General features: G+C 38.2%; 3 protein-coding genes across 3 annotated transcripts in view; 2 read left to right on the forward strand and 1 right to left on the reverse strand.

Moving 5' to 3' along the window:
- gask1b (golgi associated kinase 1B) overlaps positions 1 to 399 on the reverse strand; it is a 10,237-nt gene extending 9,838 nt beyond the window's left edge. Inside the window, exon 1 of the mRNA XM_038300855.1 lies at positions 1 to 399. This exon is cut by the window's left edge and continues 450 nt beyond it. Within this exon, the coding sequence (XP_038156783.1) occupies positions 1 to 382 (382 nt within the window). The 5' untranslated portion in view covers positions 383 to 399.
- Positions 400 to 1,404: 1,005 nt separating this feature from the next.
- On the forward strand, positions 1,405 to 5,506 carry LOC119793623 (transmembrane protein 144-like). Its single transcript, XM_038300833.1, has 12 exons — positions 1,405 to 1,534; positions 1,663 to 1,824; positions 1,907 to 2,029; positions 2,520 to 2,619; positions 2,706 to 2,786; positions 2,886 to 2,964; positions 3,060 to 3,139; positions 3,667 to 3,785; positions 3,925 to 4,044; positions 4,488 to 4,585; positions 5,068 to 5,121; positions 5,204 to 5,506. The coding sequence occupies exons 1-12, from the start codon at positions 1,456 to 1,458 to the stop codon at positions 5,285 to 5,287; spliced, it is 1,179 nt and encodes a 392-aa protein (XP_038156761.1). The 5' UTR covers positions 1,405 to 1,455; the 3' UTR covers positions 5,288 to 5,506.
- A 74,710-nt stretch (positions 5,507 to 80,216) lies between these two features.
- rxfp1 (relaxin family peptide receptor 1) lies at positions 80,217 to 239,353 on the forward strand. The gene is made up of 18 exons (XM_038300834.1): positions 80,217 to 80,471; positions 89,466 to 89,603; positions 175,781 to 175,864; positions 190,138 to 190,243; positions 198,415 to 198,486; positions 198,990 to 199,061; positions 206,632 to 206,703; positions 206,840 to 206,911; positions 207,089 to 207,157; positions 207,269 to 207,340; positions 207,557 to 207,628; positions 225,589 to 225,660; positions 226,181 to 226,252; positions 226,665 to 226,736; positions 230,482 to 230,711; positions 234,378 to 234,788; positions 235,102 to 235,320; positions 237,413 to 239,353. Exons 1-18 carry the CDS (start codon positions 80,429 to 80,431, stop codon positions 237,832 to 237,834), a joined length of 2,370 nt encoding a protein of 789 aa, XP_038156762.1. The 5' UTR covers positions 80,217 to 80,428; the 3' UTR covers positions 237,835 to 239,353.
- Positions 239,354 to 243,793: the final 4,440 nt, after the last annotated feature.

Consider the following 243,793-nt stretch of genomic DNA (forward strand, 5'->3'; position numbering starts at 1 on the left):
GCTGCGTAATAGACGCATAGATCGCTTTTCTTCTCATTTTGGTCCTCAGCTTTGATTTGACCGCACCTCCAATATGAGTTGGTTTAAGACGCTTGGAATTTAAAGTTATGTAAACCACATTATATCGGGTTGGGACACCCAAACTAGCTGAGATCCGCAGATCTAAACTGTAAGAGTGATGCTCTCCACGGGTTTGCAGCTTCTCTTCCTCCTTACTTCGTCTGCGGTTGGGTTGGTCTAAATAACCAACTTTTAGAAACAACAAAAATAAGCTGATTAAACACAGAAAAATCCACATTTTTTTGACAGAAGAGCCCCTCCCAAAGGGGTGGGTCAGTTTTAAAAAATAGAAACACAGCCAGTATATGCGAAAGTTCCCCATTGTGAGTCATCTCATTGTTACAGATGATTTTTTTATTTTTTTTTAACAAGTTCAAACTGGGGAGGAGCACAATTTAAATACTCAGTTTGGAGGAGAGGCTTTTTGACTGTTCATTTAAACAAATACATATGTAAAATATATAACTTTATTTCGCTTTTTGGTCTTGTATTGAAATATCTTAATTGCGGTCAGAACATTATTTATATATTTGAGGGTGAGTAATAGTGATATTAATTTTATAGTGGAGGATTATGGATCTATTGAGGCACTTCCTCAAGATAAATTGTGTTTTATGAAAACATTGCTTTAATGTAAACTGCTCAAAGTAAATGTATTAGATAGGCTACATATTTCTAATGATGTCTATTTAAAAAATTATAATTTAGACGGAAGGCTAAAAATCACGCGTTTTAGGCGACATCTGCTGTTTCAAATCCCTGTTCTGACATCTCAGAGCCTTTCCAGGAAACTGACTCAGACCATCAGCTGAACAGGATAAAATGGAAAAATGTTTATTTAAAAGGAGAATTTAAAAAAAAAAAAATTTATTTATTATTATTAAGCACGCAGGAAGGCAACAAATCAGGCAATTTCCTGTTTTATATCAAAACTCTAATAAATCCTCAGACAAAAGTATCTATCGTATAAGCGATTCAATCTTGCAATATATATATATATATATATATATATATATATATATATATATATATATAAATATATATATATATATATATATATATATATATATATATATATATATATATATATATATATATATATATTATTATAAAGCCAATCTTAGGTCATATATAATTTATATGACCTAAGATAAGTTTTAAAAAGTAATTAAATATTGATCAGATGTCAGTTGAAATAAATGGCATGCTAATTAGATAAACATAAATTAAAGTGAGTCATGCTTTATGGGCCTGCCCGGATCCTCTGCTGCTTTATTTAAGGGGCCAGGTTCTCTGATTGGGTAATTGGCAGCACCTGAACCACGCGTGGCCTCTTGTGGAGTTTTAAGGTTGGGGAAAAATTGTGTCGTGAGGAAAACAAACATTCCTTGTTTTATGATGCCTCTGGTAAAAGGCTCACCTCTGCTTCTGTTTGTTGCGTCGTTATTGATGGCGAGCTGCCTCAGCATTGAAGGTGGGTTAAGGAGCTTTAAATTGCTCTGTGATAAATGTGAAGCTCAGTGAGCCTTGTGGGCTTTTTCTATTTATTTCACACACGCACACTTGTAATTGTATGACCTGACTTTTGTCCACATTCTTTAGGTTGTGATGAAACTTCAGGAAACTGCTCCCAGGAAACTGGTTTCTTCTTTGGTAACTCCACAAATGTCACTAATTTTGCTTATGGAATAACTGCAAACATGGCTGCTGTGGTGCTGTATGGAAGCACCTTTGTTCCAGTCAAACGAATAGAGACAGGGGATGGTGAGCAGAAGGATACTATATGAACTCCCCCCACCCCTTACATTATGCCAAAAATGTTTCTAAAACCTGTTTTAATTTGCAGGCATGTTCTATCATTTTGTGAGCTGTGCATCTATATGGGTTGTATCTCTTCTCGGAGACCTCTTTATGCGAACACCGAAATTTCATCCTCTTGCGATGTTTGGAGGTGTTCTCTGGTCTACAGGTATTTTCTTTTGAAAGCACAATTTTGAGCAAATCAAATCTCCATTTTTCTCTGCTCTTGTGGTGCAGAAAATGGACTGAGGCATCAAACAAATGTCCTGTTTACTGCAATCTATCTAATAATGGTGTACTGTGAGGAAAAATGGCCAGCTTTGAGTTCACTCAGTTTCCCACTAAATCACTGCAGGATTCATAATTTGTGCAATAACATGTGTATGGAAAACATTAAGCTTCTTTAGGCATGCTGTTTGAAGAGCTAAAGCTTTTTTTTTTTTTTTTTTTTTGTCTGGAAAGTGTTTTGTAAGACATTCTTTGATATGTATTTGTCGCCCACTGTATAAGCATGTGTAGATTTAATGTTTCCCTTTAGGTCAGAGTAGTTATTTGATTCAGAGCCACTTAATGTTTCATTAGCACCATCACTGGAGTGCTTGCGGTGATGTTAGTTAAGTTATCTTGTAGCAGTACTTGATTTCATTTGTCTTTCACAGGAAGTGTAGCAGCTGTCACCATTGTTAAAGCAATTGGCCTTGGTCTTGGAATTTTAATATGGGGATCAGCTAGTCTGTTGATGGGCTGGGCCAGTTCAAGGTGAGTGGAGTGAATGCATGAACTGCTGGAAGGATAATCTTCTGCTTTTTGAATCAGGACTTTAAAATACTGCAACTGCTTAACAGATTTGGGTGGTTTGGGATTGATGCTCAGGATGTTTCCAGACCACTTCTGAATTACTGTGGTGCTGCTTTGTGTCTGCTTAGGCAAGTTAAACATTAGGCAGTCTTTGAAAGTTTTGCTTTTTTGTTTTTAATCTGTTGTCATTGTAAGGTGTTTGTTTTTTGTGTGATCCTTCCGTTTAGTGGTCTGGTTTTTTTCTTTGTGAGAAGTGATGTAGAACTTCATCCAGAGTCAGAAACCGTCCCTTTACTAATTGACAGGGTAGGTATTTTTTTTCTTTTTTTTTTTTTTTTTTTTTTTTTTGTGAAACCGCTTTTCAAAACCACTTTACTTATTCATTTCTTTTTTTCCTCCAGAGATCCATTTCTGGCAGTTTTGTACAACAATCTTCTGCATACTGGATCGACAGAGTTGGACCAAAGGCGAGGCGAATCATGTGAGCTCAACACTGCTCCTTAATTAGTTCATGGGTACCTTGTGTTTGATTTAAAACAAATTTGTCAGTCCCTTATGTGCTTAAAATGTGACTTCTGAGATGTCACCATGATTATCAATACTGCAAAACATCTTTACAAACTCTAGTAAATCTCTAAAACTTAAAGTATTCCTCTAAAATTTTTGTAGACTTGAAGTCAAACTCTACCCCTACTGTTAATGCATGTCTAATTAGAAAAGTGGTTATCAAAATTGATTAGACTTGGAAGTGAAACTGACGTACTAATTAAGCAATGCAACAGAGCAAACATTTTTCAAGTTATGGTACCTATATGGTATTGTTGGTAAATGTTTCGTATTTACTTTCCTAAATTGTGACTAGGCATAGCTCCCTTTCAACTGCTGCTCTGTTTCTAGGCTTTGTGGAAAAATGTTAAAATTAACATACAAATTGAGCAATGTCTCTAAGGAGATTAAAAAAGCATCTTTCATTAAGTTCTTCACTCTATCTTGTATCCCTTTCATCAGTGGTTGCCTGCTTGCTGTTATGACTGGTTTGCTGTTTGGCTCTTCATTTGTACCTGTTCTCTACATAAAGAACCATTCTGTGTGCCCGGACAGCATTTTCTATGGAGCCACTGTCAATGGTAGGCTATCAGTCTCTCAGGCTTTTCATTTAGAACTTAATACTTGATGTACCAATTCATTCAAAATGTAAAATGGTTTTAGTTGTAATTTCTGCAATCAAGAATTGCATCCATTCTAACGGGGGCCATCATCTTGCAGACCTGGATTATGTTCATGCACAGACCTCTGGTGTTTTCCTTGCAAGTGCGGTGTACTTTACCATTTACTGTGCAGTGATGAAAAACAAGCCCAGGGTTTACCCCAGAGCCATCCTACCAGGTAGTGCATTTAAGAAATTCTCAGTATGACTATGTTTGAAGTGTGGGGGTGGGTGAGTTGTGGTGTGGGTTTTGGGTATAGAGTCTGCTGCAATTAAATGACGGTGTCAAGATTTGGGCTCTTGCTTCCCACCAGCCTATCTATTTCTGAGGATGGAAGTATGGGCCCTTAAGGCCAGTAAATCTAATAATGGCTCCAGTTTAACCCCAAGGCAGAGTTGGCTGTTCTACAAATGTCATGCAACAGCTTCCTGTTATTGGCATCTGGTCATGCAAGGGTTTGGTATTGCATAGAGATCTGACTAATTTACTAAGCTAGTTTTATGAAGATGTATGTGCATGTGATATTTATACACTTTTTGCCTTTTTATAAAAAGTCGGTCAGGGTTTTTTTTTTTTTTTTTTTTTTTTCTCCCCTCCCAAATTTTCTCTCCTGTGCTTCAGGGTTTCTCTCTGGGTTGATGTGGACGGTTGGTACGTACTGCTGGTTCCTGGCTAACCGCTACTTGACAGCTGTTGTCACCTTTCCAATTGTTACTGCAGTAAGTACATTGTCCTGTGAAATGTTTAAACTACAAAGTACAGTTAGAATACACTTTGCCATTAAACATTTCTGGTTTGGGGATAATTTAAAAGTTAAGCTTGAATCAGATGGTTGACCTCAGAGCCAAATTTTTTATTTTTTTTAAATGTCATCCAAACCAACAAACGGTTTGCCTCCTTTGGCAGCTGTCTTGCAGCTTCAACCTAAAGAGATCTTTATGTGCTTTAATCTTAAGAGGCCTGGCTTCCTTGGCTATAATGCAATGGGGACCAAGAGAGCTCAGAGCACACCTTCCTGTACATTTTAGTACTATAGTAAAATATACAGATGTTAAAAATGGAACTAACATTTGGGTATTTTCTCTAAATGACATTGTATGCATTTAAGGGATAGAGGTGGGTACAGTGATTGCTATTTCAACTTACTATTGGGTGTGGCAGCTGCAAGGTTAACTGTTTTTTTTTTTTGCTTTTTCTAAAGGGCTATGGTCTTGTTGCAGCACTATGGGGGTCCTTGGTTTTCAGAGAGATTAAGGTAAGGTTTTAAACACTTGAAGAAATTGATTTGATTAATTTACACATGATAGTTTGGTCATGACAAAATTCCTTTTCTGCAGGGTTTGGTTAATGGCATAATCTTCTTCTTTGCATCTTGTGTTGTGCTGGCTGGCTCTATGCTGACTGCCATTTCAAAGCTCTGAAAGTAAAGCAATCTCCTGTTAATGAAGTCTGACATTTCCTTAGATTAGAATTTGTATTTTAAAATAAAAGACCTCCTCAACTTTTAATTAAAAGAAGCTAAATTTAGCTTACTAAGTAATTAAAAATAGACATTTGTAATATTGATTTTAGTCACCTGTTAATCCACTAGTAAAACACAGAATAGACTGTTAACCCATTAAAGGGCTGTTGTACTATAATAATGCACATCTATTTAAATTATGGTGGAGGTTTTTGCATAAGTTCTTGAATTCTCATTTTGTAATGTCTATTAAAATTTAAATGAATTGTACAATTGATGTGCCTGTCTTTTTGTCACTGTTAGTTTACAGCAGGGTTCTCCAACCCTGGTCAACAGCTGCTGTCCTACAGATGTTTTCATTCCTGCTCAAACACAGCTATTTGAAATCACTGCTAAACTTTATTGCATGCTTAAGTAGTTATTCAAAGGCCTGTTAATTAGACAGTCATTTGAATCACCTGTTTGAGTGGGGATGCTTCTAAAATGCACAGAACAGATCTGCCAACATGAGGTTGGAAACCCCTACTTTACAGTAATGTGTTCAGTCGCTTCGTGTGTGATTTGTTTACTGGTTTAGCCACCTTGTAAATTAACTTCGTACAAGAACATGGATAGCGATGCCTTTTTAATACTGTTGAGGACAAAAATTAACTCACTGGCTTTGAATTTGGTGTGACATGAGGCAAGTCTATCTTTTCATTTTAAAGTATTTTCTAAGTGTGAGGGAAAATATCACATTGGTCATAATTACTTTATAAAACATGGTCATCACCATTCTTATTTTTAATATATAAAATGGTTCAACATGGTATCTGTATTTACATTAATGTATACAGACATTTGGGCAATATCCAAGCAGGTTTGAGAATAGTGTTTGAAGATGCTGGTTGACCACTGTGTACTTAACAGGGATGCCGCCAGGATTTTTTTTATATATATGCAGCCACTGAGAATTCATTTTTCATGTATGCATGTAATGAAAAAGCGGTAGTAGCACCCTAGTGGCATAGAGCTTGGAAGCCTTAGGACGTTGAGTCCGAAACCCACTGCCACTCTGGCTCTGAGCAAGACCCTTAACCCCAATTGCTCCTGGGCAGTTCACTGCTCCCCAAGGGGATGGTTTAAATGCAGAGATAATTTCTGCAATGTAAGATTAATAAAATTAAAGGCAATGTATTTTTAGTCAGCCTGCTTATGAGATTATCAAGATTTATAGCTAATTCAATCTAAATATAAAAATCTAACTGAAGTATCGACAGTGATTTCTAATACAGGCTGCTGGAGGCTACCCATTGTTTTCCTTCAACTGTCCAGGATCCAGTACAAAAAACTGCAGGCTATTTCATTTTGTAGTGATCATTATGTAGAAGTGTTATGATTTTTGTACATAGAGGTTTTAAGAAGTGGTAAGAGGACAAAATCCCACAGACTCTAGTGATGCAAACTGGCCTGTCCCTGGACACAGTGGTTCACACCCTCTTCACTTGGGCATGGATGGGGTGGGTATTGAAGACATGGGACTTCTGCTGGATCTGGCTCACTTTTTTTTTTTTTTTTTTTTTTTTTTTTTTTGCCAGCCTAGTGGTTGGGTCATTGCATTTGGAATCTTGAGGTTCTGAATTTAAACCCCATTCCCGCAGACTTCCACTCTGTCTCTGAGCAAAACCCTCAACCCCACGCTGCTCCCCGATTGCTGCAAAATGGCAGCCCATTGCTCCCCCAAGTGAATGGGTTGAGTTAATTTCTCCGATGCAAGATCAATAAAGTTCAGTTATTCTAACAAACTAAAATGCCCCTATGGGAACTTGGACTATAGTTCCTTGAACTAAGGAAAGTCATGTCAGGGGTATCCAAAAGCAAGGTTTCCCAACCTACATGTACCCTTATTGGTCCGTGAGTGCATTGCATAGGGTACGTGAAAATATTTTATATCTTGGGCAGTAACTTAAAATAGGCCTCTGATTTGTGTGAGGACCCAATTGACAAATTAAACAAGCTTTGACATGCATCCAAACCAAGCAGGGGAACAGACTGGAAGTAGAGAACAGTCTGATATCAGCTGTATTTTACACTGATCTTTCAGAGCTCATCAAAGCAGCTCAGGTGTCTTGATGAAAACAAAGGAAAACTAATTTAGTCAGACTGACTCTATTTGTTCTGTAGTCCCTAATTCATTCATCACATTAAATATGATAATACAGGAGATCCCGGGAGTTAGGAGGAGCTCCCAGTTTGATAAGTACAGGTTAATATTAGGATTTCATTTTGTATTTTGATTCCTTACTAGATTACAGGAAATGTATTTGTTTTTATTTGAGATGAAAAGCATAAAATTATAAAAAGTTAAAAGATTTAAGTATAATTTGAGTTATCGTGCATTCTCCTTTTGGACAACAATCAATACTTTTGACTGAGAGGGGTATCTGTGTTGAGACAAAATGCCCAAATGGGTGCACAAGTCAAAGTTGGGAATCGCTGTCCTAAAGAATGCAAGACCTTTAATGCCGTCAGGACAAAAACATTTGTCTGTCTCTGAAAATGTTTAACATTCTGATTAGCAAAAATGAGACTTGGCGTATCTGGCAGCAAGAAGAAGGGAATCTGTAACCACCTGCAGAATGACTGTTCTGCTCTGCTCTTCAGCAAGTCTTAACGACTAGTTAATCAAACGGGTGAAGAAAAAGATGTTGCTTTACCATTAAGGAAGGTATTTTAATAAAAAGATTCATGGTAAAATAATTCCACGGCACAGCTATACTGCAGCGGTATATTAAAACGGTGCCAAACTTGTATTAGCTATTTTGAAATTCATTTCGGGTTATACAAGGAACAGATCACCCTGGTTGTCAGATACACTATATTGCCAAAAGTATTTGCTCACCCATCCAAATTATTGGAATCAGGTGTTCCAATCACTTCCATGGCCACAGGTGTATAAATTCAAGCACCTAGGCATGCAGACTGTTTTTACAAACATTTGTGAAAGAATGGGTCGCTCTCAGGAGCTCAGTGAATTCCAGCGTGGAACTGTGATAGGATGCCACCTGTGCAACAAATCCAGTCGTGAAATTTCCTCGCTCCTAAATATTCCACAGTCAACTGTCAGCTGTATTATAAGAAAATGGAAGTGTTTGGGAACGACAGCAACTCAGCCACGAAGTGGTAGGCCACGTAAACTGACGGAGCGGGGGTCAGCGGATGCTGACGCGCATAGTGCGAAGAGGTCGCCAACTTTCTGCAGAGTCAATCACTACAGACCTCCAAACTTCATGTGGCCTTCAGATTAGCTCAAGAACAGTGCGCAGAGAGCTTCATGGAATGGGTTTCCATGGTCGAGCAGCTGCATCCAAGCCATACATCACCAAGTGCAATGCAAAGCGTCGGATGCGGTGGTGTAAAGCACGCCGCCACTGGACTCTAGAGCAGTGGAGACGCGTTCTCTGGAGTGACGAATCGCGCTTCTCCATCTGGCAATCTGATGGACGGGTCTGGGTTTGGCGGTTGCCAGGAGAACGGTACTTGTCTGACTGCATTGTGCCAAGTGTAAAGTTTGGTGGAGGGGGGATTATGGTGTGGGGTTGTTTTTCAGGAGCTGGGCTTGGCCCCTTAGTTCCAGTGAAAGGAACTCTGAATGCTTCAGCATCCCAAGACATTTTGGACAATTCCATGCTCCCAACTTTGTGGGAACAGTTTGGAGCTGGCCCCTTCCTCTTCCAACATGACTGTGCACCAGTGCACAAAGCAAGGTCCATAAAGACATGGATGACAGAGTCTGGTGTGGATGAACTTGACTGGCCTGCACAGAGTCCTGACCTCAACCCGATAGAACACCTTTGGGATGAATTAGAGCGGAGACTGAGAGCCAGGCCTTCTCGTCCAACATCAGTGTGCGACCTCACAAATGCGCTTCTGGAAGAATGGTCAAAAATTCCCATAAACACACTCCTAAACCTTGTGGACAGCCTTCCCAGAAGAGTTGAAGCTGTTCTAGCTGCAAAGGGTGGACCGACGTCATATTGAACCCTATGGATTAGGAACGGGATGTCACTTAAGCTCATATGTGAGTCAAGGCAGGTGAGCAAATACTTTTGGCAATATAGTGTATGTGTAAAGTCCATAGGCTTATGAAAAGTTGAAGCGGGATTCCTTAAAATGGTAGCAGTAGACTGTTTTTTTTGGCCTTTTTAAAGCATTAAAGTAAAGCAGTTAGGAGTGTTTAGGCACATCAGATTCGACAAAAGTTAAGTTCAATAAAAGATCGTAAATAATCCTCATAAACCTGATGCAGTCCATAAGGCTACAAATTCCCACACTTATTCTATGGTGCTTTTTAATGAGCACATCAACCAATATGACATACTGCAAAATCTTTTATTGCATGTGTGTGCTGCATAGCTCCAGACCTTGCCTGCCAAATTAATGTATTACCATTAGAGGAGTTTCAAGCAGCAAGTTGCCAATCTTTATTCTGAAATTTCTATTTTCTGTTCAAAATGTTACATAAATAGTAGCTAGATCTCACATAGGGCTCAATAACTGTTCTGTATTTTGACAAAATGACAAACTCAAAGTCAGTGTCCACTGTATACAGACATGCCAGCTGCAGATGTAGTGACCAGTAGTTCTGTCATAGGGAATAAAAATGTAATTTGTCATTGCAGAGTTGCATAATATACAGGTAAAAGCCAGTAAATTAGAATATTTTGAAAAACTTGATTTATTTCAGAAATTGCATTCAAAAGGTGTAACTTGTACATTATATTTATTCATTGCACTCAGACTGATGCATTCAAATGTTTATTTCATTTAATTTTGATGATTTGAAGTGGCAACAAATGAAAATCCAAAATTCCGTGTGTCACAAAATTAGAATATTAAGACTAATACAAAAAAGGGATTTTTTTAGAAATGTTGGCCAACTGAAAAGTATGAAAATGAAAAATATGAGCATGTACGATACTCAATACTTGGTTGGCGTTTCAACTCTTCTGCGTTTTTGGGTCTGGCATTCTGCATCTTCCTTTTCACAATACCCCACAGATTTTCTATGGGGCTAAGGTCAGGGGAGTTGGCTGGCCAATTTAGAACAGAAATACCATGGTCCGTAAACCAGGCACGGGTAGATTTTGCGCTGTGTGCAGGCGCCAAGTAGCCTGGGTGCCATTCCGAGCTTAGTCCCGCCCACAAAGTTTGAGGTCGGGGAAGTTCGGTCTGGCTCTGCTCCATAGTAGCGCGAGTATTATCGCCCACTGTTAGGCGATCCAATCAAATTGTCAAGGCGGGCTTTATACGATGATGGACAGATGACCAACAGTAACGTAATCAACCACGTGACCAATGCGCGCTTGGGTGACAACAATAATGGCTGCCGCTGGAGAGTTTAGGTGAGTAGATTCTGCTATTAGGTCTGGACAGCAAATTAATTTTAAAAGAGGAACAGAGAAACGCGATCAAGGCTCATCTTATTCTAGGCGTGCAACTGCACGCTTTGATTTTTGTGGACAACAACTATGCCTCGCTTAACATACGTCACGCACTCCATTGCTCTTATTGGTTGTAGGTCTATCCAATTGAGTGCAGAGGCATTTTTTTTCCTGGTTCGTTCGAAACACGCCCCATAATCACAGCTCTATGGAGCAGTATCAGACTCATATTCTGACTAGAATTGAGTCGGACTACGTCAGGCTAGGCGCCAAGTCCTGTTGGAACCTGAAATCTCCATATAGCAGGTCAGCAGCAGGAAGCATGAAGTGCTCTAAAACTTGCTGGTAGACGGCTGCGTTGACCCTGGATCTCAAGAAACAGAGTGGACCGACACCAGCAGATGACATGGCACCCCAAACCATCACTGATGGTGGAAACTTTACACTAAACTTCAGGCAACGTGGATCCTGTGCCTCTCCCCCTTCTTCCTCCAGACTCTGGGACCTCGATTTCCAAAGGAAATGCAAAATTTGCTTTCGTCAGAAAACATGACTTTGGACCACTCAGCAGCAGTCCAGCTCTTTTTTTCCTTAGCCCAGGTGAGACGCTTTTCGCGCTGTTTCTTGGTCAACAGTGGCTTGACACGAGGTATGCGGCAGTTGAAACCCATGTCTTTCAAGCGTCTCTTGGTGGTGGATCGTGAAGCACCGACTCTAGCAGCTGTCCACTCCTTGTGAATCTCCCCCACATTTTTCAATGTTTTTTTTTTTTTCACAATCTTGACTAGGGTGCGGCGATCCCTATCGCTTGTACACTTTTTCTGACCACAGTTTATCCTTCCCTTTGCCTCTCTATTAATGTGTTTGGACACAGAGCTCTGAGAACAGCCAGCCTCTTCAGCAATAACCTTTTGTGTCTTTCCCTCCTTGTGCAATGTGTCGATGGTCGCCTTTTGGACAGCTGTCAAGTCTAAAGTCTTCCCCATGTTTGTGTACGCTTCAGAACTGGACTGAGAGACCATTTAAAGCCCTTTGCAGGTGTTTTAAGTTAATCAGCTGATTAATTTGTGGCACCAGGTGTCTTCAAAATTTAACCCTTACACAATATTCTAATTTTGTGATGCACAGAATTTTGGATTTTCATTTGTTGCCACTTCAAATCATCAAAATTAAATAAAAAATAAACATTTGAATGCATCAGTCTGAGTGCAATGAATAAATATAATGTACAAGTTATACCTTTTGAACGCAATTACTGAAATAAATCAAGTTTTTCAAAATATTCTAATTTACTGGCTTTTACCTGTATAATGACAAATGTCATTTAGATAAAAACGAGGCTTGGATAACAGCTGAATGAGTAAGACTCCTATGTAAAATCTGGAACACTGGAAATGGAAAAAAAATGGTGAATGCAACATTGTCTCCTAAATCACTTGTATGAATCACTTAGAAACACATTTTTTTCATATGAATGGTTATTGCATGAGACCAGTTGTTTGATTAAAATTTTAGAAATTTCAATCATCAAGGATTTGTTCTGAGGTGAGGATGGTAAGTGGTACAGCGCCACCTTCTTATTCCATTTATTATTGCATGCTTCTTCAAAAGCATCAGTACCAAGAACCGCAAACAACCCACAGCTTGATGCTACTACCACAATGTTTGACATTTGCAGAGGTCATCTTTCATTTACTAAACAATGCAAGTAATTCAAGCTTGCTTCTTTTGATTTAGATGAATAAAAATGGCAAACTTCTGATTTCTTAAGCTTGTCCAGCTAGCATGAGATTTCAGACCTTGCAGCACTCCTTATAAATAGCAATAAGTTGATGTTATTCTATATTTGAGCTTGTATTTTTGTGTAAACTAAGTTAGCAGGAAAAAACTTGAACACTAAGTGGAGATATTACTATATCACATCAGCAATATTAAATGCAAATCAAAGCATGAAGATAGCAATAAAGAGAATGAAACGAAAGCACACGATCAACTTTTTAACCAACTGCAACTCCATCAACATTCACTGCCCTGTTCTACCTTGACTCACTTCAGCTCTGTTCCTCAGTGTTCCAGTGCACCAACAGTGTCAAGGCCCCAAGGGGAGGACATCTTCTCATTCTCATAAATCTGGTCATGCAATCATCATCAACGATGCTAAGCTATATATTTTCTGCCAGGTCTGAGCACCAAAATATTTATATTCATGTCAATATAATCAAATTGCCTCATTGTCTTCTTGTGAGAGGTTTGGAAAAAAAAGGTGTGACAATAGCAGTATACTGATAATTTTACTAATACCTCTTTAGTCTCTAACTACATCATGGAATCTGTGGAATATGGTTTTCCACACTTGAAGGTAGATTTGGATCATTTGGGGACTTTATTATTATACCTAGTACATTTCTATGATAATAAATCTTAGATCACCACACTTCCTCTCTTTTTTTTTTTTTTTTTTTTTTTTACTAAAGCGTCATCGTTCTTTTGACTGGTTGTTCTAATTTAAGACAAAGGCTCTGTCCAAATGTCACTTTAACCACTATATAGGGCACAATGTAGTGGTTTCACCATATTAAATGAGTGTCTGAATGCAAATGATTGAAAAAATAGTGGACTTGAAATTTCCCACAATGCACCTTGAAAAGTAGTCATCATCCATGGTCACTAGGCGAGCAGATATATGCCGGAATTATGGGATTTGCTGTCACAGCAGCCCGCTGTAGTAGCAGCAGCGACTAATATAGATGGCGCAGGCATCATGCGGTGAAGGCGGAGTTACATGACGAACAGGGAGTGAAAAGTAGTGATTATCTGTCCAAACGGTCAGTTAACTGAGTTCACTATAAAGTCCACTACAGTTTATATTCACTCTATCTAGTGATTGAGGGATCTAAGGGTTAGGGCAGACGCAAAGTAAACCATTGTGAATTCAACATCAAAACGGAATCCAAGGTGATAAAGGCCATTAAATGTTAACATTTAAGCAAGTCCAAATCAAGTGGTAAACAAATTAATTGGTCATGCACTGCTTATTTTTTGTATGCATCAGGTTCTCTTTAGTTCAGAAGTACCCCTTTAGTTTTCAACTAACAACTGACTTTACATACTGGATACAAATGCACCCTCCAGAGCATTTGCACATAAAAATATCATTAGTTCCCTCAGTGTGCAGTGGTATGGGTCACACAAGGGGCCAAAGCTTTCCATCTTCCCAGTCAACATGTCTGCTGTGATTACACCAGTCTTGGTCTATGCTTTAATCAGCACCTCAGGGAGGATAAAATGTTATATAAAAAAATAACTGTATGGTAAACATGGTCATTTTCCCTCATATTTGTTCTTTTATCACAACAGTATACACCCCAAGGGATTTTTATCTGCATCTTTTAAAAGCATATCTGCTCCAGTACAGCTGAATCACATGTCTGAATTACTTCCAAATCCTGCTAATGGGCATGTTGTGATGCATCTAAAAACGACAGGGCACTAACAATCAAGGATTTAAGTTGATCACCCTGCAATATTTCTAATGTTTTAGATATACAACAGTTAATTTTACTTACATGGCCAACCTGTTTTTCCTTTGTAATAAAGAGCAGAAATTATTTTAAATGGACTTGCAGCTGTACCTGCTTTTAGGGGGGTGTCTGTAAAAAATTGTCTCCATCCAAGGGTTCATTGATATGATTCTGGCCCTATCTTCTTTTTGTCATTTACTCTACATTTTAATTTCCCAGATAATTTCCACTCCAATCCACCACTGATGTCCTGCAGAGATTTTTTAACCAAGGACACAGCTGAAACTAGGTCTCTTGCGTGGTCCCAAGATACTGCCTAAGGGTAGAGGGGTTATATTGAAATGCATCTGAATACTCAGGACACATATCTCATAATGTATTGCTTAGATGTTTAACAGAAAACTACAGAAATTTATCAAAATAACAGCTCATATTATGTGCCATATACAGCAGTTATTCAATGATAAAATTTGAATTTTCCTGTCTGCATTGTTGAGCTTACTAAGTTTTTATGTGGAATTTAAAAATACAGGAAATAATGTTTCTGTGTATGTGGGTGGGTGAGTGTGTGGCCAATTTTTTGGTATCCTGTGGGGCAAATTGCCTAGAAGTGTTACACATTTTGGGGGCATAGGTACAGTATTTTTTGCGATCAAACATTTGTCCCCATGATCACATGTTCTCTTCTTGAGATGGGGATTAGGTATAGGACTAAAGGGTAAATTGTGTTCAGGCAAGGTTTAGGCTTATGTGTTGATAATGATTAGGGTTAGAGTAAGGGTCAGGGTTAGGCAATGCTGAAATCAATGCAATATGAGGGAAGATTAGAGCATATGAATCAATCTAGAGTCCGACAAGGATAGTTTGCAACTATATAGGTTTGCCTTGGTGTTCTTCTTTTCCCTACAATGTGGGGCAGTGTTTTGTAAAATATCCTACATTGTGGAGACTTACATATATAATGTGGGGACATTCAACTGGTCCCCATATGGTAAGGTTATCTTGTTTGATTCGGGGTTAGGTTTAGGAGTGGGATGTGAATTCAGTTTCAGTTATTGTTAGGTATATGTTTGTAGTGGTTAGGGTAAGAGTTAGGCCATATAAAATTAATGGAAGTCAATGAAATGACACCATTAATCATGGAAACAAATCTGTGTGGGTGTTTGGCAGGGAGAGGTACATTGCATTTTTTGTTATCACTAACAATGTAATATTAAATGAGCAATTGTGTTAAGGCAGATTTTTAAATAAGATCAAAACTATATCTTTTGAAACCCAAAGGAGTATGTGCTGGAAAAACACTATCAAAATTCACATTTGACACACAAAGTTCAGACTAGAAATTTATGAATTATTTCCTTTGTATATTATTTTGATATATTTTAGGTATGTTAGCATTTAGAAAAAAAAAAAAGATTTGTTTTCTGATCATTTTTGTGATTGATTCTCATTTTCGTAGCTATAGTTTTTAATGACTAATGAATGATAAAATGTTTTTAATTATTTCAGTGAATAATTTAAGTGATCTGTAGAGACAGATCTATGGGGTGTTGCACCAGAGAAACTTAAAGTGAGTGAATAAATGCTGGGTTATATTATACCATTGTTTGCTTTTTTTCATATAAGTTGAAAACAATCAACAAAAACAGTCATCACCGTGTTCCCCACTCACGCGTTTCCCACTACTGTCCAGACCGGTGATTTTCACGAGCCAAGTGAAAAATTCTTCGCTTCTCATTTGAAATGCAGTGTTTACACCCTTGACACTATCATCAAATAGGAGGAGCTTAAGGAGCATGAAGCTGACACCCCACTGACGTAAAAACAAAAACTCAGGGATTAGAGGATGAAGGAAGGAGACTGAATGGTCTTTGCTTCTTTAGTCGAGGTTTGTGCATTTAAAATGGTCATTTGTTAAATATGAAAAAAATAAATAATTTTAAAAAATCATTGGTGCTACATTTGAGATTAAAGATATTTTTTGGGTCACCTAGAGGTCAATTATCCCCTCATTAAGCTCAGAATTCAATCAAAATGATCTAGCCTACTTTTTCCAGTGCTACTTCATTTGTGCAGGTAAAACTGTAATTTTTGCTGATTTGGTTTTTTAAGAAACAATAATTTAAAATTATGATGACGTCCCCATCCCAGCAGACGTTAGTGCTGCTCTAGTTTCCCAATATAAAGGTATTGAATAACATATGTTATTCTTGTGCTGGTACTGAGTATAACAGTGGGCATGCTTACCTTATTTAGTGGCTGAAATGATTGTTTGATATTTAATATATCACCAGCCTCCTAGAACTTTGCTTTGAACCTCCCGTTACCCCTGGCAACCCCATGTCATTTCCTGTTAAGGCCTCGCTGTCGCCATTTCACAATAAAAGCACAGGTGAAATTTAAAATCACGGACTGCTGCTAAATTTTTCTCTATGAACAACTTATGATTCATCTGACCGTCATCCAGAGCTGTGTCTCGATGACGATGATTCGGCAGGTCCTGGTAAATCTACCCCTGTAGAAATCACTGATGCTGGGCTGTGGTCAGTGACAGACCGGAGTATATGGTGGAAATAAGGGAGGAAGACGACCAGTGCATCTAGGACGTCTTTATACCATTCCTCATCTCTACCTTTGTTAATATTGTTTATCTCTGTAATCCATTTTAAGTGAAAAAAGCTTTGCCTAGAACCAGTCCCTGATTAGTTGCCGTATTGGGATTTCACAGAAAGGTTCAGCTCATTTCAACTTCAGCAATCACCACTCTGCTCTTTCCATGCGGTGCTTCTGTTTGACAAAAACTAATTTCTATCTAGTAGCACAAGGTAATAGCCTGATGTAGTCCTACTCAATTCTAGTCAGAATATGAGTCTGATACTGCTCCATAGAGCTGTGATTATGGGACGTGTTTCGAATGAACCAGGGAAATTAAATGCCTCTGCACTCAATTGGATAGACCTACAACCAATAAGAGCAACGGAGTGCATGACGTATGTTAAGCGATGCATAGTTGTTGTCAACAAAAATCAAAGAATAAGAAGATGAGCCTTGATCGCGTTTCTCTGTTCCTCTTTTAAAATTAATTTGCTGTCGATATCTTCTAGAACAGACCTAATAGCAGAATCTACTCACCTCAACTCTCCGGCGGCAGCCATTGTTGTTGTCACCCAAGCGCGCTTTGGTCACGTGGTTGATTACGTTACTGTTGATCATCTGTCCATCATCGTTTAAAGCCCACCCTGACAATTTGATTGGATCGCCAGAGGGTGGGCGATCATACTTGCGCTACTATGGAGCAGAGCCAGACCGAACTTCCCGACCTCAAACCTTGTGGGCGGGACTAAGTTCGGAATGGCACCCAGGCTAACAAAGTAAGGGCAGAGCAGTTAAAACTCTCACCCTGTGGAGTTCTTTGCTGGCTGCTTTACCACCCTTCACTTGGTTTGTATGTGAATTCTATGTGAATCAGTGGTTTACTTGATGTGCTGGATCTGGGAACTACAAGTAATCTGTCTAGGACAGGGGTAGGCAATGTCGGTCCAACACACCTGAACCATGAAGCCAATTTACCTCCTTGTACTTTTTAGCAAAGGCCTGGCCATTGACCATATGTTTCAGGTGTGTTGAAGAAGGAATGCATATAAACGCAGCAGGAAAGTGGCACTCAATGACCAATGTTGCCTTCCCCTGCCTAGGGTGTATCCCTTGTCTGGCTTTGACACATGTTTGTGTGAACAGTTATTATAGCCTTTGGACATTTTAGGTCTAAATTTACCCCCTGTTGAACTATGTTCGTTAATAGTCCAAAATATTACATTATCTTTAGTTTTTAAAAAAGTACTATCCTTTTTAATTATTAATAAAGCCTCCTCAAATCTAAGGGTTCAGTTCTAATTTAACCACCTTCAGATCTCTCTACCACAATGGTTTCTATCAGTCTGAACATTTCTGCATCCTCTGTTGTTCAGCTAAGATGTAAGATGTCTCTGTTCTTACCTTCAGATTTCACAATAGCCACAATAGCTCAAAGGCAAATGTCAGTCAGTGACCGCTGGTCATGACTTCATAGCCTGAGGCTAAAAGCCCTAAAGCTTTCTTTGGATAAGATGGCAGAAACAGAGCAGTGTTAGAACAGTGTCTTTCTGCTGCTCATTGATTCAAAACCCATACAATGCTCACTCTACACAACATACATACAGGCATGAATGCACTTTAAAATTAGTTTTGATATATGCGGGGGGATCATTTTTCTTTGGAAACACCTAACTCGGTCAAATTTCCCGTCCTCTAACTGTTGATTAAAAATCAAGAATTTGGAGGCCACAAATAAACATGTCAAATACTTGGTCACATGCACATGTACAGGTGATAGGCTGATACTTTGGCTGGCAAATATTTTTGGCCAATATTATGTTTTTTTTTACTTGTATTGGTATTGGCTTATACCTGCACCTGTTTGTAAATTCAGGAGTGTATTAATCACCCATGCCTTTACATCAAGTAAGGCACATGCATTGCCACTCCTTCTATTTGCTATCCATTATTAATGTTTGGTTGGATTTGTTAATGAATTAATATTGTCATTTAAATTGAGACTTGTGTGATTGAGGAACAGAAGAACTTGTTGGCACCTCGCAGCGGCCAGGAACAGCTCTCAACAACTCCACAAAATATGCCGTTCAGAACGCTACAAACCAGACATCGAACCCGGATCTACGACTGCCAATGCCTGCTGGAGCTACAGTCACAAAATGCTATAGCCATTAAAAAAGCTGCTGAGTGCTGCGGGCAGATGTAAATAAAGAAACAGCGGGCTCACTTACCAGGCCAGGCTTAAAGAAGAGATGTATGACAGAGAGGAAGCAAGGCTGTAGAATGGGCTAAAGGTGAAACTAAGGAGGATTCCCCACAGACCACCACTACCATCAGTCCTGCTCTCCAACGTCCATTCTTTGGATAAAAAAATGGATCATTTCAAATGCAAACTCTCTTAAAAAAAGGAGATAAGCTCCTGCTGCAGCATCATTCTAACTGAATCTTGGCTGCTTCCAGCAATACCTGACAATGCTATAAGCCTGGAGGGGCTAACGATATACCGCACCGATAGAAGCAAAGAACTCAGCTGTAAGACTCTGGGTGGTGGCTTTTTACACCACTTTTTATCACCGTAAAAATGATAGATCGATAGCCAGCTTCTGCTCTCCAGACATCGAGCTTCTGACTGTTAACTGCAGACCTTTTTATTGGCCCAGAACGTTCAGTATGGTTAGCATCACTGGTATTTATGTGCCCCCCTTCGCTAACACCAAAGAGGCAGTTTTTTCATCATTGCTGGGGATTTTAACCAGGCCAACCTGAAGACTGTGTTACCTTATTTTACCAACATGTGGACTTTGTAACTCGGGGTGAAAACACTTTATACCTGGTTTACTCTAATAATCAAAGATGCATTTGTAGCAGCTCCCTACCCCCACCTTGGGTCATGAGATCACTCTATTTCATCCTAATTCTTGCATACAAGCCCCAGCTAATCTGGGCTAAACCTACAGTCAAAGAGGTCTGAGGGTGGTCTGGGGGTGCCATGGAGAAACCCCAAGACTGTTTTGAAGGCTCTGTCTGGAATATCTTTAAGACTGCAGCAACCTATGATAACATATTAAATATAGATGAGTATGCCATGACTGTGTCAGCCTACATCAATAAATGCATTCAGGACATCAACATCACAAAGAACATCACCACCCAAGCAAAACAACGACCCTGGATGAATTGGGAGGTTCAAAATCTCTAAAAGCACGGAACTCAGCTTTCAAGTCTGGCGATAAAAAGGCACTGCGTGTCCCGAGCCCGTAACATCATAATTGACCCCTCACACCCCCACCATGGACTGTTCTCACTGTTACCCTCTAGGAAGAGGCTTTGATGGATACAATGCAGGTCCAGCAAATACCAAAACAGCTTCTTCCCCACTGCCATTAGACTCTTCAATGTCTAATAAAACAGAAAAAAGTGTTGGAAAAACTGTGAATCATATCTCAGTCTTATGTTTAAGTTTGATCACCGCGTTTACATTTTCTCACTGCTGCCCTTTAAGAAATAGAAATGTCTTGAGAGCTGTGCTGAACTAAATTTTGTTTTGTATACACCCTGTGAGTCAGAGATGGCAAAAGTACTCACTTTCCCTACTTGAGTAAAAGTACAGATACTTGTGTTAAAAAATACTCTGGTAAAAGTGGAAGTACTGATTAAACTTCTTTACTCAACTAAAAGTAACAAAGTACAGGCTTGTAAATTTACTTAAAGTATAAAAGTAAAAGTAGAAACCACTTTTTTCATGCCATTGCCTACATTTTAAATGGATGTCTGCCAATAGGACTAGATCTCCGTTGTGTTCATTTTCAATCCTCTCATCGTCCATACTACTGTGCTAACGCCACCGCCACCAAGCTGCAATGATTTGCAGCGAATGAATACCGCCAAATCTGTCGATTCATCTTGTAGTGGTGCGTCAAATGCAACGTAGATTCCCATCCAATTAGATTGAATTTGGTATTGATGACGTGAAAAATAAAAACGGTAACTCCATTGAAATGATTCAAAACTAAAGTAACGAGCCAATTTTTTAAAATGTGAGGAGTAGAAAGTACAGATATTTGTGTAAAAATGTAAGAAGTAGAAGTAAAAAGTCACCATAAAAATAAGTAGTAAAGTAAAGTAAAAATATCAGAAAAATCTACTTGAGTACAGTAACGAAGTATTTGTACTTCGTTACTTCCCATCTCTGCTGTGGGTACAAAATGACAATAAAGTTTGTCTAATTCTAGGTCTATTTTTTTATCTAATTTTAATCCTTTAATTAATTGAAGAGAAAGCAATCAGCCCTCAAAAATAGCAATACATATTGGGGATTGGTTAAACTCATGTCAAAAAAATATGTATAGGTATCAGCCTTAAAAAAAACCTGTGTCTGTGTGCCACTAACAGTGAAACAGTGAAACAGCTGCACAGCACGATACCGAATTGGACCAATGAACTCTTTCTTCCATATTTATGTAGAATCTTGAAATTTACCTTCTGTGATACCATTTGGCTTATACTATATTTAGAAATAAATGCTTACATAAAAAAATATATAACTGCCTCAATACATTTTACTGAAATTATTCAGTTGTCTTAGCTTGGCAAAGCTGAAAGTTCAAATGGAAATACATATTAGCTCTGAAAAGATAACCTAATGAGCGATTACCATATTGTTATCGATTGGATTACAACTTCCCTGGGAGGTATCATGTTAAGACTTCACACAGCCCAACATGCAGGACCTTTTAAATCACCAGATTTTAAAGATCCTGCAGGTCCTTTTTCTAGAACATACATTACAAACTACTCCAGAATCAGTGCTTCTCTGTTTTTTTCCGTGAATGCCCTAATGAAACCACCACTCAGTCATGGCCAACAGACACCCACACTGCACCTGGGTCTGGTGGAAGTTCCTTACTGTTAAAAAGCTGTTTTTCCTCTTGACTGCTGCTACATTCATTTTCAATATGAGGCATTGTTGTTAAGTCAACAACGCAATGCAAATGACTGTCTACTATTACTACGTCCACATTCAGTGTAATTGAGCTATCACTCAATCACTCCATGCAATCCCTTAGTGCTATGTTGATTAATGATGTTGATTTGTATCATAGTGAACTGATAAGATGTTCTAGATATTTCTCTTTTAGCTGTAGTCTGGCCTGTGTCAGTTTCATTGAAGTTGCATATATTAATGGCTTATATGTTTGTATTTCTTTTTCCCTAAGTTCACATCACATAGGCAGTTACATAATTTGAATTGGCATTATTCAAGTTTCTGAACTTTGTTATTTACTTTGTATTGGGTATTTTGTATACTAGTCAGACTCATGAATAAGGATTGATTTGATGTTTGTTGCATTAATAATAAAATTTATATCAACTGGAAGGTCAATATTTAATTACTTTTTTAAAACTTATCTTAGGTCATATAATTTATATATATATATATATATATATATATATATATATATATATATATATATATATATATATATATATATATATATATATATATATATATATATACATACATAAATACAATCCAGAATGTAACTGCAGGGTGTAAGATGCTGGCAGGGAAAACTTACATTGAGCACCTTAACCAAGTGGCTGGAATAATATACAGTAACATCTGTGTAGAGTATGGGCTGGAAACCCCAAGATCAAAGTGGGAAACACCTCCAAAGACGGTAGAGAATGATCAAGCCAAGATCCTGTGGGACTTCCAGATGCAGACGGATTGAATGGTAATGGCAATCCAACCGGACATGATGGTGGTGGACAATAAGTTGAGGAAAGCCATTATGGTTAACATAGCAATACCAAGTGACTGCAACATCAGGAAAAAACAACATGAAAAACTAGAGAAATACCAGGGGCTCAGAGAAGAGATGGAGAAAACCTGGAAGGTCAAGGCATCAGTGGTATTTACCAGAAGAGTATGAATTATTAATTAACTAGAACAGAGAGTTACAGTTAATCAATAGGTTATTTCTTAGTGAGGGTAAAACCAACTGATGATTCATAGTTAAATGGTTATAAACTATTTGCTTTCTCACCAGGGTAGGGGCAGGGGTTTGGTTGCGTTGTCTGACTCACTTCGGCTGGTTCTGTTCCGTTGGAACACAGTCCGTTTATGAAACAGGTACAGTAGCTCTCAAAGAGATTTGAGTTATTCTGATTAGACACAGAATGAATCTTTGCTAGGCTTAATTTTGTCCCTCACAGCAGCCTTAGAACAGGCATCCCCTTAAGGTCACGAGTAACCTGTAGTGGTGGCTCAGACAAGTGGCAGCACAGCTCCAAACAGTAGCCGAATCACTGGGTCAAGGTCAGATGGGTTCAGAGTTACTGGTAGCAGCTCAGAACCGGTGTGGCATGGGTTGGTGGCTTCTAGCGACTCCTTGGAGAACATCATTTGGGTCCTGCTGTCCCATGGGTAGACCAGAACTGGAGAGTTTCTCATCTGCTTCAGCTGAAGGGTTAACACTCTTGTTTGAAGCACAGGATAAAGTAGACAGAAAGTTCAGGTCCTTGTGAATCATAGGTAGGCTGCATCTGATCCTGTCATGTTGATTGACATGAAGAGGACTAGGTAATTTACAAGCTACAGATAAAGACAACAGAAGTCCCATTAATGCTAAACTCCAATCTGCCCTAAGCCATGATGCCAAATAAACTACAATCAATCAAAAAACAAAAAGCATTTACTTGAAAATATTGCATCCATATAAAATGTTTAAAAGTTTATTCTTGTTTTCAGTCATATATTGTTACATTCTTCTGCTGCCGGGCATTTACTGCAATTCACATGAAAACATCTCTTTATAAGGGTAAGGCCAGTTTATATTTATAGCACATTTTAGCAACTAGATGATTGTAAGTAATACACACAAATAGAACACAAGAAAAGAAAAATATAAAGAAAAGATTGATGTGGAAGAATAAAGCCAGGTAAAGAAAATGTGACGATTTGGTTGTCTTTTGTTCTGAAGGAGAAGTTTTAAAAAACTAATACTGTTTTTGTATTTTAGGTTGCTGCTACTCTACAACTGACCTAGTTGAATTACATGGACCTGGTCTGTCATAGAACATGTTAGGGGAGTGAGTTAAAGATTTCATACACTTGGTCAACACGTCATAGCCTCATTTTCCCTTCACATGATTAAGCATTTCATGTTTGTCTGCCACAATTCTTTTCCCTCAGATCTCACTCGCTCCCAGCAGACACATCTTTTCATCCATGAGTCTGGGCAATAATGCACTGCATCTGTTGACACAAATTTTACACAAATGCAAAATTGGTCACAACTTTTATAATGGCCTTATTCTAAGAACATCATGAAACCACCTCATGCTAAAACTTTGTGGTTATCAAGTCCAGGTCCATCCAGGTTCACCCTTAGCCAATCGTTGGCCACTACCGTGGCCACCCCTTACCAGGTGATCCGCATGTGAACATAATTTACAAGCAGTTCCTCTTTGAACCAGAGGACAGCAGCAGTGATATTCTCCGGGCAGAAACACTAATTTGTTAAAATTGTCCCCCTGTAGGCGATTACACATCGGAACTTACCTTCCTGGGAGCAAACTACTTGGTTCGATTACTCTTAACTAAAACTTGGTAAAACTATATAAAATGACTTAAAACAGCAGTAAACATCAGCAGAGTTTATTCTAGTTCTGATCGTTACAGGACAGAGAAATTGGTTGGAGTCGGCACAGCTGTGGGTTCAAGTCATCAGCACGCAATGGCATCTGGAAAATGACCCCCAAACAAGGTCATCTCCTGCTTCTTATACCTTATGATTCTATGTGTTGCATCAGGTGGATGCTTAGCTGTTCCTGTCAGAAACTGACATGACATCCATGTCCTGACCTTTGACCTTGCCTCTACACCTCAGGATTACAAATAGCTCTTCTTTATCCGTTTTGGCTCCAGGATGTATAATAAAAATGTGCAACAAATAGCAGACTTTATACTTTTCCTCAGAAATGTTAATATATGGTAATCAAAAACGGATGTTGTGGAAATGCAACTTGGTGTGTGGCCAGCACAATAATGCAAAGTGTTCCAACATAAAGATCAATCCAGGTCTATAATACTATATTATAAAAATGTTCTACAGGTTTACATTTCTTATCACTTCACAAAGTCATCTAAAGTGACTGTAGTAGTTAATTTCATGCCATCTTGTAGAATTCCCCCCTGCAGGTGTGGGAAATAAACATGTTTATGATGGTCTGTTGACTTGCCTTGACTTGATGGCACATCCGCCCATTTGTGCTTTTTCACACCGACAAAGTTTGACACATTTATTCTTTTGCTGTTTGACATTTTGGACATTTTAGTTCAAGGATCATTATCTGAATTTTCTCTGAGCTGTAAGCAAAAATGTGCAGCTTGAATAAAGACATTATTAAAAAATAGGTTAAAATGTTAATATAACTAGCAGATTAATATTATAGCAGGTTATTCTAATTATTGTTGTGGTTTGATTATTTTCCTAAATAACTCATACACTTAAACTGTTTTAAGCAGTCCAGGTCACCCATCTTCTACCTATTGTCAGTCTCAGTCACTGGGGGCTGGTGTCTATCTTCAGCAATTTTTTTGGCAAAAGGCGGAGTTCACCCTGGGCAAGTTGATAGTCTATTGCAGGGCAAGACAGAGGCCAACACTTACAAGAGCAATTTAAAGACACTTATCAATATAATGCTCATGTTTTTTTGTACAGTGGAGGAAACCCCATAGAGAACCCACATGCACAGGACAGCAGGCAGACTCCATGCAGAAAGACTCCAGGCAAGGATTTTAACCAAGGTTAAACAAGGATGCAGGGCAACAAACCGTTCCTTAAGATAGAAAGTTGGAGTAAAAAAACCAGCTCTTATCAGCTTGCTTGTTTTAGATGTCTGTTTTTTACATTTACCCGAGTATTGTGTGAAGCTCGCTAAAGTTTCTCTCCCTAAGAGTTATTTTCTTTTTTTTTCTGGTCGTGTTTCAGAGCGAGCTAAAGTGGCAAACCTTCCCAACACCCAGTGATCTGAGCTAAATGAGCTAATTTAGGTTTGGTTATTGTCTGGTACTATAAACCTTTTCCATACACCTTTTCCACTTAAATTAACATTAGCATTTGGTTTTAGACCTCAGTATGCTCAGAAAGCTTCACTGTATGTCCTCAAAAAAAGAGGATGTCAGAGCAACTAAGACAATAATGAAAATATTCAGAAAAAATAATTTATATCGACTAAACTTTGAACACCTCTTCATTTAAAGGTATTGTGGAGGATTTTTTAAAAGACCCACCCTCTCCCCTTAAAATAAAAAAAAATGCGTGTGCAAGAACATGCACAAGCCCATATCTCTTTGTGCATGCCTTGTTTAAAATGTGCTGTTCCAATAGCTCATACAAGCTTACTGAGTCCACATACAGTGGGGACAATATAGTGGACTTTATAGCAAACTCAGTTAACTGACAGTTTAGACAGATGATTACTGCTTTTTGCTCTGATCGTCACGTACAGAGTAACTCCTCCTCCACTGTGTGGTGCCTGCACCATCTTTGTTATTAGTCGCTGCTGTTGGATAGTGACAGCCTAAGGCGACAGTGGGCCGTTGTGACAGAAAATCCCATAGAGCTTTGCGAGGAGAGCTCTCAACGCAAAGCATTCTCGGATGTATTTGTCTCGTCTGAGGCCTTTGTTTTCTTCTCATATGACCCTCGTCCATTTTCAAAGAACCGCGGTGAGAAAGTCAGCTTCAATGACTGTCTGAAACCGTAGCTCACCACAGATATGCGGCGCGGAAAAAGATAGCTAACGGATAGAGCATGAAGGACGGTCTTACGTAGACATATCACCAGAATGATTGATAATTAGGAGGCCCACTTATTTTGATAATCCACCAGGAAATAATAAACACAATAAACACAATGTTTGATCAAATGTATTAACAGTTGATGATTACATAAAGGGAGAAAATATAAGATGAAATATACAGAATTATTTAAGTTCTTTAAATGTTTCAAGATTTGTCAATAGAAAAGGTAGAAAATTTGGCCTTCAGACAGATTCCTTTTCATGTATTTTATGACCACAAATAGTCTGAGTTTGTGTTATAAAGACTCAAAATACCCTGGGTTTAAACTAGAGGCTTAATCAATATGGATATAATTCATATTACTATATTTAAAAAAAACTGCATTATCATGCTGTACTGCTGTCATGATCTTGGCGCTGATGGTTTGGTTTTTTACTTTGCTCCTTGCTCCCCTGTGTAATTGGTTCTGCGGCTGATTATCGCCGATCGTTTCCACCTGGTTCCTCTACTATTTAAGTTGTGTGTTTGCCTATCAGTGCCAGGTTATTTGTGTGTCTGCCTCCCCATATCTCCTGTTACCTAAGACTTGTTTGGTCTTTCAGAACCCCAGATCCTCCAGTAACCTCAGCCCCAGCACCCCCGGAGCCTGATCTGGATTATTTTTCTCCCCCTTCTTCTGAGTCTGGTTTGGTGGATTTCTTTTATGGGGATAGAGGAGACCTTTTTCCCTTCCGTTCACCTCCACCCACCCGATTCAGAGAGGGGGGCCCTGCCTTCACGGTCAGGCGCCTCCTCAGTGTGTTTGCCTCCCATCAGTGCCAGGTTATTTGTGTGTTTTTGTAAGACGTTCCCTAGCATTCTGTAGTCTGTCTGTTTTCCTGATTTTGACCAGTTTCAGCCCTGAGGATTTCGAGTTTTTGCCTTGCCCCTGTCTGCTCTGTTTGTCCTATCTGATCTTGGATTCTGAACCTGGAACTGCCTCCTGACTTTGGCATTGGATTTCCCTTCTGGACTCGGTTGCTGCTCGGCGTTGGTCTGCGCCCCCTCCGCTCGCTCTCTAGGAACTCTGGGGGCGTCGCCTGCTGCAACTGCGGTCAAACCTCCCTCCTGGATTCTGCTGTGTTCTCCGCAACCGGACTGAACTATGAATCAGAGATCCGCCCCGCAGCAGACGAGCAGCCCCGCGCACCTGTATGTTTAATAAACGCTTTGAACGTTCCCTCTGCCTGTCTCGCCTTGAATTCTGGGTCCAATATTCTGAGATCATTACAACTGCAGAGTTTCTATTATATGATAGATTGGTTTTTAGGGTGATCTATCTATATATTGTGTGCAAGTGAGCTTAGATAGAAATGGGTTGTAACATCTGCTTGAATGCTCAAAGTGAAAAGTTTTTGAGCCTCTTCTCATTTTTGACTTTGAGATGCAATTAAAAAAGATATGTTTGGGCTTTATATCTAGTGGGAATTTCTAAACCGTGAGAAATAGCTTTCCAAGAACGTCATATGATCATTTTCTTGGAACTTTCTACATTTACATTTTGACATTTATAATAGCATGCAGTGCTTTACTTTGAGTTGATATCAAACTCTAAAAGTTATGGCATACAAATCCACAGAGGCCTAATTTGGCAAATTGTGCAGTAAGAAGATTTCTTTCCTTCAGGCGGCAACAAGTAATATGAGCATGTGAATATGGGACTTTTCCTTCTCGGTTTGCCAATCACAAAAAAAAAAAAAGTAATTTCAATGATTTAATTAAAAAAGGGCTTTCCTTATTTTTGAGACTAAAGAAATTTATGTTTTGCAGCTTATTTGTCGTTTTTAATCATGTCATCTCGCTGTTTGCATGAATTCACCAATTTATTAATTCAACATTGGTAATTTTACTTAAAAAATGTAGGTGTCAGGTACAGATATATAAAAAATCTTACTTAAAAATGAATAATAATAATAACATGAAGTTTTTATAGTTTGTTGTGTTTTTATTTCATACTATTAGAGGTTACATATTTAATTCTATATTAGGGTACACTAATATAGCTCATAGTAGCATGTTATATTTGTAATTTATACAGTATTTTATATGCTCTATGTAACACACAACCTAATGTCTGTAAATGTTACTTTTATTTGGGCTTTTTAATTTTCCTTTTCATACAATTACTGTACATATTGCATCAAAAGACCATGAAAGAGGGATTTTTGACAGTTCAACAGTCAAAATTATGATGTTAATAGACAGATATCTCATTAGGTGCTATTATTTTTTAGGCATTTGTCTAGAGGGTCTGCTCAAAAGCTGCACAATGATGACTCTTGAAAATTGTTAGTTAGCTCATATTTGCCTTAACCCAATTAAATTTTGGGAAACCTGTCTCAATGAACAAACATTTGAACCCTTTGTAAACACTTTCCAGTTAAACTAAACTTTATACTGGAATTCAAATCTACTTCAGGGTCTAGTCTACAGTTGTTGTGCGGTTAAATTGTATCTAATGTGTTAAAAAAAATTCTAGCTTTAAGTTCATTCTAATTAGACATTTTGTTTATTCTTGTATTCAACATTTTAATTTCTAAGACAGACTTTGCCCGTTCTGATCTCCCATGCAGTCTTCACTTAAGAATAAATATCACCAGGATGCTGAGTTTGGTTTTGCTGTGGAGATAAATAACTCAATACATGCACGAATATTTTAACCAAACAAAGGAAAAAGACATGATATGAATAATGGCATCTGTAACGTGCATTGTCCTTGTAAAATGAGGCTTGCTCACTCAGGTATGTTGCAGTGTCTGTAGTGATCCTCAACTATTTAAAAATAGATGTTCTTGGCATGCTTTGCACTGCATGAAAAGTGGGATTTTCGTCAATATACGGCACTGTAGATTGTCGTGGAACTTCAGGTTAGCGGCAGTATACGGCAATTTGCAGGCTTCGACGAAAACTCCCGTAAATTGTCAGAAATTGACGTGGAATTTCTTAGGCAGTGTTCCCCCCATGCCTCCCCCCCATGGAATTCTAGGGGAGGCTTTAACATGTAAATGAACATGCTGTGAGCTATACAAATGCAAACCAGGGTTGCAGGGGGGGGGGGGTAAAACCCCCCCTGCAACCCTGGGTAAGAAAATCTCTGATACAAAGAGATCAGGTATAGCCTCTTACATTTTAGCTTGAATTGATTTATTTAATTAAAGTATAGAGACCAAAACAGATCTTTAGCTGACAGAGCAATACATTTAGAGCAGTAATTATTTTTTTTTAAATTTGCATTTAAGATAAAAAAATAAAATGTTGTCTGTCAATATGCTCAATTCACAATTACTTAAGTGGAAAAGTTTCAAGAAATGATTCTGAGATGATTCACTTTATAACATGGCGCATTATCCTGTTGGAAGTAGCCATCAGAAGATTGGTACACTGTGGTCATAAGGACATAGGTCAGCATGCTAAATTGGTATTAAGTGGCCCAAAGTGTGGCAATAAATATCCCCCAAATAGATGGTAGAAATAGATCAGGCTCAGTATAGCCTAATTATAGACTCTTACATTTTAGCTTGAATTGATTTATTTAATTAAAGTACGCTAGATTACTGTGTATGCAAATGTTATGTAAAAAAAATACACAAAATAATTTACTTCAAAAATTAGTTTTAATCAGAATCAGTTGGCTGTAATGGTTAAATTTTTTTTTTAGATTTCCACTTTTTTTTTTTTTGTTATTGAATATATAAGAAAACAATAACAATCTCAAATAACAAGTCAATAACAAATATTTCAATACAAGAAGAAATATCACAACTCCTACTTTTGAAAAATAAAATTAAATGCACAGGCTGGAACAAAGTATAAAATAAAATAAAATAAATAAAAATAAATAAAATAATAATAGTAGTTAAAGTAAATTAATCAGTGGGGACTACCAACTGAAATTCTTCAATTAACTCAAACAATTTAATTGCATTTAAATTCTGCATCTTTCTCAGACATCTTTTGAAAAGGGAAAGTTCATTTTTGAGAGCAGAGATTGAGAGGGAGCATTTTGCATAGCGACATTTATGGATATAATACTTTGTTACAATTATTAGAATATTGATTAAAAATTCCAAATTTTTTTTTTTTTAATGGATAAACCAAATTGAATGTTTTGCCAGGAAATAAAATCTAAATTTATTGTTTTAGTTTTTGGGAATATATACAAACTATGCTCTAATTTCTAGATACCGATCTGTTTTTACTATAATTTAATTTGACAAACCGGGTCTTCTCTACATTCTTTTTTCTGTTTGGTGCGATTGCAATAGCGGGTCTTGATCTGGACGGACCGGAGGGGAACAAAAAATAGCTCAGCTCCGTATTTTGACGGTGAAGGACGGAGAAGACGTACGTGGGCGGTGACGAGCGGAGGATGTGGAACAGCTCTCATTGATTTACATGACAGACAAGTAATACAGATAGTAGGATGGACATTTTATTAGAAATAAATCATACACTGTTCAGAATACGAAACATGGGGCTGATAGTTACATTTGTGTGGGTTCCAGCACATATTGGGGTGGAAGGAAACGAGAGGGCAGATAAAATGGCAAAAAGGGCAATTAAACATTCTATTAGTTTTATAGTTAAAATAAGTAAATCAGAAGGAAAGAGTATTATTAAAGAGAAACTTATGGAAATTTGGCAAAAAAGGTGGGATGAAGATAAAACAGGAAGATGGTTTTATAAAATTCAGAAGATGGTAGGAGAAAGAAGAAATGGAAGAAGAAATAGAAAGGATGAAAGAGTGATAACAAGGTTAAGATTTGGTCATACAGGACTTAATCATACACTTTTTAAAATACAAAAACATAAAACGGGCAAATGTGATTTCTGTGATAAATATGAAACCATAGAACATGTTATATTAGAATGTCATAAATATGAAAAAGAGAGAAGATATATGAGAAGAGAGTTTGAAGACATTAAGGAGAAGGTTAATTTATTAGATATACTGAGGAAAAATTTAGGGAGTAAACACATACAAATAATTATTCGATTTCTAAAGAAAACGAAATTATTCCATAGAATTTAATTATAGTAAGTGTGTTTGTGAGTGAAGGAATGATATACAAAGCTGTGCACAAATATGTTTATATTTTTAAGTGTGAATGTGTGAATGTATGTTTAGAAGAAGTTAGGGTAGAATGTATCAGGATCAATATTTAAACCATCACGAACCACACTCCATACCAGTAAGTGGCGGTAATGCTACTAACAGTTTGTTGCCAACCGCCATAAAACTTGACAAGAAGAAGAAGAAGACAGACAAGTACTCCGTACGTGAGCGGGGCGGAGCGCTGACGGAGTATGTGGAATCTGGGGGTAAAGGAGGACAAATACACGTCCGGCTGGGTGCAGCGCCGGACGCCGGACAGTGCAATGAAAATCCGGACTGTCCGCCCTAAAGCCGGACATCTGGCCACCCTATCTGCAGTCGAGCAACTTTGCGGGATATACGAACTCGAGGAAGAGAAGACGGGTGCACAACGCCACGCTAGCTGTAAATATATGTTCGATTACTGGTAGCTATGCTAAAAGCAGCCTAGCTTAGCTAGGCAAGCTAAAGACAGCCTAGCCTAGCTAGGTAAGCTAAAAGCAGCCTAGCCTAAAGCTTTACTAAAGTGTATTTTTTGTGATTCACAGGAAGCATTATGCCGTCTTAACAACTCGGAGACTAATTGCAGGCGCTATGAACCGGCAGGGTTTAAAGAATATGCTTTCATTCTGCGGTAAAAGGACATGGATACGGATGGATACCGACCATAGCTGTACTTTTTTTTTTCACAGACTACAGTCGCCTCACAATGAGGCGGTGACCTCCTATTTGCTCGGATTTGCACGATGTTGATAAAGACGACATTGTGTGTAAGTGACTTGTTTTAATGTTTTCTCCTTCCTTGTTACTGTGACTTGCGTTTGATTTTTTATTCATACCACTCTCATTTAATTGTTTTCCAACTGCCTGTAAGACGTATTATGAGACGGTATGCAGGAGCTTCAGATACACGCTGCTAGCCAGCACGCTGCGTGCGGAGGCTGCCAGGCTATCTGCTCGGATTCGGGCTAGAAGAAAGAGGGTAAGACTTTATTTGGTGACTATTTTTCAGGTGCATTGATAGATGTGTTGTGTCCATATGCAGTGCGCTGATTCATTGTTTTTTTTTTCAGCTGCTGAAGGCGAGGCAGAGTGTGCTAGCAGATGAGGAAGTGGAACTCTGGAAGTCCGCCACCGTCGACCTCATGTCCGACGAAGAAGATGGCGTCGTCGGCGGTGTCTCTGGATGGATTGTACGGTCGCCGCCATTTCGTAGGCCGGATCTCACTGAACTCTGTGTTAAGCTGCAGTCCCGGTTAGAAGCGATGCCGAAGTACAAGGCCACGCACAGTAGGCGTCTGCACATCGGACCTGCCTCGGAGGGAATGCTGCCAGTTACCTCCAACCCCGAGGAAGCAAACGGACCGTTCACGGAGTTGTAATTTTTAGAAACGCATGTGTTTGGATACGCGTTGTATATAGTTGTGTGTGTTTTAATAAAGCTCTTTCTTTGCATAAACAGCTTCCTGGCAAATCTTCATTTCCTGTATAAATTCATTCATGTCCTTGATGGTAGCATAATAATTGTGTAGTAGTGTAGGATAACATAAATACACAGCATATGAATGAATAAATATATGAATGAATAAATATATGAATATATATATATATGAATGAATAAATATATATATATATATATATGAATAAATATATATATGTAAATATATATATATGCCAACCAATCACGAGCGACTTCACTTGTTTAAAAAGAAGTGGTTCCGTCCAATACTCAGTAAGAAAATTAAAGCGTGCGTGGCCACGTGTGGTTTTGCTGCCAATCACGAGCGATTTCATTTGTTTGAGAATAGTGGTTTCAGCCAATACTGAGAAGGTTATTCAAGCCAGACCTGGCCAGCCGCGCGGGTTTGCTGCATTCATATGCTAATTAGGGCCATTAGTAAAGCTGATCGCTCTCCAACTACGTCACTGTCCGTTTCCGACAATTTGTGGCACGACAAACGCGGACAAGCACGGGTTGCAAATTGTCGGAAACTGACGAAAATCAGGCAGATCTGCGGGAGTTTACGGGGACGAAAATCTCACTTTTCATGCAGTGTTGGTAAATTCTTTTGAAAAAAAAAAAAGATGACAACTGGTCTGACATGTTGAATCTTAAAATTATAAACCCATTTAGCAGGGTTTATAAGAAGTTGCAGCCAGGACAACAACAGGTATTATGTGTCATAGAAAACAGACTTACATTTCTGAGGAAATTAGGTATCCTAGACCATTTATTAGAAATATAGAGGGGCAGGAAATGTCTCCTTAAGGCTAATGTAATCTATTTCAAACAGTACATAGATGTACCAGTAGTAATTGACAGTTAAAAGTTATCAGAATATGGCTGAGGGAAAATCAAATAAAAATCTGCTTTATTTTTAAAATTAGATTATTTCTTGCAGAGGGGACAGTAAGACAAATGGCATAAGTATCCTGATGTCAATGCATGATGTCAAATTATATTTCCTAACTTTTTAGGGGTAATCGGTTAAAATGTTAAACCTGCAAAGATGCTGGAAAATTTTACATTTTCTCATTAGAACTTTTGATCTTTGCATTTCCTCCTTAAATCAGATCAGGCTATCATCTCTGTGAGTGACAGATCTAGTTAAGCATGAGCATGTCTACGAGCAAATAACTAGAAAATAAGTGACTAAGAGGTATTTCCCCAGAGCGGAGCTCTGCATGGATCAGTATGTGCCTGCCAGAGTCAACCAATTCGTCCTCCATAGTTTCAGCCCTCGGTTCATGGAACCCCTTCTATAAAATAGTTGTTTTTATCTGATATTATCATTATTGTGCTTACATTAGAAAAATTATATTTCTTTCCAGAATAATTGCCACACAACAATCCAGGGTATTATCTGAAATGCCAACATTCCTATAAATAAGCGTTTGCTTTTAGCACTCAAATCAGATCAGATCAGTCGATCTTACTGATCATGCTCCATAAAAAAATTAAGTATACTGAAAGACAAAGGAGCTTAACTTTTAAATGTTTTTTTTTTCACTTGCAAGTGAAAGGTCATATTTTGTGGCTTTGGCTGAGAAATTTTTGTAATAAGTATTTATCCTCCCTGATTGTTGGAAAAGAGAAATAAATAAAACAGTGTTAAAAGTATGTGACAAAAGCTCTGCCTTTCCAATTACAACTAAACATTTAAAGAGCAGTTGGTAAAAGATGTCTTCAGAATTTATAATCATCATTTGTACCTGCAAGAGTGTCAAGAGTTTAATAAAATTAGCTGTAAAGAAGAGCTACAAAGTGACTCTATTCTGCTGTGTTTCATTTAAAACATTATAAAACCACATAGTTTATCATAGTTTATTTTACTGAATAAACTACACTTTAATAAACGATAATTTTGTCTGGAAATGAAAAAGTTTCTTTCAGCATTTTCTTTTTTTGCTGAAATAGATTTTACCTTCAGAATATTTCTGCATTCATAAGACTTTTTTTGTCGTGTGTGTGTGTAGTTTTTCCTTTCTGTTTTTACCAAAATGCAGACTCACACAGAGAACCAGAAAACAGACTTATCAGGAAGGAGTTGGTTGATGATAACCGATGACTGATTGATTTACTTGCTTTAGAAGGCGGGTGGTAATGGATCTTTAGAGGTTTGATTCACTGGGCTTTGCAGACTCTACCCCAGAGGTCAGGGACAATGAGAGAGAGATCCAAGATCGTTAGTACTTGCAAGAGACGTCATGCTTGACGTCATCTAACAATCCTCCTCACTGTCTATTTTTAACACTCGTTACCTATGACCTATTTTTATTTTTTGGCTTTTAACTCAGAATGAGACACTCTTTTTTGTGTTTTGGGGTTTGTTTTGTTGTTTTTTATATGATTTTATCTGTTTTAACGGTAACGCTTTCTTTTATAGTACATAAGTAACCATGTAACAAGATGGTAATAACATAGCAAGTTACACTATATTACTAGGTAACACAAATAACTTTATGGAGAATTTTTATATGTACTGTGCTTCAAATTTTAGGCAGACAAGGTAAAAACAGACTTCTTAGATTTCAAACTTTTATTACCAGGTAACTCGGTCATTTAATCTAAAGCAATAAATCAATGTATTATTATGCAGTAAAATGCAGTTTATTACCTGGCATATAACCATGGGCATAGTTTTGCATAGGGACCATAGGGACATGTCCCTACCAAAGTTTTGAACCGACCTAATTGTCCCGACCAATAATTGGATGTGAGGAACATGTTTATAATTTACAGCAGTAGTTGTTGCAGCAGTGGCTTCTTTTCCTCTCGCAGCTCCTCTGCCTGGTCTCTCCTGTCCCTTTCATGTAGCAGCGCATGGAACTGTGCTGCGCTGCTTAAATCAACTCTCATTGGTTGTTCTGCCTTAAGTTCCGCCTTCTCTCTCTCTGATTGGCTGTTTTCTAGTCCGCGTGTGCTTGGAGCACAACATTGAAAATTTATTCACACTAGAATGCAGCGGTTACTACAATTAATATTTGGCTACAAAACTAGTCCCAATAAAAAAATGAATATCATGTACACTAAAAAACAAAAACCTTTTTTTTTCTTTTATAAAACGAAATATTCTGAGTCAGTCAGGAGTTCTGAAGACTGCTGGAAAAATGGGCAAATAAAGGCTGTAAGCCATCAACATTTCTGATTCTTAGCCACTGCCAACTAAAAAAGAAAATGTGACGGTTTCCTTTTTACCGATATTTAGTTGATATTACTGTTTTCATTTTTTTGTTTTTATTTTTAAAATTTTGATATAATAACTGATCTAAGTGGGTTGCTCTACATTTATATTACTGTATGTTTTAAAGTCTCTATACTCCAGTTAATGATGAATCACTTACTAAATTAGTTGACGATTATTGAAATAATCAATTAATATGATTCATTTTTTTTCAGCCCCAGATAAAATACATGAAATACTCTACATAGAGTAACTACAACCCAGATGTTCAACTTTTATAGTGAAGTTAATATTTTAATGAAGGTATTATTTTTGCTTGATACAGAGAGAGCATAGTAGGTACAAATATTAGAGTGGGGTTTAACTCTGCACAATTCTATATCTTCAAAGGAAAATACTGTATTTACCTTCTCTCTTAGTCGTTCAAATGAAATTGCTTTCAAAGTGGAAAACAGTCCTAATTCCACATTCATCAAAGCCGGTGATACTTCAAACATTGATAAACAGCATCTAATGAGTGTAGAGCTTATAACATTTTTATTAATGGAGCAAAATATTACTTTTCTCTTTTAACAATGAATTCCTCTTATCAGTACGGATGCTCACATCGAGCATAAAAAATGGCATGCATATTGCATAGCACCAATGACACCAGACCAATAGTGTCCCTACCAAAGTTCAAATCAAACCTACGCCCTTGCATATAACAGAAAACCAAACCTAGAAGACAGCAAGCCAAACTTCATAACTAAACTCCTATATGTAACTTGAGTCCAGTTTTATAATGCTTTATTTACCTAATCATGAATAAAAATTTACTTTGTAATCTGGTGGTAGGTGGTGGCCAATAATAGAAACCATGGGTAACCTAATGGTAATTAACCATCAAATGTCTCTGTTGTTACATAGTAACATACAATTATAATAATTACATGTCAGCAATTATTTAAGTTTTGGGTAATTACCAAATAAAGTTTTTTTTGTTACAAAGTAAAATAGCATGACTTGCTATGTTATTACCATATTATTATATGGTTATTGATGTACTGTAAAAGAAAGCATTACTGTTTCAATCAATTTATTTTATTTTGTTTTATCTTTTAAACCTTTATGTTCTTTTTATACAGTTCTAACATTTCTTGGTATGTACAGCACTTTGTGGTAGCTGTGTTTGTTTTAAACACTTTTATAAATAAAGTTCAGTTGAGAGTCTTAAATGAAGAGGACCTCAACTAACAGGGTTCGGTTTGCCCACAGATTGAATAGTAGAGGGTAGTCTTAGTTGCAGAAGTTATTTTTTGTGTTGGTCTTTTTTTTATTCTTGGTGAGTAAAAACATCATCTGTAGGCTTTGTTTTAAATGCAAACGAGCTACAGCCAGTAACAGTTCTGTGTTGTCTTTAAAGTTCAGTGGCGCCAGCCAAGAGACAGAGGGAATAATCTAGGCAGAGGACAGTTTGGTCAGAAAATGGCAGATTTCTAAATTTTGGGTCCTGCCTCTAAACATGTGGGACAAATAACATTTTAAAACACAATACATAACTTCAGTTAGTCTAGTGCTCCATTTTTTTAAAGAACACAGCAAAGGATGTTATCAGTTCAACAGCTTTACTGAGATTCTCTCTCTACTGGATTTTTACAGAAGGTGCTGTGGACGCTGATAGTGGCAAGTCCTCCAGAGAATGCATGGACTTTATTGTGGGGAAGATCAAAGAGAGTATTTTGTCAGGATGATTAATTTAAATTGCTCTCTGAAATAGCTGGATATTACAGATAAAAATAAAACATTTTATTTTGATCAACTTTTTGCTGCTCAGTTGCAATGACTAAAGTTTGGTTTATTTTATGCAACATAGAAATGGGATAACAGTTAAGCTGGAAATCAAAGGACTCAAAGTAAACTAGATTATTTGCTGGGAAAAAGTAGTATGATGGCTTTTATTTTTTCAGGAATGATCACAGATATGCTGTGCTTTGAGTCGCAAAGTGTTGTTAATGGAGGTTAATGGAGGAAATTGTTATGAAATTGTATTGTAAATAGGAGAAAAAAACAGTTCATTTTTCAACAAATGACCAAAGGGTAAGTGAAACATATTTAACCCTGTTTGGACCCTGTAAACAAAATTACATGGGATCAAGTGCATGTGCAATCCTCCCTATTGATAATAATATATAGGAATAAAGGCTGCTAATTAAACTTGTACAAAAGAATAAAAACATAATAATTTTGCACAGTCAACAGATTTTTTTAGGCATTTAGATGAATTTGGGTTTGGCTTAGAAGATTTTAATGTAACTATAATTATTCTTTGATCTTTTAATAATTTCTGCATGAAAACATAAAAGAATCTTTTTTTTTCTTATTTCTCAGCTCATTCAACAACATTGAAAGACTAAATGCATTAATAAGCTGCAAACAATTTAGCTGATACAGAGTTTCATTTCACAAAAAGGATAACTAAAATTTCTACATTTTAAACAGCTCATTGCCCTTATGTTGCTGAACACATGAAATATGAAACATGTTATAACAAAACTTGCTGTAAGGATGCACTTCATCAAGTCCTGATAACATAATTTAAGTTTAGTGGCACACAAGAAAAGCTGATAGAAAAAAAAAAAAACGAACTAATGTGGCAAGATCCAAACAGTACAAAAAAACAAAACGTACATTTTTAAAGTAAAACTTAAAACCTTAATAAAAACTCCAAACAGTTAAGTATTCATACTCAATTTTGCCAAACACCTTTAATTCAACAATTCAACAATCCTATAATTGATACTGATTTACATTGGTTCCTTAATACTTTTGAATGAACAGAAATTCAACAGCCTTATTGAAAGCGGCTGGGCATCCTTCCTACAAATAAACTGTTCTAGGGTTAGGGTTAGGGTTAGCAAAAAAAAGAAAAATCTCTCTCTCTCTCTCTCTCTCTCTCTCTCTCTCTCTCTCTCTCTCTATATATATATATATATATATATATATATATATATATATATATATATATATATATATATATAAATATATATGAGACATATGTATGAAGTGGGCACTATTTTAAATGGTCGTGCATTAGTGGTGGGGTATTTAGCGCACGTGACCCATGTACGGAGGCTTTAGTCCTTGACGTGGCCCAAAAGGGTTCAAATCCGACTTGTGGCCTTTGCCATAACTCCCTCCCCCTCTCTCATACCCACTTTACTGTCAGCCATTAGTGCTGGAAAATAAAAAATAAAATGGTTAAAGTAACTTCTTTTTTGTAGTAATTTCATTTTTGAAAGGACTTTGGTCTACTTAGCATACTTCAAATTGACATATGTCTAAATAAAGTTGCTTTGTTCTGTCTAACAAAACTGGCTTTTTAATATGAAGATATATATATATATATTTATTATTATTTCAAAGCCACATGTAGGAAGTTATATTCTCATTTATCTGAGGCCACAAACATATATACAACAGGGGGGCCATAATCACCTGTTGGATGCAACCAGAGACGAAGAAGACGTAGTGTGCAGACAGTGGTGGCTAGGCTAATGCTTTGCAGATCACTCGCCATCCACCATGCTTATGTAACATTCAGTCACATTGTCAAAGCAAACACAACTTTAGGATTTGGTGGTATGACTGTTTAATGTTTTTTTTTTTTTTTTTTTTTTTTTTACATATAGACACATTTAGAACTACATCCATAACCATACATCCATAAAACCAGATTAGGATATTCAGTGCCCATGTAGGACCTTTGATGGAACCGGTATATGCCGGTTTTGGACTGTATATTATTCAGCATTAATCATAATTTTCCAAACTGAGCTTCTCTAAATGAATATACGATGGATATATCTTTCTATCTTTTTCTTGAGCAGATTTTGTTTTTGTTTTGTATCACTATCTAAATGGAAGCTTTATATACATTTTTGTTTTAAATACATTGTTTTGTTTATTGTTATGATGTTTTTTTATTATTTGTGATTTTTTGGGGCCCTCCCTGGCACTCGATGCCCTGTCTGCAGTGGGCAGTGTTCTTTGGAGGTGCACCGGCACTGATTTCATGTATTTCTGAGGGATTTAATATTCTCCTCATATCAATTGCTTTACTTTAGGACAGCTTTATTGAAAGTGTTCCTTAAATAGAACTTAAAGTTTAACATTGAGCCTCATTGTATCATTCTATACGTTAGACCTCATAGTCCGTAAAGTTGGAAAGATAGTCGAAGATTAGGCTTTTACAGCTCAATAACTCATTGGTGGAATGTTTCTCTACAAAACTGACATCTCTCTGCAACCTCAGCAAGTCAGGCAGTGAGCTACAATCACATTTTCTTCAAAATGACATTCTCAGGGAGATTTATATTGGTCTCTATGTAGAGCTGACTTGTCCTCAAGTGCACAGGGACCATCTGCAAATTGCAACACAGGAAGAAAGTATTCCAAAATATGTATTAGTGTCAACAGAAAGTGGTGTACTTTCCTCAAAATCGTCTTATTTGTATGCCATCTCACGTCTGTCATACGAAATTCCTCTTGCTAAAATGTTTTAAAATATTTTGAGGAAATTCCAAAAAGTCTATAGCCTATATACCAAAATACTCACATTTGCTTTGTATAGGATAGAAAATAATTTCATGAAAACATTTTCTCAATAAATCAAACAGCTTTGGATAAAATTTTTTCACTATGGAAAAGCTTTGTCATTTAAATAGATAATGCGTTCACTAACAATATTTCTATCAATGAGAAAAGTATTAAAATAGCAACAAAATTACCCTGCACTTTGGATAAAGCTTTTCCAAAGTCAAATTCCTTCATCCAAAGCTGTTTGATGTATTGAGAAAATTCTTTTGATGAAATTCTTCTTTATCCTATACACAGCAAAAGTGACTTTGATTATTGCTTTGGTAAGTAGGCTATTGGCTTTGGGAAATTCCTCAAAATATTGTAAACATTTTGAGCAATGCAAATTTAGTATGATAAACTTGAGATGACGCACATATAAGAGGATTTTTATGACAGTACACCACTGTCTAGTGACGCTATTACATTTTTTTCTTTTATACTTTCTTGTTGTAATTTGCAGATGGTCCCTGCACACTTTAGGACAGGTGAGGTCTGCATAGAGTTCAATGTAAGTCTCCCTGAGAAGGTTGCTTTGAAAGAATTGCAATTGTATTGTATCTCACAACCGGACTTGCTGTGGTTGCAGAGAAATGTTAGTTTTGTAGAAGAAATGTTCTGCAAAAATCTTGCCAACTTTACAGAAGTCCCTGAACCCACCATTTTAAAGAATGAAATGTTTTCTTCTCAAAAGACGTTAAGTCCGGTCAGAACTTTCACACTCTCAAAGTACTTTGTGAATGTCTGTCTTTCCAAAAGCTACAGTCTGTTGCTGCAAAATAAGAAGTTATTATTATTTACCTAAAGTTTTAATTATTATTATTATATAGAGTGCACAATGTAAAATTAAATGTTATAACTACTGCTCCAAAACTGTTTCTGAATGATTAAAAGGGGAAAGTGATTTTATATAAACAAATGCCTCTAACTTTCTGATAATATTCAGTGCACAGTCATATCATAAGGGCCATAAGTACAGAAAAATAGATAAAATCTCAATTGTCAAAGGTGGTTAGGAGGACACATTAATGCTTTATGTGATCAATAGTAGATTCTCATTTTCAGTATCCTTAAAAACCTTTTTTATTTATTTTTTTTAACCAAAGTATTTAGTGTTGCTATAAAGGAAAACGCTGTGTAATCTTTATGAAATGGGCAGCTTCATTTAGGCAAACAGTTGGAGTTTCTGTCACACTTTATAGGTTTACTCCCTTTTTTAAACTGAAGCACAAAAATACCAAACTGACAGGTAATACGTCTCTCTCTAAGAATGTTATAAAATAAATCACCAGAGCAAACTCATAATATATTCTTTATGAATTAAGAGGAGCATTTTCCATCTGCGTCACAATGTCTAAACATATTCTAAGTCTGAGAGAGGAGAGTAATGTGTGTACTGGGCCATGTACTGGATTTACACAACTAAGACCATGGTATTTAAACATTTACTGTCAACTTCAAGGTTACATTTATTTATTACACATTTAATCATCACAACTCTATGTCTGTTTAAATAAATGAGCCTTAAAAAGATTTGCTTGCATCCTTTCCTTCCAAGCAGTTCTTAAAAGAAGTAGACAACAGAGTGAGTTTAGTAACAAAGGATAAAATCTCTTGAGAGTTAAGCAAAACACTGAATGAACCAACTGCAAATGTCCATATCAGGAGACACCAAGAAGACAAATAATCCTCTCTGACCACTGGCCTACAGGAACGAAAACTTGAAATAAGGCCTCCGAGGAAAACTCAAAAGGACAAACGCAAACAAACAATGATCTGGCCCTAATAGCTGGGCTGAGATGTGTATAAAACAGAAGGAGCAGGTGGATAAGATGCATGTCAATTAGTGAGCGGGGAGCGTTCGGCAACTGAGTGAGGTGAGCAATTAGGAAAGCTATCAAGATAGCCAACATGACAATAAATGGAGGTTTGACTTTGCAGCTTGAAGAAAGTAAAATATTTTCCTAAAATGTATTGATGCTACATACCGCAGCACACCTTCAAGGGTTAAATGGAGTCAAATCCTCAATAAATCAGGGCTGTTTTGAAATGAAAAAGAAGGAATAACATAACCCCCTCCCCAGACACACACACTTGCACTTTATGTTCACACTATATGACGCCTTTCTTTGAACATATGCTTATAAGGAAGCTCTATCTCTTTTGTAAGTGTTTTATTATCTTCCTGCATATAAATCTGCATTCTTAGCTGGAAGTTTCTTAATTGGTATAAGGCAGGTGTTCTTAATTTTATGTCTTATTGTTGTACATCCCTTCTACTGTTATTTTGCACACAAACTAGGAAGAATGCAATGACTAGAAGATCACAGTTAAATAAGATTGTTTTGGTCATATTGTTTCATAGTAAACTATCTAGTTTACTTGTTCTCTCATTTGCCAATCTGTCATGATAATATGTGTATGTGCATAACTGTACAGCATTTTTAGAATATGTCAACATATATATGCACACACAAACATAATTTGACAAATATTATTTTAATTCAAAAATAAGTTTTTTTTCAGTAAGTGGGTGCTATGTTAAACCTTTAAAAGGTATACACTATTATCAGAAATATTTGCCATGAGAATTAGTTACTGTTGGGGAACAAAAGGATATAATGAAAAAAGGCATTCTTAGTAATTTTCCAAAGTTCTCCAAGCAGTGTTTAAGCTGGTCTCCATGGAACTTCAATTACCGTTATTAATGTCTACTGGAAAACTGAACCAAAGAGCACATTTTTGAAGTCTCATAACTATTTTACTCTTAAACAAAAAAGGAACGACACCAACAACACTTTCTACTATATTCCTGGGTTCTCCTGTGACACTTTAATAATCCCTTTGCTTCTGCTCTGAACCTTTAACATGCAGAAGATTGAATTTGGATGCGTTCCAGGAAGAGCTTTGTCATTCTTCTTCTCAGTGGTATCTCATCTTGACAGGCAGCCCTGTGCGTGTCTATAAATACAGTACTCCCAGTATACTGAAATTAACAATATAAAATAGCAACAGCAACATCTTGGAAAATATTCTTCATAAAACTGAAATGAGAAATTGTTAATGTTCTGAACAGATGCAAGGTCCAAAAGTGCTCATTACTTTACAGCTAAATGGAAGGAAAGAGAGGGAACTGTTTCCTGAAGCATTATTTTCATATCAATTTTTAATGTGTGTCTTTCTGAAATTAGATCTGTGATGAGAAAGGAATGGAGAAAAACAATAATTTCTTACACACTGTTAATGACCCATTTGGGAACATGTATGAAAATATATTTATTGGTTGTCTTCAGAACCCTGCCATTCAAAAAAATTGCACAGTATTACTTTCCATTTCAAAGCTAATGGTGTTCCTTGAATTCTGAATATCATTCAACCAAAGAATTATAAAACCATTAGAGATGTAAAATATCTAACAAACTTAATATGTATACTTCATTTTCAGTACTTAAGTAATTTTTTTTTTTTAATCTGTACTTTTACTCTGAATTTTTTCCTTTACCAAGACTTTTACTTTCGAATTCAAACGAAGCCCCAAACTGACGTCAGTTATACTGTAGAAGTAGATGTAAGACGCCGGTTTAGCTGTTTAGCCTACAGGTGGGTTTACTTCTACAAGAGTTAAAGGCAGTTTCTCTATTGAAAATAAGCCAGAACCACGGGCGTAAATGCATTGTTCCAGGCTGCACGGTAAAATTTTCAGTCTTCCCAAGGATCCGAAGACTCAACAGCCATTGATTATTATTGTCTATCAGAAGATCCCTGCAAAGTTTGATGCTCAGCTGTTCATTTGCTCTAAGCATTTTACCAAAGACGGCTTTCAAAATCTTGGACAGATTAAAGCAGGAGTTGCTAAACTTCTTTTACCCGAAATGAGCATATCTATGGTGATTTACCGTCTGCCTTACCGCCTGCATGGTAAGGCAGACAGGGAGAAGCATGGGGACGCCGTTGTCCAGGCTACCGTCACCGGGTCGGGTTCGGTTGCTCCGTTCCTGCTGGCTCCTTGCACTGGACCAGACCCAGAGCTCAAGGCTCGGTTCTGCTGCACTGTAGTCGACCAAAATCCCAAATGATTTTGAAATTCCCCCCATTTTTTTAGGTATGAAAAGTAGGACATGTCCGGGAAAAGGGGGACATCTGGTCACCCTACCATATCAACATTTTAATGTTTTAGTGAGTGAAATAAAATTCTAATTTTAAGGTAAATAAGAATTTTTATTTTAAAAACAACACATGTGGCATTATATCTGGTGTACTGGTCTGATGTTGGAGAGTCATATATACTTTAAGACTATATTCTATTGAAATTAATTTATTGCTTTAGTAATAAGTACAGTTGCGATGAGTTGGTACTAATTACAATCTGGTTGGGATGGGTCTGCTGAGTGACGCTTTCCTTGACGAATTTAAATAAGATATGTCAAATTAACTAGGCCTACTGTAATGAGTTGACACCTACATACTGCAGGAGACTGAAACCACTGACTTTTTGCCCAGTATGGGAAATCTAGTGTGAATGTCAGACATTCTGTTAACCCAATAAAGAATCTGTTGCTTAAATTTGAGCAATTAACCTTACAAATTGAATGAGATGGAACCAGGACCCAACTCCCCCGCAGGCCAATCCAAAACCCTAAGGGCTCAGCTGAGAAGAGCCGGGACATGATCAGGAGACGGGAGATAAACACTACCACCCTCTCAATTTACTGGACTCCATGAATCAGGACATGAACCAGGAACTTAACTAAACTTGAAAACTAGCATGAACAACAGACAGGGATACATAACATAAATAAAACAAAGAATATGTAGCATATAAATAACATAAAAATATAGCAGAGGGAGCAAGTGAATAACAATGATAATTAGAGAGCGGGGAGGGAACTTAGCTTATCTAATTACTCAGTGAGTAATCAGATAAGCTACGATCATGGGGCTGCAATCATGACAGAGCCCCACCTCAAAGGGCGGATTCCAGATGTCAAAAAACAAAATTATAAAACAGAACAGAAAAGTGGGCTGCTGTGGATCTGCGGACCTGCAGTGGCTGTAGGTGAAAGCCAGAGCATCATTCATCACTGGCTCTCTGGATGTGGGAAAACACAGGAGAGTGACCACGATAATCTGACACAAGATAATTATCCGTTTGAGTCACTTACCTTGTTTAACAGTTCAGCCCATCCTCTCATAGGAAGGCAGGATCCAGCCAATGGACTGCCAAACTAGATGCGGCACAGAGCTGCCCAGAGACCATCCTCGACGCAGCAACCTCAGGGAGCAGGCAGGAATCAGATTCAGCTCAGGGATACAGATCGGACAGCAACAGTTCTTGAATCCAGGAGTCCATAGCCTGACCAGGGGTTCCAATCCAAGCAGGAACAGACAGATACAGGGTTCCAGGAATCCACAAAACATTCCGGCAGGTTCAGAGTTCGATGAGTCCGGCAGTGAGGTCAGACAGACACGCACAGATGCTGACAGGCGGGCTCAGTGGTTAAGGGACAGAGACAAGAAATGGTAACAGGATAAATGCAGAACTTTAAACTGTACTCCAATCCAGGAAGCATGGACTACTGGAATTAAAACTGACCTCCCCCACGCTCCGAGCCAAAACCCTGAGTGCTCGATGGAGAAGGGCCTGGACACAATCAGGAGACAGGAGACAAACATTATCACCCTCTCAATCCATTGGCCTCCAAGAGTCTGAACATAACCCAGAAAGTTAAACTACATTTGAAAACGAACATGAACAACTGACAGGAATACATAAAACAAATAAAACAAAGAATAATGATCTGGCCCAGATAGCTGGGCTGAACCGAATATATAGCAACGGGAGCAGGTGAATAAAATCAATGTTAATTAGAGAGCGGGAAGGGAATGGCACGTGAATAACGTGAGTAATCAGATAAGCTTCCAGAACTGCAATCATGACAGTAGAGGGATACAAAAGATATGTCTGTAAAATTTTCACAAATGCTGGTTATGCACAATTTACTCCGAGATGATGGATTTGCTTAATGTAGCTATTTTTTTTTTTAGATTTTGCATTTATATGCAAGCTTAAAGGCATTTTTTAAATTCCACATTCCCATTAGTGTAATTTCTATGTTAGTCTCACAATGACACCAAGCTAAAGTGGTATCTACAGTTGTTCTTGAAAGTTTACATACCCTTACTTTAAAGAGAGAAAAAAAATCAGCTGCCAGTCAAAACAAAAGTAACCAAAAAAAAAGCATTAATAAAACAAGTAAAGCCATTCTGTAATGTTCAGGAAATGTTCAGTCAGACTTGTGCATTTGCTCAATTCAATTCAGTTTATTTATATAGTGCCAATTCACAACAAATGCCATCTTAAGGCACTTTACAATTCAAACCGATCATACATTTAGATTGGTTCAAATTTTTCTATCTAAGGACAATCAGCTAATTGCAATGCCTCATTGACTCGACAGCAATCCCTCACACCAAGCATGCTTGTAGCGGCAGTGGAGAGGAAAACTCCCTTTTAACAGGAAGAAACGTCCAGTAGAACCAGGCTCAGCGTACTGGGGTTCTAGGAGACAGCAGCAGACCTAGAAAATTGAAGCAGAGATACAAAAGGTAACTGTAAACCAGCTTAACAGGTGGCCCTGTCCAGGAAAGACACAGCCAAGCAGACGAACTCCAAGTCAGCTCCCATGTCAGAGGATGAAAGACAGCACAAAGAGTTGAAAAGGAGGATTTTAAATCATGTTATAAATTTAACAGGAATCCAATGAAGAGAATCATGGATAGGATAACTATGACCTCTGTTTTTAATTTTCATCAGAACTCTGGCTATAGCATTTAGGATCACCTGAAGTCTTTTAACTACAGTTTGTGGACTTCCTGATAGAAAAAAAATTACAATAGCCCAGTCTAATGGGAGTGTATGTACATTTCACACACAACTACAAGGCATGTTGTAACTTAATTAAATATATGCTAAATGTATTTTTGTTTTATTGGTTTTTGCTAAGCTAATAGACCATCGTGTTTAGTGGACTGACATGCTTCCCTATTAAATTAATCAGGTCATAAGCAATTAAAATCAATTTCCTGGATTTTGAGAGTCTGTTTTTCCTGGCAGTCATTTTCCTAAGCTTATTTACTTTAGTAAAGTGTTTTTGTACTCATCACATGCTACACCAGCAGAACTGTGCTGAACTTTTGTTTCTGAGAGCTTGCAGCTGCCCTTTACCCAAACAAACCTATCTTAAAAAATATACATATTCTCAAGACTAATCTCTTACTTAAGCATGTATTCAAATTAACAGCTGTCAAACATCTGGAAATGTGTTAATATGCACACCTTTTAAATGTGTTTTTGCATGTGAAATTTACAATATGTACTAAATGATAATCTAAAAGATATTCTTAACACAAAGAAACACAGTTTATAAAATTAGGATGTAAACTTTAACCCTTTTTTTCTGTGTTTTATCATGGTGGACAAAATGATTACAATCGAAAAGTAACAAATCCTCTTCATTAATATTTAATAAATCCTTTTTATCCATTACACATAATAGTGAGAAGTAGGGCTGCAACAACGAATCGATAAAATCGATAAAAATCGACTTTTAAAAGCGTTGGCAACGAATTTAATCATCGATTAGTTGTGTCGCGCGATTAATGCGTCATCCGCCGCCGCCGTCATCCCGGGGAAGAAAAAAAAATATGGCGGAGCGAGTCAGCGCCGCAGTTGCAGTGTTGCCAACTCAGTGACTTTTCAGACCCCTCCAGCGACTATTTTTTAAAAAAGCGACTAGCGACAAATCTGGCGACTTTTTACGGTGTCACTGGCGGCTTTTGGAGACTCTTACGTGAAAGCATGTATCGTTCCTACTCTTGTCCTCCAGCGGCAGCTGCTGCCGTGGGGCGCCTCCCCCATCCCAACGCCTTTCTCCCTCTCCCACAAGAATCCCTCTCAGCGCTGCAGTCCGAGCCGCAGGATTTTAGTGAGGAGTTTACCCTCAGCGTCCAGACTGCAAATGAAGCGCGCATGCCCCGGGATTGACGGCGCAAATTGATCACAATAATTAAAATAGCCTTTGTAAAGTGAAAAAACTCGTAACATGCAACTTTTGTAAAGACAAATAAACATGGCACGGAAGCACCACTGTTATGACGCAGCACCTGAAAAGAAAACATGTTGGAGCCTTCGATGGCAGTGAAGAGAGCTGATCAGCAGGATGAGTAACCATGTTTGTTTCATTTTAAAGTGGGGAAACGTAACGTTAGTTTCTCAGGTAGCTCATCTGATGCTTTCCTTAGCTTGTTAGTAGGTTACAGACAGTGATAAGGTTGGCTACTTATTTTACTTTTAATTTCATTTGAATTAGCTTAAGCAGCGTTTATATTTTCTTTATAAATAAATTAACTTGCAAATTATGAGGGCAAGGCTTTTAAAGTTTAAATCTTCTGGCAAAGATAAAGTAAAGAAGATCCTGCAATTTATGGAAGTAAAGCAGAATAAAATCCAACAAGATCAGTAATATGTCAATTAATTATCTGCCACATTCCCATGTAAATATCTGTCTTTGGAGGATGTGTTTTTAGCACCCCTAGTTCTCTCATTTTTATTCCAAATACAATTTATAATTTGAATCACAGGGCTATTTTTATCTCTATGGTTCAGTATTTTCTCAAGTAGCAACTTTAACTGCTATACTTTCCTGTCTTAAAAGGCAGAACTCTTCTAGTCTAAAAAAACCTCATTTGTTGAAATGGGGGGGGCCTATTGTTTGAACCCCTTAGGGGCTTTAAAAAACAAAAATGTCTCTTTTTGCGCTTTATGAAACAAAGTAGCCTATATTTTGTGGATGTACAGCTACATTTCTCATGTAAGTTTGCGTAGTTTTAAAACAAACATTTAATTTTTCATATAGCACCAGTACAGTTAATGAGCAACCTGTACTTGTGTGCTTGTTTGTTCTGTCTAAAATGTTTATTTTGGAATAAAGAGGTTAATATAAAAAAAATATTTTGTGTCCGATTCATCGATTAATCGAAAAAATAATCGGCCGATTCATCGATTTTCAAAATAATCGTTAGTTGCAGCCCTAGTGAGAAGTTTATTACTTCTTTTTATAAGCAGTTTATTGTCTTTTTCTGTAACTTCTTACAAAATGAAAATCTTATTGATCTCAAACATTCTCTGGGTTATATGAAAGCTTTAGACATAAGGGAATTTTCAACTAATATCAAAAACACTGTGGACTATACTGTAACTGCATTTACTCCAGGTCCAAAAACAGTGGCTGGCTGTACTTTAAATTCATCAACCCATACTATCTTTTACTCCAACTTAGACACTGATAGTAAATTTCCATGAGAGCTTCTTTTCATTTTTCAATTATACAACATTCAGACCTAATGAAAATATGGTCTCTTCTACCTCCTTTTGAAGAGGAAAAAATTTCAAGGTTATACACTGTACTTTAGATACCCATGATTCAATATGAGATTTTTTTAGGCTAAAATCAGATATATCATGACATTTTTTTCTTTTTGATTAAAGTACGCAGATGCTGCAGAGCCATGGCTGCATTGTAGGTAACAATGGGCTATGGCAGAATCTGATATGTTGTATCTGGGCACCAAACCTTTGCTCAAACACTAGTTTGCAATGTTTTATTTGTTCTGCTTTGACTTAAGTGGCCGATATGAGGTTGTTGTTTTTTTTTATCTCTCACATACATTGACAAAAAAAGCAAGAAAGAATTTAGTTTCTTCAATATTAGACAATGAATATATTTTAGAATTAGGGATAATAAACCAATTTTTCTAAGAATTCAAAAAATATATATTTTTTATTCTTGTTTATTATTTAATTACTTTTGTAATTGCCTTTTGTATCTCTGCTTCTGTCTCCTTGAACCCCAGTCAGCCTCGGCAGATGGCCGCTCACACTGAGCCTGGTTCTGCTGGAGGTTTCTTCCTGTTTAAAGGGAGATTTTCTTCTCCACTGTCACTACAAACATGCTAAGTGTGAGGGATTGCCTTCAAGTCAATGAGTCGATGCAATCAACTGGTTTTCCTTAGTTAGAAAACTTTGAATCAATCTAACTGATGATCTGGGGAACTGTAAAGTGCCTTGAGATGACATGTGTTGTGAATTGGCGCTATATAAATAAACTGAATTGAATTGAAATTAATATGTATTTGCATAACCCACACTCAAAACTTACTGTAAAATTCATTGTTAACCACCAGATGCAACATAAAGCTGCAACATTATTAACAATATAACTTTCAATATATCCTTAGTTATTCACCATAACAGTGATAAAGACAGGTGTGAGGAAATCAGTCAAATCAAACTATCTCAAATTGACAACTTCTTCTAAAGTAGGCAGTCTCATTAACCAGTTGATTCAACCCCTAACTCCCTGACTGAATGAGGAAACAACCTGCAGATTCTACAGAACATGCACCACATACCTGCAGTATAACAAGACTGATGGAAGGTTTTTTTTTTTTTTTTTATCTTAGCTTATCCTTTTGTGGGTTTTTTTTTTTTTTTTTTTTTTACTCACTGCATTCGGAGTGAGTCTGGTAATGAAAACCTCTCAGTTTGGTTAATCGTGTGATTGATAACAAAGGAGGAAGATGAAGAGACTTGGAGTGATCAACCACAGCAAAGAAACGTGACAGGAGAACTGAAAAGTAGGTTTGCACTTCAAAGACCCCCTGTTGAACATTAGATACACACCAAGTGACCACAACATTGAATGTGACAGATTAAGTTAGAGGTGACATGGCAACAGTGCTCACTCAGCAGGACTATGTGTAATGAAACTACCTTGCTGTGAGGACCGCTAAGGAAGATCTTGATTTGGCGTAAAGGGCACAACAAAGTTTAATGTGTGACATGATTAGCTAGAGTAGATGACATTTTATAACTGTTTCTACCACAGCTACCTAATAAATAGATAATTTCCATGAATGGTGCCTGGGCTCGAGTGGCTGGCATGCCATACTTGGCAGGGGGTGGACTACCTGGGACCATATGTTGGCAGGGCAGGGTAAGTTCTTCAGTGTGCTGGCTACCATGTCTGGCATCTGTGGGGGGATGCCATCTTCTAAGTGAGGATTCTTGAAGGTACTGTGCAAATTATGTTTTCTTGCTCAACATTCAAATCTGCTACGTCTACATACATAAGCACCACTTCATTGCTTTTTTTCTCAACTCAAGAAGGATGTTGTTTTTTTGGCATTCCATGTATTTTATATTTAAAACAATTTTCCAGAAGATATTTTTCACTTTAATTTATATTCACTTAATCTGTGCAGATATGGAGTGTGCAGCTGAGTGTGCAGCTGTTGCAGCTGTCCAGAGGATCTCCATCTGAAGTTAAGTTATGTTCTCTATGATATCTCTGTATCTCAGTAACTCTAACTGACTACTTTAAAACATGGCACCTTCTGCTGCACTTTTCTACTGAGCACTTGTCAGTCTCACACAGTTTTATTTCTGATAGCAAGGAGTAGCTAGCCTAGGCTAGCGCTAGCTTAGCATTGCTATGGCTTCTCTCTCTCCCTTAACTCTTTTCCAACTCTTCCTTCTTCCTCTCCTCTCTCCTGCTCTCTGTGTCAGATGTTCAGTTATTCCTCTGCCTCCTTTAGTGATAATGGGATGTGTAATAAGTGTAGTATTTTTGTAGCTTTGGAGGCGAGGGTGTCAGAGTTAGAATCCAGGCTTCAGGCTGTTGAACATCCAGGAGTTAAAGTAGGCCCGCCACATAGCTGTCCTCCAAAAGTGCCTGAGCAGCCAGGCAATTGGGTAACTGTCAGCAGAAAGCGTAGTCGTGGATCTCTGCCCACTGGTCACCACCAACCCGTTCACGTTTCTAACCGGTTTTCCCCACTCAGTGACACACACCCACTGAGAAGCCCACTCTGGTGATTGGCAGCTCCATAGTCAGAAACGTGGCATTAGAGACACCAGGGACCATAGTCAAATGTTTGCCGGGGGCCAGAACGGGCGACATCAAATCCTACCTGAAACTACTGGCTAAGGATAAGGTTAAATACAGTAAGATTGTTATTCACGCTGGTGGTAATGACACCCGGTTACGCCGATCGGAGGTCACTAAAATTAGTGTTGCTTCGGTGTGTAAGTTTGCCAAAAAATTTCGGACTCCGTAATTTTCTCTGGTCCCCTCCCTGATCTGACCAGTGATGACATGTTTAGCTGCATGTCGTCATTCAACCACTGGTTGTCTAGGTGGTGTCCTGAAAACAAGGTGGGCTACATTAATAATTGGCAATCCTTTTGGGGAAAGCCTGGTCTGATTCGGAAAGACGGCATCCATCCCACTTTGGATGGTGCAGCTCTTCTTTCTAGGAATCTGGCCACATTTATTAGTCCTCCAAAACCCTGACCACCCAGGGTGCAGACCAGGAAGCAGAGTTGTAGTTTAACACACATCTCTGCAGCTTCTCTACTGTTACCCACTCTTTACTCCATCCAGACAGTGTCTTGCCCACGACCAAAATCGAATAAATTAGCAAAGATTCCCAAAGGAGTAAATCATGATAATCTAATTAAAATCAAAATAACTCCAATTGGGAAAAAGTTAAAACAATTAAATGCGGTCTGTTTAACATAAGATCGCTTTCCTCTAAAAGTCTGCTAGTTAATGACTTGATTTGTGATAATCACATTGACTTGTTTTGCCTTACAGAAACCTGACTGCAGCAAGAGGATTATGTGAGCATAAATGAGGCAACTCCTTCAAGCTATTTAAATTTTCACATACCCAGAAGTTCTGGGCGAGGAGGAGGAGTAGCAACAATCTTCCAGTCTGACTTACTGATTACTCCCAAAACAGTTAATACCTACAACTCTTTTGAACATTTAACCCTTAATTTCCCTCATCCAAATTTCAAGGCAAGAAAACCTCTTCTTTTTGTAACTTTGTATCGTCCACCAGGTCCTTACTCTGAATTTTTAGATGAGTTTTCAGAGTTCCTTTCTGATTTGGTATTAAATACTGACACGGTCATCATAGTGGGAGATTTTAACATCCATGCTGACATTGAAGGCGATAGCTTAGGAGCAGCCTTTAATGCTATCTTAGACACTATTGGCTTTGTTCAAAATTTGAATAGTCCCACACATTCTCATCTTCATACTTTGGATCTTGTGCTGACATACGGCATAGAATGTGAAGAAATAACAGTATTTCCTCACAACCCTGTCCTCTCTGACCACTTTCTAATAACCTTCAGGATTACTTTAACAGAGTTCTCCTCCCCCAAAAGAAGGTTCAATTTTAGTAGATCTTTATCAGATAGTGCTGTTATACATTTTAAAGAATCTGCTTCACTTTCTCTCTCCTCTGTGTCGCTGAGCAGTGCTGCAGAGTGCAAAAGCATAGCTTATTCCCCTTCACAGGTTGATGATTTTGTTGATGGGGTTGCTAGTTCTCTGCGTACTGCCTTAGACAACGCAGCTCCCTTGAAAATTAAAACAGTTAAAAATAGAAAGCTTGCTCCTTGGTTTAATGCAGAGCTGCGTACTTTGAAGCAAAATGCTAGGAAACTGGAGAGAAAATATCGCTCCACAGGCCTGCGGGAGTCCTTCCTAGTCTGGAAAAATGGTTTACTGCTGTATAAGAAGACCCTTTGTAAAGCAAGAGCAGCATACTTCTCCTCATTAATAGAGGAGAATAAGAATAATCCTAGATTTATTTTTAATACAGTTGCCAAACTCACCCAGAGCCATAGCTCTGTTGAACCGTCCATCCCACCTGCAGCAATGATTTTATGGGATTCTTTATAAATAAGATTGATCTTATTAAAAATAAGATCATAAGCAGTCCTCTATCCGCGATTGTACCTGAGGTAGTCATGGAATCTGAACCGGGTTTAGACTGCTTTGATCCAGTTGAGCTTTCTGAATTAGCAAAATTATTGTCTTCATCTAAGCCTTCAACTTGTATGTTAGATCCAGTTCCAACCAGGTTATTTAAGGAGGTATTCCCTTTGATCTCCTCTTCCATTTTAGATGTGATTAATCTATCTCTGTTACAGGGATATACCTAAAGCTTTTAAGGTTGCTGTAATTAAACCTCTGCTTAAGAAACCGTCTCTTGACCCAGATGACTTGGTTAATTATAGACCTATATCCAATCTTCCTTTCTTATCCAAAATTCTTGAGAAAGTAGTTGCCAAACAAGTTTGCGATCACTTACACCATAATGAACTTTTTGAAGAGTTTCAGTCTGGCTTTAGAGCTCATCATAGCACTGAAACAGCTCTGTTGAAAGTCACTAATGATATTCTCATGGCCTCAGATAATGGACTTGTATCTGTGCTCGTCCTGTTGGATCTTAGTGCTGCATTTGATACAGTTGACCATAATATTCTTTTAGAAAGACTTGAATATTTTGTTGGAATTAAAGGAACAGCACTAGACTGGTTTAAATCTTATCTATCTGATCGAATTCAGTTTGTTCATGTTAATGATAGATCTTCAACACGCTCAAAGGTTACCTGTGGAGTACCACAGGGATCAGTGCTAAGACCAATTCTCTTTACTTTATACATGCTACCAATCGGTAGAATTGTTAGACAGCATGGGATTAATTTTCACTGTTATGCTGATGATACCCAGCTATATCTGTCTATAAATCCAGATGAAGCTAACCCATTACATAGATTACAGGCATGTCTTGAAGACATAAAAACCTCGATGACTCTTAACTTTCTCCTTCTGATTGCAGACTAAACAGAAGTTATAGTCTTTGGACCAGAGTCTCTGAAAAAGAAGCTGATTAGCCAGTCACTTCATTTGGATGGGATTAAACTGATTTCAGATTATAAAGTAAAAAATCTTGGTGTTATTTTTGATCAGGACCTGTCATTTAAATCCCATATCAAAGAGGTTTCTAGAATTTCCTTCTTTCATCTGAGGAACATTGCAAAAATTAGAAATCTCCTGTCCAGGGCTGATGCTGAGAAACTAGTCCATGCATTTGTTACTTCAAGGCTGGACTATTGTAATTCTTTACTATCAGGAAGTCCACAAACTGTAGTTAAAAGCCTTCAGCTGATCCAAAATGCTGCAGCCAGAGTTCTGATGAAAATTAAAAAGAGAGATTATATCTCTCCTATCCTGGCTTCTCTTCATTGGCTTCCTGTTAAATCAAGAATAGAATTTAAAATCCTCCTTCTCACATATAAAGCCTTAAATGGCCAAGCTCCATCTTATATCAGAGATCTGATTGTTCCTTATGTTCCTAACAGAGCACTTCACTCTCAATCTGCAGGTTTACTAGTGGTTCCTAGAATTTCTAAAAGTAGAATGGGAGGTAGATCTTTTAGTTATCAGGCTCCTCTCCTGTGGAACCAACTACCAGTTTTAGTCCGTGAGGCAGACACCCTGTCTACTTTTAAGGCTAGACTTAAAACTTTCCTTTTTGATAAAGCTTATAGTTAGGGTGGCTCAGGTTATCCTGAGCTATCTCTATAGTTATGCTGCTATAGGCTTAGACTTCTGGAGGACATAGGGACCCCCATTTCATCATTCTGCTTCATTCTCTCTCTGTTCTCCTATTCTGCAGAATCTTTTAGTTCAATCTCTAACCTTCTGCTCTATCTGCTTTTCCTCAGATTAGCTTTGCCTCGTCTGTTCCTGTTTGGCTGTGATGTCATCCTGGAAAGAAACATCAGCTGTGCTGCTTCCATCAACACCCTTGTTTATAGATGTTGGAGATCGGCCTGTTTTCCAGTGTGGTCCTGTTTCTCTGACCGTGACTGAGTGGATGTGCTCTCTTCGTCCTCTGGCATGGAAGCTGCCTTGGAGCTCGTCTGCCTGGCTGTGTGTTTCCTTGACGGGGCCGCCTTTTACAGCTGCTTTTTGTATCTCTGCTTCTGTCTCCTTGAACCCCAGTCGGCCTCGACAGATGGCCGCTCACACTGAGCCTGGTTCTGCTGGAGGTTTCTTCCTGTTCAAAGGGAGTTTTTCCTCTCCATTGTCGCTACAAGCATGCTTAGTGTGAGGGATTGTATTTGAGTCAATGAGTCAATGCAATCAACTGGTTCTCCTTAGATAGAAAACTTTGTATCAATTTGACTGTATGGTCTGGTTGAACTGTAAAGTGCCTTGAGATGACATGTGTTGTGAATTTGGCGCTATATAAATAAACTGAATTGAATAGATATTCTCATTAATGTCCAATATCTCTTTTTTAAGAGAGGCCTGTTTTGATAAAGCAAACAGCAACAAAAGAAAGAACTAATGTCATCCTTGACCTGCAGGCAATCTAATAGCATTTGCAGGGGACCTGTTAAATCTCTTGATTCTATTAATTATATGACTTCTCGATTAGTAATGTCTCTACATAAGCCTGCTACTAGAGACTTAATGGCGACTTACTGCTTTGTTTGCTAGTGGCAGTCACAATTACTTCCATCACTTCTTTGAGCATTGGCTCAAATAATAATCCTGCTGCCAGGTCCTGTTGGTCAGAGAAGTGTTGTTATGGAGACGGTCAAAGACAAAAATAAAGGAGTCTCTTAGTATATATGGACAAAAAATGTGTATTTAGATCTGCAAATATCCAATTGTGCTATTTCAACAAACCGTTGACACAGTGTTTCCTGCAAGACATCTCAAAGCCATTATGACATCACTCTTCACAACCATGCCATATGTGCCTTTGCTCAACTTGGTCAGATTATTTCCTTACTATGTGGTTGATTTAGTAGTTGCTTCCATCTTACAAATCGTCCATACATAAGCAGGTTAATCCATTTCCCATTGAAACCCCAAATTTATGGTAAAACTACTTAAAATCTATATTTAACAATTGGTGAACTCACATAAGCATGATGGTCTTCATAACTACCATAAAGACATCTAAAAATTACTTTGGAGAAAAACCTTACAAAATCATTGAAATGAGTTGTGACTTGTGCAGGAAGTACCTAAAATGTGTTAACTGTAACCTTATTTATCTTACTTAAATAAGATTAAATAGTTTTGTAATCCTATTTATCCTATGGGTGTTGAAAAACTTAAAAGAACCAACACCAATGAGATGCAAAACACACAAACACAACTGCTAACTGTTACATATCCAAGACAGCAACATTCTGTGAATGTGGTGTTCTACCAGTAACCCAGCTTCACATGTCTCAGGTTCACACGTGTTTCAGTCTAGGAACTCTGAAATTGATGTGCAAATGTTTTTTTCTAACTGCTCTGCTCATTTAAAGGCAGTTACTAAGTCATTTCCTTTCCTAAAGATATCCAGCCTTATAGTGTTACCGGGAACAGTGTTTCAATACCTCTTCCATGATTGTTCATTTTCACTTTTCAAATTTTAGAGCCTTGAAATAGAATATTAAATGCAGCCGAGCTAGCTCACTACAATTACAGTTAAATTTAACATGTAACACTGGTCCTATTGTAGTTTGGAGTAGCAACGCACATTTAATAAAATTTAGGTTCATCATAAGGCTAATAGCTATTACTACTGCACACTAAGCCTCTGTATTTTTTCATTGCACAGCAGGTGAGGATTCATATGTGTCAGTTCTTTTCTTTGTATCATCACATTGATTCAGACCAACGAGCATTACATTGATCTATGTATCTTATTCATTATTATTTACTGTGCATCTAAAGCTAACTGGATCGTTGCAGTATGTTCAGATACTTATCATATCAGTCAAAAACTATATACAATGCTTGAGTTAATAATTCATAATTAATTAATAATTACTTAACCCTTAATTATTTGTATTTTCTTGCAAATAAACTGCATAAATAGACATTATTTTGTAATAATAACTTTCAAGTTTTCTTGAAATCTTGCTTTAATGTCTAAAACTGTTTGTTTGGCATTGGCTTCCTTCTCAGGTTTTAATGGGGTTACTGCAAAGGATTCTTGGTGTTGACATACCCAGGTAAAATGACATCAGCAGCTCAGGGTTGCTGTCCTCCTCCATAAAACCTTCCTCTCCTCCCCTATTTCCTCTCTCTCTGGTGAAGACGATGGAGAAAACTCCAATTTATACAACCTCTCCATCTCAATCTGATTTTTGTCTGTTACCCATTCATATGCTTGCACATGCTCATACTTTCTTGCCTCTAGGGATTTTCATCCTTAATCTCTCCCAGGCACAGCTCTAACTCTTCGGGTTGTCTTCCACCTTTAACCTACTATCACTTTAGATCACAGTGTTGTCATGGACCTGTCCATCATTTCCAGAAAGTACACCCAGATTGGGAGTTGCTGCTCTAGTGTCTAGGGCCCACTTAAAAAGCCTGGAACAGAGACAGCTAATATTTTCATTTGTAATAATGACAGATATTCTCTTATGACCACAACACATTTCTTAAAGGGATACTGTGTACCAATTTGTCGTTTTTACTACCTGAAACTGATGACTGCATTTAATGTTCATATGTGTTATTATTGGCGTATTTTTAGCTCCACTAATTACCGGATACAGTGAGGAAAAGAAGTATTTGAAGACCCTGCTATTTTGCAAGTTCCCCCACTTAGAAATCATGGAGGGGTCTGAAAGTGCCATTGTAGGTGTATTTCCACTGAGGCATAATCAAAAAAAAAAGAAAAAGGATAAACATCAGGCAAGTCTTCTCCATGTAGAAGGAACTAACAAAGGAGAAACATTTTTAAAAGCACACTTAAAGATATAGTCGAGGATGGTCTTTTTCCGGGTGGCTCATCAAAATAAGTGGTCTTCCTAATTGTCAATCATTCTGGTGATATGTTTACGTAAGGCCGTCCTACATGCTCATCCCCATTTTCACTTATGCGTGGTGAGACTGACAGAGTGGAAGAATTGCAAATCTTCTTTTGGAAAGTAAGCTTGTATGAGCAATGCAAACAGCATTTTTTAAACATCAACAAAGCAACTCAAGCTATTATGCATTACCTCAATATGGAGATATAAAGATAATTATTATCTTTATCTTAAATCATAGGTAGAATTTTCATTATCAATATTGATTAACCTCATAACATCCACCTCATTTTGGGTAATCCTCGCCTATTTTGCATACCCAAATGGAAAAGCAAATAACTTAGGAACTGTAAGCCCAAATTACATGTGCAATACATTATTTGAAGGCTAACACCCTCTAGTTTCCTGATATATAAATTATAATTAGGTGAATAGAACACAGACAAACCTGCATTAGTTCAAACATGACTTGAGGTTGTTTTTTTGTATTCTCGGAAATGATAGGTCTTTTTTGAACAGCAGTAATAAAGACATTCTTGAGAAAAGGCAGGTTTTATTGTATTAAATTTGTTCTACATCATGTCAACTACAAATGCAGAAATGCACAAATGGTGCACCAGGTGAACCTCTTAAAACCTGGTGGGTTTTAAGAGTTTAAGTGGTTATTGGAGCCCACCAAGAGGGTTTATTGGTAGAGTCCATAAGTTACACTCCAACCTGAATCATCCGCACTTATTTTCTACCATCCAGGACATCTTCATACAGAATTACAGGATTCTCATTTGTACCACAACAGATGATGACTTTTTGGACTTAAGTGAAGAAGGCTACATGGAGCTTTTCCTTCCAGTGGACCAATAGAGCTTAATGTTTTGCAGTTGTGTCTAACTGTAGCTCTCTATGTATTTTAGAAATTTGGTCAGGTAATTAAAAGTCTATTTGAGGTTACGTGTCTTAAATAAATGTTCTTTTTGTTTTGGTATTTGGAAGCTTAAATTAAACCTGGTTACAACCCGGCTGTGTGAAAGAGAAATATCAAATTTTCTCTGTCTGGAGATCATTTAACACCTTTCTAGTATTCAGCGTCAGTCTTAACTTGTCCCTGAACCCTGATCAGTATTCTCTGTTCTTAAAAAATGTAATGCATACATTTACCCTTATTCACTTCCTCCTGATGTTTTTTGTTGTTGTTGTTTTTCCAATCACCTAACAGGCTACTCTTAGATGCTGCTGAACTAAATTGCTCCTGCATACTACTTTTCAGTCTCCTTACTTAGTCAAACTAAGGTCACTACTTAGCATGTGGTCTATCCTTCCTTAGCTCCAGCATTCTTATACCTCGCCTCCCTATTTCTACTTAAAGTAAGTCCTAATCACGACCATTTCAGTCTTCATGATAACATTCCCTATAACTTGCCTTTACTGATTTCTTACATTTATACCATACCTACATGGGTCACACACTTTGTTATCTATTTCATCCAGATACAAATCCAATGAAATCCTGACTGTTCTACACTATTTTATCATTTTATTCCTCCTGGGAATAATGCCCCTCCATTAAATATTTAAACCAAGCCCAGTTTTGACTTCAAAAAGCAACAGTTTAATCTGGTCATTTATGAGATTGATGTAGTTTAATATTCTCCTGGTCGTTTTCTTGAATGTCCATGTGCTGCTCCTCTCATTTACATTAGATGGCAACTACTGAATAAAATCATGAGGTTCTACAATGTTAAGCTTCCACAGATGAGAACAGCTTTATAATTTCACTTCAAACACATTACATCCTCCTTTATTTTCAGCTTCAGTTTGGTGTTTAGATGTGGAAAGAGGAACTTTAGCCCACTTAGCTCAAAGAGCCACATTTCAATAACCTTTTTCTGAGGCACTGAAACTCTAACCTGTGGAAGTGGTAAAGTCAGATTTAATCAGCTGAAAGCCATCCTGCAAACAGCGTGATTTAGCCCTGGCAGGTCTTCATAGATACCTAGAATGATTTTCAGCTAGTGCCTGCTGAACACATTATTGAAAGTGGTAGCCAGCTGGGGTGATATCAATGCTAATTTAAGAAGCAGTCTAAATTATATTCCAATACATACTGATATTTCCATGTGTGTTTTACTTGTATGTAGTGCCTTGCAAATATAGAATAGAATGGAATAGAATAGAATAGAATCATGTATTGTTCCACAGAGAGGACATTTTGGTGTATCAACAGCAGTAAGGGAAGAAAAATACCATATAGTTGAGAGTAAATAAAATGTTTAATTGAGTAGTGTAATTTAAAAGTGTACACAAATATGCATGTACAAAAAAGCAGCAACAGACTCGTTATAAAAAAAAAACATAAAAAAAAAAATCTATGACTAATAAATGAACTCAGATAGAGCATGGTTAAGTATTTAATTAAACAAAAATTAAACTTACAGTAACAAGGCAAAGGGGCCATAGAGCATGGGCAGGGTATTGAGAAAAAAACAGCAGTAACAAAAAAAAAACTATGGGTTTATATTCCGATGAAGAGGAAAACATAAAATAGAATGCAGCCAGGTGAGTATAAATGGGATTTAGAACAGCCATGGTACAGAGCAAACAGGCAGAATGGGAGAGGAAGAATTAAAAAATAAAGATCACAAAGGAAGCAAAACAAGACACAATGACCTTGTGTACATCCTTATGTACACAAGGCAATTATTCAATATGGATTCGAAGCAGTATATGAATACATCTGAACACAGCTCATTTCTTATGACCGCAGGTAAAAAACTACTGCTGTGTGGGAAAAGAATCTACACATCAAACTGTTTTATATGACATTGAGCATTATACAGTATGTGACATGCCTGATGCACTCAGGAAATGCAGTAGCCGGCAGCAACGCACCGCTCCAGGCAAACAGTCACAAGGACTCACAGTGCGATTGCCATGTTCTGAACATACTGTCTGGTGTGCAATGGGTATAAACTGCCTTCTATAAAATTTAAAACATCTGCCGTCAATGCGCAAAGAGTCTGCTGGTCTCAATGTATACTCGGTGTACAGCCAACTCTGTGGGAGCCTCAACTGTTCCAAGGCAGATAAATTCAAATGCACAGAGAACACATTAGAAAAATAGATTGAGAATCCGGGAACAACAATTAAACTAAATTAGGTAAGACATGCTAAACAGCGATAAAGAACAATGATAACAATGATAAACATGACAAACAAAACCCAAACATCCAGGATTTCAAAATATTTGGATCCAAAAACGAATGTACACATAATTCTTAGTAACCTAATGCAGATTTTCAGAGTGACAGCGAAGCCAAAAGTGGTATCTGGCATGCCAGTTTTGAAAACTTGTATATGCCAGTTGAAAGTGGCATATGTCAGTTGAAAAGTGGTATATACCTTTGAAAATTCAAATGCAAATCCAAATTTATGAAAATTATACCTTCATTGCTATTAGGCCACAGGTATACATGCAGTAGATGACAATAATCAGCAGTTTTTTGCAACCAAAGATGAAGAAACAGAACTCTACATTCAGTCAAGTCAGAATGGGACTAGGCTAATGCTGAGCAGATCATTCATGATCCATTGTATACAGTAATATCAACAATATGCTGCATCATTCAGAACACTCAGTCACATTGTCACAGAAAATATAACTAAAAGATTTGGTGGTATGAATGTTTACTGTTTTTTCTTACACATACAAATATTTACAACTATAAACATGTATGTTCCTTTTTAATAACTGCAAAAATATATTGTCCATAAAACCAGATTACATTCAGCACCTATGTAAAAGCATCTGTGAAACTGGCATATGCCATTTCTCAACTGTCATATGCCATTTTTCAATTTTCATATGCCACTTCTCCACTGGCATTTTCCAACTTTCAGCTGTCACATACCATTTTTCAAAATTGGCATGCAAGATACCACCTAGGCACTAGGTGCTGCTAGATTTTTTTCTTTTCATGCCTTTGAGTTATTTAATGCTTTGCAAATGATTGCATTTATAATGAAAAATTATAACCAATATAACCAATATAAAAGCCAAAACCATATTTAATCAACCCTCAGTATCCAATTTTCATTCATTTCTGCAATCAACTGCAATATTTTTTGTGACTAAATTCAAGATATAGCTTCAACTAACATCTTTACACATTTCCCAAACCACCAGCAGAAGGTCTTCCCAAATCTTTGGAAGAAAATGTAATTGAATTGTTTTAAAGCTTTTTTCATGTACTCACTTCACACAGAAATTTGTGAAGTGCGATATTCAAAACAAGGTTCCTCTTGCAGGGCAACAACAGTTGTACCAAGTGCACCACTGGTCAGCTTAATAGATTACCTAACACTGTAAGTTATTGACAAATTACTGCTCTTCCAAAAGCATTAGAAATTAGTTGTGTTTTTTTTTTTTTTTTTTTTTTTTTACATCTAAGATTAGGTTCAAGTAGAAAAATGATTTATTCTCTGTGGAGTGTCTGCTTTAAGGTGGGTATACACTGTACAGTACAATGCTTTGCCCTTTTTGGACCGTTTCTCTGGTCGTGCGAGAATTTTAGGATCAGGCTGAGTTTTAGCCTCATCGTGTGTCCTTGCTCCTGTAGTATTAGCCTTTCATGACCACCTCCCGATCAGGTCGGGAGAAAATCATACATTTTTGAAATTCAGTCAGCCCTCATGGGTTGTACGTGAGCAAATTTTGCTAATGAAGCAGACCTACAGCATGAACATCTGCAAGCCAATTCACCTGAACCTTGTGCACTGCGCTTGTGAAAACAAGGGGATTCTTCTTCTTCTTCCAGATTGACGATTCAGACCAGCGCCATCTCTCAGCGCTGAGTCCGATGTTAGTTTTGGAACATACAGTGTGAGCAGTTAGATTGCTTCAGAGCATCGGGCTGTACAGTGTTAAACATCGTGAGCAGTGAACTTTTAAACCCTGCAGTTTTACAGTTTGAGCTGGAGCTGAGTACAACGATTGAAAATATCGTACAATGTATGCCCGCCTTTAGAGCTCTCATCAAACTCAGGAGGATTTCACACCACACCTGCTTGATCCATTTTAAACAGCAATTTTCAATGAACCAATTACTTTGTTTCCTTGATAAACTGTTTTTTTGGGGGGGCAAGTGAGAAAGCTCATGTGTGGACCAAAACAGCAAAGGTCTTGCTTATTTTAAAGTAAACCCTTGTGCATTTTGTTTCCACTGGAAAAAAGACGGACTATGCAAATTAGTTGAGCTAAAAAGTGACTCATCTTATACCTATAGTTCATAGATTTCTATGGTATCCAAAATTTTTTATTTTTGCTCTGTTTTCTGAAAAGGTGCATTCACACTGAACGTGGTGTCTGCAGTAATTTCCAGCAGCACTACTGTTCTCACTGCATAAAAAGTGAGATTTTCGTCCCCGTAAACCCCCGTAAACTCCCGCAGATCTGCCTGATTTTCGTCAGTTTCCGACAATTTGCAACCCGTGCTTGTCCGCGTTTGTCATGCCACAAATTGTCGGAAACGGACTGTTACATGCCTGCCAGGCTGTTTGTTATTCTTTCCCCTCCCCCCTCCCCTTTGCTTCTACACAGGTACCAGAAGCTGGGATCCATCTTCCCTTGATTGATTCTCTCCACCTTTGGACCAATCAGGATCCAGGGAGGTCCTATATAAGCAAGCCACTTAGAGATCCTACCCCCTTTTTTTCCTTGGCTTGCTTGCTGCATGGTTGTGTTCTGTGTGTCTAATGGTCTGTGGTGGGAGTTAGTGGACAAGGTAAGGTTGGGGTACCCTGTACATCTCATCACGTAGGAATATTTCTGTTAAACACACTAGGTAAGTAGGTGGATGCCACCCTTGTAAAGTTTTGGTGAATCTTTTTGTTAGATTAGTTAAGCAGGGTTTTTGTTTCATTTGTTTTATGTAGCTTAGACCGTAGGTAGGCCCTGTTTTTGTTTTATTATTTTCTTTGATTTGGCACCACCTAATCGTCCCTTTCTCCCCCACCATTTGTATGAGTTGCTTGGGATTTTCTGTAACCAATAAATCCCTGATTTTTCTTTTCTAACATTCACTTGGTCTCTGAATTTTTTTGTGGCTGTCAAGTTACTTCCCTCTCTCCCCAGTAAAGGGGGGGGGAGCCGTAACACGGACCATGACGTATGTGGAGAGCGATCAGCTGTACTAATGGCCCTAATTAGCATATGAATGCAGCAAACCCGCGCGGCTGGCCAGGTCTGGCTTGAATAACCTTCTCAGTATTGGCTGAAACCACTATTCTCAAACAAATGAAATCGCTCGTGATTGGCAGCAAAACCACACGTGGCCACGCCAAGCTTTAATTTTCTTACTGAGTATTGGACGGAACCACTTCTTTTTAAACAAGTAAAGTCGCTCGTGATTGGTTGGCATATATATATATTTACATATAAATTTACATATATATATATTTATTCATATATATATATATATATATATATATATATATATATATATATATATATATATATATATATATATATATATATATATATATATATATATATATATTCATTCATATATTTATTCATTCATATGGTGTGTATTTATGTTATCCTACACTACTACACAATTATTATGCTACCATCAAGGACATGAATGAATTTATACAGGAAATGAAGATTTGCCAGGAAGCTGTTTATGCAAAGAAAGAGCTTTATTGAAACACACACACACAACTATATACAACTCGTATCCAAACACATGCGTTTCAAAAATTACAACTCTGTGAACGGCCCGTTTGCTTCCTCGGGGTTGGAGGTAACAGGCGGCATTCCCTCCGAGGCAGGTCCGATGTGCAGACGCCTACTGTGCGTGGCCCTGTACTTCGGCATCGCTTCTAACCGGGACTGCAGCTTAACACAGAGTTCAGTGAGATCCGGCCTACGAAATGGCGGCGACCGTACAATCCATCCAGAGACACCGCCGACGAAGCCATCTTCTTCGTCGGACATGAGGTCGACGGTGGCGGACTTCCAGAGTTCCACTTCCTCATCTGCCAGCACACTCTGCCTCGCTTTCAGCAGCTGAAAAAAAAAAAAAAAACAATGAATCAGCGCACTGCATATGGACACAACACATCTATCAATGCACCTGAAAAATAGTCACCAAATAAAGTCTTACCCTCTTTCTTCTGGCCCGACTCCGAGCAGATTGCCTGGCAGCCTCCGCACGCAGCGTGTTGGCTAGCTGCGTGTATCTGAAGCTCCTGCGTACCGTCTCATAATACGTCTTACAGGCAGCTGGAAAACAATTAAATGATAGTGGTATGAATAAAAAATCAAACGCAAGTCACAGTAACAAGGAAGGAGAAAACATTAAAACAAGTCACTTACACACAATGTCGTCTTTATCAACATCGTGCAAATCTGGACTTGCCGTGATGGCTCCGAGCAAATAGGAGGTCACCGCCTCATTGTGAGGCGAGAGTAGTCTGTGAAAAAAAAAAAAAAAGTAAAGCTATGGTCGGTATTTATCTGTATCCATGTCCTTTTAAAGCAGAATGAAAGCATATTCTTTAAATCTTACCCCTGCTCCGGTTCATAGCGCCTGCAATTAGTCTCCGAGTTGTGAAGACGGCGTACTGCTTCCTGTGAATCACAAAAAATACAATTTAATAAAGCTTTAGGCTAGGCTGCTTTTAGCTTACCTAGCTAGAATAGGTTGTCTTTAGCTTGCCTAGCTAAGCTAGGCTGCTTTTAGCATAGCTACCAGTAATCGAACATATATTTACCGCTAGCGTGGCGTTGTGCACCCGTCTTCTCTTCCTCGAGTTCGTATATCCCGCAAAGTTGCTCGACTGCAGAGCCGCCATCTTGTCCTCTATGGACTGCAACCTGGAGTGCATCGAATTCTCCAGCTGAGTGAGCCGCTCATTCATGTCGGCAGTATGCTGGGTAAGCTGACGAGACAGTCCGCTGATAACAATCAGCAGTTTCTTCTCGTAAGTCTGCAGGCTGGCCGAAAGTTGTGGACTAAGAGCAGTTGGAGGCGAGTTGAACGCGAGACGTCGTGCAGCCATTGTTCACGTAACAACAAAATACAAACACGGTAACTGGAGATGAAGTTCTTCTGAGTATAGTAACACAAACATGATGCCGGAGGTGGAAAACGGTTTTATCTCGGCGACACTGCACCCTGTCGGCACGGAGTGGTTACTGCAACATTTAGCGTGCAACAGAAATAATCCCATACAAATTAAAAGCACAAGAAGGTTCTATTTTGGAGGGCAGTTTGCAATTGTTATGTACAAATACTATATTTCCCCATCCATTTTCAGTTTAAAAGGTATATTTTGTCTTGCTAAACTATAAATACTCCTAATTTTCACGGCAAATCCAAAAACTTCAATGTATGTTATTCATACTTTATGAGTTTAAATAACATAAATGAGAAGATAGTAAAATAAACCGTACATGCTTTCTGACCATTTTCTACACAAAAAATGCAATATATATGTATTCCGCTCCCTCAACACTACAATTGTGTTTGCTGCAGTTAGAGCTACAAGTCTTTGAAGGTATGCTTATAATTTTTCTGCATATAGAGATTTGAAACTTTTTGTTGTCAGCATAATATATTAAGTTCTACAGGTTTGGATAGGTAGCAAAAGCACTTTACCTTGGACTTTTACCAGACAATTTCAAAATATTAAGATTGAAGGTGGCGGTAATGCACCTATAAATTGTTTGCCAAATGGTAATGGTGATTTTCTAAGTTTGGAGGATTTTAACAGGAAGTTTAGAAACGATTGTTCACTAAGAATTTATAAGAAAGTTTTACGTAGTATCCCTGATGTCCTCATTCATTCTATTAAAAACAGTTTACCTAATTCCTTTATTCTTAGACTCCATAAGATTGAATTTGAGCAGGTGGACATTAGAGATAATAAATGCAACAACAAGTTTTTGAATCAATATTCTATAAATAATATGTACCCAGGAAGAACAAAAAGCACAGCTCTCTTACAAAATTTTAAGAAATCTATGATAGTCAAAATTAGGACAAATTATTTGAAATTCCCAATTCCTCCTAAATATAAAGAATTACAATTTAAAATAATAAATAACATATATCCTTCAAATGAGTTTTTAAGAGAGAGATTTAAGTTTAATGTTGAGAATTGTGGCTTTTGTACAACTCAATTGGAAACAGCTAAACATCTTTTTTATGAATGTAAAGAAGTATTAAACTTATGGGATCAACTTCGAACCTTTCTGTCTTCTAAAACAATAAATTTAGATTTTATTTCCTGGCAAAACATTCAATTCGGTTTATCCATTAAAGAAAAAAAATGTGGAATTTTTAATCAATATTCTAATAATTGTAACAAAGTATTGTAACAAAGTATCCATAAATGTCGCTATGCAAAATGCTCCCTCTCAATCTCTGCTCTCAAAAATGAACTTTCCCTTTTCAAAAGATGTCTGAGAAAGATGCAGAATTTAAATGCAATTAAATTGTTTGAGTTAATTGAAGAATTTCAGTTGGTAGTCCCCACTGATTAATTTACTTTAACTACTATTGTTATTTTTTATTTATTTTATTTTATACTTTGTTCCACACTGTGCATTTAATTGTATTTTTCAAAAGCAGGAGTTGTGATATTTCTTCTTGTATTGAAATATTTGTTATTGACTTGTTATTTGAGATTGTTATTGTTTTCTTATATATTCAATAAAAAAAAAAGTGGAAATCTAAAAAAAAAAAAAATTATTTGCCAACCGCCATTACAGCCAACTGATTCTGATTAAAACTAATTTTTGAAATAAATTATTTTGTGTATTTTTTTTACATAACATTTGCGTACACAGTAATCTAGCGTACTTTAATTCAATAAATCAATTCAAGCTAAAATGTAAGAGTCTATAATTAGGCTATACTGAGCCTGATCTATTTCTACCATCTATTTGGGGGATATTTATTGCCACACTTTTGGCCACTTAATACCAATTTAGCATGCTGACCTATGTCCTTATGACAACAGTGTACTAATCTTCTGATGGCCACTTCCAGCAGGATAATGCGCCATGTTATAAAGTGAATCATCTCAGAATCATTTCTTGAAACTTTTCCACTTAAGTAATTGTGAATTGAGCATATTGACAGACAACATTTTATTTTTTATCTTAAATGCAACCTTTTTTTCTTATTTCAGGATGTGCACTCATGTAGACCATTTTACACCCTAATTCAAACTCTATTTGACTCATACCAAGCAGGAATATGGATTTAATCCTGCAAACTCTGCAAACTGTATTTTTTACACAATTCACTTGTCTCTGTCACTCTATATGGATTTGAATCCTGAAATCACACATTCATAGCATCATTCATCGAATCTTCACGCTTTCAAAGTAGAAAGCCCTAAAAATAAACATCTCATCTCATCTTCTATGAACAGATAAAAAAAGATTAGAGGATGTGTTCGAGAGTGTGTGGAATTCATCCTATTCATAAACTGCCAAAGACTGCAGCATTGTGTCTTAGGGAAGCACCCAGAGGGCTTGTTTTATCTACAGATATGATCATTGCAGGCTCCAAGGTCAAGGTCATTTCGTTTTGGAAGATTTACAAACCAATTAATGTATGAATGTTTTATCACCTGGGCAAAGATCAGTGCTGGAGATGCAGGTAAACATTCCTCACAAACAAATATCTATACAGATGTCTGTTAAGATTAATGGGATGCATGCTTAATGAAGAAACTACTTTAAAGATAATTAGTTCATTTTGTAGACTACAAAATGAACTTTGAATACCCAAAAGGTTTGTTTGTTTTGTGTTTTTCTTTCCAGTCTCCCTTTTTATCATTTGAAATATATTGAATAGCTGCAAACTTAAGTCAAAAAGGTTATGAAAAGGCATAGACATTTCAGCTTTGGAAAAGATAATCTCCAGTTTCGTTTGAACCATTTCATGACCAGGTTTTGGTTTTAAGAAAAAACAAAAAAGGCATTTGACGTGAATGCTGTTCTCTCATGCAGGGGCCAAAAGCATGTATTGTGATTTTTTTTTGCAGTGCATGGACACATTTTCAGAAAATTGGAACCAATCAAGGATGTGTTTTGTATGGGCGTGTTTTGAAAGCCTACAATTTAACTGCACACTATATAGACTGTTAATGACTTCTTTGTTCAACCATAATAGTCACAAATAATAAGGATTAAAAGTATTTTTTAAAGAATTCTATCACCATTTTCTAACTGCATTAGGGTTTCTGTTTAAGTTATAGTTATTGTGTTTTTTCATCCTTATCTTTATCATCAAGATCACTACTCAGCCAATATGTCATAAACTATACCATAATATACCCTCACATCCTTATCATCACCTTCAGGTGTTCAAGATCCTTGGCATGCATACTCCTTATACATTTTTTTTTATGGAGTAAGCAGTTATTTTTGGAGGACAGCACAGTCTGTTGTGGTAATTTTTCTTTGCTAGAGCCCATTTGCTGTTTCACTAATAAAAGCAATTTAGACTTTAAAGGCACAATTTTTGAGGTCATAAAGATATTGAGAAAAGATAAAAATAATATTAAAACATTATTAGCAATCATAACATAAGCAATTGGGAATATACTTCATATATAAGTACATCATTATGCTACAAAACAACACCTTAAAAAAAGTAGAAATTAAAAGATAAACTTAGACAATTTAACTGTCGAGCAGCCGCTCTCAAACTTACAGGGACAGACCGTAAGAATTCAACAACTCTTTCATACAGCGGGCCCTGCCTGAACAAAACAAAACAAGGTAGACAAATAATATTTTTTTTTTCAATGATTCGTAAAAAAAAAAACATTAAGAACTATCTATAATGTGCATGGTTGACAATTTTTTTTTCTTCGTTTTCTGTTAAAAAATGTTGTACCACCATATATTGATTGCGGGGTAATTTTCCTTTGATTTAAGACCTTTAAGACCTTTTTGTTTTTTTCCCTACTGTGTTGTTAAAATACAGCAGAAGATTATAATCTGCATCAAGTATTCTCACAGATGGTTCTCTGAACCTATAATAACTCACCTTCTCACCTCAATAGCTGCAGTTTTCCCCTGAATTTCAAACAGGCTAAATATAGATACAGAAATTATACCTTTAATTGGTTTCAGACTTTATTTATTGACTTGGTTTGTAATCATATTTGCATATCCTCCTCCTATTTTACACATTCTGGTAATCAGTGTATGTTGTACATATTCGTGAGAGCAAACATGCTAAAATATCTTCACCTGCTTTTGCATTAGCATAAAGCTGGGGTATCAAACTACAGTCTTTGAGAACTGCTACCATGTAGCTTTTAGATACATCCTTGCTCTAGCACACATGAACCAATAAATGGCTCATTACAGGAGCTTTAGAAACTGGGTAGCATTCTGAAGAGGTAATTCAATCACACGATTTACTGTAGGTATGTTGAAGATGGGATGTATCTTAAAGTTGTAGGGCAGTAGCCTTCACCTGGATGTCTGCATTAAAAAACCCTTGATGTAGAGCAGTGATTCTCAATCCCGGCCCTTATGTACCAATGCCCTGTGTGTCCTAGATTTCACCTCGCTGCCAAATACCTGACTTATAGATAAAAAAAGATGATAACAGGGTTCTGTAGCACTTGCTGGCTGTTGAGGATTTCCTCGACTCATTAAAATCAGATTTGAAGTGACCAATAATTTCAAACTGTCTGGCCTTCACACTGACTAGTTTTATTTTGGCCTTGCCAGGAGAACAGAATTAAAGGGAACATTTTGTCTGGTGTAATGCTCATATTTATTATGTGGGGTTCTTTTTTTTCATGTTTCTCCATCTTTTTCATGTTTTTGTGACATGAAATGTCATAGCTCACCATATAACCTACTTTATACATGAGGCACTTACCACAAAATCCCACATCCTACGTTATTTTCCCTGTTTGAAACAATTGCAATTGTGGATCTAGACCTGGCCATTCCAACAGACCAGAGTGGAGCAAATAATACCTTTGCTTCGTATTTTGACAGTAGAGACAGAGAACACATACATGGACAGTGTTTAACATGACTGCGCAAGTGCTTCGACGGATGTACGTGAGCAGGGCGAAGCGGTTATTGAGGAGGAATCTGGGGGTAAAACAAAACACACCCAAAGCCTTAGACAGCTTAACAACCCCATTTCACAAAGATTGATGAGCTGCTGGTTAATATAATTTCTACACAGAAGAGGAGAAGAAGAGGAGAACTGATTAAAACAGATGAAGACAGTTTTTGTGAAACTGCATTAAAATTGGCTCAAGCAAAATCACAGATGTCTCCTCAAAACATTGTTTGAAATTAGTTTTAATCTTTTTTTAATTCTTACTTACCATAATTTTTGTGCTATATTTTGCTGTTGCTGTTTAGTTATAACTGAAAAACATACCAACATGTCCCAAAGATCTGGGTTTCACACGGAGAGACATTAAAAGCCCAGTGGATCAGAGTGGGCGGATACAGCACAAGCATATATGAGGAGACAAGGAACAAACAGCACAAAAATTAAAGGAACAAGAGACAAAACCAGGTTAATTATATACAGGAATTAGTGAAGAGAAAAGCTTTCAAAAGTAGGTGAGATTAATCACCTGAAAACAACAATAAGAGAGGAGCTGAGGGGTTTTATATTGATGAGCTGTGTGCAGAGTTGCGTTTGTGCTGATCCTGCTCTCTCCTCTCCCCTGCAGGGTGAGAAGGGCAGGTGCTGCTGCACAGGTGTAGCTCATCAACTCCAATCAGTGAGGTCTTTCTAAGGAGCTGGAAACAGGATGGAAATGTCACATGGTTAATGCTTCAAATGTGGTAATCTGTCTGAGCTCCTCGCTATGACTCCTTGTCCTTTCTAGGCTCAATCCAGAGTTGTGTGCTATGTTCTGTGGCCATTGAGAAACTCTTCAATAAGGACTTGGCTGAAGTCTCCATCATCATTCCAGGGAATTACCTCTGGAAAAACTTGGTCAGCTCTAGTCAATCGATCCGTCATACTACCTGCCAGTCCACCAACCACCATCGACATCACCCATCTTCTCCTACGAAGTGAACAAAAAGAAAGAGGTTTGATCAGAACAACTCAAATGGGATATATACCCAACTCCACTACTTCTTGAACTTCAGCCAACTCCTTTATTTCCTGTCTTTTATTACTGGACAAATAGATTATTCCAGTGCTGTTTTCGAATCCTGGGACTGCATCCTCCGAAGGCCAGGTTCGTTGCCAATTATTTCATAGTGCCAACATATGCAGCCTTCTTTTCGTCCATTTCAAAGGACCAGACTGCTTCATCCTCCAAAGCCTAGGGTATCCCATGATTCATTGTGAATCCAGGCAAGTTATCTGCTCTGTGCTCAGAGGAAAAAGGGAAACGGCAACAGTGAATATTGTAAGTGCAGCCAAATAAAATACATGTATGTGAATAGTTCCCTTTTAAATAAATGAAAATTGTTATTTTAAATGGTTAGTGATTCAGATACGTGGCAGGTAATGGTTGGTTTGTTGAAAGGTTTTATCTGTCTGTGTGCAAATGGGTTTGGCTAACATTTAAGCAAAGATTCCAATATCTGTGCAGTGTGGGGAGTATAAATATGATATCTGTGATAACGGTACTGCTGGTGAAGCTACTCAGAAATGAAATTAGCACACAGAATATTAGTACGTAGTTCGGCATTAATTTTTCGCCTGTTTGAGAGTGAGGGGCGGCGACAGCTGGAGAACGCTGAACCTGTTTGAATCTATAGCTGAACTCCTCCAGCTTCCATAACTTCAGTTTAGATAGACAGGGTCTTTTGGAGGATGCGCTGCTGAAATCAAACACAGCTTGGGTATGTGTGACCTCAGGAGCCATGACAACATTTGTCACAAATACCTGATTAAACAGGAAACAAAGGAGCTATCTGAGTTCAAGAAGTAGTAGAGTTGGGCATATACAGTAGCCCATTAGGAAGGATACTTAAGATACCACAGAGTAGCACCTGTGGTTTCCTACTAAGTGCTAGTTAAATAATGCTGCAAAGTAGGAAGGAGGTTGGGTCAGGAACTAGGATGCTTCCTGTCATCAATGTAGGGATGTCCTAACATCCCTAGGTGACACTAGGAGCTATAAAGTTGCCCATAATCTTTTGCATGACAGGACGTATAGGCACAGTACACTTTACAGAATTGAACAAAACCACATTATTTCATGAAATGTATGCTTGATAGTGTTCTCACTGTTGACACCGCAAAAGGTGAAGGGGTATTAGCAATGAACAGGAGGTAGGAACTATAATTTGTGGTGTTGGGATCAAGTCAGAGAGCTTTTTGCAAACGACAACCTTAGTGGCAAACTCCACCTCCCAGAACCCTCCCTACCGTTGTCATCGGTAAAGCAAATCTCCTCATTCACTGTAATTGGATAATTAGATTATAATTTTTTGATCTACTCAGTGCTGATCCAAAAGCATCCTGGGAACCAGAAGCCAGATTGGATTAAAACATACCATTCCTATAATAAACCCTTTCGTTTTATTAAATCCTTTACCTTTTTGTTGACCTCTACATCTTGCCGAAGAGAATGTGAAAGAGGGGCAGGGGAAGGGATGTAATGAACTACGAACTAAGAATAAAATAAACAACCCAATGAACAAAAATAACAACATTATGATGATTTAAAGCAAAGATGTAGAGACATTAAATAAACACAAGGCCTTGAGTAATATTGTTGTTGGATCTCGAATTCCAAAAAAAAGCAAAGCTGTTAAAATTGCAAACAGTGGGCAAACATATTAAGATTGTAATTGTACGGACATTTATTCATGTTTAATGGCAGACAAAAACATCTCTATTCTTTTGGTGATTTCTGACCCAGCCTTCTTAAAGTCATTTCTTCAGACTTATCTATTAAGGACAGCTTTTAATAACTTTTACAGTGTAGCCTAAATTTTTTTTTCTTTTTTTTACATCTTTTTGTCTACTAGGTTTTATCTTAATGCTGCTTTATGTATATTCTACCTTACTTGCTATAAAGCACTTAAGCTAGTGTAAAGGGATATGCCAAAAAAGGCCTTACATACCTTTGTGGATTGATTACATAAAACTTTTGAGGCAGAGGCTGCCATGTTGGCTCCATTTCAAGGTATCGACCTCATAACGCCCCCACTTGGTGAGTTGTCAGCAAATAATGAAATGTTATACTTTTGGGCTGTGTAGATGCCTTCAGAATTATGTCACTTTGGCTGAAGATAAACAACTCTCAACTGTCACCTTCATACGGAATAACCAGTAAGTGAATAAATCAAAGTTGAAATAAAACCTACCATTTCTGATAAAAGGAGTTATTAAATAAATAGCCTGAATCCCCTCTGGAAATTTTGATTTTCACAAACCACACAGGTCTACTGCTGTCTAGAAATTGCTAGAAGAAAAATATATATAATGAATTGGGGGGAAAATGCATGAAGAAGTGAATGTGTCAGATATAATGCTGATTGTATGCAGCTAATTCATTTGCACAGATTTGTATTTTTTTTGCATTGAGTCAAACCATTATTTTAGTTTTTGTACTTCAGTGTTGTTCAGTTTGTTACTATCTGAATAGGAAAGATAAGGATGAATACCTTACTGACTTAAGTGGATAAAACTAGGACACTGTAATGATGACAAGCTCCCAGTTCTTTTTTTCCCTAAAAGTGCCGTTAATAGCACACATCACTTTCCAACATAATTTTAAAACTACTTTCTTTCTATTTGTTTTAATTGTGAGAAAGGGCAAAAGGCAAGTAAAATCCATCTACTGGGGCTTATTTTTTGAGGCGGATGATTTTGGATTAGGTTCCTTTTTTTCTGTAGCTACATAAAACCAAAGCTGATATTAACACTCTGCACACAAACAAGAAAACCTTTCACCCATTTATCAAAACATTGTAGTTCTCTTGAAAAAGCGAACACAGCTAGATTAACTCTTCACACCTTTGTAAAAATGGTGTTTTCGTATCAAACAGTAAACACAAGCCATCATCTACTAAGCACACAATGTGCCAACTACACACTAATGGTATGAATACAAAACACACCTGGCTTTCTCTGTGTACAGATGTCAATTTGAGGTCATACTTTTGTCATAGTGTCATGTAAACATACAAGGATCCAAATCTTAAGTATTGCTGTTTATTCACACTTATCAAAACCAAGACAAAGTCAGAACACAAAACAATCAGCCTACATCATGTCGTCTTTCTGGGTCTATCCAGGCCTGACATGATGCCTGGTCAATATCTCCACATGCCTCCTCCATTGCCTGTAAAAGGGCTACCTGTTGATGAGGATGACGGTTGTACACTTACCAGCGCCAGGCAGAGAACAACTCCTCGATGGGATTTAAGAATGGAGAGTATGGAGGGAGGTTGAGTGCCATGAAGAATGGGTGGTCTGTAAACCAGTTGCTGAGCAAAGCAGCCCTATGGAAACTAACATTGTCCCATATGCTGACTTATCGGGTATGCTCTGGTCTCTGAACAGTGAGCATGTCATGTAAGGTGTCCAGGAATGCAATAATGTGTGCAGAGCTGTATGGGCCTATGGTTGCATGATGGTGAACAACACCATTTTGGCTTATAGCTGCACACATTGTTATGTTACCACCACGTTGTCCTGGGACATTGATGATGGCACGGTGTCCAATAATGTTCCTGCCACGTCTCCTGGTTTTACTGAGGTTAAAACCGGCTTCATCTACAAAAAGTAGCTCATGTCCCATGGCCTCTGCTTCTAGTTCCATCACTCTCTGGACAAGACAAAACAAATGCATCACATCAGGCCCATGCACAGCACTACAGTATGCACTTCCAAAGTCAGAACCAATGACACTATAGCTTACCTGCACATAGTCATATCGCAGTTGCTTTACATGTTCTGTGTTTCTCCCAAAAGGAACTCTGTAAATTTGCTTCCTTCTTATTCTGTGGCGCACAAGTGCACGAATTAGTGAAGAAATGCTTACACTGTGTATATTTTGAAAGATGGTGTCATTATCAATTATGCGCTGCTGTATTTCGTGCAGTCTTATTGCATTATTGGCAATCACCATGTTCACTATATGGGTCTCTTGCTCTGGAGTGAACATTCTTCCTCTGCCACCAACATCTGGACATCTAGCAATTCTGTAAAGTAACAATTTCTGTATTTTTGCATGTATGGTACTGGTATGGTATGCTACAAAGTACTTACCGATTCTCATTTCGAATTGTCCTAATGATGCTTGCCACAGTGTAGCGGCTCAAATTAGGCTGAACCCGTTGGCCAGCTTCCCTCAGGGTCATCCCATGGTGGATGACATGGTTCACTATTGTAGCTCTGATGTCATCAGTTGTTCTATCTCTTACTCTTCTTGCCCTACCTCTTCCCCCTCCTCGTCCTCTTCTTGCTCCTCCTTGTCCTCTTCCTCTAACTTCCTCAACCCTCTTGCTTCTTCAACTCCACGTCCTCTCCCTTGGCCTCCTCTGATTCTCACTCTTCTCACTCTCACTGCTCCATCCATTGTACTCCACACAGACAGCTTACCTATGGCTTATTTATAGTGCTTAGGCTGATTGCAAAGTGAACTAATTATCTAAAACAGTTTTAACATGTGTAAGTGTGCCAGACAGTTGGCAAAATAGTGTTAATGATAGCCATACATGTGTATAATTTTGCTAGGAGTGTGTTGGAAATTTGGTAATAGAGTGTTGTGCAGTGAATTGTGCCTACAGTTTTGCAAAATGTGTGTTACAAAATTGCAAACTGAGTGCAATGCAATGTTTGTGCTTTTAGTTTTGCAAACTCAGTGAATGGTTTTGCTATAGGTATTAATAGTTTTAGAAATTGTGCTACAAGAATCACGATTAGCGCTTAAGCATTCAGAAAAAAACTGTAAATAGCAGAAGGTGATTAAAACAAGAGAGCTAGTTTAGTCTCTTAAACAGACATGGCAATGGCTTGATCCAAAATGTTGGTTAGCTGTCAGAATTCAGTCAGAATTATGAGAAAAAAGTTAGAATTTTTTAGAAAAAAGTTAGAATTTTGAGATTAAAATCAGAATTCTGAGAAAAAAGTCAGAATTCTGAGAAAAAAGTTAGAATTTTGAGATTAAAGTCAGAATTGGGAGAAAAAAAGTCAGAATTCAAAGATTAATTTCGGAATTATGAGATTAAAGTCAGAATTCTGACTTTTTTCTCATATTATACTCAAATAAAATTTAAAAAATCTGTTAACCTCTTTTTTATTTTTTCAGTGGCCCTAATCCTCTCCTGTACACACTGGAGAAATGTACCTCTGCAAGAACCTATCCTCTTGGCAGAGGCGTAGCCAGAAAATTGAGTTCTGGGGCTTGCATCTTTTCCATTGTCATTACTTACCTACTTTTATCGTTAAAAATTCTGCATGAAACTGATATTTAAAAGTACTAATATCTACATAAATTGATTATTTAATACATTTTAGTTTAAATAGCTATTTATCTATGATTTCGGTGAAGACTCCAAGATGACTTGCAGAGACACATCATTTTCTCTTTACCCCATAAAACACAAAATCTAGTTCTGAAAAGAGCACAAACCCTGTACTTATCTTAAAGGTTAGTATATTGATGTGTATAATTAACCACTGTGTTTTTATTTTCAAGAAATTATGAATACATGAAAAAATAGTAATATATGAAAAATGTAAATTAATATTCCACTTGAGAGTATTATTGCTGCCACCATCTGTATTAAAAGGGGGGGGGAAAGTATAGGGGTGGCCAATCCATCTAGCTCCGCCCCTGCCCCTTAGTTTGTCAGTCTGTGGGAGTGGGGGGCTCGAACTCACAACCTCGGTATTCAAAGCTCTATGCCCTAAACCACTAGGCTTCCACTCGTCCGTTATTTTATATAAATACATTGTCTCATTAAACATATACATTGCTTTCTAAATATATATGTATATATATAAACAAACAAACAAAAAACAGAGAAAGGCAAAATCAGAAGCTGATTTAAAGCGTCTAAATCAGATAGAAATCCCTGACTGTGGAAAATAATCTGTAAAAGCAAACGGAATTTAATCTAACGAGTAGATATTAAAATAATTGGTTAATTTGTCATCTGATGCGCAGAAGCCTACTGCTCTGGAGAGTTCACTCGCTCTAATTAAGTCGAGATGTATTTTTGTTTTAGTAAGTCCCTGTCGGTGGTGGTTATGTGTGAATGGTGATTCCCCCCTCTGCGCGTCAGTGCGCTGCGCTCCGAGCTGCTCCACCTGTGCCGCCCGCTTCCTCCCTGTGCGTCAGAACATGGCAACTCTTTTAACGTTTCCCTCAAACAGGAGAGGCTGCAGACCGCTCCGACCCTGCGAAGCGATCACAGGTCTTCTCTGCTGCTGTTCTCCGGATCAGATCACCTTCTATTCACCACTGTCAGCGCGCATATTATCGGCTTAGATTAAAAAAAAATAATTTAAAAAATCCCCGCTCCTTTCCTCATCCCAGGGTTGTTTTATAGGAGAACTTCCAGGGGAACCATGCAAGTTTTCTTGGCAGTGATTTTCGCCTATGCAGTTTCGGGTAAGTTCAGCATCTACATTTCACTCACCAGATAATGATCTCTTTTTATCCGTGTTTTACAATTTATAGATTTGCCTTTAAAGACTGCACTGAATAAAACCATAAAACAAATGAAAGATTGAAACAGGACTTCCTCGAAGAGATTTTACTATTGATATTGTTCCTTCATGTTGCCTTTAAATTGGTTCTGAAAGCTTTAATGAGGCAATGCTCGATGCCATCCTCTAATAAAGACGCATAAAAGTCGTTTTAACTTCTGAAATTCACGCCATTATAGTAATAGACATTAATTAAAAATCTTTATCCCATGTCAAGATCATATTTTTTAGCTTAATGTTGTAGATTTTCTAAGAGGTTTGGATAATCTTTGTATTCGAATCAGCATCAGCTGTGCAATGAGGCATCCCTAACTGTAAAGATACATTCTGTCAGCTGATGCTTAGATGGGATTCTGTGTTACTAGGTGAAGCTGCTGTGTAAAGATCAATAAAAGGGAATACACTCAAGAAATTCGCTTTACTATAATTTCAAAGTTTTACATTGGAACACTTTAAACTAGGAGTCTTTGGAGGAATAGCTTGTAAATTCAACCTTTCCTCCTTAATCGGCAGCAGATCAGTTAATTTCCTTGCCTCTGATAAATAAAGCAACACATTAGTGGGACCAACAGACTTATGTGTTCATTTGAATACTACAACAGTTATCAAGGCACTGCCAGTGGTTTTCTCCTGACTTACAGAGGAGCATCTGCGATCAGCTACCTCCTGGTGCTTGGACAATGTGTGCAATATTCCTTATCAGTGTTTGTTTGGCTTCAGCATGTGCTAACAATGGCAAATGTAGTCGGTGGAGGTCTTATCCCACTGGCTTTCTATCCAAGCAAGCAACCTGTTTTATTTGATTGTCCTTTCCTCTTCCGTTTCACATATTTCAGAGATTTTTATTCCAAGCCTTGCTGTTTGCTGAAAGTTTATCAGCAAAACAAGTCTAAAGATTTTTTTTTTTTTCTTGTTGGTTATAAAGAAGCGGCAGTAAATGGCAAGGGATAAGAGGATTGTCAGATCAGATACAATAGTTTCACACATGCATATCTGTACTCTTACTTTAAGGTCATGGAACAAATTTCCATATAACATAAGTATTATTAAAATCTTACATTTATCCATTAAGTGAACAAAAATATGCAAACCAGTCTGACTCAAAATAAAAAGGTATTGACCGTCTTTTGACCATTTAAATAATATATTACCTGGAATTACTGTGTGTGTATTTTCTTTAATAAATATATATATATATATATATATATATATATATATATATATATATATATATATATATATATATATATATATATATATATATATATATATATTTAGCTGATTTGATATTAATTAATAACCATGGTTTTGTTTTTATATTGACAATTCTTTAAAAGAAGTTGCCTTGAGACAAACAGAACCAATTTATATGCTAAATTATGCAGCCATGTTCAGTCATATTATATATTACTGTAAATGTCATCACTATTTCTTTTTACATAATTTTAGATATAAAACAACAAACCAACAGACCAGTTTATTTTGTCACTTAGTAAAAAAAAATTATGCTAAAAGAAATCTATATATTCCTCCTTTAGATGAAATGCCAAGAAAGACTAAGTTAGAGTTAAGTAAAGACAGAATAATCTATATACTAGAGAATTAAGATTGTCAGTAAAAGCTTCGCCGGTGGCACCCTACAGGAAAATGTCACCGACATATTGAAACACTGGACTAAATCTCATTTTGAGTAGAAAAAGAGAGAATGTAAAGTTTAATGGAAGCTATTGGTGCCATAATCTAGATTCTTCTAAGGCTCCCAATCCTGCTCCTCAAGTACTGCTCTGTATATTTTAGATGTCTCTCTGTTTCTCGTGATTGCATGAGCTCCTCAGCAGCCGCGAAGTATTGTGGAAGCCTGTTAATTATTCCTTCATGTAAGTAAGGTGTGCGTGGTACCAATGAGACCCCTACAATGTGCAGAACAGTAGTACTTGAGAACCAGACATGAGAACCACTAATCTAGATAGTGCATAATTGTAAAGGAGTAGTAGAAAGTGGCCAGTGTGTCCCCCAGCAGCCTAAGCCTATAGTAGCATTACCAGGGATAGATGAGAATTTTATTTTTTTATTTATCCTTTATTTAACCAGGTAATACCCATTGAGATTAAAAATCTCTTTTGCAAGGGAGACCTGGCCAAGATAGGCATCAAAATTACATCACATCATTACATACGTACAACACACACACATAAAAGCCAAATATGCACTTACAATAAAATTTCAATTAAAACATTGACATGTGAGGGAGTCTAACTCAAAACATCTAATTCTCAGCTTAAAAGTATTCAAAGGAACCAATTTACTAAGTTTCATGTTATTTTGCAGCAAATTCCATGTAAAGGGAGCAGAGTAAGCAAAGGCCTTTTTACCCAGCTCAGTACTGACACGTGGGACAGAAAACAAGACAACAGCCTGAGAATGACCTAAAACACTCAAAAATTAGTGCTTTTTATGTGAGGGGGATTTGTTTTTATATATATATATATGGTGTTTATCTGAGATCCATCAAACACTAACAAGAAATTGAGAAGTGATCCATCTTTTCTGTTTTCAGAGCAGATTCGGAATAGGTAAAATGCTATTATTCTAAATATACTGCAGAGTGAAGAAGTGTAGTAGTCTAGTTTAAAAAAAAATGAATGGACTAGGTTTTCTGCATACTCTAATTTTAGCTTTTTCTCATTTGTACAATATTGCAAAATTTAATAAAGTCTCAGAAATTGTGCAAAGTTGGGCATAAATAACATAATCACAGATGGCACTAAGGTCATAATGAGACTTTGTTAATGTCAGTAAAGGAGAGTAAATGACTAAGGACATTGTTTTTCAAAGGTTCTGGTCAAACATGTCTTAATTTAAAGCAGATAATTAAATGCCTGTCTTTTTATATTATTAATATACACATGTAGAACATGTAACTTACTGTACTTCATTTAAAAGTAAAAATTCTTAATTAGAGATACTTCACCTAAGAAGATCCGTGAAGAAATTAAAGGCGTTCCCAGGCCAACCGTGAAATATAGTCCAACCAGTGTGTCCTGGGTCTCCCTCTGGGTCTCCTCCCAGTGGGATGTGCCTGGAACACCTCACAAGGGAGACGTCCAGGAGGCATCCTAACCAGATGCCAGAGCCACCTCAACTGGCTCCTCTCCGCGTGGAGGAGCAGCGGCTCTACTCTGAGTCCTCCCCGGATGACTGAGCTCCTCACCCTATCTCTCGTTATCTCGTTATTTCGGTCATGATCGAAAACTCTTGACCATAGATGAGGGTAGGAACATGGCTCGACCGGTAAATCAAGAGCTTTGCCTTTCAGCTCAGCTCTCTCTTCCCCACAATGGACCAGTACAGCGTCCGCTTCACGGCAGACACCGCACCAATCCGCCTGTCGATCTCCTGCTCCACTTTCCCCATTAATTGAATATTCTTAACAATTTTGATCATCATTAAAAAGTTAACTGAATTTGCTAGCAAATCTGTTTGTTAAAAAAAACAAAAGCTTGGTTTTGTTTAACCATCATTAGATTCTTATATTTCTAACCCATAACTGCATTTGTAATTATGAATTATTAGCCCAAATAGCAATAAATATCATTGTATTATAAACTGTTAACTTGAAAGGAATGCTCTGATCACACTTAAAATAAGCACAGAAAATGAAACTATTTTCTACAGTAGAATTTGCAATAATTTCCCTATAACTTATTCAGTTCAACACTACTAGAACTCTAGAACTACTAGAACACACAAACTGCTGAGAGAAAAAAACAAAACTGAATAGGTGCCAACTAAAACAATAAATCTTGGTAACAGTGCTGTCTAAACAATTAAACAAATGATTAAGCAGTTGCTAAATCTCCAGCACTGGATAATCTTAAATCAAACAGGCTTTAGGTATAAAATATTCACAAGGTGGAAAAAAGAGCTAATCTCTACACAGCCCACACATCCTAGAAACCAAACAAAAACAAACAAAAAAAATGTCAAAGCAATTTTTCAGAACTGTTTATATATAAAATGGTATGTTGACAGCAAAGTCAAACCAAGGTCAAATTCCTTACTTTTTCACAAACTTGGCAAATAAAACAAGTCTAAATAGATTTTTTTTTATTCTTTTTTACAATTTTAATGATCTCAAAATTAAAAAAAGTTAAATCCGAAATGATGCAGATTCATATAGTGTACATTGCATTCTGCTCTGAATCATACAGGACTTGGGAATCTAATTCCTGCTTCTAATTTTTTTTAAACTAGTAGCTCTATTAAAGAACCCAGCATTTTATACTTTTATGGGTTTAATCTTGCATTATCCTCAGGATAAAAAGATTAATTTCAGTCCGGCCTCAAAGAAAACAGGAAATTGTCATCAGCCAGGATTTGCAGTATTGTTCCTATAAGTTTATATCAGAATATGAACCAAATTACTCAGTCAAAGAACAGCACCTGAGTCAGATACTATTTTAAAAATCCCAGGTGGCTTCCCAATCATCCATCTATGATTTTACTAATGAAATTTAACACGCGCCATCATCCACGGTAAAAGATAAAGAAAGATTATCATTTCGTTTTAGGGACTTTCCTGCTCCCTTGAGAGAAGAAGAAAAAATGCATCGTATTACCTATTCTACTTTCAGGTTACATCACACATTTATACAGATTATTCCTACCATTCTGGTTATCTTGTAGTATTTATTTTCTTACAGAGGTGATAACATATATTTTATTTATATCTCTAGTATAAAAATAAATTAGATCTTGCTTTTTATTAAGACTGGAATGAGCCTAAATAACAGATTTAAAGCTGCTATATTCCTCGAAAACAAGTGACAGTCACATATCTGAAAGGAAATTAATGCAGAAAATCTGACACTTTAATGCCAAGGGCAACTTTGTGGATTAATCAATTCTTTCATTAGTTAAGCCGCTAATATTTCAGAAACATTATTGGGTCAGCTATTCACTAACTTAAATAAAGTCAGATAAATGATGCATAAAACCCAGAATTCAATCTTGGACTTAATTACTATTCATGTTAACAACAGGGAAATTAGTCAGAATATGCAGCAAGACAACATTTTGGAAAGTTTAATTTCATAATACACAAAAATGCTGGGACAGTGTATTTTGAAGCAAAGGAGAAATGTTTTCCTATAACAAAGATAAATTAGGAGAAAACCAAACAGCGTGTCAGCAAAATACCGAATGCCAGTTGTCTAGCAAGGTACTGGAGCTGTGGCATTTTGCCTTGTTTTAAAAGGATTTAGGCACCTTGCAGCTATTGAAAACACCATAAACTCAACAGTTTGCCAAAGTATTTAAAAATCAAATGTAAAGCATTCTGTCCAACATTTGAAATTGGTCCAAAACTGAGCCATTAACCTCTTCTTCTACCTGACTAAACCTGCAGTGGATTTAGCTGAGACAGTTTTTTATTTTCCCTGCCTCTAAGATTAGACACCCATGTTTTTGTTGATTTTGCATTTTTCTGAATCTCTCACAAGTGGAGACTTTAATGTTTCCATGACAAATTGCTTGGTGAGTTTTGCACAATATTTATGTCTTCAGAGCAATCTAAAACCTAGTCCTTTCCTTGAATCTTAAATCTCTGTTTATTTTATCTAAATCGGGATACACAATTTTTCAACTGTGACCAACATCAATGTACGGATATTTTACAACTCAACTGCCTGATACCAGATAGCAAGATCATTTTTTTCTTTCTTTTTTTTTTCTATGTAGACTTAATTACAGACACCATGTGGTTTTTTTCCCTCCTGTGCTGTGCATAGGTTGCAAATAAAGATTCAGATATCTGTTTGTTAAACATTTTTAGTTCTGTAACAGACTTGGACAGACAGTTGGTTGCATATGACCTGCGGACATGGGCTTAATACTTACTTGATTTTCAAAAAAAAAAAAAAAAACCTTTTATCTGAACAGAAATTCCAAAGTGTCTGGACTGTGGTCTGTCACAAATGGCTAATAAATGTCTTGAATCATTTATATTGGGTGTATTATATTAATGGGGAGGACAATGCCTTATAATAATTTGGAGGCTAATATCAGCCTATTCCAATCTGAGATGGAGTGATACATCAGCTGAGTTATGTTAGTTTTTTTTTTTTTTTTTTTTTTTGCACTATTCATATATTTATTGGTCGATTCATTAGTGCATTTAGCAGCCATGCATTGAGATCAGGTGAAGCACATGCATTGCCACCCCATTCATCTGCTTCTTATTATAATTTTTTTGTTTGATTTGCTAGTAAATATTTACGTTTTGTTTAAATCAAAATTGGTGCATGATTTCATATTGTTGTTTTTTTTGTCATGTAAATGGCTAAGTGGAAAAAAAAGCTATATCATTTATATCAATATGTCGCAAGTACATACTGAGGATTGATTTATCTAATAACAAAATAATCAGTATCAGCCTTAAAAAAAAGTGTATAAGTCCGTCTGTATTACCAATAAGATGCACAATTTGATATTATGCATTCCTAATATAAACATATTCATTTATGGTTTATAATCATATTATTATACAGTGAAAAGGATGCAAGAAAGGAACAGGGACATTGTGTCTGCTACAATGGGATTTGGATTGTTTTGTTTTCTCATGCCTCATTTTTCTGGTACAAAGGCTAGAATTTGACCGACATGCTTCATTACAGATGCATTTGGGTCTCTGAATTACAGCTAAGGAAAGGGGTCATAATATTAATACTGCCCTAGGTGTGGACAAAAATACCTAGTACCCGACTGCTGATTCCAAAAGTCATTACTATCTCAAGGCTGCATAGCTGTAGTATTATGAAATATGGACAACTTTGTTTATTTGAATAAAAAAATATTTGTAATTGCATTTTGAATGAGACATTTATAACAAATATTTAAAATAGGTGTGTTTAAAATTGTGTGAATTTATGTTTGGGATTGAAAGTAATTTAGTTTAGCCTTCATGACATAATTTCCTTTAGTTTGGGGACTCAAATCAGTATATAGTTTATGGCTGATGTAGGAATATAACATTTTAATTGAAGCATTGTGAATTTAAGATAAAGGGAAGTTGGTAGAATTTCTTACATTTTTGTTTCAGTTGTTATGAACTCATGAGAATGATTTTATTTCTCTTTTTCGTTGTGTCAAATTTGAAAGATTATGATTTCATAAGGTGTCTTTTACTAAGATGCTATTCTGTTTTGTCTCTCTGACTATTTATGGATTCTCTAAGTGTCTTAGATGAAGAGGTAAACAAAAACAGAATGTACCTTTAAGTTGTTTCCATTTCCTGATGCTTCTGTACATAAAAGGAATATTGGGGTTGCTTAGTGCCTTAGAAAAATCACTGCAATCTCTATTGCGGTGGCAAAAAAATATATATAAATACTCTTATAATGGTCATTTTATTCTCCGGTGTTTATACATTTGCACTTATTTCTGAAGTTGGTGCACTCATGAAAAGCATAACATTTCAGCCAATAAAGTGGATTTTCAGCATGTGGATTCTCTTCCTTTAAAAAAAAAAAGTCAAGATCGCACTCCAGTTAAATAAGTAAGCTTCTAAACTAGAACAAATTTTGTGCTAGTGTTTGTTACCTTCCGACTATAACTGGACTGATTGGATGATGTGTTGAGCATTCATTTGCTCTGCAGTGTGCAAAGGGGATGTGGTCACAGGTCATCACAGAGCGCATGCAGAGATACTTAAAATATGTTAAACAGCTTCATGAAAATCTCTTTTAAAATCAGAACACATTATTTCTTATTGCTGAGTGCAAACAACCTCTTCAGCATGCAGAAATTCAGCTTTATTGCTTCAACCTAATAAATTGTTGAAGAATGGCATGTTCATATTGTTTTTTTTTATTTTTTATTTATGTAGCTTTTATCTGTTCTGTGCTGAGGTGTTTCAAAACTTGTAAGTTAATTATGCAGCAGTTCAGGAAAACAGATTTTCCCCCGCTGTCTTCGGAAACATGGGTCACAGTCACCTGAGGTGATCACACTGCGCCGTTGGTCAGATAGAGATGTACTAATTAGCCTCATTGTATTTCAGGTCATCACAACATGTAGTTGTTATTCATCATGAGTCATTATAATATGTAATTTTGCTGCTTGTTGATGTTTCTTGCATTTAGTTTTAAACTAGCCAAAGCAATTTGCTAATGATTGACTGTTTAAAAATAGTTTTTCTCGCTGAGCTATGTTTGCAATTTCTTAATCAATTATAATCAATGATTTATGCTCTGTTGTAGATGCTATAGCAGGCTTTAACTCTTTATACATTTCCTCTGCTTTTAAGTGTAAACAGGACAGATTTATTGAGTAGCAGAAAAAAAAGCTGGGACAGTGAGTCGCTACTGAATGAATTGATTTAACCATTATTGTAAAAGCAATTTAATTTATTGTGTTTGCTGAACGCACTGCAAGTGTAATGAATCTTAATACAGTTTTCATTTTTCTCTCTACTTTTCCGTTTCAGCAGCTGTTTGAAATACACAAAAATCTTAAATAAAATATGAAATTGACCTGCTTTATGTTAAAGGGAAGATAATATGTCTTTTGTTCTGATGTGCAGCTGTGTAAAAAAGAGTAGTGGCCATGGTTTTGGCAATTATTGTCATAGAGAGAGAAACGATGTTATGAAAGTAGCTAAAACAATATAGTGACAGAAATGGCATGGCATTCTGTAAATGAAATGCAAAACATGAGGCAATATATCTTGTTTACTAAAACAGCCAGCTATAAACCTGCTCCATAATAGCAGTAAAAATAGAAACATCTTCCTCAGTAAAGACCCCCCAGTCATCCAGTGCATAGAACTACACATATTTTCATTCTTAAATGATTGACATTGAAGTCATGTTTTGGTCTCTTTTTATTATTATTGCAGCATTCAATACCACAGAGGAGAAGACTACATGCCCACTTGGATATTTTCCCTGTGGCAATCTGACAGTTTGCCTCCCGCAGCTCCTGCACTGCAACGGCATAGATGACTGTGGAAATCAGGCTGATGAGGAAAACTGTGGTGAGTTATGCTCCCAACTCAAAGTTTGTAGTATCACACTGATTGCCAAATGGCTTTATGATCAATGATTAATAGCATTTAAGTAGATAACTACTACAGCCTTAAAATGAAGGCAAGCAGACTACAGCTGCATAGGCATGTTGCATTACACAATGGGAATTACCCTCCCTTATGTTTTAACCCAGATGTGAGCGTGGTAGTTGCCGTGACTCAGATAAGTGAGAATAAACAGAGGCAGGCATTTAAATATCTACTGAAAAGGCTGTACCGCTTATCAGTTAAATATTGATTCCACTCTGATTAGATTTATCTTCAGAATAAAAGTAATAAGCCTGCAAACATTCCCTTAGGATTAGGTAATAATGCCTCTTGATGCTTATGATTGTAGTCCAACATCTTAATTGTATCCTTCAACCTGAGGTTTTTGTCCATTGCCAGATTTGTAGGCTGCCATGCTCACACACAGTTTAAGGCCTATGTTTATACCAAAACATAACATTTGTAATCTTTAAGCCACTTTAAAACTGTTCTGAATGTATGCTTTGTTTTTTTTTTGTCCATTTGGACATCCTGTCTGTGCCCCAAGCTTTAACTTTTTGGCTTATGTTCTGCAATATTGCTGTTACTTCTTATTTCCACATGATCTTTCCCCCTCATTGTCTGATCCATTTGGTGAGTTAAAGTTAGGGCAGGGCCGTATGACCTCAAATCAATACAACAATAAATTAGGAAGTTTTACCTTGATAACGATAAAAGTACGATAAATGCTCCAACTCCTGTATAAGAAAAAAGGCATGTGCAGAAAATACAGCTTATTTATTTATAAATATTAAAGTCTTGTACCCATTCAGGTTTAAACATTTAGCAATGTCTCATTGAAGAGTAGAAAAATATAACCTGTCTTGCAAACATTTTTGTGCAAAGTTAATGGAGCCTTTTCCAAATGGAGCTTTTTTCAGACAAACTCAGACATTTTGTGTTCTTTTGCTCAACATTTATGACGTAATTTCCATGCCACCGAACTGAGTGTGCAGTGAGAACGATCTTCATCTTTTAAGCTCGCAAACCGTCACTCAAAACCGGTCTGCCGAGGGACTCTGACAATGCGCCCTCGATTTCTTCTCTGCATGCTCAGCTCCATCTCGGCTCTTGCTTAGCTCCACAAGATTAACTGATGTTATATCATTTACAGCTGGTTAGAAGCTTCTTCAATGGGCTCATCCGCCTTTATCTTTGTTTATGCTTCTGACTGGATTGGTGGAGTCCCGTAATTTCCCCACATGCTTCAGTGTCTTGAAAGGGAAGGAAATACCAGCCACCCTCGCACAAAGGAAAAACGGCAAAATTAAGTTTATTTCTTTTACTGACATAGGAAAATTGTCGCCGGATATAGTGGTGAATGACGGTAACAGTAAAAATCCGGTTTATCGCCCAGCCCTAGTTATTGCAGTAATATGGGTGTATTTACAAACTGTAATCTGGTGTTACTTATGGAATAAAGGCTTAGTGATGCAGGAGCATTTACTACTACTTTTGCTTTTCCTCCACGTTGTATGCTTGACAGTCTGCCCCAAAACACATTCATCTCTGAAACACAGAGCAAATTTCTGTTATTTTTTGTTTGTTTGTTTTTTCTTATTGTGTCCTGTTTACCTAATATAGTTCTGGGAATTGATGTCCCACAGCTAGCTGATAGCCCAACAGCTTTGCTGAGCAGTATTACTGTTGCCATAAGGTTCTGCTTTGATACTTGTATGTTATACTTAACTGAACATTATTTGCAGAGTAAAATCGTATACAAAGGACATGGGAAGAGAGAAGAAAGAAAGGGGGAGTGAGATCTAAAGAGAGAAAAGGAGGGAGATAGAGACAGGAAAGAGTGCATGAAAAGAGATAAAATAAATAAAAACAGGACCATTTTCTACACTAGATAAAGCGATCTTAGCAAGGTATTTTGCTTTTGCCCCATGTTCCATGCTTACAATCTGCCCAAAAACACATTAATCTCTGAGATACAGAGCCAATGTCTGCTTTAAATAAAGCAACAACTGGACTTTCTCATGGTGTTTACACTGAGCGCTGTAAATTTGTGAACAGATGAAGGAGGGACCCTTAAGAGTCTGGAGATTTTCAGGATGAACCAGACTGTGGTTTCTCTTCTTTATATCTCCTGATTTCTTTTTATTTCCCCACTATGTTACAAACCAAGTGGTTTGTGTGAGGTGCTGCTCTACCATGTGTTCACAGATTCGCCTGAGATTTATCCTATGTTGCTTATTGCGTCATTGTGTGGGCGTACATACTGTACATTAAAGTATGAATTTCAAAAAGTAACAACAAATATCTACAGAAAGAAGTTGCACTTAGTCTGGCATGTAGTCCTAATTAATGTAAAAAACCTTCATTCTGTTTTACCATAAGACAATGAAAAAGAAAACTCTTTCAATGAAAAACTACTTTCAACTGTACGGTATATATTTAATATTTCATATGCTGGTGCCTATCTCCAGCTGTCAATTGGCGAGAGGCAGGTACACCTTGGATAGGTCACTAGTCCATCGCAGGGCAACACAGACACAAACGGGACAAACAACCACTCACACCTAAGGAGAATTTAGAAAAGCCAATTAACCTAATAGTCATGTTTTTGGACTGCGTGAGGAAGCCTGAGTACCCAGAGAGAACCCACGCATGCACAGGGAGAACATGCAAACTCCATGCAGAAAGACCCCGGGCCAGGAATCAAACCCAGAACCTTCTTGCTACAAGGCAGCAGTGCTACCCACTGCGCATTGAGCAGCCCACAAGCTCATTGTTCTCACTGCACTTATTTTTTTTTTACTTTAATACATTTAGGCTTTTTCTGTATTGACTTTAAACAGAACCAATCATCATGGAATTTACCTTATCAGCATAGAAAATGTCTTACTATATTTGACTAGACTATCTGTTAATCATTAAAACATGGTCTCTTAATAATAATGTTTAGTGTAAAGTGTAACCATTAGACACTATTTATTCATTACTTTTTCCTGCATTCATGTTATAGCCAAACAGAAATGTGAAGTGCTACTAGATCATTGAATATATATGAAACGTGGCATTTCACCACCTTTCTTTTGCTGTGCTTCAAACACTCCTGACTTGTCTGTGGATGTTGTGTGCATGTATCTTCTTCCACCTGGGTCATTTATAAATTCAATTTATCCTTGGGATTTACATACACGGATAAAGAGGAATGTCTTTCACACAGATAATGTATGCATTCTGTCTTTTAACTTTCCCACTTTTGAACATATGGCCTCTCTATTTCTATCTGATCTTAGTATGCCTCTGGGTGGAAAAATAATTTCCCCTGACAAAATCTCATTGTAACTTCAAAAAAAAAGGGAGAATGAAAAGGGGAGACTGATTTTCATCCAAAAATCTGTGAAATGATCAGTGTAGCATTAATCACAGCAAATATGCACCACCTTCAATCAAAGTGCTTTCACTGACCTTTTGAGCAGTTTCATGCTCCATGTTACCACAAATAAGAAAAAGAAATTGTTCAACACTGTGAATGCTATTCAAAACTAATGAAACCTTTCAATATGACCACAAGTTATAGAATATTCCTCTTTTTCATTATAAAGAATGAAGTGTCGAACTATAATAAACAAATTACTGATTACTAAAAGTATTGTATCCTTCGGATAGATGAGGCAGAGGGGTCCTAGCATGTTTAATGTGAAGGGTGAGATTGACATTCTTTTAGTGGTAATAATGTGATATCCTTGAGATAAAGTACTGTGAAAGTTGTGGAGACGGCCTTTTAAAAAAGGTGGTATAACATCCAGACTTGTAACCTGACTCTCAGTTTTTAGTGGCATTGCAAAAAAGGGATTTGAAGATGTGATAGCACTGTATAATACAACAAACATTCCTGAAACGGTAAAAGAGAAAATAAGTACTTGGTCAAGTGTGCTGCCTGACTCTGATCCAAGAGAACAGTTTAAGGGTTTGTAGAGACAAAGGTGAATCAAAAGCCTCCAGCAAAGAGCAGTCTTGTCACTGATGAATACAAATACATCCATCCTAAAAGAATAACTCTGACATTTTCCACTTGAGCTGGGTTAGGTCAGCACTCAAAAAAGTAGGGGAATGAACGATCAAAATTTCCCTGGGCTTTTGGAACCTGTATTTTATAGTTTTACAGAAGCAATCCACTCTGGATTTAAACTCCAGTCATATGTGAGTGATCCCGCTGAGATTTACGACCTTTAAAATGACAATTATATTTTTAATTCTTTCTGCCAAGCTAAGAGTTTGTTTTTAAACGGACCCATCTACCAACTTGCCCCATGTATTGCAGTAGGTAATTACTGTTGCTGTAGTGTCTGTTCAAACTCACTGACGCAATCTGTGAAACTATCTGGATCTCAGCAGCCTTCTGAAAGTGGCAAATTTAATGAACTCATGACCCATCATTTGTGACAGTAATAAAGTGAGAATCATAATACTGCTTTTGCGCTCAGTTTCACACTGACTAAAGCAAAGAGATATAGAAAGTAATTTGTGGAGTTCGGACTGTGAATCTTGAACTGCAGTATTTGTCAGCTTTATAACAATGCAACAAAGCACCATTCTCTTTGATTAATCAGGTGGAATCTTGTTACCCTGATTGCATATAACCACAGCTCTAAAGCCGGGCATAAACTGTACAATTTTATACCCTTTTTCAGGACGATTTTCCAGTCGTGCGAGAATTTCTCGATTGGGCCACCTTTCTGCTCAATCGTGCATCGTCTAGTGTACAGGGGGTAACGGGCGGCGATCAGCCTCTCACGACCACGTCCTGATCAGGAATCGTGAGGTCGGGAGAAAATCAAATATGTTTGAAATTCAGTCGGCCGTCATGGGGAAAACGCTCAGTCTACATGCACAAACAAGGATTCTTCTTCATCTCAGATGGAAACACAGAAACATGGCTGAGGTGCAGGTAAAGTGGAGTTCTTTCTGTTACATTAACAGACCATAGTAGCCATGTTTGCTAAGCCATCCATCCATTTTCTGCCTCTTTATCTGGGGCCAGCTCACAGAGGAAGCAGTCTAAGCAGAAATGCCTAGACTACCCAGTCTACACAAATTTCCTTCAGCTGCTCTTTGGGGACCCCATGGCGACACCAGGCCTGTGTCCTGGGCCATGTCTTTGTCCAAATACGTAGTGACCTTTTTTTTTTTTGAGGGATTTCAGCACACAAAATTGCCCAAATGGCCGAGGCAGCACGTTTTACTCTAGTGAGCTTCATATTCCTCTTCTACTCCTTTTGCTCCTGGATAGACAAGTCCGAGTAGCGCTATCTCACTGCAGAGCTGAGTCTGTGGTTTTTAAACGTTGCATTGGAGCGTCGGGTCGCACAGTGTGAGGACAAACATTGTGAGCTGGAAACTTTTAAACCCTGTGGTTTCATCGTACAGTGGTAGCTGTAGCTGCTTGCAACAATTGAAAATAAAGCACAGTGTATGCTCAGTTTAAGAAAATTAACTATAATCTTCATCATTGAGCTCATTGAGGCTGAATTTGAATGCAGGCTGTCCCGCATATACAAATTTTCTGTATTATGAAGACTTCAAAATCATGCCTACGGAAAGAAATGACTTAATGTAACCTTAACCTGTATGCCAATGGTCAAAGCCAGGTGCTGGCAAAGGTACCATGAATGAGGGATCACGAGGAGTGCAGAGGCACAGAGAAAAGGTGATTTGAAGTTCATATCATCAGTGCTACTAATCTGTACCTTCAAAACGTCCTTTTGCTGTTGAACCTTTTAAAGTCTACTTCAAAATGTTCTTTTTAACCTTCATTTGTTTTTTTATTATTATTTTTACTTTTTTATGAAACAGAAATAACAATGCCGTTTTACAGGATAACCCCACAATAAAAGGGATTCTTTAAAATCCTTTAATATTAAAGCATAATTTCTTCACCTCATCTACAATCATACATTTGTCACTCTGAGTTTATGACTGTTTTCTTTACTTTTATGTTTTAGAAGACAGTCATCAATCATGACAGCCTCTAAACCAACTGTCAGATTATAATGAATGAATAGTCCCTACTGGCTGCCATGTGTAGCCCAGCTTTTATTCAGTCAGGGGGAAAAAATCATAGCCTGATGTCAGATATTTGTCAGGAAATGTTTATTGGTTCAAGTTTGAATGACTAAATCTATTTTAGTATGCCTGATGTGCATGACATTGGTCCATTTCAATCTCTCAGTAATATCCCTCCAAAGAGTTTCTTCTATGTTTGTGTCTTATCTTGTGCAGCGTTTCCTATTCAGCCTTTGTCTTCTTTTCATGCTCGTAACACCACCTACACTCTCCTTGTTTCACTACCACAGTCCACTCACATTCTGTATAATGAGCATCACAACAGAAAAATGACTCTGTATTCGGCTGCTCTGGAAAAGGAGAGATGAATGCCGCTAGTCCCATTTAACAGCTAATGTGAGTCTACATTGTAGCAGATTTTGGCAGTTTGCAGGTTTGTACCTGCTCTGCAGAGTTCCCAAATGACAAGTAGAATTATTTCCAACAAAAAAAAACCTAATCAGCAGAAGCCTCGCCATTGTTAATAGTTCATTCATCACATAAATCCACTTAGTGACTGTCTAATGGACTTACTCAGAAAAATAGGGATACCGTCAGCACTTCCTCTATATTTATCTCTGTTACCTTAGGACTATTTTAGGACAGTTTGATTAATTCTGCACTGAGATTAGCAAAGATATTGTAATTTATACTATAAATGCTGAAGACATTCTAGTTAAAATGGTTTAGCATTAACAATTATTAGTGTTGGGCGTTGTTTGAGTTTCAGTTATTCAAATTCTGATTCCAGTCCCTCATTTCCTATAATTTCATGATCCTGATTCTTTTAAAATGAAAGGTCATAAAAGTTAACATTTTCCAAAAAGCTAACTCACCAGAGATCTGTCTGGATCAAATAGTCCAAACCTCTCAATACATGGTAGTTCCTTGAACATTTAACTTTTTGTAAACTTTCCTTAAAAGGTGCACATTTGCACAATTTTGAACCATGAGTGAGGAGTTTATTGTGAACTGTGCGCCCCGTCCCTAACATCCCATTGAGAAACTTTCCTCCCCCTCCACGTGGAGATGATAACATGTACTTTTCAATAATTAAAGTAGTGAAAAGATAGCTGTCTAGGACTACAGTACGTTTGGAGTCCAGATTAAGTCCGAGGTGGTCCTGCAAAGCTTTGTTCCTTCTTTGATCATTCATGCATTGCAATTCTCTCTCTTCCTCTGTCTTGACTCTTTTAGCCTGTTATTCTGTCTGTGTTGTGACAGCCAGAAAAGATATCTCAACTTTGCCTGTGTTGGCCACCATGTTTCTCTGTTTAAAGGGGTACTGCACACGCTCTTGGAGACACCCCTCTTTTGGAAACGCTCTTAGTATCTGATTGGAAGTTCTACACATCTGCAATCACACTAACTATTGATACAAGTGAAAAATGTTGAATGCCTCCAAATCCTAGACCATGATCTTGAGCCGGAAAAGGGTAGAGAGCCTCCTGCTACCACCCCTAATGGAGGAGTTTAACTATCATGGGGTCTTGATCATGAATGAGGGGAAGATGGAGCGGGAGATCGAGGCAAATTGGTGTGGCGTCTGCTGCGAAGTGGAAACTGTACCAACTGTACAGAGCCTAACAGCAAAGCTCTCTCAATTTACCGGTCGATCTACATTCCTACCCTCATATATGGTCATGAGCTTTGGGTAATGACCGAAATAACGAGATCCCGGATACAAGCGGTCGAAAAGAGTTTTCTCGAGAGTGTGTCTGGGCTCTCCCTTAGAGATAAGGTGAGGAGCTCAGTCATCAGGGGAGGACTCCGAGTAGAGCTGCGTAGCTCCACGTTGAGAGAAACCACTTGGCTTGGGCATCTGGTTTGGATGCCTCCTGGACGCCTTCCCCATGTTCTACGCACAACCTACAGGAGGAGACAAACAGTGAGACCCAGGACACGCTGGAGTTACTATGTGTCTCAGCTGGCCTGGGAGCGCCTTGGGGAGATATATATATATATATATATATATATATATATATACCGTAAATTCTCTAATATTGGCCTGTATTCCAATAGCGGCAGGGTCTCTAATAATGGCCGGTCTCGCTGTCAGAGGAGGTAAATAATGGCCGGTCTCTAATACAGGCCGGGGCTATAAACGTTTTTTCTGGGCATACCTCAACATTATACTTGTGGTAGTAAGTAACATACAAGTACCACAGCCCTGCGCAGCTGGACGACAGGCCCTGACTGCTGCCCGTCTGCGCGAGGAAGAGAACAGACACGCAGCAGAACAGGAGGAGCGCGAGTGATGAGGAGATTAAAGGGAGAGATGAAGAGGAGGAGAAAAACTGAGGAGGAGGATTAAACAGAATTGGAGGATTTTTTTTTTTTTTTTTTTTACTTCAAACCAAGCGAGACATGGTAACTGTACTTTTTCAATAAATGAGCCTAGTGTTTTATAGGTTCAAAAAGACACAAAATCTAATTTTTATTCATTCCACTGGTAGTCTGTTTTGCTCAAATAGCAATAGAGGTCTGTCTCTAATTCTGGCCTCTATCCAATAAAGGCCTGGACCGCGATGCACTTGAGTGAAATAAAGGCCCGGGCCTATATTAGAGAATTTACGGTATATATATATATATTAGGGATGGGACGATTTATGAAAACCATCAGAATCGTTCGGTTCGACTGTCTCGGTTCGGTTCGCGTGTGTTTCGTTCGGTTCATGCGCTGCTCCTTTTTCTCATAGAGGAAGCGATTACACTCCAGAGCAGAAGGTGGCGGTACTGCGACCAAAGCCAACCGCCAGTAGTAAACAAGAAGAAGAAGAAGCGAAGCAGGTTAGCCGGGTGTAGCAGGGAAAAAAATCAGCTGTTGTGGAGAATTGTGTCGGACTGGCGAGTGGGAAAGAACTGGAGTTGGAAGACGCTCCAGCAGCACTTTATAGGTCTGCTGTATGGGAGCGCTTTGCATTTAGAGTGACCTACAATGACGGCGCAAAGAAAGTTGTGGATAAAAGTGCAACAGTGTGCAAGCATTGTGCAACACGTTTTGTTAATGCTAACAGCAACATGTCATGCTAACCCCGAAATCCCACATACTCCGTCAGCAACCCCCGCTCCGCCCCGCTGCGCTCCAGACCGGCTGCTCAAAGCAAAGCCTACAGCCCCCGCTGTGGCTTCGTCTGCTCCCCTCTGAGTTCCTTGGAGATGGTAGAGAGAATGTAACCTGACAACAGCCAGATGCATGTGGCGGAGCGAGACATGAGCGAGACATGCATCTGGCTGTTGTCAGGTTAGAGAGCATGCGCCAGATGATTAAATTCAAAGCAGCAAAACATACGGAAATGATCCAGGGTTTCCGCGGATCATTTAAAATAATTACAATCCATTATTTTTGGGGGGATTTTTTCATTAATTTCATAATTTTTTATGGAATTTCGGTGTAACAATCAACATGTATCGAATCGAACCGAAAACCGTGACCAGAAAGCGTGAATCGAACCGAACCGATATATATATATATATATATATATATATATATATATATATATATATATATATATATATATATATATATATATATATATATATATATACACGTGTGTGTGTGTCTATTGAATTAAATGGTACGTATGCTGGAAACTCTTAGCTCAACTTAGAAGCTTGCCACATTAAAAAACAAGTTATAGCTCTTGAAACCAAAAAACAACAAGATTGGTATGCTGTTTATTGTTGAACGCCATCTGCATCACATCTTTGTCAAATCTCGGCAGCCAGAGCTTTGTTTCTGGCAACAGCTTGGAGCTTAAAATAAAATCACATTTTATGAGATGAACAAATTCATACAAAACAGATTGTATTAAATTATGCAAAAGCAATATAATAGGATTCCCTTGTAAAGTTTTTCCCTGTCGTGTCTGTGTGCAAGACTTAAAATAGGATACATAATTTTGAAAAAGGTGCCGATACAGTACCTCGTGACTGATATTAGGGACTTCAATAAATGCTTAAGTCAAGATACCCCTCTTTCTATTCCACTCAACTCATAGTTTTGTAAGGTGACAACATTGACATGTTTTTCAGTTGTTTTATTTTGTTGTGTTTGTAAAGACCAGAAAACAAAAGACCCAGAATGAAAAAAAAAAGTCAAAAAAACAATCCACTGGACTTTGTTTACAAGTTTGAAGATGTTTGGCTTCCCATCCAGGAAGCTTTTTTAAATCAGCATGGCATGTTTTCCAAACCAAAACAAGATTTTGTTTTGGTCCACTCTATAAAGCCTGGCAGATTGTTTTTTTACTTTTTTCGAATGACTATGATCTGGATGACTGAGAATCTTCACCAGCATTAGACCCAGCATTCAACCACAACAACAAGATACATTTTAACGGTTTACTGGAGTATAAAACTGCTGTAGGTTGGCAGGAAGTCACCAGAGTCAGAAACTAGAACTTCTGGAAGGAGATTAGACAACTGAGCGACCACACAGAAACAGAAGATGTCCCTAATGTGGAATTCAAGCTCACTAACAAACTTTGAGAGTTTCTGAAGATGCCGGTCAGCATGTGATGTCACTGGTGAACCTCAGCAGATTCCAGAATCCATCCAGGCTGATTTGTAGCTATCCTCCTTTGCAGTTAACCGTTTGTGCAAGGAAATGCAGAGGGACAGATCTTTGAGAGCAGAGTCAGGCAGAATGATCAAGGGGACAAACCAGAGTTTGGAAACTGAGAGCAGGTTCATTGTCAAAGCCAGATGATACAAGATCCAGAGACAATCCAGTGGAGAATCGGAGAGTGAGGTCAGGGCAACGAAAACAGGTCAGAGATCCAAAAACACACTATAATGGGTCCACTACAGTTCATGCAGGCTCAGAAAATCTGCATGCAGAACCAGGTCAAAATCAGGCAGGCAGGTAACAGGAATGAGCTATACTCACCTATGGATGGTAATAATCTGGCACTAGTGACTGGTCTGAGAGCTGGTTATATAGCCTGGTAAGCAGGTGGATCAGATGGAGAATGATTGGAAATGAGGTGGACCTGGCAGTCATGTTGAATCCTGAATCTAACCAGCACTAGTGCCAGGAATCATGACAGTGTAGCATTGTGCATTTCTTTCCTAATCTATTACTTTGACATTTTACCTAAAACTAAAGTGTTGGTTGTCAATTTGGGAGAACAAAAAGTTGCTCATTTTCATTTGGATTGTCAAAAGTAATAATAAACATGTTATTAGATCGGTGAGAATAACCAAATCCAATGTTTACATTAGTGGGGGGTTGTTATCAGCGTTAACGTGCTGCGTTAAAGCCAGACTCTTATGCTACGTTCAGACCACCCGCTGCAGTAACCACATGGGTGCTGCTTAATTTTTGATACTTGTACAAGTTTAGTTCTGATGCACAGCTGAAGAATCTTTGTTGCTCTAGCAAACGTGGTTGTAAAGTTGGTCTGATGTGCGTTGGGCAGAGCTCCCCTATTCTTTCTTAATCTGTGCAGTCAGTTTATCAAGATTACAAACATGCCTTCAAATATTTTTACGCTCTCGAAGCCGCTTAGACCCCCGTACACTGGCGGTGTTCTGTCACTGGGAATCCTGCAGCCTCTGCCCAGTTTGCCTTTCCGCGGTTTTCCGATATTATATATATTATATATTTTTCACAGACGTAATCCAAACTACAGGCACCAAAATAATAAAATCGAACACATTTTGCTGGCAAGTATAGACATTTTGAGTATATTTAGGCGTTGATAACTGTTTCAAAGGAGTGATCATAGCGATCTGCATCAGTGTGATATCTATCTACCTGCAAGCTCCCAGATCAGCTTCTCTAATTGGTCTATGTGGCACATAGAGCAGCAAAAGATTAATGCAGCAGCTGCTGCTATCATACCACATTTTGTGCCTCAGATGCTCAGAAGCTAATGATGCACTGCTTCAGCTGCTCAGGCATGCTGCTACTGCTACTCAAAATGCGCTGCAGGAGCTTTTGCTACGCCTTTATGCTTGTCAACCATTGCCTTTGCATGTAAACTAGCTGCTTCTGCTGCCTCCAGCGTGTACGGTATGAACGTAGCATTACTGGGCGATTTAAAAAAATATTGCCGTTAATCTATTCTCAAGTTTGGTTGGGAGCTGGGTCTATACTATGTAAGCTATCATAACTTTTACCTTTTTTTTTTTTTTTTTTTTTTTTTTTTTTTTTTTTACAGTGTCCTGTCTGGCAAGGTGGCAATAAGAATAATTGTCTTGATGCCAAAAGGAGCCCAACAGATTTTACTTTCACAAGTGTAGCGGTATCGCAATTGCCATACCGCTCCACTTGTTTCATGTATATAAATTGCTTTATTATAATTATGCAGGGAGTTTTACAGTTCATATGGACACTGCAATGTAAGTAGAGCAGAAAAACAGAAGAAGAAGAAGGAAAAAGAAAAAGAAAAAAACAGGACAAAAGATGAAAGAAAGAGGAGATAGGAAGGAGACAATGACAAAACATTTTCAGTCTGCTTCAACACCTGTAATGAGATGGAGAAAAAAAAAAAAAAAAAGAAAAAAGAACAGCACAACCAAAAAACATGGTACGAGATATACAATAAAGCAAACACCTTGAAACTATCACTAAAGTAATATTATTAAGTCTGACATGTACTCTGTGTTACCTGAAGATATGAATGTGGGGTTTCTGTTTGGAAGTGAATCTCTAAGTACCTGAAGCCTAGCACCTGTAGTTGTTTGTGAGGGTGAACTTGTGCATGTAAAGTTTTAACCATAGAAAAAAATGCTCAATAGTGGTTGTGGAGAGCCGGAGAGGCACACCCCCCAGAGCACTGAGTCCAGCGCCGGGAGACCCAAAGCCCCAGGCGCCCAAGGGGACCCCAGAAGCGAAGGCACCAAGGCAGGGCCAGCCCCGGAAATCAGACCCCACCAAGGCAGGAGGAGAGACAGCCACGAGGAAGCCCCCCAGCCACCGCCATGCCGGCGCCCCGGGGAGCCGCGGGGACGAGTCCGCGGGCCCCGCCGGCAGCCGGCCACCCCGAAGTAGGGCCGGGCGCCGAACACCAGCCCCCCCACGGCGCCGACCGAAACGCCCCAGCCCCACAGAGCACCGAAACACGCCCCGCCCCCCCGCACCAAGCCCCGGCGACCGGCCGCAACACCCACCGCGACCGCACCACCCAGGAAAACACTAAGACGGCCCCGCCCCCGGCCGGGGCCCATGCGCATCCGCCGCGAACCGGCCACGAGCGCCGCGGGACCCCCCCCAAAACGCCCCCCCGGCCAAAAGCGCAGCCCCACCCCACCAAGACCGATGCCAACAGCGCGCAACGAAACACACCGCGCACAGAATCAGCCCGAGAGCAGAAAAGCCGCCCGGCGGAAAACCGCAAGAGGAGCAGACCGCAGCCGGCGCAACCACCCCCCCCAGCAGCCCGAGGGGCAGCACAAAGCCAGAGCGGAGCGAACCGCGCCGCCCCCCCCACCGGACGATGCCAAAGCAGCCCAGCCACGTCCGCCACCCCCCCCGCAGCCCGCACCAGGCCCCGACACGCGGCCAGAGCAGCTCCGCCGCCCCGGCCCCCCACCACGCGCCGGTCATAGCCACCCCAGGCCCACACCCGCCCCGCAGCCCCACCCGCCGCGATCAGTGGGAACAGAGCAGCCCCGCCATGCCTCCAGGAGGGAAAACCCACCCGAATACCCAGCCAGCGCAGCCAGCCCGCCCAGACCGGCCCCCCAACACTACCCCCGCCGGAGCCGCCCGGACCCCCACACACCAGCGGCGCGCCGCCAGCAGGACCCCCACCCAGCAGGCCCGCCTGCCCCCCGGGAAAACAGACATGCGAAACCCCCCAAAGAAAAAAAGAGAAAAAAAAAAAAAAAAGGGGCCCCCACAATGCGACAGCGGACACCAGACACCGACCCGCCCGCAACCGCTCCCCCCCACCGAGGAAGAGAAAAAAAAAAAAAAAATAAATAAATAAATAAATAAATAAATAGGTAAATAAATTAATTAATTAATAATTACAATTCAAATAAATAGGCAAGAGGAGAAGTGCGAGCGGAAAAACCGGAGCCCAAAACAGGACCCAAGACCCGCACCCCACCATGCCGCGCAGCTCCCCCCCTCCCCGAACCGCTACCACAGAACCGGCACAGGAAAGAAACACCGCCCAGGAACCGGCATCGTAGCGAAGGCACCGGCACCGACCCCGAAAATCCCCGAACAACACCCAGCCCCACCCCGAAGCGGATCCAGTCCCAGGCCCCAGGGATCCGAGGCCCCACAGGCACCCCACCCCCAGACAGGAGCCCCAGCAAAGCCCCGGCCGGCCGGGGCCAGTGGAGAGGCCGCCAGGAATGAGCCAGCAGTCCCCCGGGCATCCACCCCCAGCTCCACCAGTGCACCGGTGAGCCCCGACGCCAGCCAGCGGAGGGAGAGCAGGACGGGGGGAATGGGCTCCGCACTTAGCGGAGACTTGAGATGTATTTGGGAGAGGGTGCGGTTGAGACCCCAACCTGGGAAAGAAAAAAAAAAAAAAAAACACACCATCTCAATCATGCCTTCCCTCCCTAGTGCCCCCACTCGTACCACAGGAAAAAAAAAAAAAAAAAAAAAAATTGAATAAAATAATAATAATAATAAATAAAGAAAATAACAACGCAGACACACATTCACACATAACACTCACATCCAATAATACCAGGACCAAAAACCCGGTGACACCGGTGGTCGGTCCCGGGACTATCGGATGACCCCATAAGGGAACCTAAAATCCGGATGTGAGGGGAGGGGAGCGGCGACACCGCCACACCAACCCATCTCTTTCCTGCTTCAAGCCCGGCCCCCCACCCCGCACACGGACCGGACCACCCCCCGCAAGAGCCCCCCCCGGGACCGGGGCCCACCCATCCCGCGCCGGCCACCCAACCAGAACCGCCCCCCCCCCCGAAAAGAAAAAAAAAAAAAAAAAAAAAAAAAAAAAAAAAACTTCAACCAGGCACTTCATGCCCCTCCATCCAACCTTCTTTGGGGAGAGCAGAGGTGACAGCCCCGCCACCAGCAGGCCACCTAGGCCCCGCAGCCAGCCCCAGCCAAAACCACGGACCAGGTGGCCCGCTCTTCCTCCAGGCCCCAGACTCCAGGCGGCAGCCGGAGAACAGGGGTGTGAGAAGACCCCGATCCTCACTGCGCCCGCTCGAATATGGTGTTGTTGCGTGTTGCTCTCAGATGCAATTAAAACTGGGAGTACCAAGAGGGGGTGTCCGGCACACTCCACCCCCCCTCCAGGAGATAGACGGTGCCAGCACACCCTCCCCCTTCGACAACCCTCAACCCTCAATGTCTAGATGCGAGAGGGGATGGAGGAGGCCGACCGTGGTGAGGCCCATAAAATAAGCCCCCCCCCCGGTGGCCCTGACCCCCACCCCCCGAAAATGCCCTACATAGATGTGTGTTGTGAAAATGATGTAGATGGAAGTGTCTAAAATGCAAAATAAAATTGGGGTGGGGGACGTCATCAGAAGGTGTGGCCCTCCAGTAACGACCCCCTCCCCAAAAACCTACATGTGTGGCCGAGTGATGGATTAGGCAGAGGGAGGTTTTCGGGGATGGGGAGCAAAGGACTGGGGTGCCTGCTGCACTCCCAGGGAGCCAGCTCCCCCGCTGACTCCAATAGGCACCCCCGTTCCCCGAGAGCCCCCCCAGAGAAGGGGGCCCCACCAGTTTCACCACCATAGCCCGGGGGCACGGGACCGGCAGCAGGACCCACCAGCCAGCCGGGCACGGAGCCGACTCCACCACCCCCCCCCCCCGTCCTGTCCATCCAAAAAAATAATAATAATAAAAAAAATAAATAAATAAATAAGTAGATAAATAAATAAAATTAAAATAAATAAATAAATAAATAAATTAAATAAAAAAAAATAATAATAAAAAAATAAATAAATAAATAAATAAATAAATAAAAAAATATAAAAGGAAGATAAGAAAAAAAATAATAATAATAAATAAATAAATGAATAAGGGAAGGGACAATCCCAGCCGGCCAGCCAACGCGCAACACGCAGAGCCCCCACCCCGGACGAAGCCCCACCAGGGGGCAGCACGGACCAGGACCAAGACAGGGAGCCAGACCCAAAGCCCTTCAAAGATCTTCTTCCCTCTATCACCACCCCCCACCCCCCCTCCGGAGATGTAATCCCTCCCCTACAATAACAATCAAGCTACTCACCACACAAGCGACAGAAGACATCCAGGCCGAGATCATACCTACTCCCCCTCCCTCCCCTTCCCCCACTTACAGAGTGCAAACCCGTGAGGGGGTAAGCACTTGCCATAGGTGTTAATGTCCATGCCCCCCCCAGCCCAGCAGGCCCCGAGGCACCCCGGCACACCAGAGGCCGTGGCAGCAGGGACAGACAGCCAGGCGTACACCGGCCCAGAACCCAAGCAGCACTCCCCACAGAACCCGAACCCCCGAACCCCCACCGGGGACCCCGCCCAAGGGCAATGCGCCCCAGGGATCCCAGGCCCAAGGAGCCACCCCAGACCCACCCCGCAGTAGGGCCGGGCAATGCCCAAAAACCCCCGGCACCGGCGCCAGCACCCCCACCCCGACCCCGGCCCCCGAACGACTCCCCCCAACACCGGTCCCACAGCACCAATCCGAAGAAGAAGAAAGCCACACAACACAGCTAAGCGCAAATCCCGAGCCCCACTCCAAGCCCCGATCCCCCCGCCCACACACCCCCTCCCACACAAAAAACAAACAAAAACAAAAAAATTATAATATTCTCCCCCTCACCGGAGAAGAACGGCCGCAAACAAGCCAGTGCCCAACACCCACCGCCACACCACGAGGACCCCTCCACCCAGATGCTCCTCCCCAGAAAAGTCAACATGCCTGCCCTCCCAGGAGACAGGCAAGCCCGCCGAACAGGAATCCCCCCGGCAGCGCACCTTGATATTTTTACCTTGATATTTTAGTGCAGATATATATCTGCCGTGGGTGTATATCTGATGCGGATGGATATCTAGAGGCAAGAATGAATCAGCTTTCAAACCTGTGTAGGCCTGCTATGAAATTACCACATCGAACGTGACATGCTGACATGGATGCAGCTATAAAGCCACCGGGTTTGCTTCAGGAATTTTTTTTTTTTTAGAAGCTTCCCAATGGAAACCTCGACAATACCTAAGCTGTTCACACCTTGTGCAATGTAGAATTAGATTACTGTAGTAGTTCTTCCAGTCTCAACTACCACTTAAAAGCAAAGCATTCCTAGCCAATGTGGAAGATGCTGGGCCAAGCACTAAGTTTGCACAGGGGAAAAGTCGTGTTTGTCAAACTACAATGTTTGAGTACTACCGAGGCAAGCCTGTCAGCACAGCTCTATCAGCCAAGATAACCAATTTCCTCGCAATATATTTGCTTTCAAAGGGCTCCAGGAATAGTGCAAATTTTGTGCAGTAAAAAATTGCCTATTGTGCTGTTTTGTTTTTTAAGATATAATAATTTTTAATTTCAAACAATGATGTTAATATTGGATCAGATATTAGTGCTAATTTCATATAATAAAAAAAAACATGATATGCCAATGGGCATTTTTAACTTGTTCAGTGGGAGGAGGGAGAGCTCCACAATAGTACTTCATCAGCCTATCAGATCCTTTAGTTAGGATCTGCTGTTACCCCGAGCAACCCTGATAGCATTGCCTGTCAAAATCTCACTATCAGGACTTCATATTGTAGCAGTGGTGAAACATTACCTTACAGACTGCAGCTGAATTTGTCTCTTTGCACAACTTTTGAATCGGTTTAGGGAGACCATCAATTTTTGGAAAAGTCCTGGAAGCGCTGATAAAGTAGTCCACTTTGATTTGTGTCTGAGCATTCTAGTTAGATAGTGATTTCATCTGCTGAAGTTAAAAATGATTATATCATAAATGCCAAAGCAGCACAAACTAAAGTTTTACTGCACAAATCTACACTAACAAAGCACCAAAAAGTAGTTAATCCAGAGCTGTCTGTATTCAGTGGCACTTCCTTGTATCTAACCTAACAGACCACCAGTGCTGGGGAGAGGCAGTAGCTGGCCGGGGTCTGTGCTAGAGGTAAGGGGAAGAGTCTAAACAGTCCTTCTAGGGCTAAATTAAAATGGCTTTTTTAAAGTCAGAGGATGACATCATCGGCCGAAATTAAAGAGGATTATATCTTAATAACCAAAGCAGCAAAAGCTAAAGTTTAAACTGCATAGATCTGGACTAATGAAGCACTGAAAAAGGAGAGCTATGTCTCATTTTAGGTGGTGCTGTATCTAGCCAGGGAAGATGATGAAAAGTCCTTCTAGGGCTAGATTAAAACTGCTTTCTTCAGAAGCCAACTGAAAACCTCTTAAGAGTTTTAATCCCTGGTGGCAAATATATATATATATATATATATATATATATATATATATATATAATTGTTTTTTTTTTTTTTTTTTTTTTTGCAGTAGAACTTATTTCTCATTTAATGACTTTTCAAAACTATTTAGTTTTGATATTGAAAGTAAGGTTGAATAGTGACAGTTAGCAGAAATTGGTTAACTCGTAGGGTTATTTTTTGCTTGAACCATGTGAATATGTTATAGTATCTTTTATAATAAGTTTAACCTACACAACAAAACAGTTGCAATACCTACTACATCGTCTGGATTGAGTCTTAGTAATCAGGACAGGAAACTTTCTGGACCTAAAACTAAGTAGAGCCCACTCCCCCAACAGGAAAATACTTTAGTCTGTTTATAATTCACAGAATGACTTGGCACCAAAATAAATCTACTATTCAAATCTACTGTGCAGATCTAAAATCAGAACCAAACATGTGGAACTAAAATCCAGTTTATTTGCTCCACTAACCTTGAAGAAACTCCTCCCACAAAATAACAAAAAAAAATGCTAAAACCCAGGTACAGAACCTAGTTAACAAGTTTGAAATAACCCGTCTCAACACAGGAAAGACAAAGGAATTGTTTATTAGCTTCAGGAAGCCACAGGGTGAGGCTAACATCTCCTCAGTGGACAATGAATGGAAAGAATTTATGACATCAGATTTGCAGAAGCACTTAAAAAAGCCCTGGAGGACATTTATAACACAAATTGCATCAGGAAATCAACCAATATTTGCAAAGACCCCACAGATCTACAACACTATCTATTTGAACTGAGCCTCCAATAGGAGGTCCAAAACACTTGACATGCAGAAACGGGAGGAAAAACTTTTTTGTTTTCCTGAGTTGTAGCTTTGCACGCACTCTTTCCTATTATATAGTCTACATTGTGTATAAACTGTAAATGTAATCACCCTGTATCACCTTTTGTGCATTCTTGAGCACTTGGACCTTTTCCCATTCTTATCAGTGCTGCTAAACTGTTTACATCTTTATATTGTCTTTTATCCTCTCTTCCTTTTGCTTGTGACTTCTTAAGTCTTCTGATGGAGCTACTAATCCACATCTGTTTGCCTAATGCAATTAAGTTTACATTTTATGACATTCCATTGTTTTTATTGATGCTGAAATGTGATATACAGAGGATGTTGCCTTGAGGAAAAACTTAAATGTATAAAATCACCAAAATGTTGCAAAGGCAAGCACAAAAACACTATTGATTTTTTTTTCATTCCATCTGACATCAGGGACGGTTGTGTAGTTAAACAACCAGATTGTAAAAATCAAAGCATTAATTTATTATATATTGAGGAAAAGAGAGTTCTGCCATGTGTTGAAAGCTGCAACCTCTTTATAGATGCAAATTGAAACATCACTTTTCTTACTTAAAGGTCTCATACTACATTTGAAAATATATATATATATTAATAATAATCCGTCCAGGCTAGGTTTTTTTTTGTTCGAGCAAGTAAATCTCTCTTAGATTAGGCAGACAGTATCTACAAGGACTGAAACAATTAATCTGATTAATCATGATTAATCAATTATTGAAATAATCGCCAACTAATTTAGTAATCCAAACAATCGTGAACTTGAGTATAGTGACTCTTAAACATAGCTGACAGAGCTACCCATTTAGAGCAGTAATTATGGCAAACTTGAAAAAGAAATACGAAAATTTTGCATTTAAGATGAAAAAATTGTTGTTTGTCTGTCAACATGCTCAATCCAGCCTCCTAAATTGGAAAAGTTTTAGTTTCACCTGGTTTCATAAAAAATCTTCTTTAAGGAACCTTTGGCTATGCAATTATTAAGTGGTTCATCGAAAAAAAAACAGATTAATCAGTTTGCAAAATAATTGTTTGTTGCAGCCGTAGTCTATACTAGAAACCTCCCGATTCAGCCCACTTCTAAAAAGCTGTTTTGGCTTTCCGCACCCTCCCCCTCCCAAAGGCCGTGCCCCCCACACCCTGCAACCATGACAACTACAGAATATAATAGAAAGAGAAATAACATCATACTTCTGTTCAACCTGTGATTCGTTTATCATTTTGGGAAATCTGACTAACACAAACCAGGACCATGTGCTTGAGAAAGATGCCTGTCTGCTTAGAGAAAAACTCCTCAACAAAGCACTTACTGGTTCTTAAAATTGTATTCTTCATAATGACCGGCGGGTTGCCTATTCTGGTTCTACATAAACTTTCAGCAAAGTAGAGACTATATATAACAGTGAATTTGTGAGTTTTTACGGCACTAGTGGCTCGTTTTTTTCAACAGTAGGCTGACAGGAAACAGGGTATGGGCGAGGGAGAGAGACATGCGAACCCGGATCGACCGTGTCGGGGAACAAAGCCTTGGTTAAAACCCTGAAAAAGAACTGGATGTAAAGCAACATATGGAGAGAAAGGTTTCACATCTAATGCTACGTTCACACCGGACGCGCTTTGAGCAGCTAAAAAGTTCCTCCTGCTTCATTTTTGAAGATTGTACACATTTAGGTCAGACGTGCGTCAAGAGCATCATCCTTGCTGTGAGTACAGATGCAACTGATGCTTGTGCTGCTCCTGTGTTCAACAGCAGAGATTGGTTTTGCTATATTTGCTCTGATTAGCTGGAAAAAAGTAGTTTCAATATGTTTTTAAGTGAGAAAGTCCACCTCAAAACATCATAAATCTCTGCATAAGCAGTGCAGTGTCAGTCTCTGTGCCAGCTCAAGCATCAGTTTCTCTGATTGGTTGATTTGGCGCGTCGAGCAGCATAAGTTTCTCTAACTCAGCATCTGCCTGTGAAGCATGTGACGCGCTTCAGATGCTCAGAAGCTCATGAGGCACCGCTTCAGCTGCTCGAGACGCGCTCGAGTACATTTTGATGCACCTAGGTGCATTTCAAGAATAGACTTTGCATGTGAAACGGCTGCTTCTGCTGCTTCAATGGCATGCGGTGTGAACATAGCATTAAGAGAGCTTAGACTATGACAGTAGAAATAGATGACCTGCTGAAATGCATCGCTTCAAGATGTGTATTGAAAAGATAAAAATATTATTTTTTACTAGGAACAGCGTGGCCTTATATTTAAACTATATCCAATCCAGTCCCATTACTTCATATTCTTTTGAAGTTAATAGGTTTGTTACCAATTAAGGTAAAGTTGTACAGGTGAATGAATCCTCTCATCTTTCTGGGAGAAAGATCATGGAAACAGTGTAATCTGAAATGAGATTTGTTGCAAATTGCCGGGGATGAGGTTGTAAGGAGTGGATGGGTTATAATATTTCTTCTCACTTATTGGATGGATCGAAGAGGAGTGCAAGGCAGAGTTTGCAGCTGGTTTTAGAGACTTTGATGGTTTCAATTGATAGTTTTAAACTGTGGTTTGATATGAATAAATCGTCTGTAAATGTAATTTGGAAAAAAAACAAAAACAGATCAGGTCCAAGTAAGCTTAGATAAAATTGTTAGGATGTTATGTCGATTCATAAAATCTGCTGGAAGCGCCTTATTAAACATATGAAAACTAAGACTGCAAGACTATTGCAGTGTTGGCAAACTAGGAATCCCTAAAGCTATTATTCTGTTTGATTTTGTCATCTTAGTTGAATACTTGTGTGGGGATTTGGGGGGAAAATGTATATATATATACGTAAATTCAGTTTACAACTGCTTTGCAAATAACAAAAAGGAGAAAACAGGATAAAAATAATGGATTTTGTAAAATCTAAAACTAAAAAAGGGCAGAAAATACAGAAAGGATGGGAGGGGGTGTTATTAGGAGAAAAGCTTAATTCTTTTAAATCCCAAATAGCTATGAGGAACATGTTCATAGTGGCCCTGGGTATGAAAGTGTGGAAAATGATGAAGAACAACCTGAAAAGTTGCATGAATATAAATCAATTAAAGAAAATATATGAAAGATCCCACTGCCTAAGACACATTGATTTTAGGGTTTTAGGCACACAGTGATGATCTGTGGATTTACTGTTGGGGGGCATTGTAGCCTGTAGCACAGGTTTTGTGATTGACTTAAGAATAAGTTTGGTCAGTCTGGAGAAGATCAATGTTGTATGGATAAATTACAGAAGACTAGATAGAATAAATGTTGTGGACTGCATATCAATAACGTATTGTATTGGATTGTTCAGGGCTAAGATTTAATAAGCAATGGTTTATTCCTGTGACGTTTTGAAATAAAAATTAAAGTTGTACTATTCTTGTTGTTTGAGTCTTGTTCCTATATATGTTATGTTATATATATTTTTTCTTAATGTGCACTATTAGTCAATGTTTTAAAGATTTGAGCTACTTTGCTGTTCTTGCTTCAATCATTATATTTTCTAAACATGTCTTTTTAAACATTTTTTCCTTCGTTTCTAACATTAAATTTGTGCTAAGGATTTGGAGTTAGGATGACAGAACCCATGCTCCATAGGATGTCAGGGTTTCCGCAGGTCATTAAAAATCATTAAAAGTCATTACATTTAAATTTTTTTAAATTAAGGCCTCAATTTAGCATTAAAATTAATTAAATGTGATTGCCGTAGCATTTAAAATGCTTTATATAAGACAAAAAGGTAAAAAAACAATTTTGTCAGATATATTATAATGCGATATATGTGCGCTGAACTGCTTCCAGTTGATGGTAAAGCTATATGTTCGGAAAAGAATCTCGAGGCGGATAAAAGGCTAGAGAATGGGGGAAAATGCTAATTTCAGCAAAAGTGGCTGGAAAACGAGGAATTTGCGACAAGAGACTTCAACTTAGTTAGTTTCATTGCTTTTTATGTAGAGTATATGGATTATACGAATCACATTAAACTGTGACAGTAAGGAGCTGACTTGTTGGAAATGACTTATACAAGAAAGCTTGTTGCTTAATATTGCTTAACTTATTTTTTGTAACTACAAAAGCTTTATAACCAGATTTCTGTTTAAAACACAATAACAACTCATTTTGTTTGTATATTTATATTTGTAATGTACTAATTTTATATTCTTAAACATATATTCAGACTGCACAAGTTAGTATGATAAAAAGAACATAGTCATCAATCTATGACCCATTGCTAATTGTGGCAATGCGCAGTAGTACATGCACTGCAACTTTGACCAAGGGTAGATGATTTCCCTCTAAAAATGGTCATCCTGGAGACTGAAGACATTATAAGACCTGTTTGTCAAAGGCAGTTTGAATATCCAGAATATCCTGTGCTAACGCACAGCAAAATCATGTGGCATGTATTGCAATTTACTTAGTGTAAAAATGTGCTGAAATCAGGTCAAACTTCCTCAGTTGACTAAAAAAAGCTACATAGTACTAAATGTGTATCAAGATATCCCTAGTTTTATATAATTTGAGGAACATCAAACCTTGCCTTCTGTTGGTCAGAGTTCACCAACTGTATGGCAGCCTTGATTTTGTCAGCCTTCTACCAGGAAGCTGTGGCAACAATATAGTTTGTCACAATTTGTGTAGGAATGGGTGAATGACTAACACCAGATTCCACATCAACCTTGTCTGCTCTGCTCAGGTTCACTCACATCCGCTAGCAATCACAGCTTCTCTGCCCTTCAATGTCAAAATACTGGGTGACTCCAATTTTCAAACTGCAACTCTGTATAGGCATATACTGTATGATGACAATCCATCTTTAAGTGTCAAGATAAAATATCAGGGAAAAGGATAATATTAGTTTTCTGTTGAATAAATTGATTTCCTAAAACCATCTACCCGTCTTCTCCTACTTATTCCATGGGAGATGAAGTGAAGCTGGTGCCTATCTCCAGCAGTCTATATAGGCAAAAGGCAGGGTACACCCTGGACAGGTCCCCAGTATTTTTCAGAGCAACAGAGAAATACACAACCATAAACACACACACACACACCTAAGGACAATTTAAAGATGCCAACAGTCATGTTTTTGTACTGTGGACGGAAGCCACCACACCCGGAGAGAACCCCCGCATGCAGAGTAAAGGTGTCAAAAGCATCCATCCATCTGTCCATTTTCCATCACGCTAATCCCAAGTGGGGTCGCGAGGGGTGCTGGTCCCTATCTCTAGCTGTCAACGAGCGAGAGGCGGGGTACAGCCTAGACAGGTTGCCAGTCCATCGCAGGGTGTCAAAAGCATTCATGTTTATTACTCCAGTAGCATAAATTTTACTCTTTGAAAACAAACTTCTACATTTTTACTCAAGTAAAAGTGCAGCAGTATTTTTTTAACTACTTAAAGTATAAAAGTAAAAGTAATGCAGGAGAGAATGTTAAAGTCAGAGGGAAACGGCTGTTCCAACGGTTGAAATTCCAATTTCTCCCGAGTGGTGCCCGACTTTACACGAGTGGATAGGGTGAATGTGATTGGTCGATTATCAATGTTGTGGCAGAAGGTTTGCAAGCAGGTTTTGGTTGTGGCCAGTTTGTCAGAAGCATCTTGCCCACCCGTTCGCAACTTAGTGCTAGTAAGTTACCAATGGGAAATTACATTGGGACCAAGTAGCACTTAGCAACGACACTGTCAAGGATTGCTTTGGATAGCGGAAAGATGCAAAAGGAGGAGAGTTTTGTGTCGGAGATCGTGGATGAGTCTCCACCGTCATGCATTTTTTATTTAGAGGAGGAAAGTGGGGACGAAGATGTTGTGGAAGAGAACACCAGGGCGGCAGAAGCTTCTTTTTGTGTGGAAAGATTACAGCCCTACATGTTTAACCCCTCGCCTCGCAACACTGAAGTTCTTTTAGCTCTACGCCTGCCAAAGACACAGACATCCATCCACATGAACACTGGGATGTAACTCAATGGTAAAGTAAATTATTCTTATTTCTTATTTCAACTGTTGCATATATTAGCAGCGACATATGAATCAAGATGCTATGACCCGAAAAAATTTGATTGACAGATTACTATTGACATATGATTGGTCGAATTTAGGTGTACAGGCTGACGTATAACTAACTGGTCTGAATAAGATAAAAAAAAAAAAAACAACACAGATTTTAAGACAGGATTTTTTTTTTAATAGAAATTTTCTAACCATTGAGTCACATTGAGTGCATTTCTATACATGTTTAAGCCAGAATGATTTGACATTTAAATATGACTTCCCTTCGACATTAAGGACAGACGCTTCACTGCACAAACTATTGAAGGAAAATTTAACTTTGCATCATCTTGAAAGTCTGGGTAAAACAAATTGTTTTATTTTATTTTATTTTTTTTTTAAATACCAACTGGCCAAATTTTTGTAGTTTGTTACTTGACACCGCTGATGCCCAGGGAGAACATGCAAACTATTAGCATAAAGATCCTGTGCCGAGAATCAAACATAGGACCTTCTAGCTAGAAGGCAAAAATGTTACCAACCTTTTCAGTGAATGCTACCTATGGATTAATGAATATGAACTTGAGCAGTCTTCTGGATTTAAGTGGCTGTGACTTGCTTAGCGCAGGTACTTCCCTGTTTACTCCCTTCATGCATTTGCATTATTGTCCCTCTGTTTAGACTTTAGACACTTTAGACAGATTGTATTTGTCATTTTGTTTACACAAGTGTAAAACAAAAAGACATTTCTTTTGGAAAATGTTGTCATTATACATTTACACAAAGGGCTTTATTTACTAATAATTTCAGCAACAAAAAAAACATAAATCACAAAAATAATTGTGTGTGCTATTGGCATTTAGATTTTTAAAATGTCATATTGTTAAAGTCAAAAAACTGCACACAAGGATTATGTATCTTAACAATATTTTATGTTTGATGAACAAAACATTTTGGGGCCTTTTCTCTTTAATAAATAACTGTTTAGGAGATGAATATGTATATGAATAGTTCATTAATTGTCACACTATTCAGAAATTCAAACCTAATTTAGAACTCATTTTCATTGGAGTTTAGTTACGATGACAGTTCATTTCTGATGCTTAATTTTAAATGACAAGTTGGCCTAGATTATTGTCAGCATAACGATTTAAAGGAAGTTTTTTTTTTTTTTTTTTTTTAATAAACATAGACCCCAGGGAACAATAAAAAAACACAAACAGATAACCCAGTATAGACCCTCTGGGGATTCCAAATTGGAGAATGGGCACATAAATTAAGAAAAGGCTGAAAGTGTTAAAATGAAGCTGTGTATATATCCATCAAAATAATATATGTAATAAACTTGTGTTGTTTGTAATTCTAGCTCTGAAAATGTATATTTTTACAAACGCTTTCTAAATTTGGAGCAAAGACTTTGAAGCTAAAAGTCTTTCAGACAAAATATTCATACTTCACTGCCCAAAAATGACTGCTTCACTGACCTGAAAAATACAGTACGTCCGCCTCGCCAGTTAGGCTGATGAGACACTGACTCAGATGTTTTTTTATGTACACAAGCGACCATAACTCCCCGCTTACAAGGTGCAGCTTCTAGAGTAAAGCTGAAAGTAAAATAAATATGAAGCTCAATTCCTTTACCACACATAGACTGAAAAAAAAAAACTGCACCCTAGAGTCAACTCTAATTTACCTCCATCCCAGTCCTTCAATAACCTCAGGCTTTCACCAAATAAACTCATGCATTGGATGGAAAAGACGTTAGAACAAAGGCTCTGGCAGAATTTATGTTAAAATAATGAGCACTTTGTTTAGTGACAGAATATGTGCAATATCTATAAAAAAAAACATGGAAAGAAACAAAAAAAAAACCCATGCCGTTTTGGTGCTGTACTCCTCAGTTTCTGATTTTGACGTTGAGAAATCAATCTAATCCGTGCAGACGGTCATCTCAGCAGGGACTGCTGTGAATGTCAATTTAAGGCATGATATGCACTGCATTGGTTTCCCGTTTGTGCAGAAAGGCGTGTAGTTTGGCTATGATTAAATAAAATAATTTTAAAGTGGAAAAATCTGTAATTTATCTGATACTGATAAGAGGACAGAAAATGCTGCCCACTACTTAGAGGAATCTCTTCTGTAGGCTCAGCTTGTGAATACTTAATGCTAAAGCACAGAGATAATTTGTTCATCTTAAATATGAATATTTTTTGGGGGGGGTTTGCGGCACTAGTGGCTCATTTGTTGGACAGTAGGCTGTCAGCAAAGGGGGTACGAGAGAGGGGAAGAGACATGCGGCAAAGGACCACAGGTCAGACTCGAACCCGGGTCGCCCTCATCGAGGACTGAGGCCTCCGTACATGGGTCGTGCGCCACCAGCACGCCCTGCTGTGGAATCTCAATGCAGAAAAATTTAAATTCATAAGAATTGAGGGTACCAAAAGGCTTTCTGCAAAGGCTAAAACACATAAAAGACAAATTTCAAAAATGTAAACAAATAAAGCTGCTCTATTAAGTGACACAAGGAAAAGGGACATTCAGAAAAGTTAAACTTTAGTAACCTTTCATTACAAATGTCCATCAAAGTTGGGGATAACATTATAAGATTAATCCACCAGGCAACCCCTTAGTGTTGCAGTTTAAATAAGTTTCAAGCTACGCTGTCAAAAAAGCAATCAACTGTTGTCGACATCTAACCTGGCTTTGTGTTTGTTGTTAAAATAAAAGGAAGAAAGAAGCTTGTTGTGTCTCTTCTGATCTCCAGCAGACAGCAAGTCCTTCTCGGGGCTGAATGTGTTTTGGTTTAGCTGTTCACTAAGCTTGGGAGATGGCATATACACTGTTTACTGCTTTGAAGGTTTTCTTGTTGCAGAATTTGTGGGTGAAAAGGACAAAAATAACATGATGGTGTAAATAAAAAAAAAGATCTCGCTCCAATCTATCTGTCAGCAGTCAGATAGATCAGTCTCTGGAAAGCACCCGAGAGTAAACACAGGAAAATGTTGGAAAATGTTGCAAGTTAAGTTGAATAAGATGCCCATAGGATCAGGTGTAGCTCTGCCACAGGTTAATAAAATAAGCATACTAGTAAGCCTATTAGTTTTTGATTCAGTTAGAAAAAAAGGGAATCATTAAACAAGTACAATGATGAGCAAGTTGGGTCACATACGGTAGAGACATCAGTAAAATTACATAAATACAAATACTAAAGACATACGGTATAAAAAGTCCTGGGTAAGATATGGGGCTCTGCATAAATATTCCTGCCCCATCATCTGAGCATTTGATCCACAGCTCCTCTATATATAGAGCTGAATAAAATACTTTACAGAAATACCTAATTTTACCATGAGCCTTTAAGATGTAGCTTCAGTAGCACTGTATTTACCTGAGCTTTTAGTTCAAGTGCATGCCAGCTTTCCTCCCCTAGCACAGACTATTATAGCTATACAAAACGCACTATCCCATTGCAATATGTTGATAACAGGTATAATAGTACAGCATAGTTTAGACTCAGCAGTGAATTGTTGCTATTTATTTCAAAAGGGGGGAAAAATCAACAGTGCAGCAATAAGCTTTACATTAATCAGCTCAGTTATTTTATTTCCAGGCACCTAGATTTCTCTTACACGAGCAGCTTAGAACACTTTCCCTTTTAAGTAAAAACTATTCACAACAAAGTCACTGCACCACTCATCAGATTGCTCTTAACAGGTAGAAAAGGTTTCTGAAAGTCAGCTTAGCCACAGCATATCTGATAAGATACATTAACCCAGCTATCCCCATAGTGACTAGTTGAATTTTTTTCTTGTTGCCTTTCTCAGAAGCTAATTTGTGGTTGTGAAATTGATCACTTACTTTTATGTTGGCTTACTTCCATATTGATATAGCAAAAATTAAAGTAAAAGCTAAATTTGTCAGATTTTCATTTACATGTTTATGTGAGGGCTGCAAAGTGGCTCAGGTTGCCAGACTGTTGCCCTGCAGTTAGAAGATCCTGGGTTTGATTCTTGACACAGGGTCTTTTTGTATGTTTGCATGTCCTCCCTGTGCATATGTGGGTTCTCTCCAGGATCTTTGGCATCCTCCCATTGTCCAAAAATATCACTATTATTGTAACTGTAAATCTAACTTTAAAAAATTTTCTGTTTTGTGTATATGCAAATCTGTTTCTCTCTGTATTGCCTGTTGATAGACTGGCAACCTCTTCAGGGTGTAACCCGCCTTTCCCCCAAAGGCTGCTGGAGATAACTGATCTTATCTGTTGTGCCTGTGCACTTTATCGGTTTCACTGTTGGTGAATGAGAAACGTCCTCTCGAGTCCTTGTATGTCTGGTGAATCTAAAGAATTGACATTAAAGCTGACTTTGACATTGAATTGTTATAGGCCTACTGCATATTGAAAAAATTTAGATTGGTATTGCGCAACAATCGGGAGATGGGGACCCCCCCAAATATTGACAGGTATTTCGCACACTGGATAGGTACCACCCTTACAGAGACCTTAATGAGTTAAGCAGTTGAAGGTAGATGGATGTATGGATGTTTGTGTTCTTGACAGAAATACAATGGTATATAACAATGACATTATTACCAACTTAAACATTTGCACAATTTGTGCCTGCCTATCGCCAGGTGATGATCAGTGCTCACAGCCTATGCATCAGCTATGGCTTAGAGGAGGCATTCCTGGCCTGGAGTTACCTATTGAAGCACTGTTTGCAGGTTTAGCTCTGAACTTAATCAGAATGAGTCCAGTTGTTCTCTAAAGGTCTCTTAAAATATTTTGAGAACAAAAATAAACAACCAGCATAATTTAAGGTATAGAGGATGATCTTTAATTCCCGGGTCGATCATCTAAATAAGTGGTCCTCCTAATTGTCAATCATTCTGGTGATATGTTTACGTGAGGCCCTCCTGCTTGTCCCGTTTGCTATCTTTTTCTGCGCATGCGCACTTTCAGGCATATGTGTTATGAGCTATGGTTTCAGACTGTCATTGAAGCTCACCTTTTTTCACCGCGGTTCTTTGAAAATGGCCGAGGGTCGTAAGAGAAAAAAGTCTGTATGAAATGTATGAGAAGAAAAGAAAGACCTCAGAAGAATCAGATATATCCCAGAAGGCTGTGCACAGAGAGCTCTCCTTGTAAAGCATTATGGGGTTTTCTCACAGTGGCCTGCTGTTGCCATATGGTGCTGCTAACTGAAAGCGGTGACTAATAACAAAGATCGCACAGGTATCGAATAGTGGAGGAGGAGTTACGTGACCAACGGGGAGCAAAAAGCATTGATCATCTGTCCAAACAGTATGTTAACTCAGTTCACTATAAAGTCCACTATATAATCCCCGCTCCATATAGTGATTGAGGGACTTAGGAGTTAGAGTGGACGTTTGGACTCAGTAAGCTTGTATGAGCTATGAGAACAGTAGCTTTTAAACAGAGCGTGCACAATGAGAAATGGGCTTGTGCATGATCTGGTAAGCTTTAAATAGGCCTTTCCTCTCGGGAGCAGGTACAGGGTTGTTCATGTACTTGTTTTTTTAAACCGGAGAGGGCAGGTCTTTAAAGTGGAGAGGGCAGGTCTTTGTGAACTTGTGAAAATCCTCCACAATACCTTAAAGACCAAGGGACACAGCATACGGGCTTGGGGGGAAGTTGCGTTGAAGGTTAAGGCAGAGTTAGGTTCTGAAACAGTATTCTAGGCTTCAAAAAATGTAGAAAGTCTACTGATTCATCGACGCTCCCATTTACATTGACGGCTTGGACAATGAGCACTTCAAACTCTGGAGTTACCTGCTGCTCAGATGGGAAATATGCTTATAAGGCAACCTTTGAACGTTTTATAAATCTGACCTTTATAAATGAGTGGAAAGAGCTAGCCGTTTTAGAAACAAAGCTTTAAGTTTTACTGTGTAGGGTGAAATATGATGATGCTTCTCCTCAGGTGGTTGAGTATAAAGCATCCAACTGTTAGTGGAAATGATCAGCCTCTCTGTAACAGCAAGTAGAAAAGCATAGAAAAGTTCCAAATCTATGATTTTCCACTTCAAATATGTGTGATCTTTGAAGGGCACCTCTATTCTTGTTTTACAAAGTTACTTATTTTTTGATCTGCACCACAAGTGATTTTAGCTTGTTTAGCCTGGATAAAGGAAAAGTGGCCCTTGAAATAACAGGTCCCAAACTTGCAGAAATTGTTTTGGTTATAGGAGGAAAACTGTCCATCACAGTGTGTCAGCTCACACTGGTGGCTCTCATTTCTGCCTTACGCATTCCATGTACCGTGTGCTGAACTGTATGACAAGATTATCTTTATATTACACTTCCTCTCTTCTGTTCACCTCTGCTGTCTGACAGTCTCTCAACAAAGTGACAGCCTAATTTTTGACAGACTGGCACAAGGATTTTCACAGTTATGACACAAAGGAGAGCCACTCTGACAGGAAGAAACTTAATCCTGAAAAGCTTCTAACTGCATGTACATACAGGATCAACCGGTTGGCAACTTTCTCAAAGTCCTGCAAGGAATATAAACGGAGAGAGAAAAAAAATATCTGTAGATGTGTGCTTTTTGAAAAAAAGATGTACGTGTTCAGGGGTTAAACGTGGGCTGTCATATGGTATTGGGAGTAGATTTGTCATATTTCATGCTGTTGACCTTAATCGTTTTTCTTCTGCGAACCAATATTTTTGTCCAAATGTCTCTGTGTGGTGTGTCTTCACTAAGGGATTTATGTTTGGTTACAGTCACAGCCTTCCCACTGTCATTTCCCCTCACATGAGATTTAATGTAGGAAATAGCTTTTTACAATCTGTTTCCTTTAACATACAGAGGGCCTCAAGTCTTCAATTCCCTGTTGAATTGTTATTGTGATAAGTAGAAAGTTGATAAATCATTTTAAAACTATTTTACAACTGCCTTACAATTCAACTGCAAAGAACAAATCTGAGATGATATATCTACTTAAAAAAAATCTGCAATAACTACTTGCAGACCTTTTTACAGCCTCAAAAAAGTAAACTGTTTTATGCATCTTTTGATATAATTTCAGCCTCAAGACTTGTTGATAACACTCAATTATAGTGCATCTGGTTAACCTGAAATAAACTTGAGCACTCCTTCTAAGATTATTCATTTGCTTTTTTCATCTTTCTGCCAGTGGCGATTTCTTATTGAACACCAGGGAGGCTAAACCTCCTCTGTAAATTTTATAAAATTATTGGTAAAATATGCATTTTCAAACGTCATACATGTAGTCATTAAACTGCATTAAATCTGTGCTAAAATGCACCTGATTTCATAATTATGTTGTGCATTAATCAGCTGTTTAGCCTGTTCTCAGAAGAGGTCTCCTCTCCACTCTGGGGGCAGCAGGACGTTGCCTGTCATTCTCCATGATTGATTGATTGACTTTATTGGTCTGACAGTTGAGAAATTACTAATTGGGAAATCCCAGCTGAGGTTTGAGCCTCAGTCTGTTGAGGTAAGTGGCAAGAAAGTAGAGCCCTGATTAGATTACGTGCCAAATATGTGACTTCCAGTGATGCTCAGCTTCGTTAAGGGTTCTGTGGAGAAGGGACGGGACGTGAACCTGGCTGCTTGATGCTGAATTGCAAAAATACTTCTTTACATCTTTTTGACTGACAGTGGCCAGACAGCGAGGAGGCTTTTTTCATGAGTGGAGAGGGAAAAGTGATCATTCAGTCAGAACAGTCATCTTGTGTGGAACTCTGCTGTGGTTTCTGCAGTTTTTAGGGATGTGTTTCTTGTGTTTCAACATTTGTTAATGCAATACGTGTTGTTGGGATTTAATTAACACCATTGAGCCTCCTATGTCTCAGAGAGCAGCAGCCGCCACTGCGTTGAGCAAATATCATAGTTTGTAGGGAGGACAGAAGAGCTTAAATAGATTTCAGTGTTTACAGGTTTCAGTTAGGAAATGTTTGCCTAGACTGAACTTTTTTAAGCTTGACCGTGACCTGACTGACTTAGAATCTTCACAGATAAGACCACTGTAACACATTTAGTGCACACTATTAAAACCTAAGGACCTTTTCTTTCTTTATATATATACAGGACTGTCTCAGAAAATTAGAATATTGTGATAAAGTTCTTTATTTTCTGTAATGCAATTAAAAATCATGAAATGTCATACATTCTGGATTCATTACAAATCAACTGAAATATCGCAAGCCTTTTATTGTTTTAATATAGCTGATTATGGCGTACAGCTGAAGAAAACAAAAAAAATCCTATCTCAAAATATTAGAATATTTCCTCAGACCAAGTAAAAAAAAAAATTATAACAGCAAAACCAAATCAAACATTTGAAAATGTCCATTAATGCACTCAGTACTTGGTTGGGAATCCTTTTGCACAGATTACTGCATCAATGCGGCTTGGCATGGAGGCAATCAGCCTGTGGCATTGCTGAGGTGTTATGGATGCCCAGGATGCTTCAATAGCGGCCTTTAGCTCATTTGCATTGTTGGGTCTGGTTTCTTTCAGCGCCTTCTTCACAATACCCCACAAATTCTCTATGGGGTTCAGGTCAGGGGAATTGGCAGGCAGATCAAAGACAGTAATGCCATGGTCAGTACACCAGTTACTGGTGGTTTTGGCACTGTGGGCAGGTGCCAGATCATGCTGGAAAATGAAATCATCATCTCCATAGAGCTTTTCAGCAGATGGAAGCATGTAGTGCTCTAAAATCTCTTGGTACACAGCTGCATTTACTCTGGACTTGATGAAACACAGTGGACCAACACCAGCAGTTGACATGGCTCCCCAAACCATCGCTGACTGTGGGAACTTCACACTGGATTTCAAGCAACTTGGATTTTGCGCCTCTCCAGCCTTTCTCCAGACTCTGGCGCCTTGACTACCAAATTACATACAAAACTTGCTTTCATCTGAAAAGAGGACTTTGGACCACTCTACTGTCCAGTGCTTCTTTTCCATAGCCGAAGTCAGACGCTTCTTCCGTTGTCTTGAGTTCAGAAGTGGCTTGACCATGGAAATACGGCTATTGTAGCCCATTTCCCGGACACGTCTGTGAACAGTGGCTTTTGATACCTGGACTCCAACTTCAGTCCACTGTCTTTGAAGCTCCCCCACATTCTGGAAGCGGCTCCTCTTCACAATGCTGTTAAGGCTGCGGTCACCTCTCTTGGTTGTGCAGCGTTTCCTGCCACATTTCCCCCTTCCAACACACTTTTTGTGAATGTGCTTTGAAACTGCACTCTGTGAACAACCTGCTCTTTGAGAAATTTCTTTTTGTGTCTTACCCTCCTGATGGAGGGTGTCAATGATGGTCTTCTGAACAGCAGTCAGATCAGCAGTCTTCCCCATACTTGTGATTTAGTTTACTGAACCAAGCTGAGTGTTTTTCAAGGCTCAGGAAACCCTTGCAGGTGTTTCGAGTTAATTAGACGATTCAAGTGATTAGTTGAATAGCCTACTAGAATACTTTTTCACGATATTCTAATATTTTGAGATAGGATACTTGGGTTTCTTAAGCTGTAAGCCTTAATCAGCGATATTAAAACAATAAAAGGCTTGCGATATTTCAGTTGATTTGTAATGAATCCAGAATGTATGACATTTCATGATTTTTAATTGCATTACAGAAAATAAAGAACTTTATCACAATATTCTAATTTTCTGAGACAGTCCTGTATATATATATTTAGAATTTATTAGAGTATTTATTTAAGCCCCAAATTATGGGTGATTTTATCATTTTTTACAATCCACATTTTTAAGTCCAGACTAGGGCTGGGTATTGTTAAAAAAATTTCGGTACCGGTACCAATACCGATACCTTCACTTCAATACCGGTTCCTGAACGATACTTTTTTCGATACCAGTTTTATAATATCAATTCGAAGAAAAAGAAAATTACTCAACATAAAAAAGTACAAATCTTGAGTTTTATTTTAAGCACTGATTTTTCCATTTACATTTTTCCTCTTACATAAAAAAAAAAAATCAGTGTCTAATATTCACTGTTACATTGTGAGGACCTTTTTACTTAGCAGTTTTCCTTTAGAAAAATTACCATGTCTGACAAACAAGCTCGTTGAATGGGATCCTATTGACAGCGCACCGCTGGTATGTGGGGGTCTGAGCGGCTCCGACAGAAATAATATTGGAAGGCAGGATGAACTGACTGCAGTGATTAAGTTTTCAGGTGGATTTTCCCACTTAAAAACATAATAAAACTACTTTATTCCCACTGATCACAGCAAATAAAGGATAGAGTAGCTCTGCCCAACGCGCGTCAGAGCCACTTTTCGACCGCGCAGCCAGAGCAGCAAAGCTTCTTCAGCCACGCGTCAGAAGCTGGTACAAGCAGCAAAAAATGAAGCAGCAGACGTGACTTTGCTTCTCCTGCTGCATCCAGTTTGAAATTGCAGCATTATTGCAGCATTATTACATTATTACAGCATTACTCCGCTCTGGCTTTGCTCTGCCCACGGGCTGCTAAAAGGAGGATGGTCGCGCTGGCTGCGGTCCGCTCTTCTTGCAGTCAAACACCGAGCAACTTTCTGCTCTTAAATTGTTTCCGTGCACGATGTATTGCATTGTGCACTATTAGCATTAGTCTTAATAAAGTGAAGCCGCACTTTTGACCTGGGGGGCATTTTAAAGGAGTTCCGCGACGCTCACAACCAGTTCACAACAGAAACACATGAACCCTGGCTGTAGGCGTGACCACCTGTGTATTTTTCCTGGATAACGCAATCACGTTAAGTGTTACAGCCAATCACCAAAACTTGGTACCGAAAGACGAGGGATGTTTCGATACTCGGTAGAACCGAAGCATTTCGGTCGGTACCATAAAAGAACCGAAGTTCGGTACCCAGCCCTAGTCCAGACACTGGCTTACACTTAACTCAAAGTCACTTCTGTAGGTCATGGCTATGGACAAGCACAGAGGAAACTTAATGTTCCAACAGCTGCATGACTTCTGCTTCACTTTGAACCAGTGAAAAATAATAGATTTTTTTTTCCTTTTAGTGTATCATTTTGCTAGATGAATGCAACAGGTGAAGAACATGTAGTTCCTACTTTTACAAAACATACTACTTGTATTAATACATTTTTTATGTTATATTCTTATGTAAGCAGTCTATAGCTTAATTAGATATTTTTTGGTTGACGCTCTTTTACTCTTAACAGATTTTTTTTTTTTTATAAACAGACTATGCCTCATCAAAGCAGGAGAACATTTTCCAATATATTCATTTTCAGTCTCTATTTAGGTACAAAACCCTGTATTTCTTAACTGGGATGCATAAGACGTTAAGAGCCACTGTAAGTAAAGAGTAAAGCCAAGCTGGAAATAATTTTTCAGACACAGTTTGCCTTAACTGATTTTCTTTCTTTTTTTTTTTTTTTTAAGAAAACGGAGACGCTAATTTACAGACAGTCCTTTGCTTCGCCTTGCTGTGTAATTGAATAGTGAAGTCAAAAGAATACAGCTCTGATCTCTGATTTGTCCTATCCTGACCCCTTCCAGGTCCATCACTTTAGATTTGGTACAATAACATGCTTGTGTATGGTTTTATAGGCATTTTACTTTGAACTTCTCCTCCTTGCTCTCTATGTTTTCCCTCTCCTGTCAAAGTTTGTTTTTTGAGATAAGAAACTGTCACGGGTAGTCTTGCCTCTTCAACCCCTAAGGGTTTCACTAATAGGACGGGGCGAACGGATGAGCTGTCGCATAGATATCAGCTAAAGCGGATAAGCTATAAACAAAAACACAGTTTCACTTCAGGGCTAAAGAAATGAATCTTTACAGAGAGGCAAGTAAGACATCTGTGAGAGAGCTTACTGGGCTGCAAGCAAAGTGCAAGTTTTGGTATGTTCAGTAAAACCTCACTTACTATGAATCCTCATTCTGAAAATTATACTAAAAAGTGTAAGAATTATCATAAACATGCATCTGTTAATAAATCATGGGGCATTATCTTACAACACTCGTAGGTCAGCTTCTGTGTCTGCTGGCTCATCCATGCAGAATTCCTGACTTGATACACTCTGGCTCGCTTCAGGCATTCAGAAAACCTCTCCTGTTGATTATAAATGTACCCAACTTACTCTTCCCGTGTCTGTCCTTCTATGTCGGCCATCAGATTTTTAGAAGTTGATATGTTTTTGCGTCATCATTCATCAGAGAAGGACTATAAACGTATTTCTAAAGGAGGACCAAGGAGGGCTGTCTGTCATAGTGTGACAGCATGAAGACGGTGGGAATAACCTCTTCAACTTCAACGATTTTATATATGGTACTGAAGAAGCAACAGATACAGATAACAGATTCTGTCTGAATGAGAGGCAAATTATTCAGTGCTGCTTTTTTTCATTAATTTCATTATATTTGGGCTTGTTGAAGTTGAAATTAACCAGAATCAGTGCATGACCCAATAAAGTGGTTAATATTTTAGATTTAAAACAAAAGCAAGTTAGACTACAGAGTTTGACTTCCTTTGCAACCCTAACCTGTAACCCTACTACTTTAAATATGAGAACTGTCTGCATGAACATTTAATTTGTTCCAGCTTCCACACTAATGATATTTATGCTTCAGCAAACTCAACTTTATTTGATGCATTTATATACAAGGTTAATATAATGGAAATAATGCGATTGTACAATCAAAGTCTGGTCAAAGCTTAGTTGCCAGTTTGCATCATTTAGGTCAGTAAATAATTGAATTTGCTTTGTCTTGTGTTATTGCTACTGGCATAAGACTAAGACGACTCAAAACAAACCCTTATATATATTAGTATTTCAAACTGACAGATGACAACATTCCTACACCTTTTTCATAACTTTAGTGTCTTATGACAATGACCTCAACAATTTAAGATTTTCATATCAGATTTTCTTATTCCTTAACTGAGTTCTTAACTAAAAGTAAAACATTTGGAGCAGCAACATATCCTTAGGATGTAGGGCTTTGCCCCTTTTCTTGACTTCAAGTCATGCTGTAAAAAATGCAGCTTAGGTTTGAAGTTTCATAATGTGACAGTAATACCTGGAATGAAAAGAAGTAGTTTCTTAAATTATACAGTTTCTCCCACTCGGATAAAATGTTCTTTACTCATCTTCCTATTTAGCTCTACCTTCCCTGATTCCATGACTAATAGAGATGGGTAGTAACTAAATTAATTAATTCAGAAATAATTAATTTATCCGAAATACAAATTAAGTGTCTTCTAACTCTTATAGGGTTTATTCTAACAACTAGTTGCTGTTGATGTTAATAGCTGTTGGGAGAAAGGATCTCCTGTAGAGGTCTGTACTGCAGACAGTCTTCTAAAGAAGGTGGTCAGGCTTTCCTTAAGTGTTCTTCATTTTATGAAAATTATTCTGACATTAACCTGAGTAACTTCATAACTTTGGAACTTTTAGAAACTTAATCTACTTCTAGGATAGTTATCCAGCCCTTTACCTTTTAATGTTCCTTATATTAAGTAACACTACTCTCATTTGAATGCAATTTCTGGTTGTTCACTAGTTTACTTTAATAGAAAGTAAACTTTATTGTCATTCTACTGTCACAAGTACAGAGCAACGAAATTAATTATCTGCATTTAACCCATCCCCTTGGGGAGCAGTGGGCTGCCATTGTGAGGCACCCAGGGAGTAGTGTGGGGTTAAGGGTCTTCCTCAGGGACCCAACCTTAGGATTCAAAGGCCTATGCCCTAACCACTAGACCGCCACTCCTGCTATGTATAAGAAAAGAAAAACAAGCACATTTTAATAAATAATGCTCTAGACAAATGCAAAGGTGTCTGGTATGTAAACGAGCTTTATTAATGAGCCTGTTTTCCCATTTGGAGGTCAAGTAAGTATGTAGTACACGGTAAGCTGTTATTGGATGGTGTTTGCTCTTTTCTAGCGTGCATTTACTTTCTTCTCTAAGTGTTCATCTCAAAGGTTTTGTGTTGTGGAAACCCCAGGCGTACCCTAAATGTAATGGCATCTTAGCCTGACAACATTAGTTTTAAATGGATTGGTGGGTTTCATATGAGTAGTTAATGCTCAAATGGGGGTTTAACGGGTTTGGCTTTTTAGGAGCTGTGCGTCAGACGATGAACTGGTCTAATGTTAGGGAACGTTGTTGGTTTAGTACACTGTAACTGCATATTGTATATAAGGCGAGAGTGGCGTAGGATGCAGACCTGCATCCAGAGGATCACTGTTCCAAACCCAGTTCCATCCACCTTGATTTTTGCATGCTTGGGCAAATGCTTCACCATTAATACCTATTCATTTTTGTCAGAGGGTTTCTCTGTAGCTTCTGTCAGTGTTCTCTGGGCACTTTTGGCTACAATTAAATTCACCACCATCAGTGTGTGAATATGTATAATGACTGTAGTGTAAAGCACGTCCTTATACTAGATAGTGTCAATAAGTAATAACTATTTACCATACTTACCATTTAATGTGGTTTACTTTAGAAATGAACATAGCTTAAATAAAACTTCACTTTTCATCTAAAGGCATTAAATTAAGCTGATTACAGATAATGTTTAGCTGACTGAATGTCATGATTGGGTTCAGGTTTCTAACCCACATGCAGAACAACTCGGAGGCAGGTTAAAAGTTTGACTGTTTATTGAAATAAAGCACAATTGTTAGATTACTGGTGTTGGTCATTGATCCGGGACTGGTCACACTGGACTCTCTGCAGAGAGGGACAGTTTGGTTAGCCAGGGTTCAGATGATCTTGGTCAGAGTGGTTGAGCAGGTTTGTACCTGTGACAGGTTTCAGGCGTAGCAGCAGAGGGAGGGAACCAGGAGGGTCCAGAGGCTAGGAGTTGGCAGAGGGCTGAGCAACGGCAGGGCACGACTTCAGACTGATTGTGTTCAGATCCAGGGATTCTCCCGATCCTCTTCTTGAGGGCGGGCAGGCAGGTTCAGACAGCAGGTTCTTCAGAAGGACTCCTAAGGGCCAACAGGCAGATCTCAGCAGTGAGCTCTTCCAGAGTTCCAGGATTCAGTCAGGTTTCTTCCTATGAAGCAGAGAAGACAAAAACCGATTAGGTTCAGATTCAGGTTTTCAGGAGGGTAAGAGAATCAGACAGGCTGGCTGGCTCAGGCTTTGGTAACCATAACAGGCTTAACACTCTGGCACTGGAGAACAGCTCTGCCGCTGCTTATATCCTGGTCTCCTGATGACTGATGGATTGCAGGTGTGGTCGTCAGCTCAGCTCCAGGAGACCTAGGGCGCCCTCTGCTGGAGAAGGTGGACAGACCTCCAGATCCCAACACTGAATAGCTTTCAAAAATCTACAATGCAGCAATTTAGTTAATCCATTCCCGTTGATTGCAGCCCCACCCCCTGTACAGGAGAGTGGAGGACCTCATCTATTCAGCCAGGCCAATAGTCCGATTCAACGACCGACCTTTCAAGCACTTAGATGGGTATGGGGTAATGCTGTCTAACAAAAGAAGCCAAATTACCCCCATTCCAGATGGGTGGACCCCTTCATCTGTTCCAATTTGCATGTTTTCAAAACAAGAACAAGGCTTTGTTGGGCTACTGTATAAAACCTCGAACTCAACGCCATTCCTGACATTTTTAATTAAAAAAGCTTTCTGGATGGGAAGCGTAACGTCTTCAAACTTGGAAGCAAAGTCCAGTAGATTGTGTTATTCAACAATTAAGGAGCAAAAAGGGTTTTTGAATTGAAAAGTTTGTTTATTTTAGCGATATATGGTTTTCTATTTAAATGCGATTAATTGCGATTAATTACCTTATAATTAACCTGAATAAAAATGTTATTGCGTCCCAACACTAATTTTTTCACGTACGTGAAGTTCCCAGTTGAGTGGGATGCAGGTTGCATCTGAGTATCCACAAAATCCATCTTGAATATAACGCTTTGATTGTTCCTGTGGACAAAATATTGTGTGTTACAAAGCATTGTATTTCTCCTTTCAAATCTACCATTGTTTGAAGAGCTGTGAACTTGAACTCTGCACTAACTTTGTTACCAGTGTGAGTGATAGCTCTGGCCTTGAAAGGCCTTCCCTTGACCAGGAAGAGTAACATACTCCCTTTGGCTCCAGGATATGTGATGATAAAAGAAGGTTCTGAATCCAGAGGGGAGGATTAGGGCTAGTCAAGGTGTTTATTGTGGGAGCAGACGAATGAGTAAACACAGTATCTTTAAAAGATGAGGTAACTCTGGAGGTTGGGGGAAACAGCAGTGCAGTCTCCCTTGGATATCCATTGATGAATAAATGTTTGAATTGAATCTCTAACTCCTGTTCATGACAACTGACAAGATTCATTTGTTTTGACCAAGTGAATCTTGGAGAGGTTATGTAGGAACAGAATATCCTCTTCAGTAAGCTTATCATTTGCTAGGTTTGACCCATTAAACATGGACGTGCTTGACGTCACATCCGCAGAACAGCACAGAAACTTCTGACTCGAAAGGCTTCCGGCTAAAGGGAGAAATAAAAAGGCTATTTGAAAATATTTTCATTAAAATATTACAAAGAAGTCTACATGAGTGTACGTTTGAAAATTCAAATCTTCTCATTGGTTGCTTGTACTTAGGTATGCACTGAAAAGACATTTTTTGGCTGAAACAGAAAACAAAGAATTGGGAAACCAAGGACGAAAACCAAAATACCGGAAGAAGTCATCTCAAATATTAGAATAGGGTGACCAAACGTCCGTATTTCCCAGGACATATCCGTATTTCACGTCCTGTCCCGGGCGTCCCGGGTTTTTTTTAGAAAGTGAGGAAATGTCCTGATTTCACTGCGCACAACGCTCCGTGTGACGTAATCCCTGAGCCGCGTCAGTGCGGGCAGCCCTGTTCTTAATCAGAGGCTCTGTTCGAAAAAACCTGGGCTGCATCCTCCAAGGACGCGGTCTACCTAGACTGGATCCTTCGAAGTCCTTGAAAATAAGGAGGCTGGAAGATTTTGTCTGTAAATTCGAACAGGTCCACCCTTCGGCAGGTTTTACCGGCGTATGCTCTGTTGCTTAGCAACCGTGAAAGTTGACACGCAAAGCAGGAAAGGAATGAATACTGAGGTTTTCAAAACTTTTTGTTTATTTATTTATTTTTTAAAAAGTTGCGAACAAAGACTACACTCACAAGAATCCAGAGTGGAATAAAGGTTCCAACCACCGGGAGCAGGAACAAATCAAATCAAATGTAATGATAGAAACCTTAGTCAGTTAAATAACCTGCTGCTGTCATTCTGCACATCTCTGATGTTGCTGCTATTTTCAAATATCCAATACTGTAAAAATGTCCATAGCTGCATATTGGTTATTTATTCTCCAGTTTTATGTTGTTAAAACACTTTACAGAATTTTTTTTTTTATATTTTAACTCTTCCCTATTATGTTATTGTTAACATTGTTATACATTTTTCTAAGGTCCACATTTGTGAGACCATTTTCAATAATCTTTCTGCTGCTGTAAATTTGCCCATTGTGGGACAATAAAGGGATTTTCTATACTATAAAAGGGTTAGAAATACATAAGTAAATCTAAACAATGTATGTACAAAATATATCTGCAAAATCTCTAATATTCAACAACAAAAAATACTTAGTTAAGCATATTGTGCAAAGCAACAATAAAAAAATTAAACTATCAGATTTATAGTCCCCACTCTGCAGATCTATTAGAATCTGTCCTTAAATTACAGCCAAACTCATTTACACAGTAACAGATTAAAACCTTTAGATAAATCAAACATTACCGCCACATATCTGACTCAATAACCATTAAAACAACTATTTTCATTCATTTCAGACGGAACTATTCACAGAGTTGTATTATATTAAACTGAACTTCCAATTTTCACCACTGTTCTGCGCCAAGTAACATTTCCTCTGATCACGGAGCAAATCCCGATGCACAGACACGGATGGACATGTTTAGTGATGGCGTTCTTCTCACATTCAGAATTCTGATGGGGATGTTTGGATTTCTATGGCATTTTGTGCCACTAACCTGAGCGCGCACTGACTGATGTGCTCAAAACCTGTCTGCCACATGTTCAGCTCTCACAATTCTGATCCACAAACTGTGGTCTCTTGCTTTAGTGCTTCACTTTGAGGACTCAACAACATTTCTACATGCTAGTTGTGCTGTTTGCATGGAAATATTTTTCTCCCATGCTGGAAGTGCTGTTTGTAACGTCATAACAAATTTTTGTTGTTTCTGTGTTAAACGGACAATTTCACTCAGATTAAGAATACAAACTTCTAAAAGTACTTTTGGTATGAATTTATTACATACTTTTCAATAAATGATAAGTGTTTTTAATTAAGAGTAATTTCATTTGAATGTTCTTTTCCTGGAGACATCCATGTTTGTCAAAGAGCACTTCTGCCATCTACCAGTTTGTGACGTCACACTGAGGTCTCGGCTGTTGAGCAAGTCCCAGAGCTGTATTTGGTGTTTGTCACAACACAATATAATCCATGATGGTGACGACCAGTGCACTATTCGATGCAGAGAGTAACGGATTGATGACACCTTTTTTCTCTGGCCAGAAGTTCAATGGCAAATTCCTCCCTCTTCAAGTTGGCAATTCAACAACGAACCCATGGTGGATCATGAATTGGAAAGGTGAAATAAAAGGTTTTTTTTTTTCTCCACTTTTACCCAATGTATTACAACATTCAAGTGCCATGCACGTGGGCATTGTCAGTTTAACTATAGCTCACGCGAATTTCAATTGTGAAGTCCTCTCGTAATCTTAAATAATTGTTGTTGATTGCAGATGTGTCTAGTAGCTCCCATTGATTCTGCTTGTAAAGTGAGAGAATTGCCTTAGGCTTACCACACAGTGACGTCACTGCCGGCATGATGTCCGGAATGAAGTGTTACTATATTTGGGCAAAAATGGCCATTCTCAGACTCAGTGATCGCTGCGAAAAATATTGTTTTTATTTTCTACTGATTAACGCTAAATTAATTCAATCACTGCAAACGTTTTCGTTTTAGGTTTAAATAATGACCCATTGGTTATTATTTGTGTTATTAATAGTATTATTTGCTTGCAGACCAGACTTTTCCTTTAAATTTCTACTTGCTGAAATGCACAGAAATGTTCAGTGGCAAAATTTTTGGTGCATCAGTAGTTTGACATTACAACTGTACTGAACTTCACTCTGAATTTTAGTAAACTAACATAAACTAAACTTTGGTAACTTTAGCCATTCATTCATTAAGTTTCATTTATGCATTGACATTAATTTCCACCTAATAACAAACTCATCCTGTAAATAACTTTAATGCTATTTAAGAAATATACAGTATGCCTGGACTCTCATACAACTGCAAGCTTTCTAACAAATAAAAAGGTAACCTGCCAGGTGCTGACCTCTTAAATGAAACTCAGCAGAGTCGACCTGTTTCATTCATACAGCTTGTTCAAAGCAGGCTGACTGCTCAGGATTTATAGGTCTTCTTTTCTTAATGTTTTCGAACACCAACAAAGCGTGCTTCCATGTCAAAATGAAACTATTGAAAATTCGCTTTTTTGTAGTTTTTCTTGATGTTTGTTTGGACTGATTTCCCTAGATAGGTTTTTAACTCAAGAATGTCTTCCTGCAGCAAATATTTGTATTTATTTATGTAAAGCTGTACCCACTAACCCCCTAAATCATTTTAGTTTTTTGTTTATAGAATACATAAAAGATGGAATTAAAAGATTTTCCAAATACCACATTCAGCAAAAAATTACAAAACTGTATTTTGGTAAATCCAGTTTCTTGTTTAAAGTGGTTGTGACAACCTTTTATCATTGCATATATACACTCACCGGCCACTTTATTAGGTACACCTGTCCAACTGCTCATTAACACTTAATTTCTAAGCAGCCAATCACATGGAGGCAACTCAGTGCATTTAGGCATGTAGACATGGTCAAGACAATCTCCTGCAGTTCAAACCGAGCATCAGTATGGGGAAGAAAGGTGATTTGAGTGACTTTGAACGTGGCATGATTGTTGGTGCCAGAAGGGCTGGTCTGAGTATTTCAGAAACTGCTGATCTACTGGGATTTTCACGCACAACCATCTCTAGGGTTTACAGAGAATGGTCCGAAAAAGAAAAAACATCCAGTGAGCGGCAGTTCTGTGAGCGGAAATGCCTTGTTGATGCCAGAGGTCAGAGGAGAATGGCCAGACTGGTTCGAGCTGATAAAAGGGCAACAGTGACTCAAATAACCACCCGTTACAACCAAGGTGGGCAGAAGAGCATCTCTGAACGCACAGTACGTCGAACTTTGAGGCAGATGGGCTACAGCAGCAGAAGACCACACTGGGTGCCACTCCTTTCAGCTAAGAACAGGAAACTGAGGCTACAATTTGCACAAGCTCATCGAAATTGGACAATAGAAGATTGGAAAAACGTTGCCTGGTCTGATGAGTCTCGATTTCTGCTGCGACATTCGGATCGTAGGGTCAGAATTTGGCGTCTACGACATGAAAGCATGGATCCATCCTGCCTTGTATCAACTGTTCAGGCTGGTGGTGGTGGTGTCATGGTGTGGGGAATATTTTCTTGGCACTCTTTAGGCCCCTTGGTACCAATTGAGCATCGTTGCAACGCCACAGCCTACCTGAATATTGTTGCTGACCATGTCCATCCCTTTATGACCACAATGTACCCAACTTCTGATGGCTACTTTCAGCAGGATAATGCGCCATGTCATAAAGCTGGAATCATCTCAGACTGGTTTCTTGAACATGACAATGAGTTCACTGTACTCAAATGGCCTCCACAGTCACCAGATCTCAATCCAATAGAGCATCTTTGGGATGTGGTGGAACGGGAGATTCGCATCATGGATGTGCAGCCGACAAATCTGCGGCAACTGTGTGATGCCATCATGTCAATATGGACCAAACTCCCTGAGGAATGCTTCCAGCACCTTGTTGAATCTATGCCACCAAGAATTGAGGCAGTTCTGAAGGCAAAAGGGGGTCCAACCCGTTACTAGCATGGTGCACCTAATAAAGTGGCCGGTGAGTGTATATTACATTGCTCAAACAAATAACAGGAACACACAAATACCACATCCTAGATCGAAATGAATAGAAAATTCTCCCTGAATACTTTGTTCTGTACAAAGTTTAATTGCAAGCACACGGAGAGCTGTGCAGCCCTCCACATGATTACTGACCCACTGCCAGCATGCTCAAAGATGCTGCAGGTAGCAAATTGCTCTCCACAGTGTCTCCAGGCTCTGTCTTGTCTGTCACACCTGCTTAGTGTGAACCTGCTTTTTTGAGCAGGGAGAAGAAGAGAGAGCTGCTGCACCTGTAAGAAAACAAAATGCCACCTGTAACATCTTCAACAGAAACAATATTGGCATTCATTTATACCTCTTATTGACAGACAAACTGGAAGAGAGAATAATTATCACAAAACTAGATACTGATTGCACAAAGGAAGGAAAAACTATAGTTAGTGGTGACGAACAGCACATTGCATTACAGTGATTTTTATCAGAATGCAGGTTAGTAAATGTGGGAACCAGATGTTAGATTAAGAGAATGAAGATTGATCAGGGGCGAGAGATTGTGCAAATTTGGCCAAGCCCCCACAATAATCAGATTCTGACCATAGAGAGACCAACACCCAGGAGACCAACAGCCACCCCCAGACACAGACCTCACCACCGAGACCACAACATATCCATAGCCAGACCTTCCACACCACCAGAGCGATGAGCAGTCATGAGGCACGAGAGCCTGGGGACCGGCCAGGTACCGGCACCCAGGAGGCAGGCTGCACCAAACGATCAGCAACACCCCCCATCCCACACCCATCCCAAGAGGGAGGACGCGACACATACTCTTGAGGGCCAGTACCCTCCCATGTAGCACACCAGCATGGTTAAACATACTGAAGCCTCAACCAGGCATCCCTGGAGCAGGGACCAAACAACTCACTCCCACCATTCAGACTCCCCTCCCCACACACACAAATGTGAACACATATATACAAATGTACATTTTCCTGATGTTGCAGCCACTTGGTATTGCTATGTCAACCACAGCGGCTTTCCTCTTCTTTTTGTCCACCACCACAATATATATATATACTTACTACCTGAGAGACGAAGCAGATTTAGAAGAAGAGCGGTTGCATAGGGACTTTAAATTTAAAACATTATGAAAGACCTGGTCCGTAATACATTTGCCAAATCAGAGCCCAGAGCAAAGTAGAATATAGTCTGTAAGTTAAACACTGTGCACCATAATTACGACTATGTTAAGCTGCAACACTACAGTACTAAAAAAGACCAATTAATTAATAACTTTCTTAAATGAATACCTACTAAAACTTGTTTAATCTCTTAATTCTTTGCTTTTTTCTTCTCTACACATTCATGTTCTTACTGAAAAAGACAGTGAGAAACAAAAATTCCAATGTAAATAGACATTTTTTCTGCAAAAACATCTTATCCCTCTTATCTCATCCACATTGAAAATGGAATGCCAGAAGCTTTAATGGGTATAATGACAAGAAAAAAAAACTATACACAAAATTTTAATGCCTCAGCAATAAAGCCTACCATCACAACATAAGTTATGTGTCTGCATACTACCTTTCACTATGACCTCACAGCCATTTATCTGCTCAGAGTTCTGAGCAAAGCCCGTTTCATCCTTTGGGGCCAGAGCCACCCCTTGCTTCTTCCATTGAGGTGTAGGCAGTGTTGTGCCTGAACGCGTTCATTGAACGAAAGTTCATGAACTCGTTCATATTTTGGGCGAACGTGAACTGAACGTACTGCATTATTGCCTGGTGAACGTTATTGTGAACTCGTTCATTCTGGCGTCTGTGAACGGCACGCTCTCTCAGTTCAACTCCGTTTAACAGGTTGCCAGATTTCTATAGAGCCCTCCAGGCGAAACCCCGGCTAAATCACACCGTAAACAGGCCTTAATATGTAGCGGGAAAAACACCCAATCTGGCAACACCAGCTACCAGCGTCGTAGCCTACAGCCGCGTGCGTCATCAAAACAAAACGCAGCGTGGAAGCAACAGCAGCATGGAGGCGACTTAAAACAGCTTTATGACCAGGTGGTCGGTGAGGATGATGGCAACAAGTTTGCCCGCCGGCTTTCAGTAAAAAAATCCGCACTTCAGTAACCTTAATTTCCTACCTCAGCCTGGTTCCTCAGTTTGTCTTAGTAAAATCTTCTTGAGCGGAGGTCTTCAACAGGGGATCCGCGACCCCTAGGGGGTCTACGGAGGTACTGCATGGGCGTCTGCATGGTTAGTTGATATTTTTATATTCCCCCCCTGCATTTCTTTCCCCCACTAATTGAAATATCTTTAAATACTCATTAACATGAAATCAACGCACTGTAGTAAACAGATAAATGGAGGCAGAAGATGTCTTTCAGTCATCAATGCAAACATTCAGCGACACACAGGAGCTCTTTCAAGCTGGGCACCGTTTCCTTCACAACACCTGTCCCATCAACCAGGAATCAGAATCAGAAAAACTTTAATAATCCCAGGGAGAAATTAATTTCTTTACATTACTCCATCTGTAATAGAGTGACTATAGGACACAATTTCATACAATATATATAAATAGGGGGTCCCCGCTCCATCTCGCCATCAGTTTGGGGGTCCTTGGTCTGGAAAAGAAGACCCCTGTTCTTGAGGGTTTTACTATCCATGTAACTTGTTTGTTAAACCTGCCTGGTATAATTTTCCAGGATTCCTTTTTAGTATGTATTGAAATGGAATTTCAAATGGAAAAAATTATAAAAAAAAAAAAAAAAAAAACGTTTGCACCTTAAAGACTACGTTCCTATTTTTCTTTTAATAATTACTCATAAAAAAGACCATTCAAGCAGCACATTTTTCCTGATGTTTTTGAGAATATACTGTAGGGGTGAAAGCTGCAGCTGCTACTAGTGTGAAGTGAATGGACAGCAACAAAGCATTAAAGCAACAATGGGGAAATGCTGTCCCCTCAATGCTAATGTAAATCCTGGTTGGATAAGGATTCAAAACTGGATATGAAGATGAAATCTGACGCACAGTTTCAGAGTTACAACTGATAAAATAATTGCTGTCTGTGGTTCTACAGTAGGCTATGGTGTAATTGAGCAATATATGAAAAAAAAAAAAAGAACTATGAACTAGTTCGTTTTTTGGAATTGTGAACTATGAACTGAACTAGTTCATTTTAAAATGTGTGAACTGAACTTTGAACTAGTTCACGTAGAAAGAGAACTTTCCCAACACTGGGTGTAGGTATATCCAGTCAAAACACAGGAGTAACAGGAGAGAAGCAGCTGGGTGACTTAAAGGTATTAATGAAAAGAAACAATATAAAACGTACAAAAGAAACTGAAACTAGATTATCCAAACAACTGTCTATAGCAGACAAGAAAGACTGATGAATAGCATTTTCTGGCATGGATCATAGAGAAATGAGAGATTGCAATGAAATTAGGCGGGAGGCATGAGTCTGAGACTGAGGGTGGGACCTAAGATATGAACCAAACTGAACAGAGATACAGTTCAAGGAAAAATGATCTTCTTAATGAACATAACTAGAAATCAACAGTAAAACAAAACTGGGAATAAATAAGAAACCTAAGGAAATAAACAAATTAATCGCCACCTGGAGAATATAAACAGACTAATCATAGGTTAAAACAATAAAATAATAACAAACAAATGTTGAAGGCAAATGCAAAGAGTGAACTTATTTATAATTACTCTATTTTGCTGAAGTTAAGTCGCACTTTTTTGCATGTTTTGGCCAGGAATGTGACCTATACCCCTGAACAAATTATAAATGAAAATACTGTATAGCAATAGATTCTCAATTCATTTACCTCAATAAAACAATTTAATGTGACAGCTACTCCAGTTTTTCTTTCAAAATAGGCTGCCAGAAAAGGAAGCGCAATGTATCATGATCACTGCAGTATGGCGGCCGTACTATTGGCATATTGCATGTTTTTACAGCATTTTCAGCACCCTGAGTGATATGGTTGTTGTGGGTATTGACATCTGTTGCAAAACCACATTCACATATTCTGTCAAATAAATGCTCTGAACTTAAGTTGACCTTGTTGCTTTCCTGAACTTTCATGTAAAGATAGTGTACTTGTATGTCCTTGCAACTTATAATCTGGTTTGCCTATTGTGTGAATGCTTGTAAAACAATCACACAAGATCCTCTTTTTTTTTTCTTCTTTTTTTCTTCTAGTTGATTTCATACAGTTTTTGGACCTTAACTACTACTGCATACTTTGTGCTATTTCAACCATTCTAAATTTCTAATTATTCAGCTAATTCAGGACATGACGCTTTTCTCTTTTGGTATTTATACCTCATATAACTTTTAAATTATTCAGTGTTTTACTGCTTTTTTTTTTTTTGCCCCAAGAGAAATGAATGGGATTCTCCAAAAATTATCTTAAAACTTCTGCTACTTTGTCCTTTACTTTCAGCCACAAACACCATTCAACTTTTAAGACGTTTCTGTAACCTTCTGCTATTAGTGTTTTTTGCCCTCTTTTACAGTTTTGCTTCAGTGATGCTTCAAACTTTCTAATAAGTTTTTATTGATTTTTGGTTTTATAAGTCAAAGACTGATTGTTTGTTGCGCTAGAGTGGCAGACTCTAACCTATTAGTCAGGGAAAACAAATTCTTATTTGAATTTCTTTTAGTATTCAAGAAATGTAATCCTCATTGGTGTCGGATTTACAGTTTTCCAGCAATTTAGATAGAAATAGAAATCAGATGGGAGAGTTTCCCAAAGTCACAGCTGGAAATCCTAAATGACACCTTTACGAATTGCCCCCTTTCCTAGATCATTTCATGTAAAAAGATGAGAGATGGCACTGATCATCTTCAGACCTTTCTAGCACTCAGAATGCAGGTATTTTTTCAGTATCATCTATGGTTTGGTCATGCAGCTGGGTTGTTCTGGTTTATTATAAATTTCATTCAGTGAAACAGCCTCAAACTAAAGTATTTTAAAACAACCCCATTTTTAAAGTGCCAGCATGGCTGCATAATCTTTTGTAGAAATATGAAAGATGTCATATTTGTTTATCAAATCCTGCAAATTTCTATGGTCTAAGAATTATTACTGTATCTGTTATACTTAATTTATTAATCATAGCAAAACCCATTTTTCATAGGATATTGCTGCTAATCTTCCCTGTGGTGCATTCAAGGGTTGTGACAGGATTTTTATTTTTGTTTAAAACAATTTTACAAATTTAAATCTGACCCTTTGTCAGATAAATTAATATACTTAGATTAGAAATTTTAGATATTTTAAGATTAACGATATAACTTTTAACCTTTATACAAATATTTGGTTTTCCACTTATTTTATTTGTCTCCCTATAAAAGAAAAAGGGATTTATTTTTTTCATTCATATCTGAAGAAACTTGCTATTTCACCTGAAAATGATCAATTTGAGACAGAGAGGAAGTAAATGAAAAGCTTTTAAGAGAAAAGATAGATTTACTTCATGCTAATGTTCTGTTTGCATCAAGTTTTAATGTAAATTTTAGAGGCAAATCTGCAGGAAAACCTGGTCTATTTTTTTTATCTTAACCTCAATAAATAAAACATTTTGTCTGTTCTCACCGCTACAGAGGCAAGGGTTTGCACATCACTAACCAGAGTAAAGATATAAACATATAAATATTGGATCGTGCTCTTCCAGATAAAATACTTCCATATTTTAAATTAGTTTATTTTGTCCAAATTTGTCTAAATTCACTGTATGCATTTTCGGTAGGGATATATTTTAACCGGTTTATGAAAATGTCGTTAATAAGCTTCCTTTAACAGATTTCCAGGAAGTGCTTTTGGAAACTTTCGGTTAAAAAAAGAAGATTAATATGGGGCGACGGCAACATGTATGAGGCAGACCTGTTCAGCCTGTGGGCTTAAATGACATTTGGTCCTAGATTAGATGGCTTTTAAGCAGTATTTCAGCACTGGGTTTTTGTCAAAGGTTGCACAGCATCCAAGCCAAACTTTAGATGTCTGAAAGATAAGCTGCTGTTTCCACTCTTGTGGATTTAACAGCTGAAAAGAGGAGAAACAATGTCCTTTTGTTTTCATGGAGAAAAGGGAGTTAAATGTCAGGGAAAATATAATATGCAGGTATGACAAACACATTAGTCAATCTGAGGGCTCTAAGGAAAATATTGACTCATTCAATCTCCATCAGGAACACATAATGTTCAAAATGGCTCCCATAGTGCATTGTTTAATCTTTAGAATATAATGTTTAATACTTGGAGTCAGGCTAATTCAAACTGTGACTCACTGCTAAAGTGAAGCCTTCTCATCTTAAGGGAGGAAGTTTGTTCATGTTTGTATCACCTCTCATCTGGGCCATATTAACTTTTCATACATCAGGCTAGATCGTTCATCCCTAAAGTGTTTAAAAACAGTTCGGAATGCAGCAGCTCATCTTTTAACAGGTAAAAAGTGACATGAAAACATTATTCTATTATTGAAATCTCCTCATTGGCATCCTGACTGTCTCATATGTCACATTAGGTCACATCAGCTCCTTTGCTTAATTGTCTCTCAACATTGTTGAACAAAAATATTTTCATATTAAGAGGGGTCTTTGCTGAGTTGTAGGATTATAATGTGTTTCCAGATATGACATTTTGGAAGCTACATTATTAATGTTATTATTTTTAAATGTCATAGAAACTTGTGAGAGACTAAGCAAAGTATAAGACAATCCTGCAGAGAAAAACTACTTGATGCAATTGGCTAGGATTTAATTAGGTAAATATTTTATTTCACAATTTGGCATTTATTGGTTGTGTACTTTTGACAGTATGTCATGACAGGAATTATATATTATTGACTCTTAAATCTTGCTGCTTTGTACAAATAGAATGAATTGTATAAATCTTAATTTAAAGAACTTGATTGTAGGGCTGCAGCTATCGCTTACTTCAGTAAATGATTATTCTAGTAATAATTTGCTGCTAGAATTATTTCTAAAAGAGGAATGCTCTAAAGTAGTTAACATGAATTTCAATTCAATTTTATATAGCGCCAATTCACAACACATGTAATCTCATGACATATATTTATGAACATGCAATTTAGATTTAATAAGAAATATTATTACATAATTGAATGCACTTTAAATTGTAATAATAATAATTTGATGCTCAGAACATTGCTTTTTAATAAAACATTTTTAAAAAAGTCTATGAATAAGGATTTGGTTTTTGAAAGTGGTCTATCCAAATAAATCAGAAGCAGTCCTGCTCACCCCTTGCAATAGATTAAATCTTTTTAACAGAGGAGCAGCAGTAGCAGGGTTCCCTAGTATTTTAGCTGTAATAGTCAGATTTATCCTAGCTCCCCGATATCATTTGCTTTTAGTAGCCATATTTTTTTTTATTTTTGTAGCTTTTAGCCTACTGAGCCATCAAACTTTGATCGTTTCAATTTGTAGAATCATACCACAGTAGAAGGGATTATTTCATTTTCAGAGCTACAATCCTCCACAGCATGTCAATGACAGAGCTGAGACAGACAGAACTCCCTTATTGGGCCATCTGTATCTACAGTATTAACATATATGCCAATAGTTAGCTTTAAGTTATGTCATTGCCGAGATTTATAACTAATCTATTGTTAATCCAGAAGCTTTACTCAACCTTTCATGTTGCGCTCAATCATTTGTATTTAGCTTTAACTAGCTTAAGGCATAGCTTAGCTTGTAGCATCACACATACCTGTTACCACTATGCAGGTAGCACTTTAAGTTATCAATATTTTAGTATCAATTATTTCTTATATATTGACAACTAAAATACTCACAATTTTAGCACAAATTTAAGTGCAGAATATGCATGCTCTCTGCTCGCAGCCAATCTCCTGTGGGAGTTTGTAAATAAGTCTTGAAGAAAAAAACCTTAATCAAATTTATTTAATGATCAAGTCACTTGAATTAGTTAATCGTTGAACTACTTTGCCTTCTATCTTGCAAACGTAACAGTTAAAACACTATAAAATGGATAACTTAAGAAATAAGGAAACATTTTAAAATCAAATATGATTTACTCTGTATCTTAAAATATAAAATGATAACTTTAGTAATAATAAATCCAAAAATATATTAATATTTAATGTAATGTCAATATGTAATATTATATCATATTTAATAGCAAATGTACACAATATTTAAAACTGAAATTCGAGGATCTTATTCTCTTTAATTATGTAAGAAAGGACAATCCCAACTTGACTTACTGGCCACTCCTATTTTCTTTGCAACACTTTACTTGTGTGAGTCTGACTTCAAAGTCAAAAGTCCCACTCTCACAGGTAGATGGTAGTTGACACAAAATATAGAGCACACACATAATACAGCATAGGTATGCTCAGTGGGGGTATAGTGACATGGGTATGGCATTGACTGGCATTAAGTCCTGCTCTCCTAAAATCGTTTTAAAATATTTTTGAATTATCAACAAAAACATTGTTATTCCATGATAATGTCATACATCATTGAAAATATTAATTGCTGCGGTAAGAATTTACATTCCCATTTCTTAACATCTTTTTTTTCTTCTAACCACCCTTGAGTATTTTTTGTGTGTACTCTACCCCTGTCTGCCTCTGAGCAGTGTATTGGTTGTGCCAGACCCTTTACTGTAAAACAATCCTTCAAATGAAAAGTTAGAGAAAAGATGCAGGTAGCTACAGGAACAATCTCCAAAATATCTAAACCATCCTGTAAATGCTCCAAGAAATCAACGGCAGCATTAAAATTACCACTTATGATAGTTCTGAGCATTGTTTACTATTCTTGTTTCATTGCTGTGACCTTCCTACAGGCATTGTCATCGTCAAAGAGTGCTTTACCATACTGCCTAGGTTTGTTTTCCCCAATTTTATGCAATGAATGCCTGCACACTGAGCAGAGTTAAATCTTGTCAGTCAGTAGAATACAATAAAGCCATTGTTGGTATATTCAGTATGATTAAGCTACTATTAAAATGATGGTAAATGTCAAGACCAACTAGCATAGTTTAATGTGCTGCTGTCACTAGGCATTATCTACCCAGCCATGACATGCACAAATACAAAGAATGTCCAAAGTGATAAAGGGAGCCATTAAACAAGTCCAGAACAAAAGTCCTGCTGACCTCCATCTCTGAATCCAATTTCAAAGCAAAGTTTCACTCTGTGTGGAAAAAAGGTGACATTCGAAGAAATTGAAATGTTCTTTTAATCCCAACAGTCTAACCCTTGCTTGTAAACATCTATTATGAACTGACAAATTAGTTTATAATAATTCTCTGCTTGTGTGGTCAAATTTACACTCACAGCAGAATGTAAAGGGCAGTTACTTGGCCAGATTCTCTCAAGCACAGAAATGATTATGATAAGCAAGTAGCTTACATTTTTCGCTCAAATAAATTGAGATGATCCAGCAATTGAAACAATCTTCCAAGACAACCTCCTATATGTGTTGCTGCTCGTATAGTCAACCTCTGTAAACATTATTAACAGTTCTCGAGACTAATATCTTGCACAGGTTGCACTTGGGTGCCTAGATTATATATATATATATTTTTTTTTTGCATGTATCAGGACAAACAAACGCTTGTTTCTAAATAGTTTTTCCTACAAAATAATTTGTAAATTGAATTGTAAATTGATTAACAAACTGGGCAACATAAGATTATTTATTTAAAGCACAATTCTACTTGGTGAAAAAGAGCTAGTGCTTCAGGTGCCTCATTTGGATGAAATTTAAACTCAGAACTGTGGAAATAGAAGAAAAAGTTCAAATTGATATTGTGTTTTGATGCCTGAACTAACAAAATTCCAATGGCTCAATGTCTTAGTGGACTATCATCCAACACAATTATATGTCCCTCAGAAGTACAGCTCCTGGCTTTTTTCATCTTTGACATTGGCTAAACCAGCTAAATCTCTGTACCATAATTTTATTTGGTCCACCCACACTGATTCCCCTCAGATCTTCCACTGTGTCTGAGTAAAGAGGTGAGGTTTTTGATTAAGACAGCTGATCAACTACTTTTAAGTATGCCGAAAATGAAGCACAAGCTCAGTGGCAACCATGCTTTTGCTATAGTAGCTTTTGAATGTGGATTGACATTCCCTTGCTCAAAGCTAGGCCTCTTTTCTTTGATATGATCTATTATTTGTTTGAAAGATTATAGTTGTTTAATTATTAGCTTTACATACTATTTCTTTCCATTTTTAATCAATTATATACTTCTATGTTAATATGAGGCTGTTTTATTTATTATTTATTTCTAATATTAGTTTAATAGTATTATATTATTGCTTTTAAATTGGTTTATATAGAGCACTTTGCTCCTGTTTGTGTTTTTAAAATGCTCTATAATAAAGCTGTTATAGTATGTTGTGGTAACCAAGCTTAATTGTGTTTGTTAATATTGCCAATCCATAATAGATGGCATAGGTCGAGATTTTTTTAAAGTACTAAGCTGTTTTTTTTCATTAGCGTCTGGATGGGAGAAAGGCAGAGTAAGAATTAAATCCATTGAAATTCAAACAGTCAGTATCACAGTTATCTTCGTTGCTCTCTGTAGAATGATTGGATAAATATCACACATCACCAGGCATCTGCTGCAATTTTATATTTAAAGAAAAAGACACAAAACAATCAAAATGTGTGGCATCATATCAGTCTGTGAGGTGGATACAAAAGGCTTGGAAAGGGTCAGTGTTCTTCTGTGTTGTGATAAGAGAGGTTACCTATTTAATAACCTTCTGATTAGTTTTTTTTTCCATACGAGGGGAAATGTTCATCTTGGAATAAGAGTTTAATACTTTATTTTACGGTTTTTCAAACTTTTTTTTTTACTTTTCAAACTCTGGAGCTTACCTTTCCTAGGAACCATAGACATCAATATGTGGACGCCTCGCCATATTAGAGGATATCAGAATTACCTTCAACGGGTAAGAATTAAAATCCTATTCATTATATTTAAGCCAAAGTCTGTGTGATTTTGACCAATATCACTAGTTGTCAGTCCATAGCATGACAGTACTTTATCTATTATTCAGAAGATAAATTAACAACTCTGTAAATTATCCAGGTCAAACCCACCTTTAGGCAATATAAAAATTTGAGTTTGGGAATTGTTGCTATTTTGTTGTCTAACTGTTGCACTTGTGTGCAGGTTTTCAAAAGAAGCAAGGAGAAGAAGCCAAGGAGGGAGAGCGGTTTTCCAGCACTTCATCCTCAGTGTTCTGATGATAATAATAATTATAATCATCATCATCTAAACACAATTTACCAATGTCACTTGCTGAGAGAGGACTTCACTGCTAAACAGAAAACAATCCAGTTACATATTGGTAACACAAGGAAGCAAATGTCCTTAACAATTCTTTTAAAAGGATATTATTACATTTCCTTAAGAAATGTCTACATTGTAAATAATCTGGGAAGATGCCTCCAAATGTCCCAATAAATTATTGAAAATAATATGCTTATTTATGTATGTATTATTTTAGGGGCATGGGGTGTGGGGCCTGAATTAATCCATATTCATTGACATTAATCTTTTTCTACCACTTTGCTTTCATGGCTGTTGACTTTTGTCATGTCTAAATTCCAGAGAAATTGGAAAAAATTAGATACGTTTCTCAGATATGTTTAATTATTTCCTTTTGGGGGGGGGGGGGGGGGGGGGAATTCATTCATTCACAATCATTTATTTAGTGATCAAGTAGCTCAAGTAATAGGCATCAAGAGTACACCCCCATGTTGATGAAAAAACAAGCATCTTCCAATATGACCAACGCAGCTACTTTTAATTGTATTTGCAAAGTTAAACTATTTCTATTGGAGGAGCAGCGGATCTTCTCTGAGTCCTCCCTGGATGACTGAACTCCTCACCCTATCTCGAGGGGAGAGCCCAGACACACTATGGAGAAAACTCGTTTCGCTCGCTTTCGGTCATGACCTAAAGCTCATGACCACAGATGAGGGTAAAAACGTAGATAAACCGGTAAATTGAAAGCTTTGCTTTTTGGCTCAGCTCTCTCTTCACCACAACAGACCGGTATGGCTCTTGCTTCACAGCAGACACCGCACCAATCTGCCTGTCAATTTTGCGCTCCATCTTTCCCTAATTTGTGAACTAGACCCCAAGATACACAAACCTCCACTAGAGGCAGTACTTCCTCCCCAACGTGAAGAAGGCACTCTACCCTTTTCCGGCTCAAGACCATGGTCTCGGATTTGGAGGCACTGATCCTCATCCCTGCCGCTTGACACTCGGCTGCGAACTGGTCCAATGAGAGATGTAGATCACACCCTGATGATGCCAATAAGACCACATCATCTGCGAATAACAAAGATGTGATCCACTCAACACCTTGGCTGCGCCTAGAAATTCTATCCATAAAACTTATGTATAGAATCTGTGACAAAGTGCAACCTTGGCGGAGTCCAATCCTCACTGGAAACAATTCTGAGTTACTGTCAGCAATAAGGACCAGGCTATGACACCGGTCATACAGAGACCTAACAGCCCTTATTAAAGGGCCCGGTACTCCGTACTCCAGGGGTACCCCCGCAGAACCCCCCCCCGCAGGACACAGTCGAATGCCTTCTACAGATCCACAAAACACATGTAGATTGGTTGGGCAAACTCCCATGTGCCCTCCAGGATCCTGCTGAGGGTATTGAGCTGATCCAGTGTTCCACCGTCAAGATGAAAACTACACAGCCCCACAACATCCATAGCCTTAAGTACTCAGGGCAAATCTCATCCACCGCTGGAGTCTTGTCACTGAGGAGCTTTTAAACCACCTCAGTGACCTCAGCACCAGAGATGGGAGAACTCGAGCCCCCAGGCACTGCTTCCTCAATGGAAGAAATGTTGGTGGGATTGGGGAGGTCTTCGAAGTATTCCACCCACCGACACATAACGTGCCGAGTTGAGGTCAGTAGCACACCACCACCGCTATAAATAGTGTTGGTACTGCACTGCTTCCCCCTCCTGAGACGCCAGATTGTGGACCAGAATTGATCTCCTCGAAGAAATTGCTTTTTTAATGCAACGGCTCTGGTTGGAAAATAATTGAAAGATCGCTGGATACGCTCCAGCACTACCATCTATGTTTGTTTCGGTAAACCAAGAGCAAGCTCGCTACCTGCTATATCACTGCATCCTCTACTGCACATGCAGGGCACTTAAGTTGTATGAATGTAGTTCACAAAGGAGAGCACATAAAAGTTATATATATTTGGGAATGTCGAGAAGAGTGTTAGAGAATCTGCTTAAAGTAACATCAAATTAGATTATATCATTAGTCTAATGTGGTATGTGGGTCACTTTTGTAGCAGTTTCACACATGTGTTGTATAGAGCAAGTTGTCTTAAACCTGGTACTCAGGGCCTACAGTCCATCATGTTTAAAATGTGTCTGTACTTAAGAACACCTAATTTTAATAATTATATTATCTCATCAGCAGCCATTAAATGCTGCAAAAGCCTTTTAATCACCTTACATTCAAGTAAGGTGTGTGGAGACATCTAAGACGTGTAGGACAGTTAGCCATGAGAACCACAGTTAAGAAATACTGGTATAAGTGCAACTGCAACACACAAGTTTGTGATATCTTCCATCAAACTGTATTACAACAAGAAAGGCATAGAGGGGCAATGCTGAAGCATTTTTAACTTAATTCTGTGTTTTTTTACACTGATGAAACACAAGGTAGACATAAAAAGAAAGCGATCAGGCTAAATTAACATTTTATTTTTAATCGATTTTACCCTGCTCCTATTAACAGTCCTTTCAAGTATGTAATTGCATGGGTTTGGCATCACAGGAAGCAAATTATTTCTGATGGCCTCATGTTGAGAGTAGCTAGATTGTAGATTAAGAGCCAGACCTTTTTAGTTTGTGATTCCAGGCTGGTGCGCTAAAACATATAGGGAATACCAGTTGCTCAATATTAGTGTGTGTGCTCTTTTGATAAATCTAGAGTTGGACTTATTTTTTCTCACTTAATGTGTACTCGTCCTTCGAAGACTTTGTATTAATATATAAACTAGTGCAAACTCGAAAAATGATTGGATGTGTAGATGTTTTTAAGCATTACATCACAACACAACACATTTCTGTTTGAATTAAATTTCACTGTGTGGCAACTACAAAACAGTGTTCCTACACATTTTTTTTCTCTCTGGTTCTGAGTCTCCAAATGAGAATGTTATTACTTTTCCAATTATTGGTTTGATTGAGATTCAGTCTGTTGGTGCTTTTTGACTTGTTTTTTGTAATTACATGCACACAAAAAGAGACACATTAATCTGCTTTGAAGCCAAAGTTCAAAGGGACTAAATAAAATTGAGATAATTTGTCCTTCACACTTTATCAAAGCGTAGAATCACATTAATGGTTGCCGTCTTTTTTAACAAGACTGTTGACAGAAAATGAGACACTGTAACCTAAACATAGATTTGCACCAACTGGGATATGAGTGAAGCATTTTTAAGGAAATTCTTCTGTGATGAAATATAATATCTCAACTTCTCAGGACTTTAAGTTCATTTAAAAGTTTCCTGCATTTCATTTGGAAGTGAATATATTTTAACTCTGACCGAAAATAACCAAAACTCTTTTTTTTCATCTTTGGATTCAGATACAGCCTTCAATTATTATTTAAGTAATTAGGCTCGTAGCAACCCTTCATGCTTTAGATATCAAAATAGAATATTCATTCTAATACTTCATATTTAATTTGGATATTCATTTTTCACTCTTACAGCTGGAGTGTTTTTTCTTTTTTTTTTTATTAGGCACAAATTATTGATATGTTTCAGTCCTTATGGTGGATATATGGAATTGGTGTTGGGATCCAGACACTCCATAATGTCATGCCACTCCTGATGATTCTGCAAAGTGTTTCACTGCTGGTAGAAAATTATCTTGTATATATAGAAAACCGGTTAAGCCTTTAGCTTGAATAAAACTATACATCAAAATACATTGCAAGGTGCAAGTTTATGTGGGAGCCATTGACCAGTATAAATATCTTTAATGCCACATTTTGCCACAAGCGGATATACGGTGCTGATCTCTCAACCAGCCAAACCAACTAAATACTGAAAAAGCATTCTACTTTTTAGACTTTGTTTTGCATTTTTCAAAATATTATGTTGTTGCAAACATGCATAGCCTGTATAATTCTGCCTCTATTTAAAAAATAATACATAATGCATACACATGGCAAAAAAAGCAAAATATGATTTTTTTCTTTGCAGAAAAAGAATGTAGCTCCTATCTGCAAAGACACAAATTAGAGTAATCTAAGCCAGTCAACTTTCTCCCTTTATTTTTGTGACAGCTTTTAGTTTCCTATTCGGAGGGTTGGATAATTGTGTCCTTAATGTGTTCCCAGCTTTTTTTATATTAATTTGATCGGCACCTCTTTGTCAGCAAGACCTTTGTGCACAAGGAATATGTCAGAGTTCAGGAGCAGCACAGGCATGTCTGTGTCCTCTCATTTAGCTTACATGGGGCCACCGGCTGCTCTTATTTTGTGAGAATTTCCACATGAGGGCTTTTAGAATCAGATCCCAGCCTCTTAACATACCTTTTTTATCTTCTCTTTTTTGGCTTTTTTGTTTTTGTTTTGTTTTTGTGTTTGTATGTTTTTTATTTATTTATAAAAAAAATTTGTTATTAAATCCTGAAGCTCCCTGTTGGATCTATAGAAAAGGAATACAGTGAGTCTTGTACATGGACATTTCATACAACCTGATTGAGTTTCAGCATGATAGGGGAGTGGCAGCCTAGTGGTTTAGGGCATTGAACTTGGAATCCTGAGGTTTTGAGTTCAAGCTTTATTCCCACAGACTGTCACTCTGGCTCTCTGAGCGACACCCTTAACCCCACACTGCTCCCTGGGTGCCCCACGTTGGCAGCTCACTGCTCCCCAAAGGGATTGGTTAAGTGCAGAGGTACATTTCTCTAATGTGAGATCAATAAAGTAAAAAAAAAAAAATAGGTCTGTTGCATCATGATTGTTAGAGGTGTCAAGTAACATCAAGTATAAATACTTACCTTATTTAAAGGCACACTGTAGACTTGGTAATGCATGTGAGTTATTTTAAATAATTTATCAGGCCAATATACAGCGCTTGAGACTGTCAATGCTACAAGCATCTCTCCTCTCCGCTCCGATTTGAATCGCAGGAAAGAAAGAAAAAAAACTACGATCATCTCCTTCTGAATTGTAAGAAAGGTAATCTGGCTCAGTCCAGCAAGCATAGACCTCTCTGGAGGGATTTTGGTGTCTACATAGTGTAACCTTCAATTTTGAAGTGCTTGGAATCTAGCCTTAAGCAGCTGTGGGCTGCCGGCAACAGGAAGTTGAATGGGAAGTGCTTGTTTTTATGAACTCCACCAGAGGTGTGTGTCTTCAGAGAGGAGTAATTCCGGTTACATCATTGACATTTGAACCTAACAACGAGAAGCAGCGTTTTGGATAAGCTGCAGCTTTCCCACAGACTATTTAGACAAACCTATGAAGACACTGTTGCACAAACCAATTCTACTAAAGATTATTATTGAACATTAATTGAACATTAATCCTTTAATCCTGGAAATGTTCTTCAGGTGATAAAAGGCGGACCTGGTAACTACCTTTATGTGCCTCTGAAGGTTCAGTCTGAGTCCATCATGACGACAAGATTCCAACCATATTGAGTGGTTTCTAGCTGTAATAGCTGAAGTTGTGAGCTAACTATTTCTGAAACAATTCCTGCACAACCTCACACAATTAACTCTTAGTGATGCCACCACTAAAAATATAAAAATAACAGACAACTTTGATAAACAAGCACAAAAAACAACTTTACCTTCCCTTTGTGCAGCTCAAGAGTCCTATTATCTGCACAGCTGCCAGCAGAGCTGCTCTTTGAGGCAGAGATAAAGACAGAAATATTTGTTGAGTCTATAATGTCAACACCAATCAATAGAATAATCGATATGCAGAGCTTTTGCAATGTGATGCAACAGGAAGTGCTCATTACAGAAGAAGATACTTCAAAGACCTTATCAGCCACCAGGAAACGGCTTACTCCCAGTTATTCATTCTAATTTTATACGATATCATTAAACAGCATCCTGTGGGATGGATAGTTTATGAATAGCATAACTGTCTAAATACCTGAAAGTAAACAGAATGCAATCACAAATGACTATTTCACCTTCCAAAACATAAGCTTCATAATACTTATTATGTTACACTACAGGCTACAGGTTCCACAGTGCTGTCAGCTATAAGTGTTTTTAAAAAAAAGTTTCTTGGAGGAACTAGTGAAATGCAGGTGCATCAATTTTCTGCAGTGGCATCATATTGCTGACTGCAGAGCTGCAGCACAATTGCAAAATGAACCAATAAATCTAACTCCAACTGGAATACTTGTATCCAAAAGGCCATTGTGTTTGAGGATAGAAGTAAATATACATTGCAGGGGAATTGTTCATAGCTTTTAAAAGAAAAAAGCAACTTCATTTAGTAGAACAAAATATTATGTTTCTTAGCTTATTAGAATTTATGCACATTAGCTCTCTTATCCATAGTTCAGTTTTGTGTATCTGTTATGAGTATACAGTTTTGTTCCAGTCTGCTCTGTGCAAATAATTTTACCTAACATGGATTAAATTTGAATTAATTTTTGTAATAAACCAATATATTCTAAACTAACTAATTTCCCCACCAGGAACTAGCTCTTGATTCTTCTTCATTCATTATTTTTTTTAATGAAATAAATGTAAGAAGAAATATATAGTTCATGGTAACTTTTTAACGATATCAATCACAGCATTAGGTAATACTTTTAGTCTGACTTCTTAACCTTATTTACATCCACATTTGTGTTCCTGTTGTTTTTGTTTAGATAAGCTAGTCTGGTCCATTTCTGTCCTCAAATGTCATGACCTCAGAGGTCATGTATGTTTTAGATGAGGAGTCCGAAAAGTCCAGTTCCTCGAGAGAATATGTGAATGAAATTATCAAAATGTTTCCAGGCTTACACAGAAATAAATGACATGCTGCTGAAATTTTGTGGGAATTTTGTTATTTCATTTAGATCGATTACAGACGAGTTGCATCTAAAAGCTACACAAAAACACATTGAATGAACAACCACTAGGACTGTTGTTAGAGAGGACCGTTGTTCCAACTAAGTAATGTTTCATATCCAAAGGCCATGCAATAACCAAACCCTGGTCTGTGACTTGTGAAATTGAAATCATCTTTAAAAAAAAAAAAAAAAACATATTGGGGGTCATTATGGGTCATTTTCTGTTTACTCTGGTTATTTTCTCTTATAATTAAAATGTCTTCAGTATTCTGGTACCTATAGGAAATGCAAAAAATTGGGCAACACATTTTCACAGAGCTTTATGGTAAATGTAGCAAGCTGACTGCAGCGTGGAATGTGCAATAAGTACATCAGCCCCTCTTTCATTTTATGAGAACACGTCAGGATGAAAAATAGGGGTGCAGATGAGAACCAAATGAGCCGAAACAAAAAGGTCACAAATTTGAGCCCTGCATTGATTAGTGTTTATGATCATCACAGAGACTTTGCTTTATAAAAAGTGATTCTTTTCCCACTATGTCATTCTGCATACACATTATGTTGAATTCAACGCATTAGACCAAGAAACTTTCACTTTCTAAGATGAAGTAGGGCTGTAATTCTCCTTTAAACATCACATTCAGTTGAAATTACATTCTTAGTGTGAGTGTGCAGTTGCCATTTATTATCATTCCTTCATGCTTATAGAAACTCGTCTTTGAAATGTAATATTAATGAAGGATTTTAGAAATGTGTGCAAGATACAGTAGATTGGTCTATTTTGGGTTAAGTGCAGCATGATACTGTTTAAGTACCTGTTACAGAGTATTTTTACTTCATGTTCTCAGAAACTCGCTCCTCAAAGCACAATAGTGTGGTTATTTTGTCATTGACAATAAAAATGATGATAACTTTAGCATCGACAGATTTAAAAAATATATTGAAACAGCTATGTATTAATCAAAGCTGATTTATTTATTTATTTATTTGGAATGTAATATATTGGGGAGATTTCTGAGTGACATGGATTTTCATGCAAGTTAGAAATTTGTAAAATTGGTTAGTGACTAACTGGTTTCTTATTTTTCCCCTTAATTTTTACAGCTTTTGAATAACTGAATACTTTTATTAGTGAGATACTCACCCGTTGTCTCCTCCAGGGACTTTATCCTTTTATCACTTATGCTATAATCACACTTAATGGAGTGACTGGTATTGTGCAATGAGAGATTTGAATTTCACACCATTACTGCATTATCATGGATGTGTGTGCAGCCTCCTAACTCCTTTGAAGCACAGCTACGTTCTGAATCATGAGATGTTATCATTATTCTAGAGGGCAAAGGTGGTGTAAGGATTCACTGTTACCAAACATTAGCTAAATGTTTCACATCGTTAGGGATTACCTGTAATACTCTTTTAATGCAAATTCTGCAAATGTAGAGATTCAATATATAATTGTCCCATAATTTTTAGGATTAATCCCAATGGAACATAAGTAACAATTGGAAATAATAATTTTTTTTTATATTTTAGGCAATATTAAAGCATTAAACTTTACTTAATTTGGATAGATTGTTGGTTTGGGCTATTTATATTTCTATCTTTAATATGAATATTTATATATATATATATATATATATATATATATATATATATATATATATATATATATATATATATATATATATATATATATATATATATATATATATATATATATATATATATATATATATATATATATATATATTAGAGATGTCCCGATCCAGGTTTTTGCACTTCCGATCCGATACCGATATTGTTTTTGGACTTCTGATCCGATACCGATACTGGCCGATACCAACCTATCCGAGCATGTATTTAAGTTTAAGTTAAAGTATTTAGCCTTAGTTGTAAGACTCATGTTGAAAAGGGTTTTAGTACTCTTGATAACATCTAGCCAGCTAAATTAGGTGAGATTGAATAAAACACAATGCTTGGTAACAACAAACTTACCTGTTTATTAAGAGATAAACACAAACTGGACAAAATTATGAATAGCAATCTGAAATTGCACAGTGAACAGTAAAACCGTAAACAGTTAAAGGTGCAAGTATTACTGTAAGTTTTAATAAAAATGCAAAACAGGGAAATACTGGCGCAAAATAGTGGAATGGATCGTTTCAATCAGGGAAACTGGAAAATACCGACCGGATTTTTTTTTAAAAACTGGATCGGCATTTTACATGCTTTGCCGATACGCATTTTTTTGCCAATATCGGCGTCCCGATCCGATACGTGGATCGGATCGGGACACGCCTAATATATATATATATATATATATATATATATATATATATATATATATATATATATATACACTTGTGTCTGAGATGCCAGGCCACATTCATCCCACCTGAACACTATTGGTAAATGACATAGGTCACTATTCTGCTTCTTGCTACACAGAAGCAGCAAGAAATACAACAACCATGGCGGACGATGATGCAGGGGGCAGTATTTTTTTAACCATCTTGAAAAGATTGAGGTTTTAAGGTTTGGAAAGATCTCTAGATGTTCTCCAGCACTACATCCATGTTTAATTCCGTAAACACAGAGCACGCTGGCCTGTGACGTCATTGCGTCCTCTACTGCGCATGCGGGACACTTAAGCTGTATGAATGCAGTTCACACAGAAGATCACATACAAATCTCCTATATTTGCAAATGTGAACGGCAATGCAAAAAAACTGATTTCTCCAAAAAAATCGGATTTGAGCATCAAGGCCTGCAGTGTAAACTTAGCTTTAGTAGTTGTTAGGCAACGCAAGTTTATTTGTAAAGGACAATTCAGTACATGGACAATTCAAAGTGCTTTACATGAATTAAATAATAAAATAGAAGAAAAAATAAACAGAATAAAAGCAAAAAACATTTGTAAAACAAATAAAATAATTGGACCACAACCTTAAACTAATGATACCTCAGTAAGCAGTTTAACTTCAACAGTAAAAGTCAATTGAAAAATAACTCCATAAGACAATAATCTCCCTAATTATTGACCAAAATGTGTATATTATTATACCTGTTTGAAAAAAAAACTTAGCCTGTACTTTGTTATGACCACCTGCTGGTACAGTTTAATTTATGAATACAAGATAAACACCCCAAGGACAAAGCAAAGTTTCTCATCCTACTTTTAACTACTGGAAAAGTCAGTGATGTTGTCCAATATGCATAAATTAGCCTGTTTCATATTGATTCTGCCTATCACCTATCACAAAGAGGACAAGATGAATTAGCATCTCAGTTGGAGGGGAAACTGATTAAAAGCTTCAATAGAATTTTGGATGAATCCTCAAGAGCTCCTACTAGCTATTCAGAGTGAAGACCCATTTGAAGACTGACCAAGTTCTAATTAGTACATCAGTACCCTGAAAAAAAAACATGTTTATTTATTCATTACAAATGAATAAACAAGTCCTAAAATCAGTTCCTAATTTCTCTTTAGTTATAGCATTAGGAGTTTACTCAGAGCCATCACAGTCAGAAAGGCCTCACAACTCATAACAAATTCTCCACATTATGATGGCCTGGATTTCTAATTTTTGATACCTTAAATCTCAGCATAGAACTCGACTGTTTCAGAAAATGTAATACCTTTTTTCCTACAAAGATCTGTTTCATTCAGAATTAAATAAATTAATAAATATTGCTATTGATAAAATGTCAATAAATACTCCATCAAATGTCAAAATAATTTTGATCTCATTGCACAATATTTTTATTTATTCAAAAAGTTATTGATTACTTAATTATATTTATTTTGTAATGGATTTATAGTTTATTTAATTTTTATTGAATTTACTTTTGAAATATTATTGAAATATATTTTAATAAACAGGACTGGATTTTTTTATCCCTGGTTCTAAACATGTCACTTCCCAGGCCCATAAGACTCTAGAAAAGGGAGTAAGTGGCGGTTTTATCTGGCCTAGGTTTTCCCTCTCTTGATTACCGTAGCAGAACTGGAGATGAAGAAAACACTCTTGAAAAGTTCTCTTGGTGATGCTGAGCAGATTGAGGCATATGGGATAAAAAGCCAGTGTCTTGCTTTAATGTTAACACAGATTTAAATATCAAAGGTTTTGTAACAAATCCTTTTCTTTCTGGGTTCTGAATCATGCATGAGTTGCTTCAAATTTGAGTGGGTTTCTAGTCTGTGCATCTCTGAATCTGTCTAAACTAAAACCAGCTTTGTAGTTTGTGAGGAGTCCAAATGCAGCTATTTTGATAATATCAAGAAAAACTTACAGTAGGGAATCCAAGAAACAGCGGTTAAAGGTCCCATATAATGCAAAATTTACATTGTAAACATTTTGTAAAAGTCATATGTGTCCTGAAGCCTGTATATGAGAATCAGAAATGAAAAAATTAAATCAGTTGAAACCAAAAAGTTTACCTGGGACTATCTGGTTTCATTACCAGCCAGCCAATGCCTGCTGGGCAGTCACGCTGTGTGTATTTTGATAACTATAATTTAAACATGTTTTACTGTAAGGGTGATGGGGAGCGTTTTTACTTTTTTTGCTACCAGAAATGTCAAAATAAAGTTTTAATTGTCTTTCTTGTAAGACAGAGTAAACCGTAGTAGCCATTTTTCAGACAGTTGTTAAGCAGTGTGTTGCATGTCTAAGGAGTATTACTTTTGTTCCTTTATGCAAGCCCAGAATCTCTCACAGTTTCTGTAGCATCTCATAATCAGTTATTAAACTGTCCTCGGAGACCTGTGCCCTGCATGTTTTAGATGTCTCTGTTCCAGCATACTTGATTAAAATTATTTCTTCTCTGCATACGATGAAGTGCAGCAGAAACCATTAATCACCCATTCATTTAAGTCATCTAAAATATGTAGGTGAGGCGTCCCCTAGCAGCAGGGCTCAGAACCACCACCTTAAGCCAACATGTTTAGTATGTCTGGCATAGATTCTTATTGCCCCACCTTAAGTCATTTTATTAAAAATATGTAAGTAAAAGCAGCTGCTTACACAGACAATACCAATGGAGTTAATTAGAGGTTTGATGTAGCGATTACACTCATTTCCTCAGTAGTTGTCATGTCGTAATTATTCTGAGAAGTCAGGGAAAGTAATTGATGAAAGAACTTCTTGAATGTGATATTTCATCTACCTATATGAACAGCAATATTCCTTCATACGTGTACAGGAATATTTTATGGCATCCTGGTATTGCACAAATGTTAAACTCCAAGTGTTCAAAAAATTTCCAGTACAATGATGGGAGGATTAATTTCTGTCACCATGCATCTTGGAAAGAAAAGGGATGCTTCTAAAAGGAAGCTGTTTGGGGTTTTCTCTGAAACATGGATGCATAGTGAGGGGTCTGTCAGCGTAGGATAACAGATTTATACATTGAAATCTGCCATTAAAGACTGAAAGGATGGAAAACAAGCCAAAGATGTATATTTATACTTAGCAGTTTTTTTATTTATTGAAGTACAGGTGTTGTGTATCAGCTGGGATGTGTTGGTTTTAAAGAGAAAGGTCAGTAAAAGAAAAAAAATATCTGGTGAGCAGCAGTTGTGTGGTTGAAAAGACCTCATTGATGCTTAAGCCTCCAGGAGAAAAGTCTCGGTCCAGATAATAAATAGAGTTGCTGAAATAATAATTTCTCTTAACAAAGATGTGCAGAATACCGTTTCTGAAAACACCTCTTAGTCGATGAGCAGCAAAACACTCTGGGTGCCACTGCTTGTAATAATATATTTAATTTGAAGTCACCTTTGAAATCCCTCAAGGTTATCGAACAATTAAAACAAAGAGATAAACAATGTAGCAGAAAATTAAATCTGCAGTTATTAGAATAATTGATGATTACTTAAAAAGAAAAAGTAAGTTTGAAAAGAAGGGGACATGAAGGGAGATAGAGGATGATAATGACAGATGTACTGTTGAGAGTTGCAGAGCTGTATGAGAGAAGGATCTTGACCTCACAGCGGTTAAGAATGTAGGGGTTGTGAGAAGAAAAACAGATAAGGAAGAGCAAGGACTTTGAGGTAGGTGAAAAGCTACTGAGAGCTTTGCAGGTGAGGAAGAGAATATTTTATAAGTAGGCAGTGAGGAAATTTAACGACAGGGAAATTCTACTGATGATCCCAGCGGCTGTGTTCTGGACAAGCTCGTTCATGAATGATCTTTACTTCTTACATGACTTTTGTCATCTTAAAAGGGGAAATTGCAGCAACAATTAACACGACCTTGCCAATACTGAAATGTAGCTTTTCAGAAAAATGTCTTAATTTGTGCTACAGTGAGATTTGTGGGTCAGAACTGAGTATAAACAACATCAAAGCATGGATCCACTCTCTCGTGACTCAAGATTGAACTTTGAGCTGTGTAACTGTGGGGAAGAAAATCTTACCATCAATTCAACATCCTTTAAAACATCAGGCTACCTTAGTATCATTGCAGTCAATAGGTGAAGATGGAGCCATAACCTCCCGGTACATAAGAGTAGAACATGATGCTGGATAGGTGTGACATAGTGATGCAATGTAGAAATATAAGCAGCATTACAGTCTGGGGTGCAAAAATATCAGAGCTGCTTTATCCTTTAATATGCCGATGAAGATTCTCAGTCATCCAGGTCATAGTCATTGTAAGTTTGGAAGCTGGAATCTGAGGGGTGGACTCAGATTCCAGCTTCCAAAAACTTCCAGTTCAGTTATAGAGATGATCCCTTCCAGATATCACCACACCCCCCACCCCATCACACAGGAACAAAGCACCTACCCGCTCCAGTCGGTGAACAATACCTCCTTAATTACCTACCCCCCAATTATAGACAGGTTTCAGGTATTACAGGAGACAACCCCCCCCCTTTAGCGACAATCCCCCCCTTTAACGACCGACCTTCAGAATCATAGAAAGGTTTCAGATATTACAGGCTAACAATGGAACCAAACGACCCACTTATCGGTTACCATTTGCATGTTTCCAAGCAATACAAGGCCTGGCTATATAAAGACTCAAACTAACTGCGGATACAGACAATTGAATTGAGAAAGCTTCCTGGAGAGGTGGCGAAACATCTTCAAATCTTGGAAACCAAGTCCAGTGGATTTTTTTGAATTTTTACGGAATTTATCCTTTAATTTTATCTAAATACACTAAATAGCCAAACTAATTCAAGTGAGTTTTAAATTTTGTTTTAATGTCAGTTTCCCTCTGTGGCATTAGAAAGGTGGAGAACACAAGCAATAATTAATAATAATAAAAACAATATATATATATATATATATCTGTTATGTTTTGATGTTCGGTATCGCGGCATTAGAGGTGTTTTACCAGGGCCACCCTGGTCAGGCTACTTGACTGACTAACTTGACTGATTTCTTAGGTAGTAAAATAAAATAGGGCTGGGATCTTTTTTCTGCTTTCTGAGGACCCAACTGAAAAATTAAACAAGCTTTTATTAACCAAAATGTAAGTTTTTAGTTCACCTTCAGCTGTGACCCACATCCAAACCAAGCAGAGGAACAGCCTGGATGTAGAGAACAGCCTGGTATCGGCTGGTTTTCACACTGAGCTTTCGAAGCTCATCAAAGCAGCTCAGGTGTTTTGATGAATTAATTAAGTCACTCTGAATATACTTTTTGTTCTGCATTTTGTTCCCGATTCATCAAGTTTAAAATTGATTATTGTGGAGTTATTAGGAGGAACACTAGTTTTATAAATTCAGGTTTATAATATGATTTTATATTGAATTTATTTTGATACTTATGTTTTGTTTTTTTATGGAAATCATACATTTATCAAAATCAGATGCTCAAATTGAAAGGCTAAGTAAAAACGTATTTATTTCAGTTATCGTATGTTCCACTTTTGAATAATCATCAATACTTTTGACTAAGAGTGGAACTCATGGAACGATAAATTCACGCCCCTTCCTCCACACTCTGCTGTCTGTAGGGTTGATATGGACTGTTGGGGCAGGTGTTAATTGCATTAAACCAATCGTCTTTCCCTCCTAATATGCTACTGACCTAAGTGGCGTGGCCTGTCTCTCTGAAAGGTGCGCCTACGGCCCTATGGCCAGTCCGCATATGCATTTTATTCTAGCCCAGAATGAAGCTAAATCCCTGCATTTTTATTTGTTATGGGATGGAAGACGAAGCAGCTCACCTACCCTCTTCACTACTGGGTGAAGATGGTATTCACATTAAAGTGAAAGTATAACAGCTGTTGTGACGCAACAATCCATTATTGATAATCAGTCTGATATCGGCCAAAAAAATTATTATCAGAATATTTCCACCTGTATCTAAAGTATCAAATATAAACATTCTGATAGACATATCATGCTTCTACCCCCTTCTGTTTAAAGTTAATATTTCATTTAGATGTGTTTTAGAAGCATGACTTTATGACGATTCTACCTTACTTAGTACCTCATTGAGTACCTAAAACACTGTTGAATTATAGGTAATTCTGGTGCAAGCCTAAACTCCTGCCTCTCACAATGTGATTGGTCCAGATTTTTTTTAGACCATTTGAGTAGTACGAGACTGACTCATGCCCAGTTTAAGTCAGTCTGACTTGCCAGGCTAGCTCAGTTCAGGACAGTCCAGCGAAAAAAATAAATGAATGGGCATTTGCCCGGTACGCATTGCTTTTAAATTAAAAACATGTGCCCATGTTTTTAATTTAAAAGCTATGCATTTTCAGGGGTGACGTGATGTGAACAGAAAACTACCACCTAAGAGTTGCTCGTCAGAAAAAAAAAAAAAAAAAAAGTAGAAATTAACTGACTTTTCATTGGTGATTCTTGAATCGCCCTTTATTATTTCCTTTTTTTATTTTCCTGATTGTTGTTGTTTTTCAGCTTCTTATTTTAATAGCTTTTAAATTAAAAGGCCAATTTATTGTTGGTAAGGTTTATCACAGGCACACTCAGTAGAGTTAGACAAGCGCACCCTTTCCAAGGCTGTCGTTCTATTGGCTGGAAAGGTTGCTAGGCGACGATCCGATCCAATCTGAGAGAGAGCAAAAAAAATCCGCAAGCAGAGCCTATGGGTTTGCAAGCATAACTGAGACTCGAGCAGAGCGCGGTTTGTGCTCGAAGAGAAGGAGGCAACCGAGAGGAGAAAATATCTGTGCAAGAAGCATTAAATCTGAGAGAAGAAACAAAGATGTGAGAGAGAAGAGAAAATATTTGAGAGAGAGCGCATGTTTTGAGTGTGAGCATTATAAGTTTTGAGTGCAAGAAGATGAAATTATTTTCTCAAATTGAAATTATGCGCTCTTGCATTATGGCAGGATACTTCTCCCATAGAATCTCACCTGATACTAGGGCTGCAACTAACGATTATTTTAAAAATCGATGAATCTGCCGATTATTTTTTCGATTAATCGATGAATCGGACAAAAAATATTTTTTATATTAACCTCTTTATTCCAAAATAAACATTTTAGACAGAACAAACAAGCACAAAAGTACAGGTTGCTCATTAACTGTACTGGTGCAATATGAAAAATAAATGTTTGTGTTAAAACTACGCAAACTTACATGAGAAATGTAGCTGTACATCCACAAAATATAGGGTACTTTGTTTCATAAAGTGCAAAAAAAGACTTTTTTTTTAAAGCCCCTAAGGGGTTCAAACAATAGGTCCCCCCATTTCAACAAATGAGGTTTTTTTAGACTAGAAGAGTTCTGCCTTTTAAGACAGGAAAGTATAGCAGTTAAAGTTGCTACTTGAGAAAATCCTTAACCATAGAAATAAAAATAGCCCTGTGATTCAAATTATAAATTGTATTTGGAATAAAAATGAGAGAACTAGGGGTGCTAAAAAACACATCCTCCAAAGACAGATATTTACATGGGAATGTGGCATATAATAATTGACATATTACTGATTTTGCTGGATTTTATTCTGCTTTACTTCCATAAATTGCAGGATCTTCTTTACTTTATCTTTGCCAGAAGATTTAAACTTTAAAGGCCTTGCCCTCATAATTTGCAAGTTAATTTATTTATAAAGTAAATATAAACGCTAAGCTAATTCAAATGAAATTAAAAGTAAAATAAGTAGCCAACCTTATCATTGTCTCTAACCTACTAACAAGGTAAGGAAAGCATCAGATGAGCTACCTGAGAAACGAAAGTTACGTTTCCCCACTTTAAAACGAAAAAAACATGGTGGTTCTGTGCCATGTTAATTTGTTTTGGCAAAAGTTGCATGTTACGACTTTTTTCACTGTACAAAGCGCAGGCTATTTTAATTATTGTGATCAATTTGCGCCGTCAATCCCGGCGCATGCGCGCTTCATTTGCAGTCTGGACGCTGAGGGTACACATCCTGCGGCTCTGACTGCAGCGCTGAGAGGGACTCCTGCGGGAGCGGGAGAACGGGGTTGGGATGGGGGAGGCGCCCCACGGCAGAGTAGGAACGATACATGCTTTCACGTAAGAGTCTCTAAAAGCCACCAGTGACACCGTAAAAAGTCGCCAGATTTGTCGCTAGTCGCTTTTTTGAAAAATAGTCGCTGGAGGGGTCTGAAAGTTGCTGAGTTGGCAACACTGCACCTGCGGCGCTGGCTCGCTCTGCACTATTTTTTTTTCTTCCCCCGTTTCAGTCAAGTGGATGTGATGACGGCGGCGGATGACGCATTAATCGCGCGACACAACTATTAGATGATGAAATTCGTTGCCAACGCTTTTAAAAGTCGATTTTTCTCTTTTAGCAAGTAATAAAAATACATATTGGATCCCTTTTTTTATCATCATATGTGACAGCGTAATATGCGGTTTGCATCTTTGACATGCAGGGGACCATAGCAGGTTTTTAATATGGCCTCAGATTACAATGGCTATGACGTCAACTGCAAGGCATCTATTGGTTAATGATTTATAAGTTAGTTTTTCTTAAAACTATTTTTGTCTGTTGGTTTTAGTTTGTGTAATATAACTTTATAAAGCTTTCTCTAAAATCCCTCAATACATAATGAAGAAAACATTTATGTATAATTCATGCTGATCTTATCAGTTCAATAGTTGCAATGACACTTTGATATTTCTGAATTTTGCTTTTGATTCAACAATTTTATGCTGGCATTGATTCTGCATTTCACTCCGATGGCATTTGAAAAACATTTGGTTACAGTAATAAGTTCCCTGAGTGCTTATGTTTGACGGTGACATTTATTCTTTAGAATATTTGCTGTCAAAGTTGTTGTCTTAGCCTTGATAGTTGAGTCTGCTTCTAAATTACAGGTTTATGCTGATTTTGATTTTGCCATCCCTCCATGACATTTGCAGGGCATTTTGAGTTGTTGCTTATTGTAATATTCTCAGGGCACTCATCTTTCAAGTAAATATGTATTATTTTTGTCAGTTGCCTTTCAAAGTTATTGTCTTAATATTAGTATTTTAGTGTTGCTTTTGATTGTACAGTTTTACACTACTTATGATTATGCATCCATCACATTTGCATGCATTTTCAAGTTGTTGGTTATTGTAATATTGTAATTCTATTCCTTAAGCTTATATTTATTCTTCAGTTCACTGCCTTTTAAAAGTTTTTTTGTGTGGAAATGTAAAATAAAAAAAGGAATAATTATGAAATAACGGTGAAGTTGCTTTTTGGGAGGGTGTAAGCTCCGTGGGAAGAGGGGCAAAGGGGCACTTTGCCTTCAGCGCCAAAGAATCTGGAGCTAGCCCTGCTTAAAATAACAAAATTTGGGACTGTAATAGTAACATGAGAGGAAAAAGGAAGAAAAAATACTAGAAAGAACCAGTTCATCCTGATCAGTTAAGGGGCTGAATCACTTTGGAGAGAAAGTCTAAAGAGAACAAACCCTTGTTTATTTTTTCAAATCATTAAGTTCTGCCTTAAACTACCATGATGACAATGATTGTATCATTACTATTATTTTTTAGCCATTGCACCCATTTTTTTCATCCTTCTTACAATTTCACTACAGCAAGGTAATCCTTATTTGGTTGGATCCAGATATCGTTATGATAGGCAGAGTCTCTCTATGTTGAAAATGAAGGGAGGAGGTCAATTTGTTCAAAAGAGGTTGGTGTCACAGCTTCCATAGCCAAAAAATAAATAATGCTACTGCAACAGGCAGTGTCTTTTCTTCCTACAAACTGGACACATCCTTGCTCATGATACATAGATTATACAAAATTATACGAAAATCAAATTTTATACATTAGGCTACTATGTTGAAGTAATTTCTCCTTTGTCTTGAAAACCATTGTCTTTAAAAGGTTCACTGCTTAAATTGCTCGTTCTGCACTTTAGTTCAGGTTTAGATTATTGAAAATATGAGCGCAACGACCTTCTGTATCTACAACTTCTGTATGAGAAAAAGGTGAAATGAGTTTCTGTGATAACAGATTACCAAACATTTTGCATTCACTGTTCTCTTTTCACGCTTTAATGTTTTTATGAACCTTTCAGTGACATTTTAAAATGTATTCCTTCAGTCTGATAACTTAATTTGTAGATCCTCACCCATCTAAGGGGTTATCTTTTTAAAGATAATTTGCATCCAGCAGCATCAGTATCAGGATTGCAAATCTTTAACATCAAACATCGTCAAATTGTTTAAATCAGCAAGTAGAGAGAAAAACTAGGAACAACATTTAACTTGTATGCTTTATTTTGTTTTTCTTTTTATGTTTTCAGGTTTATATTTGATATTTTTCCTGAAGCTTCTTTAATGCCCAATTGTCACAAAGCTTAATCATTTGACTTGTTTTTTGTTTGTTTGTTGGATTTTATTCCTTCACTATTTACTTGCAAGTCATCTTATTTTGCATACTTGAGATATACTATATTGTTAAAACGATTTTCTCACTCAGCCAAAATAATAAGAATCAGGTGTTTCAATCAGTTCTTTGGCCACAGGCGTATAAAATTAAGCACCTAGCACCTGTCGATCCAATTATTTGTAAAAGAATGGGTCGCCCTCAGGAGCTCGTGAATTCCAGTGTGAAACTCTGATACAGATCCAGTCATGAAATTTCCTCAGTCCTTAAGTGATATTAGAGCTGATAAATTTCAGCTGTAATCTAAGAAAATACAAGCATTTGGTAATGACAGAAACTCAGCAAGTTTCCATGGTTGAGAAGCTACACATCACCAAGTGCAATGCAAAGCGTTGGATGTGGTGATGTAAAGCACGGTGCCACTGGACTCCAGAGCAGTGGATATGCCTCATCTGGAGGGAATAAACGCTCTTCTCCATCTGTAAATCTAATGGACAAGTCTTTAGACAGTACTTGTTTGACTGCATTTTTACAAATGTACATTTATATGGAGGGGGGATAATGGTCTGGGTTTTTTCCCCTCCAAGATCATGGCTTAGCCACTTAGTTCCAGTGAAAAGGACTCTGAATGCTTCAGAATACAAAGACATTTTGGACAATGACATGCTCCCTACTTTGTAAGAACTTTGGAGCCTCCTCTTTCAATGTGACTGTGTAGGCCAGTCATATTTATCCACACCAGACTCAGCCATGCATGTTTTAATGGACCAAATTCCGAACGAAACATAGCAAATTTGTAATGAACTAGTGCGGAGACCAAGGGACTGGCCTTGTCCAACTTCAGTGTGTGACCTCACAATGTAAAGAATGGTTAAAGGGGTCATAGAATGCAAAACTGAGTTTACATTGTTATAGATGAATAACAATAGTTCAGTGAGTAAAATGGATGTACAGAGAAGTTCAAATCCCAACGACACCTCCTTTCTCTGCAAATCTCACAATTCTAAACTTCCACGATAAAATGGGCAAATCCAAATGAAGCCAACCAGCCCATAGAGATATATGTAAGACACCAGTTTAGCTTATTAGCCTACAGTTAGGTTTACTTCTACAAGAATTACTATGTAGGGTAACCCTTACTGTGTTCCCCCTTGCCTGCCGTCGGCAGTCGGGGGGGAAGCACGGGGCCGCCGGTGTCCAGGCTATCATCACCGGGTTGGGTTTGTTCGCGCCATCCCCCACCGGTGCCCTACCCTCGTCTGCCGGGGTTCCCAGACCAGCCCTGGAACTGACGGCTCAGTTTGAGTGCCCGGTGCTTTTCCAACTATGTGCTGCACTGTAGTCGACCAAAATCATGGACGATTTTGGAATTCCCTCCTGACATTTTTTTAAGTAGAAAATGTTGGACATATCCGGGAAAAAGAGATCGTATGGTCATCCTACCATATCAACAATTTTGATGTTTCAGTGAGTGAGTGCTTGTTGATATATCTTTGCTTAGCAGGTTCGCTCATTGTAAACCAATCAATCAGCACACAGCTCTTCCAAATATTCATTAACATACCATAAAAGGAAGAAAACCAGTCATTTCATTGCATTAGGGTTCATAGACCAGCAAATATGCCATTTTCAGCCTAACCAATGTTGCACACCCTATTTAGAGATCTGAAGGACCAGCACCAAATATCCTATATAATCATTCTATGAGCCCTTTGAAAAAAACTCCTATGAACACACTACTAAACTTTTGCGAAAGCCTTCCTAGAAGAGTTGAGGCAGTTTTAGCTGCAAAGAGTCATATTAAACCCTCATGGATTAGGAATAAAAGTCACTCAAGCTCATATGTGGGTCAATGGAGGTGAGCAAATACTTTTGGTTAACCTTCCTACAACTTCCTGCATCAATTAAAGCAAACAGGCAATTCCGATTTAGACATTTTTTTTCTCTGCAAGTGTAGAGAAACAGTGGCCAGCAAGTTTTATTTTTTCAATGAGCAGAAAGTTGCCACAGAAGCTAAAATAGGAGCAATTTGAAAGGGGAAAAAAAAATTTCTGTCTCTTTGGTCCAATATTTATTTTTTGCTAGATAACTATTTTTTCATTTAAAACACCAAGACACAAACACCAACTTGTGAAAGATACATTCACAGTATCATTTTAATCACCACAAGGACGGCTTTATAGAAACTTAAAAAGACAAAAACTAAATATCCACTATATCTCTTAATGTACCTTCCAACTAAATGCCTCATTTTCACTTTTTATTTAAACTCAAATAGCTACATGAAGAGATTCAAATGTGCCTTAGAAATCTTTAGTGCATCCATCAAGGTCAAACCATTTGCAAGTCCACATTCTGAGAGTTTTGGATGTTGAGCACTCAAGAGAAACAGCAAAATACATTTGTCTTACAAAGAAAAAAAACTATTCTATAGAAAGTAGCAGGAATGTAATCTACAAAGCATTGCTTGGTAAAGAAAATCAGAACTCTACAATCTAAGGTTGTCAACTAAGAACATTTATCTTGAAATAGTGATAGTGAGATGAAGCATTCATCAGTAAATTGGAAATTAAAGAATAAGGTTCAGTGGGAGATAGTTCAGTAGCCTGGTGTGGCTTATATATGTACATTTCCTTTTTTTTTTTTTACTTTGTGGCGAGGCTTATAGTGAGGTGCTCTCTATAGTCTGGAAAATACAGTATGTAGTATATCAAGTAGAGCCGGGGCTCACCAACTGGCAGACTCCGGTCCGGGTCCGGAGTCTGACAAGTTTTGACCCGGACCCCTGGACATGTGATAAGATGAATTAAAAGTAGATTCACAGCTTTCAGGCCAGCTGCAGCTCTTCAGGCTCTCTCCACGACCTCTTCCAATCACGTTAGAGCTATTATTTGTTTGCGCTCAGATGAAAAGCGGGTGAGACAGAAGCCAGTCCTGCCGTTAAATCTCAAAACATTTCAGATGGCTGGTTGAAAAGTTAGGAAAGTGGACTAATACCCCTTACACAATGGCTGAAAAACCTGTTTAAAGCCCACATATCTACCTGGGTCAAAGCACTCAGCATGCTACCCATGTTACAATCATCTCGGCTCTGATCCGCAGGTTGACCCACTAAATTATGTGACACCACTGAACGGAACGTACAGACTTCAGTCGAGTCACTTCTGATCTAACAAGCTGAAACAACTCTGTTTACATTCAATAAACATGACGCAGTCCTGGTGTGAGTTATACGACGGATAATAGAGCAGAATAATAAAGAATACTGACGCTCTAGCTCCTGCCCATGTTACTCTCCATTATTTTAATTTATAAACCCGTTTAAAAAACCCAGGTTTTCAGTGGGAAAGCACCTTATGAGAATACGGCATTTAAAGACGAATGGACTGACAAATACTGTATGCGTTTATTCTCCCAGGCCATACTACTTAACTGATCTGTTTAATCTGCTGTAAGTCTGTGATCGTAAAAAGTGGAACGGTTAAAAACCACTATGATTCTATACATAAAAAGTTTGAGGAAAATATTTTACATAAGGACCAGAGGTAAGTATGCTCGTTCTACAAGAGTCCTGAACCAGTACTTGATGGCACAACAACTTGCACATGAGTGTTCATTAAGAGCACAAAAGCCCTTAAAATAGGGATGCATAGTGAAGGAGAGTATAAATGCGATTGTTGAAACTAGGGCTGGAAGATATTCAGTAACAATATATATCGATCATAGACATCTGACGCCATAGAAAAAAAAGTCAATATAGAGTAACAGTTTTCCTTCCTCTTCATTATAGCCTATCATATACACAATGCTATAGTCACCACGTCTCACCAACCAATCACCCAACACAGAAGATGTCGCAGCAAGGAGAGGCGAAGGAAAATGTCTCAAAGAAGGATTCCATGCTACGTTCAGGCCCCAACAGGGGCAGCCAAAAGGCGTATGCTACTTCATTTTTGATGCTTGTACAAGTTTATTTCTGACGTGCGGCTGAAGCATCTTTGCAGCTCTAGCTTCACGGTCGAAAAGTGGGTCTGATGCGCATTGGGTTGAACTACCCTATCCTTTCATTGCCTGTAACAATGGCAGATATATGTGCTGTGATAAGCGGGTAAAAAGCAATTTAAATGTTTTTAGGTGAGAAAGTCCACCTGAGAAATTTTGTTTCGCTATCTGAGCCGCTCAGACCTCCATACACCGGCGGTTCTCTGTCACTAGGACTCCTGTTCAACAGATGTCTCTGGTCCAGTCGCTTCTTCACAGATTGCCGCTACTGTTTGCGGCGGCTGGAAGAAGATGTGAGCATTTTCCTCATGCGTAATCCTAAATGCAGCAACCAAGATAATAAAAGGGAACATGTTTTGCTGGCAGATTTTGACATTATCAGTTAATTTAGGAATTAATAAACTGTTTCAGTAGAGTGATCATAGTGATCTACATCATAAGCGATGTGTCTGTCTCCCTGCCAGCTACCAGATCACCTTCTCTGTTTGGTTGATGTGGCGGTTCGAGCAGCAAAAGTTCAATTTTTCCAACTCCAGCAAAAGCATCAGCTGCTGGACCTTTTGCTGCACCAACATGTGCGTCAACCATTTATTATGCATGTAAACTTGCTGCCTCTGCTGCTATAGGTGTGAACTTAGCATTAGTTCCCCGGTTTGGCAATATTTTGGTTATAGTAAGTCAGACAAAAACCAAACCACAGGGATTTGTAAAATTTGCAGGGAACAGGTAAAAACAAAGTCTGGTAACACAACCAACTTGTTCTTTTTACCTAAGCCACTCAAACCCAATGGAGAACGAGCTGTGTCGGCCCCGGCATGGTTCCAGGTCCTCAGAGGAATCTTCAGGAACTTCTGCCAAAACTAAGCAGGCAAAGCAAACTAAACTGGGCTTCCTTCTTTGTCCAGCCGGCATAGGGACATCACCCATGCAGTAACATGCTCCATGGCAATGAATATGCTGCAGTTGTCTCCAGTTGAAAAACCTGGCTTCAAACAGCTGCTCGCCACCCTTGATCCTCAATTCAGAGTTCTGGGCCACAAGTTTTCTCTAATTCAGCACTCCCTAATTTGTACAATAAGTGCAGGGAAGCAGTGAAAAATGAGCTGCACTCTGTGTCTTACTACCCCACAACGTCGGAACTCAGGTCAAGTCGAGCTTTACCTCAGCATCTCATTTCACTGCATAGACGGAGAAAAACAATACTAGATGGCAAACCAAGAGAAGAAATCCTAGAGAAAATAAAGCAAATAACAACTGTCAGCTACAACAGCAGCACGAAGAGCTGAAATCTTAGGTGATGATATGTTGTCAGCATTGGAAACCTCCCTTCAGAGTGCACATTGCATTGCATAAGAAGCTGATGAACCAACGGATATCAGTGACAATGGCCAGCTATTGATGTTTGTGAGATTTTATGATGCAGAGAGAAAGGACTTCTGCAAGGACATGTTTGGTGTGACAGCACTGGAAAGTCAATCAAGGGGAGAGGACATTTACCAAGCCATAAAAGAAATGCTGAAAGAGAGGAAGCAGTCTGCAGTTTGTTGTCTCCATCACTACAGATGTAGCATCCTCCATGACAGGTGGAGAGAAGGGAGCTGTGGCCCGTATGAAAGCCAACCATCCAGACCTAAAGCGCATACCACTGCATCATCCACCAGTCCATTTTATGCTCTGCACTGTCAGAGGAATTTGCTGAAGTCATGAGCAAAATGATAAAAGTTGTCAATGTTCTCGGAGCATCTTCGGCACATCAGCATCGCCTGCTTAGAGAATTTCTTAAAGAGGCAGATGCAGATGATCTATTACTACACTGCATTGTAAGATGGCCCAGCACGTGCAGAGTTCTGCAGCGTTTCTAGACATTTAGAGAACAAATAAAACATTTCTTAAGTCTCTCAGAAGGCTGTCCAATTCATAGTTTCTAGAGGATAATGGAGAAAATGGATGCTTTTAATTTCTTAGTGGACACCACATCATGGCTCAATGGACTGAACTTTAAATTACAAGGAAAAAATACCTCTGTGTGTGACTTGATTGCTGTTGTGCAGTCTTTCCAGAAAAAACTGCATATTTTCAAAAGTGATTTCCAAAAGGACAGCGCACACACATCCCATCAGTGAAACATCAAACTTCAGAAGAGAGAAGTGTCTCCTCCTATGTTAAGTTCATTGAGAAACTTCTTGAAAAATTCAGTGACCATTTTGAGAACTTCAACCAGAGCAGTTCCTCCTCTGCAACCAGATTCCCTTTCTTGTCAGAAATGTCACCATCTTCAAACCTTCAAGTGGGCACAAGCTGCATCACTTCAGATTTTTTCTTAAAGCACTTTCTTTTAAAAAAATATTTAAAGTGTTCTCTTAGAAAGATGCAATGCAGTAAGTCTTTGAAAATTTAAATAATTGTTATGTGTTTTACAAAAAGACACTTCAAAGCAATGAATACTTCATATTTTGCACTTTTCATCAAACCCTGTTTTCTAAGGCCTGTTTTCTTTTACTTAACCAGTGCTATAGTGCAAGTAAACATATACATAGCCTCTTTAGAGGGTCTAAAGCCCTGGGGAAGTGAATTTACCCTGTTAAATGTGCATGGAAATGATAGCCTGACCTCAGGCTTTTGAGAGGCAATTGAAAAAAGGCTATTGGACCCCTTGAACCAAATTCTTCTTCAAAGCGATCATTTCCTGGGACTCCATGTGCTATCAGTACAATCAGCAATATAACTTGTAATTCTGGCACGTATCGTTATCCTTTAGGGCCCTTAAAAATAATCAATAACTATGATAACTATTATTTTTATATGATTATCACATGTTGTGAATGTGAACATTTTGAATGTGTTCTGTGTATGCAATTTCTAAGAAAAGTACAATAATTTGAGGGCAGGTTGTATGTTTTTCTCTGCCTTATGTGAAATGTCATGTGCTTAAGCAGACGAGGAAATTGCTGATGGAATTTGAAAAAGGGCAATGGATATGCTTGTGCAACTTGGAAAATTTGGTGCAAAACGGGAGATTTTATTCAGACATAACAGTTTTTCAGAAGTTCTTGGTTTTAATCACTGACTTTTTCTTTGAGAAAAAATGTTTCTTTGTATTTTGTTTGATGCCGTATCCGTCTCATCCCTAATCCTCCTTTGTATCTTGCCATGTTAATTAAGCCAAGTTCTATTTACTTTGTTCTTTGCTCTTTTTTTATTTTAGGTGGAGAAGCATTTATCTCCCCTTTTTATGGAAACGGTCAGAGTGACTCGGGGAGATGAAGCTTTGAACCACCTGACATGCCACTGACATATTATTTTACTAATTGATTAATCTGTTCATTTTTTTTTTTTTTTTGACTAATGAAATAATATTCGAATAATAATATGGTAAAAAGTTTCTTAAAGATTATATGCAGAATTTAACCTTGTTAAAGCTAAAACTTTGCCACTTGAGAAGTTTGTGATAAAGCATATTGATGGGCATAAAAATTTTTATCATTTTCAATGCAAAATGTTTATATACATTTTGCAATCTTGGTATAATTAGAAGTCTGATTGGGTTGCCCTTTTAGCTATGACATGATTTAGAGTCTGTACTCCAATACTGAATGTATTCATATTTCAATTAATATTTCAATTATTCAAAATTAATCTGCTTAATTATTTTAGCCTTCTTTCAAAAGCTGTACTTTCTCTCTGCTGGGGGTGCGAGTGTTTTAACCTGCAAGTTAGGACGCTCAAGATGCTATGAATCATGCAGGGTTGGGTGAGTGGTGTTTTTATAGATCTGATTTGAGGTTCCCAGACAAACATTATTTACACGTAATATGCTTAAATAAGGATCTAAATATGATTAAAAACATGCGGCCATTACTCTTAATAAAAGAAAACCTGTAACTTGATGTCCAAATGTTCCCATATAGGTGAAATCCTCCTATTCCTAGTTGGCTCAATCAGCTATCCTCAGTCTCCCATCTTTCCTTCTCTCATCTAAACTCTTCAAACATCTCTAAACTATTCAAAACGTGAACTGATAGTAAAAAACCCCAGACACCCATTCCTGTCTTATCAAAACTCTTAGGGATCCCTTCATAATATTTTTATAGGAATGCTGATTTCTGTTGCTTTATTAGAGTATTCACTCAGGCCCTCTCATATCTGCAAGACTGTGAAGTGTCTGAGTCTGTTTTTAACAGAACAGAAGATAATGACACGATCACAATCATCCTCTCAAGGTTCTTTCATAATTTTACTGTTGTCCTCCCACTGTATGCAACTTGTTTTTAAACTTGTATGGGAAAACCTTTCATGGCTTTTTGCAGGCTTCTTAAGACATTAGGGAAACCTGTATGATTCAGAACAGGCAGAACTATTGGCAGAACTGTATCTGTCCTCCTTTGCAAGGTTATTAATAAAATGGCTTGAATGAAAAATACCAGATCTTAATTTCTTCTAAATAAGACTTAAAAAAATTTTTTTCCATCAGCAAAGTAGCAACTGATTTAAATAGTTGCCTGATTAACAGGCTTTTGTGGCACTTGATGGCCTGGTGAGGAGAGAGCTTTAATTAGCTGTGCTGGAGCAGAGACACATGTGCTCTGAGGACCAGATTTGTGGTTTTAATAGTTTTCAATCTAATATTTTGAAATATATTATTTTATGATTTATACACTTTACCATAAAAGGAAAACAACTGACAAAAATACAGCTGAAATGTTGGGGCTTTTGCATCAGGCAGCTGCACTAGGAGGAAGAAGATCTCTGTTTCTTAAGAACAAAGTGTACTGCTGGTGTGTTTCAGTTTGTTTCAGACTTATTTTAAACCAAAACTATTTTAAAGGCCAAATCATGATTTCTAATATGTGCCTTTTATTTTGTTCTTTTTCAGGAGACAATAATGGATGGCCCTTACTTTTTGACAAATATTTTGGCATGCCGAGTTATAACACCAGGACCAAGTCAAATGTATGCTGTAAGTATTCCTTAAATCTCTTTTTTACCTCCACATGAAGCCATTTCTCATAAAGGGGTAGGCAGGTATGTTTGTTGCTGTGTTTTGGAGATGTAAACGATACAATTATGTGAAAAGATTGAAAGCATAAAATCTGTTGAGGATCAGTGTTGGCACAGATATGGTAAGGAAATTGCTGTGTTTTTTTTCTGTTTATTTTTTCACAGTCCTCGTCTGAAATCCATTTAAACTCAATAGCTCCTTTAATTTAAAGAGATGGGATAGAGCATTATTAAGGTATAATTATAGTTCTGTTAAAGATTCCCTTTGTGTACTGTGGTTTTTTATTCTGTAAATTAAAAGGGTACGGTCACGCCAAAGTAAAAGCTCCCTTTTCCCTTGGTGGCCTTTACTTTGAGAGGATATTCTTTGTTTTAAATCAGAATGTCTCTGTTTTTTCCCACTGGCTTGTTTGTGAGAAAAAGTAGACAAAAAGGATTTAGGGTGAGTAGGCTTGCTGTGGTGTTACATGTTTAAGCACATTTTAATGCCTCATCCTACATAATTTGTTTTAAAACAAATCTCACCAGCAGCAGAAACTTACTGTAGAGAGAACAATCAACCAGTCACAGGTTTGGTGTGATCATTATCTCTTATTGCAGTAGTCATGCTTGACCACAGTTTGAGGATATGGATGGACATTTAATACAATCTAAAAGTATTTTATCATCAAGTTGTGTTTAGTAGAGCATTTGGAAAATCTCTACAGGGAATTTTTCTGTTCCTAAAGTAAAGACCACAGGTACACACAGGAAACCTGTCCATTCATTCACCAAAAAACTTAAACTAAGTGCCTCTAAAAGCCAACAACAACAGAGCAGCAGAGAAAAGAGGCGTATGTGTCAAATTTGAGTCTGAACCCATTTATACATGTGCCCCCTTGGAAACATTTCCAAGCAACATGAGCAAGGCTTTGAATTTAACACTTGATTTAAGATGGACGGAAAGGTTTCCAAGTTACTTTAAGACTCCTAAAGGGGCCCAGTTATGTATTATGACTGCTAATTTTTAAGCCAGTAGCTCACTTATGTTACATGCAAAGGCTATCTCTTTAAATAATGGCGCACTAATGGCTTATGATCTTTTTTTGTATTCTACACTTGAGCGTTTTCAGTATTTACCCTTAAAAGACTACCAGACCAGAGGTATGATATTGCACATGTGCGCAATAAGTAATGAAGGAAATAATTTCCCCACAGGGTTTAGGGGAAAAAAAAGAGTAATACTATAGATCAAGAGGAAAAAAGCACTAATGATTTCAGATGCTGAGAGGAATAAGACATAAAATTAAATAACATATGAATGCTGACAGTTTTAGCTTTCCTTTCAGTGAGCACTTGCTTGATGGACTGACAATATAAAGGATGGACAATGCCAGTAGCTTGAACCGGTTTAGATAATGCTTATGTCCTCTAATTGCACCGATACAAAAATTATTACTTCCAAAAGGACTAAATATTCACTTTCAGGATGAACGCTTGGTGTATGTTTCTTTATTTTAATGTAAAAATTTTGTTGTTTTTTTAATTGACATTGAATGTGACTATGTCATGATGGATCAAAGGAGCAAGCCCATATGCAGAACACACACGGAGGAGGCAGGGGAAAAGTTCAAATGTTTATTAAAAGTTCTGAACACAAGATCATAAATAAGTTCTGAGACTGGTTCACTGAAGTCTTGACTGGGACCGGAGACTGTTGGTTAGCAGAGTTCATGAGAAGCTAAGTGTCTAGCTTCAGGCTTAGCATGGCAGACCTTGATCTGAGCTTCCAGCTCATTGCAGAGAATGACAGGGAATATCCACATAGGATTCTTCAGGCTGATTCCACATAGGAATCTTCAGGTTGGCTCACCAGGGAAGATTAGAAGGTTAGGCTCACCTAGAGCTTCAGGCTAGAGACAGGTTTCCTGTGAGGCACAGACAAAGGAGAGATTAGAATCTGATCTCACACTAGAGACAACTAAGATTCAATCAGTAACAGAAGCTCAGGTAGCTAACCAAACTAAGATCAACACTGCGGCGTGGAAGCAAGGTCTGGCAGGTGTTTATAAAGGGGAAGTCTCCTGATGAGAAGATGCATAACAGGTGTGCTGGAAGGTTCCAGCCCAAGGAGACCCATGGCGCACTCTGCTGGAGACAGGGGGTAATTTCCAGATCCCAACAGTAACTCCAGTCCTAAAAGACAACAACAAGAGACAGAAGAGGATCCTCGGCACCCTCTGGTGGGCAAGCCTGAGGAATCCCAACAGACTAGGCCCCATTAAAGATGATCTTGTATCTGTAAAAAAAAAATAAAAATTTTTTGGATGATATGGATGATTGGCCATGTCCCTGTTTATTCAGGTTGTTGAACTGATGTTCTCTACCTGCTGCATTTATACTGGGACTAAATCCCAGACAGTAGCCACTTTCTATTAAACCAGTAGCCCATAATGGCAATTGGTCACTCTGGTTTAGAAGTGGTTAGGTAATTTAGGAGTACTAAGAATGCCATGCATTCTCAAATTTTTTCCATCCATCCATCTTCTGCTTATTCCATCAGGGTCGTGGTGGGGACACTGCCTATCTCTGGCAGTTTATGGGTGAGAGGCGGGGTACACCCTGGACAGGTCACCAGTCTGTCGCAGGGTAATTCTCAAATTTCATATGTAAAAAATTTAAAAGAAATCTATATTTTTCTTCTACTTCGCAGTTAAGCACCCTCTGTAGGTCCGTCTCAAAATTTCACTTATCTTGTTCATTTCAAGAACTTTTAGTGTCCATCCATCCATCCATCCATCCATCCATCCATCCATCCATCCACCTATTCTGTGTGTCTTTGCAGTGTTTTGATAGGGGACTGGTGGCCATCTCCAGCAGTCATACAAGTGGTACATCCTGGACAGTTTGCCAATCCATCAGAGAGCTAAAATTGGTGTGATTTCAAGAATTGTATTAAAAAATTAATAAAAAATATTATACATTTTAATTCCACCAACATCTTTAAAATTTGGACTGTTATTTTGTAAGATGTCTTCTTTGAGAGTAGTGTTTTTTTTATAGCTTAATTGTTATTAATCAAATGTATTTTCCATTTAAGGTTATAAAGTTATAAACATGGGAATTGAATGCTTGTGTTATGTCAAGCCATTTTTCCAGTTTTTTAGAGGAAAAGATTTGTGGAGAAACTACTTTGGACACTATCATCAACCAAAAAACAACTAAATTTGTGTTGTTTTTATCAAAACTCAGCAGGATTCACTACTTTCAGAGGATCAAAGGTCTCTGCCCACTCAGAATAGCAGCATTTTGTCTTACTCTGTTTTCTTTGTCCATAACAATTTTCTATCTGGAGGTAGAAAATAAAGGAGGGGTGAGTGTTCATTTTTAGCGCAGTTTTTCCTTGACATTTTCTTAACAATTCCTGTGAGCATCAGAATTAAATGCATTTTATATATTTGTTCAGAGCAGCACCAAGTTTAATTCATTATGTGGTTATGGTCGGTGATCAGATGTGCAGCTTGAGTACAGCAGTCCACATGGGTGACATAAAGTTGAGCTAAACATGGCACCAAGCAAGTCATTTTCAGAGCCTTCTGTTAAGATTCTCAGCAGGCAAGGCTTTCAGCGTCTAATATTATCATCTCTTTCCATGCTTCTGCATCTTTTGAAGCTATTAGAGATCATTCAGCAGGCTTTGAAAATATTGTGTCGCTCCACCACTCAAGAGGTCTCAGAGCTTGGTTGTGTTTATGCATCTTAGACAAAGTGTATGCATCCTTGTTTGTGTCTCAGCTGCATTTCAACATCCTCTCCTGGCTATAGTAAAAGCAATTGTAAAAAGAAGCCGCCACAAAGCTTTTAAAGTTGAAGCACTCTGGACGTGCCTCTTGGGCATGAGAAAAATTTATTTAGCGTGATTTATTATATTTTATGTTAAATTCTCAAAGTAATTGTTCCTACCGGTGTTCCAGGATTTTTTTACTACTTCTCTCACTTTTTATTTGCATGATTTAACCTCCTTTCGAATTTAACTGATGTTTCTCAAAGAATTCTTATGTATTTCTTTTTAAAACTTTTCATATTTTATTATAACAAGAGAACTATTGCTGTTAATCTCAACCAAAATGTGTTCCATTTCTACAATGTCATCAGGAAATTTATGTCATAAGTATATTTTATCTAAGATAAAATCTGTCAATTAAAAATAGGGTCTTTCAGACTTGTCATATTAAAACTAAACTCTTAGACGTCTCATCACACTGTAATATTGTCTTTCTGTTACATTGTCAGATCTATTTGTTTTCTACTCACCCGAAAAGCAACCTCATATTTTCCTTTTTGCTTGACACAAAAATTCTTACAAGGTTCACTATGAACTTTTACCATGTATTTTGATGTAGAAGGTGAACATGGAGTGCTTCTAAAAATGACTTAGGACATTTCGTTTGCATGCTCCTACAGGTAAGGTACACAATTTCAGTTACTTGACATTACTATCAAATCAGCCATTTATGTGGCATCAATTTAGCACATTTAGATATCAGATCACTTGTCAATTTAAGAATCAGAAGAACGATATGGGTTGTAAATGAATTTAAATGTTACATATTAGTGGTGACTAGATGGGCTGATACAAATATTGTAGAAAGTACTGGTCTGATAGGATTTTTAGAGAACCATTTCTCAGGTTTACACAGGACACTCTAAAACAAGAAAATAAAAAGTGAGCATCAACAGCGAGAAAGGATATGACTTATAAATAAAAAAATGGGTAGATTGGTTTAAGATGAAAGAAAGACAGTTTGATCTGAAATATGCCTCAAGACAGAACAGATAAGCTGGTGAGCAACCGTACAAATGATTACCATGCCACCCATGTCAGGAAAAGCAGGAAACCAAGGTTACAATTTATCTTGTTGCACTAGTCTTGATTTCAGGTGTGATAAGGTCATAAACAAATCAGTCCAATGCATGGATCAGTTGGCATGGGAAGGTGGTCTATTTGGTGTGGGGTGAGTATTAGTTTAAGGCTCGAGACCGCTTGAGTCCTGTTCCTGATCACGTTACTCCCTTTATCACCACTGTCTACTCATCTTTTAATGGCTTCTTCCAGGAGGATTATTCTTTTCTTCAGCAGCACCTTTTATAATTCTAATCCACCTCACTAGTTGGATTAAAGCCATGCTTCTACTGTGTATCCTTGAACCCAAGTCGGCCTTGGCAGATGGCTGCTCACACTGAGCCTGGTTCTGCTGGAGGTTTCTTTCTGTTAAAGGGAGTTTTTCCTCTCCACTGTTGCTACAAGCATGCTTGGTGTGAGTGATTGCCTTGGAGTTAATGAGTCAATGCAACCAACAGGTTTTCCTTAAATAAAAAAAAACTTTGAACCAATCTGAGTGTATGATCTGGTTGAATTATTTCTGTAAAGTGCCTTGAGGTGACATGTTGTGAATTGGCGATATACAAATAAACTGAATTGAGTTGAATAGAACAATGACCTTGTACATGTGCATGTACACATGTATTTTCAGATGGAAAATGTGAAAGAAAACTTTGATAGTTTGTTTTCATGTTGCACTTTTGTGGAAAGTTGATTCATACCAATTTTCCTTCTAATCTCTCTCCAGTCTCCCTCATCATGCTGTTTGGCAACACACAGATGCTGTGCCACCAAAATAGCAGTGCTCATGAAAGATGGCGTCAACCTTGTTTAGGTCCTAGAGACCAATTTAAATATAAAAAAATATATATGATTGCACATTTATGAATAATCATTGATAGCTACTGTAGGAACCTCATTTCATAAGTTCCATAAATTTTAATACTGATATAAGTTAATTAAGATGTACTTTGTTTGTAGGGGGAGATACAGCTTAAAACTTGAACAAATAAAAACCATGTTTCACTACAAACAAAGAAAATTTAACACATTTTTTATTTTGCACAGCGAGGACAGATAGTTTGAAAGAGTGATGAAGGAAGTGCTCTTTGTCAAAAGGTAAAAGACATCACTAAACAGAGGTTGGAGGTTGTCGTTTCAGCTTCCAATAATTTTTATCATAGAGTTCTTTCCAAAAACATGACACAAGCAAACTCCTCCTTAGTCAAATGGCCTGACACAACCCATCAACAACAAAAGCCACCCAGCAGGATGGCGAGTGGGTATTTCTTTTTGCATCTGACTTGGAATGTGCTTAGGAGGATGCACATCCATCCTGCTTAAAAACATCAACACTCTGTGTAAGCACACTGAACTGGAAAGACTCCCAGAAAACCTTTTGTTCTGGAAAAACTAAACAAAAGTCTAGTTGTCAACAATTTAAGCCTGTTTTATGTTTGGAATGATGTGGATAACTGAGAATTTACATAGGCAAACAGTTTGAATATTGTAGCATCATACAAATAAGCTAGTTTATATATCTTAGGCATTTCTAAACTTTACATTTATGAATTTTAAGTGTGCCTTAAATTCACATTTCCTCTTCTTTCTTCATTATTGAGTCATTTTCTTTTCTCTCACTCAACCAGCTGAGTTTTGTCTTGTAAGGACTGTCTGTAGTTCCACCGCAGGGCTCTAAAAGTCCTGTGCTTAAACAGTTTAACCTTCTAGCTCTGTATTATGGGAGAGGGTGAGTCTGATATTGTTTACCTAGAGGTGGGTAGTAACTAGTTACGGTACATGTACTCAATTACAATACTTGAGTAACATTTTGAAAAAAAATACTTTTAGTAGTTTTACAGTTCTGTACTTTTTAATTTTGAGCAAAAATATATTAAAGTATCATTATGTTTACTTGAGTAAAATTTCTGGCCACTTAATCCATTTGAGTCATTTGTTTTAATATTAACAACAAGCTTGTTTTAAACAAATGTCTTTCTTCTTTTTGTAATCGAGGCTTGGTGGTTAAATTATTTTTGCCATCTGCTGAGTCTACTGTGTGATTTGGAGACAAATCCGGACTGTGGTCCTTTGACGCATGTCTCTCCCCCTCTCTCATAACCCCTTCCCTGTAAGCTTACTGTCCAAAAAAAAAGCTACTAGTGTTGTAACCCCCCCCCCCCCCCTTAAAAAAAAAAAAAAGATGTGATGTAGTCCTACTTAAAATATTTGGGTTCTCTACCATCCTCTGTGTGTACCTTAAGGACGTAATTTTTCTGTTTTCTTCACAGGTATACACAAAGATAACTGTATTGATAAAGTGGGCAGCAGCTAACCTTCTGAGAATGCCAGGTCTTGTAAATTGTTAGTCTAGTTATCATGCTCTTATGGAAGAATGCTACTGATCCTGGTGATTTGTTTTCCAAATGGCGAACATTCAGAACCAAGCCTGGCTTGTTTTTGTACAGTTCATCTCTTTTCTCTTTTGCACAGTCCATTTTTCAAGTAGTTTGTGTATTTTTTCCACTGCTATAGAGCCCTATACAGTACATTTGTGAATCTTGGCATGTGTGTGTGCATATCTTGTGTGGATGTTTGAGTTGTCCTGTGCATGTTTGGATCATATATTTATCTGTGTATCCTGAGACTCTTAGCTGCATAGTTTCCATTTATCCTAGATAGTAAAGATAAACACAAAACTAGAACTTGTATTATGTTCTTATCTATTCTGTTGTATTTTTAGAATCATTGTGAGTTAGATTGATCTGTCTAAATAGAGTAGAACTAATTGCAGCGTTCTACTTTTAGTTTATCATAATGTAACAGTGAATAATATGTATCGCCATCTGAAATTGAAAACTCTGTTTAACCATGCTTGGTTGTTCATTTACTTCTTTCTTTATTGTGTGTGTGTTTTTTTTTTGTGAAACTAGGAAATAATTGGCTGCTTTCCACTGTTGGCAGATGCTCCACTGCATAGTGAGGATTTGTGGCCATCAGCTGTTTATCTCCAAAATTCAACTCATTTATTGCCAGCAAAAGATTCCCCAGCTGCTGTAACCACAATTATGAAATAAACAGCTGTAATCTCTAATCTTCTAGCATAAACGGACCTTCAGCCATAATTGCCTACACTTATGTTGACCAGGCCACCGGCTCGTTTGACAGTGATAAAGTTATTGCATTTATTTTTCACATATTTAAGATTGGACTCAATGTTAGGCTTAAATGCCACTTGATTTAAAAGAACAAATTTAAATGCTTCTTTTAAACTATACCACTCCTTAAATATACTCTATGATTGCATACAAACTGTTTTTGTGCTAACTGTTTTAGGATCTAACTTGTTAATGTTAGTGAAAGTTTTTACATCAGTAATGTTAGTAGGATTAATCTCTCTCCTTTGTAAATTACTGTAGCAGATTCAGAGTGTGGTTAGAAAATCACAGACCTTTATCCTGTTTGAAATTCACCACAGTTTTTTTTTTTTTAACATCCCTTAATGGGGAACCTATGTTTTTTCTGACTATTGCTTTTGATTGTGAATACTAATTGCCATTGCTCAAGATCAGTGTAATGAAGAAACTAAAACCATGGGTCATTTCAAATCTTCTTGCATATAATGTTTGTTTGATTCTTTCTTTGCTTAATTCAAATAAATAACAACAAACTGTTTTTTAAACAGTTAAAAAAATTCCAATAACTATCATTATAGCCCTTAAACAAATAGTGTATCAGTCTGGTTGGGCACACAGTTATCGTTGTGAAGGAGTGGCACCTGGTGTGGTCTTCTGCTGTTTTAGGTTCAGTGTGTTTGGGTTCAGAGATGCTTTTCTGCATACCGTACCTTAGTTGCAACCAATGGTTTTTGGAGTTAGTGTTGCCTTTCCATCAGCTCAAACCAGAATGCTCTTTCTCCTCTGATCTCTATCATCAACAAGGGATTTGTGCGGACACAATTGCAGCTCACCGGATATTTATTAGATAATTTCTCTTTTTTGGACCATTCTCTCTAAACCCTAGAGACGGTTGTGCATTGAAATCCCAGTAGGTCAGCAGTTTCTGAAATGCAAAGACCTTCCATCTAGCACTAACAAACATGCCCCATTCAAAGTCACTTCCATCCCCTTTTCTTCGCTGTTCTGATGCTTGGTTTGACCTGCAGCAGATCGTCTTGACCAAGTCTACATGCCCAAATATTCTGAATTGCTTCCATGTGATTGGCTGACTAGAAATTTGAGTTAACAAGTAATTAGGATATAATAAAGTGGCTGAGTGTGTATGTGTGAAAATACATCAGACAATAGTTTGATTCTCTTGTCTTTCAGCTTTTCCCTTTCAGTTGTCACAACAGCAAGTCATCTTTTTCCATCTTAATCCATCAATGAATGGGAAAAATTTCACTTTTAGAGTGGTCTACCCAAAGCCCAGAACTAAATCTTAGATATTTATACAATTCAATTCAATTTATTTATATAGCGCCAATTCACAACACATGTCATCTCAAGGCACTTTGCAGTTCAACCAGATCATACAGTCAAATTAATTCAAAGTTTTCTATCTAAGGAAAACCAGTTGATTGCATCGACTCATTGACTCAAATACAATCCCTCACACTAAGCATGCTTGTAGCAACAGTGGAGAGGAAAAACTCCCTTTTAACAGGAAGAAACCTCCAGCAGAACCAGGCTCAGTGTGAGCGGCCATCTGCTGAGGCCAACTGGGGTTCAAAGAGACAGAAGCAGAGATACGAAAAGCAGCTGTAAAAGGCAGCCCCGTCCAGGAAACACACAGCCAGGCAGACGAGCTCCGAGCCAGCTCCCATGTTAGAGGATGAAGAGAGCACATCCAGCCAGTCACGGTCAGAGAAACAGGACTACACTGGAAAACAGGCCGATCTATAGCATCTATACGCTTAATGCAGAGTACAGTGAACAAGAGACATGCCCCCTATGTTACTGTAATAGATTAGGTGAACTTTGAATGGTCAAGTTAACAGAGTACAGACAGAGAACACTAAATAGTTTAATGCAATCAATAAATGCTTTAACAAAGGTTTAGTTTAAGGGTGTGATCTCTATGTCACTATGTGTTTTTTTTTTCATAATGATTTAATTTTTAAATATTCATAAATGAATAAAAAATTGTAAATGATGAATTATGCTTTACAACAAAAACCCTTGGCATAAACATATTTAGTAAATTAAATGTCTAGACTTGAATGTCAATTTATATATGTATTCATATATGAATTTATGATGATGCTTAAAAAATATGAAAAACAATAGAATATTTCAAATATGTACAATAAATTAATGGTATATGAATTAAATGGATTCTTAAAAAAATTTGATTTATGCCAAAATGTTGCAGCTCTAATTGTTATAGGTGCTCAGTGTCATAAGAAGGAGATTTTTTATTTGCTTCAATAAAGTAGCTTTTTGTATTCAAAGTGCTTAATGACTAAAGTTTAAAATGTTTTGATTTCTTTGCTATATTGTGATTGTATTGTGTTGTCAACCCCTGACTAGTCCGTTTACAAAAACATTTGTGTGTTATTTCTTTATTTGCTCCTGGATACCCTCTCTCCTCTCAGCTCTATCTTAAAATCTTGGCAATAACAATAAGAAAAACTAACCAGTGCAGCACCCTGTTATATGCAAGGAAAGTGTCATCGGTTCTCTGCTCCAGGGCTGTTGTCTGAAAGGACAGTGTTTGAACACAGTTCACCAGAAGGACAGCATGCTTCTCTCTTTACAGCAAAGCTGCTACTGTGTGCCACATGGACTAGTGCTGCCTAAACTGGAAGTCACCGACTGTATATCAGCAATCGTGATGCTCAAAAAAGGTTAGGGGGTTCTCTGTATCTGACAGTTTGGTCTTAAAGTGGACGTGTACAGAGAAACCAGCACCTCCCCTTCATCATATGCTGGTTCTCTGTCAGGATGTTTTTAATCAACTTGCACATAGAAACTCCACTTCACATGAATGTTCAGAATGAGGAACCTGGGATGGTGGTGCAGCTGACAGAATGATCAAAAGCGCTGTTTTCTGCTAGAAACTAAAAATGAACATCACAAAGGAATCTAAATGTATAGAAAGAGGATGGATTCAGTTTTTTTTTAATCCTTTCTCTTCCCACTTAATGTTTTATTACATCTTTCCTTATTTGGATCTGCTGTATTTTTAACATTCTTTGCTTTGACAATTTTACAGATTTTTTCGAAGCACCTCTATTCAGGCTTAATTTCTTCACATGTTGATGTTTAAAAAAAGGTGAATCTTGGCTGCCTCTACATCCATCTACTCTGTCATGGTACCACAATCTGAGCATGTGAGAAGCTTTTGTCTGCATTATCGGTGAACATTTGGACTGTTCCAGCTTATTTCCTTGAAAAGGCATGTTGTATAATCATAGCATTATGGACACAAATGTCCACAGTGTTTTTTACAAAGCTTAAAATAAACATGATTATACAATCAGATTGTGTTATAGAACTACACTGAGATAGTGTTGTTTCTATTTTTTTGTTTTGTTTATTTTTTTGTTCAAAAAGGAAGTGTTGACTCTTTATTCATTTTAAAGCATAGGCTAATTTTTGTTTATATTTGCAGCTCATTAGCTATTTCTTTTGTTTTTCAAATGGAAGCTTCGGCTTCTTCTAGACCTTAAGGCAGTGAGAATAAGGAATATAAATAGATGTTTTTTTTTATTCAAAGCACATTTGCAGCCCCTATATTTTAATTCAAAGGCATTTGTTTATGGCTAACAGGTGGTGTTAGTTACCTTTCTCATTATTCTGTCTGACAGTTTTACAATCTGTTTATTTTTCTGCTTTAACTCAAACTTGAGATAGCGATTCTGTTCAGGACCCATTCCTAATCTTTTCATCAATGCATATAGCATAACGATATTCACCTTTTCATTTTCAGCAACAACACATTTAAGATGCAGTTGCAAAAATATTGCAATCTTTTTTCCCTTCTTAAGCCTGAGCACCCAGCAATAACCTGCCAGGTGTAAAGCTGCACTATATTTATCGCCAACTGGCAACATGCTGTGAAATAGCTATTTTAAAATCATCAACCAGCGATAACTGTTGCAAAAATATATATCTTCTGACATGCACTTTCTCTGTTTATTATTTAAAGGAATGCAACTGACATTTTTTTCTTTAAATTAGCATTTTTCATGTAAGATTATTTATCCAATTAGAAATAACTTGAATATGCTGTCATAGTTGCATGCAGGGGGTTTAAAACATGATGGAAATTCTTCATAAGCACATTTAGTCTGAAGGTGATTAAAAATGGCCTTTTCTAACAATCTGGTGAAAAATGGTAGTTTAGAGACTGGCTTATACTTGAAAAGAACGTTGAGGCCTCTTTTTAATTATTGGCTGCACAACCATGTTTGAATGCAGCTAAACGGTAAAGAGGTTTTTAATATGTGTAAGATACTAGACCCAGTGATGTGAATGGTCTCCTGAAAAAAGACAATGAAAAAAATATATCAATCAGAAAACTAAAAGAACTTATATTTGGGACAATTTTCTTTTAAACAATATAAGACACATGCAGCTCAAACGGCTTGAAAAACAGAAGAACACAGAAGGTTAATCTAAAGCAGGTTGAGGATTGGAGGACCTTTGTTCTGCAACTTTTTCAGTGGAATAAAAAGGAAGGAAGCTAAGACACAGGTTAAAAGAAGCTACCATGCAAACAGTGACACAAGATTAAATAACAGAATTAAAACTATTAAAAGAAGCTTGAGGTTTATTCCTATTTGCAGAGATCAGTTTTAATAAGAAGTCAGATCTGGCAGCCTTTACAGCCCCCTGATATCTGGAATAACAGTCATTTAGGATTCCTGAAGACATGGGCGTAAGGTTTGCATAGGGACCATAGGGACATGTCCCTACCAAAATTTTGGACCAACCTACTTGTCCCTATCAACAATTACATGTGAATAAAATGTTTTTAATGTACAATACAGCATTGTTGCAGGAGTAAAGGAGTTCTGGATGGAGAATATTGACAGACGAAAACATGTTTTATCTAAAATGCTATATTTTTTTTTATTTTTTTTTACAATTTTGGTATAATTCATGCTCTAAGTGGGTCGCTTTGTGAGCTAAAGGCATATTTTAGAGTCTCTATACTCCAGTTAACGATTAATTGATTACTAAATTTGTTGACATTATTTCAATAATTGATTAATCCAATGAATTGTTTCAGCCCTAAATAAAATACATGAAATGGGTTAAACAGGGTAACTACAGCCTAGATGTACAACTTGTAGAGTGAGGTTAATATATTAAATGCACAGTGTCAGTTCCTCTTCTAGCTCCAGGGCACATGTAAATACAAGGCATTTATTTGGCGTCCCTTGAGTCGATTATTTTGCTTTGTTTCATGATACAGAGAGAACATTTAAAAGAGTGGGTTTTACCTCTATTTACCTCTGCACAATTCTATATCTTTAAAATAAAAAAAGTATAAATCCACATATAACAGACATATTTAGACTATATTCTGTTAAATAGGCACAGATTTACCTACTGTCTTAGTCGCTAGTTATTTCAAATGCAAATCTTCTCAAAGTGGAAAAAAGTCCTAATTCCTCATTCATAAGAACCAGTTAAGCTTCAGTCATTGATAAACAGCATCTAGTGTGTGTAGTCCTTATAAAATTTGTATAAATGTAGCAGGAAATGCTGCTTTTCTCTTTAAACGAAATACACCCTGATTTTCCCTTCAAGCATAAAAAAACGAGCATGCATATTTTTGCATAGGACCAATGACATCAGACCAATAGTGTCCCTACCAAAGTTGAAATCAAACCTACATCCTAGCCTGAAGACACCTGGAGTTTGTCCTTCTCACCTTCTCACTGCACAATAGTTGTCCCGTCATTTATTTAACGCTGATCTATTATATTTTTCTGCCTCATTTTATTTGGAGCAACTGAGTTGGGGATACTAGAACACGTATCAAAAATATTAACCAGTTTCTAATTATTACTTTCATAAATGCTGCCTAAAAAAAACATCTTCTGGGTTAAATATGACTCACTTTATGTCTTATTTTTATGTAAAAATATGCTTTTCATGAGAAAACTTTTTAAGGTTCTGTAATATCTTCTATACCTACGGTGTCAAGTTTAATTTGTTAGTAAAAGTCTTTAACTTCTTAATTATGTAATATTTTTTTAAGTCTTCCTAATATTGTTTCTCCACCTGGTGGTTTAATTGTGAATCTTTCATTCTTCAGCAGGTTGTCATTTCTACTAACAGCTCTGTCCATAACTGTGCAGGATGACCATTTGATTGACATGTCCTCTCATGTCCTTTTCCTGCCTCCTCTCTCAGTGCTGGGCCCCATTCCTGAGCGCTGCCTGTGCCGAGATCTGGAGCTGTACTGTGACCATGCTCAGCTTGGAGAAATCCCTGTTGTGGCAATAAATGTCACTGAGATGTGAGTAGAAAATAACCCCTTAAGTTTGAGGGGTGTTTTTTTTTTTTTTTTTTTCTTAGCAGTTTTATAAAGATCAAGCAATTCACAGCAAGTCATTCATCAAAAGCTTTCACTGTCATATTTTAGTGGAAATGTTGTCATAGATGTCTGCCCTCAGAGAATTCACGTGTCATAGCTGTAGCAACTTACTACAAAGGAACAAAACAGCTTTACCTTGACAAATGTGTTCACTTTTTCTACTGTTTAATAAAATGACTTGTAACCGAGTCTTCGAGATAAACATTTGCATATGTTATTTTATTTTCTTCCTCATTGTTTGTCAAAGAAAGTGTATTTTACTAGCCTGGTCGGACAGACTGATACAACATAAACACAAAACATCAGTTTGGAAAAGAGGTGGTAGAGCTTGATTTCAAAGGTGGGAATAACAGGGTCACCGTCATCAGGTGATAACCAATCAGATAACTTCAGATGTGATGCAAAAACTGCAAGCGACACGCTCAATTTCTGTAGGGCTTCATAAAAACATTGCTCTGTTACACTCAGCATCTTGCTGTTACGCAATCAGAAAAGCAGAAAGGAGCTGAGAGTGACACATCGTAAATTTTCACCTCCAATGTTGTGATTGGTCGGGCCAAATATTGCTAGACTGAAATATGCCCAGTAATTAAAGCTATAGTGGAGGATCTTTTTTTTCCGGGTCGATCACCAAAATATGTGGTCCTCCTAATTGTCAATCATTCTGGTGAAATGTTTACGTAAGGCCGTCCTACGTTGCTAGGTAGCTTTCTTTTCCTGTGCATGCGCAATTTTAGGTGTATTTGTGTTGTGAGCGACAGTTTCAGCCAGTCACTGAAGCGTGCATTTCTCACCACGTTTCTTTGAAAATTGGCAATGAGCGTTGCAAACAGTAATTTCTAGTATTGTACAGACCTTGGTTCACTTTATGCAGAGGATGTTCATGCAGGGCCTAAACACAAGTTGGTTCATTTTGCTAATTAAAAAAATAAATCTTTATTTATTTGATTTCAATCTTAATGCAATTAAAAGTGTTTTATTTATACTCCAATTTCAAATTTTTTTAATATGAAAATAAATCATCCCTGACTTCTCGACAGGGAACTGACTTTATATTATCCTGTGCAGCTGCCTTATTAAACTGCATGTGATATGAAATGTCTAAGAGGGAATTTTGAGACATATAGAGGACCCAGTTGGGGCCATGAAGATTGTTCAAAAAAAAATTTTTTTATGGAAATTAAAAAAACATTATTTAAAACTGACAAAAACACAACAAAAAGAACAGTTTTCAAAGGGAAAGTATTTTTAAAACAGGAAAAAAGGGAATTGAAACTGAAAAGAAACTTTTAGAACAACTTTTTAGGCTCAAGATTCCTTTGTTTCCCTGCCTTGTCTTTAAAGCATCGATGACAGTTTATGTTTATGTGACTGTTTTAGATAATTAATATGCTTCCCATTTTTTCTCCTTTTTTTCTGTTTTTCCTTTCCTGTTCTACTTACATTGCAGTGTCCATATAATCTGTAAAACTCCCTTCATAATTATAATAAAGCAATTTATATGCATGAAACAAGCGGAACACTATAGCGATAGCCGCACTGCTCCACTTGTGAAAGTAAAATCTGTTGGGCTCTTTTTGGCATCAAGACAATTATTCTTATTGCCACATTGCCAGACAGGACCCTTAAAAAAAAAAAAACATAAAAAATGCAGGTGGACAAAAAATATTTTAGAGATAAAGAAAATAATAAAGATAAATCAGGAAGAAGTCTGCATGTGTGAGTGCTGCGCAAAACTGAGATAAAGTTATTGAAGAAGCCTAAGATGGAGAAAAACCCCATAAAATATAAATAAATGATGAGGCAGCTATTTTTGCACATAAATGCAGTGCAGAAGATCAATACATTTTAAAATAGTTTCTTTCTGTCATCACAATCCCCAAAGACCAAAATCCTATAGGTAAACACTACAATCTATTATGAGAAACCTGAAAAGTTGAAGTGGACATTTATTTTGTTTCTGTCAAAGCTCTCTAACGGTCCCAGCCCAGCGTTTCAATTAGGTTAAGGTCAGAGGCTTGACGAGGTCACATTTTCAGACATGATTTTAAAGTTGCTGCTGTTTTTTTAAGGTCATTTTTCTGTTTGTGACCCAGTTTGAGCCTGAGCTCCAGTTGACAGACAGACCTCAGATTTGACCCGAGAATATTTTGGTATACAGGGGGGGTTCATGACGACAGCAGTGTCCAGATACTGTGGCTGCAAAACAAGCTCAAATCATTTTTAGTCCCCAGTCATGGCTGACCATTCCTGCCAGGTGTGTTGCTTATGCTTTTCTCCAGATGTGAAGCTCTACTTAACAGCCAAATGTCTCTACTTTTATTTATTCTGGCCTTACAAATTGTTTCCCCATATAACAATACAGTTTAGAATATCCTACTTTTTGGGATAGAAAACAGTCGAAAAAAAATTGTAACGTAGAACAAAAAATCGGCATGTTTTTTAAACAACTTTCTGCAATTTTAAGTCCAAATTGGAGATGGGTATTTTTATGTGGCCCCTCTTCAGTGACTACCTCTTAGAAAAAATTAAAAACAAAGCTACAGTAGTATTGGGAAACAAAGTTTAGCTGTGTAAAATGTAATAGTCATATATATCCAGCTGTTATCTCAAGGCCTTAGAGGTTCGTTAGAAAATTATGACCACGGCAGACAGGATACAAAGAAAGTTTGGATTAGAAAATAAATGCATATACAAAGCCTGTTAACATATGACAGAGTTACCTAGTGCTAGCAAATATCGCTGCACAGTTCGTAACAACTGCAAACCTACTTGGACACAGTCATCCGCCTAAAGGTAAAAGACTGGCCAAGCAAAGTCTTAATCAGAATGTCAATGGAGACTCTGAACTTGCTGCATTTGCTACTTATGGACCCACAAATATTTGCAAAAAAGTGCCAAACAAGGTAAAGAAGCCTTGAATTTTGACACAAACCAAAGGCGAGATAGCAAAGATTGGAAAAAAGGTGTTGATGGTGGTCAGAAAAGACCTAAGTCTTTTAGCCCTGCAAATGAACACTGAGTAACACTTTTAACATGCAGCAGAAGATTGTAGAGAGAGAATCATGCTTTTCTTTAGCTGAGAAAGATGAAAAAGCAGAGAAGCTTTTCAAGGTTGATGGAAAATGGTGTACATTCTGCATGTGGTAAATAAAGGAAATAAAATCATGGGACAAATCTAATTTCAGTGAGATTTTATTTTAAAAAGTATCAATACAAAGGGGCAGAAAACTGAATTCATGTCGTGTTTTTCAGTTTTGCATTTATGAACAAAGCAAAGACAACACTCTTAGCTCTGATCTCTGTCCACTAGACCTACATTTGTGATCAAAGTAATAATAGCCTTTTAAAGGAGTGAGTAAGCCACAAAGCCTCCCTAAAATAGCTATGATTACCACACAAAAATGTGTGAAAGAACGTTCCCATTTTGTTGTCATCTATCCATGAAACCTGAAGCATAAAAAGGAAATGAAAATGTTGGAAAATACAGTTTATTAACTCTAACATTACAATAGGAATTTTAAATGAAAATGTGGCCTGTTGGACCATTCCTCTATAAGCTAGTCCATTTGTTCTCATGCTAACTGTAAGTAGGTTACCTTATTAACAGTAGGACTTTGGTGGCTTATTTCTGACAGCTTGGCTTTATGTTTGCATCTTCTCATCATTAAAGAATATTATGATAACTTTAAACCTTACTAGATCACAATGGAACTCATCATTAAATGTTAATAATAATTTTAGCTTATATATATATATAAGCTAAAATGCAACATATATTTTTATCAAATATATGTTGCATTTTGAATAATGTATTTGAAAATATTCTAGAAAAAAAATGCACTTATTGCATAAGCTTTAATAACTGATACCTTTGTCCTTAAATAAGTGCCACTTGTTTGACACCGGATGTGTCATAGAAAGAGTTCACTAATTGAACTTTGCATTGCTGTTATTTGGAACATGCTCCTCTTATATTTCACAATTCCATCATATATACTCAGCTTCATAAATGTGATGTTTGTCAGATCTGCTGATGTTCTATGCTCAACACACCCACTGGAAAATGTGTATTGAAGTATAACTGCTGCCAAATACAGTAATTGACCTGTTTGCTCTGTTGGACTGTGCTTATTTTGAAAAAGTTGAGAATCCACTGATTTTTGTTTGGGTTTTTTTTTTTGAGCAGGTTAAGGGTGCAATTTTCTCTTTTCAACCTTTGTAAGGTTTTTTTTTAATAGCTGAGTCTGTATCTTCAGGTTGTGAGGGGCTCTCATACTGGCCTTGTCACACATTTAACAGATGTTGAATGCAGCCAAGAGCAACAGAGCGTATGTCTTGGTCCACGCAGCAAAATGCCATGCAGAGCAAGTATTTTTGCAGGAACAAGCAGAAATGTAGGAATACCTCAGCTGGGCTGAAGCTAAAAGCTGGCAAACAGGCAGTTCTTTTATTCGTTCTTTTTTTGTGCAGACGACATTGTAGTGGAAATCTTTTGTATAGAATAGTATGGTAACAGATATACTTTTGTGTTGGAAAATTAAAAAGATAAAACATACAGTATCAAGTGTGAATTCCTATTCGATAGTGCTTCAAGATATAGATATGTTCATTCCGTCCATAACAGAAGCATGTCTGTTGATGTTCTTTGTGCAAAAACCATTAAGATGCTGTGTAAGAGTGTCAGTTTCAAATTTGCTGCCGATTTTGAACAAGGGGACCAAAGAACATTGGGTTCTAATTTCCCCAAAGTCTATTAACCTACCACCTCCAAGAGCCCGGTATAACTGCAAGTAACGAAATGACAATTTAATCATGTTTTAATCCGTTAAAAGCTCTGAAGGCAACAAAAGAGTGAACTGGAGGATATCAAGTCTCTGAATAAAGCTGAGTTTATAAGGCATCTCAGCCTCATTCCTTGTGTGCATTGTTTACGGAGTTATGGGCTTCTCACTGCTAAACAAGTGTAAAAAAGATGTAAGAGTTCATTATTTATTAGTCTGTTTGTGCTTGTGTGTGAAAAATCATTTTTTAATGTCTGCTTGCCTGAGGTATTACCCTAGCCTATTCAAAGGGCATATGTATACTTTAAAAAAAGGGGGGCCTTTGTGCCAAGAATGTGAAATGAACATTGTCTCTTTTTTAAATGGATATACAAAAAAAAATCCTTTCATATTAATCCTTTTTAACGCAAGGATAATTTTAATCTCAGTTTGAATAGTTATTGGAATTATGTTTTGCATTTTGCAGAAGGTCATATAGGAGACCCATCAAACATGTATTGGAAGGTACTCTAATCTCTAATCAGATGAGACTGCGAATTGCTTTTTCTCTTACAACAAAGCAGAAAACTAAACAGCTATACCCCATATTACCTATGTAATCTAAGAAAATTTACTGCTTCTTATTCCCTGTTTTCGGATCATCAGAATCTGTTAATTGTTCCACTTACCAGATTAAAGACAAAGGATGGCCGAACCTTTCAGTCCACAGCACCAACGCTGTGAGACAGTTTGCTTGACACTGTGGGACCTTTTAAAAGCTATCAAGAACTTTGTATTGAAAGGGGTCTTTTGTTTATTTGATTTCTTATTGTGTTATATATTGTCATTTTCTTCTTTTTATTAGTTGTTTTTATTGTTGTTTCAGTGGTTTTCTGTAAGCAAAGTGCTGGTTTTGTCAATAAAGGGCACTTAATTAATTAATCCGCTGTACTTACTCACTTAAGAACTTACTTAACTGAGACAGAGCTCCACCCACTAATCTCTATTTATTCACTGGATTGCTGATAGGCCGTTGGTAGTACAGGGTAGACTGAAGTCACCAGCCGCCATATTGGTACTCCCTACTTAGACCGGTCGCAATGTAAACAATATATGTGCAGCAGCATCAAACAATGTTTATTTTCTCATTTTCAGGGGGGGCTTAAGACTAAAAATAAATCCATCACAAAGACATTAAAGTGATGCTAAATTGATGATGTACATGTATTATACATGTATTAATTACGTTGCTATGTTAATTAAATATTACATATGATTTCAAGATTGTATATCAAGACTGAATTACATGTACATGTCTCATGCATGCACATTTGCAAATTGTGCATGCATGATGACTTATACTTTTATGCTGTGTCAGTGCATTAGCCTTTAAATCTGACATAGATGTACAATAGAGCTAAATTAGTGAATCGATTTAATAACTCCGCAGAGCTTCAGTTTCTACACTAGCAAATTCACATAATTGGCAAAATAACAGGCAACATCAAATTCATACTTTTATTTTTTTAATTATAGTTGCTACAAGATTCTGACAATTTGCATATACTATACATGCAAGTATGTATTCACAAACACACACATACAGTATCCAGTGATTGAATACCTTTATAACATAACTTGCACATTTAGTGTAAATTCACATTCAAATATACATAGACATTTTTTTGTCAATGTAACATGCAATATGACACATGACTCTTTCAAATGGAAAATATGCCAAACACTAGAAAAATGACAGCATTATCCATTTAATCAAAAATTACCACATTGACATGCCACAGTGAATTACTTTCCATTTACTCTACTTTTGATTTTCAAACCTTAGCCACAGTTTCGAAGCTAACTTGGTCAATGTCTTCAAATCGGTCCGAGATAGCCAGACTAATGTTATGATAAATACTGTACTATAGGATACAGCGGCGTATTTATCGATTATCGTCCAAAGGGCCTTGTTTCATACATTTTACCAGGGCAGGAGAAACAAATGACTGGGAGATGCGGGCAGAGCTAAAGAAGCAGCTCAAATTCCCTGAGGAGATAGCCCACACTAGCCTGAGACCAGACATTGTTCTGTGGTCTAAAGGTACCAAGCAGGTGGTGCTCATTGAGCTGATTATCCCCTGGGAAGAGAGGATGGAGGAGTCCTATGAGCGTAAGCTCAATAAATACCAAGCCCTCATCCTAGAGAGTCAGCAAAATGGATGGAAGACCTGGAAGACCTCCCCAGTGGAGGTGGGCTGCAGAGGCTTTGCTGGATGGTCACTTTGGAGAGACCTTGGACTACTGGGAATTGAAGGGCTGGCCAGGAAGAGGCTTGTAGCCAACGCCACTAAGCGGGCTGAGGAGGCATCTCGCTGGATTTGGATGCAGCGCGAGGTGCGCTGGCAGAACCGAAGCACTGAGTAAACTGAAACTGAATATAGAGTTGGGTGGCATTCAGTAGGGGTGGGTCCAGGACGCTGGATGTGCCGTTGAGCCCCTCCGAGGTGTCATGGGCTTAAATCAACGAAATATCAGTGAAGGGGGGTGCCCATTTGACAACCTGCTGAACCTACCCAACTCCTATTCCAGTCACAGAGACCTAGTGGTGCCTTGAGGGAAGGAGAGAGAGAGCAATGCCACTGGCCCACAGATGGTGCAGGGGCAAGTACCTGTAAAGGTGGGCCAGTTGCGATATCCCTTATCATATTTTGCATATTCTTGGTTAATACATCCACTAACCTTTGAAACGTCTTCCCAGAGCCAGCAAAGTGCTTGTTTTTGCAGCTAAATGCTACACAGGTAGGCATTTTTATGGTGAGAGTGGGGAGTACCAAGATGGCGGCAGATGACTTCACTTTTTCGGGCTATCAGCAACCCAATGAATAAATAGAGATCAGTGGCTTCACCTAGAAACAGCACAATGTTAGAATGGCCCAAAGTCAAATTCAACCTGTGGTAAAATGTCAACACAGTGGCTCACAGATGTTTTCCATCAAAACTGACTAAGCTTTGGCTGTTTAGCAAAGTAGATCAACATTTTGTTTATCTTGCTGTGCAAATCTGAAAGAGATGTACTTCAAATTTGAATGGCAACAAATGCTGGTTCTTTAAAGCAATAATCAAAAAGGGAGTAATCTATTTAATAACAAATGTGCCCTATTTTTATGTTCAAAACGTCAAAATCATGTTTTATTTTCCTGCCACTTTGCTTTGAGTTGGTATGTCTGATGAAGGCCCTGCAGAATATGCTGGAATTTGTGGTCTATAAAGTTGGCTGCAAAATAACCTATTTCTGTAATGTGATCATAATTCCTGCATTTCTCATAGGTCTTTGCAAAAGAACAGACTTCAGAGACTGAAAGCAAAAGGATTCTTCATCTACCAAAGCCTTCAGAAGTTGTGAGTTTTTATGATCTGTTTTGTCTTTCTCCATCATTTTCTATGTGCAGAAGATACAACAAAAGACTCAGAGGACCATAGGGCCTGCTGGCAATGAAGCTTTATGTACAGAAGCTGACTTTTGTTATTTATCAAGCTTGTACAGCGTCCCTGAAGATGTCAGAGCGAGGACAGGTCTGATTCTTTGCCAGATTCAGTTTGGCTGCTTTGGACGGTTGGCCCTCTGTTGGTTTAAACAGATTGTTTATTATTCAGTATTTACATGTACCACATACTCAGACACAGCTGTTGGTTGGAAAATTAACTATAGTGCTGAAAATCACCATAACATTGTATTTGTAACACTTGGTTTTGACATGTTACCCTTGGATTTAGACCTTCCTTTATAGATTTAGAATTCCTTCACTCTACAAGCACAAGCAAATTTTGGTTTTGCAATGCTGTCTGTTTTTGTTTCCTCATTAATTCATCACCCTCAAGATGCTCGTGTGCTTCTTTTGTAGATATCTACAGCACAACAATATTCAAGATGTGAGTCCCGATGCTTTCAGAGGGCTTCAGAATTTAACAAGGCTGTGAGTAAAGCAGATTTGTTTTAGTCCCAAGACAATCAAGCCTGTTTTTTTTTTCTTTCTGTTTTTGTTTTAGAGCCAAATGAACACGAGGACCTGATCAGAGCTCCTGTATAATTTTATATTAGGATTTGAACCTGGCCCATCCATTGTAGGGAGTTTTTAAGGGTATTAAACATATTTTTATTCAGTTAGGTCCTTGGAATACCCATTGAGGGAAAAATCTAACCCCCAATTTCAGCTATGTCAATGTATAGCCAGTATATTATGCAGTAGCCAGTATATTAAAGCACAAATCTAGAAAAAGGAAGCAAATAAAAATGATCATAAAACAATTTGATTTAATAAGAATATTTATTCAAAACAGAGACAGAGGAATAAATAATGTCAGTTTAAAAGGTTTGTTGAAGAATATCCTTGATGTAAGACGCATAATTAACAGAGTACCTCTACGGTAAGTCATGGCTGTATACAGGTGAAACTGTTGTAGGATGACTTTGTTTCTAACTAGATAAACCCTCTGAATATAGATTGGCTCTTACAGCGCAATTAAACGTTAAAAATTGAACCTCTAGATGGGTGCATCACATGTCTCAGTGGTAAAGCAGCCATTCCAATCCTCTGCTCAGCTGTCCTGGGTTTAATGTTTAACTCCAGGCTGGTTGATGCTTGCAATCCCATTTTCCTTTTACCCTTGTCAGATCACTGATGTATAAAACCAACAGCTCCACTAATAAAGAAAAAAAATGAGTTAGACTTTTATCTAGCACAGCTAGTCATTTGCCACTGGTGAATTAGAGTCTGGATCAACACTGAGTGCTTTTTGTTCTTATTTTGTTTTGTGTTTTTTAGTTGTTTTTTTTAGTTTTTTGGTTGGTTGGTTTGTTTTTTTTACTGATGTTCAGGTGGGAGATTAAAAAAGAAGTATAACTATTTTCAGTTCTGATCATGTAACCCTGTGTCCTCTGAAGCAAGGTTTGCTTACAAACATTTTAAACAAATCAGAACATAATAGTTATTTTTTTTTACCTTTTTTTGTTTGACTGTAGAAGTTTTATATGTCTACCTTTAACTTTGCACCTTCAAAAAGCTTTTGTGGTTTGAAAAAGGCCTTCACAGAAGTGAGGTAGGAACTGAACAGTCCAGGTAGAGCTGGAAAGAATTGCTGTAACGAGTATAGGTCCAGGATGTCAACATCTGAATTGGTGCAGAACATTCTTTTCTAGTGACTGTAGATGAATGAGCAGAGCCGACATGTGGGCAGCAACACAGGCTGGTTTTCCCAGAGATAAGGAGACGAGTAAGGGAGGAGCAAAGCTAGTGGATGTTCAAAGGCGAAAAACTGAGCTCACAGGCTGAGGCCTGAGGCAGATGCAGAGCAGGGAATAACTCTGGTAAACAACAGAGATTAGCAATCAGGTAATCCCTCAAGTGAAAATGGTCCAACTGTTTCAGACCATACTGACTATATAGTATACTGCAGGAGTTGATTGGTTATTCTTTTCAGATCAGAAGTTGTTTGCTGGATGTTAGGATTATGTTTATTTTTGTTTATCTCTTTAGATTTTTCTTTGATGTCACAAAAGGATGTTTGTTGAGAAAAATAAAAACACACATCTTTAACTCAAATAGTAAATGAACCTGTTATACACCATTAAAAAGACATCTTGGCATTCAGGAAATGTGTAAAGGCACAGTTGACTTAAAGTGAAAGGTTGCTCAACTCTGGGCCTTCAGGCCTGGTGTCATGGTGCACATTTTAGAATGCAATCCAGGATCCAGTAGGTCATAAACTAAAGGATGCCTTTCAGCAGTGTCACTCTATAGAGTGACGCAAGATAAACACCAATATGAATGGAGGGTGCAAATCAAGAAATAACCTCCTGCATCCAATTCATCACCTTTCAACAGTGATGGGACTAACGGCGTTGAAAGTAACGGCGTTACTAACGGCGTTACCTTGTTTTAGTAACGAGTAATCTAACTAATTACTTTGACTGTAACTATAACGCAGTTACCATTGCAGACACCCCGTTACTGCGCGTTACTCAAGTCGCACAATGAACCTTTTTTCATGATAAGACTCGTGCGCAGCTGCGTGAAGCTGACACCCCACCCACGTCAAAAAACTCTGCAAATAGACTGAATGGTTAGTGCAATGTTAGTGCAGATTTGTGCAGAAAAAAATATTGTTTGTGCTACTTTTGTTTAAGAGATATTAAAGATTATTTTTTTAGGTCATCCAGAGGTGCGCGCCTTGTCATGAGAGAGGGGAGGATGAGATGAGGGTAGGTGGGTGTTTCTGCTGGCGGGTGTTAACGTACAGCACACACAGAGAGATGGAGAGTGAGGATGACTCCAGCAGCAAAACAGCGTTTTCCTGATGGAAATACAGGTGTTACGTCGAGCTGCGTTTCCCCATCAGATACGGTTTCCTCTGCATCTCCGCACAGCGCAGGCGGCACCAGTCACCGCGCAAGCGACAGGAAACGCGCATGCTCGCTAAAGGCGCGCAACAGTCGCCCTGTGCTCGCGCCACAGGAGAACTATGGAGAGCGTGAATGATCAAATGATTAACCTGACAACAGCCAGAAATGATAGCCTATATGGAGAAAGGGAGAAATCTGGATGGATGGATGGATGGATGGATGGATGGATGGATGGATGGATGGATGGATGGATGGATGGATGGATGGATGGATGGATGGATGGATGGATGGATGGATGGATGGATGGATGGATGGATGCTCTGACTTTTCAACCTACTGTATTTTTTATTTTAAACATTATTTGATGGCCTTTGTGGCAGGGATGGAGATCCATATTTTATGTCACACACAGAGTATACATCTAGATAGATAGATGGATAGATAGATGCTGCAGTATCTATAACAACCCAAACACACAGGATTTCAGAATTAGACATCCCCAGTTATTAATTTCACCAGATCGGATCGCCCTGTTAAAAAACTTAGCATGGCGTTCCCCCCTGATGTCATTTACATTGAGTTGCAATAAATGCAAAACTCTCTGCAGGTTCTTGTCTTTGTCGTCCGCTCTATTAAGCCGGCTTTGGAAACACACCGCGAGAAGGTGGGGGCCGGGTGGTGAGGGTTACGGGGGCGAGAAACGCAAAAGTAACGCAATAGTTACTTTTACTAGTAACTAGTTACTTTTATTGTGGAGTAACTCAGTTAGTAACTCAGTTACTTTTTGGGAGAAGTAACTAGTAACTATAACTAATTACTTTTTCAAAGTAACGTGCCCAACACTGCCTTTCAAATGAGTAAAAAATTAGTAGCTTCCTGTTTCCACAAACGTTTTGATTATTCTGAACTTATTCGGGTAGGTAAAACTCGGTACCCATGAAAAAGCTCTATGACTTAAGCCCTTGTGACATTTAGACGGCATATGCCTGATGTCCTAACCCTAACCCAGAATCTCCTAAAATGCTGGCATGTGCACAGCCTAGCTTATGCATAACGCATGGCAGCATAATGCCGAGATGCTTGTGCATCATTTCATGGGCATTACGAAGCATCACTTAAAGCTGCTCCCCTCAGGAGCAGCGATGAGCCCGGAAGAGCCTGGTAAGCATAAAAAGACGTTGTTGATAGCGGTATTAACCTAGCTGCTGTTTACCACCCATGGTCGGGGCCATGGGCGTGAACGCAGGGGGGATCCATCACACTCACCTTCTCGCTCAGCCTATGATGGGGATGCAGACTGGAGGAATACAGATGCTTTCCTCCTGTGAACCCCCTTTTATACCATAACGCAGCCAATATGCCATTATACAGTAGTTATAAGTTAGAAAACACGTTCAGCGGTCATCTGGAACACGTCAAATACGTTGATATGCCTTGGAGATAAGTTCTTGATAAGTCAGGCATAAGTTATACACAAGTTACTCATAGGTTTTAGATAAGTTAGACTTAACATATGTCAATGATCATATAACTTACCTGTAATTTATGGTCCATGTATGACATTCCCTGGCATACGAAATTCAAAATACTTGCCGCATGATGACGTGTGTCAGCATGTTCATAGCTTATACAAAATGTACCCACAAGTTATTGAACGTATGCCAGTGTTTTTGCCAAATTTTTCATATATATATAAAAAAAAGATATATATATATATATATATATATATATATATATATATATATATATATATATATATATATATATATATATATATATATATATATATATATATATATATATATATTAGTGGTGGGCCATTATCAGCGTTAATGTGCTGCTTTAAACAAAATATCCACGTTACTCTATTCTCAAAGTTAGGCTTGGAGCTGAGTCTACATTGATGAAGACTTTCTCCTTAATATTGTAGCGTGTTTGCCAGCAGTTAGTAACTCTCACTAAATCTAAGGTCCAGCAACGATGCTCTTTTTTTATGCAATGCAAAATACCAGGAAATGCTTGTTCCCGTATATTCAACTGGTGAAACGTTCTCCCAATGGTACCAATGTTCACACTTAAGGCTGATTTATACTTCGAAACCAGGTCGTCTGCGTGTGTGTCTCAGTGAACACAGAGGCGTCCCCGTCCCTTCCGCAGACACTCTGCTGCAGCTCTCCCAAACTGTAGGTGACTACAGACAGTGCCGCAGACAGAGGCCTCTGATTGCTTAAATCTACATCCGCTCTACACTATGCGTATCTCCCGTTTGGTACCTTACCGGCTTGTTTTGTTTATTTGACTCATGAAGTTGGACTAGAAGAACGCGGTGTGCGAGAACGCTGGGACTCTTTTCCACCTGTATCCCTGCTCTTTTTGGCCCTCATGTCCTTCCGAAAAAACTTGATTTTCCCCTTTTGTGAAGTAACATAGCGCAGACCACGCTTCAATATTGAGCATAAATCAAAAATGTCTGCATCATACCTGCGACAAGCTCACTGCGACACACTGCTGCGGGAGTATAACCAGCCCTTTAAAGCTGCAACCTCCAGAACATAATGTTAGCTTAGTATGAACAGACTACCAATATAAACAACCCTCTTTAACCTCTCAAAACATTTACAAATAATAATTCAGAATGCATGAAAATTACACTGGTAAAATGTTTACCAATATAGACATGTTAGACATCGTTGGAAAGCTTAGATTCTCCACAATTCAACAACATAGTTCATTTTATGGACACAGTGAGCACCAATGCACAATTATAGCAGATAAGACAGCATGTCAAAATGTACCATGACAAAGCAGCCACAACAAGCAGGCAAGCTCATCTTTATAACTGCTGTTCAAAAAATACCTATTTTCAAGAATGAAAAAAATAACTTTAAATCTTTTTTAAACTGATGCAGCTTGGGTGTTTTACTCAACCAATTTTCATGTATATATTCGGAAACTAGAGGGGGATTACCTTTCAAATAATGTATCCCACATGAAATTCAAGCTTACAGTTCCTGAGTTATTTGCTTTTCCATTTGGGTATGAGAATTTCCTAAAATGAGGTTGATATTAAGAGGTTAACACAAAACTAGGATAAAATGGCGATGTTTTCCCCATCTTGACATTACCCAGCAGCCCTTGCTGCTACTCCAGCCTCACAGGACATTAAAATGACTGCCTGAGTGACTGGTGGAAAAAGGAGAAATAGAGCCATGACCTAGTATGTAGGCTGTCAGTTCAGAATTTGTGTTTATGTGAATAAACAGTTATTAAACACAAATATATTTTATTGAATATTATTTTTTTCATCACCAGTTATCATTGTAGAAAAGCCTTTTCAAGCAGTCTGATCTCAATCTTCTTTTTCTCTCTTCTGTAAACATTAATTAATAATAAAGTTATTGTTATTCTGATTCAAATGAGCCATTTTAATCTAGATTAATTCCAAGATCACAATGAGATTAATCTAGATAAAAAAAAGTTATCTATGCTATATTCACATGTATATCCACTGATATATATATATATATACTACCGTTCAAAAGTTTGTGGTCACCCAAACAATTTTGTGTTTTCCTGAAAAGTCACACTTATTCACCACCATACGTTGTGAAATTAATAGAAAATAGAGTCAAGACATTGACAAGGTTAGAAACAATGATTTTTATTTTCACATCAATCTTTGCTTTCGTCAAAGAATCCTCCATTTGCAGCAATTACAGCATTGCAGACCTTTGGCATTCTAGCTGTTAGTTTGTTGAGGTAATCTGGAGAAATTGCACCCAACGCTTCCAGAAGCAGCTCCCACATGTGGGATTGGTTGGCACTTCTTGTGTACCATACAGTCAAGCTGCTCACACAACAGCTCAATGGGATTCAGATCTGATGACTGCACTGGCCACTCCATTACCGATAGAATACCAGCTGCCTGTTTCTGCTCTAAATAGTTCTTGCACTATTTGGAGGTGTGTTTAGGGACATTGTCCTGTTTTAGGATGAAATTGGCTCCAATCAAGCGCTGTCCACTGGGTATGGCATGGCGTTGCAAAATGGAGTGATAGCCTTCCTTATTCAGAATCCCTTTTACCCTGTACAAATCTCCCACCTTACCAGCACCAAAGCAACCCCAGACCATCACATTACCTCCACCATGCTTAACAGATGGCGTCAGGCATTCTTCCAGCATCTTTTCGTTTGTTCTGCGTCTCACAACGTTCTTCTTTGTGATCCAAACACCTCAAACTTGGATTCATCTGTCCACAACACTTTTTTCCAGTCGTCCTCTGTCCAAAGTCTGTGTTCTTTTGCCTATCTTAATCTTTTTATTTTATTGGCCAGTCTCAGATATGGCTTTTTCTTTGCCTGAAGCCCAGAATCCCGCAGCCGCCTCTTCACTGTAGATATTGACACTGGTGTTTTGCGGGTACTATTTAATGAAGATGCCAGTTGGGGACCTGTGAGGCGTCTGTTTCTCAAACTAGAGACTCTAATTTACTTATCCTCTTGCTCAGTTGTGCAACGCGGCCTCCCACTTATTTTTCTACTCTGGTTAGAGCCTGTTTGTGCTGTCCTCTGAAGGGGTTAGTACACACCGTTGTAGGAAATGTTCAATTTCTTAGCAATTTCTCGCATGGAATAGCCTTCATTTCTAAGAACAAGAATAGACTGTCGAGGTTCAGATGAAAGTTCTCTATTCTGGCCATTTTGAGCGTTTAATTGACCCCACAAATGTGATGCTCTAGAAACTCAATCTGCTCAAACGAAGGTCAGTTTTGTAGCTTCTGTAATGAGCTGAAATGTTTTCAGATGTGTGAACATGATTGCACAAGGGTTTTCTAATCATCAGTTAGCCTTCTGAGCCAATGAGCAAACACATTGTACCATTAGAACACTGGAGTGATAGTTGCTGGAAATTGACCTCTATACACCTATGTAGATATTGCACCAAAAAACAGACATTTGCAGCTAGAATAGTCATTTAGCACATTAGCAATGTATAGCGTGTATTTCTTTAAAGTTAAGACTAGTTTAAAGTTATCTTCATTGAAAAGTACAGTGCTTTTCTTTAAAAAATAAGGACATTTCAATGTGACCCCAAACTTTTGAACGGTAGTGTGTATATATGATGTATGTATTTTTTTCTTCAGATATCTGAGCTACAACAAGATAACAGTCTTGATGCCTGGAGTGTTTAAGGATCTACACAGACTGGAGTGGCTGTGAGTTTTTTTCCTGTTTCCTGCATATCCCTCCTTTCACTGTTGTATTATACATCACACATTCCTCTACTGATGTAGTTTTATCCAAATCAGTGATCCAAAAAATGAGACATTGCAATCCTGTTTGTCTTTTCAGGATTCTTGAAAACAACAATATCCATCAGATATCTACCATGACATTTTCAGGGCTGAACTCTCTTGTTTTACTGTGAGTTTCTGCTTCAAAATTGTATATTTTTTCTTTCTTGTATTTTCATCTGGTGTTTTTTTTTCTTATTATTTGAAGTGACTGTTTAGAGATGCCACTCCTGTGGATAAAAGCAGAGGTATTTGAAAATGTAGAAAAAATGTGCTACATTGTTTTTCCTTTTGGTATCATTGACAGGGTTTTGTTGAACAACTCACTGACAAAGTTGGATGACATTTGTCGGGAAATGCCCAGGCTAAACTGGCTGTAAGTTGGATGTCACGGTGTATGTGTTTTTTTTGTTTTTTGTTTTTTGGGGGAGGGGGTCTTTCTATACATGCTCATTCTGTGTGCTCATTTTAAAACATTACCTTGCAGAGACTTGGAGGGAAATCTAATTGAAAAGATTGGAAATGCCTCTTTCCGCTCATGCACCATGTTGACAGTTCTGTAAGTGCAAATTTCCATAATTGAATCCGTAGCAAAGGTTTGCTTTGAAAATATTTATTTCTGACGTAAGCTTGAAAATCAAACATGGCTTCACTTAAAATCGATGCCACCTTGTAGCCAGAGCATGCAGTCAGTAAAGGCAGTTCATTAAGTGGAAATAAGAGGGTCCAGAAACAACAGTATAAACCATGTTTTGTGTTTATTGGCTTTTCTCAGGGTGTTGCAGCGAAACAGGATCAGCTATATACACGAACAGGCTTTCTCAGTCCTCCAAAAGCTCGGAGAACTGTAAGTAATTTCCTCATTTATTTTTGTTTTCTGATGGCAGGAAAAAACTTTAGGAAAGATGGAATTAAACATGTAAGAATGTGAATCATTTGTAAGTGGCGTCATGCAATGTGACTTCGAGATTTAAGGCCATTATCAAAACAGAGTGTTTTGAAGAAGTGTTTGAAAATGAAGAAAGCTGCATATTCTGGGGAAGGGCTGCTGAAAGGAACAACAAGATTTCAGGATCTGTCTAATGATATTGCAGCTATGATGAAAGCTTCACTGAACAAGCTCATGACTGCTTCATACTGAAGACCATTTGTGGTTAATTCGAGGCTAAGATGCTCGTTAAGATTTTCTAGTTCGTTAGGAGGAGTTAGTTTGTTGCCCTGAAATGTTTTTGCCACTGCAGTAGATATTTCATCAAATGACATTTGAACTGGATTTGTTTTCTCTACAAGATGGTAAGAAATGGCTGCCCTGAACTTTTGACCCCTCTTTTAGAAATCCTCTGATTTTCTACTTCATTGGCTTTTGTGCCTATTATCAAGTCTTCCTATAAAGTTTTTATTGAATTTCCTCCAAAGGTCTGTCGCCAGAGGATACGGTCATTGGCCTTTCCTTTCATATAAATACTAGGACAAAGTTCAAATCACTTCAGTAACACATTTAAGATGATTTTTAATTATATTTTTCTTATTGCCACTCAAGCACTTGTACAGTACGGATGGGTATCCTTTAGAAATTGTGGGAATAATGTGTCATAGAAGAGGTTTCTTTATACGTACAGGTTCATCTTAATGGCATTTTAGTTTCTAATCTGGACGAGAGGCTGTCAAAGAGCGATCACATGAAAATGAATGGAAGAAAAATAGGTCAGCGAGCAGGAACAGGAGAGAGAGGAGAAGCAATATGTGTGCATATTAAAGGAATAGTACACCCAAAACATGATTAGCCTTCATTTTCTACTCACCCCCATGCTGAACAAAACTCTGGAGTACTTTTTTGATATCTCAAATGCATCTGGAGATCTGGGAGGCTTCTTGCTGTCTGCTGATATTCAAATAATTGAGGTCTATGGCGCCCGAGACAGAAAGGTCCATAAAAGTCCACAAAAACGTGTCAATATGTAATCCAAGTGTCCTGAGTGGGTAGCGTCCATAATTTACTCGAAACGAAGTCATTTAGAACGTTTTAGAGCCTAAACAGTAGTGTATAGGATTTCCTAATAGCGCCCCCATGCGCGCTCACGATTCTACGGAAGCCGGCAGACCAAACCAGCGCATTCAGCTCGGCAAATAACTCATGCTCTTCCTCAACACTGAAGTCCTCAGACATTTTTCTTTCGTTGTTTCTTTCTTTGCACAGGTAAACAGAACATTTCTTCTTCTACGCTTGCATTATCGGCAGAGCAGACGCTGAATGCGCACTTTCTTCCGGTTTGGTCTGCCGGCTTCCGTAGAATCGTGAGCGCGCATGGGGGCGCTATTAGGAAATCCTATACACTACTGTTTAGGCTCTAAAACGTTCTAAATGACTTCGTTTCGAGTAAATTCTGGATGCTACCCACTCAGGACACTTGGATTACATTGGACGAGCAGTATGGAGGAATATTGACACGTTTTTGTGGACTTTTATGGACCTTTCTGTCTCGGTCACCATAGACCTCCATTATTTGAATGTCAGCAGACAGCAAGAAGCCTCCCAGATCTCCAGATGCATTTGAGATATCAAAAAAGTACTCCAGAGTGTTGTTCAGCATGGGGGTGAGTAGAAAATGAAGGCTAATCATGTTTTGGGTGTACTGTTCCTTTAAGGTTTTCCTAATAATCAATAACGTAGGAAAGAAATACATTTTTGGTCCCACAGAGGAGAAATTTCATTGTGAAAGTGGTAAACCAAGAAAACACAAGACTAGATAATATAAAAATGACACTGTTTTTTAAAATAAAGTTCACAGCAGAACAGAAAACTGCGGCCAAACACAAGGCCCAGCAGAACACATCCGCCGTCGATTGGAGGAGCAAGATGCACAAATTTATGGACAACCTCAGACTCTCCGTGAGTTATACTGTCTTGTGGAAACTAACAATCAAAAGCTTCAGAGCTATGCTAATTTCATGAACAGTGCTAACGCCACACCGGCAGCGCAACCTTTTCCGGGTCCAGTTCCCCCTCCGAGGTCACCAGCAGTGACGTCATCAGAGTTCCGCCCAAGCCTTCCTGAAAAATTCTCTGGTAATATGAAGGATTGCAGAGGATTTTTATTTCAGTGCAGATTATTGTTCCAGAACTCTCCAAACAGCTTTTCGACGGACTTTAAGAAAATAACCTTCCCTTAATCACTCCCATCCTTCACACTTTACACTGGCTGCCCATTCACGCCCGTATAGAGTACAAGATTCTTCTGCACACCCATCACTGTGTGCACGGTGCGGCCCCCATGTATCTCACTGAACTGCTCACACCACACACCTCTTCCCGGACCCGGTCAGGCCAACAGCACCGTCTGGCCCCACCCAGGACACGGCTAAAAACAATGGGCGACAGGGCCTTCGAAGCCGCAGCTCCCCGTCTGTGGAATGCCCTCCCAGACCACCTTAGGGCCCCACAGACGGTGGATTGTTTTAAGAAAGGACTAAAAACTTTCCTTTTTAGAAATTCCTACAATTGTTGATTTTAGATTTTTTTTAATAGGCTACGTATGCCTTTTAATGTATTGATTTTAATGACTGTCTTTTTACTCTGTTTTTAATGTTATGGTCTTTTAAACTTGTTTTGTAGCACTTTGAGATTTGAAATCAAATGTAAAGTGCATGATAAATAAAATTCATTATTATTATTATTATTAACCTTTATTCTCTCTCAACTAACAGGAAGAGCTTTGGAGTGGGCCCAGGCCAGATTTCCCTCATTTGAAAGTCTCAACTGCCGATACTCTGATTTCATTTCTGAATTCTCCCAGGTTTTTAATCAGGAAACTGATCAAACAATTGACTCTCGTGCTCTTTTCAGTATTAAGCAGGGAGATTCATCTGTGGCTGATTTTTCGATCAACTTCCGGGTTAAGGCAGCAGCTTCCGGATGGAATCAAAGTGCTCTGAAGGGAGCTTATTTCATGGCCTTAAATGAGAATATTAAAGACGAACTGGCAACTCTCGACGAACCAGCCTCCCTTGAGGATCTAATTAAACTAACAATTAGATTGGATAACAGAATTAGAGCCAGAAACAGCTCTAAGTTAAGAAATTCTGGGTCTCACGCCTCTACTTCTGCCTCAAATATTGTGACTGTTTCTTCTCCTCCCACAGACCGACCAAAAGCCCAGTCCCTCCCTCTGCCTTTTCAGGCTTCATATTCAGGTGGTACGGAGGTCGAACCTATGCAGGTGGGACACACTCGGCTTACTCCTGAGGAGAGACAAAGACGTTTTTTGAGCAGACTTTGCATCTATTGTGGTGAAAGTGGACATTTCATTGCTTCCTGCCCGGCTAAATCAAAAGGCAGGGCCCGCCAGAGGATCTGAGGAGTCTGGCGGGCCAAACCAACTCTAAGAAATCTCCTCGATTGATGCTGCCTGCCACCTTGTTTTGTAATAATCAGAACCTCTCTTTTTCTGCCTTTATTGACTCAGGCTGTGAACGGAACCTCATAGACTCTAACCTCGTTCAACAATTGATGATTGAAACTGTTCCTCTTTCTCAACCCCTCCGTGTCTCTGCCATTGATGGGAAAAATCTCCACCAAGTTACTCATCAAACCCAACCCCTCGAGCTCCTCCTCTCAGGTAACCATCGTGAAACTATCACATTTTTTGTTATTCCCTCCGCATGTTCCCCGTTGGTGCTTGGATTCGAATGGCTGGAGAAACACAATCCACGCATTAATTGGACTGAACGTCACGTGGAAGCATGGTCTACGTCATGTCATGAGACTTGTCTTCGGTCGGCAGCCCCCGTGGTGGGGCCTCCTAGGGGTGGGGGAGAGATGGACTCTCCTGACCTATCTTCAGTTCCCTTTGAGTACCATGACTTGGCCCCGGTTTTAGGTAAGGTCAGTGCTACGTCCCTTCCACCACATAGACCATATGACTGTGCTATTGAGTTGTTACCTGGAGCACCGTTACCCAGCAGCCGTTTATATAACATCTCCAAGCCAGAACGAGAGACAATGGAGAAGTATATTAACGAGTCTTTAGCTGCTGGAATTATTCGCCCGTCCTCTTCTCCTTTGGGTGCTGGTTTCTTTTTTGTTGGCAAGAAGGATGGTTCATTAAGACCATGCATTGACTACAGAGGGTTGAACCAAATCACCATAAAGAATAAGTACCCTCTACCTCTCCTAGCCTCTGCTTTTGAACCTGTTCAGGGGGCAAAAGTCTTCACCAAACTGGATCTGAGAAACGCATATCATCTCCTCAGAATCAGAGAAGGAGATGAATGGAAGACTGCTTTCAAGACACCATTAGGTCAGTTCGAGTACCTGGTAATGCCTTTTGGTTTAACAAACGCCCCCGCCTGCTTTCAAGCACTAGTGAATGATGTTCTCAGAGACTTTTTAAATGTGTTTGTCTTTGTCTATATAGACGACATACTCATTTATTCACGGAACTTAACTGATCACAAGAAACATGTCCGCCTGGTGTTACAGAGGCTACTGGAGAACAAGTTATTCGTCAAGGCAGAAAAGTGTGAGTTCCACCAACCATCAGTGACCTTTTTGGGGTTTGTGCTCGAGGGCGGGCAGGTTAAGCCTGCTGAGGACAAGATAAAGGCGGTTTTGGACTGGCCGATTCCTGAAAATCGAAAACAGCTTCAAAGGTTTTTGGGGTTCGCCAATTTTTACCGTCGTTTCATTAGAAATTATAGCCAGACGGCTCAACCTCTGACCTCTTTAACTTCAGTTAAGAGGAATTTTCAATGGACTCCCGAAGCTCAGTCTGCTTTTGACAAACTGAAATCTTTGTTTTCCAGAGCACCGGTGTTAATTCAGCCTGACCCTTCTAAACAGTTCATCCTGGAGGTCGATGCTTCGGATTCTGGCGTTGGAGCCGTCCTTTCCCAGAGACTCGACTCAGATCAAAAGATTCATCCATGTGCTTTTTTCTCTCGCAGACTCTCATCAGCAGAACAGAACTACGGCGTTGGAGATCGAGAACTATTAGCCATCAAATTGGCGTTGGAGGAGTGGAGACACTGGTTAGAGGGAGCTGAGCACCCGGTTCTAGTCTGGACTGATCACAAGAACCTTGCTAGCATCCAGTCTGCCAAACAGGCCAACCCTCGTCAATCCAGGTGGTCCATTTTCTTCTCCAGATTTAATCTCGTTATCTCCTACAGACCCGGATCAAAGAATGTGAAACCAGACTCCCTCTCGCGCCTATACTCCGTCGATCAACCCGAGACACCGGAGCCAGTCCTCCCGGCCTCTTGTACTTTGGGAGTCGTGAACTGGGAGATCTCCGATCTTATTAACTCCGCCCTGGCCACGGAACCCGACCCAGGTAACGGTCCGGCTAACAGAACTTATGTTCCGTCTTCCGTCAGGTCCAGGCTCATTCAATGGATGCACACTGCCAAATTCTCGGCCCACCCTGGAGTCAGTAGAACCATCGCTCTCATCACCAGACGCTTCTGGTGGCCCACTCTCCACAGGGACGTAAAGGAATATGTGCTGGCCTGCCCCATTTGTGCTAGAAACAAGGCCTCGCATCAGCCACCCTCTGGTCTGTTACAACCTCTTCCGATTCCTTCACGTCCATGGTCCCACATTGCCATAGATTTCGTCACTGGTCTCCCCATCTCTCGAGGTATGTCTACTATACTCACCATCGTTGACCGTTTTTCCAAGTCCTGTCATTTGGTCCATTTTCTTCTCCAGATTTAATCTCGTTATCTCCTACAGACCCGGATCAAAGAATGTGAAACCAGACTCCCTCTCGCGCCTATACTCCGTCGATCAACCCGAGACACCGGAGCCAGTCCTCCCGGCCTCTTGTACTGTGGGAGTCGTGAACTGGGAGATCTCCGATCTTATTAACTCCGCCCTGGCCACGGAACCCGACCCAGGTAACGGTCCGGCTAACAGAACTTATGTTCCGTCTTCCGTCAGGTCCAGGCTCATTCAATGGATGCACACTGCCAAATTCTCGGCCCACCCTGGAGTCAGTAGAACCATCGCTCTCATCACCAGACGCTTCTGGTGGCCCACTCTCCACAGGGACGTAAAGGAATATGTGCTGGCCTGCCCCATTTGTGCTAGAAACAAGGCCTCGCATCAGCCACCCTCTGGTCTGTTACAACCTCTTCCTATTCCTTCACGTCCATGGTCCCACATTGCCATAGATTTCGTCACTGGTCTCCCCATCTCTCGAGGTATGTCCACTATACTCACCATCGTTGACCGTTTTTCCAAGTCCTGTCATTTGGTCCATTTTCTTCTCCAGATTTAATCTCGTTATCTCCTACAGACCCGGATCAAAGAATGTGAAACCAGACTCCCTCTCGCGCCTATACTCCGTCGATCAACCCGAGACACCGGAGCCAGTCCTCCCGGCCTCTTGTACTGTGGGAGTCGTGAACTGGGAGATCTCCGATCTTATTAACTCCGCCCTGGCCACGGAACCCGACCCAGGTAACGGTCCGGCTAACAGAACTTATGTTCCGTCTTCCGTCAGGTCCAGGCTCATTCAATGGATGCACACTGCCAAATTCTCGGCCCACCCTGGAGTCAGTAGAACCATCGCTCTCATCACCAGACGCTTCTGGTGGCCCACTCTCCACAGGGACGTAAAGGAATATGTGCTGGCCTGCCCCATTTGTGCTAGAAACAAGGCCTCGCATCAGCCACCCTCTGGTCTGTTACAACCTCTTCCGATTCCTTCACGTCCATGGTCCCACATTGCCATAGATTTCGTCACTGGTCTCCCCATCTCTCGAGGTATGTCCACTATACTCACCATCGTTGACCGTTTTTCCAAGTCCTGTCATTTAGTCCCTTTCAGGAAGCTCCCCTCGGCGTTCCAGACTGCTCAGCTTCTCGTGAAACACGTCTTCAGATTACATGGCATTCCCCAGGAAATCCTATCAGACCGTGGTCCTCAATTCGTTTCACAAGTTTGGAAAGCCTTCTGTTCAGCTCTGGGCTGTAAGTCTGCCTTGACTTCAGGTTATCATCCACAATCCAACGTTCAGACCGAGCGCATGAATCAGCACCTAGAATCCACCCTCCGCTGCCTAACTTCCAACAACCCCACCGACTGGAGCCAGTATCTACCTTGGATCGAGTACGCCCATAACTCCCAGAGATCAGCTTCCACCGGTCAGTCACCATTTCAGGTCAGTCATGGATACCAACCACCACTTTTCCCCGCAGATGAAAAGGAGATAGCAGTCAAGACCATCAACCAACACATCCGTCGCTGTCAAAGGATTTGGAAAGAAACCATCACCACCCTCAACAAATCATCAGAGACCACCAAACTTTTTGCCGACTCCAGGAGACGTCCCGCTCCCGAGTACGCCATCGGACAGGAGGTATGGCTGTCCACCCGAGACATTCCCCTCAAGGGAATGTCCCGGAAACTGTCTCCCAGATTCATCGGTCCATTTAAGGTTTCCCAGGTCATCAGTCCCTCCGCAGTCCGTCTCCAGTTACCTCCGAGTCTTCGCATCCACCCCACCTTTCATGTTTCTCAGGTCAAGCCCGTAGTCTCTAGCCCTCTGTGCCTTCCATCCGACTCCCCACCACCCGCCCTGGAAGTCGATGGCCACCCGGCTTTTACCGTCCGTCGCATCGTGGACTCCCGTCGGCGAGGTCGCGGCTGGCAGTACCTCGTCGCCTGGGAGGGCTACGGACCTGAAGACCGTCAGTGGGTTCCCGGCTCTTACATCCTCGATCCTTCCCTGATCGAGGAGTATGAGCGTTCCTGCCCATCTACTTCCTCCGGACCGCCAAGGGGCGGTCGTTGAGGGGGGGGTACTGTTGGAAGCTGGAGAAGTACCTCTCTTCTCCAGCAGAGTCCGCCGTGGATCCTCCTGAGCAGAGCCCTCTGCACAGCTGCTGCTCGTTACCATCATCAGGAGGACCCTCTACTTAAGCTGTCTTCAGACCTTGCCTCAACGCCGCAGTGTTGAGCCAGTTGGTTAGCACCTAAGCCCAGAACCTCTGAGAACTTTGCTTGCTCTGAGATCCTGACAGGATCCTAATCTTGTCTCTGTCTTTCCAGGAAAACCTGATCTTCCTTCGTGAAGCTCTGGTAGAGCTTAACCCGCCGAGCCTGCCCTCAGAGCCAAACCTGAAGACTTTCCCTGGATTCTCTTGCAGCTCTGGACCAAGAGCTGGAAATCCAAAGTCAAGGTCTGCTACCTTTCTAGAAGCAAGACGCTGAAGCAGCTAACGGACTCAGCTAATCAGACTCTCTCCAGTTCCAACAACCTTCCTCTCCAAGATCCATTCAAGGACCCACAAGGTACACACCAGAGACTATCAAAGGACAAACCGCTAAGAGCCCAGCTAACTAACTGTCTTCCTCACAGACTCCGGTGAACCCGTTTGCCCAGGACCAGAACCAGAACATACTATCATTGGATTGTATTTAATAAACTCTGTTAACTTTTCATCTGTTTCCTGTGTCGTGGTGTTCTGCATAATTGGGTCACATTCGTGTACCGATCATGACACACACACCTTCAGAGCAGGTATAGAAACATGCAAATCAATATATCTATATTACGGATGCTCATTAACATCTGTAACATACGAGCAGATTAAAAACAGTGCATATTCCTTATTAGATCAACAACCCTTTCATCCAGTAACATGTTTGTTAAGACATGATGGGTGACATTATTTGAAGATGATTTTATTCTTTTATGTGTTTCAAGTTAGTTTATTTCAGACATACAAGTATATAATAAAGACAGAATATGTCCATATAACTTAAATTAAAACTGTCTTAAAAAGGGTGCATTGGCTGAAGCAAGAAGCTTATAATGCTTATACTATTATAAAGCTTACAATATTCTTCTTACACTCCTTCTGTCTTCCATCACATTGACTATGCCCAGTGGGCATCCCAGGACACTGTTTAACTAACAGCTTTCTCTCAGCTATATAAATTCTCACCTGTACAAATATAGCTGAAAATCAAATGAGTAAGGTGCTGTTTGAAGTTTAAAACCAAAAAAATGAGTAGCAACTAACCATTAGGGGTTTTATGACCCTCTATAGCTGATGAGGCAAACATAAACAGGTTGTTTGGAGGCATTTTGCCTGGAAGACAGACTGACAGGAAAAAAATCAATGTTTGCACGCTCTGGTTCAAGCTGTGGTCACGCAATTTAAAAGGATCAGCAAAGCTCTCATATCTGCAACAATAGATTAGTAAACATCCTGGATGATGTAGTGTAAGGTCGTGCTTTACTTTAAATATTTGTTTTCTTGGTTTTATGTTATAAACAACATTCCTAAGGAGCATAATAATCTAATTTGGGGTTTTCATTTAGCTTTAAGCTCACCTCATCAAAATAACAGACCTTTTGAAACGTCTTCCTGTGAGTATAATACATGCAGATGGTTTTTACTTTCTGAATTAAGATAATGAAATGGAAAGTTTCCAACAGTATTGTGTTTACTAAGATGTTCTTGTAGATTAAACCTTAAGTTTTATCCCATAGTGACAACAGTCTCAGATGAACAGGTTTTCACTTCTCAGACTGAGCCTTTTAGTCCAGTTTCTTTTCGCATGACACCTCTTCTCTTCAGTTGTTTTTATTAATGGCTCATAGGAAATGAAGTGCCATGTATGCATGCAGATCAATAGCTTTTACTTCAGATCCTGTTTCCCTCTTAAGTTTTGAACAGTGCCTGCTTGCATTTATCTTCCCAGCCCCCTCCTCCTTATTCCTCTGTGCCTCAGTGTTGCCTGTACAAAGCTGATAAAAGTCCCATGAGACTTAACATCTCCTCTTCCGGGAACCTGTGAAATTTTTTTTTTGCTCCTCTAGCAATTTTGATAACCAGAGGCAACATATCGTCTGTTCACATTTTCCAGAGCACACTTCCACACATTTCCTTAAATTCTACAATAATGTCACTTATGATTAAAGAGCTACTTAAAATTAGCTGCTCATATCTCAACATCATGGTGACATTTTCTCCTGTCTTTACAAAGAAAGAAAGACGCTACAGACAAAAAAGAAGAGAGTATTTGAAGCTTTTATTTCCCCACTGAAACTTAAAGGGACAGATCTACATTGTCTATAAAATCTGTCTGCTAAAACTGTTATTGTAACATCAGACAAACCTTCATTGTCTAGACTGTTAATGCCTTAGGCTGGTTCCCTAAAAATCCAGCTGTTTGGGTTTGACTTTGAGACTTTGTCCTAAATTAACTTTGCAGGATATTATCTAGATAATCCCAAACTCTACTTTCTTGCTTCTCACAAATGTCTTGTTCTTTTTTTCCCCCAAGATGAGGCTTTAGATCAGTATTCTCAAACTCAAATCCTTAAGGGCCTGTTTCCTGCAACCTTTAACTCGTCTGGATTTCCCAAACTAACCTGAAAAGCATTTAATTGAACTATAGTTCAATTAAATGCTAATGAACTAATATTAGAAACAAGTGTGCTGAAGTAGAAGGTTCAACACACTGACTCTCAATGGGTGGAACCCTAAACCAGTGCTTTAAGCTTGATTCATGCTTGACGCGTCCACAAGGCCATATGACATCAGTTTAACTTCCACTTTCCTCAGAGTGACATTTATGTGGACAGAATTTGTACACCTAGAAAAATGTGTAACTTCACAGACACGTCCGGGTGGAAGAACATGGAGGATGAGCGACAACCCCTACCAGCGATGTTTCGAAAATGTAAACTTCTGAGACATCTTGTGATTTAGCCTAAATTACGCTTGGATGACGCAGAGAAGCTCAGAAAAAGTGTAATAGAGCAGTTTTTTCTACTTCCTCATTTAGTGTGGCGTTGGAAGAACTTTGTGGTTTGTGCTGTAGATGCCCAGCTGGAGTTACCACGAATATAAGGTACAAGTGGAAAAGCAGCATGGAATATAAAAGCAGTCTGAGGTGTTTGCGCGTCTTTTCTTTGAGGTGTACATTTGTCAAGCATAAATAAAGCTTCATACAGCCTCAAAGCAGTGGTCTAAAATAAATGGAAAACCATTTTTGCTTTGTTCTTCTTATGCCTTTAGTAAATAGCAATTTGAATTTCACTTTAACTTACATCGTCTAATTTTGTCACATATGTATTTAAGGCTTACCAATAAAGTATATTTCTCTAACTGCTAAAAAGATATTTTCAGAATTTCAGCAGAAGGAAGAAAAACAAAAAGAATGTGATTAAAGGCAAGAATAACTTTAGCATCTTGAAAGAAACAGCAGTGCTTTATATGGGGAGCTAATTTTTTCTCCTTTTTACATTGCTTACATTGAGCTTCAAATTTTCAAAAAATTTAGATATGTTTACATTTCTTCATCTCAAGGGTCAATTCTGGGAATGATGATTATTAAGCATAGTGCTACATCTAAAAAATAAAAGGCAAAAAAATTTATTTTTCTACACGAGTATGCAGTCATAAAATCTCAGAAAATCTCAAAATACAGGTAAAAGAAAATATAAAATTGATTTAGTCTCTACATTTGTGATGCAGTAATAATCTAGTCGCTCTTAAGGACAGCAGTTTGCACATCTAGGACAGAGAACACAGGGTTTTATAATGTAAGAAGCCATCTATAAAACAATACTCTTGAATTGGTCTCCGTTATAACCTTTCTAACACCGGCCCCCCAGGCATTTTTACACCAATTCTCCAACCCAGTCTCATGGGAAAATGTACCCCCACTACGTTGGTCCACACTGCAAAACGTAGTGGAGGTACATTAATGGCCATTTTTTTGTGGTACTGTTACGTTTCTTCTGCCTATACGCTTTCTATTGTTTTACGTCCTAGTCACGTGACTTTCAAGATTCCAGCTGGGAGAAGAAAAAAAAATATATATATATGGCCGACATTCGCTAATTTTTTTGTGCAAAGATTAATAACTTGAGTTTGTTTTTGCATTAAAATGAGTTTTGATTACATTTCTAGTGAGAAATGTATAGTTTGTTGCCAGAATATTTACTCAGGGAATGTACATATTCACTTGCTTGTTCGTTTCTTGCAAAGATTTTTCAAGATAATGTGAAACTGTAACATTTTGGTATAAACATGGCTGAGATTTCTCTAACTTTTAGTGGGAAAATCAATAATTTCAATCAGTTTCTGCATTTAAATGGGTTTTGATTGCATTTATAGCGAGAAGTGTAGGGTTTATTTACATAATATTTACTTAGTGAACATACATAATCACCCGCTTGCTAGTTTTTGCTACGGTTTTTCGGATCTCGTCAGGATTATGTGAAATTGCAACGTTTAGGCTGCTACCCATCGCCTAGCATTTAGCTGCCGCCCCGATTCAACATTGAATTCTTTGTGATTTAACTCCATCTGACGGATCAAACCCTCGCCACTGCGTGCGTTGCGTCTAAGGTTGATTTTCAGATCAATGCATTACGTCGTGGCATACGGGAGAAACTAATTAAACTAGTTAAAAAAAGGATCATGGGTTAAGATCGGATGTGTTTTATTTGGAAATCTACCGGATCCTTTGTGCAATTAGCTTCCTGTTTGGTGCGATCTCATTGATGGGTTTTGACCAGATTTTGACCAAAGAGGAACTAAAAAAAAACAAAAAACAATTTGAATACACAACCAGCATATCTGGAATCAGAGAGCGACTGGGACCAAAAGTTTATTAATTTCTCCCCACTGATTTCCATTCAAAATGTTTTCGATCCCACCGGGCTCTAGGGAAGGGGCGGGCATACCGCCACCTACTGTTCATGAGTGTGTAGCAACATTGTTTTACATCTATTAAATTCTATTTTTAAATTTTGTATTCTGAAGATAAATAAATAATGCTTTCCTTAATCTATAAATATCTTTTATATTTCCTTTATTTCCCAATAATCCTTTAAGACTCCATTCTTGGCCTGTCCTCTTTTCAATTTCTTCCTTTGAGGTCCAGATGTTTTACAGTTCATCAATACGTGTTCTATATTTTCTATCTCTCCACATCCTTCACATTTATCATTATTTTTCCTCCCTATTAAGTATAAATTGTCATTTAAATAAGTATGACCTACTCTTAATCTGATCATTATTATTTCTTCCCTTCGGTTTCTCTCATTAATATTTCTATTTAATACTGACTTTTGTACTTTATATAACCTTCTTCATTTTTATCTTCATTCCACCTTTTTTTTTTGCCATTTTTCAATTTCTTTCCTCTTAATAAATGATTTTCCTTCCCCTTTCCCTAAAGAAATTGTAATTGTTATTTGTCTAGTTTTCATTCCACCTAACTTTCCATTAATTAGCTTGAAAACAGCACTTTGTAGGCACCCAGTTTCTCTAACAATGGCCCTTTTTGGGTTACCCTCCATGCATTGGGTGTCAGTTCAGTGGCAGTTCCAGAACATTTTCATAGGGTTGACCAGGCAGCACAATAATGTGCATGTGGCCAAAAAGTAATAGGGATCAAATTCGGTTCAGAGTCAAGCTATTGGGATCAGGCATCAGGTTCAATTTGCATATTTTCTTAGCCAAAACAAGGATTTGTTGGGCTACTGTAATTTTGAATTGAAAAACGTCCTGAATGGGAAGTCTTCAAACTTGAAAAACAAAGTCCAAAGTTTTTTGTTTTTTTTTTGGAATGATTATGACCTGGATGTCTAAGAATCTTCACCAGCTTATCAGGGAAATGAATGCCCACAATGTCTATATTCTCCAAAAGAGAATAACAGAACAGACCTTCATGAGGCCCTTGTTAAAGCTATGCACATATTAATGCATCTATGCTCTTCAAATAACTTTCTGGTTCGACACAACATTTACATTAAATGGATTGAGAGGTTGTTCTTTACCAGTAAATACATAAAAGATTCCCAGATGACTGCCGATACAAACTCTCCCCTATAAAACCTAAAACTAATTCTTATAAGAGAGTAAAATCTGTATTAGTCTTCATTAAATGTAGCATATTGTCGTACATAATCGATTGCTTTATTTTTGGTGTCAGCTTTTGGTCAATATGCTAACCTTAAAAGGTCAAAGTGGGAAAATGTAGTAGTAGTAGACAAATTAGCAATTAGAGGAGGCAATAGCAATTACAATTCCTTTAGGGAAAGGGGAAGGAAAATCATTTATTAAGAGGAAAGAAATTGAAAAATGGCAAAAAAGGTGGAATGAAGATAAAAAAGGAAGAAGGTTATATAAAGTACAAAAGTCAGTATTAAATAGAAATATTAATGAGAGAAACCGAAGGGAAGAAATAATAATGATCAGATTAAGAGTAGGTCATACTTATTTAAATGACAATTTATACTTAATAGGGAGGAAAAATAATGATAAATGTGAAGGATGTGGAGAGATAGAAAATATAGAACACATATTGATGAACTGTAAAACATCTGGACCTCAAAGGAAGAAATTGAAAAGAGGACAGGCCAAGAATGGAGTCTTAAAGGATTATTGGGAAATAAAGGAAATATAAAAGATATTTATAGATTAAGGAAAGCATTATTTATTTATCTTCAGAATACAAAATAAAAAAAATAGAATTTAATAGATGTAAAACAATGTTGCTACACACTCATGAACAGTAGGTGGCGGTATGCACGCCCCTTCCCTAGAGCCCGGTGGGATCGAAAACATTTTGAATGGAAATCAGTGGGGAGAAATTAATAAACTTTTGGTCCCAGTCGCTCTCTGATTCCAGATATGCTGGTTGTGTATTCAAATTGTTTTTTGTTTTTTTTAGTTCCTCTTTGGTCAAAATCTGGTCAAAACCCATCAATGAGATCGCACCAAACAGGAAGTTAATTGCACAAAGGATCCGGTAGATTTCCAAATAAAACACATCCGATCTTAACCCATGATCCTTTTTTTAACTAGTTTAATTAGTTTCTCCCGTATGCCACGACGTAATGCATTGATCTGAAAATCAACCTGAGACGCAACGCACGCAGTGGCGAGGGTTTGATCCGTCAGATGGAGTTAAATCACAAAGAATTCAATGTTGAATCGGGGCGGCAGCTAAATGCTAGGCGATGGGTAGCAGCCAAAACGTTGCAATTTCACATAATCCTGACGAGATCCGAAAAACCGTAGCAAAAACTAGCAAGCGGGTGATTATGTATGCTCTCTGTCATTGATTCCAGATATGCTGGTTGTGTATTTAAATTGTTTTTTTGTTTTTGTTTTTTTTAGTTCCTCTTTGGTCAAAATCTGGTCAAAACCCATCAATGAGATCGCACCAAACAGGAAGTTAAATGCACAAAGGATCCGGTAGATTTCCAAATAAAACACATCCGATCTTAACCCATGATCCTTTTTTTAACTAGTTTAATTAGTTTCTCCCGTATGCCACCACGTAATGCATTGATCTGAAAATCAACCTGAGACGCAACGCACGCAGTGGCGAGGGTTTGATCCGTCAGATGGAGTTAAATCACAAAGAATTCAATGTTGAATCGGGGCGGCAGCTAAATGCTAGGCGATGGGTAGCAGCCAAAACGTTGCAATTTCACATAATCCTGACGAGATCCGAAAAACGTAGCAAAAACTAGCAAGCGGGTGATTATGTATGTTCACTAAGTAAATATTATGTAAATAAACCCTACACTTCTCGCTATAAATGTAATCAAAACCCATTTAAATGCAGAAACTGATTGAAATTATTGATTTTCCCACTAAAAGTTAGAGAAATCTCAGCCATGTTTATACCAAAACGTTTCAGTTTCACATTATCTTGAAAAATCTTTGCAAGAAACGAACAAGCAAGTGAATATGTACATTCCCTGAGTAAATATTATGGCAACAAACTATACATTTCTCACTAGAAATGTAATCAAAACTCATTTTAATGCAAAAACAAACTCAAGTTATTAATCTTTGCACAAAAAAATTAGCGAATGTCGGCCATATATATATATATTTTTTCTTCTCCCAGCTGGAATCTTGAAAGTCACGTGACTAGGACGTAAAACAATAGAAAGCGTATGGGCAGAAGAAATGTAACAGTACCACAAAAAAATGGCCATTAATGTACCTCCACTACGTTTTGCAGTGTGGACCAACGTAGTGGGGGTACATTTTCCCATGAGACTGGGTTGAATTCTCACCATTGGACATGTGACCAAAGGGACTTGCAGGGTGTTGCATTGGAAAGCTCAGACTCCTCAAGCAACACTGACTAAGAAAATTCTGAAAATGGAGGGTAGGGTCACTGATTCATCTCTACTACATGGCCATATTAAGGAAACATGAAGAAGAAGCCTTTTGAATGAAAGGAGAAACCTCTTCAAGAAATAAGAGAAGCCTAGTATCATTCTCTTTACTTAAGCACGTACAAACCCTAATATACTAAATAATTTCATTATATTTAGAAATATTTGGCTATATTTACACCATTAGGAGACAGATCAGTCACATCTCTTGGTGGACCTGTGAAATGGTTTGATTGGTTAAAACTGCCAACATTATAAGAGCCACAATACCAACAGCCTGACTGGATGTGTTATTGGTCTAAAAGAGAAATGTTGGATGGTTTCCAATGATGTGATGTGGTATGTTATTTTGTGCTTTCATATTTTCAGTTTTATCTGCTTTCAACATAAGTAAAATTATAACAATGTACTTTATTCTTAAACACATTTTAGGAACTCAAGGTTATACATTAAAATCAAGCATTTAAGAAATGCTAAAATATTACTGATGGGTAAAAAAGTGTGAGAGAGAAGTGATGTTTTGTAGGTCTGATTGTGATAGTTAAAGTTGAGGAGCCCAGTGACTGAAAGCCCTGCGAGTGGAACGAGTGGAGAAGGAGACACCTAGTAGGTTGGATAAATATTGAGGGGTGAGATTGCAGATGGCGTTAAATGCAGGTTGAAGAGTGCTTGAGATGATGCAAAATTTTGTCAGGGAGCTGGTGAAGCAGCTGCTGCAGGACAGGAGGGTTGTGATTATAGGTGGGGATTTGGGTGATGACACAAATATATGGTTACAGTAACTGCAATTTTATATAAATTTTTAAACATTGTTTTTGCACAATTTGATCAGAGACGAGAATTATTTTGAGTTATAATTCAAGCCTTTTTCTACGGAAGATGATTAGGGCCACTGAGAAAAAAAAAAGTGAACTAATTTTTACATTTTATTTCAGTTTAATATGGGAAAAAAGTCAGAACTCTGAGAAAAAAGTCAGAATTCTGACTTTAATCTCAGAATTCTGACTTTTTTCTCACAATTCTGACATTTTTCTTAGAAAAAAGTCTGAATTCTGAGATTAAAGTCAGAATTCTGGGAAAAAGTCAGAATTCTGAGATTAAAATCAGAATTTTGAGAAAAAAGTCAGAATTCTGAAATCAAAGTCAGAATTCTGAGAAAAAAGTCAGATTTCTGATATTAAAGTCAGATTTCTGAGATTAAAGTCAGAATTCTGAGAAAAAAAGTCAGAATTCTGAGATTTAAGTCAGAATTTTGAGAAAAAAGTCAGAATTCTGACTTTTTCCCCCATATTAAACTGGGGGAATTTAACAGAAAATAACAACTCTTTACTGTACCTGCCATTCCTGCCCTAATCCTCTTACATATGTTTTAATCACCATATCTACAAATAAAATAAATGGAAAAAGTATGGTGTGTGGTCTGTTTATTGAGTAAATCACCTGTTTTATTGTTTTCTATTTGATTTTAACATGCTTAATAATATTTTTTTTGTTCATATTAAGGTTATCAGTGGCTAGATAGTGAAAAATGATATCCCTTACGTAATCCTTAATACAGGATGTTTCCAATGCTTTCTCTTCTGAATTAGTTTTGCTTTAGGAATATGTACATATTGTTTCTCTGCGCAGGGATCTGTCCAACAACAGACTGGTGGCCTTACCTCCCAATCTGTTTGTCTTACTGGCGGATTTACTCCAACTGTGAGTTCTCCATAAAAATAAAAAAATCTCCTTCAAAGTAAATTCATTCCATGTTTAGCTTTGGGTTGCTGCAGCAGAATTAGCATGTGGATGTCTGCGAGAATTAGTTTGGACGTAACTCAGTGTCAGTTAAATGTTGAATATTTTAGAGATTGTTGCAATACGAATAATGTTAACTAAGATTATGTATTAAAAATCAAGTGTTTAAGGGTTTGCACCAAGTTTTTTATATATTTATTATATGAGAAATTGTGAGCAGAAAGGGGCCCAAAAACAGCATGATGGGTTTATAACAAGATGTCATGTAGAGCAGAACAAAGTTAGGATGACTTCAGCAGTTGCTGCTGAAGGTGGTTTTGACAGCATGATTGGAGGGAAAACATGTAGGAGTTAAAAAGAAAAACATGTTATTGAGATGTAGCGCTGAAGTCTGTTTTATAATCTCTGCAGGATTTACTGCAGTCTAAGATCAGGGATCAAATTTTAACATTTTGGCTAATTTTAACATCCTCTGTTGTAGAAACATTTCCTACAATCCCATCGCAGAACTTCAACTGGATCACTTTGATAAGTTACACAAGCTAAAGTCTTTGTAAGTATTTTATCTCACAATCCTGATCTTGACCTCGAAAAATGTTGTTGCAGATTTAAGGAGAAAAACTGTTCTCTATCAGTGTCTGAAATGGAAAACATGACCATGTCGCAAAACCTCCAAGAAGTCACTGGCCCACTAAAATCACTGCATGCCTCATTTACCCTATGCTAATCCAGCAGGCCAATAATCCAGGCCCCAGTAGCAATTTTCCTCCTAATTGGCATGAAAAAAAATATCTTGAAAAGAGTTTGTAAAATATTTGCCTGGTATAAATATTCTATAATATCTGAAACACTGAAGTGACAAAAGGACGGAAAATCCATAGCGACTCATTCTTTTTCACAGCACTGCACTTTCACCGTTTCAAAATCTGACTGAGACTAAATCAATGTTTTTATATTTTTCTCAGGAGCATAGAGGGGATAGAAATCGATAATATACAGCGAAGGATGTTTGAACCTCTCAGATACTTGACTCACATGTAAGTACTACATTGTCCTGCTCTTTAGAGACCTTCAGTTTTTTACACATAGTGTACTGATAAGGCTGAGTCACAGTGTAATTTTACTGGGGCTTAACTCCAGGTTCACCTGGGAGACAATTAAAGCAAGTTTAAAGTAATACGACCTCTCAGAAACCAAATATGCAGAATCTATGGGATTAATGGGTTCCCTTTTTGATGGTTTTGGGGTTATAGTATCCTCTCTAGTTTTAATGTGAGATAATAAATCCCATTAATATAAACTGGAAAATAAGACATGCTGGGTTTTCTTGATGTTATAGTGAACAATGGTTGAACACCAACCATTTTCTTTTGCAGCAATATATAAAGGTGTGCTTATGTCAAAGCAAATTGGTCACTTCAATTTAAAATATCTAAATCACTTCCCTCCAAAACTACATAAATCTTTTGATATTTCTGTTAGCAATGACACCCATTTTTGTTCATCTTTGTTTGACCAAACCAAGCAGTAGTGATGGGTTGATAAGGCGTCATGAAGCGTTGCAAGCTGTACTGATACTGCACCGATACTATGTCACTCATTATTCACACCTGGTGGACATTTAAAATCCCTATAAGCGGCTGCTTTGACAGACTCAAATGACACTTATTTGATGCCCTATAATGTGATTTAAACCATTGTATGTTATATTATACTATTTCATATCTTCCTTTAAACTGAAAATACCTTCAATATTTTTAGTTACAGTCTATTAATTATGCGAACATATAATGTGAAAATTCAGGTGAACATCTGAATAAGGATGATTGTGGACTAGGATCTAAAAAAAATACATACAATTAGTAAATTTAGTACGGTAAACTAAAGGTCAAAGTCAATTTAATTTCAATTCAGATAACTGGAGTGATAACCGAGAAGAAGAGGGTTTTCTTTACAGTACAGTATTTTATTGTTCATCTTTTAAGTCTCCACTATTATGTTACCCCTATAAATTTTTCTAAGGTCCACATTTGTGACATTTTTCTATTTTCTATACATTTTTCTATGATGTTTTTGCTGCTGTAAACACAAGAATTTCCCCATTGTGATAAAAATAAAGACATTTTTTATTCTATTCTATTCCATTCTATTGTAAATTAAAACAAATATAAAATCAAAATGGTTCCAGGTGGATGAAGCCTTTCCTTTTGCCTTGAGGCTGCTCCATATTTATTGATGAATTTGATAATGAACTAACGCCGAAGCAGGGTTGCACATGTGCCAATGCATCAGTGCTGCTCGAACCATCACTACTAAGCATTTAATAATATTAAATTGAGAAAAAAAAATGCATTATATTGAAAAACTACATGCATGAAACAGCCCCCGCCCCATGAGGACTCTACAGCAATTCCTCACACTGAGCATGCCTGCAGCCACAGTGGAGAACAAACTACATCATGGAGATGAAGGAACAGAGAAGAAAAATTTAAATTTAAAGCATATTTCTTCAAATTATGTGAAGGGTTATTCTATAAACCATCGACATATGGTGGCTCATAGAATAAGATATAACACGGGTTCTGTTGTCAATTCAGCTGACCTTGGCTCACCTTGATTTTACCAAGGGAGTCACAGCACTGTATGAGATATGTAAAGGCCAACAACGGCAGTGGCATCCCTGGGTCCACCGGATCTGCTCCCAGCTCTACCAGTATCACCACCTGCTCCAGGACCTGCAGCTAGTTGTGTGCTTCCAGCAGAGCTTTCATTTGTCGAGGACCCATTAACAGGGACTGAAAAAATCTTAATGTCTGCTTCGCTCCATCATCCTACATCACAGCCACAACCAGACGAGTGGCTGGCTAAAGTGGCAAGTCAACCATCCTGGGTTCGTATTCCAGCTGGGGGAATAAGCTGTGGGTCCTTAGGCAACACCCTTTATGCTAATGCATGCTTTGGAGAGTGGCGGCCTAGGTTCTGAGTTCAATCCCCACTCCCACGGACTGTCACTCTGGGTCCCTGAGCAAGACATTTAAACCCCACACTGATCCCCATGTGGGGCTTAACTGCAGAGAGTAAAACTCTTATGCAGAGTTCATTTTGTTGCTCTGTAGTTGTGACAGTGTAATGGCAATAAAAAAGCCTTAAAAAAGCCTGCAGCCTTAACCTGAAAGGTTAAGGCTGCAGAATTAACAGAAAATAACAGCTCTTTACTGTACCTGCCATTCCTACTCGTAGTTCCATGCCGCTCTGTCCTCGCCGCTTCATCCACTTGTTGACCAGGCCTCTTGCTGTACCACTTTGCTCAAATAGCCCAATTTGTGTCATTCGCATCACATGAAACACGTCCTTCTTGTTTAAAACCTGTTAATTCCCCTTAAATGTGCCTTTACTTAGGGATAACATGTACATCTCTCACTTCACCCACCAAATTCTAATTCACATTCAATGTGAAGGCACCTTTAAAGAGCTTGAACTAATATTTTCAAAGCCGCCAAAAAAATACTCTGGAGTAGAGATGTAGGTCATCAATTTTGATCTAAATTTGATTATCTTATTGATGGTTGATTAACTGATAATCAGAACTTTCTCCGATAACAAGGTTTATATATCACAACAATTGATTGTGCCAGCTGGATTAAGTACTGACTAAATACAGAATGAATATACATGTTAGGTTGCTGAGGACAAAAATAAGATGAATATAATAAAATTATATGAAACAGTGAAACCTCCCACGAACAAACATATAAAAATATTGTTTAGATACAAGGCTGGTTTCTCTGACTTGCCATTAGACTTTACCTCCAATTGGAGTTGATAAATTGAACAGTAACTGTGATGTAGCTCTCTGTTAGTGCGGTGCAGCAGCTAGAGGTGGAAGCAGCACTTTGTGGTGTTAACCATGCTTCTTAATGGGTGGTTCTGCTTGCTCTCAAAGGAATCTCTCTCCATAAAGTGCATTGACTTACAAAAGTCCTCAGAATTTATTAGTCTCATTGGTGTCATATCTTTTTATATAATGGTCTAGTGTTTTGCTTAATGCAGATTTCACTTGTCCTGCTTACTAAAATGTCCCCTTATTGACTGTTTATATAAACAGGACTATATGAAGTGCATTCTGCAGCCTTGCAACCATTAAACAGTGTAAATTAACCCAGCATTAGACTCTGTTTATATAGATTCATGTTTCTGCTCTAGCAGGCCTCATTACTCCTTTTGCAACTGTCATGTGTTCACTTTAGGAGAATGTTCGTAACACTGTGATTAGGTCAGTTTAAGCAGATGTTATCAGTTTATCATATAGAACAAATTTTAATCAAATAAACAATTAATCAACAGTTAATTCTGAAATGGTTTTCTTTAAGAATCCCTAGGCAGGAGATGGGTAAGGCTGATAAAGTCACACCCAAACAGCTGTGAATGTACCTACTTTAAGTTGATCTATCACAAACATCCTTAGAAACTTTACTAGAATTGAAGTTTGTGAAATGTGAAAAAGCTCAGGTTCTAACAACAGATTGTATACTGGTGCATGTGTTCAGTATTTTGAACTGTTTTTATGTTTTTTTTTTTTTTAATAAGACTTGTACTCCCTGCACCAAACAGTGTCACACTGCCATGAGCTAATTTCACAGCGAAATGAGATCACTGTCCCTTTGTTCTTTCTTCAGTCCAAATGTATAAATAGACACTTGGGTTAATATATAGATAGACCACTAGCCACTGCAAACAAACACACTCTTGCCCAATATTGCTCTCTTTATGTTGTTTTTGTAGCTATTTCAAGAAGTTCCAGTACTGCGGCTATGCCCCTCACGTACGCAGCTGCAAGCCCAACACAGATGGCATCTCTTCTTTTGAGGACCTACTGGCCAACATCGTCCTACGAGTCTTTGTCTGGGTTGTTTCTGCCACAACCTGCTTTGGCAACATCTTCGTCATCTGCATGCGGTCGTACATCCGCTCCGAGAACAAACTCCACGCCATGTGTATCATTTCCCTCTGCTGTGAGTCAAACTGCATTTCAAGGACAACGAAAGTATTTGGAATGGAGTGTGCTGCATTGAAAGGGGGGGGTTTTGAAGTAAAACTCATCTGAAGGTTTCTGCGTGACATTTTTTTTTTTTTATGATTTCTGTTTGCTTATTTTATCATATACTATCAAATATTATTTTTGGTTGCTTGTAAAAAACACCACTCTTTTGGAAACGCTCTTAGTGGGCAATTAGAAACTGGAACCTCTACAGAACTAAAACAACTGGCAGAGAAACATGTATTGCTAATTTAGAAGACGACGCTAAAATTGCATGGACTCCTACATATGAGTAATTTAGTTAAATAAAATGACCTATTCTGCCAAAATTAACCTATTAAAAATAATTTTTCTTAGTGAGATTAAAATATAATCATTTATAGGGCATTCAACGGCATTAATGAATAAAATGTTTAATTTGTAGTTCATTTAAAGAATATATCATAAAGTTTAACATTAATATTTATAGTCGGGATTTTATGAGTATTTATTCCCCTTAAACTTTTGCACTTTTTTCATTTTTCAACCACAACATTTTTATATATTTCATAATGATAAAAATATTGACCTAACGAAATGTATTTCAAATACCTTTTATACTTTTAACCTGGCAAATTTCTATTCCACTGACTATGACTATATGCCAGCTCATTAATCCCATTTGAACAGTTTACAGTTAGGTTTGTCTAGAAAACGATTGCTGGGATGTTGGTTCTGTGAATGGTATCAGCAGACCTGATCTGGATGGACTGATTCAGATTCATATGCATTTTTTCCTAATAGGCCGAGTCAAACTGATTTTATTTCCAAATTAGACTGTGGTGAACGGTGAGACTGAGCTTGCTCTTGTGTGAGAATGGCTTAGTCCAAGTCTGACCCATATCCAGTTAAGAGTCTGTGGCTTAACTTAAAACAATATTTACAAGCAGCCTTTCACTAGTCTGACTATTGTGGGATTATGCAAAGAATGTGCAAACTAGTTTGCCTCCTTTGCTACGCCAAGCAAATTTGCTTGGCATAGGGGGGTCCAGGGTATTCTCCCTCGGAAAATGTTGAAATGTAGCCTCTCTGAAATGCTATTTCCTGCATTTTGAGGGGAATGCAGCTAACTTTTAGTCTTTGTTACAACACTACTTTTGTCCTGATTATGGGAAATATGTGTGCTTGACTGGAGGTAGAAATTTCATAAGGAGGTCATGCGATCCTTCTTAGGTAAAATATTATGTTTTATAGATTAATTTAAACAATCAGAAAGTGAAATGCTACGTTCACACCATGATTTGAGCAGCCACTAGGTGTCTGCTGCTTCATTTTTGATGCTTGTACAAACTACTGTCTGACTCGCCTCATTTTTGACGCACCTGAAGCGTGTTCAGCAAAATACCGTATAATTGCGTCTAATGCTTCTGCTGCTCCTGTGTTCAATGGCAGGGGGTGGCTTTGCTATATTTGCTGTGATTGGCGGGTAAAAAAGTAGTTTGAATATATTTTAATGTGAGAAAGTAAACCTACTATATCGTCTGTTAAGACAGTTCATCAAGATTAAAATCCTGCCTTCAAATATTATCTCACCGTGTGGTGTGTTGTCATTGGGAATCCCTAGCAGCTGCTGCCGTCACTTCTTGGGGGTTTCCGCTACTGTTTGTGGCAGCTTTAGATATTAGACTTTTTCATGTATGTAGCTCAAACTGCAAGCACCAGAATAAAAAAGCGAAAGTATTTTGCCGGCAGGTATTAAGTTAATTTAGGCGTTAATAAACAGTTTGAGTGGATTGATCCTAGTACTCTGCATCGGCAATGATGTTTGTCTCCTTGCCAGCTCGCAGGTCAGCTTCTCGATTGGTTGATGTGGTGGTTCTAGCAGCAAAAGTTCATTTTTTCCAAACTCCAGCATATGCTGCTTGTGAAATTTTGAACATTTGAGAAAATTTTCCAGGGTAAAAGTTATTGTGTTTGTTTTTTTAGTAAAATTCTCCGATATAACAGCTTTAATATCACCACACTATGATTATAATTGGTAAAGATTACCAAAAACTTTGCATCTTTACAATTATTTGCTGGTCTCTGTTGTTTGTCAATACTTTAGTCAGACATCTCATATTTATTGATTTTAATGTAAAGGATAATACAGTACTGAATACTGATGCTAAGGACAACTTGGCTATAAACTACCAACTGTTGACTGGTCGATATTTCACGTACAGGGATCATGATGAGCAACAGCCAGAGAATCTATGAGTAATTCGTTTTTACACTGCACCATTACAGCATGTGGAATTTGGACCTGGATTTAAAGCTGTTGTGTCTACAGGGATCTGAAAACAATCAGTTATCAATATTACTCCCCAACAAGACTAAGAGAATGTTCAAATACTGCTGGAGAAATATGCCCAGAGTAATAAGGGGAATATAGTCTTCAACATCTGTAGTGGACATGGCCTTATTTAATGCATATGGTGTCTCAATGGAGCCACATGACCTCCATAATCTCATCCATAAGCTCTGGAAATGAAACATTAGGTATGCTCCTGGCTTACCATGATGAATAGACCTAAAATTCTGCTTGTGGACTGTGGAGTACATCTTTATTCATCTCTCCCTGATTTGTCAAATCACATTTCCTTGCAGTGGGTATTATTAAGGGGTTCCAGAGAAAAGGAGAGTGAACACAGATGAGTGCCTCTGTTTCTTACTTGTACTCATTTAATAAGGTTTTTCACTAAAATCGCAGCAGATACATAAAAATGTTCAGTCATAACGCAACAAAATGGGTGGATAGTTTGAAATGACAAGGCAAAAGAAGGCACAGCTTGCAGTGCGTGGACAGTGTTTGGTATTAACTGTAGAGTAGCCTACTGAAGGTCTTGCAGGTGTGTCTTTTTGCTTTCATTTCAAATATTGCGTCATCCAGTATTCAACCGTTTCTGGGTACAATTACCCACAAGCTGTGATAAGCTGTGACGCTGGAACATAATAACCCAATTACTTTTAAGGGGTCTTTTCTTTTGTGCAGCTAAGCATTAAAGAAAAACCAATGAAAGAGCTTTTTACTTGTTAGCGAATATAACTTTTGAATTTGCAACACTGTAAATGCAACCTCTCTGCAAGATTCCAGTACATTACATACATCAGTCTTTCTACCAAAGGAAACCTTGATTATTGTCTTTGGTAAGGTGCCTGCATGCTGAGTTGTTATGCTAATATAAGTTTCTCTTTGAAAAAGCAGATGATTTTAGATTGGGTTTGCAGACATTCTAGAGGACTTAGTTTTTATTTTATTCTTTGAGCAACTACCAGGTCTATCAGTAAACCTCTGCGACACTTTATTACAAAACAATGTAGAAATATGGATTTTATGTTTAAGCATTGTTAAACCAATGTTTAAAAAATAGTAGGCTCCTTTCTTTTTAATATGATTTGGTTTTAGTGGCCAAAACTGTACATTTTGGACACAAAATACTAAATTAGCAGATGTGTTTAATTCTTTTTTTCGTTCCATGTCAACTGCTGCGTGTATTCAGAATAGATGCAAACCATAGAAATCACATCCTATCTGTACCTGGTGAAGGTGACCTGCTGTTCATTTTCTGTTTATTTTCAGAGTTACTGATCTCTGAGAGAAACTGTTTTTTTCCTGCAGGTGCTGACGGGCTGATGGGTATTTATCTCTTCATGATTGGTGCGTATGACCTGAAGTTTCGCGGCGAGTACAATCGCCATGCTCAAGCCTGGATGGACAGCACTCAATGTCAGGTCATCGGCTCTTTGGCTATGCTGTCCACCGAGGTTTCCGTTCTGCTCCTCACATATCTCACCCTGGAGAAGTACATCTGCATCGTCTACCCTTTTCACTATCTGACCCCCGGCTGGAGAAGAACCGTCAGTATCCTGTTCGGGATATGGGTGTTTGGATTTATAGTTGCCTTTTTGCCTCTGGCCTGCAAGGGTTTATTTCGTAACTTCTATGGAACCAACGGGGTCTGCTTCCCTCTGCACTCTGAGCAGCCAGAAACACCCTGGGCTCATGTTTACTCCATTGTTATTTTTCTCGGTGAGGATTTGTTCATATCATGTAAACAATTTTTACCAATTGTATTCAATATATATCTGTTCACAAACATCCATCCAATTAAATTGTTTTGACAGGCATTTTTTGTTAATAGAAGCAGGATCTATTAATCCATCTTCACTCCTATTTGTGGTCTAGAAATTTTAATTCACATTTATAGTATACATTTTTATTTATTTATTCAAAGGTTTACCACATACATATAGTATGTCTAAGTAAGATACTCTGACATGTAGAAATATTATTTAACCCTGCTAAGCTCCTAAAGTTTTTAAAATCAATACTCTCTCATCAGGTCTCAACTTGGTGGCGTTCCTTATAATTGTCTTCTCCTATGCAAGCATGTTCTATAACATCCAGAGGACAGGCACTCAGACAACCATGTACAGCAACCATATCAAAAAAGAGGTGACCATCGCCAAGCGGTTCTTCTCCATCGTAATTACTGACTCTCTTTGCTGGATCCCCATTTTCATCCTTAAGATTCTGTCTCTGCTGCAACTTGAGATTCCTGGTAAGAAAAATGTTTTTAAAACTTCCACAAACTATGATCTTTCAATATAAAAAGTGGATCTGCCCAAAGTAATTCTGTGATGCCTGTTGGAAATCACAATGAGCTGCTTTGAAAACAAAAATTGACATTTTAGGAAACAATTACCAGCCTAAAAAAAAGCTTTATATGTCACAATCAAAAACAATAATTTCTAAGACTTTAGTCAAAGCTGCATGCACAATGCTCCTGGCATTTTTCTTTTTGGTGCATATCTGTTATAAATACAGATATAGTGATGGCAAAAAAATAAAATTATATTGGATTGTTATTTAATCTGAGATGTTCTGTTTGGTTTTAAATTCTGCCATATTTGAGAAAGATTTGTTTCTTAAGAAATAACAATATAATAATAAATGGGCTTTTTTCGCACGATTGATTTTACAGTTTTCTATTTTGGAGTCAATGATTTAAGTTTGGACAAACAAAATACGTTGCCACCAACTGGACCTATTTGTTTAACAATCAGCAGCCTGGGTAGTGTGTGTGTGTGTGTGAATAACCGTAATAGCTTGGCACTTTCTGGTAATGCTAATCACCAATTTGCATACACACTGTTATGATGGCATCTGATTTCTCAACCGGCATTTGTCACAAGTCAAACAGTGTGAGTGTGTGTTGATCCCTCTGGCATAAACAGCACAAACCCAGTTTATCCCACAGGTTCAGTGAAGCTGAGGTCAAGACTGCAGGCGCGCCTTTTCATCCTCTCTGCTCCCTATCTGATAAACCCTGCTCTGTGGAAGCAAACATTGACATCTTGAGAGATAAGCTTTGGTACCTAATAAAGGAGGTATTCCCACTGGTTGCAGAAGTGCCTCTCAAAATATATCCGTATTGGGATGGCTTGTCTCATTTTTCCAGTGAGGTAGAGTGTATGGGCTGACATTTTTTTCCAGATGTTGCCCCATTTAAGCAAAGATAACTCAGTTTCTAGTAGCTAAAAATTATAAATGAGAATGTTTGTTAAAACAAAAAAACAGTAACTAAATATACCAATCCTTACATCTTTACGCAACGATGCAGTCAAGACTATGCATTAATGCTTTGATGGTGTGTCCAATTATCCATGAAGGTCAAAAAAAAATAAAGTAGTCTCACCTGGTCTAAATCCCCACAATATCACTTTAAACATTAATTGTGGTTGCACAGAACATTTAAATGGGTTTTGTGGTAAAGGTGCTGAATACAAATTAAACCCATTGTAATGGGTCAGAAAGTAGGACCCAGAATTCAGGCAAGACAGACAGTGGGATACATAAAAAGTGTTTATTCAGACAATGACGGAACAAATCTGCAGTGGCGTTGGCTGTGGTAATGGCTAGGACGTCTGAGGCAGGAACCTCTATGGGAGAGAAACACAGGTTAGTCACCACGATAAACTGATGGAGGATAATTATGAACGAGTGAGTCACTAACCTGGTTTGATAGTTCAGTCTATGCCCAGAGAACATGGATGAGTCGCAGCAGATGCTGCCAGAGAGTTCCAGACGCGGAAGCCTCGAAGGCTGCAGAGCTGACAGGAGATCAGATCCAAGCTAACAAAGGAAGTCAGGATAATCCACAGGGCGAAGTCAAGATGCAGATCCAGGTTCGGTCCACAGAAGAATCCAACAGGAGTCCAAAGGCAGGCCAGGCAAACAGATCAGACACTGGAAGGCAGGCACAACGGTCCAAATGAAGAAATAAATAAGGATCAGGCAATCATCAAACAATAGAAATGCTAGAAAACGGTCAACACCAAAGACTCAAGAATAATCTGGCCCTGATGGCTGGAACCAAGACATTTAAATTGAAGCAGGTGGATCAGATGAGCAGTGATGAGGAAAGGGGCAGAGCTAGACAGGAGAATGAAATGAAAAATCAAGCCAGCCATCAGTGCCAAGATCATGACAGCCATAGATTCTTCTTCTCTTTTACATTTTTTTCAGCTTTGTGTAGTTAAAGCAATGTAAAATTAATGTTAATAATAGATATGATATTTGGCTTCTTCACATGGGTTAAGTCGTTTCAGGTTTCTGGTGTATTTATTTTTTACCCTTTTTTTTTTTTACAGGTACGATCTGTTCTTGGGTGGTCATCTTTATTCTCCCCATCAACAGCGCCCTGAACCCCATCCTCTACACCCTTACTACGCGGCCTTTTAAAGAAACAATCCTTCAGGTGTGGGCTAACTATAGACAGAAAAGGCCTCTGCTCAGCGGTCATCCACCACATCATCCATCACTCACTTGGCAGGAAATGTGGCCCCTCCAAGAGAACAGTCACGCAGTCTCCGTGGGTTGTCCACTGGAGCCGACAGACACGGCAGCTAAGCTCACCCCTGTAGAGAATCCAGATGAGGGATACAATGACTTTAATGCGAGCACAAAGCAGCTGAAACAGCACGCTGTGTTGTCGGTGTGCTCACAGAATAAGACGGTACCCCATACTCTCACGCATATTCACACGTTCACACAAACAAACGACCTCCTCTGAGAGTCTAAGAATAGAGCTGCATTGATCTGTTTGTATTTGGGCATAAATCACCTCAATCACTGAAATCTTTCAGGTTCATTTGCCTAAACTCATATTTATCCTCTTAATAAAAAGGGAACCCCGCAATCAGTGCCCACATTTCTTATTGAAAGTCAAAAATGTGTCTGTACTTTTCATTGTTTAGAAGTAAACATAAACTTAAAGTGTAACAACCATTTGTCATTCATTCACATTTCTCCAGAAATAACCAATAATTTAAAGATGAAGACTTACAGCATGGGTATTACAAGGATTTCTACTGCTTTAAAAGACCTAAGATAATATAAGCTCCAGACACTAGAATGTGATTTTAAAGTTTATTTATCGCTGAAGTTTAATTCAATATAGGAAAATTTGTGTTTTTCTTTAAGGATTTTAATAATTATAGCCTACAGCTAATGGTCATCTTGATTAATGTTTCTCGTAAAATTAAAATATGACTAAAAGGTTAAAGAAATAAGGATTTTTATACAGGAATATTATTTTCTAAAAAAAATCATGAACAAGCTTACAGCTTTGACAGGTCCCCAGCACTTATGACACCTTATGACTGAAGAAGGATAAACCACATAGGGTTACTGCTAATAAAGCTGCCTGTCCCTAAGCCCTAAGCAGATCATTGCAAAAGGAGTCTGAGCCAAGTATTTAGGGTAAAAACTTTACAGCATCTGGACTTACTATTCAGTGGGGCCAATTCATGAAAACATGAAGGGCTTTGATAAAGAAAGGATTATGGAAGCACCTGAAACAACTGAGGTGTGAGGGTTAGTTTCATATTAGTTGCTTCCCAACAACTACCCATTATTCCCCAGAGTTGTTCTAAAAGTTCTATTATTTTAGAGGAAATGGAGAGAAATGTAGAGCTTGTTTCAGCAGCTGTAGCAGTCATTAAAACGTACTACAAATAAAAGGAGTGACTGATTCTGATGCCAGTGATGCATGAGTGTAGGTGTAATGGCTTAAAGGCTTCAGAGAAACGTTTCTGTCTATTGTCGCGTGCTTTGCTTTAAAAAACAGATTAGTGATTCAGAACTAGATCCATTTCCCACTGTAGCCTCTGGCTCTGGTGGCGGAGCTTTTGTTGACTACGGGAGCATACAAAGAGTGAATAGAGAGACGTGAACCAGAATAATTAGGCTGTTAAGATCTTTTCTTTTTCTTTACCTACTTTTAATGGTTTTTAATACATAGAAGGGAACAAAGGTAAGCATAATAGTAGAAATAACACACCTAAATAATTTGTTCACGTCTTATGAATGTTATGGTTGTCTTTTTTTAGGACTTTCTTTTTTTATCTGAATGAGGAAGATAGAATTAAATGAAAAAATATATGACGGGTTAAACAATCTGAGTGGAACCAAGTGTTCGGATTTTTCATGCACATATATTCATTTCATTTACTGTATGGCTCCATAGACGAGTGAGGAACCCATTCTCAACATCAAAACTGGACCATTGAGCAATAGAAGATGTTTTCGCTTACATCACCTGGATGGTTGGATCATTGTGCATCACTTATACGGCAAAACATGGTACCAGGAATAACCATAGAAAGAAGGCAAGCCAGCCGAGTCAGTTTGATGGCTTGGCCAATGATCTGCTAAGAAGTCTTGGGTCCAGTGGAAGTCGCGGGACGTGCAACACCTACTGTTCTTTACCGGAGCAGTGTTGCAGACAGCGTTTTAATGACACACCAATGGAGTTCAAAAATGTGAACTTTTCTGTTAATTTGCATGATATAAACCAGTCTGGGACTGGATATTGCTGTGACATAGGATGAAGGGGCGCAGCAGTGGTGAATCTGTTTTCAATCAAAGTTGAAGATAGAAAAATGATAGTGGACATAGAATGGAAATAGGAAAGCTCTATAGAAGGCTGTGGGTGGCTTTAAAAAGCCGTTTACTGTGCAGCTTACGCCACTTGCTATTTTCCAAGTCTCTTGCTGATACCGTCTGAGCTCTACAGCGCCTCCTTACCGTAATCACGTTGGGTGTGAATGCATCATAATCTCTTTGGCTCTGTTGCAAAACAGTATTGGTTTCAGAATAAGTTTAAGGAGCACAAGATCAAGTTCAGTCCAAGCTTTGCATACATGTGGCTTCTGTGGAATATTCAATTCATTGAGACCTCACATCGCAGTTTATGGGATTTAAAGAGTCGTCTGCATCTTCATAATAATACTGCAGTACACCTTCCAGGTGTACGTGTATGGGAGTCCATTAATAGTGGGTCAGAGCTGTTTTGCTGCAAACGTTTCTCAAAACAATATCAAGGGCATAATGTTACGTCTAATTTATGTGTACAGAAGGCATCTTAAAAACTGGTATTTGAAGCGTATGTATCCAAGAAGCCTTTAATCACTTATACACACATTACCAGAACAGGCACCAAATACTTCTATTTTCTCAGTATTGGGTATAAATGTTATTAAGATTGACTAATGCTATCATGCAAATGTTGCAGTTTATGTCAAATCCTCTTCCTGAAAACATAGAGGGAGATTTGTCGGTGAGGATGTGAGCGGGATACAGACAAGCCGTTGTTTAGCTTTAAGGCAACCGATGTGATTATTCCAGGCATGTACATCTGCAGTGCTTTTCATGCACAAGTGGCTCCATCTCGCATCAGCGGAGTTTATGTTGCTCCACAAGTGGGTTTATGATTTACTGTGGATTTACAAATCCATTTCCTTTCATAGATGTTCATGTTGTTGCCAAATCCATCACTTGAGACTGAACACAATTCCTTTAAGATTAAACATTTCCTGTTGGGTTTACTGATGTTGAGATGAACATGCCTTTTGTGTAAAAACATATTTTTCCAGCACCCAGTTGGAAGCCATGGGAACAGACAGTGCCATAGACTTAACATATATAAAAGATCAACTCCACAGGAATTATGGGAGATGGATATATAGTGTGATTTTTTGAAGGCTACTCAAACCAGAGCAGTTAAACCTGTGTGTTTGAAGAGCCACTTTGAAGGCAACTCTTCTCTGCCTGCTGTCACCTATCAGAAATATGAATAAATAAAAACCTGCTGAATCGATGGCATTTTAACTACAGGGGATGCTACATGTTTAAGCTGCTTTCCTGTTTTTATTTTACTTAAACCTAGAGGTGGGACCAAGTCATTGTTTTGCAAGTCACAAGTCTTTGCCCTCAAGTCTAAAGTCAAATCCCAAGTCCTGCAGTTTGAGTTTTGAGTCATTTCAAGTCCTTTTCATTACAAAGTACCGTAATACTATATTTACACACATCATTTATGCTTTTATATGTATTTATTACAACAGGTGCAACTGAAATTGCAGGAAGAAAAAGTACTGCTGACATTAGTTACGGTTTTTAAAGCATAATAACAATAGAAAACACCCAGGGTAATTCATGTTTTTAAAAGAAAACATTTTTTGTAGAGATGTTGCTGTAGATGTTAAAAAGCTGGAAATACGTCTTTTATTCAATATTAAACAAATAACGTTGAAATAGGATGTAGGAATGCTATTCAGCAGTTTGTGGGTGGCTTTTTAAAAAGCCACTTTAATTTAGCCATTTAAATAATTGTTAAATAATTCTTAATTTACCCTCCTCAAGGAGCTCCCCAGTTGACCTTGCCCCAATTTTGCACTCTGCCCAGCATCTGGTCTCCCCAATTAGCCTCCAGGATTAGACCCAGCCAACCACCGTCTCTCCCCAGATCTAATAGACTATCTGCCGAGCATCTTTCTCCGATCTACAGCTTTCTTCCTCCAAACTCCTGGTAGAGAGTGAGGCAGAGTTAGGGGACCTTACCCTGACCTGGTGCACTCTGAAGTGTCCGATCTCCTAAGTAAACTTCTAGAGCCCAGCCAGAAGCAGCGTGAAATAAGGGCAAGAACCCACCGCATAGAGCAAGGCAGGGGGCAGAGTTGGCGGAGAACACCCCGCTCTGGAGCAAAGAGTGTAAAAATTATTTAACTCACAGTGATCTGTGAAGTAATTGGAATTGTCCCGTCATCATCCATCTCTGTTGTATCTTCCAGCTCAGGAATAGTGGGAGGTTGGGTTTGACTTCATTCAAAAACTTGCCAAAAAATCGGAAAAATATAAAGAAATCTGGGGGGTCTATATTGAAACCAGAAACAAACAGGTGAACACACATTCTACAAAGGGAGATTTTGGTCTTCCTTCTGGTGCAAACATTAGCCCGCCTTGCTATCACCAAACCTATATATATTCCATCAAAGGAGTTGATTTGTACAATTAGAGACCCACCTGCAGGTAGTCTAAAAGTGTTGTTGCTTGTTTAACTTTTTACCTATTGTGTAAGAGACCCTCAAACAATGGTTAATAAACCATGGCAAACTCCTAAAGTTGCTTACGCTAAATCCAAATGAACACACACACTTACAAGTCAAATTCTACAGCATACCTGCCCAAAAATAGGTCCTATTTACCTTTTTTGTCACCTAAAAACTATTAAACATGCAATACGTTTTAGGGGGATTGTATTTGTAAAATAGCAGGTTATGACTAGTTTAAATTCAGTCTAAACAGAATTGATTTTCCTGAAACATCTTACAAAATATTACATTCTCCAATGAATCCATGCTGTTTATAAAAACACAGTGCCACTCACGCAGGTGAAGACTCTTTGGCATCTAAGTAAATGCTTTTAATTGCACAAACCTGTCAAATTTGTTTGACAGGTCCTGTTCATAAACTGAAAACCTGGAGGAACCTTCTGAGACAGCATCCATTTGTCCGAAAATTATGAAGAAATGTTATATTTCTTTTTTTTTAACTTAAACTCTTAATTGCAGAATTAAAAAAATGTCATAGTACAAAAAAAGTAAACCCTGTATCCTTTTTTTTCTCTGCACTGTACTTACACAGGTTTATTTATAAATGAGCCCATGTTTAATAAAACATCTCAAAGGGAATTTTTAGTCTCTCATGTTGGGAATTTCAGAAACATCACAAACAAAAGTTAAAAACCAGTGGCCCTCGCAGTGAATAGTGTACATTTTAATTGTGAATAGTGCTAATTTAACTTTCTAGAACAACCCATCGGCATACTCATTACCTTTGATGCAGGAATGTGGCTGTGAGAAGGAGGTGGCCTTTAGCTTCACAGAGATCCTGTTATCTAAACAGATTTATAATTTTATTTTACCTTGGTTAGTGTCAAGGTCTGCACTCTTTTCCTGCAAGTGCACAATTAATTGGCAACCCAACATATCTCCCTCCATTTCCCCTCCTTTTTTTCCTTCCTGCATGCGGTTCCCTCTTCAATCTACTGCTGCTATCTCTCTTGGACCTAGGCCTTGGCCTTTTGTTTTGTGTGCATTAAAACCTTAGCAGAGGTTTTCTTCTCAGTCAAGACTTTTTGACCGTAGGGCAAATATACAGCACTTGTTCCAACTTCCATCAGTTTGTTTTTGTAATGCTAATTCGTAGAAATAAACAATCCCCTTGTATCTAGCAATGTATCATGTTTCTAGGATTTTTGAACATCACAGTGCAAGGGTTTGGATAGTAACCTCGGAGAGTATTCACAAAAATACTGTAGAGAGCCTGAAGATTGTGGCATAAAAATCCCTGACTAGGCATTTTGTCTTAAAGAAGATGGCTTAAAAGGTTGAATTCCTCCTGGGCAGTAGGTGGTGCACCCACACTTACCCGTTCTCACTTCAACCTTTAATTGTAGTGTTCACCAGATGGTTTTCAGGCCTACCAGATGCAATGTTCATTATGTTTTTTTCTTTTTCACAAAACAAAAAGGTTAGCTAACTCTAACTGAAATTAAAATCAGTTGCTCCGTTGTTGACAGCGGATTTAATAAAAAACGTCTATAACCTTTAAACAAACTCACTTGCAGAAGCACCTGTCTAACCTTAAGCAACAATCAAAGTGAGCGTGCTTTATTGTTTCGCTCTTTTTGA

The sequence above is a fragment of the Cyprinodon tularosa genome, unplaced genomic scaffold (genome assembly GCF_016077235.1).
Source record: "Cyprinodon tularosa strain WSP-4 unplaced genomic scaffold, ASM1607723v1 ctg458, whole genome shotgun sequence".
Lineage (NCBI taxonomy): Eukaryota > Metazoa > Chordata > Actinopteri > Cyprinodontiformes > Cyprinodontidae > Cyprinodon > Cyprinodon tularosa.

Bases quoted from the DNA above. Each gene is read 5' to 3' on its own strand.
- LOC119793623 (XM_038300833.1), top strand. From the start codon at position 1,456: ATGATGCCTCTGGTAAAAGGCTCACCTCTGCTTCTGTTTGTTGCGTCG. The intron at 1,825-1,906 runs GTGAGCAGAAGG...TTTAATTTGCAG, and splicing joins ACGAATAGAGACAGGGGATG to GCATGTTCTATCATTTTGTG. The intron at 2,030-2,519 runs GTATTTTCTTTT...TGTCTTTCACAG, and splicing joins AGGTGTTCTCTGGTCTACAG to GAAGTGTAGCAGCTGTCACC.
- rxfp1 (XM_038300834.1), top strand. From the start codon at position 80,429: ATGCAAGTTTTCTTGGCAGTGATTTTCGCCTATGCAGTTTCGG. The intron at 207,158-207,268 runs GTAAGTTGGATG...ATTACCTTGCAG, and splicing joins ATGCCCAGGCTAAACTGGCT to AGACTTGGAGGGAAATCTAA. The intron at 207,341-207,556 runs GTAAGTGCAAAT...GGCTTTTCTCAG, and splicing joins TGCACCATGTTGACAGTTCT to GGTGTTGCAGCGAAACAGGA.